At 49.5% G+C, this 224,071-nt stretch overlaps 52 protein-coding genes across 52 annotated transcripts; 28 read left to right on the top strand and 24 right to left on the bottom strand.

Annotated features, from left to right (window-relative positions):
* Positions 1-226: 226 nt before the first annotated feature.
* CTRU02_207029 (uncharacterized protein) lies at positions 227-2,393 on the bottom strand (the record flags this gene model as incomplete). The annotated part of the gene is made up of 4 exons (XM_036729353.2): positions 227-1,039; positions 1,086-1,196; positions 1,248-2,158; positions 2,339-2,393. The coding sequence occupies 4 exons, from the start codon at positions 2,391-2,393 to the stop codon at positions 227-229; spliced, it is 1,890 nt and encodes a 629-aa protein (XP_036578860.2).
* A 1,372-nt stretch (positions 2,394-3,765) lies between these two features.
* On the bottom strand, positions 3,766-5,980 carry CTRU02_207030 (fungal specific transcription factor; the record flags this gene model as incomplete). The annotated part of the gene is made up of 5 exons (XM_036729351.1): positions 3,766-4,021; positions 4,072-4,850; positions 4,906-5,683; positions 5,763-5,869; positions 5,942-5,980. The coding sequence occupies 5 exons, from the start codon at positions 5,978-5,980 to the stop codon at positions 3,766-3,768; spliced, it is 1,959 nt and encodes a 652-aa protein (XP_036578858.1).
* Positions 5,981-7,070: 1,090 nt separating this feature from the next.
* On the top strand, positions 7,071-11,619 carry CTRU02_207031 (Brefeldin A resistance protein (ABC-2 type transporter); the record flags this gene model as incomplete). Its single annotated transcript, XM_036729350.1, has 4 exons — positions 7,071-7,921; positions 7,976-8,873; positions 9,020-9,174; positions 9,237-11,619. 4 exons carry the CDS (start codon positions 7,071-7,073, stop codon positions 11,617-11,619), a joined length of 4,287 nt encoding a protein of 1,428 aa, XP_036578857.1.
* A 7,920-nt stretch (positions 11,620-19,539) lies between these two features.
* On the top strand, positions 19,540-21,481 carry CTRU02_207032 (amino-acid permease inda1; the record flags this gene model as incomplete). Its single annotated transcript, XM_036729349.1, has 4 exons — positions 19,540-19,696; positions 19,808-20,103; positions 20,157-20,611; positions 20,668-21,481. 4 exons carry the CDS (start codon positions 19,540-19,542, stop codon positions 21,479-21,481), a joined length of 1,722 nt encoding a protein of 573 aa, XP_036578856.1.
* A 1,515-nt stretch (positions 21,482-22,996) lies between these two features.
* Positions 22,997-30,283, bottom strand: CTRU02_207033 (uncharacterized protein; the record flags this gene model as incomplete). Its single annotated transcript, XM_070204821.1, has 6 exons — positions 22,997-23,018; positions 23,468-24,758; positions 25,375-25,790; positions 26,439-28,950; positions 29,220-29,311; positions 29,442-30,283. The coding sequence occupies 6 exons, from the start codon at positions 30,281-30,283 to the stop codon at positions 22,997-22,999; spliced, it is 5,175 nt and encodes a 1,724-aa protein (XP_070061354.1).
* Positions 30,284-36,029: 5,746 nt separating this feature from the next.
* Positions 36,030-36,660, top strand: CTRU02_207034 (uncharacterized protein; the record flags this gene model as incomplete). The annotated part of the gene is made up of 2 exons (XM_036729346.2): positions 36,030-36,280; positions 36,330-36,660. The coding sequence occupies 2 exons, from the start codon at positions 36,030-36,032 to the stop codon at positions 36,658-36,660; spliced, it is 582 nt and encodes a 193-aa protein (XP_036578853.2).
* Positions 36,661-38,705: 2,045 nt separating this feature from the next.
* On the top strand, positions 38,706-40,046 carry CTRU02_207035 (RNA 3 -terminal phosphate cyclase; the record flags this gene model as incomplete). The annotated part of the gene is made up of 2 exons (XM_036729345.1): positions 38,706-38,869; positions 38,930-40,046. The coding sequence occupies 2 exons, from the start codon at positions 38,706-38,708 to the stop codon at positions 40,044-40,046; spliced, it is 1,281 nt and encodes a 426-aa protein (XP_036578852.1).
* Positions 40,047-40,202: 156 nt separating this feature from the next.
* CTRU02_207036 (leucine-rich repeat domain-containing protein) lies at positions 40,203-41,845 on the bottom strand (the record flags this gene model as incomplete). The annotated part of the gene is made up of 2 exons (XM_036729344.1): positions 40,203-41,274; positions 41,325-41,845. The coding sequence occupies 2 exons, from the start codon at positions 41,843-41,845 to the stop codon at positions 40,203-40,205; spliced, it is 1,593 nt and encodes a 530-aa protein (XP_036578851.1).
* Positions 41,846-42,760: 915 nt separating this feature from the next.
* CTRU02_207037 (phosducin family protein) lies at positions 42,761-43,590 on the bottom strand (the record flags this gene model as incomplete). Its single annotated transcript, XM_036729343.1, has 2 exons — positions 42,761-43,475; positions 43,526-43,590. The coding sequence occupies 2 exons, from the start codon at positions 43,588-43,590 to the stop codon at positions 42,761-42,763; spliced, it is 780 nt and encodes a 259-aa protein (XP_036578850.1).
* Positions 43,591-44,165: 575 nt separating this feature from the next.
* Positions 44,166-44,739, top strand: CTRU02_207038 (40S ribosomal protein eS27; the record flags this gene model as incomplete). The annotated part of the gene is made up of 3 exons (XM_036729342.1): positions 44,166-44,168; positions 44,429-44,491; positions 44,557-44,739. 3 exons carry the CDS (start codon positions 44,166-44,168, stop codon positions 44,737-44,739), a joined length of 249 nt encoding a protein of 82 aa, XP_036578849.1.
* A 1,148-nt stretch (positions 44,740-45,887) lies between these two features.
* CTRU02_207039 (uncharacterized protein) lies at positions 45,888-46,505 on the bottom strand (the record flags this gene model as incomplete). The annotated part of the gene is made up of 1 exon (XM_036729341.1): positions 45,888-46,505. The coding sequence occupies one exon, from the start codon at positions 46,503-46,505 to the stop codon at positions 45,888-45,890; it is 618 nt and encodes a 205-aa protein (XP_036578848.1).
* Positions 46,506-46,846: 341 nt separating this feature from the next.
* CTRU02_207040 (ribonucleotide reductase inhibitor) lies at positions 46,847-47,620 on the top strand (the record flags this gene model as incomplete). Its single annotated transcript, XM_036729340.1, has 1 exon — positions 46,847-47,620. One exon carries the CDS (start codon positions 46,847-46,849, stop codon positions 47,618-47,620), a length of 774 nt encoding a protein of 257 aa, XP_036578847.1.
* A 346-nt stretch (positions 47,621-47,966) lies between these two features.
* On the bottom strand, positions 47,967-49,590 carry CTRU02_207041 (snare complex subunit vam7; the record flags this gene model as incomplete). The annotated part of the gene is made up of 2 exons (XM_036729339.1): positions 47,967-49,266; positions 49,355-49,590. The coding sequence occupies 2 exons, from the start codon at positions 49,588-49,590 to the stop codon at positions 47,967-47,969; spliced, it is 1,536 nt and encodes a 511-aa protein (XP_036578846.1).
* Positions 49,591-51,742: 2,152 nt separating this feature from the next.
* Positions 51,743-52,202, top strand: CTRU02_207042 (mediator of rna polymerase ii transcription subunit 31; the record flags this gene model as incomplete). The annotated part of the gene is made up of 2 exons (XM_036729338.1): positions 51,743-51,850; positions 51,927-52,202. 2 exons carry the CDS (start codon positions 51,743-51,745, stop codon positions 52,200-52,202), a joined length of 384 nt encoding a protein of 127 aa, XP_036578845.1.
* Positions 52,203-52,750: 548 nt separating this feature from the next.
* Positions 52,751-53,208, bottom strand: CTRU02_207043 (transcription factor S-II; the record flags this gene model as incomplete). Its single annotated transcript, XM_036729337.1, has 3 exons — positions 52,751-52,786; positions 52,854-53,140; positions 53,199-53,208. The coding sequence occupies 3 exons, from the start codon at positions 53,206-53,208 to the stop codon at positions 52,751-52,753; spliced, it is 333 nt and encodes a 110-aa protein (XP_036578844.1).
* An 895-nt stretch (positions 53,209-54,103) lies between these two features.
* CTRU02_207044 (ankyrin repeat protein) lies at positions 54,104-54,965 on the top strand (the record flags this gene model as incomplete). The annotated part of the gene is made up of 3 exons (XM_036729336.1): positions 54,104-54,130; positions 54,250-54,421; positions 54,502-54,965. The coding sequence occupies 3 exons, from the start codon at positions 54,104-54,106 to the stop codon at positions 54,963-54,965; spliced, it is 663 nt and encodes a 220-aa protein (XP_036578843.1).
* A 1,175-nt stretch (positions 54,966-56,140) lies between these two features.
* On the bottom strand, positions 56,141-57,430 carry CTRU02_207045 (thaumatin family protein; the record flags this gene model as incomplete). The annotated part of the gene is made up of 2 exons (XM_036729335.1): positions 56,141-56,935; positions 56,984-57,430. The coding sequence occupies 2 exons, from the start codon at positions 57,428-57,430 to the stop codon at positions 56,141-56,143; spliced, it is 1,242 nt and encodes a 413-aa protein (XP_036578842.1).
* Positions 57,431-58,848: 1,418 nt separating this feature from the next.
* CTRU02_207046 (uncharacterized protein) lies at positions 58,849-60,657 on the bottom strand (the record flags this gene model as incomplete). Its single annotated transcript, XM_036729334.1, has 2 exons — positions 58,849-59,048; positions 59,100-60,657. 2 exons carry the CDS (start codon positions 60,655-60,657, stop codon positions 58,849-58,851), a joined length of 1,758 nt encoding a protein of 585 aa, XP_036578841.1.
* A 7,055-nt stretch (positions 60,658-67,712) lies between these two features.
* On the top strand, positions 67,713-69,209 carry CTRU02_207047 (Molybdate-anion transporter 1; the record flags this gene model as incomplete). The annotated part of the gene is made up of 3 exons (XM_036729333.1): positions 67,713-67,976; positions 68,028-69,069; positions 69,121-69,209. 3 exons carry the CDS (start codon positions 67,713-67,715, stop codon positions 69,207-69,209), a joined length of 1,395 nt encoding a protein of 464 aa, XP_036578840.1.
* A 2,708-nt stretch (positions 69,210-71,917) lies between these two features.
* CTRU02_207048 (hexokinase) lies at positions 71,918-72,481 on the top strand (the record flags this gene model as incomplete). Its single annotated transcript, XM_036729332.1, has 1 exon — positions 71,918-72,481. One exon carries the CDS (start codon positions 71,918-71,920, stop codon positions 72,479-72,481), a length of 564 nt encoding a protein of 187 aa, XP_036578839.1.
* A 2,088-nt stretch (positions 72,482-74,569) lies between these two features.
* Positions 74,570-76,613, top strand: CTRU02_207049 (hexokinase hxk2; the record flags this gene model as incomplete). The annotated part of the gene is made up of 4 exons (XM_036729330.1): positions 74,570-74,666; positions 74,892-74,971; positions 75,042-76,419; positions 76,513-76,613. 4 exons carry the CDS (start codon positions 74,570-74,572, stop codon positions 76,611-76,613), a joined length of 1,656 nt encoding a protein of 551 aa, XP_036578838.1.
* A 627-nt stretch (positions 76,614-77,240) lies between these two features.
* Positions 77,241-78,299, bottom strand: CTRU02_207050 (GNAT family acetyltransferase; the record flags this gene model as incomplete). Its single annotated transcript, XM_036729331.1, has 1 exon — positions 77,241-78,299. The coding sequence occupies one exon, from the start codon at positions 78,297-78,299 to the stop codon at positions 77,241-77,243; it is 1,059 nt and encodes a 352-aa protein (XP_036578837.1).
* A 1,922-nt stretch (positions 78,300-80,221) lies between these two features.
* On the top strand, positions 80,222-81,521 carry CTRU02_207052 (transcriptional activator; the record flags this gene model as incomplete). The annotated part of the gene is made up of 2 exons (XM_036729329.1): positions 80,222-80,290; positions 80,427-81,521. The coding sequence occupies 2 exons, from the start codon at positions 80,222-80,224 to the stop codon at positions 81,519-81,521; spliced, it is 1,164 nt and encodes a 387-aa protein (XP_036578836.1).
* Positions 81,522-82,545: 1,024 nt separating this feature from the next.
* Positions 82,546-83,153, bottom strand: CTRU02_207051 (peptidyl prolyl cis-trans isomerase; the record flags this gene model as incomplete). The annotated part of the gene is made up of 2 exons (XM_036729328.1): positions 82,546-83,007; positions 83,121-83,153. 2 exons carry the CDS (start codon positions 83,151-83,153, stop codon positions 82,546-82,548), a joined length of 495 nt encoding a protein of 164 aa, XP_036578835.1.
* A 943-nt stretch (positions 83,154-84,096) lies between these two features.
* CTRU02_207053 (signal peptide peptidase) lies at positions 84,097-85,911 on the top strand (the record flags this gene model as incomplete). The annotated part of the gene is made up of 2 exons (XM_070204822.1): positions 84,097-85,061; positions 85,098-85,911. The coding sequence occupies 2 exons, from the start codon at positions 84,097-84,099 to the stop codon at positions 85,909-85,911; spliced, it is 1,779 nt and encodes a 592-aa protein (XP_070061355.1).
* A 1,448-nt stretch (positions 85,912-87,359) lies between these two features.
* Positions 87,360-87,795, bottom strand: CTRU02_207054 (uncharacterized protein; the record flags this gene model as incomplete). Its single annotated transcript, XM_070204823.1, has 2 exons — positions 87,360-87,627; positions 87,677-87,795. The coding sequence occupies 2 exons, from the start codon at positions 87,793-87,795 to the stop codon at positions 87,360-87,362; spliced, it is 387 nt and encodes a 128-aa protein (XP_070061356.1).
* Positions 87,796-93,395: 5,600 nt separating this feature from the next.
* On the bottom strand, positions 93,396-94,285 carry CTRU02_207055 (uncharacterized protein; the record flags this gene model as incomplete). Its single annotated transcript, XM_070204824.1, has 3 exons — positions 93,396-93,489; positions 93,559-93,932; positions 94,001-94,285. The coding sequence occupies 3 exons, from the start codon at positions 94,283-94,285 to the stop codon at positions 93,396-93,398; spliced, it is 753 nt and encodes a 250-aa protein (XP_070061357.1).
* Positions 94,286-104,003: 9,718 nt separating this feature from the next.
* CTRU02_207056 (histone H3) lies at positions 104,004-104,799 on the top strand (the record flags this gene model as incomplete). The annotated part of the gene is made up of 3 exons (XM_070204825.1): positions 104,004-104,391; positions 104,438-104,632; positions 104,687-104,799. 3 exons carry the CDS (start codon positions 104,004-104,006, stop codon positions 104,797-104,799), a joined length of 696 nt encoding a protein of 231 aa, XP_070061358.1.
* A 140-nt stretch (positions 104,800-104,939) lies between these two features.
* On the bottom strand, positions 104,940-106,338 carry CTRU02_207057 (uncharacterized protein; the record flags this gene model as incomplete). Its single annotated transcript, XM_036733969.2, has 5 exons — positions 104,940-105,303; positions 105,353-105,642; positions 105,695-105,897; positions 106,070-106,267; positions 106,317-106,338. 5 exons carry the CDS (start codon positions 106,336-106,338, stop codon positions 104,940-104,942), a joined length of 1,077 nt encoding a protein of 358 aa, XP_036574301.2.
* A 3,627-nt stretch (positions 106,339-109,965) lies between these two features.
* Positions 109,966-110,331, top strand: CTRU02_207058 (mold-specific m46 protein; the record flags this gene model as incomplete). The annotated part of the gene is made up of 1 exon (XM_036733971.1): positions 109,966-110,331. One exon carries the CDS (start codon positions 109,966-109,968, stop codon positions 110,329-110,331), a length of 366 nt encoding a protein of 121 aa, XP_036574303.1.
* A 1,212-nt stretch (positions 110,332-111,543) lies between these two features.
* Positions 111,544-112,488, bottom strand: CTRU02_207059 (glyoxylate reductase (D-isomer specific 2-hydroxyacid dehydrogenase); the record flags this gene model as incomplete). The annotated part of the gene is made up of 1 exon (XM_036733972.1): positions 111,544-112,488. The coding sequence occupies one exon, from the start codon at positions 112,486-112,488 to the stop codon at positions 111,544-111,546; it is 945 nt and encodes a 314-aa protein (XP_036574304.1).
* A 1,435-nt stretch (positions 112,489-113,923) lies between these two features.
* Positions 113,924-115,816, bottom strand: CTRU02_207060 (cytochrome p450; the record flags this gene model as incomplete). Its single annotated transcript, XM_070204826.1, has 5 exons — positions 113,924-114,428; positions 114,484-114,986; positions 115,067-115,217; positions 115,287-115,571; positions 115,629-115,816. The coding sequence occupies 5 exons, from the start codon at positions 115,814-115,816 to the stop codon at positions 113,924-113,926; spliced, it is 1,632 nt and encodes a 543-aa protein (XP_070061359.1).
* Positions 115,817-118,399: 2,583 nt separating this feature from the next.
* On the top strand, positions 118,400-118,900 carry CTRU02_207061 (reverse transcriptase domain protein; the record flags this gene model as incomplete). The annotated part of the gene is made up of 2 exons (XM_070204827.1): positions 118,400-118,538; positions 118,593-118,900. The coding sequence occupies 2 exons, from the start codon at positions 118,400-118,402 to the stop codon at positions 118,898-118,900; spliced, it is 447 nt and encodes a 148-aa protein (XP_070061360.1).
* Positions 118,901-123,908: 5,008 nt separating this feature from the next.
* CTRU02_207062 (uncharacterized protein) lies at positions 123,909-124,559 on the bottom strand (the record flags this gene model as incomplete). The annotated part of the gene is made up of 1 exon (XM_036733976.2): positions 123,909-124,559. The coding sequence occupies one exon, from the start codon at positions 124,557-124,559 to the stop codon at positions 123,909-123,911; it is 651 nt and encodes a 216-aa protein (XP_036574308.2).
* Positions 124,560-129,261: 4,702 nt separating this feature from the next.
* On the bottom strand, positions 129,262-130,314 carry CTRU02_207063 (mutator-like element; the record flags this gene model as incomplete). Its single annotated transcript, XM_036733977.2, has 1 exon — positions 129,262-130,314. The coding sequence occupies one exon, from the start codon at positions 130,312-130,314 to the stop codon at positions 129,262-129,264; it is 1,053 nt and encodes a 350-aa protein (XP_036574309.2).
* An 8,048-nt stretch (positions 130,315-138,362) lies between these two features.
* CTRU02_207064 (subtilisin-like protease) lies at positions 138,363-140,647 on the top strand (the record flags this gene model as incomplete). Its single annotated transcript, XM_036729312.2, has 6 exons — positions 138,363-138,422; positions 138,481-138,780; positions 138,839-139,077; positions 139,251-139,317; positions 139,375-139,594; positions 139,668-140,647. The coding sequence occupies 6 exons, from the start codon at positions 138,363-138,365 to the stop codon at positions 140,645-140,647; spliced, it is 1,866 nt and encodes a 621-aa protein (XP_036578819.2).
* Positions 140,648-146,402: 5,755 nt separating this feature from the next.
* CTRU02_207065 (uncharacterized protein) lies at positions 146,403-148,800 on the bottom strand (the record flags this gene model as incomplete). Its single annotated transcript, XM_036729311.1, has 3 exons — positions 146,403-147,573; positions 147,625-148,521; positions 148,577-148,800. 3 exons carry the CDS (start codon positions 148,798-148,800, stop codon positions 146,403-146,405), a joined length of 2,292 nt encoding a protein of 763 aa, XP_036578818.1.
* A 9,575-nt stretch (positions 148,801-158,375) lies between these two features.
* On the top strand, positions 158,376-159,275 carry CTRU02_207066 (uncharacterized protein; the record flags this gene model as incomplete). Its single annotated transcript, XM_036729310.1, has 1 exon — positions 158,376-159,275. One exon carries the CDS (start codon positions 158,376-158,378, stop codon positions 159,273-159,275), a length of 900 nt encoding a protein of 299 aa, XP_036578817.1.
* Positions 159,276-159,380: 105 nt separating this feature from the next.
* CTRU02_207067 (DUF1620 domain containing protein) lies at positions 159,381-162,345 on the bottom strand (the record flags this gene model as incomplete). Its single annotated transcript, XM_036729309.1, has 2 exons — positions 159,381-159,416; positions 159,472-162,345. 2 exons carry the CDS (start codon positions 162,343-162,345, stop codon positions 159,381-159,383), a joined length of 2,910 nt encoding a protein of 969 aa, XP_036578816.1.
* A 323-nt stretch (positions 162,346-162,668) lies between these two features.
* CTRU02_207068 (Isy1-like splicing family protein) lies at positions 162,669-163,455 on the top strand (the record flags this gene model as incomplete). Its single annotated transcript, XM_070204828.1, has 2 exons — positions 162,669-162,671; positions 162,721-163,455. 2 exons carry the CDS (start codon positions 162,669-162,671, stop codon positions 163,453-163,455), a joined length of 738 nt encoding a protein of 245 aa, XP_070061361.1.
* A 460-nt stretch (positions 163,456-163,915) lies between these two features.
* Positions 163,916-164,380, top strand: CTRU02_207069 (mitochondrial 37S ribosomal protein uS14m; the record flags this gene model as incomplete). Its single annotated transcript, XM_036729307.1, has 3 exons — positions 163,916-164,022; positions 164,086-164,257; positions 164,318-164,380. The coding sequence occupies 3 exons, from the start codon at positions 163,916-163,918 to the stop codon at positions 164,378-164,380; spliced, it is 342 nt and encodes a 113-aa protein (XP_036578814.1).
* Positions 164,381-164,909: 529 nt separating this feature from the next.
* Positions 164,910-166,300, top strand: CTRU02_207070 (mitochondrial 40s ribosomal protein mrp2; the record flags this gene model as incomplete). Its single annotated transcript, XM_070204829.1, has 2 exons — positions 164,910-165,141; positions 165,192-166,300. The coding sequence occupies 2 exons, from the start codon at positions 164,910-164,912 to the stop codon at positions 166,298-166,300; spliced, it is 1,341 nt and encodes a 446-aa protein (XP_070061362.1).
* A 362-nt stretch (positions 166,301-166,662) lies between these two features.
* Positions 166,663-168,312, bottom strand: CTRU02_207071 (uncharacterized protein; the record flags this gene model as incomplete). The annotated part of the gene is made up of 1 exon (XM_036729305.1): positions 166,663-168,312. The coding sequence occupies one exon, from the start codon at positions 168,310-168,312 to the stop codon at positions 166,663-166,665; it is 1,650 nt and encodes a 549-aa protein (XP_036578812.1).
* Positions 168,313-168,798: 486 nt separating this feature from the next.
* CTRU02_207072 (putative ThiF domain protein) lies at positions 168,799-170,422 on the top strand (the record flags this gene model as incomplete). The annotated part of the gene is made up of 3 exons (XM_036729304.1): positions 168,799-168,978; positions 169,026-169,905; positions 169,956-170,422. 3 exons carry the CDS (start codon positions 168,799-168,801, stop codon positions 170,420-170,422), a joined length of 1,527 nt encoding a protein of 508 aa, XP_036578811.1.
* A 2,186-nt stretch (positions 170,423-172,608) lies between these two features.
* On the top strand, positions 172,609-174,165 carry CTRU02_207073 (D-arabinono-1,4-lactone oxidase 1; the record flags this gene model as incomplete). Its single annotated transcript, XM_036729303.1, has 1 exon — positions 172,609-174,165. One exon carries the CDS (start codon positions 172,609-172,611, stop codon positions 174,163-174,165), a length of 1,557 nt encoding a protein of 518 aa, XP_036578810.1.
* A 682-nt stretch (positions 174,166-174,847) lies between these two features.
* On the top strand, positions 174,848-179,935 carry CTRU02_207074 (ABC multidrug transporter; the record flags this gene model as incomplete). The annotated part of the gene is made up of 12 exons (XM_036729301.1): positions 174,848-175,039; positions 175,105-175,633; positions 175,685-175,911; positions 175,967-176,246; positions 176,301-176,534; positions 176,592-177,406; positions 177,469-177,631; positions 177,687-178,049; positions 178,119-178,233; positions 178,301-178,372; positions 178,445-179,179; positions 179,257-179,935. 12 exons carry the CDS (start codon positions 174,848-174,850, stop codon positions 179,933-179,935), a joined length of 4,404 nt encoding a protein of 1,467 aa, XP_036578809.1.
* Positions 179,936-181,820: 1,885 nt separating this feature from the next.
* CTRU02_207075 (uncharacterized protein) lies at positions 181,821-182,372 on the bottom strand (the record flags this gene model as incomplete). The annotated part of the gene is made up of 1 exon (XM_036729302.1): positions 181,821-182,372. One exon carries the CDS (start codon positions 182,370-182,372, stop codon positions 181,821-181,823), a length of 552 nt encoding a protein of 183 aa, XP_036578808.1.
* Positions 182,373-186,127: 3,755 nt separating this feature from the next.
* On the top strand, positions 186,128-187,762 carry CTRU02_207076 (GDSL-like lipase acylhydrolase; the record flags this gene model as incomplete). The annotated part of the gene is made up of 4 exons (XM_036729300.1): positions 186,128-186,330; positions 186,381-187,215; positions 187,272-187,600; positions 187,717-187,762. The coding sequence occupies 4 exons, from the start codon at positions 186,128-186,130 to the stop codon at positions 187,760-187,762; spliced, it is 1,413 nt and encodes a 470-aa protein (XP_036578807.1).
* A 4,371-nt stretch (positions 187,763-192,133) lies between these two features.
* On the top strand, positions 192,134-192,447 carry CTRU02_207077 (uncharacterized protein; the record flags this gene model as incomplete). The annotated part of the gene is made up of 2 exons (XM_036729299.1): positions 192,134-192,161; positions 192,227-192,447. 2 exons carry the CDS (start codon positions 192,134-192,136, stop codon positions 192,445-192,447), a joined length of 249 nt encoding a protein of 82 aa, XP_036578806.1.
* Positions 192,448-197,625: 5,178 nt separating this feature from the next.
* CTRU02_207078 (uncharacterized protein) lies at positions 197,626-198,648 on the bottom strand (the record flags this gene model as incomplete). Its single annotated transcript, XM_036729298.1, has 2 exons — positions 197,626-198,368; positions 198,450-198,648. The coding sequence occupies 2 exons, from the start codon at positions 198,646-198,648 to the stop codon at positions 197,626-197,628; spliced, it is 942 nt and encodes a 313-aa protein (XP_036578805.1).
* Positions 198,649-201,268: 2,620 nt separating this feature from the next.
* On the top strand, positions 201,269-201,388 carry CTRU02_207079 (uncharacterized protein; the record flags this gene model as incomplete). The annotated part of the gene is made up of 1 exon (XM_036729297.1): positions 201,269-201,388. The coding sequence occupies one exon, from the start codon at positions 201,269-201,271 to the stop codon at positions 201,386-201,388; it is 120 nt and encodes a 39-aa protein (XP_036578804.1).
* Positions 201,389-213,238: 11,850 nt separating this feature from the next.
* CTRU02_207080 (uncharacterized protein) lies at positions 213,239-213,610 on the top strand (the record flags this gene model as incomplete). Its single annotated transcript, XM_070204830.1, has 1 exon — positions 213,239-213,610. One exon carries the CDS (start codon positions 213,239-213,241, stop codon positions 213,608-213,610), a length of 372 nt encoding a protein of 123 aa, XP_070061363.1.
* Positions 213,611-224,071: the final 10,461 nt, after the last annotated feature.

A 224,071-nucleotide genomic window follows, 5' to 3' on the forward strand; every position in this document is an offset into this window, starting at 1 on the left:
AAACGATTGTGTTATTTTTTTTTTTGGTACTCATGCGCCCCGTCTCCCCACCCCTCCTTGTGCCCAGCACTTTGTAGCCTAGTATATCTGTGTCTGTGGTATCGTGAATGCTAATAGCGAGCGCCGTTATATCGTAACAGTAAAGCGACAGTGGCCCAAAGAGCATGGTTCCTCATAATGGAACCTGCCAGTAAGAAACCCGTGTCTCCTTTTGCATCTATCCCCTTCAGCCGAATACTATGCCTGTTCTCATGGTCGCAGCTACCTGCTTCCATAAGTCCGGACAAGCTTCGGACCCAACCTGCTCCTTCCCGTAAGCCCGCATATCCATCCTCCGCCATACATCCTGGATGACAGCCCATGGCTTCTCTGTGTTGACGGTCCCTTTCTTGCCTCCAAAGGCGGTAAAAGCTTGGCGTACCAAGCCGCGGTCTCGGCTGCAGACAGCATGGCATGCGGAGAAGAAAAGTGGCCACAGCAGTGTCAACCCAGTCCCGCCATGAGATACAGATGCTGCGCAGTGCCACAAAGCTGCCTGTGTGTGTTTTTGTACCAAGTTGTGTGACGAAGGGTATTCCGAAATGGTACTGTACAGATAGACTAGCGCACTCTGTCTGTACGCGAGCGCCGTGCTGGTGATCCACCTCACATTGGCGAGCTCGGCTTCGGAGGCATCTTCAGGGCCATCAACGATGCGGTTGACAAGATTGAAACCTGGAGGGAGGGTTGGGCTCCATGATTCTAGAGCTCGTTCGATCGCTTTGTAAGTTGTTTGATACTCGGTACGAAGGACTGCGAATTTCGACGTCTGGCCAGTTGCCATGGCCGCCTGTAGTTCCCGCTTCATAGTCGCCAGCTCACCCAGGCGATGGAGTGTGGGCCAAAGGTCATCTGCCATGCCTAAAACGGGATCAATGCCGCTGAACGTGATTGCGGGTGGAGTGCTGCCGGGTGAATACGCCCGCCCGGTGTTTGGAGCAGGAAATACTGGAGACGATCCGTTGGATAATGCGTTAAGCACGTCGAAATAACGGAAAACCTGAGGAGGATTAGAGATGCTTCAAAGTTTTAGTCGACAAACGTACCTGTTCGAAGAACTCAACGCTTGGGCCCTTTGGCGCCGGCATGGCACTGATAATATGCCAGCCTCCTTGAAGATGATTGTTGGTGATGCTTGGGATGGTACGTTGCATAAGCTGCAGCGGTCAGCAAATTATTGAAGAAATCTCTGATGTAGTGTCGCTCACCAAATCGTACTGCAAGAGGAGAACTATTGTTGCTAGTGCCTCTTCGAACCCATCACCCTCTTCAATAATCGCCGACAAGCCGGCGACAGCTCTTTCATGGAATCCTGCAGATCCCTCGGTATTTTCGAGGCCAGCGTACTCATGATGTGCGCTGGCCAGGGCATAGATGGCATTTCTGACAGCTGAACTCCTGTGTGCAAGGGGAATAATGTGTTGCTCGTAAGGATTCTCGGATCCTTCCTTGAAACCCATCATAGGCAACATAACCTTGGAGTAATGCTCCAAGAGGCCTGTATCCTCTGGACACTCCGTAGCGCCGAGGAAAGAGGGCGGTAACAGACTTCGCATTGGCGAAGATGCCGCCGACCATGACGGCTCGTTCCACGACATGTCTAGACTTGTTGAAAAAAAGGAGTCGTCTGTTGAATGAACGCTCCCGCCGATGCTCGCCAATGGAAGTTGAAAATCGCTCTCAACCGTCTTTTGGCAGGATCCCATCTCTGTCACTGTCGTAAAATCTCCTTCATAACCCTCCGTCTCTCCATAGCCCATTTCATAGTCGTATGAGTCGTGGAAGTCTTCGCACAGGGGTAGTATGGAGTCTATTGAGGTTGAAAACCAGGTTTCTGAAGAGGTGGGTGATGAGAAAGCTACTTCATTTTGGGGCTGAAGCACATCGGACGGAGTTAAGACGCTCGTATCTGGGCTCGTCTGTAGATCGGTAGTGCCTGTGGGACTTCTGGAGTCGTCAGATGTAACCGATTCCTGAGGTTGCGTCGGCTTGGTTGATGCCCTCCGCTTTCTTTTTTTGATGGGCTCATAAACACAGTTTACGCCGGCTTGCACGCAACGGAGGCATTGAGGGCGTTCTTCGGAACACTTCTTTCTCTGGATGATTGTTGGTGAGAAGCTCAAATTGAGAACAAACCAAGGCGACGAACCTTGTCTCGACTGTTTGATTTTAGCACAGATTCGCTCCACCGTGATGCGGCTGATATAACTCACCAATATTTACACCCTGCAGATGATGATAGCACAGGTCAGACACATTTTTTCGAAATACTTCATTGGACTGTGAGGTTCATACGAACCTGCTCTGGACCGAGTCTTGATCGGTCGGGGACGAACGGGCTGATTGACAAGCATGATGATGAAACGCAGACAACCAAATGCGGTGGGTAGGAAGCACTTGGGGACGGCTTAAGGACCTTGCTGTCGCATCGAGAGTTGCATGAGTTGTTGGCAACAAGATGTGACAGGGCATGCGGTCGCGAAGACCGGCAGCAGAGACGGTGGTATTTCAACAAGCCACAATCTCGAGGTGAGCAGGGTTCCCCAAATACCCCCCCGGCCCCGTGAGGGGAAAAGTGTGCTGGCGGATTTGGAGAAGGCGTGAAGGTGTCAGTCAAGTCGAGCCACGGATGCATGCCGAGTAGCACACGAGCTGCCGTTACCAAGTCTTCTGGACACGGCCAGGACTCTGGGGTCCCCAGAAAAATTCGAGCTAGAGCATGCCGTAATACATTAACCGGGCATTCTTCCTCAACCCCACTGATCATTCGACTGGATGTCCATGGGATTGCTGCGTGCTTGTGGGGCTTGTGGTCCCTGTTGTTGTAGGCTAACCGCTTAGCTACAGCTGACATGCAAGGGTCGACATCAGGCCCGTTGACATTGCCATTCACGATGCGGACGGTGGCGCGTCGTGTGGCCAATCATCGAACCAAAGGTTAATGGTAAGTAGACGAGAAAAGCTCAAAGTCCTTGGCTTTGCCACTAATCTCGGGGGATGCTGCCGAAAAGGAGTGGTTGCCGTTAGTCTGAAGCCCATCGAGTGCAGTTGGGGCGATCTTGGGCCCAGAATCTGTGGCGGCGGAGGTAGAAGATGTCGTTCTATGGTGGAGGAACGTCGTATTTAAGAAAGGGATTTCCGCAAAAGAATCTAGAAGAATTAGCTGTTTTGTCTGTGATGGAGGTGAGCCAATATGGGCAACGGCCGATGATGAGTTGATGGAAGCCACAAACAAAATACCACATGGGAAATGGGGCACACCTTTATCCGTAAGGGTGGTGAGAATGGAGAACGGAAAAACTGGGATGGTCCTGGACTGAAAAGGCGGAATTTACCCAACCCCATTGGCCGATTCTCCGCCTCCAAACACCCACCCTCAGCCAATCAACCACACAACAGCACAGTCCAATCACATCGACTGATCCTGCTCTTCAATGACTTCTTTCATTTACATTTTGGCTTGGGCCACATCTAGATACCTCACAATTTATACCAAGAAACTGTCGTTTCGTCTCTGAATGACCACCTGGTAGCTGGTTATTGTTCTCTTCCCCAATGTGAGAATATCCTCACTTGTGATTCCTCGTGTGTTTCCAGCTCCAACCCAAAAGCAGTTATACCCAAGTCTTCCAAGGCCCTCCTCTCCGGGCCTTCATAATCAGGCGACTCGCTTACCAAACGCCTTGCTCCTTTTGCACATTACAAGAAACCTATCGTTACAAATAGTTATTCGCCCGTCTCTTCACGCCGCGCCTTGCCAATGGCACAGTTTCCCAGCCGAGTCAGCTCCGCGACAAACGCATCAATCATCTTGACATGGCCGACCTCATACTTGGTGAGGCGGCGATTCCGCATTCCTTCGATCAGTTGAGGAACAGATTGCAGAAGCTGAAGGTCCTCCTCCGCCTGAGGGTTAAGGGGGTCATGCAGCAAGCTGCAGAAAATGGTCAAAATCGCCGACATGGGATAGAAAACAATCATCCTACTCCCGTTAGTAGGTGTCTAACTCTTATGATATGTGTGGCAACTTACCAAAACGCCACTTCTTCAACTGCGTGTATTGCGGCTTTGAGGAAGTACAGCGTTGATCGACTTGCCTGTACTGACAATGCCAGACTCGAACTGACACCCTCTAGCCCCCCGCCCTCGCCACTGGCCCAACATCGACATCTGCCGCTTGCCCGATGTATCATGGCCATCAAGTAGTGGTACTCAAAATGCATAATGATCTCTTCCATTCCCATTCGGCCATTTCGAATGGCCACCGTGCCCCGGGGAAACGTCAACGTTGGTCGATATGACTGGGGCACCGACATTCGCCATCTCTCAAGTCCGTCATCTAATTCGCGAATATCCCGAAGCAATTCGGCATCGCCTTTCTTCATGGCTGCGACGGAGTACAGAGTTCGACTGATTGTCGATTTGATGATTGTCAACTGCAGAGAATCCGGCTGTATTGCTGAAGTGATCATCGCTTCGTCGAGAAACGAGGGCGAACCACCCAAGTCGTTTGAGTTCCGCGTCCACCAGTCGTTCTGTGGGAGAACCAAGTCACAATACTCGTCGTCAATGCTCGGGGGCTGGCCTGTGCGAAGGCTGATGTCCTTATCGAGTTTATATGCCAACCAGAACAGCCTTCGAAGTTGATTCCTTACTAGTGAATCATGGTCATGTCCGGTCTTTGGCGATTGATAGGGGGTGCAGCTCGTCCCAGGATTAAGATGTCCCCCAAGCATAAACAATACTCGGCATGTCGTGGAATGAAACATGGCACCTTGTTGAAGGTGGCCGCAAAAGAGACGATACAAGCTCTAGCAAGCCAAGGGTTAGTAAAGTTTCAGTTTGTACATTGGTGCGGAGACTTACAAGCATAAAAACGGTCTCCAAGCCGGTAATGTTAGTTTCTTGAAGAATTATCGGAATCAAATTCTGAGCAGCTCCAGCACATGCCTCCCCGTCAATCTCGGGCGTGGACTTCCATTGTACTTGGAATAAGGAAAGAACAGCGAAAAAGGCGAAGACGCAAGCCTTGGCTGTAATCGTTTCGAGAGATGGTGTTTCAGATGGCTGGAATGCCAACTCAATAGTCTCCAAGAACAAGGTGTGATCAATCAACGGGAAGAACAACCCAAAGTGGGATGCCCGAAAAAGTGCCAAATACTCTTCAACGACTGTTCTGTCAGGTAGTTCTCGTCCTGAGTTCGAGTGTAGATATGCACCCAAATGGATGGGAACTGGGTGTTGAGTCTGCCATAGAGGCCCCAAAGCGAACAACGTCTGGATTGAGGCGTCCTCTCCGGTGCGGGACCGGATCCATTCCTGGCCGTCAGAAGAAAAAAATGGGACACCATTGTGAGAGCTAATGTCTCCCAAGTAGTATCCAGCAAAGTGCATCTTCCCCACGGTAGCACCGGAAGCCCACGCTGGGGGTTCCAAGGCTCGGGCTTGGGTTGCCTCCGGGGTACCGTCGGCAGCCATGGGCTCCGGGCCGACGGATGACATGGGCGCCGATGATGACGAAGGGGACATGGATGGGTCCCGCCCCTCATTTCCAGGATCTTGGGAGCCCTGATTTCGCCGAGCCGCCTCAAGAGCCTGTTCAATACGGTTGAGGCGCTCAACTAGGTCCTTTTCGGAGCCAGCCCTGCAAATCTCGTAAATCTTTGTGAATCATCTCACACAGCGGTGATTCACCGGCATCAGGTGGGTCTCAACGGCCTTACCTTGCTGCGGCTACACGCTTTTTCACCTTGGTGGCCCGGTTGAAAGTGCATGCCATCCCGTGGTGCTTGCACCAGTTACACTGGGGTACGGCTCCATCGCATTGGATCTTCAAAGGAGAAACTGAAATCAGCGTTCCGCAAATGAAGATTTCAAACGCAACGATGGAAAAGAATCATACCTTTCTCCTGTGACAGGAATCACACGCTCTCTTCCTCATAGTGAGCCTCTAAGTCGAGGTTTGCGTTGGCCGCCGCCCAGCGGTTACGACCTACTTGCCAAAGAAGGATTAGGCAATGTATGTTCCGTAGCCGTCTTGGTATTCGGTAGGGAAGCCGGTTCGTCAACAAGAAGTGTCTCACGCCGCAAATATTCGAGAAATGGCTTGATTACGGCTGTCGTTCCCCCCTTCGGTAAATGTATAAAATCCCCGCTGATTCAGCGGCGAGATTGACATGATTACTAAGCGGCGAAACTCACTAGTGGATCAGTCTTATTTGAGTAGCGAGTTTTCATTGGATCCCATTTAAAAACCTTAACGCAAAACTTCAGACTGTTCCACTTTCGGCTCCACACTGCGCATCCGTGCCCGGCGCTTCGACATGTGCCGCTCCGACCTTTTCGGCCTTGACCAACACCATTAGCGGCGATGGAAGCTCTGCAAAGTTGCGAAATTGCCGCTTACTCAGCGGAATATCGCTCATTTGACACAACAAGGCCGAATATGACGGGTGAGCCGCAGCGTGGCACTCAGAATTGTTTACGGATCGACCAGGGGCTGGCCCGCGGCATCCCGCTCGTCGGCCAGGGTCCGACCCCGAGCCTCCAACTGCCACAACAACGACAGCAGGGTTCAGCCAACAAAGCGCCGAGCTTCACGGGTCAAGTGGGATGAAAAAGTCTTATTCAGCGGACGAACCCAGGCCTCCGAAACAAGTCTGCGCATCATGACATCCAATTCCAGAAGCTTTGTTTTTTTCGTCCGACGCATTTTGTAATCACAAACGGGATGACGAGACCCCTCCCTTATCATGGCGTTCCTCCCTGGTTGCTCCGCTTGGCCCGATTTAGACCCATTATTCCATCATACTAGGGGTCGGTTGCACAGAGATCTCAGGTAGTTACGGATCGGGGTCTTAATCTTAGCCCAAGTGGCCGAGTCCAGTCCCTAGGCGGCGGGTCGGCCGGACTTTTGGGAACTAGGTAGACAGCGGAAAGAAAAACATATAGAAGCTTTCGCCCAGAATACACCCAATTTCCCTCCCTCAAGTGTGCTTTCGACTCATGCCTTCAGGATAGTTGGCGCCACGATGAACTTCACATCTGAGAAACCAGAAGGCACGTCGAGCGTACCGTCCACTCGCGAAGGTAACATGGAGTCAGACGGTACCCTGAACAACGGATCCAACTACGAGCAATCCCTCGAACTCAGCCAAATTCCGGACGACGATTCCACGTGGTCGTTGAAACACAAGGTCGTGGCAGCTAAACAACGAGATGAACGCTCGGGCTTTCCAGGACGGGAGCTTGGCGTGACATGGCAGAACCTCACTGTTCAAGCTGTCAGCTCCGATGCATCGGTACACGAGAATGTGCTCTCGCAATTCAATATTCCCAAGCTCGTCAAAGAGTCTCGCCATAAGCCACCCCTGAAGACTATCCTCGACAACACCCATGGATGCGTCAAGCCCGGAGAGATGCTGCTTGTCCTTGGCAGACCTGGATCCGGATGCACAACTCTGCTCAACATCCTGGCTAACCACCGGCGAGGATATTCCTCTGTCACTGGCGATGTACACTATGGTTCCATGTCGGCTAAGGAGGCCGAACAGTATCGGGGTCAAATCGTCATGAACACAGAGGAGGAACTGTTCTTCCCTACGCTCACAGTCGGCCAAACTATGGACTTCGCGACGCGTCTTAAGATTCCCTTCCACTTGCCCGACGGGGTCTCGTCTGCAGAGGAGTTGAGAGCCGAGAACAGAGATTTCCTGCTGGAGTCTATGGGTATTCAGCACACCTTCGACACTAAGGTTGGCAACGAGTTCGTCCGTGGCGTATCTGGTGGTGAGAGGAAGCGTGTGTCCATCATCGAGTGTATGGCCACAAGGGGTTCCGTCTTTTGTTGGGACAACAGTACTAGAGGTCTGGATGCAAGCACGTAAGTGGTTGCCCTTTGGTGGTCCTTAATATGAATACAACTAACAAGAAACAGCGCTTTGGAGTACACCAAGGCTGTCCGCGCCATGACCGATGTGCTCGGTCTGGCTTCCATCGTCACACTATACCAGGCAGGCAACGGTATCTACAACCTGTTCGACAAAGTTCTCGTTCTGGACGGAGGCAAGGAGGTTTACTACGGACCTATGACCGAGGCCAAGCCCTTCATGGAGCAACTTGGTTTCGTTTGCTCGGATGGTGCCAACGTTGCTGATTTCTTGACGGGTGTCACGGTGCCCACGGAAAGAGCTATCAGACCCGGCTTCGAAAAGACCTTCCCTCGCAACGCGACTACGCTGAGGTCCGAATACGAAAAGTCAGATATATATCCTCGAATGATCGCCGAATACGATTTCCCAACAACAGAAGAGGCCAAGGAGAAGACGAAACTATTCCAGCAAGGCGTAGCGAACGAAAAGCATAAGCAACTTCCTGCAAACAGTGCGCTCACCACGAGCTTCATGACCCAGGTCAAGGCTTGTGTTCAAAGACAATACCAGATCATCTGGGGTGATAAGGCTACCTTCATCATCACCCAGGTCTCGACGTTGATTCAAGCTCTCATCGCCGGTTCTCTTTTCTATAATGCCCCGAATAACTCTGCCGGACTCTTCATCAAGGGTGGCGCGCTGTTCTTCGCTCTGCTCTTCAACAGTCTTTTGTCCATGTCCGAAGTCACAAACTCTTTCACCGGTCGCCCCGTCCTCATCAAGCACAAGTCATTCGCGTACTACCACCCAGCCGCATTCTGCATCGCGCAGGTCGCTGCTGATATCCCGATTACGCTGTTTCAAGTCTCGGTCTTCTCGCTCGTTCTGTACTTCATGGTCGGCCTGAAGACAACTGCAGCTGCGTTCTTCACCTTTTGGGTTGTAGTAGTCGCAACCACCATGGTATGTAAAGAAAATTTCCTGATTTAAGATCTATTAGCGATTATTGCCGTCCCACATTTTCCGGAACTGGGCCTGGCGTTGGTGCTGTGGCATGTTGGCCGCTCGATTTCAGGTCTCCTTTTTTCGACAGTTACTGACCATGATAGTGCATGACGGCAATGTTCCGCTCTATCGGTGCAAGCTTTTCGACATTTGATGGCGCGTCCAAGGCCTCCGGTTTCATGGTCACTGCCTTGATCATGTACTGCGGGTACATGATCCAAAAGTCGCAAATGCACCCTTGGTTTGTGTGGATCTTCTGGTAAGTCGGCCTTCATCTTTTCCTTCTTTGGCCCTTGTTCGCGTGTTCTGATGATGCTTCAGGATCAACCCGCTCGCATATGCGTTCGATTCGCTCATGTCCACTGAGTTCTACGGCCAACTTATTCCTTGTGTTGGAAACAACCTTGTCCCGAACGGCCCAGGATATACAGACTTGGCCCATCAGTCTTGCGCCGGTGTCGCAGGCGCCATCCAAGGACAGACCTCTCTTACCGGTGATCAGTACCTCTCCGCCATGTCATACGGACACAGCCACGTCTGGAGGAACTTTGGCATTGTCTGGGCATGGTGGGCGCTTTTCATCGCGCTTACTGTTATCTCTACCTCCAAGTGGAAGTCTTCTGCTGAAGGTGGCTCTTCTCTGCTCATTCCCCGTGAGAATTCAAAGATCACTGGAGCTCTTCGAACCGACGAGGAGGCACAGTCTTCGGAAGAAACTGCGGCAGAGAACAACAAGAACGAGAAGCGTGACGGCAATGCCAGTGGAGGAGAGGAGGCCAACCAGAACCTCATCCGCAACACGTCAATCTTCACCTGGAAGAACCTGTCATACACTGTCGAGACCCCTACTGGAGACCGGGTGCTCCTCGATAACGTCCAAGGTTGGGTTAAGCCCGGTATGTTGGGAGCTTTGATGGGCTCTTCGGGTGCTGGAAAGACCACGCTGCTTGACGTCCTTGCCCAGCGCAAGACTGAGGGTACGATTCGCGGTTCCATCATGGTTGACGGCCGCCCTCTGCCCGTTTCATTTCAACGATCTGCCGGATACTGCGAACAGCTTGATGTTCATGAGCCGTTTGCCACTGTCCGCGAGGCCCTGGAGTTTTCTGCTCTGCTGAGACAAAGCCGTGAAACCCCTCGCGAGGAGAAGCTTGCATACGTCAACACCATCATCGATCTTCTTGAGCTTCACGATTTGGCCGACACGCTCATCGGCCGTGTTGGTAACGGCCTGTCTGTTGAACAACGAAAGCGTGTTACTATTGGTGTTGAGCTTGTCTCCAAGCCTAGCATTCTGATCTTCCTCGATGAGCCTACCTCAGGTCTTGACGGCCAGTCGGCATACAATACCGTCCGCTTCCTCCGCAAGCTCGCCGATGCCGGTCAAGCAGTTCTCGTCACAATCCACCAGCCTTCTGCCCAGCTCTTCTCTCAGTTCGATACCCTTCTGCTCCTTGCCAAGGGTGGCAAGACGGTCTATTTCGGTGACATCGGCGACAACGCGAAGACTATCCGCTCCTACTTCTCTCGTTACGGCGCTCCCTGTCCTGAGGAAGCCAACCCAGCGGAGCACATGATCGATGTCGTCTCAGGCCACCTTTCCAAGGGCAAGGACTGGAACGAAGTTTGGCTCTCCTCTCCGGAACATGACGCAGTTGTTAAGGAGCTTGACCACATGATTGACGACGCAGCTGCTAAGCCACCCGGAACTGTCGATGACGGCCACGAGTTCGCCCTCTCGCTCTGGGACCAAATCAAGATTGTCACTCACCGCATGAACGTCGCTCTCTACCGCAACACGGATTACGTCAACAACAAATTCGCGCTCCACATTTTTTCCGCACTCTTCAACGGCTTCTCGTTCTGGAAGATTGGTGATTCTGTCGGCGACATCCAGATGCGTCTCTTCACCATCTTCAACTTCATCTTTGTCGCCCCTGGTGTGCTTGCACAAGTCCAGCCGCTCTTCATCGACCGCCGCGACATTTTCGAGACCCGCGAGAAGAAGTCCAAGATGTATTCGTGGATCGCCTTCGTTACCGGACTCATCGTCTCTGAGATCCCATACCTGATCATCTGTGCTGTATTATACTACGTCTGCTGGTACTACACAGTTGGTTTCCCTACTGATTCGTCACGCGCGGGCTCTACCTTCTTTGTCATGCTCATGTACGAATTCGTCTACACGGGTATTGGCCAGTTCATCGCCGCCTACGCCCCGAACGCCGTCTTCGCATCCCTGGTCAACCCCCTCCTCATCGGAGTCCTGGTCTCCTTCTGCGGTGTTCTCGTACCGTACGACCAACTGCAAGCCTTCTGGAAATACTGGATGTATTGGATTAACCCGTTCAACTACTTGATGGGCAGTATGCTTGTGTTCGATATCTGGGGCACGCCGGTCAAGTGCAAGAGTCGTGAATTTGCGCTCTTTGATCCCCCCAACGGCACCACTTGCGCCGAGTACCTGGCCGATTACGTGAAGGGTATGGGAGCAGCCAGTAACCTAATCAACCCCGAGGCTACTTCCGGTTGCAGGGTGTGCCAGTACACCAGCGGCAGCGATTACCTGCAGACGGTCAACTTGAAGGAGTACTACTATGGCTGGCGCGATGCAGGAATCGTTGTCATTTTCGCCATCAGCTCCTACGCCCTGGTCTATCTGCTAATGAAGCTCCGTACCAAGACCTCCAAGAAGGCCGAGTAAAACGGCTGCTTGTTCTCGCTTCACCCATTCCTTACGGTCTCCTCTCATGCGCAACCCCCCACACGCGCTTAGCATCGTAGATCTTGCCATCACTGGCTAACCTACGCGTATATACCACTCGTCAGCTGATTGTTTTGCATCACGTGGCATGCATCTGACAACATATTTTGGCGGTGAACTTTCATTAGGAGTTCAATGTTTACTGTGTAATAGATATTTAGGAGTAGGGAGGGGCCAAAGATAAAATAGAATGAAATCATCTAATAGACTGAATCTTTTTCACTGTTGCCGACCCACACTGCATTTATTTGGGCCACTTCCGGTGCTAGTAACTTATGCCATCTTGATGAGAAATTTGCTCAAGCTATTCTATCTCCAGCAGTTGTCTTGCTGCCAGTGCAGCCTATAAGCCGATGTCGAGTTGCAAATTAGGCGATTCCCAATGCCTTAAATGCCCCAAAGCACCTCGGCGTTATTGCTATGGCATCGGGCCGCTTTTACCGCTGTTGAGTTTTGGAAGAAGAATTGATCTCAGGCACGTGGACAAGAAAACGTGGACAGATATCGATGGTGAATTCGAACTCATACTGTCTTTATACAGAAAAAAATGTATATTCCATGTAGTGGCATTCGAATAACAGCGTTTGTGTGCCTTGAGGAACAGCTTGCATATCTCCGGTGGAGCTCAACATGCTTTTGATGAGCCAAACATCACGCCCCTTGGACTTCTTTTCTCATGAACTTGACCTTATCTCAACCTGTTTGGTTGAGTTCATGTTAATGCTAGGTCGGAAGAACAGCTGTAACTGATAGACAAGCAGGTGACAAGACAGACTTGCAAAACCTCCCTCTGACAAGTACGGAAGCTACATTTTTTCGAAGTCGAGCCTTGTTTTCCAGCTTCTCTGGTAGGGTTGTAGTTGAACGGCCTTACTTCTGTCTGCTCGGAATTCTAAGCAACCAGGAAATGCGTTAGGTGTAACGCCGCCAGAGTCTTGCACATCTTGTGACAAGACCTCATCTATTTGCAATAACAAATCCGTCTTCCCGCTGTATCCTTATCCATACTCCCCTTTCCCCCACAATATTGGTCTTGAGAGAGATCTCTGTCTTTATACATCTAGCCTCGTCATCCCTTCCAGGACGAGTCCGGTCTGTTGTCTACTGCTCCTCAAGTAAACCTTATCCTTACCCCTTTCACAACTTCGAACGGCAGCTAAATGATAACCTCGATCGGAAATCTGTATGACAAGCTTACATGCACAAGGCCGATTTACGCGTTGACGGCGTTTTCTCTATGTTCTCTGGAGTGGAGATACAAGTACAAGGAGGCAGAAGTCATTGTCGGCAATCATCTACTAGAATTTTTTGCTTAGTTTATTGCAATAGAAATGTATGCCCTTGCTTCTCGTTTATGCTCTTTACGACGGGGTCTAACACTATAGAGAGGCAGTTCGCATGGACCACGAAGCCCTTGATAAACGTCAGAACAAGTCTTCTCTGTGTCTTCAGTCTTCGCAGAAGGCGCTTGATGCCGCAGAGCGTGCCCTGAGTTCTGAGTGATGGGTGTAGTGAACAGAGTGCCATCGCCTAGGAGATGGGCCAGAACCCAACGAGCGCGTCACGCACCACTTCTTTATCACCAATATTACCTGCTCTCGCTGTTTAACAAAATTATCTTCGCCATCTGTCCCTCATTCGTTCTATTTTCGCTGCCTTTCTACATTGGTCACCATGTCGCTTGTCCTGATCTTCGTGACGACCAACTCTTTTCGCTATGAAGATGTTTGCTAGTGAGCATTGCGATGCTAAGGGAAGAACCGTGAACTATCTCAAAGAAACAAGAGTAAGTGTATGCGTTGGCTTTCTAAGTAACAAAGCTAGATGTCTCTCAATTCGATTACAACGGAGCAGAAGGATGAAATCAACATCAGAGCTACGCATACCCTCTTTCTTCCGTCCAGCCAGAAAAATGCCAAGACAGTTGTTGACATGTTCTAAAGCTCTAGTTCGGGAGGATGGGAGGCAACTATTTTGACTCATATGTCTTATGGTGCCTCTTTCTGTCATTTGCAGATCAGAAAATGAGAAGGGAATCGGGACTGGCTAAGGGTCACTAAGGGCTATATCTATACTGATACAGTCAAGGCTTTCCCAGTTAATTCAGTCAAGGCAAGCGTGGCTAGAGTTCAACTGTCGTCGTAAGCTGGATCTATATGCCATGCACCCATCACGACATCCCGAACGCTTGTAAAATGCTGAATCCTTCACCAGTTTTACAAGAGCAGTGAAGGATTCTGCAAATAAAAATAGTATTAACGAAGGTCGCAGTAAGATTAACCAAACTCAAAATCTCATCGTCAGACTAGGATGACACAAATGAGATGCCCAGGGTCAGCAGCCGCAATCTGATTTCTGCTGCCACTGCAGAATAAAGTACGCATCTAGATGATTGGTGGCATAGACATCGATGTAACTTTTATGTTTTAAAACAACAGACTCGGCGTCAGTGTTTGAAGGTTCAGGAGAAGGTGTCAAGGGTGCCTACCAAGAATTAACATTACCGATCTGAGGGCAAAAGTTCCGAGTGGCCAGGTTACGACAGGCAAGGCCGGGAGCACACACTACGATATATTCACTTCAAGTCTCATCAAGTACCTGCATCGAACCCATGCCATCTTCACGGCGCGGTACAATCTCGGCTTGGATTTTCAATGCAGTCGAGACGGCATTCTCATGCACTCAGCTGCAGCTCTCTCTACATGCGAACGCGGATATACGAGAATAGTACCGTCCCACTCGTTACCTAAATGCATCCCATCAACTGCGTACCGGCAACAGGTACATGACCTACAGCGTCTGATTGATGTCACGTGCACTGGAAGTTCTACTTGAATAACGAAAATTGTGCTATATAGTATTTTAATAAATTTGGGCCTCTGAATGGGCTGTTCTGTACCTGTTGCCAGTCCGCAACTCTTGGGGTACAGCTGCGCGGCATCCTTTTTCATGCGCATTCCATCTCAGACACGACACTAGGGCTGCCGGATTGTGTTGTGCTTATGCAGATCAACTAGGCTGACAGGATCAGCACTGCAGCCATGGAGACACCACATGAATGTCTTAAACATTGAACGTAAGCCTTGACAGCAAGACTTGGTTGGTAAACTACTCGGCATTTCAAGATAACAGTGAAAAGAGTTGCGTCGGGCTTTACACCCCTACTAACACTAGTCAAAGCGTACTAGTTCTCCTATCAACCTTGATATAATCAACAACTTTACGTGGCGTTGAGGAGGATTGTCGGACTTCGGGGCCGCCGAGCATCAGAACATTTGCGTTATACTTTAAGCTGTAGCCTCAAACATTCAACTCTTTCTGTCAGCGGTTCTTACTAGACCAACTTTGCGTGTACCAACGGCTAGTGGCGTTTCATGGCTTAACGACACAGTATCCAGCTACTCGATTGGGACACATAGTCTCGAATGGACCGCCTCGGGCAGAGGCGCACACAAGAAAGACAAAACTTGAATGTGGCTTGCTGGGCCGAAAAGAGTGGACAAGCCGAGACACGAGGCTCGGCGCAACGCAAGCCCATTGACGTATAGCCAGAGACAAATGACTAAAAAAAGATTATCCTGTGATGGCCTTAATGCGGGCACTCCGCTTACCCGAGTCGTCGTCGTTATACTGTGAGTGGTGAGGAAAGGAACTCATGGAGAGCGGTTCCAATAAGGTACAGGTAAAACTCCACTAACTCCATAGCTATGGCCAAACAGTCCGCAGTGGGCACACGCAGTGACCCGCTGGCGTCCGAACAAAGTTGTCTTTTGTGGATGATGAGGGGAAACCTGGGGAGGAAGTTGTCAATAACGTAACAAAAATCGAGTTTAATTGAAATGGTGACCCAGCGAGCTGATCTCGTGTTCAAAAGTTCCGCTTTCCCCAGAAACAAGAGTCGTGATTGTGGCGGGCTTTTGCTTTATTCCTCGTGCAGCACGGCATTTTGGGCCACGCTATTAAGTAACAAAAATTTCCCCGCACCCTGGCCGTCGAGTCGGGCCAGTAACCAGCTACAGAAGGTGGCTGACGAACAAGGGGGGAAGGGAGCGCTGAAGGAATCAGAGCTCGGTTAGATCGCCAATTGCTTGGAGACTGGGCAAATCCCCTCGACTGGTAGGCCAAGGTGCCGTGAATCTCGGCCATGCTGGGCATACCAATCGACACGCTCTACCAAGCGATCTTAATTCTTTGCTTTCTGGTCAAGCTTTTCCGCCTAGATTTCTAACACTTGGTGCTATGGCGGTTGCTCAACGACATGTCTTGGAAGTTGAAGAAAATCGAAATGCACATCTAGAGCCGCGACGCGCTGCGATCGTGACAAAATTCTCGGTGGACCAGCCGATCGACTCGCGCCCAAGCACAAGCCAATGTTGCCTCTGCAAGACACATTGGGGCCAGGTTGATGGAGATTCTTGGCGTCAGCGGTCGCGATGACTTAAGCGCTTGTCTGCGACGCCTGCGCAGACGGCTAAGCATATGCTCTCACGTTTTGTGGCCGATGGGCACTATTGAACAGGTCTTGGCTCGCGTCAACCGAAAACGCCTCGTTCGACAGTATGGCCGACTGATAGCCCGTGGCTAGCCGTAAACGATATTGATATTCTGGGCGACTCTTCACAATTGAGGCCGTTGTACTGATAGGACTCGCCTCTTTGCAGCCACCCATCCCCCAGACACGTCAAACAAGTGACCAAGGGGGGTGGGCAGGGCAACGCCAGCGTCGACTGGACTAAGTTTGAGTGACACATCGAGGCAGATACCCGAAGCTAGGGAGCGCCAAACGTAATTAGGGGCGGCGAACTGGCGTGCTCGGGTGGCACCATGGGGACGAAACATGGGTTGGCTGGCGTATCTCGGGGAACTTTTGGGTGGAAAGGGCCCTGCTTCAGTATCTGAATGGGGACAAAATTGCTAAAGGTGATTGATTCAATGAAGTTATCATGACAAAGGCGTCATAGCAATTGACGGTGGCGCCGACTCTGTTATCGTCGCTTGCTGCCTCGCGACGAGGAATGGATGTCCCGTTAGATGCGTGTGACAGCTGGGAGCGCCCGCGTGAGACTGTTATCTTTGCCGAGACTTTATTCCCCATATTTCCCGCTGAACAGGGGAATGCCAGGTGTATCGCGGGCCAATTGAATGGTGTGGTGGTGCACCCCTGGGAATACGATTATGAGCAAAATGGAAGCGGGCGTGAGCAGCTGGTTCGGACCTCCACCAACAAACGGGTGTTGAATCCCAGGGGGGCCGTGGCAAATTTGTCGCGTCGCATCAGATTGGATGAAATATCAAATCGCTCCAAGTCGGGTCAATCAATCGAATGGATGACAGCAAGGGTAATAAGCAATGAAGGGAAATTATGGGTGCAACACGACGAGAGCTGACTGGCCGCGTGGTTAGGGTTGTGATGGTGTGGTTTGGCGGCCTGGCGGCATTCTAGAAGGATTCTTTGGTGACAGTGGCTTCCTTCTTGCTCGCGGCCCCCGCCCTTTTCTACCAACCAAGAAGGACACGATAAAAGTAAGTTCGATCGGGCGTAAGTAATAAGACGTTTGTAATATGCATCCAATGGAGGCAAGGTCTGACGACTCGGCTAAAGGTGAGTGAATTTGAAAGAGGTAGGACGCCGTGGGCCGGGGAGGCATTGAGCTTAGCCGCGAGGACTCTGCAGCACGAAAGAAAGTGACCTAGCTGTTTGGGTATTGTTGTACCGTATTTTAAGTTTTTATTTTACCTTTATTTTATTTTTTCCCTTTGGTGATAGATCAATGAGATGAGATGGACTGTGAAATTCAAGCAATAAGCAGGCCCCCGTTTTGTGCCTTCCCAAACAGGAAGCTCGACTGGAATGGCTGGAAAGGTGCGAGGCGGCCAAGAACACCAAGCCACACAGCCCTGTTCCAGAAGACCTTGGCTGCAGGCCGGTAGCGCCGGGAGACGAGGGCTCTGGCGGTGGTGGCTGCCTCCAATGTGTGTGTATGTTTAAAAGAGTATCCCAAGAAGAGACCAATACCAATGGTCAGGTGAGAGAAATGGACGCACGCCCAAGATGGATGCTGGCCGTTTTGCGTGAGAATTAAATGGTGTGGTAGTGGTCGGTACATCGATTTTCAGGTGGAAGTATATGCGCAAGTGATAATCGTAAGGAAGGCAGTTTGGTGGAGCAGTGGAGCCCTGTTCGTCTCTTAGTACAGCCGATGTCTCCTGGGTCGGTACTCCGTATACTTTAAGCATTTTCCACTGATTGCCCCCTTCTCCATCTTTTCTCAGAAACAACACGGCACAGCGTCTCGGCCTTATCTCCCCGGCAGCGCAATACAGACACTATGACCACCTGGCCCCATCACTGAGTAACCTTACCAAGGACCCTAAACTCTGCTCCCACCGCCGTGGATAGCATCTCTCTCGTCTGATAGCGCCTGCCTCAAGGGTGCCACAACCAAACCACCCTTGCCTCGAAATGTACTCCTGGTCCGGCACCGTCCCACCCCCGCGCCGCTACAAAATGCCCACAAGCGTGGGCATGAGCACGGTTCACCTCCCACTGCGTACAAATATCGCACTTTCTCCCCGTTGGAGCCCAATCACCAATGATCACAAAGCCAAGAACGACCAAAAAAGGACCGCTACCTGTCTTAATCACTTGGCAACAACCGTCTCTCTTCTCCACCTTCTGCTCTCAGAAAGCTTACTGGTTTTGCCAAGCCGCTCTTGATGCCTCGGATGGGACAGCTCGTCCAGGGAATACGCCCACGAGTATCCGTCTGGATGCGAAACGATGCTGTCCAAGGTATCGCGTGCCTACCCTAAGGGGGGTTTGACTTACGAGTCTTCCGTCTCCTAGCCTGATCGACTGTCTCTGTCTACCCTATTGCCCTTCCCGGTCTTTCTGTCAATCGTGGCGAGTGATGCTGCACCCTCTTTCAAAGGTGATGACGTCTCTTGGAGTGATGTTGATCCTGCTGCCTCCTTTGCTTCGGAATGCATATCTATCTCACTGCTTTCGAGCACCCCCAAAAGCTCAGTATCTCTGCCGCCTGTACTAGTACTCCATTTGCCCCGTCTCTCCTTTCATTGTGGCTGACAGGCTTGTCCAATCGGCCTAATCGCCGCCAAGACCACACCCATCACTGATGATTTATTAATCTGGATAGCATTCGTCTCCTGCTGTTTCTGCATGGTAGCGGCGCAGCTATCGTGGTTGATTTCCCGGGGAGGAACGCATCCCGGAAACGAAGCAAAAAACAAAGTGAGACTAAGATAAGATGGGTAAAGTGCCTCTTGGGTAGGTACTATGTAGTAGGGTAGGGTAGCGTCATGGAAGGAAGGAGGGAAGGGGGGGGTTCACTCACCCGGGGGTACCTGGTCGGTGTTGCACTTGCCATCCGTTGGGTCGCTCCGGTGAGGACGTTGGTTGGTCCCTTCCCTCGATGGTGAGCCCGCTCCTTCCAGCTCCTAGCTCGAACAATGAGGCGCACCTACCTTTGCCTCTGCCTTCCGTCCCCTTGCCGTACCCCCCTACCTCTGCTTTCCCGTCTTTGGCCTGGCCTGGCCTGGCCTGGCATGAGATGCCTTCCCTGTCCTGCACCAGCACATGTTGCTACTCATTCTCCTCTTACAGGCGTTTGTCTCGAACCCTTATTAAACGGCCTCCCACGCGAAGCCTGTCTCTCGAGTTTGTCTCTTCTCTCTCGTCCCTCTACCCCTCACACTCTTGTAGTACGTTACAGAGTAGCACCCTTACTACCCGTCGTCGGCAAGGGCTCAAGTCGCGACACAAGCGCCAGTGCGCATTTTTCATACTTGCCTTAATCTATTACTTCTTCCTTCCGTGGGCCATTGGTGACAACTTCCATCATGTCAAAGGAAGAGACAAACGTTGGCGTGACGCCGCCTACGTACGACACGGAGAAGACTCCGGTTCACGCTCCCGGCGATGGCCATGTTCCTGAGAACTTCCGTGAGGACGACTTCATGACCCGCAATGGCTTGAACCTCAAGAGTTTCCAGAGACGTAAGTTCTCCCGTTTCTTGTGGCGCCGTTGGGTGTTTTCATACCGGGAAAGCCACGCATAACTGCCTCCTCTTTCATCTATCATCCCATGCTGACTCTACTCGCTCGTAGGTGACTGGGGAACCGGCGACACCGAGCTCGACCGCTCCATGAAATCTCGTCACTTGCAAATGATTGCCATCGGTGGCTCCATCGGTGCTGGTTTCTTCGTCGGTTCTGGTAATGCGCTTACCAAGGGTGGCCCTGGCTCTCTTCTCATCTGCTTCCTCATCGCTGGTGTCATGATTTTCAACGTCGTCTACGCTCTCGGTGAGCTTGCCGTTATGTACCCGGTCTCTGGTGGTTTCTACACGTATTCGATTCGCTTCCTCGATCCTTCCTGGGGTTTTGCCATGGGCTGGAATTACGTATGTCGCATTCATCGACAAACCTCATCCCCGTACCAGCTAACACACTATAGGTCTTCCAATGGGTTATTGTATTACCACTCGAACTAACGGTCTGCTCATTTACGGTACAATATTGGAATGACCAAATCAGCGTAGCAGTGTGGATTACCGTGTTCTGGATTTTCATTATTATCGTCAACGTTTTCGGAACTTTGGGTTACGCCGAAGAGGAGTTCTGGGCGTCTCTCTTCAAGCTCATTGCCACTGTCATTTTCATGGTAGTAGCCATTGTTCTCATCTGCGGCGGTGGCCCTGAGGGAGGCAAGTACGATGAATTCTGGGGTGACCGCCTTTGGAGAGACCCCGGTGCTTTCCAGAACGGCTTCCGTGGCTTCTGCTCCGTCTTCGTTACCGCCGCCTTCTCATTTTCTGGTACCGAGCTTGTTGGTCTGGCCGCTGCTGAGTCCACCAACCCTGCCAAGGCCCTCCCTGGTGCTATCAAGCAGGTCTTCTGGCGTATCACTATGTGAGTACTTGAATCAAACTCTTACCTTTCGTGCAATTATTAACAGTAGCTCCCAGCTTCTACATTCTTGGACTCACCTTTGTTGGTCTCCTTGTCAGCTCTACTGACGATCGTCTCCTGAACTCCGACAACCCTTACGCTGATGGTGTTTCCCCGTTTGTCCTGGCTCCTCTCGATGCTGGCCTTCGTGGATACGACAGCTTCATGAACATCGTCATTCTCGTTTCCGTCGTCTCCATTGGTGTATCTTGCGTCTACGGTGGTTCCCGAACCCTCACTGCCCTGGCTCAGCAGGGATATGCCCCCAAGATCTTTACCTATATTGACCGGTCTGGTCGTCCCCTTCCTTCTGTCGTTATCAACCTTGCCTTTGGTGGCCTTGCCTACGTTCGTATGGCATCATCTGGCGGTGTTGTCTTCGACTGGCTTCTGTCCCTCTCTGGTCTGGCTGCTCTCTTCACCTGGGGCTCTATTTGCGCCGCTCACATCCGCTTCCGCGCTGCGTGGAAGGCTCAGGGCCACACCCTCGACGAGCTTCCCTTCCGTGCCATTGGTGGAGTTGCCGGCTCCTGGCTCGGTCTGATCTTGGTCTTTGTCTCCCTCGCTGCTCAATTCTTCGTTGCCATTGCTCCCCCCGGATCGGATGGCCTGGGCACAGCCGAGGACTTCTTCAAGTCTTACCTCGCTCTTCCTGTTGTCCTATTCTTCTGGGCCTGCGGTTACCTCTGGAAGCGCAACGGCTTCCTCAAGCTCTCCGAGATCGACCTCGACACTGGCCGCCGTGAGCACGACTGGGATGAGATCCACGCCTTCCGTGCTAAGGTTGCTAAATGGCCCAAGTGGAGACAGGCTCTCAACAAGGTCTTTTAAGTGCCTCTACACATAGGGTTGGTCAGTACACGAGTGGTACAGGAGGAGAATGCGGTGCACATGTAATTACGAGATGATTTACTGAAGCAGTTTTGCTTTTGTTAAGTCTCGTTACCTTGATACCTTACTTTAGTTGTTGGCCTATAATCGGTCATGGGCACCTTTGTGTGCTAATCCATGAAGTTCATACTGCTATGTTGTCTGGATATGCCCACGTACAATTTGAGCGCGATTATGTCCTTGAAATGTTTTCTCCAATCTAGTCTTTTTGGATCTCCCGCGTTGTCCTTGACGAATATTTCACCACAACTAAAAAGTTCGTGGAATTCCTTAGTCATTATGAAGCTGCCATCTTATTGTTTAGTCCCTCCGTTGAGTTACATTTCTCGAGTGCCGGCATACGGTGATTTTGGAGCCAGTGCTGAGGCTTTAGTGAAGGCGCCTATCACTGCTGAAGACATCAGTTATGAAGCAAGTCATCAGATCATCTATGAAACCTCCAACTAGCATGTTGCGAAATAGACTAAGCTCCCAAGTTGTTTATGCTTGGTGCCATATCGAGAAAAATATATGCCATAATGTGCAAGCTTGTGGTAAGATTCGAAGTTCTGGCGGTTCCTTAATCTTAATTGTGAGCGTGAGCACCTATCTGAACCATGTCAAAGAAGAGGAAAGCTGCTTGTGCAGGGGAGGGCGAAGAGAGGCCCATCTCATTTACGAGATTTTCTCCTGAGGGTACTTTCAATCTCCAGTGTAAGCATTAAGCTTGTATATCGGCCGTTGGAAGAGAGTTTGTTGCGGTCCTGTGGCTAGTGTGCCCTGGGCTAGTTGGCGTTGCAGGACCCAGTCCCTTCAAAACCAATTAGCGTCGGCATGGTGTTTATCTTATTGGCCTATCGGAGAAAACATGCCAGCGCGCTACTGTCTACCTACTTTAGTCTACTGAGGCTTGAAAGTTGAGGCGAGGGAGGTTTCCGTTGGCGCTTGGGTACTCGCAACTGTTTATGTCATTAAAGGGATGAAGATGATGATGCTGAATTTACGGTGATGAGGTATGTAAAAGGGTGTCGTAAGAGTCACTGAAGAATTGGATCACGTAGTGTTCATGATGAATTCATAGTCTAGTTAAATGTGTAACCTTTCAGGGGCTCTGAGGCTGGCCGTGTAGAGGCCTCGAGTAGTTCAACATGGAAGCACTAGAAAACCTCCTTCCGACCCGCGCCTCGTATTCACGACCCGGTGATTCCAACTCACCGGCCCTCTCATTATCATCAAAATCCTCCAAAATTCTTCCTGGTTCGTTTGGGTCCTCCGCAGAGCCTTCGGAACTAGATGACAAGAGCGAAACGCGATGCCTCCTCACACCAGCTAAGCTCCGGACATCTTCTTGCGGGGGGTCTCTCCGAAGTGGTGCGGTTGAGATTGGGGACATGAGCAAGCTTGAGGGACTTCGGGGGTTCTCGAACGTCTGAACGGATATCGGACGAGGTATGGTATTTTGAGGTGCTGGAGCGTTTAGATGGCGAAGGCGATATTCCTGATTTTTTGTCAGCTCTAATGTCGAGTGTTTAGGGGTAGGCGATTCTTACTCCAAGGCCTTCTTCCTGTGCTTCATTCGACCGTTCTCTTATCGAGCAGATAGAATGCGCCAGCAGCGCTCCGAGTCGGACCAGGGACGGAAGGACAAAGGCCCCAAGCAATACAGCAATGTGAACTCCCAGAATCACGAGGCCCAACCTACTCTTAGCCTCATGCTCCGCAACACCAGGAAGGAACCCAACGCATAGCCCCAAGACAACCAATTGCGCCCCTGCCAACAAACCCCCAACCCTTATCAGCGGGAAAGCTTGCCACGTGAAACCCATAACTAGCAGCTGCACAATCTCGCACGCTACGAGCACGAGGAGTTGCACAAATCCAGCAATCTGCAACCCGCCTACAGCCGCACCACGCACGAACATCAACGCAAAAGTTGCCATCGCGTACCGATCCTGACTCTTTGACAGCCTCCCGGGTGTTTGTAACCGTTTCGAGGAGTCGAGGAGAAGATACCCCATGTTCCGCGGCGAGTTCTGCGTCACACCCCACCAAAACGCGGCGATGAGCAGCGTAATCACGAAAGCCGTGAGGACGGTGTGGTAGATGGGCAGGAATGTCGCGCCCGTAAGTTGGTAGGTCGCCCAGGCCGTCACGGGCGTGAGGAAGTAGCTCAGGAACAAGCGGAGTACAGTCCATGCGGTGCCACGGACGCCGGCGTCCGTGGTCCCCCGCATACGGCGCGCGGCGTCACCTGTGAACCATCGAGTGCGGGCGTATGGCAGACGGTGAGAAAGCTGGAAGAGGATGACTTTGCTTAGGAGGAGGATGAAGCACAGCGATATGATGTTCACCCAGGTGCTCATCGTTATCGGCGCGCCGAGGACCTGCGTCATTAGTTCGAGGCCTGCGGTGCCGCCGAATGTGCCGTTGACTTCATAGATGCCGTCTCTTACGCCGTAATAAGGTGTTGCAGAGAGGATGGGACCGCGGGGGATCATGAGTGTTGACCAGCTTGATTTAGAGGCCACAGCGCGGAGGAAACCTGGGTATTGAATGGAGAGGGAGGCGGAGAAGAAGATGAATTGGATGTAGGAAAGGGATTGAGATATCGTGGTTAGATGTGACGGCGAGGGATCGGCGATGAATGGGCCGACCTGCTGGTGGCGCGAGGGAAGTGGGAAAGCTTCGTGCCACAGGGCCAGGAGGAGAATGAGCAAGAACGTTGAGATGGGTGCCCAGAGGGCGGCTGTGGAGATCGCATCGTTCAGGGAGGGCGTGATGTGCGCGTGGGCGCAGGCGAAGGAGACGTTTGAGGCATCGGTTAGGTGGAGAGATAAGTCGAAGGTGTCGAGGAAGAAGGGCCGTGTAACTTTGTACGTTGATTGCTGGTGGAAGAGGGCGTGGTGGTAGTTTTGGTAGTTGTATTCGCGACAAGAGGACTTTGAAGTTTCTCCTTTGTAGGACTGAAATCGAGTGACACTAGAGATGTCGAGCGTCGAAGAAATATTACGCAAGACCTGATCTTGACCATTGCAACTACTAATATTGGCATAGTATCCTGTTAAGTCCAACTCCAGTTGCGCGACGTTGGAGTTGATGTCAAGGGATGCTCTGAGGGTTTCGATCTTGAGTCGTGGGAAAGATGATGTGGAGCTTGCTTGAGGAATAGTGTCGTAACAGTCTTTGACTTCGACATATGCAGCAAATGATTGTCGAGGAAAGGCAGCTAGGAGGATCGCTGTCCTTAACAAGGTTTTCCATCGCGATGAGCCACATGGTACAGATGCTGTGTTTGGGCCCATGACGAGCAATCTCCTGCGACGCTTTCGCTCGCGTAATACGGAAAACAACTCAGATCAGAATGTTGTTTTATGGAGGGTAAAAATCAGTTTAAAAAACTCATCTTTCGACCAGTCCATAGAATCGTGCCAAGTGACCAAGGTCTTTAGGACATCTTTAGACGCCATAGTGTATACGAAAAGTGTAGGTTTCACAGGGGGTGAAACAGGGGGTGAAACGGAATTCCGTTCGTCAATAACAAATAACAGTAAATTGGTTCTAATCGATGGTTCATGATGATAGTTGAAAGTGGTGTTGTTGACTAGAAGGTGGGGATATTCCCCCTTGGCCTGTCACGTGGGTCTGGGAGGCTTGGGCCTCTCAGCCTGGCGGGCGTGTGGCTGGAAGTGCCACACGGCTCCGTATTCCAACTATCGCAACACTGGAAACTCTCTTTTTATGGTGTTGAAGCGGTTGGAATACGTTGTCCCTATACAGTTCCGTCTCCTCGTCAATTCGGCCTCCTATCCCTACTTTCTCCCGTAGTTACGGTCTTGTTACCCATCCCTCCATACGTATCGTTATCGTGTTGCTATCAACGAATCTCTCGAGGGCTCGATTTGGTTTGCTCTTCGTGAGGGCATCAGCAGGGTTGTCTTCGCCGTTAATCCAACGAATTTCTTGTAGTTCTCGTCTTTCGTACGATTGTCTCAACGCCATGATATCGATCATGAGTCGCTTTTCTTTGGTAGTGCCCAGCTTCACGAGACACTCGTACAGCGAATAAGAATCGGTACAGACAACTGTCTGAATCGTTGGTAGGTTGAGGTGGTCAGTGATTGTCGCCAGGGTTGTGGCGAGGGCGTAGGCCATATCGACGCCAGCGACCATCCCGTAGATCTCTGACGCTAATACGCTGCGGGTGACTCGTTTACTCTTCGTAGAGCTGTAATGAACGAGGTTACCGTGAATCGTGAATTCTCCGTTGTTGCTGTCAGAGGAAGTGTCGTTGGCTAGGATGATCAGAAACCCTAATTGGGAGGAGAGGTCGTGGTTATTAGCGAACGACCCGTCAACGAAAACGAATAGCTTGGCTGTTGTAAGGTCGAGTGGGATAAACGTTATTCCTCGGTTAGGCGATTCTATTTGCCATCGAATCCGTTGATTCAGTGCTTTTATCGCTTCTGGCGAGGGGTCTTGGTGTTGGGCAGCAGTGGATAAATCGAAACAGGCCTCGGGTTGGCAAATTGACGCGATGTACGCCCCTCTGGCGCGTTGTTCGACATATTGCTGTTTTGGGTTGGGTTTAGTAGTCTCAATACATCGTAACTTCTTGGCTTGTCCCTTTTGCCTCAAATTGATCGAATTGTCGGTTGACAGCGCGATTATCCCTCCGTTGAATTGGAGGGGTTCGTCAATTGTGAGGATATTCTTCGCTTTTGCCGTAAAAGCCGCTTTTTCTAACTGTTCGTCTTCTAATTGTGAGAACGCCTTGTCTGACAAACCGAGGGTATCGTCGGTTTGCATGCCGATACAGCCAAAGTGTGGATTTTCGGTAGATCAGATCAATAGGCATGGATCGTACGAAGAAGTAACCATCTGGAGATTCTCTCTGTGATGCTTGTGATACGTTGCCCACCAGTGGGTTCCAGCTTCTGCGATTCCGTACAGAGGCTTCACAACCTCCATAATGGTCCCTTTTGGGTACTGGTCTTGAATTTGCTTCGGTGGGTAGGCGAGAATAGTACGATTGAGCCTTGTGGAGGATTGAACGTAGGCTTGTGTGATATCTCGAAGCCATAGTTGTTTCCCTTCTCGTAGGAGTGACGGGGTAATTGACAGAATTAGCCGTTGACTCGCCCGCTGAATCGTTGGCGATTGGGTCAATATAGCCTTCTTGCCATCGTCGGCGTAACCCTGTATTACAAGTCTCGATTTCTCGTAGGGTTCGGTTGTTTTACCCTTGACTTCGTTGACGATACGAGATCGGAAGATTCGTACGTTCTGGTGCCTTCTCTTATTGAACTGGGTGAATTTGAACACTCCTCTAGCGATGAGGCTGTTGATCTCTTGTTTAGTTGACTGTTCGAACGGTTCGCCTGGTGTAGTAATAACACCTTCTCGTCGTAGTTTGATTGCTAATTCTTCGTCTGCTTGCTCCTTAATCGATAGGAATATTTGTTGATAATCCGGGTCATCGTTGAATTCCTCTGTGAAGTGGGCGATTGGCAGTGGTCTCTTCCGGGGTCTGCCCGGGCGTCTTCTCGGTGGCTCCGGTGCCTCTTGCGGTTCGTCCGGTTCACTGCCTCCGCCGGCGACGATAATTTCGTCGCGTACTACTTCCTGCTGCGGTATCTCAGCTTCGGGTTCTTCTTCTTCTGGCGCGGCGATGGAATTAGGTGGTTGATCGGGATCTTCGTAGTATGGTTTGACTACGGTAGACCGGAAGGTCTTCGGACCACGTGGCGTATCGATAGTACAGGTTTCGCCGTTTATGGCTGCTAAAGTAAACGGTCCGGTCCAGCCCTTCTTTTCGCGCCATACTCGTACTTGCGACCGTAGCGGTAAATTAACAATTGGCCCTGTATCAGGGCCATTGCGGGTGGCGATAGCTTCTGCCACCTGTCGCCTTGCGTGAAGTTCGCGTACTTCGCTCGTCGCCTTCTTAATCGCTTTCGCCCGCCTTGTGACTTCGGGAGATGGCGGCGAATCGTCGGTAATTCGTGGGTACGAGCCGAATACCAAGAGTGTTGGCACTATTCCGTTCGGGCCAGCAGTATCGTTAACTGCTTTGACTGCTGTTTGAAGTGCTGATTCTGGCGTAATTGTTGGGTCTTCTGCTCTGATGATTTCGTACGCCCTCCTTAGAGGTGTATGGTATCGTTCAACTTTCCCAATACTGTTGTGGGCTTCTATGGGAATTTCCTTGATTTCAATTGCCATTCCTCTCGCCGCGTTTCGGAATTCTGTTGAGCGGAAGTTTGTTCCAGCGTCGGTAACTAGCCAGTCTGGGGGTCCCTGATACACATCTATCCAGCAGAGGCGTAGGGCTTCCCAAGTGGCTTTCGCAGAAATGTCCTCAAGGAACCGGGCGGCGTTGAACGCCGTGGCGGTATCGACGACGTGGAGGACCGGTCTGTTACCCTCAAGGTACATCACGTCGGCGATAACCTCGTAGTTGAATTCGTAATCGTCTCGTAACGTGAATTTGAACCGTGATGGCGCTGGTGCGTGCATTTGGCATCGATGGCAGACTTTCGATAGTTGCTCAATTGCCGTAATTTCAACTGGGTGGCCGGCCCTCTGGAGCACCTTGTGTAATCGTTGAACAGATGGGTGTCCGAAGCGACGGTGAACCCGTCGCAATTCAGCGTCTGTGAGGTGGTTCCAGGCGAGTGGTTTCTCCTTATCGAGTAATAACCATGGGTGGCCCCATTTGCGAATAATAGGTACGACCTTGTTTCCTTGGATGAGGGTATTCGTAACGTTGTTAAAGTAGACCTTCAATCGGTCCATATCTCCTAGGCACATAAGGAAGGGAGTGTTAGTCTCAATAACGTGAAATTTGACGCTTCCAAACGGCGTTGGCACTTTGGTAGTCCCTATAGACTCCAGTGGTATCCCATCGCCGAATTTCACTGTAACGCCGCCAGCCGCCTCAGTGTTTAACGTAATTCCTTCGTAAATTTGTTGTAGGGCCACGAATTGTGGGTGGCCAGCGGTTGAGAATCCTGCTGCGCCCGAGTCGGGCATGATCCCTTGGAAGTTCTGGGCAGAGTAGCGTCCCTCGAGTGTGAATTGCGAAGGTAGCTCTTTCGGTTCTGGTTGGTTGCGGAAGAGGTCTTCTTTCGTAATAGCATGGCGGGTTGACTGGTCTGCTAGGATCGTGGCGATCCTGTTGCCGTCAATTGCTGTTGTAGTGAAATAGGCGGTGACCTGGAATTGACTGTCGCTGCCGGTCTCTTCCTCTTCGTCACTTTCACTGGTTTGTTCGGTTACGTGGTAGTATTGCTGGGGGTCTTCGGCGGTAGGTTGTAGGTCTAACCCGTCGAAACCCTCGTATTGGACGAGAAATTGGCCATATGCTGGAAGTGACGTATCCTGGGCATATTGGGTGGTTTTGAACTTCTCGTACGCTTTTCGTCTCTCTTCTGTGGTGTGTTTGGTTGACCAGCAGTTAGGTTTTCCACACACGTAGCACTTCTTAGGCGTTGGCGGTAATAGGGGTCTGTCACGGCTTCTTCCTCGTGATGATCGACTTCGTGATGAACGACTGTATCGTGAATAACGCCCTCGACCGTTGAAAGTTCTGTCGGTCCAGTACTGCTCTGGTGGGTTGGCTACTGTGTTGAATTGTTGTTGGTTGAGACGGGTAGCTGTCTCGATCGACGAGATTAATTGGCTGCGAAGTCCCTCGTACGTCTCAGCCGGTACAAATAACGCCATTGCACACTCTGGAATATCTCTACAAGCGTGTAGAAGTTGGGTATGGAGGGATCGGTCGTTGTGATCCTGTTGTGGCAAACCGGGCTGAATCTTGCTTAATTTGTCACATAGTATGTCAAAACACTCCGATTTGGTCTTTCCAGGGTTATCGCGAATGATTTGGGGAAGAGTAGTTGTATTCCACTGCGTAACGTACGCTTGTTGCCTTTCCCTAGTCTCGAAGTGTGATTTCAATTGGTTGATCATGGTCTCGAAGTTGGGCTGTGGGTTGATCACTTTAATCGAGGCGTAGAAGTAGGTTTTGGCTATTCCTTTCAGTATTAGGGGAAGTGCCCTGTTGTATTGGGAGGTGTGAATTCCCAGCATTCTACAGTGATCCACGAATACTGGCATCTTCTTTTCGAGTACATCGTACATATCGCCGCTGTATTTCATATCGTCGGGGTACAGTTTCGCGAATTCTGTTAATTGCTTTCCGATACGGTCTGTTGACTCGTATGGTTGGAAGTCTGTTAACGGAGAGACCGTGGGATGTGGCGGTCGGTACGGTAGTTGCCACTGTTGTTGTTCTTGTGGAGGAGGTGGCTGTAGGGTTGGTTCGACTCTTCCTCCTGTGCTGTTGGCTACTGTTGCCGGTCTCGTGATCTCTTCGTGGAATTCGGGGTCTTTTATCAGAGCCTTCAGGTTGCGATATCTCTTGACGCCTTGTTCGAGTTCTTGGGGTGACCAGTAGTGGAATTCTTCCTTTTTGAGGGCTAATGCCACGTTTTTCGAGATTTTCTTGCCATCCATTTCGACGTAGACGCCGTTACCGATTAAATAGTCTCTGAAGAATCGTAGGATTGGGGGAGGTACGTTCTGGAAGTCTTCTTCTGACCAGTCGGCGAAATCGGGAGAAACTTCGTTCCATAGCTCGAGGCCCGTGAGATTCCTCTTCTCATAGGTCTCAAGTAGGAAACCCATATAGGAACCCAGTTGCTGTGGGCTAGCGTTTGTAAGGTCGATTGCCCAGTTGCCCCATACTGCTGGATCGATCATACTTTCGATTCTCTGTGGGATGGGGACTGTTGATTGGCTTTTGGCAGTGACGCCGCTCGCGGGCGATCCTTCTCGTGAATTTCGCTCCATTCTGACAGTATAAAAGGATTACTTCTGTTCAGAATCTTGAATTCTAATCCTCAACAGCGTCAGCTGCGATTGGTGCAAGATGCAGGCCTGGAAGTGGGAGTCAAAAGACGATTAGGGATATTACGATTCTAAGGGGAAAGAATCGTGAAATCGGGGATTTTCGTCGGTTCGTCGTTTGTTTCCGTCGGCGCCGTTCTCGCTGATGTTCTCGAGGGGTGTGAGGGTATACACAGGTCTCGAATTGGTAGGGAGAGAGTTCTACCGTAGATTCTCTCGTGAATCTCTCTTTCTCGCTTCGGGCTTCGCTCCTCACTGTTGGGAAGTTTAGAATCTAGCGGACAGTTGGCCTTATGACGCCCACAACCACGTGCGTTTCTCCTAAGCCGCAGCCTCGGAGGCGTATACGTATAGCTGTATAGGCGGATTACCGCCGGTAGTCTCCGCTCGCCTTTCGGCGTGTTCTTCTTCTGGTAGGGAGGTCTCTTGTGGCAGGCGCCTCGCGGTTGGCACCTCGTCTGGGGATTTATTGAGAAACTAGCGGGCGCCTCGTGATTGGCACCGCGCGTGGGGGATAGTTGTAGTTGGGGAAGTTGTTGTCCCTTGTGGGATTCGTGAATCTTCGCCCTTGTGGCGTGAAGAGGTTGGAAGACCGTCGATTCGGTAGGTCTCTTCTTCTGGTGATTGAAAACGCGTGATGGAACGCTCTTGCCAGCGATAATTGGCTGCGATTAACCTTATCCCGCCCAGGGTGAGCGTAGCAGTCCCTAGGTTACTCGAATAATCGGATTGCTGGTAGATTCGAGGAAAAGAAGCTTTCTTCTGCTGGTTTCCGTAGATCCCAGTTACTCTCGCTTCTTCTCTCGTTAGCACGAAATCCCTACTTTTACCTGGGCTTGGGTATCCAGTTCAAGAAGTCGTCTCTTCTGGTGTTGACCTTGCTGATCTGCGGTTTGTCCGTAGCAGAGTGGTAATTGTGAAGTTAACCAAATTAATGGCAACTGTGAGGTTTACCACTGATCAGTGTAGGTTTCACAGGGGGTGAAACAGGGGGTGAAACGGAATTCCGTTCGTCAATAACAAATAACAGTAAATTGGTTCTAATCGATGGTTCATGATGATAGTTGAAAGTGGTGTTGTTGACTAGAAGGTGGGGATATTCCCCCTTGGCCTGTCACGTGGGTCTGGGAGGCTTGGGCCTCTCAGCCTGGCGGGCGTGTGGCTGGAAGTGCCACACGGCTCCGTATTCCAACTATCGCAACAAAAAGTTCCACTTTTGATCGACGAAGTCTCGTATCCGGTGGGTTTTAGGGGCTGTTACGAGGCCCCAAGCCTATGGGAGACAAAATTAAATAATAAGGGTGTCTTCTTCGGCATGCTATACCCTGTTTTGGTAACAGCCGGGATTTGATATCCAGTAGCTCAACCTCCGCCCAATGAACGCGCATCACGATACTCTTTACGCGTTGCAGTCGGGGACTGGGCCAAGCGTTTGAGAGTGACATATCGCCGATCTGGTTGGTGCAAATATAATCCGTTTTGTTGTTTAATTTCGCGAGTCCGAAACAGAATCGATCGATATCGCCCGGCACAGGACTGGGTGAATGGCCGGAGCTGAACGCCCGTTGGTTCGCCGGGTCTCCACATTACACCGGAATGCTGTTCCGTCTCTTTGGGAATCACATTGAAAAGCACATATTTGGCCAACATCTGCCCGGCAATGCCCTTTGAACTTGGGCAGCAATCGATTGCGAGATTACAGTAAGTTAGGTAAAACCCATGACCCCAACTTTTCAAATTCGATCGGTGACGAGAGGCTACTCAGGTGAGAATTTGAACATGAAGTTGAAGTGTTTTCGCCGGAGGGCGAGGTTGAAGCATTCTTTCTTCAGCCTCCTCGATACCGATGTCAAGGAAGCTACAAGACAGTTGGGTATTCTGAGCACTGTCATGGGACGTCAGTTTTATTAAAACGATAAAAAAAATAGACAAAAGAGTTGTGATTGGGACGTACCTTGCCTTGGTCGACTATATACTCTTCTAGCGTTTTGTCCATAATTGTAGTACCGATCTGGTTTACAATACTTTGGCGGCGAAACTACCAACAATAAATGAGAGCATAGAGCTGGATTATCTGATGCCATAAGCCTTTATTTTGATGAAGGCGTAGGAGAAAATCAAAAGCAATGGGTCTGTATTCAAGCAGCAGTCGATTGAACAACTATTTTCTCCGGCTTTGGCCAGTGTCTTTCTCCTAGCGATATGGCGACCATAATTTTCTATTTTCACATTTTGCTATCCTAAAAAGTGCTTCTTCCTTGAACTCGTATTAACTCTTCACATTTTATGATACGTTGTGCGTTTCTATGCAGTAGAAGATAAAAAATGTGTGAAGATTAATGTTGAGCTCATGGACACCTATCAGCGCGATCATGAGCTGGCATAAACCCCCTCTTGGTCATTAAACATGATCTGAATCCATGATTGAACTCTATTTTGCCGTGATCCGCTTGTGATCGAATGTTCTTTGTCTGGAGTCTTGAGAAGGCACCTCAAAGATGTTACTCCGAGGCTTTAAATTGTCAGGTTTTCTTGAACGGCATCCCTTAAGGTAGGTAAGCAGAAGAAAGCATGACAGTGAGTAAAATGACTTTTTAAGACGATACAGGTTGCAAGGACTACTTGGCAGCTAGTTTTTGGTCCAAGATACACTGTAATGCAGTCCTAAGCATGAACGACGCCAACGGGAACCAGGCTGCTGCCACACGACGTTACTCGAGGCGTGCTTCCGGTTGGAGTAAGATGAGGGATGAAGAAGCAAGATCTCTGACAAGCCTTGTAGGCAGCCGTATGCACTTAGTAGCCGGTACTTCAAATATGTACTGTCACGGCAAGATAGGAGATGGAGATTTTCATACTGCCTTCGAGAACCCCAAGTCCAACCTCGAACTTCCAATCATGCCGAGCCTCATCAAGATATATCGTTTCTCGGTGGACTTTTCCTTCATATGATTTGAAAGCCCGTTGGATTTATATAGCATATGTCAAGATGTCTCTCGGCTTCCATCTGCTGTTTGGCAATAATTACAACACTTATTTTCTTTAGTGGGAGTTTTCTATGTTGTATTTTTTCCACAGTGCATTCCCGTTGTCCTGCATGCTTCCAGGCTACAGCGTGGCCACTGCGGTCTGCTGGTTATCGAATAGCATTGGCCAATTGGTGATTGTCGTACCAGCGATGGCCTTGACTGTAAAACCATATCCTTAGCTCACCCAGGGCACGTCTCTTTTCCCCTTCGGATTGAGCGATGTAGCAGAATGAGTTGCAAGAGTATATTCAGAGAGATCATTTTGCCATTCACCAGCCCAGTGTTTCTTTTAAAGGGCTTGCTCCAGCTTTTGCCTTTCTCTCTGCAATTGGCATTAGAAGTAGGACGAAGAGAAGTGAGGGCAGACCGAGGACAACCGTCGAAACTGTGAGGTCTTGTCCTTAATGTGACTATGGCCGCACAAAAAAGATGCAAATTTATTTGCACTGCTATGAATGAGATTGTGGTTCCAAAACAGCCATCTGACAATTCACCTTCATTCCCGCCATGTTCTGATGACCAAGAGCGTGGCCATCGTTTCGCTGCGGCACAGCGTCAGACGAAGTGCAGCTCCAAGACGCAGCAGCCGCTTCTTCCGGCACCAAGCATCAGCTCGAAAAGGCAGGGAATGTTGCTACGACCTTACAGCCCCAGCCTCATGTCTAGCTAGCCTCCACAGCCACAGAGTGAGGGGGCAGAACAACAGTCGAAGAGCCTGATGACGTCGAATACGACCGACGATAAAGCGCTCGCAATTAGCTCCTCGACTGCCAGAAGGTAAAATGGGCGCTTCCATCGACAGGTCGCCAAGGATGAGCAAGAGGGCTGTGGATGCAAGGGTTGTCAGCCGCCATTCGTGTTACTCCGCAATCGATTTCTGAGATAGGTGCCGATGCTAATAGTTTGTTCGCTCTCAACAGTGTGACATGTATGACTGGTATCCGTATTCCGTTCCAATTCCCTTATCGATGGCTTCTACGGAGATAGGTCCTCTTATCTCCTGCTTCGGCTGGAAGTACGTCATCCCCGTCGCGGTGAAGGTGTTGAAAACCGAGCTACCGAATTATTCTACATGGCCACGGCTGAAGCTCACAGCGGTTCATGCTAACCGGATGACGGCATGGGTGCCCGGGCCAAGATGTGCAGCAAAAGAAACAATGGTGGGGTGGCTACCAAAAGGGGGATGGGGTTTGCAATGTCTGCCTAATCCGTGCCATTTGCGCATACTAGTAGCTATGTATGCACACCACACTGCCAGCCTGCCTTGAGCTGGCAATGTAGTCGATCCCCAATGCCCAAACCCATCGAGAAACCCACAAAGGTTTGGAGTTTCTCTTAGGCACCGGTACAACATGCTTAACAGTTAAGACACACTCAAAGGTGAAATGACAGGTTGCGAGGGATGATGCAAATGACGGCTTGTCAGTGAAGCCCCTCACCCGACCCTTCAGCTGCGGCCAAGCATTCCTCAAAATGAGGGGAAAGCGATATTCTCGGAGGGGACTGCGTCTTCCCTATCTTGAATGAGCTCCACCGTCACGGAACAAACTCCTTGCCAATTTCCAAAGTGCACTCAGTCACATGGTAATCGTTCTCTGTCCGCGTCCTTCGTCTCCTGCAGCATCCAGCCCTACTTTGGCTGCAATGCTTCGTCACTCTCAGCCTCTTCTCTTTCCGAAGACCTTGGAGCATAAGAGCAGCATGCCTCCATCCTCCTCGGTCCTACGTCGTAAATTTCTTGCCACTCGAGCTCTTTTGGGGGCTAAGTGCTGGGCTAAGCTCCGGGCTCACTGCTAGGCATCCCGCTGAGACCGTTCGTCGACGCTATACAGAGTCATCTGGGGGCGGTGCGATGCCTGCCAAACACGATGAACAGGCATCCGCCTCGAAGGTTCAGCCCTCCGCGTGGCAGTGACAGGCCACAGCCCTTGGAGAGAAGTGTGTTGTTGACCGCGCTCTTGTTATCCCTTTTTCACCGATTTCATTCACGACTTTCCCTTTTCGTTTTGCTTCTCTTAGGTTTTGGGACTCAGATTGATGCCTGAAGACTCGCTCACCTAGTTCCCCGATGACCTGTCAGATGAGTGGCTACTGACCTCTATTTGCGAACCAACAAGCTGCCCTGGCGGACCATATTTGCATCTAGCCCAGTATTTGTTCGTCCCTTTGCTGCCCGGTAAACGTCTTTTTTTTCGGACATCTAGTCATTTTGAACTAGGTCAGATTCAAGAAGTCCTCCATACATGAACACCGGCTCAGGCAAGGATTGCGACCGGCTCGGCGGTGTCCAAGTCTTCCTTCAACGCCCCCACCCCCCTCACCCCTTCGGATGGCTGCTTGACTTTAAGGCGCCCGAAAAGTGTAAGAAGTGACAAGGTTTCCGGAGGCCAAGAACAGCGCACGGAGTTAGTCACTGCTGCCTACCACCGCCACGCTTGTGAGTCTTAAAGGCACCACACCTCTTAATGCTAAACTGACATCGCACCAAGCAGTCATAATATAAAACGTCGTCTTCAATGGCTAGGGAAAAGACTTCCATTCCGCATAAAATCGCAAACTCGAACCAAAACATGGGAGGCAGTAGCCAACGCAGTTCGGACGGCGGAAAGTCCAAGTTAGCCGGAGGCCGTAAAGAGAAGAAGAGATCGAATTCCAACTCATCATCCTCCTCGTCACATGGTAGCCACCGCGAAAAGAAGAAGAGAGATATCGGTTCATCCAACAGAAACCCAGATAGCGAGCAGTTGTCCTCGCAGTCTCCTGGCACTAGCCTGGATCCACTGGATGACGGTTCTGAGGATTCAGAGGCAGGGAGTCATGTGTAAGAGAACTCTAACAGGTGTACCAGAACCGTTACTGACAGTACCAAGTCCCCATGTTGACGACAAGACTCGCTTAGCCGAACAAAGAGAGAGTCGGCGCTTGAAGGCGAGATACGCCCGCAATCATCCAGGTGTTGGATACCCGGATCAATATCCAAACCACGCCGCCATGGCGATTCAGACTATAGATAACGCGGGTATTCCTGGATACAACGAAACTCTGTCCACCTTACCGGTTTATTACAACCCGGTACTCAATATTGAGGGCGTAGACAATGCCGAAGTCGACGACTATGGGAACGGCTACCCTCAAGTGGATACCGATAACAACAGCTACGCATGCGGCTACTCAGCCCACAAGAGCTATTGGCGTAGTTAGTTGGTGTTCTTTCGGTGATGCATCAGTATCCATCGACTCAAGTACTGTAAGTGCCCTGCTTCAAGGAGCTCGCTTGGATACCTGTGCTAACCTCCACGACTTAGTCGTTTCCGTTATAGTTCTTTCATGCACACGTACCTGGCTCTCTCTTCGACATCATCTTTTCCTTTTCGTTTACCTGTAAAGCAATAGCAAAACATCCAAAAACTAGAGACACAAGTCAATCGCAAAGACAAAAAAATACCCAAGCATCAACAAAAGATATGGTCAACGTCCGGAATGACACATTATAAGGAGTTGTCAAGATAGAAATGGCGTTCGGGTATGGAGTTGGATTAACTTGGTCGATATCGATGGGGTTTCATGTTGCTCTCCTTTTCTTGTAGTTCGGTCGTTTGTCTGTAGTGCAATGGAATGTCGTTGGTTCTTCCTCAAAGCCGTGTCCCTGTGGTAGGGAGGCCCGCAACTTATACCTTTGCTCCTCCCCTCACAGCATGTAGGCAGCCACGTACGTTGTTGGCCCTAAATACAAGGCGGTTTCACATATGAGTCTTCCAACTGGATGAAGATGTGCCATGTTGTGGTTGGTAGTGCTGCCTGTTGCGATGACTGGTAACTGGAGTGTGGCCTTAATTGTCGTGTTTTGCCATCAAATTGCCCAGCCTGCAGAAAGGCGACTGATGATCTTATGTGACTCAACAGCCCCCTAAATCAGACGAAGGCGCCGGCCAGAGAGAGAGAGAGGCCTCGCGGAATTCGCCTCCATCACCAGTCGCCCCCCGACCTCGTCTCCGAGAGCATGCGCATGTCGAATAAATCGAGGCCGGACTTGGACCAATACCACCGGCCTCCGAATGCGCAGAGCCCGGGAGGCAGTGCGTTTGGCTGTCTTTGGCTGCCGAATCACAGTGAGGGTTTGTGATCGCCGCCAGCGGTGCATACTTATCGCTGATCAAGACCCTGTCGCATAGCGAAATATAGCGGCAACACCGTCCCTTGTTTCTTGATTCTGGTTCTGTAAGAGCGTACGGCAGATATGATTGGCTTAAAAAGGTGTCGGTTCCGCTTGATGGACATGCTAGGGAAGCAGTTGGAGTCCTCAGAGACAGGGTGTTTCCAACAAGAAATGTCGCTTGTTTTCGTGTGCAAAACATAGGAAAAAATAACAAGAAAGGAAGAGAAGAAGACTGAATGTGGTTGAAATTAAGAAAGGGTCAAAGCGGAAAGCATGGGGGCCTGACCAGTCCGTCCAAACTCTGTTTGTAGTGGACCGACCCAAATGAAGCGGGAACAGGGTGATGGCATGGGACAGGACATTTTACTTACCACCAAAGAAAACCATCATTCGCATACGTCACTCGACGGAATGTCCATGGAGAAAGACAAATCCCCATTACAATCTCCGGGGAAAGGGGAATCGGCCTCTTTAAAATGCCATCCGCTGACGACTGCGTCGATGCTGATCGAACGACTTGACTAATAAAGCATCCCACCCCTTCGTTGTCATCCTATTCCTGAAGGCGCGGGCTGAATATCTGGGTCGCCCCGCTGCGCCTTCAAAGGCAACCGTATAAGCATTCCATTTTTGGATTATATACCCTTTTAAGATCTTGATTAATTATCCGAACTTCCAGTGTTATCTTCATCAATATCCTAGGCAATGAACGATGTATCCGGTTAGGCGAATCAGAGGAGTCAGCCCGCTTCGCTTGTGAGGTACTCCGCGCCGCGGCGAGTGACTCAGTATTAGGCAACACGGGCCTCTACTACACGAGCACCTTAGCCGTCTGTTGCCATTAAATTGAATCGACTCCTTCACCGAGGAACAACTGCGTCTGTTGACAAATCTTGCGTCGGCGAAAATACTAAATACTCATCCATCAGCGTCAGCCGTATGACGCATTAGTCAATTGGGCGTACCTGCACCGGTCGTTCCGAGCAAGACATTGGATCTTACTCAAGTCGCCGATATACAACCAATCAATTTGTCTCCGGGCGATTCAGCACATACAGACCGGTCAGCGTTTACGACAAGACAATCCTCAATGGCTTCGCGCAAAATCATCGAATTAGACGGCCGCACAGGAGAAGGAGGCGGTCAGCTGGTTCGCGTGGCCACAGCCCTGGCGGCCGTAACCACGCAACCAGTCCGCATCACCAACGTGCGTGGGAACCGACCTTCACGCAGTGGAGGCAACGGGGGAGGTATGTGAAGTGTGAAGAGGGAAATATCCGCCACAACGGGCAACTCGGAAGCCTCGCGAAGCTGACGCATGCCACCAGGTCTCAAAGCTCAGCACGTCACCGCAATCAGGTGGCTCGCCGAGGCAACAGAAGCAGACGTTAAGGGTCTGGAGGTGGGCAGCAGCACTCTCACCTTCGAGCCGCGAATCCCGCCGTCCACTGCTTTAGAGGGCAGGAGTAGATGGATCAAGATCGTCGCGGACACCGGGGCTGCAAGCACGCTGCTCATTCTTCAGGCCATACTGCCTTTCCTCCTCTATACGGCTGACGGTGAGGAAGAGCCTACGCCTGTGGAGCTTGAGATAACTGGGGGGACCAATGTCGGAATGTCTCTGAGCTATGAGTACCTTGACCAGGTCCTTTTGCCTAGACTAGAGGACGTCTTCGGTGTGAATGTAGGCAGGCGTTTGAAACAGCGGGGGTGGAGTTTGGGACCGCAGAGTAGAGGATCGATTTGTCTGACTGTTCACCCTTTGAAACGAGGCCAAGCTCTACGGTCTCTCAAATCATCACCTGGCCAAGACTCCGTTGGGGCGGAGGTAAGGTATGTAGACGTCTCGATGGTTGTACCGTCGCACATGCATTCGGAACTACAGAATACTCTGGTGCGAGACATCTCCAACGCGTTCCCTGAAGCGGAGGTGGACTTCAAACTCATTGAAGATTCGGGCCACGACGCGCGGATTTACACGTTACTAGTAGCCCGCTCCGCCAGCGGTTCTCTGCGCTGGGGCAGTGACATCCTCATGTCCACACCTAAAAAGGGGAAACAGAAGGACAGCGTCGCCTCGCTCGTCTCACGAAAAGTCGTCAGCAACCTAGCCAAGGAGCTCGCCGTCAAGACCTCGTCCTGCGACGAGTTCCTCCAAGACCAGCTCGTCATATTCCAAGCCCTCGCCTCAGGACGGACGTCGTTCCCCAGAGGCATCGTGGCGGAGGGTGCTGACGTGGGTGTCTTGGAGCAAAACGTGGCGCAGCTGGATCTTGGGGAGAGAATGAGAAGAGACAAGACAGATAAGCCATTCGGCCAAGGCAGCATGCATTCGCAAACCGCGAGATGGGTGGCTTCCGAGATCATGCCGACAGTGGAGTGGTACAACAAGGGTGCAATATGCAAGGGAGCTGGGACAAGCTTCAGTTAGAACCCTGAATATCCATATCAATTATCAGAAAATTCCCTTAACCCATGCAAATTGAATCAGTCTGCACCCATCCAACTCCTAACCTTAACCGTAACCATTTATGCAAATGAACCTTTCAAGCTAGTCGCCCTGGGCCGTTGGGGTTAACAACCCTTCTCACGCCGCATCGTTTCCTTCAGGTCGTATGGACCATTGTCCCTCTGCAATATCCGCAGGACCACATTTCCACGAGCAGCCCCTCCGCAAGAATGGCACAGCCCCATCATTTTCCTCATCCAAGTCCGTCCACGGCCGCGCCTTAAGGACATGGCCGTCTTCTTTTTGCTTGCTTTCAATGAAACAAACCTGCCACCACTCCAGCCACTGTGTTGTCGGCACTACGAAGGGTTTCTTGCAAATGGAACACGTCAACCCTCCGGTCTCTCGTTGATCTGCGGCACGCTCCAGTAGAGCTCGTAGGTTGGCCATGGATCCAGGGATGTAGTCGGGCAAGTCGTTCAAATCTGAACTCTTGGACGCACTCCGAAGTGCTAATTCCATCAAGCTTGGAACCCGGCTTCCCTGTGCACTTGCAACACTTCTGCCAGCAGACTTGGACTGATACGGGGCCGATGAGGATGGCATGGTAAGTGACATGTTCTGCTCGCTCTGCGGTCGTTCAATGGGGACAATCACAGCCTCAGGGTCAAGGCGGAAGTCAGAATGTGAAAATCCTGAACTGTCCATGTAGTGAACAGGTGATCGCGCGAAGAACCTAGCTGCAACACCATCGGATCCGGGTCTCCAGGCCTCGGCCAATCTCTGGCCGTTTAGGCACTCATTTTCCAGATCCTCTAAATCACTAAGGCGTGGTAAGTCAGTGGTCTGGAAGAATTGGTTGCCTTGAAGGCGCAACTCTCCTAACGCTGAAGGGGCAGCCATCAGATCGAGCAGTTCAGCTGGTAAATATCTCAGTAGGTTCTGAGCGAGGTTGAGAGTCCTCAGGTTCCGCATCTTGCCGATTGCGGGTGGCAGCTCTCTTAGCCTACAGTGACGAAGTGAAAGCACTGTCAGATGCTCCAGGTCGAAGATTGCGCCAGGAAGTCTCTGCAAAGGATTGGTGTACAAGTACAATTCCAGAGCCGGGTCCTTCTGCTCGAACGGCACCCCTTCGGCGACAACGGGGATGCAAGCGAATTCAGACAACGGCCGAATGGTGGCGTCGGAGAGGGTTTTGAGGCCCATCATCCTGATAAAGATTAGATCAAGTCCGTCACGCTCCTGTTTTGCGCAACTTACGAGAGATCAATCTGCTCCTCTCCTGCGTCCACAAACTTCTGGATCTTTTCCCTTGCCTCCAGTTCCTCCGGAGAGATGACATTACGACGGCGCACCGGCACATTGTTCAGCTGAGGCAGCCTCGCCTGCGTGGGCAGATCCGGCATCATTATGCTCTCATCACCATCAGTGCTGTCGCTACCCATCCATACACCACTGTCAAGGTCACGCTTCAGTGTCCGCTTCCCCCTCAAGGCCGGTCGCGGCTCCCCAGTGGCAGAATCTGCGGAGGCTGCAGGCTGTTGGTGAAACCATGACCCAATATATCGCTTCTTACGTCTGCCCTCCACATAATTGTCCAAGCCAGGATCGTCATCGCTGGAGAATACAGCGGGATCACTCGAGTTGGACCATGATGGCGGCGCGACGGAGTTGCCCTTAAAGTTGTACCTGCGCTTCCTAGGGTTGTTGCTAAAGCGCTCCGTCTGCGCGTTCCATGAGATGGAATGAGGAAGGCGGGGGAGGGTAGGCTCGTCTGACATTTCGAAAAGTAGAAGAGAAAAGATTAGGAGAAGAAATTGAATCAGGGTGTGCGCAAGGAGAGGTCTAAGTGAAGCTCCCAGCGCCCGCCACCGGAAGGAGTGGGACACGGCCAGGCGCGTCGTGACGCAAGTGGGGGCTTAACGCGTTCGGCCAGGGGAGGGTGGCCCACTGGAGATGGCGCTCACACGATCTCCGAACCAAGCTCCGAGCACATTCACACCTGGCAAGCAATCATTGAAGGAAGATTGAACTGGACGTTGCAACCAACGCTCTCCGAACGAGTTCTTGGTTTCGGAGAACGATAAGACTGTTTACATGCTTATCAACATGACCAATACGCTTTGGCATCCAGATTCGAACGCCAGTCTTCACGGAAGCTATCCTGAAATGGTTAGTTGGAGCGTAATCGAGGAACACCCTGTAACCCCCCACATGCATGGACCAGCGGTGCCGATGACCTGGGCTGACTTCAGGGTCCGCTACAACACGCGGGGCATCAAATGCACGACATGATGCCAGCAACCAAGTTTTACCCCCCGTACCGTCATAATATCGAACTTTTATGACAGCCATTGATGGATGTAAGGTAGTAAGTGACCTGGATAATCGTTTTACATTCATCAGGCTCCTACGGAGCACTTGCAGTTGCCACATCGACACTGCTAGATCTTGGAATTAGATCTAATTAATCAACCTGGGCCCCGCACTGCAATGATCACCCAGAAACTCAACAATACGAGCCTCTCCGCCTTTGAACCACACTGTAGAGGACTGCATTCTTCCTCAAGGTCCTTTTGGTATTTTCGAGATCGCAAATGGTAGTTGAGGCCCGAGTCCGTCGTCCTCTGCCTCGGCCGATGGCGTCGACGGGCCGGGCTGAGCTATAGCTGACTCAACAACGAGCCAAAGTTGCTTCATTCCCAATCCTCGTCATCAGAGTCACCTTTTGATTTTGACACTGTTCCCTGTCTGATACCCTTGCCCATAGCTTTCTCTTCCTCTTCGTCCTCAGCCTGCCTGCGCCTCTTAACAACGCGCATGTCCGAGTCGGGAACTGCTCCAACCTCAACCAAAAGGTTGTCAATTTGCAGCATGTTAATCCTGACGCCTCCATGCTGCACCAATGTAACAACCTGCTTGATTATATCACCATCCTTGTAGACCAGGATTGTCGGGCAATTCCGCTCGGGGTAATTCTCGATGGCCTTGTCCGCACGCATCTCGCAAAACTTGATTTCGCCATACTCTCGCGCAGCCTGTCTCCAGAGCTCCGACAGCACGCGTGATTCAACGTTGGTACCGAGAGAGGAAGTAAGGTTGACGAAGACAGGGCCGTTCTTCGAGGCCTCAGTAACCTCGCGCTGGTATTCGGGCTTTGAAATCGGGTAGACGGTGCCATGGAGGGCCTTTTGCGTAAGCGCATTAAGCTCCTGCATCCTACGCTGGCGATATTGCTCCAAGAACGCCTCGTCTTCGTCATCCTCCAACTCGTCTAGTTCGTCAAGATCTTTGCCCTCTAACCTATTCTCGTGTGCTAACCGGCGGCCCTCAAGAATCGCCTCTTCGATCATAGGCGTCGGGCTAGGAGGCTTCTCGGGGATAACGCCATGTTTCCGGAGAATGTCGTTCCTGGCGGCATGCGTCAGGAGCCGTCGCGCAGCTATCAGGGAAGAACGTACCACTCGGTATCTGCGTTGGGATCATCGATGGGTACGGCGATTCGTTGGTCTCCTGGTGCAGCCATTGTGACGTATTTGCAAATGTGACAAAAACAAAAAAATCAGAGGCGAAAGTAGAAGATGATCAGGGAAAGAGTGCAAAGAGCCAGGCCGAGCAAAGGCGACTCTCTAACAAATATACAAGGTGACTTTAGGCGCCAGTAAAATGTCGCAGGTGCCTAAGTACCTAATCTGGAAGGGAATGACATGGAAGCATTAGGCACTTAAGGTGAGCAAACCGCGGGACAGTAACCCCGCCTTCACCGAGGGTGCAAGCTTCCTGCCTTAGGTAGGGTTTAGAGGAGCTCCAAGTCAATTTAGCCAATCATGGCATCAACAGGGCCCACGTCACGTGTCGGGGCTGCCAAACCCTACTACGCTAGTCCCAAACACCACTAGCGCTAAACTTTTTGGCGATTGGAGGCGAGAGAGGAGTGATTTTGACTGATGCTCACATCCACCAGCGAACTTTTCCTCCACCCCCATCACCGCTCAATCTCTGCGAGTGCCAAATCTGCTCTCAACACCATCAGATTCCGTCCAAGACCGACCGCACTCGCACCGATAACCGATCAATCAACTACCGATCAGATCAGTCAAGATGGTAAGACCCCGCCGTTGCTTGATTTTATGCGTGGCGACACGTGTGTGATTTCAACGAACCGCCGACCGAATGCAACGACCAAAAAACACGACTCTGGGCCGATACGCGAAGAAAAAAAAATTGCTAGAAGAGGGGGGAAAGATGGTACGGCTGTGAATTTCGATGGAACGGACCCATACGCCGACGCAAGAGAACACACACGACGACTGCGCGCACGCCACCATTTGATAAAGGAACCATCATGCTGATGGCTTCTCCAGGTTCTCGCCGTTGATCTCCTCAACCCCTCCCCGGCCGCCGAGGCCCGCAAGCACAAGCTCAAGGTAGGCCCGCGATGCCGCACCACACCCCTCCATCGTTGTCGGACATGATGCTCACACATGGACAGACCCTTGTGCCTGCTCCCCGCTCCTTCTTCATGGACGTCAAGTGCCCCGGTTGCTTCACCATCACCACCGTTTTCTCTCACGCCCAGACCGTCGTCATCTGCCAGGGATGCACCACCGTCCTGTGCCAGCCTACTGGTGGTAAGGCGAGACTCACTGAGGGCTGCTCCTTCCGCAGAAAGTAAACTGTCAGCGCGACGGTTTTCTTTTGAAAAAAGGGCCCTTGGGTGTTTTATCTAACGACTTGGACGGTTCATCACTGGTGGGACATCTCGGATCTGCAAAAGCAAGCGACCTGGGCATGGGCGTATAGACAACCCTGGCACAGGCTCTTAGAGTCTGCTGTCTTCGAACAGAACATAATCAGACACCTTTGCGGATAGAAGATGGAACATCCAAAAATTCCTTTTGACCAAATCAAAATCACAGGGGCGTTTGGGGTCTCCGGATATCCTTGCATCACACAACGAATCGACTGCATTTCTCTTACGTTTTGCGCGCCACCAAAAGAAAAGCACATTCAGAACCGCTCTCGTTCTCCTCTTTCCTACGTTTGCGTTTTACGTCTGGAGTTCGTTGTCTTCTCTCTGCATGGGGTGGACAGCTGGAAATGGCTTTTCACATGAGCGTTTGGGCGTCTGCGATGACCTGGACGTGAGGACGTGGAACCGCTAATTGAGGATCGCTTCATACCCGAGTGCAGTGAGTTCGGAGGAATCAGCACTGCTTGCGAAATTCAATGGTTTCCACACACGCCGCCGCCACCCTGAATGTGTTTTCCTTCCTGGTGATCTCGTAAAGTGTTGTGATGTGTGATATCTCGGTGAAGTGACGTGCTTGTATGTGTGCATGTATGGTTGAGTGATTTGCTATAATGAGTGTGCGTCTGCTTGTGTGTACCTTGACGGATCTGCGACGCTCCACAGCCCACCCGCCCACTTGGTCGTCTTCTTGTGGTGTCCCTCTGGGCATGTGGTCGTATAATGTGGGCTCGAGTATCTGTTTGGGAAGTGACCAAAGGTAATTTTTTTGTTTCACGCCATCGGTCAACCCGTGGCATCCGCAAGTGTGAAATCCGGGGTTCAGAAATTGCGTTTAACTTAACATAATTCACCATAGCAATACACTTCGTTGTTACGGATAGAGAGAGTCCAAACACGACGCTGGCCCTTGTAGAAACCAATTATCCGTCGACATGGACACGCAATTGGGACTTTCAGCTGGCTCACCCCCGGTATCCCTTGGCAAATGTGACGGCTCATACTACGCAGTAGATGGAAGTTTTAGCTGCTCAATGCTTAATCTGTCGAAGTTGTTCTGTCCTTCAGCATGCTTATGCTGAGGGGGGCTTCTTCTCATGGACGCATATTCCCTGCGGTTCAGCGCTAGCGTTAATTGCCTCTATGGGCCATTTCTGCTCATCAGAACCGTTTTCATCCAAGATCGCCGACTGGGCGACACCTCTACTGATTGCCTCCTCAGCGCCTAGAAGGGCATGCTGATCGAAAGTTGAATGAATGTCCAAAAACATACGTAGTGGAGCGTTCTGGATAGATTCTTTCAGTGTAGTATAGTTATTCATTGAGCAAGTCGTTTGAGCGACTTCAAAAATAGCAGTCCTGACCGGACAAACAAGGATCAATCCAGGGCCTACCGGCAGACCTGGGACGCTTGACAACGCCGTTGTCAGCCCGCTTCCCATCCGCGCTGGTTGGTTAGCGAGGGAATCCGCAGAGGCGCCAATCATCAGCAGGTCAATGTCAGTTTCAGGGCATGTGTTCCCCATAAAAGTGCTAAAGTGGCCCACTTTCGCGGTCGTCTCGCGAAAAAACACGGCCAGACGCGCATCGCCCCAGTCACCAGATCGCTCTTGGGCTCTTGCTTCACCTTGGAAACCACCAGCAACCTGGTGCGGCAGCGCAAGCACTACAGAATCTCCCCCACCCGCCATCTCGTATCGTCTTAATCTCCCGCCCACCACCCTCCAACCTCTCCCGCCTTCTCCTTTTTATCTTCACCATCTCCCCTCCCTCTCGCTTCTGTACCCCAACTTGCGTCATTCTTCACACCAGCCTGCGATTGTTTCTACGGTTACCATCGTCTTTTATTCTCCGGTCCGACAGTAGACACCTCTCCACTCTACCAACCTTGCCACTACCCGCAGCCCACGATCCTAGCCTCTCCAAGCTACAGTGCTCAGACCTCAACTTAACGACGGACAACAATCGTCAGTCTTCACTTACAACCGTAATCGTGGCCTGGACTCTCGACCTCCCCTTTCGCTGTGCAACAATGTCGGCCCCACGAACTAAGCGCCCCTTCGCCGGCGCATCAGTCGACCCTTCTCAGCGCCAGATTACATCCTTCTTTACCACTCGCTCCGGACCAGCTCCCCTGGCAGGCCCTTCGCCTACGCCAGCCGCCGCCGAGAACAATCTCCCATCGGAAGTTCAGTCCAACCTCCTCTCCGTTGGCATGCGTATTCGCAAGTCCGTTCCCGAAGGCTACAAGACGGGCACCTACAGCAGCTTCAAGCTGTGGAGCGATGACTCCGCCCCCGTCGTCCGGACAACACTCACCACTGCCTCTCCCTCAACCACCCGCAAGCAACGCAGCGCTGCTAACTCTCAACGCGAACTCATGCCCTTCTGCGGCATCAACAAGATCGGCGGTCTCTCTAGTCAGCCCATGGCCGCGGACGATTATGACGATGTGCCCAACATTGACGACGTGCCAGGCTTGAGCAGCTCTCAGGAGAGCGTTGAGAGTGTTGATGTAGCTGATAACGTCGTTGGCGACGGACGTAGCCGCAAACGCTACTTCGGTGACGATGATGATGGGGGCGACAAGCCGGTGCAGATGTGGGCAAACCACGCAGCGTGGCTGGAAGGTGAAGTCAGCCCTTGCAGCCCGGCGCCTTCTGGGTGGGCCAACGCGAGAACCTTTGCAGTACCACGCAAGAGCCGCAGGAGCAAGCCTGTGGTTGAACAGGAGAACCTTGCCCTTGACGACTTTGAGGATGCGGAGTTTTTAGTTACCCCTGACACGGACATGAGCGACGCATAAATTGGTTGTTGGTGGATTAGACGAAGTAGAAGGGAAGTTGTATGATGCATTATTAGTTGTTACTGGAGTACTTGTGGGCGCGTGGAGTTGATCTGCATGTTTAAGGGGAGGATGACTACTTTCGTACTCGGCAAGAGCTGCTTTGAGGACTTTTGTTAATCGTCTCGTGGAAGCAAAGAGAGCAAACTGCTCAAGATTTTGGGCCATGGCTTGTATCATATCTCTAGAGAAGAGGTTTTTCTTTTACCTCTACGGTTTATTTAGATAACATAGGCTATCCTGGGAAGGCTCATAAAGCCTGAAATTGTACAATTTTTCAAACATATAACCCCTAGACCTCTTGTGCCTAGACTGGCTGTGCATACATACCTGTGAATGGGTCCCGGAATTCGAGTAGATCGCGTTGCCCGTAAAACTCGCCAGCAACTGTCAGAATCATGTTGAGCGTAGCCCGCATGTTCATGCGAGCTCGCAGCTGGCCCGACATGTCCTCGTCGTCATCGACCTCGGCCGTCTCGGTCGGCACTTCTGCCGCTGTCGTATCGAGCCGGGCGAGAAGACGAGCTCGTGCCTCTTCCAGCGTTTCGGCCGGCGCATGTTGCTCCGAGACTTCGCCCTCGTCTACTTCGCCGTCCTCAGAGACATCCATCGGCTCAGCCTTTTGATCGTCATCGACCTCTCCGTCGTCGACTTCGTCCTCGTCAGCTTGATTCTTAACCGGCTGCTGTGCTTTTGAAGCGTGTGCCTCTGAAGTGTTCTCCGTTGTCTGCTTGGCATCAGCCTTTTCCGGCGTGTTTCCCTCCTCGCCATCCCTCTCCTCGACTTCCATCTCCCTCAACACATCCTCGTCGTCGGAGCTCTCGTCCACAGCATCGTGAACTCCCAGATCCATCCCTTCCTCCTCCAGCGCATCCCGCAATGCCGCCATATCTGCGAGGCTCTGCATCATCAGCACTGCCCTCCGCCCCAGGTCCCTGACCCATCCAATCTCGGCATGGTTCAGCTCTCCTCGTTCTGGCAAGCGCGCCAGCAGAGCCCAGAGCCAACGGCTCGTCCGCTCGCGCAGTTCATATCCTCTCCTAAGGAACTTGCCGCCTAGTAACACTCTGATTACGCGCAACACGCCGTCCTTGTCCATGGACGCAACCTGGGCCGGCATTGGGTCAGAAGAGCGCAGGCGCTGGGACCATACAGAGAAGGTGGAGGATTTGGGACCGAAAGCGCCGACATGGTGGTCGTGCGTCCGCGGCAGAGCAGCAACGACAGAGGCTGGAGGTTGAGTATGGAGAATCGCACGGAGGCTGTGGAAACGGGAGAGAATGGAGGCGAAGTAAGCTCCATGCAGTGCAGCTTCGGAGTCGCCCTCTTCGTAGTCTTCACCTTCCCCCCATTCGCCATCATCGTGCGCACCATTTTCTCGTCTATCGTCCCAGTTGTCTGGTCGCGCGGTATATGCGCCGTCGTGGTAGTATCCCCGAAAATCACCCTGGCCTGAAGAATAGATGTCGCGGTCCTCCTCTACATCCTCGCCTTCTTCCGCTTCATCGTCTTCGTCTTCCCTGATACTCTGGAGTTCCTTCGGCAGTTGCGGCCCAATGGGGATCTTTGGAGCGACCAGAAGGTGCGGTATCCCGTTCGCTTGGCACCTAAAGTACTCACCACATCAGCATGGGGACACTAGACTTGACGGGGTTCAGCACAAGGCGTGAAAAATCTAGGGAGCAGACAGCTTACCTTACTGACTGAAGATACGCCATTGCATCTCCGTCGTCCTCAAAATCGAGGTCAGGGTCAACGGGGACCGTTGTCGCGCTCTCCGACGTCGAGAAGACGTATTTCTGACCCCATGTTGGGTCGATGTGGGCGTTTTGGTGATCTCGCGTCTTGGGGTTGGGCTTCTTGCTGCGTTTAGGAGCTGGCTCGACAGAGTCGCCGCCGTCTGATCCTGCGTAGTTGCGCTTCGATGCCATGGTTGGCACGCAAGCGTAAGGGGAACTTTTCGTGGATTCTCGGAGAGCTGCGGCTGCCTGGGGGGTTTCAGTCGCGAAATTTCGTGATGACAGCTGCTGACGGTATGCTCTGTGAGCATGGCCCTGGCCAACTTTTTAATGGGTCCGAAATTGGCCTTATTTAGTGGGTCCACTAGGTGCCGTGTTGCGCTTCACCGAGCCACTCGAGCTTCACCGTGGCTTTAGGCCTGACTTCAGCCATAGTTGACTAGAGGCTTCTACCAACCGTACAGACGCTTTACTTTATCCTTAACTCCATTAAACTCTTTTCCTTCTTGCATACAAACATTTGTTTCAAGCAGGAACCAGTGGTTGCTTTTCCAGGATTGAGATTCCTCATTGGTCATGTCAACGTTAGCCGGCCGATATGGCTGCAATGGTTGCCCTTCCGCTACTTCCCATCCATCTCAGTTGTTAAGATCATGATTTGGTAATAATCAACTGAGCGCTCTCGTCGGTAGGTTGGCTGTGTGTCCTAGTGGTGCGGATGTCTTTGAACCTGCCACAGCACCGAGACTATGTATAATGTGACTTTTTTTCGGATTTTGATTGTTCAATCAACTGATTACATGACTGTAAAACTCCCTATTTACGGGCCTTATCTCATTACGCATGAGAATAATTCAAAACTTCTTGGGTTTACTCATTGCGTTGGCATCAAAAAGAATTTGAATGTAAATTATTTCAAAACAATAAATCGCCGTAAATACTTCGGGCCACATCGTAACGCGATCATTCGTGTTCGTCCAAGCTCAAATTCTATTGACAGAGTCTGAATGAATCCATTTTTTGCTTATTGAATTGTAGAATGTATTTGTCTCTGGTTTATTGGAACCTGTAAGAGCAAGCTGTTCATATTTATCGAGAAAACGCAATATGCACGTCTGAATTTTTGGTGTTTTATTTGAGTCAGTCAAGCTCTCAATTAATTGCAGGAGTTTTTTTTCTATTTCTGTCCTAAAATTCTTCAAATATCTATATCTATATAATTTATTTGGTACTCAATACTAGCCACCAAACCTGTTTCTATCAAACCAGCTTCTAGTGTGATATTGTGCTGACCAGCATCGCCTGAACTACGGATTGAGCTGTGAAGGCCACCAAACAAAGACACATCACATGCTACGGACTAGAAATACTTTTTTAATATGGCTTTTGCTTTTACATGATATCTCTTATCTTGTTGACTTGCTTGAGAAACCCTTGCCAGCATGGTTGATATTTCAGGACGACTTGTACATGTAATAGCGTTATAATAGCTATGCCTAGTGGCAGAATCGTATGTGAATCTATGCAGTAATTTTCTACTTTACTTATACACAGATATAAGCCACTTATGGTGCCGTTAGCGAGGTAAGATGACAGCTATGAATGTCAAAAAAGATTGGCCCAAACGTTGGCTCTGCTGTATTTTGCGCCTGCGTGCCATCGCTCTATGCGTACCCAATATTGAACATCATCAGAGGATTTGCCTTCAGTGTCTAAAAAGGCACTATGCGAGCCTTTAAATTTAGCAACGAGATAATAGAAACATGACTTACCGTTGTTTTGGTGTTCACTCTCTACAAGATTCCAACGCATGGACTAAAAACCCAAGCTTTGAGAGTATTTTCTTCCCTCCAACCCTTGTAGTAGCCTTGCATCGACAGTCATTATCGGTATAACATTGGTAAAGCTTGATCAGCGTATCCAAAACTCTTCGTGGATGACTTAGGGAGAGCCTATGATAATGTTGGTTTCCAGTAAAGCGGGGCCTTGCAGCCTTCACGGAAGCTACTGCAGCCTGCTAGTCTTGTGCAAGTAGTTGATACCGTTGAACTTGTAAGCTGGCTTTACTTACTTTAGTGACTTAATTTTACAAGATACCTCAATAACATAGGAATTCAGAAAAAGTATAAAATTGACCCAAATCCAATTTTCTATGTTTAGGGAATACCTTGGTTCGATCACTTGCTTTGTTTTAGCTGAGGACATGTCTCTTGTTACCACACCTAACAAGAGCTAGCGCCAACCCTGGTCCTAGCTCTGATCCAATTCCACTTCAATCCATTAGCGCAATCAACCATCACTCCTCCACACGCAGAATCACCAACCCGTCACAGCAATCGCAAAGATGGCCACCTCAGCACCATCCCAAGATGATCCCTCACAGCCGCCCGCACCGCCAGCGGACAACGAGCCTGTTTACGGCGGCTTCACGCGCTTCGAAATTGAGCTCGAGGTACTTTCCCAGTCCGCTGTTTCCCTGGCATTCAACCACAAAGTACATAGCTAACTAGCGGTCGCATCGCGCGCAGTTTGTCCAAGCCCTCGCGAATCCGTTCTATCTAAACCATCTTGCGACGCAAAAGCTCCTCAACCGTCCCGAATTCGTCGCCTACCTGGCCTACCTGCAGTACTGGACCCGCCCGCCCTACCTCAAGTACCTAATGTACCCCGGCCCGACGCTCAAGCACCTGGAGTTGCTGCAGCAGGAGCAGTTCAGACAGGACATCATCAGTCCCGACCTTGTGCAAAGACTGGTTGACGATGGGATGAGGGCAGCGGTGGAGTGGCACCGGAACGATGTATGAGCTGTGGACGTGATTGAGGAAGGATTTCCGGAATGTTACGCTGAGATGTCACGTCCTATTGCTCTCCCGCTGGGATAAGAGGTTCCGAACACGCCAACGACGAATGCACATTTTGGAGCGGCGAAAAGAGGCGCGGACCGATGTTTATGAGAAGATCGCCTGGGGAGGATACAAGGATCTATGCCCGCATGGGAACATGTGGCAACGCAACTGCCACGCGACTGGAGCGAGATCACGAACCGATCTTATTGCGCTGAAGCAGAGAGCAGAGGATAGGGGCTAGCGCGAGATTGTCTTGACCGCTGTCGTAGAGGTGACGTTTAGAGTCAAGGGTGCCTAGCAGATCAAGGACATGGGAAAAAGAGCCCGCACGGGTTTGACGAGTCTAATTCTGAGGTTATGTATCTCACAGCTAACCTCCAAAAGGTAGAAAATTTTAAGCATGTTCTGCCCCGCGCGCAGCCGTGATCGCGCCTATATAAACCAAGCCCAATCATAAATGTACCCCAACGCCACGCAATGCCAGCCAACATATATACCAAACTCGTTTAGTTTTCTCTCCACCGAGTTCCGCAGGTCATGCACTGGTTCTCAAGTCAGTGGCCCTTCCAAACGAATGTCCATGTAACAACCGCCGCCCAACAAACATACCTTATAGAACGTGGTCATAGGCTCATCAGCAGAGCGGATCTGCACTTGAAAGAAGGCAGCCTCTTCTCCGTTGCATCCATCCTTGGGGCATTGGGCGCGCGCCTTGTCAGCGTTGTCCCACTCGCCGGGACCGCCAAAGACGTCCTCGCGCTCCTTGCGCTCGAAATCGCGGCGCGAGTAGATGGGCTCGGTAATGGCGTGCTCAAAGGGGCAGGTCCGGCACTCGAGGCGGTTGCGGACGCCGGCGTAGGCTGAGACGGTAAGGATGTTCGCGCAATTGGGGCAAACTAGACTGTGGTGTTAGAGGTGGACGGCATCCGCATCGCAGGTAAGGGGAGGCCTTACAGAGCAACATTTTGGCGGCGAGAGCTTCTCAAACGTACTTCGGGTGAGTTTTTCGTATGCGACGTGTAATATGGCAGTGACAATGATAAAGACGCTGTATGCGCGGGGCCGGGTCTTGATAGCCAGAAAAATTCAGCGGGCCTGGAATGCGACGGTGGGGGACGAACCTCTCTATCTCTTTCGCTCTCGGTCAAGAGTCACTCTCACCTCAAGCCAGCGAGAAAAAAAGTCTTGGCGCAAAACAGCCCGAACATGCGGGCCATCCCGCCGGAACCTCGCTCAAATAGAAACTCCGTGCCCCTCTTTCCTTTTCTTCGAGTCGCACCCCGCCTTACCCGTCCCATCAGCGGGGCAAAACACCGCTGGGACAGAATCCTTTGTCCCTCTGTAGAACCCCCATTATAGTGACAGAGGTTACGTACCTCACCCGCTAAAAGCAAGCAGCCCCTTCTCATCAGGGGTCGGTCGATCTCACTGCCACCTCCTGGGTCCTGGGTGTTCCCAGCCAGCTCTCTCCCCCAATTACGCCCTCCACCAGCCAAACTATCACTGCCGACAAGTCCCTTTTGGGCCAAGTGTACTTCACGTTTGTCTCTTGTCTCTGCCTTGCTGAGACGAACCAACCCGATTCTCCAGACATCTTCTTCACGTTGGGCACATTTGCATTATCTTCCTTGCGACGTACATTCCACTTGCGCGAAAGCACCATTTTCACGATATTACGTAGCATTCGGCAGTCGACGCCATCTCTGTGCACTACTTACCCCACCAACCGAGCCTACCTCCCCTCCTAGTACCTGACGAGCACCGGCCAGCACGGAGCCATTTCGAAACACCATCTCACCCCCAAACCCAACCTCGACGTCAACGAGCCGCATACGACCGAAACGAAAGAGCTGGCAAGCATGGCGGATGACAATGAGGAACACGAGGTACGTTTCCCTGCTTTCACCCTCCATTTTACTCCGGAAATATCCCCAAAAGCCAAGCGCAACCATGGCGTGGGGAGTGAATGGGTTGGGGAATGCCGACTGACGAACGACCGCAATAGGGCGCCTCCGTCAAGGAGCTCCTGATCGAGGCCTGCCGCCGCAACAACACCGACCTCTTCAATGAGGTTGTTGCCGACATCAAGGACGAGGACGAACTCTCCCGCATCCTCAACGAGACCACGACCGTCATGGGAAACCACCTGTACCACGAAGCTGCCTCGCGAGGAAACTGTGCGTTTGCCCCCCTCACCTTTTCACCCCCTACAAACTGTGAAATCCATGATGCTAACAAGACACTCGTTAACAAACAGATGAGATAATCGACCTCCTCCTGGATCAACCAAACTTCGAATGCGACCCCGTCAACCGCCTTGAGGGTGACACGCCGCTGCACACCGCCATCCGCTGGATAAACTCGGAACCCCCTGCCCAGCGCGAGTTCGGCAACGCCCTCGTCGACATGATGCTCGAGGCCGGCTCCAACCCGCGCGTCAAGAACAAGGGCGGCCTTACCGCCATCCAGCTTGTCGACCCCCGCAACACGGCCCTCCGCGAGCTCATCCAGAAGCACGAGTACGCCGCGCTTAATGCTGGTGACTTCATCAACGTCGAGTCGTCCGCCCCCAAGAACAAGGCCCCTCCTGTTCCCCAACAGCAGCAGCAGGTTGTGCCTGACGATGAGAGTGGCGAAGATGCCGAGTTCAGCGGCAGTGATGACGAGGAAAGGGCCGAGTGGGAGCGGAGACGGCAGGAGAGGGCCGCCAGGAGGGGTTGATTCTGATTATCTCTGGGTCCTATAAGGGCCGGGGGGGCCGAAGATATGTCGAAAGACCTTTCACCCAGATTTTACCTTTCTCAGAGGAGTATACACTGCAGCGGAGGACATATTTCCGTCAACACAGTGTTGAAATATAAAGGACTACGGAAAGAGTCTCGCTCTGGTTTTCCGCGGGACACAAACATGTTAGACCATTACCTGTTCTCGCTACCGGAAGGAAACTTTTGGCAACAAAAGAAAAGAAAAGCACCCAAGCGTACACACACACAAACGCACCAAGGAGAAACCAAACAGAAATAGGGGTACCATATAGCCCATCCAACACATAGACTCGGGAAATTTTTTTTTTTTGTTCTTCCATCAAGGAGGGCGGGTGGACAGGCGGCGATGGGGAGTCGTGGGCGGAGGAAAGGGTGTTAGCGAACCGGCTTAGACGGGCAAATGTGAAAGTTTACGTTTTTTTATTGTTGTAAATCCACATCGCCATCATCATTTCCATCATTGTCATATCGAATCCGATTGGTATGTGAGTGAGTGTGTGTGTGTGTGTGTGTTGACCCCCATGCATGTATGTATACACGTCTGATCGCGAACGCGGCTAGAGGTGGAGAGGTAGAGAGAGGGAGTTCGTTCCAGAAGACGGGAGGCATGCGGCTAGACGGCAGTCATGCCGGTGTCACTGCATCGGATACCGTTTCCCAAAAGCTTAAAAAATTGTCCATCTTGCATACCGCACTGATGCATTCTGCAACCGCACCACATACATGTATGCGTTTGTATTCCAACGGTGTGTAGGTTACATTAGTCACCCGAAATATACTGAACAGCTATAGACATTGTGTTATTGACGTAAAGTGTCACAGAAAAATAGGCACCAAGTACAAGCGCGAGGTTTATCCTATTGTTTGATACGGGTATAAGGTTTCTAGGTACGTGAGGGAAATGGAAAACAATAAAAGCAGCAGGTTCTGCCATGGTTGCTGATTGCTGACTCTCAAACCTCGAGTCCGTTTGTGTTAATCGTTCTCATCTGTCATCAGTCCACGCCTCATGTGATCGTTCTAGGGTATCCTAATGCCAAAATTCAAGCAGAAGAAAGAAAAGAAAAAGCTACGACTGATTTCGTGGGGGCCTGCCCATCGTCCTCAGTCTTTGAAAACGTCCGCCCTCCCTCACCAGCTCATTAGTAAGGAAGTAGCGGCTGCCACACAAATCACCAACACTGATGTGGATGCTGGGCCGGAAGCGGTATTCTGTTCACTCTGCGACTCTATCCAGGAGTGGTTCTTAACCAGATCCAAGTTCTTCTGGCTCAAGAATCCGGCGCTTGCGAGCTCGAACAGCTGTGGTCCTAGGGTACGTAGGATGTTAGTACTCCTTCCCGCGGGACAGAAGACTACCTCCCAGCCACCGCCTGAGGGGATGATGAAGGTTGACGTCTGGTCGTCAAAGGCGAAGCTATAAGCATCAGGGCACATAGCCTTGGCATGCCTGGAGTATAAGCCTGGCTTGCACTTGTTAGGATCGTGCCATTTGCCGACGCAGCAGTCCTGATCCGCATTAGTGGCGGCACACTGACTCTTGCACGGGCTAAAGTCAGGACGCTTGATGTTGTCATCCGGGTACGGATAGACACCGTCACCTGGTTTGTCAGGTGGGTTGGAGAGCAGCGGCCACGGACACCAGTCTCGAACGCTCTCGTTCGACTCATTCGGTTCCCAGGGCACTGGGTAGGTGGTGTTGGTATAGATGTTGCCGGTCGCCGAGCGCTCCGCCATGAATCCAGGCGTTGCGATACAGGCACAGTTGGTCAGGTTTGGCGGGATGTATGTGGTATTCCCAGCAGGAATGTAATTGATACCCACCGGGATGTTGTAGCCATCAACAAGAGATATGTCGTAGAATGTTTGTCTTCCGTTGACACCTCCTGCTAGGTTGAATTCAGCGAGCGTAGATGGAACAGCACCCTATGCTTGGTTAGAACCTTTTTCGAGCATACATGATATTTCACTTACACTGAACTCGCAATCAAGCTTTCCAAAGCAGTCTCCCGTTGTGCAACCAGCCGATTCTCCATTGACGGTGCAGTTGGTGCGTCCCCACGCTCGGCCTTGCCATGTAGGACCGACCCAGAGGTCTCGGCTGTCACCTGCAGCAAGTTCGAAGCCACCGGTCCCGGGGCCGATACCATGTTGCGTGGTGATACCGGGCCAGATCGTCTCAGGGCATGAGTTGGTGATCTTTAAAGGTATTCTCCCGTTCCAGTCCTCGGGCGGTCCTCGCCTGGCGGGGTTATACCGTTTGTTTAGTTGCAAATAGTCGGTCTTGTAGTTGGGGTTGTTGCTCGGGAAGACAATGGCATTGGTAGTCGGCAGCTGGAACACAAGAGTCAGCGCAAGAACCAGGTCTCGGCTGGATGTCGCCGAGCGCTTGTCGCCTTTCCTCGATGACAACTGTCTCATGGTCTGCGTATCAGAGGTTGGCGGTCTTCTGCCGAAGTAACTCAAATAAAGTAAAGAGGTAACGGCGAGAATCAGCAATATAGGATCGTGTTTAAGACAACCAGAGAGTTTGTATAAGTTGAAATGCGGCGATACTTCATGGTTCAGGGGCCCCAAGCTTCCATGACCCGACGACACGACAATCGGGCAAAGATATACGGACGGCTTCTCTGAAGCGGTGATTCAGCGCCACCAATGGTTCGTGGCGGACCTGCGTCCAGTGACGTACAGACTGTCGACAGGAGAGCGAATAGAAGCCAGGGGCGGCAAGGTTCCAAGAGGTGATCGGCCTGCTTGATCCAGGGCCAATACCTGATTATCCCTGTAGACGCGATATAGCGTCAGAGGGTGCCAGGTGGGAGCCGCGGGTTGGTTGGATAGCTATAACAGGAAACTGGGTCATAGGGCAGAGGGTAGGGTCTTAAAGATTATGCCCGCGGAGCTAAAGATGCAGAGGAGACGGGTAGGAAACGTCGATGGTATTCAGTCAAAAACTCCTGTACAGTTGATGATGTCTCGTTTTTCCCCATTGATGAGACGTTTCTTACAGGGAGGGGGGAGGAAAAAAAAGGAGAGGGGCACTGTTCCATCCATTTCATCGTTATTTGCTACTGCTGCTCTTCGTTACTGCAGGGCCGGACCTTGAGTTGTTAGTGACTGGGGCTTTCCCTGTTTGGCCCCTTGCCCCGCGTCAGTTCTGGACTAGGCTTCACCTCCGAGCTCATGTGGCTGTGCCGAGGGTTGTTAGAGCGGTCAGCAGGAGAAGTATTTCCAGCATCAAAAAAATGCTACGCGATACATTTCCAACGAACACAATATATCTTGTACACAGCCTCAGTCTCGTCACACCTTTGCCTTCCTTACAGCAAGATATATGCCATTGGCTTGTCAAAAATATACATTGGAAACCATCAGTCTCGACGTGCTCTATGGTCTAGCTTCTGCACCAGCTTGCCCCTCGATTTTCATAGCCAAGGTCTGAAGAGTATTGAATTGAGACCCGCCAGCATCGACCTTGTGGTGCTTCACAGGCTTCTTCATCGCAAAACATGGTTGGCATCCGGGATATAAACGTGATGTCTAGGCAATTGATCTTAAAATAACTTGAATTGTCCCATGCTGGGAATGTCGTGCGTCTACAACTGACTACAGACCATCATCCTTCAGTGTCGTAATAAAAGCCTCCCAAAATCCAACCCTCTTTTCCAGTGATCTGTTCTGGGAGGTCTCTTCGTGAGATATATACTCTTGGCCATTATTAGCCTCGGCTGTCCTTCCGACTCCTTTCACCTTTTCGAGGTATCATCCGAGTGTATGGAAACGAAATGCCCAATGCAAAGCGGCAAACATTATCAATCTTCTCTTCATCCCCGCCATTTTTATCTGAAGCGAGCTCTGCAGCGACCCATAACCTCGCCTTGGCAAACTAGTTCTGCGCTGAATTCTGATCCGTCGAGTGTCAGGTAAATGTCGAAGTAGACACGGTAGAACGTGCCCTGTGGCGTGTCCATCCTCTCAAAGTCCTTCTCGAGATTCTTGCGTGAGAGATCGGATGTGAGGGTGACAACTTCCTTGATACCTAGAGGGGGGTTAGCCAGAGTTGTCTCAGCGAGAGAAGCATGCAACTTACGAGGATCCTTGGTGTATTCAGGGCAGACGTCGTCATCACATGCGTAGAGGATGTCCTCGTACATGAGAGTGGCGCCAGGAGCGACCTGTCGGAAGAAGGAAACCTTGACGGGCTCGCCAATCTTGACCTTTTGGCCCTTCTGCACAAAGATTTGTCGGGTGAACTTGCAACGATCCTTGCCATCAAGGGATGGCACACGGTAGGCTTCGGGGTGGTATCCCTCTTTGAAGGGCTGAAGAGTAGCCATGAGGTAGTGGCGACGGGCAACACGGTGAGTGACGACGCGCTCGGTGATACCGGCAGTGACGGCACCCTTAACAATGGCTGCAACGGAGTCCATAGGTCGGACGACCTTGGACTGGAATTGGGGAGGGACGTGAAGCTTGATCTGTTGGAAGAGGTACTCGGACGCACCGAAACCACCGACAACGAGAATGTTCTGAAGGGTACGGTTCTGGGCCTGGATGGCAATGATCTGGTTCCTAACAAGCTCCAGAATTCGGTTGACGACGGGCTCGAAGCACTGCAGAATCTCCTCGTTGGTGAAGGTCATGTAACCTTCCTCAATACCAGCCTCGGGGAACTCAGCCTCAATGCCAACATCGACGGCCCACTTTTGACCATTGTTGCGGAAATCGGCCTTGATACGGTTCTCGAAATCCATGATACACTTGGCGTACACACGGCCGGCAGTCTTGGACCCATCAGGAAGCTTCATCTTGCGGATCTTGGTGCGCAGAATGTTGCTGAAGTTACGGTTTAGAGCTGTTGAACCACAAGAGTCACCGGATCCAGCGGTACATTCGGCTACAGTGAAGGGGTTCTCGTCTTCAACTTCGTAGGCGATCAAATCGACGGTACCACCACCACAATCGACGATGAGGACAGCGTCGTGCACCTTCAGGTTGAGAAGACCGGTCTTGGAGCAGAAGATAGCTGCCGCCTCAGGCTCGGAGACAAGAGTTAGGCGGTTATCGTTCTCATCTCTGAGGAAGCCGGCCTGAATGGCAGCGGCTCTAGTTGCGGCCTTGCCGGCATCGTTCCAGATAGCAGGGACTGTCAGATAGTAACGAATGTTCCTTTCCTCACGGTTGAACACTTCACCAAGCGTCTTCTGCAGCGCTGAGCGCATAGCTTGGCGGAGCTTGAAGAGGTAGTCGGCGGCAACATCAATCTCGGACTTTCCGGGTGGCAGAGGAGGCAGGTTAATGGGGTCGATATAGGTGTTGCCGGAAAGCATCAACTGCAACTTGAACCACTCGACCTTTTGCACACCGGGCTTGGGGTATCCAGTGGGAGCGAGAGCATCGGCGATATCGGGGCCCCATCCGACAACCTTCTGGTACTGATCGTAGTAGAGGACGGTAGGAATCTTGAAGAGAAGCATTGTCAGTCGCAATTGATCATACTGCACACACACCCCACGCCTCCGAGATTCCAACCTTTTGCTTTGTGTATGAACCAGCACCGGGCCATTCCGTAATAATGTCCTCCTTTGCCTCGTTGTTGGTAGCAAAGGCGAAAGCCACGCCGGAGAAAGTCGTACCCTAGCAGACATGTCAGCAAATCGAACCACCCCGCCATTTCGAGTCCCAAGGGCCACGTACAAAGTCGATACCGACAATCAGTTGAGCCTTACTCCTGCTGTTGCCCTCAACCTCAGCGGCGCTGCCGCCTCGCTGGTATTGCGCCATGGGGCCTCCGGGAGGGCCCTGAGGAGGGCCCGGGGGAGGGTAACCGGCACCACCACCGCCATACTGAGGAGGGCCGCCCATGGGGTGTCCCTGGCCACCGACGGGAGGAAGCTGAGGCGGGTAGCCGGCGACGGGGGCACCAGTGTTGATAGGAGGCGGGCCGCCAACCATTTGGCTAGGCGGGGTGCGAGTTGGGCCTTGGTTCGTCAAGGGGCTTGTGCGACCGAGGGGAGGAGGACCGCCGGGAGGGTAGTTGGCCGAATAGCTCGGTGGGCGGTTGCCGGCGCCTGGGTGATTCATAGGGGCGATGGGGACAGAGGAGGTAGAGGCAATCGAGCCAGGACGGACGGGGATCTGCTGCGGTATTTGAGGGGCGCCGGACGGGTGGCCTTGAGGAGGAGGGGTCGGGCTTGGTGTCTGGTTCGGGTCGGGCGTTTGGATGCTGGCAGTTGACTTGCGTTTACCGAAACCAAAGCCTTTCAGGCGGGAATTGGAAAAGCTCATAAGGGAAGTGGTTTTGGAGGAGGGAGGAGGGGGAGGAGGAGGAGGGAAGAGGGGAGGGTAAAAGGGACTCGGGCCTCAGGTGGGCAGGACAAGCAGAGGGTATATCGGTTCGGTTTGGGTTGCAGCCGCGCGGTGGTGGTGGTGTCGCCGGGCTGGTCCTGGGCGCAGGCTTAGGCTTTGGGCCTTGGGCTTAGGACTGAAGTGGGCGCTGCTGGCTGGGACAGGACAGGACAGGACAGGCCGGGGAAGGCAAGGAAGGACGGGCAGGACAGAATGGGATGAGATGGAACAGGCTGGGGGGGGTGGCAGCAGGAGTAGCAGTAGTCAAAGTCGCAGCCGGGAGTCGGAAAGTGAGTGAGAGTCAGTAAAGTCAGTCCAGTCAGTTTAGACAGGATAGGACAGGACAGGACAGAACGGACGGGGCCTCAGGACTCTTTCTCAGCTGGCAGTCTGGGCTGTGACGGTTCAGAGGGGGGAGGGGGGTGGGCGGATTTGACAAGGACGAGAAAGTGTGGGAAGGAGGAGCGAGAAAATAGAATGGGCACTGAGAATGGGACGTGAGGTGGACAAGCGGACGGGGATTTGGGGGGGAGGGGGGTGAACGGGGGGTGGGTCAAGGGCCGTGGGCTTTTTTTTCCCTTCGTTTTTGGGAGAACGAAAGACGTGAGTGAGCCTGGGCATAGGCGTGGGCTTGGGAGCTGGCGTTCTTGTTTGGTGGTGTGTGTATGTCGTGGACGCTTGTTGTTTTCAATGGTTAACCCGCCGTTTCTGGGATGATGCGATGCAAAGTGATACACCACTGCTTAAGGTACGGTGCGCCGGCAGAACGAAGAGACTTCTAGGATACGGTGGACAAGAGAATGGGACGACCGGGGATAGGACGACTTGTGTGTTTTTTTTTTTCTTTTTTAGAGAGTATCCGTTTTACTAACAGAGGTGGAGGAGGCAAGGCGTGGAGGCGGAAGCAGTGCAGTGTGGCAGATGCAAGCCCTGTAGACAAAATTGATGCAGAAGCGCCTTGATGCCGAGTATTAAACACGAGGTGCAGATGCGGCAGATAATGGCTATTACCCAGAACGAACAAGATAGACCAGTAAAGGATCAAGGATTGGAGTAGGATGATGATGCTATGCTGATGAGGCGCGATGATGATGCCAGTGTTAGCGGGTGTAGAGGTAAGGAGACCTGCTAATTCCATAGGCTTGCAGAGGGGACGGCTGTACAACCCAAACTGGGGCCGTGGGGTCAAGGTAAAAAGGTAGGTTGGGTAGTATGGAGAGAGATACGATCGCTCAGTTTGCATCGAATATGTGTACTGAGACTTTGAGTTTCCGCAGCTACCGTCGCTGATTCTGTTGCAGCTGCTTATTTTCGCCTGTTTCCTATCTTGTTTGTTCTCTTACTTTTGCCTTGCTTTGTTTCCGTCTCCTGTCATGTTTTGAAGCAAAAGCGCAAACGCCGTGCTGCCCTGTGCTTCCTCTTCGTTATTTTTCTTCCTGGTCTTCCCTTTAGCGGTTGGGTGCTGGGGGTGGGGTACTTGTAAGACACCGTATGTATTTCTGCATATCAAAAAAGGCCCCGATGTACATGGCTTTACCTACAGCACGGTGGCTGAACTGGCACCAGCAGCTGACGGCACTAAAACGAGCCAGCGGGTGCGGCCAGGTGGAGGAACCCCAGCTCGTTTCTAGGCAGGTGTAAGGCTGAGAGGCCACCGCATGCTGCCACAAAGATTGGAATGGCCCAGAGCTAAACTGGCTGCAGGGTGAGCGAAGGCAGTGCGGTGGGGAAGCTGTACTCGTAAGGTACATTCTCGCCGAGGACCATCATTTTTGTCACTCGTTCAATCAATTGACCGACCTTCCTTCCCTAGGACTTTTACGATACGGATTGCCCGCAGCTCAGCAACAGGGGAAAAGGGAGGGGGAAAAAAGGTCTTGAGGCGGTCAGATACTCGCACACATGCGTCCCATCAGTTTCGTCTAGTCTCTTGCCGCCGGGCGCCAGTCATTGTTTTCCCCGAAACGAGGGTTTTCGCCGTCGACTATCTACACCAGACACTTTGAGACTGCATGCTACCTGGTGCTTGTATCAGACAACGCCAGATATTGGACGGCCAGATGGCGTCTGTAAGGGATGGGGGAGAAACAAGGAACGCTTTCCATCTTGCCCAAGACGGCACTCACAGGTGACATAATTACAGCTTGAACCAAAGCAATCCGTCTCATCTCTTCTGGCGGCGAAGCTGACATATCACCAGTAGTTGGTTTTCCTGGTCCCAGTCAGTCAATCAGTCAGCCAGCCCATGTGTTGACCAATCTTCAAGACCGAAGACAGTTGCGTATAGATAGCACACAAATAATTTCGATGCCTAAACAAACCCTACCCTGCCCGTCCTCGTCTGAGGTGCTTGACAGACGGCTGACATATTGCGATGGGATAGACAGGGACGCGGGGATCCTGTTACGACTCTCGCGGACACAACAGACGGGGTCCCCGGGGACGTGGATGCTGTTTCGTCAGCACGTTAGCACATTAAGGTTGACTTAAGAAGTTCAACGACAGGGAATCCTTTCGCCGACGGGAAAGTCTGCGACGTTGTTACAGGCCCCCACCAGACGATGTGCGAACATGGTATTTTTTCTCGCTAACCGAGATCCTGAGTATCAGAGTGCCTTTCAGGGCAGCCTGCGAAATCGCCCACTAAGTTGCGGCTCTACTTACTCAACCACTAGGAGAAGACCTCTACTGCAAGCTTTCGATGGTCTAAATTGGCAGTTGGCTAAGCCAGCTGTTGAGGAATCATGGTGCTCCTTGAGAGTGAATACGGCCCTCGATTGACGCCCAACGAGACGGATAGTCTGCAACCGGTAAGCAAGGGAGAACCCACACCCCATGATTCCATTAGCAAAGAAAACAAGCACCTGGCTCGTCGACTCCGTTTCCTCCATACCCATTGCTATTGGCAGGTCTCTTTTACGATACGATTCCCCTCTCCAGTCTGACGGGTCTCTATGGACGGGCCCCTCTCGACGGGCCCAAGTATCTCTGCTTATTGAGCTTTGGGTGTGGGGTAGCAACAACGGAAACAGGCCCAAGGTGGCTCGGCAAGACTTCTCAATGGCCCTAGATGCAGGACTTTCTGTAGGACTTTTTAACCCTGCGACACGTACCTCCGAGGTACCTTACCTCGGGCTGCTGATTAGCATGCACTACGAAATCTACATGCAGCCTGCCGCCACACTGCCTTTGGTAACTCACTCACTGATTTGTCTGGGTACCTTATCCAGAAGAAACGCACTCTGACAGACATCTGGTTATTCTGCTTCCTTTCTCCTCGTGTTTGATCAAAATTGTGACATGATCACTGTGCTCTTTTGGGTCACCAGGGCGATCCAGTCCTTTGTCCGAAAGGGTCGGGGAGGGGTGTGGGTTTTTCCCTTTCTTCTTCTATCCCCGTATATTCTGTTTTTATTTTATTGTCAATGACCTTGGGCGGTGTACTCCGTCCCTGGTCTTTTTTCAACTTCTTTTTTTCTCCTCTTTATCTCTTTCTCGTGCTTACCCCCGCCTGTCTGGGTTCCTTACGATTCCTGCGCCTGTGTCAGGGTCCCTCACCCATGAGTTTCTTAGGTAATGAAGAGAAGTACGACGGGATACACTTTTTCCTCGGCCCCAAACACTTGGAAATTTTGGGTTGCATTTTGGTTGAGTGAACGGTTTGTGTTCGAGGATATTGCCAGTATCGAAGCCCCCGGCCCAGACAAACCGCCATACTATGTAGGCTCTTGGAAGATCATAACTCGACTTGGAATTCTGGCAAATCCGAATGTCCCACAGAATGCTGATGCGTATCTCTCCAGTTGCCTTAGCGGAGTGGGGCAAAGGATCTTATCATGTCATCATGCCTTCCAGGACTCGCATCCGTCACCCACCAGCCATTGTACCATCAACTCAGCCCTGCTCTGACACTTGCTGCACACTCTTTGAACTCGAGCTTCATCTCCCTGTCACCGGAAGCAATTTTGTTGGCCAGACGCTGGAGCCTCAGAAACGCCCTGCTAAAATCACGGACTGATGGATTGCCAGCATTCTTGTGGCGCCGCAAAGAAAGCCTCGGCGGCGTCGGACTTGTCCAACCCAGCGGAGCGCCAACCTCGAAACCGGCCGGCGCCATAGCTTCCTTGTCGCCCTGGTCCTCGTTTCTAAGCTGCTCTCCAGGGAGTCGGGCAGGTGTAAAAAGGCATCATTGACCAAAGCTTGCCAACTTCATTCAAACGCTGGAGCGCACGATCTCGTCCCACAATGAGAAAGCCAGGTGTGACGAGGCGTAGCACGACAGCCATGCTGAGCTATGGAGGCTTCTGATAGGCTAGACAAGGGGGGGTTCCCCTACTGTCTTCGTCTCTCTGGACGCCCTCCGCAGCTCAGCCGCACTGCTTTTGGGTCCAAGCATCATCCCCCATTCCCAAGTGGTTGGAATACAGCTAGCCCACGAACCTGTTAATCTGTTTCGCTCGTTTTTCTCGCTCGGAAATCCTACGGAGGCTGGCAGCTGGCTCCAGGCGCCAAAGCAACCCTGGATTGGATGTTCGAGACTTCCCGTACACTACGAAGTGGTCAAGTGCTGGAGCCGTGCTATGCCACAGGCGGCCCCGGAGCACGACGGGTTGGTTACTACAATACCGGCCTGCGATCAAGACGGATGTCTCCCATTAGTGTTCGCTGTTTGGGCGCAACGTACGGCGGCAACTGCGCCTATAGGTATATGCTCAGGCATCATCTCGGTTGAGCACCTCCATTTTGTTACGGCCGCGGCACCACTTGTTTCCTCATCATGCTGCGAACTCCGTCGGCGTGGGCGGCGGTCATGAATTCTGATTACGCGAACTCGACTGCGCCAGCACGTTATCCACCATTTCCTAGATAGACTCATAAGTGCCGCTGCACTGCCACCAAAGCCCTGTTGCTATTATGGGGCAGCTCTTCACGGAACAACCCCGATGCTCCGGATTGGCTCCGGCGACGCCTGAGTTTCTTAGGGGACCTGGAGACTGTGGGTTGGTACCGTCGGCGTTGACAGACCCAGTCCCGCCGTGACCGCGACTTGGAGGACCGGGAAGTCCAGTTGGAGTGCTGTTTACGTGGTTTCGGCCCGCGGTCACTTCCTGCCAGGATGAGGACACACGGGAGCGATGAACTGTGTCCAAAAATGCGGATCTTGAAGAATGAAACCAGAGCTTGGTGTATATGTTGTGTTTCATTCCCGTCGCCCATTGCCCTGGTCGCAAGAGCCTACATCACGATTATAATGTCACCAGCTGGCTTTTTCAACAAACAAGAATCATTGGTCTCAAACATGGTGGCATACATCCGCATGTTCGACTATTTCCTTGTTTAGTAGACGGCCATACTTTGTTAACCTTCTCTAGTATCTGAAGCCAAAGTCGTTGTGCTACACGCATGCCGACGGAGCCCCACATGTCTTACGGCGAGGACACATGGCATTGAAGGGAGACTTTACATATCCGCATCTCCCTTCGTGTCCTAACGTGCCAGACACATTGCTCTCCCCTATAAACAGGAATGTGCAAGTGCCCTCCAATATATTCCATCACTGCTGACTTACCATGCTGGACAAGTGCTCGGTCCATGGCGAGTTGTTCCGGTGTTTCCGCGCTTGCCAGTTGAGGCGCGGGCTAAGGACCAGCTCTCAAGCTGGAAACAGTAGCTGGCCTTTCATTGGCTGTGGTGGCCTCCCTTCCCATGCCGAATTCACCAATTCGGAACGTCATCCACAAGATTTGGGTTAAACTCGGGATATCAGATCAGAGTTGCTTTAATTAGCAAGCACGTAGAAAATCGACGGCGATGAACTGGCAGGTGTGACAGCTATAGTTTAGGGGCCGTGTTACAGATTCGATAGCGCAGTCAGCCACTGAATCGTTGGGCCACTGTTTGCGTCCCATATTACCAGTTCTGGGCCCCCTCAAAGTCGATTTGAGGCAAGATCGCAGTTGCTGGATACGGCATTGCCAAACTGGTATGATAACGAATGGTAAGAACTGTACAGATATGAGGGGGAACCTACAAACCCCTTCCTTCCTTTAAGAATGTAGAACCTTTTATCATTTTCTCCCTCTGATTGCCCATCCCTCATCACCCCTCGCAGCTTGTTCGAGAATCCATTCTGCGAATGCCAAGCTAGGGTAGCACTGATCAAAGGGCAGCTGAGACACGCCGAATGTCAGGATATCCCAAGACGCGCGACGCCCGCTGATACCGTTGCGCTCTGGAATGCTGGGTTCACCGCGTCGCCAGATTTATTAGAGCAATCCAACGTCCTGAATTGCAAACCTGGGGGAGCACGATTTCCTCATCCCGCATCACCGGACGACCGACCATACGCGACATCATGGATTTCTACTCGGTGAACTTGGCATTGTTCGTGGCGGGCAATGGATACCTGCTTTACTGCCAGTACAAGCGCCAGCAGGAGGAAGTTGTCGAGGAGTTGAAGCAGGAGGCCGCTGATGCCGATGCCGGGTACGGCTCAGATGCAGACGCCGCCGAGCAGCAGCACTCGCTTTTGGGCTCCGATACCCAAGCCGCTGCCCGGCAATTCCAGCTAGAATACTTTCCTGTCTACGCTCTGGCGATGGCGGCAGATTGGCTGCAGGTAAGGGCGTGTGCAGTTTCATGAAAAGGGGGAGTGCTGACATCCGTACAGGGACCTCACATCTATGCCATCTACAAATACGAGAAGAACATCCCGGAGAAGCTTGTGGCTGCTCTGTACGCCGCGGGCTTCGTCTCTGGTGCTCTCTCCGCCTCCTTCGCCGGCGAACTCGCCGACCGATACGGCCGTCGCCTCGCCTGCCTCACGTACTGCGTCACTTATATCCTAACCTGCCTGACGATGCTCTCTGATGACCTCTTCATTCTCTTCCTCGGTCGGTTTTGCGGCGGTATCTCGACGACCCTGCTCTACAGCGTATTCGAAGCATGGCTGATTACCGAGTATCACCATCGGGGCCTGTCGCGGACGAACCTCAAGCTGGGTGCCATCTTTGGAAACATGACTACTATCAGTTCCATTGTTGCGATACTTTCAGGCATTGTTGGTGATATCTTGGTCAACTCATTGGGCGGCCGCGTCTGGCCATTCATGGCTAGTGCGTTATGCTCCACGGCGGCTATGTTGTTGATTCTCAAGTCCTGGCGGGAGAACTACGGAGGTCAGCAGGGAAGCGGGCAGACCTCCTTTGCCGATCTCAAGAGCGGTGTTAAGGCTATTATATCGGATGCTCGTGTTGTTTCTCTGGGTCTGACACTGACTTTCTTCGAGGGTGCCATGTACCTCTTTGTCTTCTTCTGGTCTGCTGCGCTGAAGAGCGCGAGGACCAAGGCAGGTTCCGACCAGGAGCTGCCGTTTGGCCTCATCTTCTCGAGCTTCATGTGCTCTATGATGGCTGGATCGGCCTTTTTCTCGCTCTACACCAAGACACACACTAAGGAGACGACATCTATCATTCTAATGATTGCGGTCCTCATGGTCAGCTGCTGTCTCTCAGGCGCAGTTCTCCTGGAACACGAACAATTACTCTTCTGGGCGCTGTGCATGATCGAGGCATGCATCGGAGCGTACTTCCCAAGCATGTCATTCTTGAAGAGCGAGGTCGTTGAGGACAGCATCCGTGGACGTGTATACAGCATGCTGAGACTGCCACTCAACATTTTTGTTGTCGTGGCTCACAGCCTGGATGAAGAGGGTAAGTTGTGTGAATCGAAGCTTGGGGCTATTATGCTAATCTGCGGAACAGGCGACGCGCATCGGAATGCTGTCTTCATTACCTGCGCCGCATTGCTCATGGCCTCTTTCTTCATCATCAAGAGGAGTTTTTCACCCTAAATGCCGCCATGAATTGTAATGCAGTGTCAACATGCATCTAATGTGAGGATTGTTTGGGCATATGGACAAAAGTGCTATGGAAGAATACTGGCAAGCCTATGGACATGCATGTTGAGGTGAAGCATTTGCGATAAAACGAGTACAGACAACATACTGTGGCATGAAAATGAGGCATGTGGTTATAAGCATTGGTATTGACCATGTGGCCAGAAGGATGGTCCTGTATGATATCGTAGACTGGAAATTTCTGGAACTGGCCTAAATGGAAGCAATCTGTCCTATGGGCAACCGTCTGAAGAGTGAAGCGAGGCTCCCCCAGCAAAGGGGATATATTGATGACCAGGATGTGTGATGATGCCGCCAACCAAAGGACGGCGAGCGAGGTTGTGGGGGATTGGTCGAGTCCCACAGAGAGGCCCGTTCTCTCGTTGGGGTTGGGTGTCCGTTTCATCAGCACCAGCTCCCCTTCCACTTCCGGGGTAGTCGTCTGCCACGTGCCGTGTCCTTACAAGTATCGTGTGTTGCTTCTCTCCCTCCCTTTTATAATTTTACTATCATTAATTTTAATACATACTTTTCTCGACCGTCGAGTTTGCTTTGTCTTCCCCGGGAGATTTCCCATTGTACTGTACAGCAACTATCAGTCAGTCAAAAGCCATCGTGGCAGCGACTTATTCGTACCGAGCTGCAGCTATTCAAGGAAGAGCGAGACCGATCCTACAACTAACAGTCTCTGACCCCGGTTCTTGCAGTACACACCGCAACCGTTGGGCGGAACCCCCTGCGAACTGCTTGATCTAGTTGAAGATTTGAGTGGTCACTTTCCAGACTTATCCTCCACCCTCCGAGACGGCGGGCTCTAATGCAGAAGCGCTTTGGGTAGAGAAATCGTTGGTTAGGAAAAGAGGGAAGGATCAACTGCCAGCCTCCCGTCATCGTCTTTGTCCCTCTTTCGTGTGTAACACTGAGCCTGGGGCCTCGTTTTTTCCCTTCCCCTCACTTCCTTTTCATCTTGCTCTCACGTCTCACTTTACAATCTTTTCCAACGATTTATGGGACCGTTTTGAGACGAGATTGGGTTGGCTATTCGCCGCTTGAAACTGACCTGGTATAAACACCTGAACCCCCTCGGTTTCGACAAGCAACTTTCGATTGGACCTCACCCTTCCTTACACTATTACTGCGGAAAACACAGCAAAACAGCAAAACAGGACAACTTTGAGAGCAAAGCAATTCGTCTCGAGTTTCTGCATCTGCAACCTTGACGTGGGCTTGCAGTTACGTGAAGAGAGGGGACTTCCCGCCCACCCTGCCTTAGTCCACGCACACACTCTTGAGAAAATCGCACTACGCACCATCCAACTTCCTCAAACAGGCCAGCCCATCCAGCCACTGCCACTACAACCGTCATTCTATCAGTGGTCGCATGACATCCAAGCTGCAGGCGCTAAGTTGAGGGGCAGCTTTGTTAGGAAGCAAGAAAAGGGGACAGGAAGAACCAAGTGACATTGGGGAGGCACGCACCGAATTTATTAATACCGAGATCAAGCCACCCTACCCAGACGCCCGGTTCGCAACAGAACATCATCCAATTATCTCAACACCAGGTCACACAAATAGGAGAATCTGGAACAAAAAATCCCACCGGCCGATCAGATTCAGATCTTCCTTAATCCCAGTCCCCCACCGCGAGAAAAAAAAAAAAAAACCAGTACACACAACACAAGCTTCGGGAGGGACCCTGAAATTATTTTATGTTTTTCCCTGGTTAGACGCTCGACGAATCATTACGAGCAATTGAACGAAACGAACGAATCAACGAACTAGCGGGCAGCATTGGCGATTCTATCTCTCTGATCTTTTCTCTATTCGTTTCCTGTTGTTTTTTCTCCAGGTTCCCCATTCTTATCATCCCATAATCATTTGTATTAACCACCTTATTTCCTCGCTCAAACCCGAAAGCAAGGCCCGCCGTACCACTACGAGTTCACGAGGACAGCAGATTTTGGCGCGCAAAAATCAGGCGGGGGAAAAAAAAAAGAGAAAGAAAGAGAAAAGACACCCTTGTTTGCCCCGGGATATCCCCATTCATGACCTCATTGGGGGGAGCAAACCTGGTTCCTCGTCGTCTATTCGCAGCGTCACACCCGGGAAACTAATTACAGACGGGCCGTTTAAACGCGTGCTGTCTCCTCCAAAGGGCCGAAACTGGACGGAACTGTACCTACCACCAGCAATCGTCATCACCCACGATAGCAGCAGCAGTGGTGCACAGCGCACGGCGCAATTGGAGCCAGCATTCTGCTTTGCTGCAGCAGGATACCGTCTGTGACCGACTGCAGCTGTAACCTCATCTCAGGTAGCACATTGAGGAGCTGCACGCTACCGTTCAAGAGTCTAGAGCTTCCATCGCCTTTTAAATATCTCATTGATAGGAGAAAATCGCCGGACACTGACCCGTCGTTCCGTCCCGTAAAGGCGGGAAAAAAAAAAAAAGAAAGAGTAAAAATACCGCAGAAGGCCACCCCATTCCGCCCAGGAGGAAAAAAACCGGCGCATTGTCGGGCTTCATCCTGGTGGGAGACGCCGCCGATTGGCGCGTAGGTGGTTTCGCTAGCACACCGAGCCATCAGAATCGCAGCCGGCAAGGTGGACAGCGACGGCAAATGCAGCATGAAACAGGGACGTCTGACGTCGAGGCGGAGGATATGGACTTCATCAACGAATTCAACGATGGCGCCAATGCATACCAGCACAACATTAACGACGAGGCGGTGTTGACGCTCGGCAGAGGCGGCATCAACGGGCCCAACGGCGGCAGCGGCAACAAGCCTGATCGCCGGCAGAAACTGATTCAGCCAACAACCACAGGTCCAAGACACCGGAGAAGAAGAAGCAGCTTCCTGGTCTCCCATGGGGTCTCCTCGTTTTGGTACGGCCTTTGCTCGGTCGCGCTGTTAGTGCTCGTACTTGTAAGTACCTTTTTGCAGACAATGCACGTCTCTCTCCCTTCCTCCCATTTTCGATTTTTTCCCCTTTCCAGCCGTCGCTGTTTGATCTGTTATCTTGTGGTGCATCGTTTATTTTTCTCTCGCGCTCTCGTGTCTCTCCATCCCAATCACCCGTCACCTGAATCCACTACCCACATTCACCCCGTCCGCACGGAGCATCCCACCCTTTTCCTAATTTTAATTCTCGATTATTTCCCTATTTCTCCCTCTCGTCAGTCTGTCCATTTCCGGCATGTTCGGTGGCCCGCCCGGTGGATGTAGGCGGGAGCTTCTTCGGCGCAGAAGTGGGACCGTGGAGTCGGGAGGGAGTTTCGCATGTCGTGGTTCCCCTCGGATAGCGTGGCGTGGCAGGTTTGGAGCTCTCTCATGTCTGTCTGGATTGGGGCGGGCGTGATTAACTACCCTTGAGGTAGAGGCGCCCAATTTGCAAGCTTATTGTCATTCATGGAGGCCCAGGTTTTTTCATTTTCATTTTCCTGGAGGTTGCGCCCTGGGACAGATCCAGACACACAGGTTGGGGCTTTCACGCGATATTTTCCAGCGTGGTAGCAACAAACTGTGGGCAAGCTGCAGAGAGAGACCAGACCAGAGCAGACAAAAGAGCAGGGGATTCGGTGTAAGCCCGCGAGAAACACCGCGAGGGAAATCTCCCCCCAAGGACCTGGGACCCAGCCCGGAAGCCAATCGGAGACAACGGAGGGGCCGAACTTGAGCCAGCTGTCCAATGACAGATGGCAATGTCCCCTTCCAGCGCCGAACTTTTCCCAGATGTCCTAAACTACTGCTTTTGACGGACGCACGCTGAGTGATACCTCACCGGCGAGCGGGCGGACTATTCCAATCGGTTACATTTGATATGGCCAGGTCTCGCGCACACACACCTCTTCCGCTTACCATGCAAAGGGAGGGAAATCCAGAGCCAAGGTTACTCAAACTGGGGCCAGCCTGACATTGGACCGTTCTCCGCAGCCCCAAGGGGACCAAGGAAAGAATATGGTGCAGGCAGAGACGTTGGTGTCCAGCCAGCTCGCCTCACCTCTGGCGCTGCATCCCTGCACACCAGATGTTGAGATGCTGTCTGAGTTCTGCGCTGCACGAGACCCGATTTCATCACGCAGTTTGATGCTCCGTCCGGGCCGACCACTTGAGAGACGTGGATTTACTACTGTTGCATCTGCACCTGATGCCACCTGCCTGCACCAACCCTTTCTCTCGCTCTCTCACACACACACGTTCTCTCCCTGGCTGGGAGTGGCCCGTTGGCGTCCGCATTTCCTTGGGTTCCTTGAGGGGGATCATCCATCCAGCTCCAGGTTCTGACAGGTCCCTTGTCATGTCACTTGTCCCGGTCCTAGTGCTTGGCTCGGCTGGGTTGTTTCTCGGCGAACTGTCAGAATCATGAACTTGCTGTTCGATTCAGGCCAACAATTCCCATGTTTGGACCCGACGAAGTCGTGTGCACTGCTGGGTTTTTTTGTTTATTCCCTGGTCTAGTCTGACCTTGGTCTGGTCTTTTGCAGAAGAAGCACGAGGCCTGTCACCCCACCACATCATTACCTCATTCTCCCTCCGGGCCTTTTTTTTTTTTTTTTTTTTTTTTTTTTCGGTCCCTTTTGGTTCTCCCAAAATTGGAGGGAAGGTACTTACTTTACCTGGCTTGGCCGGGCCTTACTGAGGCGCCAGGCGCTAAAGCTGTGCTGTACCTCAACATGCCTGCTGGGGCTCCAGCTTGCTCCACGCATTTGCTCCATGCTCCATGTTCCGCCCCATGCCAATTGACCCCATTACCCCCTGTCCATTGCTCTGCGATTTCGTCACATACATCATCCTCGAAGCTCCCCCAATCCCTCCCCCTCCAAAATATTTCATTATTTTTGTTGACTTTTGTCTCCAACCTTCCACTTTCGCTCCTCTCCCTCCCCTTTCTCTCTGCCCATCTATCTGTCTATCTCTCGTCTCCCTTTGGCTTCAATACCCCAATCTCCCCGTACCTACCTCTCCCTCTTTCTCTCTACCTTACCTTACCTGACTGACCTTCCTACGTGGTCATCCCTTGCCAAGCTACACTACTATACCCCCATGACGAAACTCGTCTCGTAGCTCACAAACTAATTCGTTACCTCTTCTTTCTCATCACAACAGCTCACGCAGCTCCTCCTCGGAAACGCCAAGCTCTTTCTGCCTCAGCATCTGCAGCTACAGCTTCGTTCCTCCTTCTCTTTTCCCGCCCACCACTTCTTCTACCCGTCACCTCCATTTTACTCGCCCTCGGCCCAAATCTTCCAGGAGCCTGTCTGCGAGAATCCCGCGCCTTTTCCAACTACGCCACCCATTTCGAAACCTCTCACAATGGCCCTCGAAGCAGAGACAAAACGCGTTGTCAGCCAGTTCGATCTGAGCGATGCCTATTTGAACAGCGCTGTCAAGGAGTTCCTCAGCCAACTGCGTAAGTCGCCTCGCTTCGCTTACCCCTCCTTCCCTGTGTAGTCACTTCCTCCCCTTGCTGGAGCTTGGGGGGGTTGGAGCTTGCTGGGTGCTCTGTGCGCGAATAACCGCGCGCGCGTAAAAAAAAAAAAAAAAGAAGAGAGAGAACCAAAACCAGGTTCCAGTGGCATGAGCGCATTTTATCCCCCACTTGAAATCAAGAGGCTGACTTTGGTGGTCGCTGCAGATGAGGGACTCGAGAAGGATGGTACGAGCTTGAGCCAGATCCCAACCTACGTCACGGGCGTGCCCAATGGCACTGAAAAGGTAAATTACACGAAGACAGCATGCTAGCTTCTCGGCATCCCCAATTGCCAGTGCTAACGCCCCCCTAAAGGGTCTCTACCTCGCCGTCGACCTCGGCGGAACCAACTTCCGCGTGTGCTCCGTCCAACTCAACGGTGACACCACCTTCAACCTCACATACAGCAAGGTCGCGATCCCCAAGAACCTTATGGTTGCTAAGACCGCCACGGAACTCTTCTCCTTCCTCGCCAAGCAGATTGAGCTGTTCCTGCGGGAGCACCATGCAGACCACTTTGAGCAACACATTCGCCGCCGAAACACTTACAGCGCGCCCGAGGGCTACCGCGACGAGCATGTTTTCCGCCTTGGTTTCACCTTCAGCTTCCCCGTTCAGCAGCTTGGTATTAACAAGGGCAACTTGATCCGCTGGACCAAGGGATTCGACATCCCCGATGCCGTTGGCAAGGACGTCTGCGCCCTGCTGCAGACCGAGATTGACAAGCTGCACCTTCCCGTCCGCGTTGCCGCTCTTGTCAACGACACTGTCGGAACTCTCATGGCGAGATCCTACACCTCTACCGGCAAGGGTGGCTCCATCCTCGGCGCCATTTTCGGTACCGGCACCAACGGCGCCTACCTCGAGAAGCTCTCCAACATCAAGAAGCCCATCGTCGGCGACTATGAGGCGACCACCGGTGAGATGGTTGTCAACGTTGAGTGGGGCTCCTTCGACAACCAGCTTAACATCCTGCCCAACACTCCGTGGGACAGGACACTTGACAAGGACAGTGTCAACCCAGGTATTCAGATGTTCGAGAAGCGCGTTTCCGGCATGTTCCTCGGTGAGATCGTAAGACTTACTATCCTTGACATGCTCAAGGACGAGAAGCTTTCTCTCTTCAAGGATGCCAACTCCAGCTTCAACGACTGGAAGTCCACCACCGACATCGCCCCTCAATCCGGCATGTTCAAGCAGTGGGGCCTCGATAGCGCCATTATGTCCGTAGCTGCCGCCGACAACACCCCCGAGCTATCGACTCTTCGCCAGGAGCTCGAGTCTGCCCTGCAGGTTTATACCCCCTCGCTCGAGGACGCTCAGGCTTTCAAGGCCGTGGCCGGTGCTGTCGGCCGTCGTGCTGCCCGTCTTTCCGCCGTAGCTATCGCCTCTATCGTCTTGCAATCTGGCAAGCTGGATGACCCCAACGAGGAGGTCATTGATATCGGTGTTGACGGCAGCTTGGTGGAGCACTACCCCTTCTTCCGCGACATGATCTACGAAGCCCTGCGCGCCATCGACGGTATCGGCGCCAAGGGCGCTGAAAAGATCCGCATCGGCATCGCCAAGGATGGCAGCGGTGTCGGCGCCGCACTGATTGCGCTTGTGGCGGCTGGCATGGAGAAGGACTCCGACGTCTTGACGGAATTTAGACAGAACGTCAAGCGCGAGCTGGACTCCATCCCTTCACCACGTAAGTGTTTAGCAACAACAAAGGCGCCTGTCGTCAACAAGACCGTCCCCACTATAGTTACCAAATAAGCTAACCATTTTGTGCAACTTACAGGCGAGGAAACCGGAGTTTCTAACAAGGCGTTGATAATTGGCGGTATTGTGGGCGTTGCGGCCATTGCAGCTCTCTGGTGGTCTCGTTATAATCGTCAATGATGTGTTACGACCCAAATCACGAATGTTGTGAAAGTCTGAAGGGGGGAGGGATTTGGTGAAGGTGACATTTTTTTGATTTTTCGAAAACACGGAAGGGAATGATGGAAAGGGGGAAAAGAGACCATGCAGAGAGCAAGCATTTTTCAGCATGATTGCTTATGTTTTTTTCTTCTTTTTTTTCTCTTCTTCATTGGTCGAGTTTCCTCATTCTTCATTTGAAATTCTGGGATGGAGTTGGGATGAGCAACGTCGATTTTTTTTGATTTTTTTTACCCTTTCTTTTTCTCGTCATTCAGAGAGTTGTACATTGGGACTCTTATTTTTTTTCTTCTCGTTTTTATCTTCTCTAAAAGAGATAACGTCTATTTGATGATCCCTACCCAGGGCATTCTTTCTGACATTCTCTGGTCTCTCCTTCTTCCTGGTTCTATCTGGTGAAAGATGCAAAAATGGTGAACGATGGCTGAATGGTATGTGAATTTTGAATCCTGATCCTGGTCCTGGTCCTGGTCCTGGAAAACCCTCCTTTCTGTCCCTTTCCCAACGCCGCCTCAAATTCGCTTATGTGTTTTTCCGCCATTCCGTCTTTCCGTCTACCCTGACTACAATCTGTTTATAATGTCTGACCTAACTACCAAAGGCAGCGGCAGGGTACGAGCGGTCCTTCTTCTTCCTCGCCGTCGAGCTGCTGCGCGAACTCGCTCCAGATCCGCCACTATTCCGTGGCGGAGCGAGCATGGAAGGCGCCATGTCGGCGGGCAAATCGTTCCATTCCGTCTCTGCACGACGGTTCTGGAAGGACTCGCCAGAGGGCGCCCGCGAGATCCCGTTCGCTGCGCTGGGTGGCGGGCTAGCCTTCTTGTTATGGTTCATGGGTGGGAGGTTCGCGACGGCGGCGGTCGGCCCAGCGGCTGGCGTCATTGTGGTGGAGGATACTTGGGCTCCGGCGGACAGAGACAAGGGCCCCACGGCGCGGCGAACAATGAAGGCGGAGTCTGGTCGAAGCTTGATGTAATACCCCTTCAGCTCGTCGCCGTACTTCTCGAAGCCGCGGGCGGTGTACCACCTGATACCTTCCTCGTTGTCGGTCCAGACATGCGCGTAAATGTGACGGAGGTTCACCCCCGGCGTGGAGGATGCGGCTGAGACGAGGTGGTCGATGGTAGCTGTCGCGAGGCCGTGTGTACGGTATGGCGAGAGCAGCGCCAGGCTCTGAATGTAGAGGGCGTGCTCCGGTGTCGAAGACGACGGCGGGAATGGGGAAGGCTCAATGCGGGATACGACACCGCCAACTACCTGCGTAGCGCCGCTGTCGGTCCAGGTTATTACACGCGAGAAGTCGCCTGTGAGAGCTGCAGCGTAGAACGTCTCGGGGTAGGCAACCGGGAGGAGAAGGGAATTTATGCGTTTGAGGGGTTGGAGATCTGCATCGTCAACAGGGCGGATCGAGGCTTGGGGATGGAGGGAGACCGAGGCGACGGGTGGTGGTGAGGTCGTCGTGGGAGATGTTGTCGTAGTGGGGGGCTGATTCGATGCGGGGGGAGGAGGGGCAGAAGAGGCAGCTCCTGGCGCAGCTGTAAACTTTGATGACGCGGGTGGAGGTGCGTAGGAAGGTTGTTGTCGTGGTTGGAAGAAGGACTTTATAGATGGTTGCGTAGGCTTCATCGTGGTTTGCGGGAGGGACATCGTGGCTTGAGGTATTTGGCGTTGAGATACAGGGTCCCCTTGGTTGGATTATAGGTGAAAAGGAAAGAAGAGTTGGTGGAGAAAAGGGAACGGATTCGGTGGCTGATAAGATCTACGACGCAATTGACGTAAATACAGGTCAGATGCACATTATTTACACGTGAGTTGCGGCAGGTATGTGTGTAGTGAGAAAGTATGTGATGTATCCGGCGATGGCGACAGTTGCGGAGGGACAAGACTGTCAAAAAATAAAATAAAAATTAAGAGAGTCGAAGTTTCGGGACGGAGTTGGAATGTCTCTGAATGGTTGCGACGGGGGTTTGGATGCAGGTTGGGAGGCCCAGGCCTGGCTGGAGGAAGCCGCGACTCGGTTTGGTTGGACAGGACAGTTGGAGGAAGGTGCGCTCAGCTGGTTGGTTGCTTTCTGGGTCCCCTTGCGACAACCCTCAACTCAAAAAATTAGTGAGGCTGGCACTATTGGCCTGTAGTTGCCCTCAGCAGATTTCAATCCGGTTTGAGAGGTTCTCTCAGAAGGAAAGAAAGGCCCCACCAGGTTGTCCCAATGGCGCCTGCAGCCAAGGACGTCAAAAGCCAGCGCAGTTCGTTTAGAAGGTCCAGCCCAGTGCTCGTAGGACTGGGGCCAGGTACAGAACACAGTACGTTGATGGGAAAGGTTGAGCTTAGAGCACGCAGTGATTTCGCTGGTGCCGCTAAAATAAGGGGTTGGCTACTACTGAGGTGGAGCGCAACCAACAGAAAGGTGTCCACTACAAAGTCTGCTAGGAAAGGCCGTTGGTGTTGTTGCCGGTGAGCCGCCCCCCTCGACAAGGGAGATTCCTATGCTGGTGAGATGGACACTAATTAGATAAAGATCCGATGATTACGTGCTGGGCGGTCAAAACCTTCTCCGGGAGACGAATCTTCACCCTCGACGCGATTTTCTGCCGCCTAGGGTGTTGTCGTGAGGATGGGGTCCCTTGGGGGAGCTAGTTCAGGCACATGCATGCGCTGATGGGCCTGTATCTGTAGGCTGAGCCCAATGGCCTGGTGCTGGCTGTTTTGCTGCAACCGATTTTGCTTGGTCCGACATTGATGCAAGCAACTCTGCGATGGTGAAGTGGCCATGTTGTGACTTGCTGCAGCTGTGGTGATATTGTGGTTGTTGATGTAAGCTGCAAGGTATTAAAGCCCTGTAAGTTGCTGATTGATCCGCCCTTGCCTACCGTTACACGGTAACCTACTGCATCATGGGGGATGAAGGGTTCGAGCTCTACACGCGACTGGCCCGCTAAGATCGACATTTCGACAGTCTGGGAAGTTGCGTTCGGGCTGCTCCCCGTTCGTACCTTCCGCTTCCCTTTTCTTTCCCATACAGTTTAGTTCCCTTGCCTTGGCAATTTCTGATCCGGAAAAACTGCCCATTTTCCTATCCTGTCCCATTTCTCCATCTTGTTATATTGCCGTCTTTTTTTCTTCCTCTTCCATCAACTCTTGTCAATTTACAGCCACTTACAAACCCCTACCAGATTCGGCATAGGGTCCTCGTACGACGGAAAGGGAGAATTCGCCTTAGCTCATCCGGCGCAAGCCTTGTATTGCCCGCCGCTGGTCGCTGTCGCTGTGCACATCGCCGATACCTGTACTCCGTATGCTGTGTTGCATTCTTATTACTTCAGCAGGCAAGGTTCCGATACTTTTTTTTTTTTTTTCTTGGCCGCCATCCTCAGCTGCTTGACCTCATCTCACTTGGCCACTGCCGTCCCCTCGTCCGTCCGTGTGGCACCTTATTTTAGTTACCCATCGACCCAATTCAGCTTCCACAAACCTGCACACGATCACAAAGCATCGTCCTCCGAGGCTGCGATCACAACGCCAATTTCTTCCTTTAAGTCCTTGTGCGCCGTCCCCTTGGCCCTGGAGAGATGGCATCCAACACAGGCAAGGCTGGAGTAATCGTCGCTCCCGATGATGCTGGCAGCATGGATAGACTTGTAAGTGCCTGCTCGCACAACCTGCCTCCTTGGTCGATTTAGCCATCTTGGGGGCTGCTATTCCGGACATCACGGGCGACACAGTCTGCCGTCGACGAGATGTCATGATGCTGACCTGCACCTTTGCGTCAACTAGGCTCACGCTGTTCTCGACGATCTTGTATACAACATTGTCCACGACCTATTGCTCAAGGTGCATCGCGACGAGAAGATAGCGAGGGCTACCACGGCAGCCATCCGTGTCGAGAAGCTGGCTTCCGATGCATCAGAGAGCTCGACCCCCGAATCAAAACCGGACGTACGAATCGAAACCGACGCGGCGATATACGAAGATGGCAAAGTCATGCTCAAAGGAAATCCTTTAAAGACTACTCAGGAAGTTCTATGCCCGAGATGCCATTTGCCTCGATTGCTCTACCCGACCGATGGAAAAGGCGCGAGAAAGCCCGACCCGAGCGTCATCTACTGCAAGAAACACCCCTATATTGACAAGCCCGGCTACGATATTTACGGACAGACTTGGGTTCAACCCGGCCCTGGACGAGGCAAGAAGAAGAAAGACATGAAGCCCGACCCGAATATCGAATCGCCCGGCCCGGGAGAGTCTCGCCCTGCGAACGTTCTGTCTTTTCCCTCTGCCACCTGCAGCAAATGCAAACGATGCATTCTTGTCACCAGACTCAACAATCACATGGGCTCCTGTATTGGCAACAGCGGCAGAAATGCGAGCCGTGCCGCGGCGGCGAAGATTTCCAACGGCAGCAACGGCAATAGTCAGCACGATGGAACACCGCCTTCCAGCCAGAAGGCCACTCCAGCGCCAGGATCACGAGCCTCGAGCCCCAAGAAGCGCGACAGCGAGGAAGTTGCCGCGCCTGAGGAGGAGGAAGAGTCGGAAAACAGTCATAAGAAGAAGAAACTCAAGGCATCGGTCATGACGAAGAAGGTTATCCTCAAGACTAAGGGACCAAAGAAGGACAAGGTCAAGGCGAATTCATTGCTTAGTCACGAATCAAAGATCGACGATGAAGACGACAATTCCACTGTCGAAGTCGCTCCTAAGAAGGAGAAGAAGGAGTCAAAGGAGGGCAAAGGCATCAGTCCGACCAAAAAGCTGAAGCTTGGCGCTGCCAAGCCACCCCTCTCGTCGCCGCTGTCCAAGAATGGCAATGGCAAAACCGAAGATGCAGAGTCTGAATCGTCTGGAACGTTGTCATCACCACCAAACTAGAAGTATGGCGGCTCTTCAAGTCTTGGCGTACCAAGCCACATCACATCCTCTTCGGGCTTTGCCACAGATCGCGTGCCTCATTCGCAGACAGCACCGAGACGTAAGTATCTGTCTGGCAGTAAGACTCATCGCCCATAATCTGCGATTTTAGTAACAGGCCCAGGCTATGCGCAGCATGTGTCGGACCCAGAAACCCAAGAGGAAGTTCTACAAAACCAATACGATGGGCCAAGGGAGAACTTCAAACAAGAGCAAGCATCAACTTAGTAAAAGACGTTGCTCGTAACCGCTTTCCAGCATCTGTGTCTACCACCTTATATTCTCTTCGATATCCCCCACCTGGTTCTAGCGACAAATCAGGATTAAAACGTAGCTCGGCAGGGATCTTTGGAAAAACCCAAAGCAACAGGTCATCATGAATTGGCCAAGAGTCGGATCCCAGACCGAACCTAACATTTTGTATTCAAAAACTTTGGACCCGCAGCCAAACGAACGCTCTTGATACACACATCTTCTCACTTACAATAACAACAAGATCGACATTGCATGAAACCGGGAGTCAGTTGGGAGGGGCTTCTAAGGAATGGGGTGGTTTTCCCCATGTCATTCTTCTGCATCACCTGGCGAGGCGGATGGCGGCGTTAGGGAGACTGCGATTAAAATTCTAGGCATTGACCCAATGATATTGATTCCCCTTTCACTTTTGTGTTAATGTAGTGTTTGTGCATGCAACTCGAGGCTTTCCCTATTTTAGAGCCAAAAATCCGAGAAGCTACATAGTATGCTTGCTCAGGCAAACCCCCGCTGGCTGTCCTGTGTGAGACCAAGTTCCTTTTGATGATGAAATGGAAAACTGAGCCCTCCTCTGGCTGCTTTCAATCTAGCTGTAGCTATACATAATGACTTTAGAGCCAAATGATGAATGGCATACCAATGTCTACAAAGGGCCAACGGTGTTTCGTTCCCAAACGCCAGACTCCATGCCATGCAATATGTGCTCCTTATTCCGGTAACATGACCAACATTACTCTTCGACATCCCCCTCCTCAATAACAGAGGCCCGTATAATTTTGACTTCCTCCAACGGCCTGTCCTCGGGTCCAGTCTTGACCAGTCCCATCCGCTTCACAACACTGAGTCCATTCTTGACGCGTCCGAAGATGGTGTGTTTTCCGTCCAGCCACGGCGTCGGCGCCAGCGTGATGAAGAACTGGGAGCCGTTGGTGTCCGGGCCGGCGTTGGCCATGGAAAGGATGCCCGCGCCAGTGTGTTTGAGGCCCGGGTGGATCTCATCGGCGAACTTGTCGCCGTAGATGGAAGTGCCACCGCGGCCTGTTCCCGTGGGGTCGCCGGCCTGGACCATGAAGTTTGGGATTATACGGTGGATTATGGTGGAGTTGTAGTAGCCTCTCTTGGCGAGGGTGGCGAAGTTCGTACAAGTTTTGGGCGCATGGGAGGTATAGAGCTCTAGGATTATCGTGCCCTGGCAGGATTAGCTGTTTGATTCTTCACAGTTTCGAGATGGGTTGCGGCAGGCAACGAGGTAGGGAATTGGTGGATTTTTTTGTTTCATTTTTTCAACTGCAAGAGCGAACATACCATTGAGGTCTCTAACGATACGTTTGTCGTCATTTCGGCGTCGGTTGTGTCGTCTCGCCACGAGGATCTAAGGAGGAAAAGTTGCGATGGAGGGGTTCAAATATCTTGAGCAAGGCTGCGATGCGATTTTGGGTAGTTTGGCTTGCAGCGACAGGATGACGGGGGGATTGGGGGGGGGGGGGGAGCTTCAGCCACCTCAAGTCAAATGCGGGCACGCTATTGGTTGGCTGAATGACCTGTTGTGGTACATCGATGCTGTGGTATCTGCTGTAGCTTGCGAGTTCCTGCCCTATTCGTCTGCGTTCTGTAGTGAAGGAGGCTTAGGTATTCACTTGCCACACACGGACTTGGTCAGGTTATGTGAGTACCTACATAGAGACTTGTTTGCCTGCGCCATCTCTGCAATTTAAAATTTCCGCTACCCTTTCGGCTTTATTCTTCGTGAGTTTTTGGCATTTCATTTTGTATACCCAGTCAGTTATACATAAGTCTCAATTATTGGTAGGGGCGCAGGCGAGCTGAGAACTGACTTCTAGCAGAAAGGAATCGCGAATACTTGAGCGCTCGTCCACACCGCACAGATTGGAGTTTGAGGACGGAAGTCACGTCCTGCTCAACTGCAGGCCGGCTCTGGTAAATCTGGACGTCCGTTGGAGCTGCTTTTTTCTTCTCTTTTTTTCTCGAAGCATCGGAAGGTAGTTGCCACCTGGTATCCTACCCTGAGACTCTTTGTTGGTAACACGTTGCTCAGAGGCAGCGCCCCAATCTGCGAGCAAACTCAAGAGCTGTAGCTGCAAGGTGGCTTCTCATCTTTTCATCGCCAATCAATCCAACTCCGATAGCAACTCCGTGCAGATTCTATATCCGAGCTTGGCTCATTGATGCCACTCTCCTAGCAGCCACTCGTTCTCATTGCCTGCACTACTGCCCTTTTGCATTGCTTCACAAGACGTTGCTCTGGCATACTACCATCACTATGGCTTCATCACCTGTTCCTAGTTCGGCCACGCCGCTGTTCGACGAAGTCTCCCAAAATCTCACTAGTAATTTTACGGGAAACCTCACAGCTGTCGGGAACGCCACCATGACAACGCAATCGAATCTGTTTAAAGTTGCTGGCTTCCTGACAATGGAAGGAAAGCTCATCTTCAGCGCTCTTGCCATCATCTACATCGGCGCTCACGGTGCCCTGCGCCGTCCGCCGTCTGCCGCCCTACCAAAGCGGAAAAAGGGTGAAAAGCATGATCGTAAGGATGATGAGCCCATCACGGAGGGACTGATGCCCTCCGATGCCATCGTATTCCCGCTACTTGCCGGCACCATGCTGATCGGGCTCTACTATCTCATTCAATGGCTTCAAGATCCGGCTATATTGAATAAGATTTTGAGGGTATACATGTCTTTTATGGGCGTTGCCAGCTTGACCACGTTGATGGCGCATTCGTTAAGAGCTGGCGCAGGATTTATATTTCCAAACTGGGTAAAGGAGGATGGCGTCCTTTGCCGGGTTGACGATGACCGGGAGGCATTCGTCAAAGTCAAGACAAATGGTGAAGACGAAGAGGATGAGCTGGACCTGTTGCCGGCTGGAAACCCTCTACCATATGGTTTGCGGAAGATTGTGGCTGTTAATTCTGCTAAAGCGAATCGTTTTTTCTGGGATGTGCGGCATCTCCTGACGGACGAGTGGACAGTAAGGGCCAAGGTACACGGCCTTCTCAAAGAGAAGTTCCACATGTCCGTCAACCATATTCTCGGCTTCCTCTTAGCTTTCGCAACGGTTTCGACGTATTACATGACTGGCTCACCCTTCCTCTCAAACATTATGGGCTACGGCTTCTGCTACGGCTCGTTCTTGATAATGTCACCCACGACATTTGCCACTGGCAGCTTGGTGCTTATGGGACTTTTCATTTATGACATTGTCATGGTCTTCTACACGTAAGATCTCACTTACTCCGGACTCGGCCCATGTCTAACGCTATCTAGGCCTTACATGATCACCGTTGCCACCAAGCTCGACGTTCCCATCAAACTTCAGTTCCAGTCTGCTGCTAGATCCAGTATTCTTGGTCTTGGAGATATTGTTGTTCCCGGTATTGTCATGTGCCTCGCCCTCCGCTTCGACTTATGGCTTCACTACCAGCGAAAGATCCAGTATGTCCCGACCGACCTCAAGTCAGACAAGCAGGACATCAAATCTGGGGACGTTGTCACTGTCAGCGAGACGAAGCATATGACTCAGAAGGCTACCTGGGTCGACATTACCGGCTGCTGGGGTGACTGGTTTTGGTCATCATCGTGGCTTGGCCTTCTCAAGGGCGACGAAAACACGCCGCCGACTGTTCAGGGATCAACTTTCAGCAAGACTTACTTCAACGCCTCACTGGTTGGATACACTTTGGGCATGCTGGTAACTCTCGCTATGCTTATGATCTTTAACCACGGTCAGCCTGCGCTCTTGTATCTTGTGCCAGGCGTCCTCGGCTCCCTATGGCTGACGGGTCTGGTACGAGGTGAACTCAAGGAGATGTGGACCTACACCGAGGACGGCAGCCTTGATACACGCGACGTTGTGGTCGAGCTCGACGGCAATGGTAACGTCGTCAAAGAAATCAAGAAGGACGATGAAAAGGAGAAGGAGAAGAAGCGCAAGATGGAGGAGGAGAAAGAAGCGGAAGAGAAGAAGCTGGCGGAGCGTAAGGAGGCCGAGAGGGATGCAGAGAAGAGCGAATATAGTATAGTCTCATTCTCCATCACTGCTCCGCTTAGAAAGCCCAAGAGCCAGTAATTTGAATAAAGAGCGACGCTATAGAGGCGTTGTTCATATTAGAGAGCTTACATTCTGCTTTGTAGCGACGACATACAACGATCCATAAGGTAGTAAGCAAATATCATTTTATCCCAACTAAACAGCATACTGGAAGACATGGTCGTTGAAATGGGAAGCTATCCTGACATTCGCGGCTGGACATGCCTTGCAGCTATGTATTCGGGAGCCAAACGCTTTGTCCTGGCCTACCTTTACTCATTCCATTGTCCTGAGTTGATACACATTGGCGTCCTACGTTATAAATATAAATGGAGCGATGTATAGCTCAACCGAGAACTGCATACATTATGTAAAGGTACCAAACCTTCATTCCACATCAGACCAGTCGTATGTGTCGTCAACAATCACCTTGCGAGCTGGCACCGCAGCCTTCAGAAACTCGTCCCTCCGAAAGGCATTCGGCCAACCATATTCATGATATAACTCCTTCATAGCCTAAAAGATGAATCAGTAAAATACTGTTTCTCACTTAAACCAGATAGAGAACTCGTAGGAAGGACTTGCCTTAGCATCCGGATCTCTTGGTGCACGTATAGCGTGGCCAAAGTTTCCCGCTGCGGGTGCCGGACCAATGCAGGCAAAGTCAGACTTTTAGACGAGTATCATAGTCTCATAAGACTCAAAATGTTGTCCAACAACCCTCCGGAAAGTCACTTGAAAGAACAAAAGAACACGGTTGCCCATCGATTCCGGGTGTACCTTGCATATTAGCATGCTTTGGACTAATAGTAAGTGACTGATTTAACTGATTGGATAGTCTTAATATTCCATAGGATAATAGTCGTCGCTTGTAAGCTTCTTTTCTACTTCGTACCTTATCGAATGAAATTCGGCAGCTTTTTGAACGCATTACATTTCCTTACTTCCTGCGCTTACGAAAGGCATAGTAGACGTTTCGTTACTTGCAATAAAGTAATACATTTATTAATTAGGTCCCCTTCAAAAATGAAATATCTTGGGGCGCATGAATATCATGGTATGGCATTGCAGATTCTTTAGATTTGGGCTTGCAATAGGAGCGCATCGGTGAGTTGAATTGTATTCCCTGCTGTAAGAAATCACAATCATAATCAAATGTTGAGGCTAAAAGAAAGTATAAATTTGTTGAAACAGCTTGCAGATTCAGGAGATGGAAGGCAAAAAAGACAACAAGGCTCCAGGAACCTGGCGCTCATGAATGATGCCGTGTACTATACACATACAGATAGTGTTATGAAACTCCCCAATACATCGCCAAACGCATAATTTGAACCCCCATTTGTCTAAGATCTATGAGTATAATACAAGCAGCTAAAGGACAACAGACAAGTTCGAGCGCAAGAAGGGCATACAAAGGAAAACCTGATCTGAGAACTTTGTGATGAAGAACAACATGACAACAGAATGTCCCATTTCCTTAGCTCTAATCATCGCTTCTTCTTCTTCTTCTTGTCGGATCGATCGCCAGACTTGGATGACTTGTGCGAGTTGTCCTCGAAGGACTTCATAATTTCTTCGACTTCGTCGTCCATCTCCTTCTTGTGAGCACGGCGGCCTTTGCTGCTGTGAAGTCGACGACGGCGGTCTTCATCACGGTATCGTTCGGAAACGTAGTCTGCAGTTTCACTGTTTCGATTTTCAGTAGTTACCGGTTGCTGGATGCCAGGGTGCTCTTCGTTCTGATCTTCGTACCAGCTATATTTGTTAGAGAGCTATGCGACTGCTGGGGTTTGAGCTGGTATACCTTCCGGTCTCGACATTTTCATCATGCACCGGAGGAGCACAAGGGTACCAGTTTCCGTCGCCGGTGGAGTAATACCATTGGCCGCTTTCATCTTGGTAGTACTGGTATTCGTTGTTCATGTTGTGTGGGTCAAGGTAGATAATAGATGAGTCGTAGTTCAACAGCTGACAAGCGTAGACTAAAGTGTCTGATGATTTGAAGCCCTAGGATTAGAGAATGAGCAAGAATATATAGATATCAAGTTGTAGTTGAAGATGATTCACATGCTATCTCGGTAAACTAAACTAGGGCCTGGGACCAGCTCGTACGGTTGAATGCTGCTTTGATCCAGGGCAACATCAAGAAAAACGAAGCGACGATGATACAATCATCCACAACCAGTTATCCTCCATCATCATCAGAGAGGTCTTGTTTCAGTCAAAGTCACCAGTATGCCTTGACTTCTTCGGTGTGCAATAGAGGGATATGGCCCTTCGTGAGCGAGTAGGAGTAAAGCTGACAGGTAGCCCCAAGAGTGTTTCTGTGAGTTGATAGAACTATGGAACATGAGTGGCAAGTCACAAAGCCAGCATCGAGGCTTAGAGAAGTTGACTGGCTATGGGCCCTGGATACTTTGTCAATATGAGGTCAATAACCTCACCCGCAACGGACCCTAGCCAAACCTGATGCTGGGCGTACTGAGCGTGGCGGAGGTGAGCGCGAAGATCTGCCATCTGAATAAAGGTGGCAATGCTTGGTATCAGAGAACAGCTGCGCCGATGTGCGGCCGGGTAGGGAATAGTGGCAGTGTCGCTTGCTTCACCGGAATTTGTGCAGTGTTGGCAGCTGGGTTGCCTGACACGGCAAACTGCTGAGTGGTTCATGTTCGCGCCGCCTTAAGTACCTAAGCTTAGGTGGATCCGTCTCTTCACCGGTCATTGGGATTAGAATTCATTTCTGCTTTAGTTTGGGGCTGGCGTCTGTCGCTTTGGATGAGGGAAAGGTGTTTCGTTATTGATGATGATGTAAAAAACGTTTAGAAAGAGACACCGAAGGTTCGAATGGTGCTGTCCTTGATGTCTACTAGCCTCGGAAGCGTTCTATGAAAAACGAAGATGAGAAGAGACCGAACTATTGAGTGAAACATGAGGGCACTTGAATTAAAGCCTGGGCCAACCCTTGAGAAAGTCTAAGCCAAGGCCAACAAAACTCATGTGACCGGTTTTCTCCCTGGTAATCGCTGTAGTGGGTGGCCTTCAAAGCAGGCTGCACATTTAATCCTAGTGATCCACACCGATCCATGTGTTCTTTCCCGTTCTGACCTTCGCAGCGGTGCCAGACGTACTATATGGAGTCGAATACCTTTCATAGGAAAGGCTATCAGCCTCACTGTGAAGTACAGTGCTTACTTGGCCCTAGTGTTCTCATGGATTAAAGGATGAAAATTGGGGCATAAAGACTAAAGATTGAAGCTTTTGAGCCTAGAAGGAAAGCGATTTACGATCAGGCTGGAGGCGGGTCCATCTATCACTGCTGTAGCTAATTCATGCAGCATCGTCCGTAGATTCCCTGTTGCACACTTGCATGAGACTTGCCCAAAAAGAAAAAGAGAAGAAAGTGATGACACTGGAAAAAAAAAGGGATTCGAGCGTCTGAGGCTAGGAGCCCAACCGCCTGAGCTTGCCAAGGAGGAGGGCAAAATCAAAAGGTGGTAACCATTGTGTATTAGCTCCATGCCAGAGGTAGATGGGGGCGATGTACGTTTGACATGGGGGTCTCAAAGTTGAACTCATCAATGCAACACAAGCAGCACGCGGGCGGAGAATGTCATCCTTCATTTTACCAGTTCTGCGCTCAAACCCTATCTACCTTGAAGGATGTTGGATATTTTTTTTAATCTGTGTCAGCCTCAGTAGAGGCAATAACGGCTAAATCGCAATCACTTACATGCGTTAGCCCATCTGCTAGTAGAGATTATCCCGTCTACCATGGTAAAACACAACACCGGATGTGTTTCGTTTAGAACCATGAGAGAGGATGGTCTAACGAAATTGAAATATTTCTCCCTTCAGATTTGCAGTTGGAGAGGCGTGTCAGCCGACTGTTCAATACTCGTGGCTTAGCTTCGTTGTCTCAGCGAACACACTTGGCCCTCAGCGGCACAGCTTCCCTGCCCCAACAATTTTCCAACTTCTCCAACAGGTGGAAGCAATGCGGTTCCAGCGCCTCTTTACATCTGCCATCTCTAATTTAAGGCAACACCGAATGTAGTCATCTTCTCACACCAAGAACATACAACACCTCAGTCATTGCAAGGTGTTACCAAGAACTCCGTCCTTTGCCGAAGGATCTGAAGGGAGGTCTCCAGGCTTACACACCGCATACTATCAGCGAACAAAATTGCATGTGCTTTTACTTGGGAGGAAAATGTAAACCTACAAACTCTGTAACAGAGGGAGAGAAGACCTGGTGAGACCGATCCGCAGATGCAGCTGGTCCACCACTAATCTCTCTCGAACCTCGTTAGGCCATTTACCAGTACCCTACGACGTCATTCACAAGGCTTGGGTCATAAAACAACCCAGATAAGGCAGTAGGTAATTAAAGTGGGTGTTAGCGGCCTTGTGAACACCCAAATTAGCCTTGGGTGTGGTATTGAAAGTAATAGCAAAGAGGGGACCCCATTTTTGCTTCTTAACTTCGTCCCTATCGTCACTCTTACATCATCAGTTGCCCTGGAAAAGGCTCTGATTATTCTCCGTCTTCGCAAGGTAAAATGAGGTGAAGGTGATACGGGATGCCCATGGCGCACTTTTCATGTTGAAGGTTGGGCGAAGCATTACAGCCCAGTCGTATGACTGGTTCACGTCCGTCATGCAGAACGAGATGATGAGGCGACAGTTGAAGCGGAAATTTTGTTCTCCCACATGTGCCTCGATCAGAGACTGTCGCCGTCGGCTAACAGATGTCTTGCGTCAGCCTTCAGAACTTCGATGTTCCACCCCACCCCCCCTTTTCTCCTCAGCTCCCAGCAAGTGAGCCGCATGCCCGCCCCTATGTAGGACTGAAACATGCCAAAAGCTGGTTAGGCGGGTTGAATCGTTGGGTAGCAATGGCAAAAGCTTGAACTCTCTGGAGGGTGTTAGCGGCTTTTTCTCTTGGACGGTGCTGCTACACTAGAATGTGGCGTACTTACAAACGAGGCAACCTAGCAGCACAGAGCGACAGCAAGAAAAACCAGGCTGTGATTCATCAGCTGATTGTAAACCTTTCAGTACACTTGAATACACGGACTGGCCCTATGAGCAGGCTTCGGCCTAACTTAAGAACGAAGCCAGCAATCCTAAGTGCCTTTGGGGTTATCTCATGGGTAGTCTCTTTCAAGGACATGGAATCGGAAACGATGTACGTACAAAAGCCTGATAAGGCCAAAAAAGTAAGGCAAGAAGTACCTTGAGTTCTCATAATGCCGCCCATCCTCATACTGAAGCAAGGAGGCGTTTTCACACACCCCTGCTAGACCTGAATCCCGTCTTCACTGAGGCAGCCCAACCGACAAAGCCAATCAAAAGCATGCAAACTCATCTTCCCAGAAAGGTTCTACCGAAAAAATGAGATGTGCTTGTGAGTCTAAAGCATCTCGCAATGAAATCAGTCAACCCTCCACGTAGACAGCGCCACATCTCCTACGAGAACTTAGGGCCCCAGCGATGCGGGTGGTGAATTCAGGTGACCTGATTGAGTACTACAAGTGACTTAGAGCTGGGAATCAAAGGTGATTACCAACAAGGGTTTTGGTGTGTCGTGCGGTTGCAATGGATGTAACCCAAATGTAGACCGTTAATGCTGTGGTCTTGGTGTCCAAAATATGATATAGTAGATACTGGTCTTTCTTTTAATCCTTGTTTAAAACTGAACTTGATTGTATGGTTACCTTGAAGAGTTACGACGTGTATCGTAAGACCCGCATTACCTTCCGAGGTCTCCCTCCATGATCTCGTGATTTGCAGACTTCGCTAGTTGGGCAAAACTGTATTGCACGTCCCCATGACAGACTATTGCGAAAACACTTCGCATTTTATTTACAATGTTTTCTGTTAAAATCTGCAATAAGTAATTAGAACTTTCAATAAGTAATTAGAACTTGGCATTGCACAGGCATGATACCTTTGAAGTAGAAAAGCCACGGCCGAGAACCATCATAAGATAAGGTATCTCGCAGTTGCCTCATAAATATGATAAGTCTATTGTGTCCCATTTCCTAGACAAGTAAAAAAGATAACAAGAGCTTTCTAAAATTCTCATAGCCGATAATATAACACCTTCAAAGGCAAGCAAAGCAAATGATACATAATAGAAGCTACGATGGCTGATGCTAGATGACTGCCACCATGTGTTTTCAGCTCAGCAGCTACCCAGTCAATCATCTCGATAGTCACTAACTCTTTCCAGATGATATCTCATGTGCGATAAATACCAATAATGGGTATGCCCTTGCCTCAATGCTCACGAGTCTATGAAAAGACCTAGTTAGTCAGGCAGTGTAGTGTGGGCCAGGCATCACGCTAAGAGGGCAATTGGGCCTAAGAACGGATCCTGTCTCCGCAATTGGCAAAGGTAAGAAAACTTTAAAGTAACATCAGCATACAATAATACCAGTTGGACTAGGTTGAGTATGTGCGGGCTTTTCCACAATGCTACCTTCTACGGGTCTTTTGTCATCAGCCTCGTAATTTACCGACGTTGAAATAATGGACTGATTGGAGAAGTCTTGCGCCCGCCTGGTAAGTTCATCACATGATGAGCTCGCCTAGTAAGTGACTCCCCAACTCCTCATGGCTTTTCATTCGTGAGATTGGTACCTGTACGTTCTATGCTAAAACGCGTTGATGCCTGAAAAGACCTGTTAGTGTCGTTTCCGTTGCTAGCCCTTGCATCAAGCATCAGAAGGTTACAGCTCAGCGATTGGCCTGGAATTGCAGGATTGCTCTTAGCAACCTTGCGAAAAAGCATCTCCTCATGGAAATTGGCAAGTGATTCAAAAGGTGAAGCTGGAGATAGGGACATTGCAGACTTCCAGTTAATTGGGTACGCCTCATAAATGTTTCGACCCGCATAATGTGGGAGAAAATAAGGACCAATAAGACGAGGTGATGAGCAGGCTAGGACACGATATTGGGCCAGCCCAGGACCTGTCATGTTACAGGGCGGATAAAGCAGCCGCCTCATTCAAGAGCCATGTTCCATTGGCAGGGAGGCCCTGGCGGTCACGATCCAGTCGAAATGATATTACCAGCAGTCATGTTCATTTTGCCTTGGCTCTGACTTGTTCATGTCTCGAAGTAGAGAGCGTGACCTTTGTCGCAGCTGGGTGTAATAAAGACACATGCCTGCTCATTTTGGGTCATGAGCAGAGTTCCGCACTTGCACTGCAAATCTGATGTTAACAAAAGTCTTATTCGATCCAGTTTTTGAGCTTCTCACGCCGATATTTTGAACACTACAGTACACTAAAGAGCGATCACAACCAACGAAGAACCGATCATATTTGAGCCACAATCCAAAAAAAAAAAAAAAAAAAAAAAAAAAAAAAAAGGCCAAAGGAAACAGGAAAGGAGCGCATTGCAATAAGTTTACCACCAGCCAAATGAAAGCTAACAAAGTGAAGTAAAGCAGCCAGGTTCGAAGAATATCCAAGTGCCGGTCGCAGAAAAATGCGAAAAGTCCTCTAGCACGCAGCTCATTTATTCCTCTCACTACGTCGCCGACTTCGGACCGGCTCGTTATTTCTTGTGGACTTGGGTTGCTTACTTCCACGCTTCTTGTTCTCAGGACTGCACTTTTGTCAGACAAATCGTGGCTATGGGCTATGGTAACTATAATCAAGTGGCTCGTTACCATACCTGTTGGACCGTTGACGTTCGGTCGAATCGGACCTTTTTGACTTGCCAGGCAAGTTATTGAACCTCAGTCGCTGGTATTCGGCGGGGTGTTCGTGGCCTTCAATGGGGGCTGGATAATTAATCTCGAAGCCGTTGTTGTCCCAAGCACCAATGTGGTCGAAAATGTGGGCAGTCCTTGGAGAAGAAGACACGATTGATGTAATTTTGGGCACTGGTATTTGTTCACTCGGTGATGACGAGTAGGAAGAGTATCCTGCGTCAAGATTGTTTGCGCTAAGCTCATAGGTGTTGTGATCGCTTCCAAAGCCTGGGGCACTGTGTACAAGCTGCAGGCGGCAAGCTGTACCAGCAGTGAAGTCCTGATATTGATTTTGCTGTCCAGCTTGCGTTAGTGCCAAAATTGGGCTCTCGAAGGAGGGGAGACTTGGTGGTTTTCACGTGCCTGAGATTGGGGGTGGCTGTAGGCAGCACTGGGTGGTATGACACAAGGCGACGGCGCTTGTGCTTGCCAGGCTGCTGTCCCTACTCCATCTTGCTCAACGTAGGTGTGAGGGTCGAAATTTTCTTCGGTGAGTTCAGCTGTGTCTTCTGGGTTTCGGGGCTCTGTAGCGAAATCTGTCCGAGTATCATATCCCTGAACGAGGATGGCGTAGCCCAGGTCGTACGAATAGTCCATTGCTGATCTGAAGTGTTGGTAGAGATTTTCCTCGGAGTTCGTAAAGGACATGGGAGCGTCCAGATGGTAGGCTGATCCCTTTCAGAGATGTGTAGCCGAGAAGATTTTCGACACCAGAGGGCAGGAGTGAAGTTTTAATACCATAGCTTCATGCTTGGATCCAGAGAGCATTCGGACAGTTAGGCCCCCAAATGTTGGGTTGCCGTCCTTTACCCAAAGGTCACTATACTGGTCTGGCCTGGGGTGAAAAAGTCTGTTCTGGACCAGCCCATCACCGCTCGCCTCACAGATCGGGCCTCAACTTCTGTCTCATATCATTCGAGGTTGACGACAGCACCGGGAGCTTGAGTAGGGTGGAGAGTTCTACAGCCAGCTCAGCTTACCACACCTGCATGACATGGGGCCGCTTGAGGACATGTCTGCCTGGAACATGGAGAAACACGGTAGGCTGAAGTGGTCCTGTTGACGCACAGGCGAACCTCTAGCAGTTCGCATAGGTATGCCATGATGATTTGGTCTTGGCGGGCGTGATTCGTGCAACCATAGTAATGCACACTTCGTAAAGGTGCTTCTAGAAAAGGTAGGAGCGGCTACTCCTAACAACCAGAAACGGATAAGTGTCTCCGGAAGAACCACCTTATCGTGAAGGGCGATGTCGACTTTAGGAGCCGAAATGTGCAAGACGATAATGTGGAATAGCGTGACAAAATCGAGGGAACTAATTCAGGGCTCGAAATTTATCCGAATCATTGGCCGAAAGAAGATCACAAATGTGGGCGAAACCAGCACAGAACGCTCAGAATGGGAAAAGTGGTGTTGTTGGTTGGAAGAACTAACTAACTGGCTAGAGGGCTGTGGAGGCTGGCTAAGACCAGTGGTGGCGGCCGTCAGCCCACGTGACGGGCCGGCGAGGCCTGCCACCCACAACAAATGCGAATATGCGTCAGCGCCTTTCAGCTTTCAATCGGCGGGGCGACACGCCTCACATGTCTCAACATCCAATGCCAGAGACATGCAGTAACAGAGAAAGTGCCCTACTTTGCACGCAGAAAATGCCGCTGTATGAGCAAACAACCTGTAATAGGCTTAGTAGGTATCAAAGAACATATGGGGCTTCGTCAGAAGAGAATTCGAAGAGTTGGCAAACTGCCTCAACACCCTAAGGTCTGTAGCATGCCCTGGTCAAGTGTGGCACAGTGCCAGGAGGTTTCAACCACTATTGTCGCAAACCCTGAGAATTTGGCCTATGCCCCTCAACACGCCTTGGATGTGATGTTATGCGGCGCGAAGGCCAAGACAACTAACTATGATACAAAGCAAAAGCTTCGGTAACGACGAAACTATTTTCATTGACACCCGTTCTGTGCTATATAGCTATGCTTACAGTGACCCAATGCCTAGATACTGGAACCAGTAGGAGAGACTGCTCGCACCTAGGTTGTGTATGAAAACCACACAAGACTGCACGAAACGGCCAATCGACCACCTCGTGCACTCCTCATCACGGGTCGATGGGAGTGACTCACTGACTACAATCAATCTCCGAATGCCTTGATAAACGGATCTAGAGAGCAGAACATTACATGAGTCCTCGTATCAAGTTCGATATGTTTTATTTCTCGGTGGTAAAGCGGCCTCTGTGAAGGCATCATGCGAATACTCTGTTCGTTAATATGCAAATTGGCTTTAGTTGTAACATCACTCCCGAGTCAACCGTATGTTTTCTGTCTGGCCCTCGGAAGGGCGCCTTATGTCTTTGAAGTGTGATGTTGATCAAGGGACTATTAGGCTGAATCCCTGGTCAGTTGAGCTGAGGATGGAAAACTAAGGCTGCTAACACCTTTCCGGTTTCAGCACTTGTCGCCTAACGCTTCCCCTTTACCCTCATCCAAAGTCCTTGGCTCGGCAATTCTAGGCTCTGCTGAAGCCCGCTGGTTTCGCTTCACCGCAATCGCACTTCTGGAACCTGAACGTTAATGTTAGCGAAGAATAAGAAAGTAAAAATAGCTTAGATTAACTAGACACAGCATAGGGGAAGTAATATGTAATATCAGAATGGTTCAAAGGCGTAGATGGCCTACCGATGTGGAAGCTGCCATGTAGCCCGCAGCAAAGCCTAGATAGGATCATATTAACACGCTACATACACTTCATAACTCTTTTAGATTGCCAACTAAACAGTCAATTTTTGAGATTCTCTTGTCGTTCGTTTCTAGTCTTTGGGTCTGCGCATACTACCTAGTCACTATTGAAAGACACCATCTCCTTCTTCCCAGGTCTACGGCTGTAAGTTGGCAATGCCCCTTCTACGTATTGTATGCTCCACTTATAAGCGGAGTGGTTTTGTCGGATAGTGAGTTGTTATTGTTGTTGCTTATGGGCAGCCATGGGCCCAGTACCTGATTCAGTAAACTGCGAAATTATACTTTCCATATTGCAAGATGCTCTAATTCCAAAGTTATATTCAATTAATCTTTCAGGCAGACTAGTCAAGCAAATTGAATCAGTAAAACACGAGAACTATAATAAATAAAGTAAATATATTGTACTTAGAAGTCCTATATTTCTATCAACTAGTTGACGAAACTATACAACCTATATTGCAAAAAACTTTAGTCTTAAGCTTTTACTTAACTAACCTTTGAGGCTGACCGATTTGCGAAATTAATTAGCAAGACATGAGAACTATAATTGAAGAGGTAAATATGCGATACTGAGAAGCCTACTGTTTCTATAAGTTTCAGAGTCAATTGATCTCATGCCTACGAACAATAGCTTCTCTTCCTCTCCGATGTAATAGCGGACGCAATATCTTCGCCGATCTTCTTGCTCAACAACTCATATATCCAATTCATCACTATTTCATAGGTATGTTAAGCTACATTCAGCTTTCTAAGCTTGGTGCTAAGTGTAATGCACAGAATGCTCTATTCTCTTATCTTCCTTGGTTTAGTACCAAGCCTTGTCGTCGCAAAAGACTGCGCTATATTCTAGAGTGCTGCAGATGAAAACGAGTTTTCATACACCGATACCTTTGCTAAAGGAATATGTGCGCACAAAATTTGGGGATTCATGAAGGCATACGAAAGTGGTGTTTCTAACGGGGGTGGAAACAACTTCTGTTCGGTCTGCCGCAATGCTGGAGATCACATCAAAGACTATGACACGCACGACGACAAGGACCGCAAGTACAGCGTTAGGTGTGGCTACTACCTGCCAGGTCAATGTCATAATTAGAAGAAAGAGCCTGTGTATTTTAGCCATTTAGAACTGGGTTTGGGAACACCTCGTTAAGATTCTACCTCACTCTTCTTTTGGATAGTCCTGCGTTTTGGAGTCTATAACCAACTATCACCTAGCCGGCCGTGCAATCAGTTAATCATTCCAGCTTATCATGACCTAGCGCAAACAAATGTTCTTAATTAACCATTTTCCTTGAGACTTCCTGGTTCTGCAACAGCCTTGCGATTTCATCTGTGTCTCAGGCCCATGCCGTTACGACCCAACCAGTTGGGAACTGACCGGCGTAGCTATATAGTGGAAAACAGAGGATGTTGATGCCAGAGTCATCATTATCGAAGCCTTTGTTTTACGCCACAGTAGGTTGCCCTGACCTGCTCGTAACACATGCACACGGGTAAAGCTCAGCCATGGTAACAAGTTAAACACACATGTTCTCAGGGCTATTGCAATACGATAAATGCTACGATTGCCAAATTTCTCTGTTAAGGCGGCAATTAAATCAATTAGTTTCTTCTTTTTAAGTTCTTCACACTAGATGCAGCAAGAGGTAACGTGGAAGAGAGAGCGTACACAACAGCTGCGTAGCTTAAATTACTATCGAGGGTGGGGAGGGACATTATAGACGGCTTGCAACACAACTCGCTTAGTTCCAGCGAGCTGGTTACAATCAGTAATACATGCAGGGTGATCTTGAGTTTGGGGATTCACTGGATATTTTGCAACATCGTGCGTCCTGGTTGTTGGCGCAGTTGAGGGCATTTGGTAAGCAAAACGTTACCTCTTTCCAAAACTAAACTCAAGGCTTCAAGTTTAGTTTGAAAGTATGAGTTACAGAATTTCTTTATTCATTTATAGTATCTAAGATATGTTCTACGACCTGGCTTTGATGCGAGGTACTGCGGAAGTGTTGATCGCAGAATTCCTTTCACACGAGACTCAGAGGATGTTGAGGCTTTGCATGTAGCAGAATCGTGCTTTTTCAACGTTAAAAATTGTTTACTCTCCGTTATTTTGTTTTTTCATGAAACTTTTACATCATGAATGGTCTCTTAGGTACTCTTGACGCCGATTCATTTAGATACAAGTATCTCTAGAAGTTGCAACAGTGGAACTTCCCATCCCCTTGCTTGTGACAGTCCTTACTGAAGCACAGGCCCTTGCAGTTAGAGTAATCGTCAAAGCCTTGAGGTTGGCATTGTTTGGCTGCTTGGGGCAGGGCACTAACTGCAGTTGCAGCGGCCAGAAACAAAATGATCTCGTAAAACTTCATTGTTGCGCTTGTATAAAGATGTTAGTCTTTGAGATTGCAAAGAGTTCATTAAGAGTTAGACGTACCTAAGCGGGAGACTTGCGGGTAGATTTGTAAAATGGTCAAAGTGGTTGCGTTCTTGATTAAAACTCGAGCAGTTGGTACGCCTGGACAAAAATCAAGAAGCCAACATGCCTTTTTATAGTGACGAACTGCCAGCCCAAACTTCATCACGCATTAAACGAGACGGTCGTAATGCGAGTCATTTCTCATGGGTTCATTTTGAGTAAAGGTTATTAGTTACGACGACCCGACTGCAATAACTGAAATCACCATACAAAAATGTACTCAAGGCGAAAACTTAATTAAAAGAGGGCTAGCGCATCACATTTGTAACGTGAGCTCCCCTCCCTTGGATTTCATTAACTTGACTTTTGACTACTAACACTATATTTTTGACGATAGGCCTCATACCCTGCAAGACCGCCGGCGCGGAGGCAGTCGATAGTCTTTCATTAGCGGTACTGAGCAAAGAAAGCTTCTCGTGCGCCCGCAAAACTCTGTCCTTTACCCGTCCTTTACAAGGTCACGACAGTCACAAAAAGGAATCGCACCAGGAACCAAAACACCCCCATGACTGTCAGCTACTGAAAGCCGAACCCGAATAGTGCGATTGGTATCAATATTCTAAAATTGTAGTTTTAGAAAGTGCAGTTCCTGTCTATTATTTACGCCTTCGAAGGGATTCCTTTCGGACCTACCGTAGCTTTCCTAAATGACCAGTCAAACGGTCTAAGTAGCGCATCAATAATTCGAATGATGAAGTTTGAATGATCTATAAGATCTAGTTATTTTTGCGTGCGCATGATCCGGCGAGTGGAAAATAGAAGTCCCCTTGTTATTGCACGTTTTACAACATTGCTACTGCTAGTCATGCCTGCCTGGATATCCATGATCTTTAGATTCGGAAGTAACACGGGTTTGAAGGACTACCCGAAGCTGGCGTACTCTAAATGAAAGCTGCAGGGTGTTCATCTAGTCTCGAGTCAGGCCGCTAAGGTCGCTACAACACTCCTATGCCAGTGAAACCCAGCAAGACGACCGCGCCACTTGCCAAAACCCAACCGGGAATTTGAGGATAATAGGGCAGCCCGTATGTAATGATGCCGTCGGCATGGTATAGAATCTTTTTTTAACTTTGTGATGCTTGCAATTGAGTTTAATGGTGTTCTGTGTCGATGATAGTTCAGAAACTCACGATGCAGAACAAGAAAGGAAGCAACTTACGCGTCCCAAGAGTCTAAACAGCAAAGGGCATACGTAATAAATTGTCTCACGCTAGCCCCTAACAAAAATGGTCTCTACGATGCAAGTGTGTTAAAGCTCAACTTTTAGCAGTAGTAGGTTTTCTCTTGTAATCAACTGAATCGTCCCCGGTCACCAATATCCCTACTACTTATGGATTTTCTACACAGAAAAAGTAACCTCGGTTATGGTCAGAGAATAACGTTTATAAATCCAGACCTTGGCATCAACAGACTGATGCTCGAACTACTTATGAGCTGAGGAAATCGACCCGTCCTCTCCATTTCAACCTGAAAAGGAACCCATGAGATAAGAACCTCTCACTAAAATGATCCACGACGCCGCTTTATTTCATGAAGTACAAGTCATGTCTCTAGAAGTCTGAGTTTATTTGATGAGCTTGAAGCCACTTTTACTTGCTTCAAGTGCAAAGAGAAACTATTTTCCCTTGACTTTGCCACGTGCCATAACTCAGAAAACACACTTTCTCAGATTGAATTAGGGTTGGGTAATACCCGCGGGTACCCGTATGGGTAGTACCCAAAACTACCCGTGGGTAGTTTGGGTAAACCCGAATTACCCACGGGCAGTCCCACTATATTTACCCGCGGGTTGAAAGGCCCGTAGGTAAAACGACCCATGGGTTACACTACCCACGGGTAATTTTGCTACCCACAAGAAACGCGGGAAATACTGTAACTAAGATAGAAAGAAAATATAACTAGTTAGTTATAGGGAGAAAGAGTAAGTTACATAAAACATAGATGGCTAGAATAGATTACTATAAATATAAGAAACTAATAGAGAATAATACGATAAAGTCGGAGTGAAATCAGAGGAACAATGTATATTTAATCGCTATCCTCGTCAGGAGAGAGTTCGACAAGATCTAGCCGAGTAAGTCTCTTCCTTTTGCGACCCCCAAGCTCGGAGAAGTTTGGGAGTTCTTGGGATACAGAAGGCGTAGGTGAGTTGCTAAGTTGGGAAACTTGACTCGATAGTTTTGGCTGTTGAGAGCTAGATAAGGATGGCAGCTCCTCATCTCTATCGCTAATATCCTCCTCTTCTACTGAGACTTCGTAAGGAGGCGGGGAGGGAGCATCTCCTGTAGCAGTAATAGAGATCTTAGTAAGATCATCAGAGACCTTCAGATATCTCTGAATATCAGCTTTATCCAATAGAGAAGAGTAGTTAAAAGCTTCTCTAATAATATGCTAGCGCTCTTCAGATGCTTCAGTGATATTCGTGTCATCTGGAACTTCCTCAAGTGTGGTTTGGGAAAGCCAGGCCTTATTATTCTGGCTAATTTTGATAGTCAAAGTATCAAAAATAGTATCAGCCGAAAGGTTGAACCGAGCGTAGTGACAGATATGGCGAGCAAGGCTGAATGATCGCTCTAAGGGTATTGACGTCGGTTGAATAGATAAGAAGTCTCGAGCCATGCGACAAATACCATGGAATCTGGGATAGCTATTGTCTAGGCGGACCCAAAATTGCTGAACAGTTTCATCAGGGAACATAACTAAATATAGTTATTAGCTGTTAAGCCTAGTAAGATATGAGTCTTTATCTTACTAATATTAAAAAAGTCATTACAGATATTTCGTGCGTCTTGGGATGATGACATTTTGCCCTTATAATAGGTTAGTACAGTGAGTTGCTACAATAGATTGCTACAAATACCCTTTTCTTTGGACTGCGTGATAGTAAACTATGCAGAGTGTATCGGAGTCCTTCAGTTGCAGCTTTTTGAGTATTGGTATGGCGTTCCGAATCTTGATGGTACTGCTTTGTATATACCTTGATAAATTCTTGCTGTACTCGAGTTCGAAGTGAGGCTGAAGAAGGAAGGTATTCGAAGTAATTTGCGAATTGGAATCGCGTGTCAAAAGTACTCGAAACTGATGTCCCAGCTTCAGGGGTAAGGAGAGTTGCAATACTATATACCTTGAAGGAATCCTCTTCAATTAGCTTTTGAACGTATTTTTCCAGCTTCTCTTGGCCTTTTTTCGTAGCAGCCTGAAGGATTGATATCCAAGTAAAGTCTTTGCTAGTAACTTTATCTTTAAGTGCAGAGGCGCAAAAGTACAAGTGAACTGTTGCAACTTGTAATAAAGTAAAGGTATGACCAGGGGTAAGGTCATTTAACCGGCTGAGGATGTTTGTAAAGAGTAAAAACGGGCTGGTGATATCAAGCAGAATATCAAGAGCCTCCCAATCGGTCTCTACAAGAGAGAATTGTTCCTGTAGAGAGTGCTTTTCAACCCAAGCTGAAATCGTTGTTTTAAGCTCTCTTGCGCGGAGACACATAAGTGTAGTAGAGTTCTACCTTGTCTTAACATCGCGGAGGAGGCGTAGTGGTCGCTGGCCAATGCGAGTCGATTTCTGGAGGTCGAGAAACTCTTGCGTCTTCTTACTAGAAAGCTTAAGGGAAACTGCGAGGTCACGAATCTGGAGGTATATATGTTAATATAAAATCTTATAACTAGGTGAAGTATCTAACCTTTTGAATAACAGCTCCAAAAGGATTTTCCCCAGCAGTAGAATCTTCAGTATCAAAATCATCGTCAGAGTCCTCTTGATCTTTAGCTCGAGTAGTAGAAGGCTCAAACTCTGTAGAGGCTTCTACCATCGAAATTCGAAGAGCCTCAAAAATCGCTCGAACAACAAGGTTGAAAATATGGGCTAAACAGCGAATATGATATATCGGCTGTACTGTGGATGTCGACCCTTTTGCAAGTTCTTATGCTAGGACTTTTGGCTTAAAAGAACTTGCGTTGTCTGCAGAGACTGTCTGAAATCGAATTGTCTTCTTCGTCCTCTGGCGAATATTTTCTAACAGAGTCGATAAAGCCGTTGCTTGCTTAGAGGCTGTATGACCATCTGTCATATCAATAGCACCAAGAAGAACCTGTTGTAACCTCCAGTGCTTGTCGATAAAATGGCATAAAACACCAAGCAGTGAATATTTTAACCCAGGTGTACTCCAGATATCAATCATCAGAGAGACATAGCTACCAGGCGGAATTAGCTGAAGAGTGTGGTGTTGAATGCGTAAGGCCTCCTCGGATATCTAGCTTCGGAGCGTCTTTCGAGATGGGAGGTGGTAGAGAGGATTTAGGTGTGAATAGAATTGCCGGAAACTTAAGTTGTCAACAGTATTAAGCGCTAAGTTAGATCTAACAATACAGTAAACTAATGCTTGATGCTCCGAGACTGCTTTCAATTAGGTACCCTAGATTGCGATTACTATAAATGATTGCTATAATGACCTGTAAAACTTACAGGCACCTGGTTTACGCCTAAACGTCGAGTCTTACAAGACTTTGCAGCAAGGTGTCGTTGCATAGCACTTGTACCAGAGTTTTTGATTGTTGGATGATTGAAAACTTGGTGACAGTGCTTGCAGACTAATTTTGGCTCCCCTGATGTCATATGGTAGCCTTGGTGAAAGTGATCCCAGAATGATACTCGGCGTTGTAAAGTCCACAAGGATTTGGCGAAGCGTTTTCGTTCAGGTTGAGGGGATTTAGACAACGGTATGTGTTTGCCAAGGATTACCTATTGGAGATACCATAGCAGGGTTTTGAAAAACGAGAGAAAAGTCTGGAAAGTCTTAATAACAAATAAAATGATTTCCGACTGTATCTATAAACCAGAAGGTGGAGTATTGATTGTTAGAGTCTGCGTAGAATTTACGAGCTCGAAAGCAGCAGAACAATCGGATGCAAAAGGGTCTAGCCTAAAAGGGTTAGACGCAATTGAGTTCGACATCATACGTAGTAAGAATTACCTTTGGTGTGAACAGGAAGTAGTTTGCAGGATTACTACAAGATGAATACAAACATTTGATTATGTAGCCTTACGTAAATTTCTATTTTAGGGTTTCTGACTAATACGTTTCGTACACAAATCTAAAAGCTCTGAATTCTCCTTCGACTTGTTTTTTCTCCCACTTACATTCATCCTTCAATGCCTCGCTTATCAACTAGCCCTGTGTCAGATCAGAGCTCTCCGCTAACAGTGGAGGGCTCTTCACCGCCAAATAGTTACCCCTCATCATCAGCGAGGGGTAATCCCCTGAAACAGCCAATTACAGAGATTCGGGAGACTCCGCCAAGAAGTTCAAGTCATGCAACCTACTATAGCCAGGCTAGCCCAGACCTGAGTCAACCAGAATTACCACCGCTAAAGCGGAACTTTGCGACGAAGTTGGCGAGACGAACAGATACTGGCCAACCACCAACCATTGCACGGAAAGATCAGCTGAACTTCGCGCCAAAGAAGCAGCTAAAAGCTGCTCGAAAAAAGCCCGTCCAGATCACTAAACGCCAGAAAGTTCGTAGATGGAGGCCTGGTAGTAAGTAAGAAGTAACTCTTTATTGTTTAATTACTGAAATGTGAAGCAAATGCACTTCGTGAGATTCGAAAATATCAAAAGACCACCAATCTTTTAATTCCGCGGAGCAGTTTCGCAAGAGTAGTTCGAGAAATAACACTTGATCTTCCACTAAGAAACCGCCATAAGATCCGCTACCAGTCAATGGCTATAGAGGCTCTCCATGAGATGAGCGAACAGTTTCTAATCAACATGTTCGAGAGTAAGATATCCTATCCTGATCTTCAAACTATTATATTAACATGAATATTAATAGATGCAAATCTCTGTGCTATTTACGCTAAAAGAGTAACTTTGCAGAAGAAAGATCTTGACTTAGTTAAACAGTTAATAAAGAAGATAGGAGCATGGAGTGCTAGATTGTTTTAGCAGCTGTAGATTACTACAAACGATTGCTACAATACGAGAATCAGACTAGAGAGAATTCATGTCCTTATTCATGCTAGCCTTATTGCTAATTCTTAATTCTTAATCTGTCAAACAAACCCTCTCGCTATGCTCATCTGTAATTATAGAGAAAAGTCAAGCAAACGAGTTAGCTTCTGAGCCAACTCATAGACCTGACGCCAGTTGTATGGCGCTTTATCCCGAGCAAGGTCAAGCTTCAGGAAGAATGGTATCAGCTTTAGTATAGCTGAGAACTTCTTATCCATCGCAGATAAGATGTTAGCTGTTTTATCGAGAGCAGTAAACTCTTCCCAAACTTCAGCAGGGCCCAGAAGCTCCCAAACACCTTTCTTGATCATCGAGTCACTGATCTCAGAGAACATAGCCTTCACTGAAGGCTTTGGAGTGGAGGCATATCGGCGCTGAGCTGTAGTGAAGAGAGATCCTTGAATCTTGATGGCTGGGCGGTGCGCGAGTGCGAATTGGCTGAGAATATTAGTATTACTACAAAGGATTGCTACAATTAAGCACTTACGTCTTCTTCTTCTTGACAGAAGAATTAAGAACCAGGCGTATCTTCTTCTTCTTAGACAAGCGGTTCAGGTGCCAGTACTTGGCGAGTGCAACCCAAAGAAGCACTTCCTCTTTGGTGAAGATGTCGCCAGCTACTGGAAATTTAAAGCCAGGTCGAATGAAGCCATAATCCTCCATCGCAGCTAGGGTAAAGGCAGGATTGCTATTCAGCCGCTTGACCTTGATGTAAAGTATCTCAAGAGTCATCTCCCAGGTATCACGGAAGAACTGGTATTCTCGGATCTGGTTTTCCTGTCTGTTTGTTAGCTATTGCTATAGTAATTAATTATAGTCATCCAGTTACCTGGATCATCTTGTCGATAATCGCATTCGACTGCTCAGCAACATTAATGGTCGGCAACTGGTTATCAAGGTCAACGTCAAAGTTGAGCATGCCCTCAACTCCATCCAGGTTTTCCTGGGTAGCCTCATCAATCTCATTCAAAGGGATATCCTCCCAAGCCTCGTCTTCATCGTCATCGACGATATTATAGGAGCTAGACGAGACTGGGCCAGTCATCTGAGCTAGCAGCTGGTCTGGATGGTTGCCTTTGAGGAAGCTAAAAGCACTTGAGCACTGATTTGAAACACCAAAAGAAATAAAAAAGAACTTACTATCGTGCATCAACTTGCTAGATTTCCCTAGCCTCAAGGGCCGCGCGCTCATCAGCAGACGCACTAATGTAGGAGCTTTTAGCCCTCAAGGCTTTAAGCTTGCGGGATTTCTGCTGGTTGATCGACTTCTTCGAGCGATCAAGTGCCTTCTGCTTCTCAGTCATCTTATCGATGCGCTGACGAGACTTCTTGGTGTGCGCGTTGTCGGAATAATCCTCTTCAGCTTTACGCTTGGCTCTAGCACCAGATCCAAGCGGTCGGCCTAGAAGAGATTAGTACAAATAATTGCTACAAAGCTGGTGTGAACGTACCGCGATCCTGTCCTGAGGACATATTTTACTACTGTTCCCTAATTGATTTAATAAGTCAAAACCAATAATTATGAGATCAAAGTATTAAATTACCTTAATTGAGAGGCTTGTCGGTGCGGCTGGGTGTTAGTAGTGGAGGTAGGTTGTAGTGTTGTCTGGGGAGAAGTTTTCTGAAGCTTCAGAACCTCACAAAAAAAAAACAAAATACGCCAAAAAGTGGTCTGTGCGCAGCCGCGGCTTCTTGTTTTTTTTCTCAAAAAGAATCTCTTTGAAAACCTCTGTTTAGTAGTTATCTATAAAAGATTCTATATTGATTGGACCTGGACTTGTGTTTCTAGGAGTCCTACCTGATTCATGGTTAACTTTATAATATGATGCCTGGCATAGCCCGAAAGACTATGCCTGGTGCTAAGGAGCAGCAGAAACGCCGTTGGCGCCCTGGCAGTAAGTCTAGATTGCTATAAAAGATAGCTACATACTAACCCTAATACCTAGCAAAAGCTCTCCGGGAGGTCAGGAACTACCAGAAGACATTTGACTTCCTGATTCCGAAGCCCCCATTCTAGCGACTCTGGAAGGAAATCTGCGATGACATCGACCCCTCCAAGCGCCTGCGCTGGCAGGCGACTGCTATTAGCGCTCTTCAAGAGTCTTCGGAGTCTCTTCTCTTTGGTATTTTCGACAGTAAGCTTTACTTGCAAACTCTTATCGAGTTGAACGAACTATCTAGTGATTAACTTTGCTGCGATCCATACCAATCGCGTCACCATTCAGCCGAAGGATCTGCATCTCGTCCAGGCTATCTTGAAGGCCGGCAGAGTCCACGGAGACAAGTGGTTCGACCCCGAGTCTGGGAAATGCGGGCGATTAATTGAAGGCATTCAGGGCGTTCGGAAGTTAGGAGTAACAAGGTAGCAGGTCTATTCGTTACGCAATATATCCACTCTTGAGGCTGGCTACTACAAAAGATGTCTAAAATTCGTGATGCATACTTACTGAAATCTACCCACGGGTATACACCCGTAGGTACCCAAACCCGTGGGCCCCCCTTCAGTTTACTACCCGTGGGCTTTTTTACCCAAACCCACTTTACCCATGGGTACCCGTGGGTAATAGTAAAACTTTCGGGCACTACCCATAACTACCCGACCCATTTCGCGGGTACCCGTGGGACCCGCGGGCCGGGTAATGCCCATGCCTAGATTGAATACATAATATAATGGATAGTTATCAGCGAGAGGCCTATGTGAACTGTACTCGATAGACATCTTCTTCACGAGGCTTAAAACCAACAATCGAGGTGATTCAGCTTGACACGAGTGACGAAATCACAACACAAAGCATGTTAAAGCACGTTCATTCTAGTTGTGTAAGCCAATATCATGGCACTATTGCTGATACTGATCGTCTCCTTGAGGAGGGTCTGTGAGCTGATGGAATTCTCAAGCTGTTCGGTAGCGCTGCAACTGGACCGTGGATTTGATAATAATCTTTGTGTTGGAGATTTCACGAAGAGATCACAATAAACTTTACGTATCAGTCTTTTGCGACCTAAAGAAAGACAAAAAGGCTGAGCTCAGGTTGAATTGTTGTGCTTGGCTCAGTTACCGTGACCGTAAAATCGGAGCCCGAAAGCAAGGCGTAAATGACCTTCGGACTCCGAAGCTCAAACAAGGACAAGCCCCGAAATCCCATGCTACCTAAAATGCTGAGTTGGCCGGGGTTGGAAAGACTCGGCGCTTCATTATTGTTATTAACATGTTACATATAGAGATTAAGGTTTTCACCGGGGGTTCAGTTATCGGCGTTAACAATGCCTATGGGCCTCGTTCCAGACCAGGAAGGTTCAAATTTAAATACGACTTGGCCAACTGGCCCGAGGCAATAGTAGTTTTGCCCGCCCCAGCATGGTTCAGAGCATTTCTTGCAACATATGAGCACCCTTCGTACGGCCTTCTGTAATCTCAATCCAAAAACCCTTTGGGCCAAGAAGATTCATGCCCGACTGTTGCTGCTCTGTTAGCTTCTGTCTTGGCGATGAAAATAAATGAGTCGCTGGTGAACTTACATAAATTAATACACCATTTGTATCGTTAGCGGCTTAAACTGCTACTTTGAGCCCGCGATGCGCTGCATATGCATCAAAGTATGGTTGTTAGCGCCAAAGTAAGTAAGGTGGATGTTTATTCTACTCGTTCCACCGACGTTAAAACAGCTTCCTAGGCAGCTGTAACCAGTGAATCGTCGAACTCTGTGTATGATAACAACGTATATGTTTGTTTGAGTATCTGAAGGATGTACATGTCGGTCGTAAAATATTCTTGCAGATGGGGCAGCATTTGCTCAGCAAGCGGTTGTTGAAAGAAGAAGAATGAGCAAATGACTTCGTCTGCAAGATACCAATATGTCCCATAAACTTCTATTTCGAGCTGGAATTTATCCAGAAACGAATTATTCTTCTTGTCAGCTGATGACGCCTAACTATATGTCCCCCCTCTCGCTTCAGCAGCCGCCACTTGGGCACTGTAACGCCTGATGCAGATGTGAGTGGCGAGGAGCGCTGGACAACAGCATCCAATGAGTATCTAGCCGGCGTACCACCCGAGATCTTTTTACTTGTACTATAGTGACTGTTTACTCAAGATATCTCAAGGAGTAGAAGTCACCACAAGCTCTCTTGACTTTTTGCTGCACTCTTGTGCGGACAAAGTCTCGTGCCTTAGCTGGTAATATATGCCGCATATTGCCATTGGTTTACCACCGAAAAAGGAAGAAGTAGGCCATTAAGCACCAATTATGGATGGAAAGCGGCAGTTCTAATGATGAAAGGGCCTATGAGAATGAGATGAGGTTGTATGTTCGAAGCTACATGGCACCAGTGGAAAAGAAATACCAAACCGTGCTTTACTCGCAACAAGTTTCCGAGTAGACTCATGGCCAAGTAACACTAGCCTTCAAATTGTCACATTGAGAATTTATTCCGCTTATATCTCGGTAGGTTGCTCCCTGATTATGTCGCCAATCACCCTGCCAGACGGTACATCACCTACAAATTCTTGCACCTAGAGCCCTGTTGCTGGAATCCACCCAGCCACAAAAGACGTGGGCGTGAAACAACAAGAAGCTCACCAGTAAAACATTCATATAACAAATGAGTACAACGCTCAGGCCAGGGTTCAATCAGCCGAGACAACACGTACCACGGTTGAAGGAAGTCGCATATGTAATCAGGCATCGTCAACTGTGTGTAGCCCCCCATCGGTTAATTCAGCCTTTGACTGTCATGTTCCCACATGAGAACAAATGCACTTCAATGTAACACCAGACTGATTGGTGAATGTCAGACGGGCTTTTTTTTGCCCAATGGGTTCACGCAGACAGCCTAGCGTTTCAACACTGATGATGCAATGACGGTGAACCGAGCACAGAACCATGAAATACACTTGTTATATCATTGTATGTCTTCCAGAAAAGATATAAAGACATAGAGAACTCCCTGAAACATAATTCCCATCATGAGCTTCAATAAACAGCACAAACTTACCCCACAAACATTTCATCGGTCATATACTCACGTGAGTCTTAGTGAGGCTTTGGTACACTTGTCAACGGCACTAAGTCATTACTCGCTAGGATTAGATCATTCAAAATGCGCTTTCATACAATTGCTGCTGTTCTTGTCTCCGTTGCCACGGCCCAAGCCGCTGTGGCTCAGGGTCAGCCTCAAGCGCTCACACCTCGAGGCGGACCCGTCTTCGAAGAGCTAGTCGAGAAACGAGATGGGCCCTTCTCCTTGCAAAAGCGAGAGTGCAAGTACAATGGATGCAAATGCAACAGCCGCGGATTGCAGCTCACTATCTGTGGCGCATGCAAGTATGCCGACACCAAGAAGTATGCCATCTCTGCTAAGAGAGTCGACAACCACATCTATGAGTGCTCTCCTGGTGGGAAATGTTGCGACTATGGATATGCCAAGGACTGTGGCAAGTCCAATCAGCGGTGTATTATTAATTGAGGGTTGGAGTATTCGCGAACCCGACTCATGAAGTCAGTGGAATCAACGGGTCATGTTTTGACGCGCTGTAATTGCTCTCTGACTGTCGCTATCATCAGTCGCTCGCTCACTACTACTTATTTTCACAGGTCTAACCTGCTGATAACTTCAAGATCACACTATCATTTGAATCGATCCCACGTTATTTGCTTTGTGAGTTTTGAAATACGTAGTAACAGTGTTGCCGTCAAATGCCATGGCGACCTGCGTGACGCGGTTATGAACATTGGAATGTTCCGGCCATCACCTACGCCGTACAATTACCGCCAAATGTTCTATCTATCTGAAACTTTGTCTAAACGAGGAATTGATTATTCTTGACTTGGATTACTCTGCAGCTGCTTCCTTTTGATACAATTTGTTGTCTAATGAGTTCTTTGTAACACCGAGTACTAAACAAATCAAGTAGTCTTGTCTGCAAAGATTTAACTCAAGCCGTCTCTATGAGCGTTCGCGTAAACTTAGATGCGTGCAGAAGGTTGAAGTGATATGTATGATCAATTTACGCGCCGATATAATTGTTTCCTGTCGTGTGTCGTGACCGGATTGATGAACTCGGCTCTTCTCGTCTCCAGGTCACTGTTGAGCTTGGGTATGGCTGATTTCCGATCAAGCCAGTAACTATGAACGTATTCAATTCCCTTGTAAAAAGTAACGGGTATCTTGAAGTCCGGTACTTGGTGGACTCAGTAGCACCATAGGCGTATACCCCGGAGCCTGCGCCATGGAACTGAGACATGCTCCCTATCAGGCCAGTTATAACTATACTATCACAGAATTTGAGCCAAGAGTAATTTAGCTTCACTTCTAAATCTTTGTGAAAAGCGTCCAAACACAGATACCATTTTCATGATCCTTTTTGAGACAGTTTGCCACAGAATTATGTCAGGTTTCAGGATAGAGGAAAGCCTGGTTGAAGGATCAACATAAGTGAGGGACTGCTCGGTGTTCAAACTAAAGTTCTTCCAAGATAGACGACAACCGCTGACTGCCCGAAGAATACAAGCGGAGATAATGGAGGTCTTGCTGCCTGTGCCGCGGAAACTTGCTCCTTTCAAAAGTGAGGAAACAAGGCATAAGGCGTATCTTAGAACATGGATGTGTATTATTAGTGCTCCCATAATCTCTCTATATGTCAAAATTATGTGTGTGCCTCCACCTGGTTTATCCTTTTCAGATGATGTTCTTCAACGCTTGCCCAGCCAAGAATCGTCTCAAGTTGTACGCGATCAGAGCCTCGGAACCCTGCGGGCGGCCGCCAGCAGCGTGAGGGGAAACAATAACGTTCGGCGCCTTCCACAGACGGCTAGACTCGGGCAGGGGCTCAGTCACGAAGACATCCAGTGCCGCACCACCGATCTCGTTCTTCTCGAGCGCATCAACCAGCGCATCCTCGTCGACCGAGGTACCACGACCAACGTTGACAATCCAGGCGTGCTTGGGCAGAAGCTTAAGACGCTCAGCGTTGAGGGCGTTCTTGGTTGAATCAGATCCAGGCAGGATCATGACCAGCGCATCCGTCTCAGCCAGAAGCTCGGGGAGCTTGTCCTCGCCGTAAACCTCAACGCCATCACGCACGCCGGCATGGCGGGCAACACCCTTGACCTGAGCACCGAGACCACGGAGATGGGGCGTCAGCGCCTTGGCAATGTTTCCAAAGCCCCAGATCAGAACGCGGGCATCGCGCAGCGTCGTGAAAGCACCGGCGGGGCGATCGGGTTGGGGCCCACCAAGGTGGCCGGGCCACTTGCTCTGGAGCTGGTAGTCGCGCATCTCGTAAAAGCGGCGAGCGGAGTTGAGGAGGAGACCAAGGGCGTGCTCGGCAACAGTGTGGTCGTGGAGGCCAGAGCCGGTGGTGACTGTGATCTTGGAGACGTCAAAGCCAGCGTTGAGCACGTCGTTAGGGCCGGCTGCCAGCGACTGGATCCAGCGCAGGTTCTTGAGGCGGCCAGCGGCGTCCTTGAGGTTGTCGGCAGTGTTGGTCCATGTCACGAGGATATCGGCATCGGTGTGTTCCTCGGGAATGGTCGTCTTGACGTCGTAGGGAACAAGTTTGACGGAGAAGCCCTCAAGGCTCTCAACGTCAAGTTTGAGGGAGGTGGGGTAGAGGAGCTTCATGGTGATGATGTAGAACTTCGATCTGGAGCGGTCAGTGTCTGCTTGAGTGCAATTCTTCTAGTGAAAGATGGGGAAGCTCATACTTACCAAGAGGAAGAGAGTATTTTGCTTTGCGACAAATAATAGAGAAGACGTTTGGAAAATTCAAACGTGTCACGGAATTTGGGCGAGGGGTTGTTTACTAGTAGTAACCTCGGGGAAAGAATCACCGATGACGGAGTACAATACGTGATCCAATAGCATAGTGGGATGGATAGCCGCCTATGGACCACAGCGGGGTATGGTGGGGGAAGACTTCAGGTGGGGGCGGGGGAGGGGAAGGAAACCCCGAATCGCTGGCTCGTTGCTGACTCCATCCCAGTAGTGAGTTGCGTGCTGCTCCAACGAAAAGTAGCGCATTGCATAATGACTCGTCCAAGCGAAGAGCGAGAGGTCATCTTATCGGAAAATATTGCTCAATTGGACGTGTACCCGGCACAAACACCGAAAGTATGCGCAATTTTGCGGATTTTTTCCCGAAAAACCACCAATTGGACATTGCCGTTCATCCCGTATCTCTAACACCTTCAACCTTCCCGCCGTGATGTCTGGTCGAGTTTTCCATCAAGGTAGGTTATTGAAATGAACTCTGACCGCCTTTGAAGTTGCATATCGTGAGCCCATTCTACAGCAGGCTTTCGCATCTAGAGACATGAAGAAAGGTTATACAGAGGGATTCGAAGATTCAGGCAAGTGTCGCAATTGTTGTCAGACATCGCAACAAGGCCAGGGGCAGGGTTGCAACATGAGATGGAACCGCCGCATTCGGCAAGTTTGAACTCTGTTGATATATTTTCATCACATCAGGCATGCGATTTGAGACTTGTCATCTGAAGCTTCTGAGTAAGTGTGGAATCGAGTTCATCAATCGAGCGAAAGGCTCGTCTACGATGTATGCCGCATAACTTACGTATTGACTCACATATCCAAGATATTCGTGTCCTGCACTGGGATGATGGAACAGAAAAAGTCTAGTTCCGACCAACGATGGATTTCTGAGGCATTCGACTACCAAGTAAGCAGACAACTGAGTGTAGTGAGCCTTTTATTATGATCGTAATGGAAATATTCTGCGGGTATCCTCCCAGCGTTTGGCAAGATGAGCAACTGATGCTTTATAATTCGCATTCCCGACGCTGAGTTCGTATGTCAACAACTCACATTAGTTCAAGTTAGGCACATATGCTACCATCTGCTGTCTCGTGAAAACAATGCGGCCATTGTCCCCACAAGGCAATGTTGTAGCACGCAACGAAACATCTTGCTTTTAGGCATGAACTTTAAAGAACTAAGACAAAGTTGCGTTTCAGTTATACCAGAATCTGTTGTAGCCAACAAACAGCTTGGCCAAAAAGGCGAAATGAGTGGTAGCCATGCTTAAACCACCACAGAAAACCTATTCCCATTGCTTTAAAAGCTCCTCGGTCTCAGCCATATTCTTTCTCAGAATCTTGGCGTGAGCCTCGCTTCTTGGTACCAATCGCACCTTGAATTCCTTCGGAAAATGCAACAACCCCTCATCGTAACATGCGTAGCTGGTGTCTAACTCGATAAGCTCTCCGTTCTCTCCAACTTCGCGCTCAATCTTGAACGCCCAGAGTATCAAAGCAGCCATACGCCACTGTGACCTCTCAGCCAGATGAATGCCAACGCAGATGCGTCGACCAACACCGTATGAGTAGTGGTCACGCTCATCATATTTTGCCGAAGCGGCGAGCTCGGGTGCGAGCTTGTCTGCCTGAGGGAGGAAACGGTCCGGGTTGTAGGTCGAAGGCGAGTCCAGCCATTTGCTGTCATGGTTGAGCCCGAAAGGAGGGGCGAAGATGGTGCTGCCGGCTGGGATGAGCATGCCCTCGTACCATCTATCCTCTTTGGCACAATGAGGGATTCCTGTTGGTAGGCTGAGGGGCTAGTTAAGAATACGGTCAAGATATTTGTTGGCAGGAGGTCACATACACTGGTCTTATTCGCAAACCCTCCTTCAATATGCAGTTGATGTATGGTAAATCTTTGAAATCCGACCACACAGGAGTTCTCTCAGTCCCGCAAACGCGATCAAGCTCTGCACGCGCCTTCTCCTGATACTCGGGGTGCTTCGCAAGAAACAGGATTGTGTTCAGCGTCGCAGTCGCCGTGGTGTCAGACGCGCCCATGTGAACACCCCCAAGGAAGTTATTCAACTCAGTGTAGGTGAGTTGTGCGTCGCACTTGATGTCCTCGCTGAGGAGTCTATCAAGTAGAGATTCTCTCTTATCGCCACTGTTGCGGCGCTTTTCCACACGATCGCGGGCTTCGTTCCAGATGTTTGTCATTGTATGATAAAACTCTACGCCGCGCTTCTTCGACTCGGTCCAGTTCTCCGGTATGAGTCCCAAAATTGGGAACTGCTCCACTGGTAGGTACGAGCCTGGCTCGATTGCTTTTGATATCTGTACTCTCATTAGTTGTAAGTGACGAATAGGTAACGTCAGAATATTGTACCGCCTCCATAACAACATAAACAGCCTGGATGAAGTTAGTAACAATACTATAGACCTAAGTAATAGAAACGTACGCAACCCCAAAAGCTTTCCGGATCCGGGGCTCGGTGACCATAAATTGTGATGCTCGCAATTGAGGCGGTCGTTCGCTTGATGAGAGGACGAAAATCTTTCGGCTTCTCCAGTAGGTCACAGACCATTCGGTTGAATCTATCAATTTATTAGTGTCCTAGCTCTTCAACCGCACTTTCTTCACTTCGATCTGCACTAGGGACATACTCAGCTTCCTGTATCGCCCTTAAGTTTGTGTCTAGGTTCTTCGCCGAGAAGTACGCCGCGGCAATCTTCCGCTCTGCCCTCCATTTGGGGCTCTCATGCATCAATGCAATGTTCTCGTTTCGCGCCGCGTTAAGTACTTGTTGGTCAACCGGTCTGTCATTATACCAAGCGCCACGCTTGCTGAAGAGCTCATGGATGGCGTGTCTATCGTTAAGCACTATTATCGTGCCCTTGCCAACCTTGAGCGAGTAAATGGAGCCGTACTGTTCAGCCCATTCTTTAAGTCTGAAGACTGATTAACAAAAGGAAAAAGTTAGTGGCTAAAGTTTGGGCACAACATACTGGGCAAAGAACCCTGTCGAAGGGATGAGATGCGCATTCCCAAGGATGGGAATGGTAGGAGGGCCGGGAGGGAGATGTTTCTCGCGGCGACCGAACGTGAAAATTTTGTACAAGAGAAAGACCGCTGGGGCGATCCATAAGTAGGGCAAGACTACCCGTAATGGCGTGTCAGTTGTTGTAAGAGCCATCGTGTTCAATGTGATTGTGATTGTGATTGTTGACGAGGACCAGCGACAGATTCACTTTCTTTTCGGCTTTTCTGGGTTTTTATTACAGCCTTATTCTCCACCAAGCAAGAAGACGAGGCACCGTGGCGCCTCTTCATGTATATAAGACGTCTTGCGTTCAACAGCCTAAGTGGCGGAAAGTCGATCCAATACTAATTATGATAAAAGTATGTGTGTATTGATGCATATGTATTGTTTCCCAAGAGCGGGGTATGTAAATCAACACATTCTCCCTAGAAAGGGAGTCTCCTGCATAGCCGTCCTCAAATAGAAATCAGGACATCCACGCGCCTTTACCATTATGAGCTGCATTGTGCACCATTTTCGTGCATACACATCGCAGATGTAAGCTATCTCAGACTTGACTTGGGCTACCTTTATGCGACCGCGTCTTGGCTTTGGTGAACTTGGGTAAGCCGCAGGCTACCTTATGGGCCATAGGTAATATGTCCACAAAACAGCTTACTCGTCTCTGTATTAGTAGGAGTGCAACTGCCTTCTATCACACCGATTACACGAAGGTTAAGTAGATTTGTCTCCAAAACTAAAGATGATTCCGGCATAACTAAGAACAAAGATTCTGCAAAATCGTCTAGAGGATACTGGGAGGCGGTAGCTGGACGCGCTTCGCATCTAGTTACCTGCAGATGTTGCCCCGCGCCCGTATAGGTGAATCCGGATCTGAGACTACATAATGCCGTTGGTGCTTTGTAACTTTCGAACATCAATTGGTCGATCACAAACTGCATTGTACCGCAATAGGCCTTATATACGAGCTGTACCTTCGGTCCACCGAAAATGACCTGCGCCGTGCACCGTTCTAATTGGACAGAAGGTACCGTCTGCATACAGGACCACACGTAAACCGCATTGAATATCACATGGCGAAGCAAATCAGCTCCCTCATAGTCTGTTTAGGCGACAGTGCTGTTGCATTGATGTGCCCAATTTGTCTAGCCTTCCGAGAACACGCCCGTCTACTGATGTTCAATATCAGCCACTCCTGCTGCGTCACCCACCGCCCGAGACAGGAGGTCGGTGTGAGTGGAGACGTGGGGTAGAGGGTGTTAAGGGTACATTTACATGACACTTGTTACTGGAACATAGTCTTTCTACCACGAACTGTGATAAGGAGCTCGGCTTACCTATTCCGTGAAAACTGGTTCTTCGTGATCGGAGCGAGTGTGCTCGTTGGTGACAGTTGTAAGAACAGCTGTGCGATTAGTGGGCTCTGTAACACAAGTGTGATGGGCCCCGCTTATACAGCCCTGTAGGATCGCCTGCGCCGTTATTCCTAGCACTCTGCTAACCTAAATTAGACGATGATAATTGGTTTTCTTTACATCCTCATCCTCAAATCCTACTATTCATATCAAACAATTGGTCGTGGATTTTGTATTTCCACTGGATGGTCTTCTCGATGAACCTCCATGCTTTTGCTTTGCGTAGCGCCACCAGGTCCACATTCTTGTCTTTAGGGGTTAGGTAACTTGAGCCTCAACACCGCCATGTTTTAGCCTCTGTGAGAGCAGTGGGATTTATTTCGAGGTTTAGCGAAGGACAATTCATAACCAATAACATATAACCTAGACTGGTTTTTAAAGTCAGTAAAAGGACCATTCCTATGTAGACAGATAGAACGCAAATCGTATTGGTGAGAACAGTCGACACGGCAAGAAACTTATAGCACCCTACTCAATCCATGAGTTCGTTGTAACTTCCAAACCTTTTTACCTTGCCGTGTTCAGTGTTTGAGAATACTGATGGCTTCTCAAACCCACGTAAGTCTTCTATTGAAAAAAAACAGATAAATAATTAGGTAAGCATACAAGCAACACCAAGGCCTACAGCTACATATTTCATGAAGGCATTGGCTAACAACTTATAATACGACTATAGCGAGGATGAGTGAGGGGTCAGATAAGTTCCAATCAGGTATGGACGTTGCTGTTACGACCCGTAAACAAGGATAACAGCTGAACGACCCACTTGGGCGTCGGGCGGCTAGAACAGGACATTTGTACTGCAGGATCACGGGAACAACAGGGACTCACTCGGGAACGGAAGAACTATGGTACAAGTCACGTGATGATAAGATAAGACTGAGCAGGTAGTATGGGTCACTGAGCGCTTAGTCAGAGCTACTGAGCGCTCACCAACGATCACTGATCGCTCACCGGTACCTGATCAGTGATCAGCGACAAGACACAGGGACTGTCCAGGACTTGTATATAGTATGACCTGAGCTCGGCCCATGGTCAGACTTCCATAGCTCTTCAGCAATCAACTTTGTGATTACCCTAACCGGTACTTTCAGCTATACCTAAGTGACGACTACTCTACGACTCTTGTTGAGGCCTTGACTGATCACCAAGACCTTTGAAGATCTACGACTCAATCGACCAGACCCCAGAACGACTGTTACTGTTGTCAATCCCTGGCTTACTGTTAACACAAACCCACTGTCAGTTAGCTGGCCGTAACACTTTGATTGCTCCTGTTCAGTAAGTCACCTTTTGAGAACTACTAAACAGTATAGACAAGATGTCTTCTCGCGCTTCTGCCAAATCACCCACTCCAGGATCCTCATCCTCTTCGCGCAACCAGCCTCAGAGCCTCGCGCAGGAGCCCGCCAACACTGAGGACTTCGACATGCCGGACCTCAAGTACGACTCCGATGGAGATGGCTCTTTCACCAAGGAAAGCTACGATAAGCTCCGACGCATAATCCAGAAACAAGAAGCCGAGACAAAAGACATGCAGAAAATCGTCAACGAAAACCGACAAGCAATGGAAAACCTCAACGAGCAACTCCAGCACGCTGGACAGGCCTACAAGAAGCTGGAAGAAGACATCAAGGGGGACGCCAACCTCCGGAAGATCCAGGAACTCCAGGGGGAAATCACCACCCTCCGGGCCGCCGCCAACATCGTCACCACGCCCGTCCACGGAGGACGACAAAAGCTCAAGCTCAGTACGCCTGTCACCTACGACGGAACCCCCGGGACCCTTAAAGGATTCCTGATTCAGGTCAAAAACTACTAGAACTTTCACCATGGAGATTTTACTAACGAAACCGAAAAAGTAGTATACGCAGCCACCTACCTCCGAGGAAAGGCCCTTAAGTGGTTTAAACTAATCTAGGAAGAATACCTTAAATGCGAGACCCTCGACGAGTGTACTACCGAGACCCGCGACATCTACGCCAATTTTAAAGGATTCGAGGATGCGCTCAGGTCACTCTTCCAAGACCCCGACGAAAAGCGACAAGCCGAACGAGATCTAGCATAACTTAAGCAGACTAAGTCCACCAAAGACTACTCCGCCAATTTCCGACAACTTAGCGTTTAACTCGACCTTACCGAGGAAACCAAGATCTTTATGTTCTATCAAGGACTAAAAGACGAAGTCAAGGACGAGATTATCAAGATTGATCGACCTGACGACTTTCTCTAGTACGCCGAACTCGCTATCAAAATCGACAACCGGCTTTTCGAACGACGAAAGGAAAGAGGCGAAAAACGACAAAACCCCAACTCAGGACGCAAGTACCAGTGGCAGCCTCAGCACCAGTTCAACAACCAGCGAAACGACGATAGACCCCGCAACAACTAGAACAACCCCCGACAAAGTACTGCCTATGGTCACTATAGTAGACCAATGGACCTTAGTGCTACATAGAGAAACGACAAAAAGAACGATAGTTGGAAGAAAGACAGACAGTGCTATAACTGCCAGAAGATTGGACACCTAGCATACGAATGCAGGTCACCCAAGAAGGAACGCTTCCAACCGGTACCAGAGAAACGACAAGCGAGTATCGCCACGAAGACGATCCCTCATGAACAACTTAATTGGACCACCTGCTTCGATGACAACTGCCATATCCACTCTAGCAGTAAGGAACACGCAGGATGGTACCCCCAGAAACCTCAAGAACGATCTGGTTACGACACCACCAACGTACCTAAACGGACCCTCGCTGCGGGATATAGAAGCAACAGCAAAATCGAGCGCAAGACAATCGAACGGCTCGACAGTATGAACGACAACGAGGAATTAGAATAAGACAATCAGCGAAGGCTGAGCCTCCTCTACGCAGGACGACAAGCCCACCTGCAGCGGATTCAACAGGACTCACAAAACCCTATGTGGCAACGACAACTCGGTGCGCTGGACGCACACATCGAACGACGACAACATGCACAAGGAGATCCCGCACGGATCCGCCAGATCAACCAAGAACTGGAAGAACAGGTCGAATCAGAAACGACCAAGAACACCCCCAACGACTCGGAAACACCTCGCGATGTTGCCCGCCAACATGCCCAACTGGAAGTCGCCTTTGAAGTCGCTTCAGTCGACGACACCAGCTCTGGAGAGGACTCTGACGAAGAAATACAGTGGTATCACTGCTACCAAGACCAGCGCCGAGTCCACTATATCAAGAAAGACGAAGCATGGAAGAAACAGCAAGAAAACGACGAACAAGGAACGGACGAGCAGTCAAAAAACTAGACTCGCCTACCGAAGACAAGGGACAACGACAGGCAGTCCAGACAAGGTCCCTATGTAGCGCAACGACGCCCACGACACAACGACACGAGCATGTACAAGTCCAAATACAGCTCAACGGAAGAACAGCTACCGCCATGATCGACAGCGGAGCCTAAGGAAACTTCATATCACTAAGAACGGTAAATGAAAGAAAGATAACCTGGAAAAGAAAAGCAGCCGAAGACTGCTACGAACTCAGCACCGTTGAAGGAGAACAAGTCCAGTACGGCGGAGGACGCATTGTTATGGAGACAGCGCAACTCCTAATGCAGATCCATGGCCAGAATGAGCGACTCAACTTCGATATTACGGAGATAGGAGACAAGTACGATGTCATCCTTGGAAGACCATGGTTATACGACAGTAACCCACGGATAGATTGGAGAACAGGCCAACTCCATTGGGACCAGGATTCAGTCACTGAGAAGCAACCACGGAACGGTGCCTCAAACGAACCTCTCAAGACTCCTGAAGCGAAGAGATTTCTAGCATACCTACGGATAAAGGATGCAAACGCCAGGACGTTATCAGCAACAGACATCGGCAAGGAAGACCGACTTCTGTCTATCCCAGAAGAATACCGGCAATACCAGAAGCTATTCGCCGAAGAACTCGAGACCGGACTCCCGGAACATAGCAACTACGACTACGAGATACCCCTTAAGGAAGGGAAGGAGCCAAAGCTAGAAGCAATCTACGGACTCAACCAGAAAGAAATGGAAGCACTCGACGCTTACCTCGAAGAAAATCTACAGAAGGGATACATCAGACCCTCCACATCACTAGCAGGATACCTAATCCTGTTCGTACTAAAAAAGAACGGCAAACTACGACTCTGCGTCGACTACCGGAAACTTAACGACATTACGATTAAGAACTGCTACCTACTACCGCTTATCTCCGAATTACGAGATCTACTGCACGGAGCCTAGTGGTTTACAGTACTCGACCTAAAAGGAGCTTATAACCTGATCCGGATGAAATCAGGTGAAGAATGGAAGACAGCGTTTCGAACACGCCGAGGACATTACGAGTACCTTGTGATGCCCTTCGGACTTACCAACGCACCCGCGACATTCCAGACGATGATCAACCACGTCTTACGAGAATACCTCGATATGTTCGTCGTAGTTTATCTCGACGACATCCTAATCTTCTCCAAGACTCTGGAAGACCACAAAAAGCACGTACATCAAGTGCTACGGAAACTACAAGACGCCAAACTCCTAGTGGAACCAGAAAAAAGCAAATTCCACACCCAAGAAGTCGAATTCCTAGGCTTTACGATAGCCCCTGGAATCCTCAAGATGTCTAAAGACAAAGTCGCAGCAGTACGAGACTGGCCAACACCACAAAACGTCAAGGATGTGCAATCCTTCATCGGATACGTGAACTATTACCGACGATTCCTAGAAGGATACTTAGACAAAAACGACCCCCTTACGAGACTTTCGAAGAAAGATATCCTATGGCAATGGGAAAAGGAACAAGACTAAGCTTTTAACAAGATCAAACGACAAGTCACATCGGAACCAATACTTGTTATACCAAACCCCGAGAAACCATTCGAAGTCGAGACCGACTCCTCAGACTACGCTATAGGAGGACAACTAGGCCAACGAGACGACGAAGGACGACTATACCCTTGCGCCTTCTTCTCACGCAAGTTACACGGCCCAGAACTCAACTACCAGATACACGACAAGGAACTTATGGCAATTATCGAGGCATTCAAAGAATGGAGACCGCAACTCTCAGGGACCAAGTACGAGGTCAAAGTATACACCGACCACAAGAACCTCGCACACTTCACCACATCGAAAGATCTTAACAAACGACAAATTCGATGGTCCGAATTCTTGTCAGAATTCAATTTCAGAATCATCTACCGGAAGGGCAAGGAGAACGGCAGGGCCGACGCCCTCAGCCGACGACCGGACCACGAGGTCCAGGTACCTGAGGAAACCCGAGTTATCCTCAAAACAGACAAAAACGGAGACCTTGTGCCAGCAGCCAGACTCTTAATGATGGCCAGAAGAGACAGTACTAGCACGCCTGGAAGGATGTCTCCTGAAGCTATTAGGGAGATACACTCCGCACCCGCACATGGTCACCAAGGCGTAACCAAAACGTGGAAACGCATCCGTCAACACTACGACAAAACGGCTACACGACAAGAAGTATCTTTAGCGATTAAGGACTGTGAGGTTTGTGCGAAAAGCAAACCCAGCCGACATCAGCCTTATGGAAAGATACAGCCGCTCCCAGTGCCGCAAACCGCATGGGAATCCATCTCGCTGGACTTCGTTACTAAGTTACCTAAGTCCCGTGAACCGATGACCAACGTCCACTACGACAGTGTCCTCGTCATCGTCGACAGACTCACAAAGTATTCGTACTTCATCCCGTACATGGAGTCTAGCACTGTAGAAGACCTCGCCTACAAGTTTCTGCAGGTGATCGTAAGCCAACACGGAATGCCGAAGGAAATCGTATCCGACAGAGACAAGCTGTTCACTTCCAAGTTTTGGAGATCCCTGATCTCGCAGCTAGGATCTGACCACAAGATGTCCACCGCTTTCCATCCGCAAACCGATGGCCAGACAGAACGAATCAATCAGATCATGGAAACCTACCTACGCTGCTACGTCAACTATCAGCAAGACAACTGGGTTCAACTGCTACCTATGGCCCAGTTCGCCTACAACAGCGCAGTAGGAGAAAGTACAAAAGAATCACCATTCTATCTGAACTATGGATTCAACCCAACAGCCTACGGACAACCTCGACAAGGCCCAGCAGCTCTGAAAGCTGTGGCAGACATCAACAGACTTAAGGAGATCCAGCAGGAACTCCCCAGAGACCTCGAATTTGTGCGCGAACGCATGCGCAAATACGCCAACAAATCAAGAGTTGAGGGACCAACTCTAAAGGAGGGGGATAGTGTATACCTTCTCCGCCGCAACATCAAAACAAAACGACCAAGCGATAAGTTGGACTTCAAGAAACTTGGACCCTTTGAAATTACGAAGAAGGTATCCAACGTCAACTTTAAACTCGCACTACCCGACAGCATGAAGTGTCATCCAGTCTTTCACATTTCACTTCTCGAATCAGCACCAAAGGGATCGTACACTACGGACTATATCGAAGTAGATCCAGAACAAGAATACGAAGTCGAACGGATAATCGATCACATCGAAGAACAAAAAAGTATCCGCTACCTTGTCAAGTGGAAAGGATACGGACACGAAGACAACACATGGGAACCACCTCAGAGCCTCGAAAACGCACAGGAAGAACTCGGACGTTACTAGAGACAGCAAGAACAAGAACAACAAAGACAAGCACCAGTACGAATCGAAAAACAAACGCCAAAAAGTCAATTTCGACTACGACAACCACAACCCATCATCCGTCCACCACGATCAAACAAGCCACGGGATAAACACCCTCTCATTCGTTTAGGAACCCCAGAGCCGCCTAAAGGAACCCACTAAGGGCCTCCAACACCCCCAGGAGACGCTTCAGGAGTACTCCGCCTCTCAACAACCGACCCTGAATCCAACAAACCAAACTCAGCCAACAAGGATGGCGACAAAGCGACATCCGGGTACAGGGTACCCCAATCCGCTGTGAACTCCACCGGCAGACGAGGCGAATCAGCCGAAGGACGAACCGGTTCTACCCGACGCTGCTCTGCCTCTGCCTCCTCTCTCTCAACACGCTCTAACTCCTCCACACTGTCGATACCACGGCGCACCGCGCGCATCATCTTTTCAAACCACATCTTTTTCTGCTTTCGAAGACGCTCTACTTTGGCGTCCAGAGCACGACGCTCCTCTTCTGCCTTCTCCAAAGCATCCTCAAGCTTCTGATGCTGATCACCAATCCGACGAAGTTGTTGGGCACTGAGACCCTGAAGGTCGCAGTAGGACTTGCCGCCACGAACGCATTCGGCGCATCGAGAGGAATCAGAAAGAGAAGCTTCGCACGACGAAAAACCCTTTACCTCACAGGAGGAACAAACAGGCATGACGGTACGATTGCCCAAGATAAGACTCAAGAGGGAATCGCGCTGCTTTGTCTTTTCCGCACGAGAATCGAACGCTCGTACGACCTTTCGTTTTTTGACGCGACCTGACATGATGTGAGCATCATTAAAGGAAGCAAGTTGGGCGCCCTCCCACCTGAGGGCAGACGACCTACTTAAGCTGGTCTTGAGGACAAGACCCTTGGAGAGGAGACCTGATGTTACGACCCGTAAACAAGGATAACAGCTGAACGACCCACTTGGGCGTCGGGCGGCTAGAACAGGACATTTGTACTGCAGGATCACGGGAACAACAGGGACTCACTCGGGAACGGAAGAACTATGGTACAAGTCACGTGATGATAAGATAAGACTGAGCAGGTAGTATGGGTCACTGAGCGCTCAGTCAGAGCTACTGAGCGCTCACCAACGATCACTGATCGCTCACCGGTACCTGATCAGTGATCAGCGACAAGACACAGGGACTGTCCAGGACTTGTATATAGTATGACCTGAGCTCGGCCCATGGTCAGACTTCCATAGCTCTTCAGCAATCAACTTTGTGATTACCCTAACCGGTACTTTCAGCTATACCTAAGTGACGACTACTCTACGACTCTTGTTGAGGCCTTGACTGATCACCAAGACCTTTGAAGATCTACGACTCAATCGACCAGACCCCAGAACGACTGTTACTGTTGTCAATCCCTGGCTTACTGTTAACACAAACCCACTGTCAGTTAGCTGGCCGTAACAGTTGCGTTAACGCCTTGGGTTCATGAATATGTGGAAGCCCCTGGTGGTTTATTTTCACCCCCCTGAACTAAGGTATCAGCAAGCCGTGTTCTCCGAAAGTACGTGTCATACCCGAAACTGAAGCGACAGGTCATTGATACCTTGATCAAAGTTTTGCCGCTTCAACTCGAATGAGTTGAGGTTATCTACGTAGAGTAAGCTGACTGAATTTTCTTATTGGTTCTAACATCCATCAAGCACGGTGGTAGTCTTCAGTGTTAGGATCGTGAGAAGAGTGCCAAATCTCAACTTTCCAAAGGTCTCTGTAGGTTTCACAGGGGGTGAAACGGAATTCCGTTCGTCAATAACAAATAACAGTAAATTGGTTCTAATCGATGGTTCATGATAGTTGAAAGTGGTGTTGTTGACTAGAAGGTGGGGATATTCCCCCTTGGCCTGTTACGTGGGTCTGGGAGGCTTAGGCCTCTCAGCCTGGCGGGCGTGTGGCTGGAAGTGCTATACGACTCCGTATTCTAACTATCGTAACACTGGAAACTCTCTTTTTATGGTGTTGAAGCGGTTGGAATACGTTATCCCTATATAGTTCCGTCTCCTCGTTAATTCGGCTTCCTATCCCTACTTTCTCCTATAGTTACGGTCTTGTTACCTATCCCTCTATACGTATCGTTATCGTATTGCTATTAACGAATCTTTCGAAGGCTCGATTTGGTTTGCTTTTCGTAAAGGCATTAGTAGGGTTGTCTTCGCTATTAATCTAACGAATTTCTTATAGTTCTCGTCTTTCGTACGATTATCTTAACGCTATGATATCGATTATAAGTCGCTTTTCTTTAGTAATACCTAGCTTTATAAGATACTCGTATAGCGAATAAAAATCGGTATAGATAACTATCTAAATCGTTAGTAGGTTAAGGTAGTTAGTAATTATCGCTAGGGTTATAGCGAGGGCGTAGGCTATATCGACGTTAGCGACTATCTTATAGATCTTTAATACTAATACGCTACGGGTGACTTGTTTACTTTTCGTAAAGCTATAATAAATAAGGTTACCGTGAATCGTGAATTCTCTGTTATTACTATTAGAGGAAGTATTGTTAGCTAGGATGATTAGAAACCTTAATTAGGAGGAAAGGTTATAGTTATTAGCAAACGACTTGTTAACGAAAACAAATAGCTTAGCTATTATAAGGTTAAGTAGGATAAACGTTATTCCTTGGTTAGGCAATTCTATTTGCTATCGAATCCGTTGATTTAGTATTTTTATTACTTCAAGCGAAAGGTCTTAGTGTTAGGTAGTAGTAGATAAATCGAAACAGGCTTCGGGTTAGCAAATTGACGCGATGTACGCCCCTCTGGCGCGTTGTTTAATATATTGCTATTTTAGGTTAGGTTTAGTAGTCTTAATATATCGTAACTTCTTAGCTTATCCTTTTTGCTTTAAATTAATCGAATTGTCGGTTGATAGCGCGATTATCCCTCTGTTAAATTAGAAGTGTTTGTTAATTATAAGGATATTCTTCGCTTTTGCTATAAAAGCTGCTTTTTCTAACTATTCGTCTTTTAATTATAAGAACGCTTTGTCTAATAAACCGAAGGTATTGTTAGTTTGCATGCCGATATAGCTAAAGTATAGATTTTCGGTAGATAAGATTAATAAGTATAGATCGTACAAAGAAGTAACTATCTAGAGATTCTCTTTATAATACTTATAATACGTTGCCTACTAGTAGGTTCTAGCTTCTGCGATTCCGTATAAAGGCTTTATAACCTTTATAATAGTCTTTTTTAGGTACTAGTCTTAAATTTGCTTCGGTAGGTAGGCGAGAATAATACGATTAAGCCTTGTAGAGGATTAAACATAGGCTTATATAATATCTCGAAGCTATAGTTATTTCCCTTCTCGTAGGAGTAACAAGGTAATTAATAGAATTAGCTATTAACTTGCTTGCTAAATCGTTAGCGATTAGGTTAATATAGCCTTCTTGCTATCGTCGGCGTAACCCTATATTATAAGTCTTGATTTCTCGTAGGGTTTGGTTGTTTTACCTTTGACTTTGTTAACGATATAAGATCGGAAGATTCGTACGTTCTAATGCTTTCTCTTATTAAACTAGGTAAATTTAAATACTCTTCTAGCGATAAGGCTATTAATCTCTTGTTTAGTTAACTATTTAAACGGTTTGCTTAGTATAGTAATAATACTTTCTCGTCGTAGTTTGATTACTAATTCTTCGTCTACTTACTTCTTAATCGATAGGAATATTTGTTAATAATCTAGGTTATCGTTAAATTCCTTTGTAAAGTAGGCGATTAGTAGTAGTCTCTTCCGGGGTCTGCCCGGGCGTCTTCTCGGTAGCTTTAGTGCCTCTTGCGGTTCGTCCGGTTTACTACCTCCGCCAGCGACGATAATTTCGTTACATACTACTTCCTACTACGGTATCTTAGCTTCGGGTTCTTCTTCTTCTTCTAGCATAGCGATAGAATTAGGTAGTTAATCGGGATCTTCGTAGTATAGTTTAACTATAGTAGACTAGAAGGTCTTCGGACTACGTAGCGTATCGATAGTATAGGTTTTGCTATTTATAGCTACTAAAGTAAACGGTCTAGTCTAGCCTTTCTTTTCGCGCTATACTTATACTTACAACCGTAGTAGTAAATTAATAATTAGCCTTATATTAAGGCTATTGCAGGTAGCGATAGCTTCTGCTACCTATCGCCTTACGTAAAGTTTATATACTTCGCTTATCGCCTTCTTAATTGCTTTCGCCTGCCTTATGACTTTAGGAGATAATAGCGAATTATTAGTAATTTATAAGTACGAGCCGAATACTAAGAGTATTAGCACTATTCCGTTCAGGCTAGCAGTATCGTTAATTGCTTTAACTATTATTTAAAGTACTAATTCTAGCGTAATTATTAAGTCTTCTGCTTTAATGATTTTGTACGCCTTCCTTAGAAGTATATAATATCGTTTAACTTTCTTAATACTGTTATAGGCTTTTATAGGAATTTCCTTAATTTTAATTGCTATTCTTCTCGCTACGTTTCGGAATTTTGTTAAGTAGAAGTTTATTCTAGCGTTAGTAACTAGCTAGTCTAGGGGTCTTTGATATATATCTATCTAGTAGAGGCGTAAGGCTTCCTAAGTAGCTTTCGTAGAAATATCCTTAAGGAACTAGGCGGCGTTAAACGCCGTAGCGGTATCGACGACGTAGAGGACCGGTCTATTACCTTTAAAGTATATTACGTTAGCGATAACCTCGTAGTTAAATTCGTAATCGTCTCGTAACGTAAATTTAAACCGTAATAGCGCTAGTACGTATATTTAGTATCGATAGCAGACTTTCGATAGTTACTTAATTGCTATAATTTTAACTAGGTAGCTAGCCTTCTAGAGTACTTTGTATAATCGTTAAATAGATAGGTATCCGAAGCGATAGTAAACCCGTCGTAATTTAGCGTCTATAAAGTAGTTCTAAGCAAGTAGTTTCTCCTTATTAAGTAATAACTATAGGTAGCCTTATTTGCAAATAATAGGTACGACCTTATTTCCTTAGATAAAGGTATTTATAACGTTATTAAAGTAAACCTTTAATCAGTCTATATCTCCTAGGCATATAAGGAAGGGAGTATTAGTCTTAGGGAATTGATAGGGACGCATCACGAATTGATAGGGACGCATCATCCTTAGGGACGCATCACATTCTAAGGTTGTGATTGGCTAGAAATTTTGGTGACCCACAGGTACAAGTCGGCGAAGGCGGTGAGGCCAGCGTTGCTAACGCCCCACCTTTTCACAGCCATAAGAGGCCTGCCTCCGTTTCATAGACATAAAGCCGGCCCGCCCTACTAGCCTACGTTTCTTGGCTATTCCTCCCATTTGAGATTTGCAAAACCATCTAAACGACCGCTTTTGCAAATCTCAAATGGTAGGTCTTTTTCTTCCCTTCTAAGGAGGAATTGGGTTTTATCAAACTAAACTGAAACGGCTTTTATAAATCTCAATTGATTTCTACTTCTATTTCCTCTTATATAATAATAAAGAATGCCCCCCCTACCCTCAACGTTTGAGACTCTCATCACTACTACTAAGTAGTTCCCATTGACTCCTCGTCCTACGGATGCTTGCCTGTAATCTTCTTCCATTCGAACGAAGGCCAGTTGATCGGCCAGTACTAAGAGTAGTTACTTGGCTTCGTGTCTGCCGCTGGGAAGAGGTTGGCGCCTGGCTACTGGCTGTCTCTTGTGTAAGCCTTGCTAAGGTGGTCCTATTACGGCTTCCTGGTGGTCTGCCACGCCTGCGCCCTGCTGCTAATTGGCTAGGTTGTTGACTTTGTAGTTGGCTGTGTGATTGTCTAGCTAGCTGGCTGCTTGATTGGGTGCTATCCCTTAATGATAGGGATGATGGGACTGGCTGCATTGAGTTCTTAGGTCTGCCACGGAGGTTTCCTGCAATCTTCGGATCAAGGATCCGTCGATATGGATCCTGGGAAGAAGACTCCCGCAGCCGCCATCGTGGGTGAACCTCATCCTTCATAAACTGTACCCCATCTACAAGTTTAGAGTAGATCTTATGGCAGCATGGGATACCATACTCTATAGAGACAGTACAGTCCTCTGTGCAGTCTCTAAGAGGCGCTGGAAATGGATTTCTACCTGTTGGTAGAGCCTTCTTTGCCAGACGGTATTGCTTCGTAATCAAACCAAGACACTGCGATGAGAGTATTGTTCGAAGCTCCCCAAGGTACTCAGATCTGTTCCCTATAAACTCACGGCTTGTGAGGATCTCATCCTGTGCACAAGCTTGCTTGAAGCGAACCTCTTGATCCTTAAGCATATCCTGCATCACATTAACTAAGTGATATAGGTGGCTAAGTCCATTAAGAAGATAGCCCTTGATGTTGTTGTTGCTTGATTCCGTCCCTGAGGTTACACGGATGCCGAAGTTTCGGTACTGGCGAATAGAATAACGTGCCCACTGCTCCCTTAGTGGTAGATATATTCCATGCAGGTAGTTCAGAATAGGCCGTTGGTCCTTAAACTCTTTGCAAAGGTTTGCCCATGCTTTCCTAAAGGCATCCTCTGTCTCAGCAAATAGAACCAACTTCCACATTATAAGAACCCCCCGGTAGCTATGTGGCGTAGCCCCATCTACTGAAGTATGGATATAGGCATGGTCCTCATCGCTAAGTTCGGTAACTGGTTGTGGAGCTAGATCGTCTTCTTCAGACCCACTACTACTAGAATAGCTCTGAAGCCACTTCTGCTTGGCTTTAAGCATAACGTTTGAGTTGATATGGTGAATACAAAGCTGTTGTTGCACATTCGGAAAGTATTCGTTAAGAGCTGCCTTCATCTGTCTGTCGTAGTCGGTGATAATAACATCTGGTTGGCGAATAGAGTTCTGATTAATGAGTTGTAAGATACTCTGCGATAAGAACTGGAACCCCTCTAGTCTCTCATTATCGATGAGACCAAATGCTGCATTGAATACCGATCCAAGACATGTTTGCCCTGTAGCTTGGAAGAGTGGAAGCTTGAAGCGATTGGTGTTATAGGTGTTGTCAAAGCTGATAACCTCGGGGAACCGCTTCCACATCCGGAGAGAGTATGGAAACGTCCAGACAAGCCCAACAAGCCGATTCGGCTCATCATCCGCCCACTTCACAATATAAGGGATCTCCCGCTCATCAAAAAGCTTGATTAGAGCTGCAGTTGGTGTATACCCATTAAGCTTTTCGCGATTGATTCGGGCTCTAGCGTTATAGATATCCCGCTGGGTGAAAACAGATTCAGGAAACTGCTCCTGAATAATAGCACCTACGTCGCGTGCCCGAATACCAACCCGCCGACTAGTAGTCTCAACTGCATCCTTAATAGGCTCAGTCAACCTCCTATAGGCTGGGTGTGCAGATGATGCTAAGCTAGGGATATGATTATGCTGGCTGTGTATTGGGTTGGAATGCTGACGTAAAAGCCATTTCCCCTCCTCTATTGCTTCAGCAATAATTTGCCATTGGCAATCACACTTCCGAGATGCGCGGGCTCGGATGCCAGCACCTCTACCTCGCTTTGGTAGCCCAAATCGATCGCAACGAAGTGTATAGCGAATTATACGTCCTTTACGATAGCATCTATTATACTTTGCAATCCCAAATCCATGCTCTTTTGCAAATTTATTAACTCGGTCGAGGAGGGTTTCAATTGTTGCTTCTGGTTCGCTAGGGATCGGTGGGTTTGGAATAGTTTCGGGGGTAGGTGATTTCGACCTTTCGCTTGTAGTAAGGAATAAAGTACTTGGAGAAGATGGTATCGCTATTACTTCTGGGCTTTGTCGGGGAGGTGAATAAGGTGGAGGAGGAGGAGACTCGCCGATTGAGGATATGTCTGAAGGGTGTGGTGAGTAGCCCCAAGCCTCACGATATCGACGAACGCGTTCACATTGTTGGAGGAGAGCACGCGTAAGACGTCGGTTTGTCCCAACAACCTCTTGAATGAGGCTTAGAACAGTAGAGAACTGATCTGAAGTGGGTTGTAAGGGTTGATTTTCAGGTTGTAATACTAATTGGCTTTCTTTTGGTTGACGTTCAGGTAAAATTGTACGCTGCATACGTATTGTCCCCTTTGGAAAGGAACATAGAAGATATAATTCATCTCCCTGGGGGTTGTAGCTTGTGTCGGAATCTTGCTGTAATTGTTCAGGTGGAATCTCAGAGATTAGGTCAGGTTGACCCTCACGATCGCCAGCCCCATAGAATTGACTGATAGTGGCATCACTACTAACTGAGATAGCACGGCGTTGGCGCTTGGGAGAAGGCAATTGATTGTATATACTAGAGCTGCTGGGTCGGCGACGCGATTGGGGCCTTGATTGACTTGTAGAGGTAGACATCTTGACGTTGTAAAGGAGAATAAATTGAATATGTCTAATGCGCTTTCGTAGTTATGAAGGGATGGGCTAAGAAGATAAGAAAGATACTTCATTAGATGATGGCAGAATTCGGATGCACTAACAATAAAATTTTGAGCCAATCACAACCTTAGAATGTGATGCGTCCCTAAGGATGATGCGTCCCTATCAATTCGTGATGCGTCCCTATCAATTCCCTAGTCTTAATAACGTAAAATTTAACGCTTCTAAACGGCGTTAGTACTTTAATAGTCCCTATAGACTCTAGTAGTATCCTATCGCCGAATTTTACTATAACGCTGCTAGCCGCCTTAGTATTTAACGTAATTCCTTCGTAAATTTGTTATAAGGCTACGAATTATAAGTAGCTAGCGGTTAAGAATCCTGCTACGCCTAAGTCGGGCATAATCCCTTAGAAGTTTTAAGTAAAGTAGCGTCCCTCGAGTATAAATTACGAAGGTAGCTTTTTCGGTTTTAGTTAGTTATAGAAGAAGTCTTCTTTCGTAATAGTATAGCGGGTTAACTAGTCTGCTAGGATCGTAGCGATCCTATTGCCGTTAATTACTATTATAGTAAAATAGGTGGTAACCTAGAATTGACTATCGCTACTAGTCTCTTCCTCTTTGTTACTTTTACTAGTTTGTTTAGTTACGTAGTAGTATTGCTAAGGGTCTTTAGCAGTAGGTTATAAGTCTAACCCGTCGAAACCCTCGTATTAAACGAGAAATTAGCTATATGCTAGAAGTAACGTATCCTAGGCATATTAGGTAGTTTTAAACTTTTCGTACGCTTTTCGTCTCTCTTCTATAGTATATTTAGTTAACTAGCAGTTAGGTTTTCTATATACGTAGTACTTCTTAGGCGTTAGTAGTAATAAGGGTTTGTTACGGCTTCTTCCTCGTAATAATCGACTTCGTAATAAACGACTATATCGTAAATAACGCCCTCGACCGTTAAAAGTTCTGTCGGTCTAGTACTGCTTTAGTAGGTTAGCTACTATATTAAATTATTATTAACGTCCCACACCCACTTCTGGGCACCCCCCACATTTGGGCACCCCATTTACACCAAAAACGCCGTTTTTCGAAATTCTATATTAAACTAAATACTTTACTTATTAAAAAGAATAAATATATATTAAATAGATTAAGACTTAATTATAATACTTAAGTAGCTATATACTAGTATTATTGATAATAAGTATTATAAATTCAAGGTTTAACATTTATAATACTAATTTACCTAGCCTATATCTTAATATATAAAATAGGTAGAGATATTTAACTAATATGATTAGAATTTTTAAGTAAGATATAGTAGATTTATATATTCTTATACTTAGTAAAAAATTCTTTAAGCTTAGAATAATATTTTAAAATTTCCCTTAAGAAAAGTTTCTATTATAGAATTTTAACCCTTAATTATACTATATTTACTAAAGTAATACTTTTAAATCTCTTTTAGATATAATTATATACTTTTAATAAGTATAAATATTAATTTCCTAGATTTTTTAAATAAGTATATATGAGCGAAAATATATTTTTCTAATGTTAAGGAATACTAGTAAGTTACTAGTATCTACTAACATTTTAAAGCTTTTAGTTTTAAACTTCTATATTATAACTATTATTATATTTAAACCTTTATAAAAAATTAGATGGCTATAATTATACTTAACATAGTTTATATATATTTTCTTTTCTTAGTAAGTATAGTAGTTAGTTTAATATAGAATTTCGAAAAACGGCGTTTTTGGTGTAAATGGGGTGCCCAAATGTGGGGGGTGCCCAGAAGTGGGTGTGGGACGTTAGTTAAGATAGGTAGCTATCTCGATCGACGAGATTAATTAGCTACGAAGTCCTTCGTACGTCTTAGCCGGTATAAATAACGCTATTATATACTCTAGAATATCTATACAAGCGTATAGAAGTTAGATATAGAGGGATCGGTCGTTATGATCTTATTATAGCAAACCGGGCTGAATCTTGCTTAATTTATTACATAGTATGTTAAAACACTCCGATTTAGTCTTTCTAGGGTTATTGCGAATGATTTAGGGAAGAGTAGTTATATTCTACTACGTAACGTATGCTTATTGCCTTTCCCTAGTCTCGAAGTATAATTTTAATTAGTTAATTATAGTCTCGAAGTTAGGCTATAGGTTGATTACTTTAATTAAGGCGTAGAAATAGGTTTTAGCTATTTCTTTTAGTATTAGGGGAAGTACCTTGTTATATTAGGAGGTATAAATTCCTAGCATTCTATAGTGATTTATAAATACTAGCATCTTCTTTTTAAGTATATTGTATATATCGCCGCTATATTTTATATCGTCAGGGTATAGTTTCGCGAATTCTGTTAATTACTTTCTAATACGGTTTATTAACTTATATAGTTAGAAGTCTGTTAACGAAGAGACTGTAAGATATAGCGGTTAGTATAGTAGTTACTACTATTATTATTCTTATAGAGGAGGTAGCTATAGGGTTGGTTCGACTCTTCCTCCTATGCTATTAGCTATTATTACCGGTCTCGTAATCTCTTCGTAGAATTCGGGGTCTTTTATCAAAGCCTTTAGGTTACGATATCTCTTAACGCCTTGTTCGAGTTCTTAAGGTAACTAGTAGTAGAATTCTTCCTTTTTAAAAGCTAATACTACGTTTTTCAAGATTTTCTTACTATCTATTTCGACGTAGACGCCGTTACCGATTAAATAGTTTTTAAAGAATTGTAAGATTAGGGGAGGTATGTTCTAAAAGTCTTCTTCTAACTAGTTAGCGAAATCGGGAGAAACTTCGTTCTATAGCTCGAGGCTTATAAGATTCCTCTTCTTATAAGTCTTAAGTAGGAAACCTATATAGAAACCTAGTTGCTATAGGCTAGCGTTTATAAGGTCGATTGCTTAGTTGCTTTATACTACTAGATCGATTATACTTTCGATTCTCTATAAGATAGGGACTATTAATTAGCTTTTAGTAGTAACACTGCTTGTAAGCGATCCTTCTCGTAAATTTCGCTTTATTCTAATAATATAAAAGGATTACTTCTATTTAGAATCTTAAATTCTAATCCTTAATAGCGTTAGCTGCAATTAGTATAAGATATAGGCCTAGAAGTAGGAGTTAAAAGACGATTCGGGATATTACGATTCTAAGGGGAAAGAATCGTAAAATCGGGGATTTTCGTCGGTTTATCGTTTATTTCCGTCGGCGCCGTTCTTATTAATATTCTCGAGGGGTATAAAGGTATATATAGGTCTCGAATTAGTAGGGAGAAAGTTCTATTATAGATTCTCTTATAAATCTCTCTTTCTTATTTTAGGCTTCGCTCCTTACTATTAGGAAGTTTAGAATCTAGTAGATAGTTAGCTTTATAACGCTTATAACTACGTGTGTTTCTCTTAAGCCGTAGCCTCGGAGGCGTATACGTATAGCTATATAGGCAGATTACTATTAGTAGTCTTTGCTTGCCTTTCGGCGTATTCTTCTTCTAGTAGGGAGGTTTCTTATAGCAAGCGCCTTGCGGTTAGCACCTTGTCTAAGGATTTATTAAGAAACTAGCAGGCGCTTTGTGATTAGCATTACGCGTAGGGGATAGTTATAGTTAGGGAAGTTATTATCCTTTATAGGATTTATAAATCTTCGCTTTTATAACGTAAAGAGGTTAGAAGACTATCGATTCGGTAGGTTTCTTCTTCTAGTAATTAAAAACGCGTAATAGAACGCTTTTGCTAGCGATAATTAGCTACGATTAACCTTATCCTGCCTAGGGTAAGCATAGCAGTCCCTAGGTTATTCGAATAATCGGATTACTAGTAGATTCGAGGAAAAGAAGCTTTCTTCTACTAGTTTCCGTAGATCCTAGTTACTCTTGCTTCTTCTCTCGTTAGTACGAAATCCCTACTTTTACCTAGGCTTAGGTATCTAGTTTAAGAAGTCGTCTCTTCTAGTATTAACCTTGCTAATCTACGGTTTATCCGTAGCAGAGTAGTAATTATGAAGTTAACTAAATTAATAGCAACTGTGAGGTTTACTACTGATTAGTATAGGTTTTATAGGGGGTGAAACGGAATTCCGTTCGTTAATAATAAATAATAGTAAATTGGTTCTAATCGATGGTTTATGATAGTTGAAAGTAGTGTTGTTGACTAGAAGGTAGGGATATTCCCCCTTGGCCTGTCACGTGGGTCTGGGAGGCTTGGGCCTCTCAGCCTGGCGGGCGTGTGGCTGGAAGTGCCACACGACTCCGTATTCCAACTATCGCAACAGTCTCCTTGATTCACTGAAGACTTTCCAGTACTAGCAGGCCTGGCACTGCTATTCATACCCTCCAGGAGATTAACCAAAACGCCGGTTCCGCTTACGGTTTCTTGTTTTGTACTAAATCTCGGTCACACTCCTTGGCATTACTTTGGACGTGTGTCTGCCTGACTCATGGCGTGGTACAATAAGTTGCTACGCTTTGAGCATGACAAGAATCAGTGAAGCAATATCATGGTATTTTGAGAATATGCTATTGACTCCTTACGCAGTCAAATTTTCGACTGCTGGGAAACTTATTGACCCCAATTGCTCCCTATGCTCAAGACAAAGAAGGCAATTGTCATATTTTATTTCCCTCTTTCCCAGGCTTACTACTATCTCTATTCGAAGAAAATCTGCACATGTGGGCTACTGAAGATGGGCCAAGACGATTGAAAAAAAGGACGCTAGAAGTCTCATGAAACAGGAGGCCTGGCTCAACAGGCGAATTAGCTGTATCTCCAAATATTTGAGTTCTTTCAGTCAACATGTTCCCTGCAATTTGAGTGTAGTATCCAGTCATATGCTGTCTTTATGCCCGTATTCTACAGCACATGCGACCTACTCGGGATTATGTCCATTTTACTGGAGTCCCACCTCACCCACCACGCTAAGCCAAAATGCATATCAGCGACTTTTTATGGTTATAATCGCTCTAGGAAAGTCTAACTAGATGAAAGTAGATGTGAGTTTCAGCTAGAGGCAGTCATGACGAATCTATGCCCACATTCTGTCCGAACGGCTCGCTCGGCACATCCACAAAGTGACGAACCATGCTAATGCACTGACGAAGGGGCTGATACAAGCAAAGATGGGCCGTTAAGATAGTCCATAACAAAAAGATTTTCGAGCTTAATTATACCCAATCGCCATAGACAACGAGTCGGCGCGGTATTGCCATGCGGAGGGAGACGGCTGGCCAGAGATGGATTATTCCATGTGGCTTGGTCACTTAGCCAAGAACACCACTTAAGATAGATAGGGAAACTCCTAAAATTAGGAGGCAGACTTCTGTTGTCGATCGCTCTTCGAATAAAATGGCATTGGTATGATAGGATCAATGCTGATATATCCTCATAAAGATTTAAAAGTACAAGATGCACAAAGCTTTTCGAATTTCCCCGTTTAGTGAGCTTCGGGCAGAACCCGCCGCACATTCTTTTCCTAAGCATCTTTTCCTAAGCAACTTACTCTCGTTAATCGGACATGAAATTCAATACCATAAACTCTTTACGACTCGCTTTAAGCTTGTTTGCCTTTTCTGTAATAGCAAAAGACCCGGAAGGGGAGCCTTACCATTCTGGAGTTCCCATTCTGAGACGGGCTACTCCTGTGCGGAATGGAACCACTACAGCGAGATTGATACCTTCATCTAGTCGCCATTCTCTTCCACCTTCAACAATTCGTTCGTCAGGAACTTCATCATCTCGTGGTCCCACCTCAGTCCCAACAAATGCACCAACAATCACTAGCCCCCCAGTCTCATCAGAGGCACCAACTACGACGCCACCGGTAACAACAACGGTCAGCAATGGAGATGCCATTGTAGTACCTTTCGGCGCAGTTGTCGTAGGAGGCCCTGGCGGCGGTTCTTTCACCATCGCGGGCTCGGCTGCAGCGCCCGTTGCAGTTGCGGCCGGCACGACCGTGACAGCCGGCTCTTCGTCGGAGGGAGACAAACCCGATGACCCGGACAAGCCCCCGAGCTCCGTGCCTGAACAGCCCACCTCCGAACCGCCCGCCAGTACGGTACCTGATAGTTCGGCGCCCGCAAGTACAGCGCCCACCAGCGCAAGGTCGACAAGTTCGGCTCCAAGCGGCACACCTGAACCATGCCTCATTTTCCCAAAAGATCAGGCCACCAGCCAGGAAAATGCAGATTTCATTTCTCTACTAGACAAAGAGCTCGTAAAAGATAATTACAGAGCAACTGTCGATAAGGTAGTAATGTTTGTAAGCGCCAATATCACTCGCGTGCAGCAAGCGACTCTTTCTGAAAATCCCTTGGTATGCCATTTCCTTCTGCTCCTCAACACACTGAAGTCCCGGCTTACCGGTAATTTAGGTCGGCGGCGTTGAGCCGGTTGTTAACTTTGACAACAACGCCGGAAAGTCCGTACTGGTTCCGAACAGCAAGCGCGACGACGAGATCCATGAGAAGTGGTGGATGGAGTCGCTAGACAAACTTGGAAGAATAAAGAAGCGCGCGGTAGTAAAGCAGGACAAAGCGCCAACCGAGCTCATCATGTTCTCCCAGCCTCCGCTGGTAGACATCAAAGTGCTTAGTGCTTACACGTACGATGACAGTGCGGGAACCGATATCACGGTCTACGTCCTGGACAGTGGATACTACACCAAGAACAGCGTAAGTAAAGAATCTTCACGTTACCGCAAGGCGTAAAGTGACCTGATTCAACTCATAGGAGTATACCGGTATGGCGGTAAAGCCTCGTTGGATCTTCGGAGGCTCACAAGCCGACAAATCCGTTGAAGAAGACATAGATTCCGGTGGCCACGGTAGTTGTGCTGGGTCTAAAGTCAACGGGCCTAAATATGGAACAGCGAAGAAGGCCAACCTCGTTGTTGTGAAAGCTGAAACAGCGTCTGACGACACGCTTGATGCCCTAAACAAGATCTTGCAGGATGTGAGGGATAAGAAATTGTAAGGCAAAGCCATTGTAAACTTTTCACGGTCAAGTACGCAGGTTTTGTTTTTTTTTCTTCATCAGCAGATGATAGACACAATTAATTACACGCTGAAAACCGATTACTAACCCACTGAGCAGTTGATAATCCGACCAAGTTCAATCAGAAAATGATTAGCTATTACGTCAGGGAGATGATCAAAGAAGACGTTATCTTCATCGCAGCATCTGGCAATGACAACAGGGAAGAAGTCGACGTAGGTATAGTCTTTGATGATACTTTCAAACCGGTGACTAACTTCATCGCCTCTTAGGATGGTAAAGTTGCCGCGCTCGACGTAGACTCGTGGCCCCCCTTGTTAGCAGGCTCTGGCGTGCCGATCATCAACGTTGGAGCCGTTGATAACACTGGCAAGAATGCCTCATTCTCCCAGGGAGGTCCTCTTGTTCATGTCATGGCACCCGGGGTCCAGGTCCAGTGTGCTGCCAACTCATTCTTCTCTAACACACAGAAACTAGATGGAACTTCCTTTGGTGAGCTACCCTTGCGCCCGTGAAATAGTCGTTGGTGTTAAGATAACAGTCATTGCTAACACTCTCGACGCAGCCGCGCCCGCGGTAGCTGGCCTCGCAGCCTATTTGCTTGCATTGGGGGAGTACCCAGAACTGTACCAGTCTGGAAAGGTAGCGGAGAACATGAAAAAGCTCCTCATCGATATGGCGTACCAAAGAGTACCAGATGGCGGCCAGGTCGTTTTCAATGGTCAAGGAGCTGTATGTTCTCGCCCCAGAAGCGCCAAGATGAGAAGGCAAGACCTTAGCGGCGAGGCATGCTCCGTTGTCTCGTCCACGAGTACGATACAGCCCACACCGACCGGCACGAAGCCACCAAGCTCGACGGCTGCCCCTTCCAAGGCTCCTCCGACGACAACTTCAAAGCCACCTGCAACAACATCTGCACCTCCACCTCCACCTCCGCCGCCGGCACCAAAGACTCTGTTCTCGTTGAATGAGCAGGTCGCAGCGGGTACTACGTCATGCTTTCCTACAAACAGCTTTTCTACCACAGCTGGCACGACGTACGGCTTCTCGTTTGAAGTTGACGCTGGCCTGCTGGTCAGTATTCAGACCGGTTCGACAGATGAAGGATACCATCAATCCAAGGGCTCTTGGACAGGTACCTTCTACGCCGAGTCGAGTGCGTCACTTTCAATCTGCGGAACTGACACAGGGTCGGGCTCAGCACCACTGGTCTTCAAAATTACGGAAGAGCCGTCACAGGCCGTCAAGCCGCCTGCTGGTAAAGAGGTGTTCAAGATGGATGAGAAGGTGTCCGCCGGAACGACGTCGTGTTTCCCGACAAGCGGCTTCAATATCCAAGAGGGCAATTATGGCTTCTCGTATACCACCACGGATGGCATCCTCATCCAGATTGGCGATAGCAGTTCAGGTCCCAAATACTTCTCTGGAAACAGGGCGTCGGGGGCTGGTCTGATGTACATTGACTTCTCAGGGGGTAGCATTTCGGTCTGCGCAACGAATAACGGAGGGGGAGAGGCGCCTCTCTCATTGAGCATAACGCAATAGTTTTGTTCCACATTCGAATGTTTGTTTGAATTCCCAGGTTTGTTAAGATTTACATTGGAGCTGAATGAGCGTTATGTGGTCAAGACGGATGCGCGGACATGACAACTAGTTTGTGGCCTCTGTAGCGGTGGGGGTGAATACAATACAACTATATGCAGTTCAAATCTACGGAGTCGTCAAGCTTTTAGAAGAAATAATAAGGAGTGTTTCGACTGAGTTACAATGATTTCAGGAGGAACAAATAACTTGTGACACATCTTGGTTGGCATGCATACGACGCAGTTTGCAAGTGATGGAACTAAGGTATCCTGACAATTTTAGGAAATCCGCTACAACTCTACTAATCTTTCCATGAAAGAAGGTTTGCACTTTAAAAAACAGAAACTTATGTTTCTATATCTTTGCAAAAAATCTGTATATTGACATGATGTTGACACTGAATCTCTACTTTTCTGGGCGATATGTTACGGTTCATCTACTCCAACTCCAACTGTTGAGACAATAGCACTGATGAGGTCTTAATCTAAGAAGATGATAGTTCCAAGTCTATATGTTGAGTTATTGAACGTAGGTACAGAGAAAACTAGGTATCTACGTAGTAAAATCAAGTGAACTTAGATTAAGGGTCGGGGCATGTCATATCCACTCAGTCTACATGGTACCGAATTAAGGAGCGCCGAGATATGCGCTGACCGGTTCTTAGTCTCCCAAGGACATTGATTGGTTCTATTTCAGGTACTAAACTGGAAATTCGTGAAGGTGTAACATGTTATAGCATGTAGATTGCTGTGAATGACTTGAGGGACACTCACGCCGGGATGGCACCCAAGCAAGTTATGTCACGTCAAACTCTTTGAGGCTTGCCCAGTAATACTTTCCAAGGCTTCCCTTGCCTAAAATTGGTTGCCTTCTTCCTCTGCCGATGGGTACGACACCCGGGATATGCACCCGTCGATATCTAATTCATTTTCACTCGTTTATTACAAACAGGGCAGCCAACACCTCAACCTTCCACCGAGCTTATCCGCCCACATGCCAATTTGAAAGTCAGATTTACGGCGCAAAACGCCGACATGTACTGCTTACACCATGTATGAACTATCCCACTGATGATTACTTCTTATGTCACTCTTATACGGAGTTAAATACAACACGGCAGAAGCCTCTTCTCAGATACGGGGCCGTGGCTTGTCATACTCAAAAGTCTAGGTAATATTTACATATTGGTATGTCTACTGGGCATTTCTCTTACTTTTGCTTGCCTCACCCATCCTCAAACTGTTATTTCCTAATCTAGTTGTGATAACCGATGATAAAATAAGGCGTCAAATCACGGCAATTTTGATATCTTTCGGCAACTTGATCGTCATCTGATCCACCATCTATACACCAATCCTTTTTTTTGTCCATTTGAAGTAAAACACGCGTCATGCGTCTCTTATTGGTAAGGTATTTGAGTGCTTCCCAGCCTGCTTCGTAAGGCACCAAAGCCACCCTCGTAACAGTTTAACGGTGCAGTACCTGAGCCCCAGTGCTTCAGGAATCTCCTACGAACTTCCAGATTCCGAGCCTTGCGTGTCGCACCAAAGACATGCAGTTTTGTTAGCCGGCTCCCGCAAGCAATTCTACAATTTAACAGCTGCAAGAGAACGGACTATTGTTTTGAGGAACTCCGGAAGACATTCCGTGCATCAGCTGCAAACTACATCACCGCAGATGCTGCAGTCATTTCCTTTTCTGAGGAGAAATGCAAAAAAAAAGAAAAAACAACCAATCGAGTGGCTGCAGCAGTGAAGGCTGCATCATGGTGTGTTACCGAGTGTTTCATCCTCAATCTTCTAGATCCATGAACATCTAGATGTTCGGCAATCTAATCCGCAACTTTTCCGCAGCTAGATTTCCAGCCGCTAGATATCTGTTTTACAAAGGCGTTAAGGATTAATGACTGTAACAGTTTCAAAGAAGCAAGAAGATCTTGTAGTAATGTAAAGAAAGAGGAGTAGTCGACTTTGCTCTCGATGAGCATCATGCACATCTCATGCCATCGTGTGGGGAGGTGAGGCTGTTGCCTGGTGGTCTGGTATCTGATGATGAGCTGGCCGCCAATCATAGGATTCGCGGGTACAAGCCGGCACATATCCGTCTGGCGCACATTTGCTGTCAGCCTGAACTACTAGTAACAATGCCGTGCAGGTTCGGTACGCATGAGAAGAAAATAACGCATGAGATCAAAAGTTCCAGTTATTGACGCTGCCAGGGGCCGGGGAAGCGTTCCGGTGAACTTGCATCACAGCAGATCATGTTGGGAGCACATTGATAAGCGAAACGAGAAACAAGTTGATGTGATTCAATGGCAAAGCTGCCTCGGAAGACTTGGAAATAGAGACAGGAAACCAGATCTCGATAGCTTCGAGCAGGACACTGAAAGTACAATGTATAGACAAGTGGGCAAGGCGCGGGGTTGGTCAGAGTAACCGGCAAAATGGTGCATTCGCCATTTGAAGTGGTGTATTTGTTTCGGATGCAGACGTCACAAGAGGGATTACAGACGGGCGCCCTAGAAGCATAAAGACGAGATAATCTCAAAAGGGATGTTCAGAGATCACGGGGGGGTTCATTTGGCAAGAACTCACATGTACCCCGCCCTCAACCCATTGTAGTGGTTGCGATTGTTCATAGCAGGGCGTTCACCGAAAAGCCAAGGATGAAACCCCCTGTGAGAGCCTGCAGGGCTTCAGCGAGGGTGGTGGGCCTGTTGTCAGGAAGATCTATGGGGTTTGATGGATGGAGGATGGCTGAGAATGAGTGATGTGTGTAGACTTTCGACTCTGGTCATGAGTCTTACACGTCAGCTGAGGTGATTGCGCTGAGAGCTAAGGTAAGAACTCTATTGCTGTCCGTAAGGTGAAGCAAGCCTTCTGTAGGAAAGGTTCAACCCCACGATTTGGCGCTCACGAGACGGCTCCGAGAATGTGACAAAACAACATGGCGTGGAAGCTTCCGCTTCTAATGAGACTATACAGCATGCTTGAGCGAGGCACAGGAATGGATCGAACATTCCCCTCAGTGACTACGAGTTCTGCCTGGGAGCCGCCCCCAAAGAAACAGATTCCCCTGATTTTGTCAGATCCTGCTCCGCCCCAGAAAGATCAGCAAGGGATCGTGCCTCACAGGTTTCCTCATAGGGCTTGTTGGTGCGAAGGCACCCGTAAATGCCTGGAGCGTCGCCTGACGCTAAGTGTAAACCAGCTGTGGGGGGCAGGCCATTGGTAAGTTTTGATCCGCTTCTTCAGCTCCTTCAGCTGGGTTCGTGTTCTGCAACCAACTACCTCGGCGCAAAACGGCCCCCAAAGCAACCGCCATGCTCATCCTCTGACCAGTTTACCAGCCCATTGTAGGGTATTTAAAGTAGAGAGCATGACCGCGCTTATTAAGTTGGAGCTTTTAGAAACGCTTCGGCGCAGCCCCAATTCCTTCTCGTTTAATGTTGGTCACAAAAATGACGGGCGCATCAATCACCGAAAACGCGCAATACTCGATTGCTGCTCCGGATGAAAGCAATCCGCGGGCGCGCGGGCAGCGGGGGGATCCGCTTAGGCAACCACTGCCTTGCCGATAATGGATCTCGGTGTCTCGATGCAGAGTTGCTTTTTAACAAGGGCCAACATGTCGCACATATGGTTTACTAATAAAATTAATTCTTCATACAATTAGGCAATGCGCGAATTCTCGGCACCTGTAAGGAAGCTCGCAGACTATTGAAGGAACCTTGGACTTTCCAGGCCCACTGCCTGGCTCAATGTTCCGCTCCTGGGAGGCTCACTGCACTTTTGTTCACTCACCAACGAAGGTTGGGGAACGAACTGGGGACCTTTGCGGAGTTTTACCATTGATAGACCGAGATTGACACCGAAATTACCATTCCGTTCTGTGTGAACTTTTGGTTCTGGTGTGCACCCTCAGTGGCCTTCTGCGGCTTCTGCCTGGCGCTTACTTATCCGTTATGGTGTGTGAAACTGCCTACGAGACAGCAACCCCCAGCCACCATTTATGACGATTTTTCAAACTGCGCCGCTCCGAATGACGAAGGAGTTTCCCGTTGTTTCCGAAGTTTGAGGTGCTTGTTACTCACTGCCTGGTTGCCTCGTCTGTGATGGAGATAGAATTTGCACAACTTTGTTCCTGTAAAAAGTAAGAGCTCGTGCACCCTTGAACCTTGGGAGCGGTTGGAGCCTGGAGGAGACCGGGTTCATGGAAATTAGCAACCAGGGCCAGCATCACATGTGAGGGAGAATGAGGCAACACTCAGCAGCACGCGGAGAGGTGTAGTCGCCTTGAACAGGACAGTAAGGAAACAGTCACTCATGAGACTGAGGGTCAGCTGGTCCAGAAATTTTGTTGATGCCTTCACGCCTGGACGATGACTGTGCATTGACATCCAACTCTATGTTTCTGTCCACCAACCCTGGAGATGTCGTAGCACAGGCTGGAGAAACGGCTGAGACGGTTTATCTAAGGTGGATGAAAGAGAAAATAGGTTTTCATAATCTGGTCCATCAGCCTCGACAGCTTCCAAGTTCTGTTCCTTTGTTTTCCGTTTGTGGCCATCGACCTTTAACCAAAGTAATTCACCAACCATGGCCATTTACAAGGTGGTTATTAAACAAAATCTTGATATTAGGTATAAGTTAGCATTAATAAACTTCAAAATTATGTTTTTGCATTCATTCCATTTTCAACTACAGTGCCGGCATCTTTCGTCTCGTGTTCATTTTCTGAATGTGCTGCAACTAGATGAACCTATATGCGAGGAACCAGTATGGCCAGTTTGACTATGTAAATCCAACCTGGATAAACGGCAACTATATTGTACTTCCCCTGCAAGACAAAAGACAAGCTTAACTGTACGACATTACAATAGGAGAAGGTGTGCTCCGGCTGATCAACTCTTTGGGTTGACGTCGAAAGTGGACGCAACAACCACGTTTCAACCTGAAGCGCAAAATGGGCAAATACTTCTCGCCAATACCTTCGGAAACTTATGTATAGAAGACACTCTTTAGAGATATACAAACTGTATTTTGAAGAGTTTTCATAGACAAGAGTTGAGCACATAGCAGCAAGTTAACTTTAACTGTCCAGGTGCAGAGGCGCTTAGGTATGGAGTTGTGTGTGTCTGCATTGGACTCGCAACTCTCCAAGAGCCTCAACTTTTGCTATACTATTATTTGGTTAATTCATATAAACGGTTCAACAAGAAACGTAAATGACAGGTGCTGATTCTCAACCAGCGATTTTTAATTCCTGTAAGTGGCGGCCTCGGTCCAAGCCTTATCTCGCATCTCGGGATTAGCCTCGTTTTCGGTCTAGAGTTAAAGGCACGTTACGGCAATAGCAATTGGCAGTATGGTATCATATTGGATAAGAAATAGGACGTCTTTTGCGCCTGAACTTTGAAATACAGACATGTGATACTAGTTGTGCCTAACCACAACTGAAAATAGATGTTGCAACGCACCGTATGAGACGGTACAGCAAATATTCAAGTCTACCTGACGGATTCTTTGTATACGCACTAAAGGGGTATTGTGCAATGCCGACTTTTGATGGCCTTAAAACGTCAAAGAGTTCCCCAACACCAACCCGATATAGTGTACACCGCATCTTACAATGAGATATGCTTGGTGGTTTACAAACCTGTGGTCCAAGAAAAACAACAACGCCTGACGCTATGCCTGTCAAAGTGAACGCCCCCTTACACCGTTGTGGCAGGGGCATCCGGGATGTCCACGTCGCCGTCATCCCCTCGCCCCCATCTATTAGGTTGCGGAGGTGTACCTCCCACCGAGTCTGACACAGTAGGAAGGTTCGCAATCCTAATGTCGTACTGCGGTGTAACGTTGAATTGTCTCGCTTCCTTGTCATAAGTCAAATGCCTACCTGAAGACGCCAGCCGGCATGCCAACCAAAGACATCGGTCCTGACGCTCGTCCGTCATTGATGGCACCTCAAAGTACTTCTCCTCGTCGTCGATTTTGCTGGCAGTGAACCAGTCATTAGGATAATACTTGTCCACCCACAACAGCCCGCGCTGCGCAAAATCCTCAGGTAAAGGACGAGGGCTCTCCTTTTCGGGACGAGGGAAGTCCTCTGACTCAATCTTTTCAAATAACGTATTTCCATCCATAAGGGTATTTAGTAAGAGAGAGATAAGCTTCCACGGCAGTTTATCCTCGATATACGCCATGGCAGTTGGAAAGTGTGACATATGGTATAAGAAGGACAGCGTAACGTGAACGTATGGGATGACGTTTGGGTCGCCAAATCGACGAAAGATAACGTCGTGAGTGCGACAGGCGAAGTCCAAAGCATCAAGGAACTTCTGACTCGGAGCCGTATCCATTCCTTCCATCGGAATATCAGAGTCCTCAGCCCGGCTCGACTTGATTGCCCGCATGATGACATTCGACTCGCTGCCATATTCGAGTATTGAGCAACCCAGAGCAATGCCAATATGATAACCGCTGTCCATCCACCGACGAGTATTTCTACTAATATGGTTATCAAGGCTACCAATAAATTCGTCCACAGAAGATGTAAACTTGTCTTGGTTTCGGCCGGAAAACAGAATTCCATGAGCCCTCACAAATGCAGCATCAACTTCTAATAACCGTGTGGGAGACCCATTAAGATGAGGTTCAAATAAGGTCATGATTGACTCCCTGGCGGAAAGAAACGGAATGGGCACACAAAGGGATTTGGTGTAATAGAATAACTGCTGCAGCGCATTTGGGCGCGCCAGAATTGCCAAGTGGTGATATAAGCGCCCGGTTGTGGGAGCCTTGTCACTTGCTTTTGAATACCAGTGACGACTTACAGCCGTCCAGACTTCACGGTCCTTCGGGTCGTCATCTTCAATTGCCATACTGAACAAATGTTAGAAAATTTCTTGTGGATCACATTGATAGCGGTCTTACCGATATCTTCCCAAATCTCCGAGACATTCGATCCATGTATCTTCGAAGGTGGGAACGGTTTCGTACAGCAACGCCATCATTGAGTAGGCAAGATAAATGAAAGTGAGCATATGCTCTAAAGATGCCGGAAGACGGTGCCGAAGAAGTTCCAGAAACGAGTGGATGCCATGCCGCCACATACGTGCTGGCATGGCATATTTGCTTGCAAGCCGGCGTAAGGCAGGACTTGCGGAAGGATGCTGCGAAGCCAAGAAAAAGTCATGATGCTCGTGTAATAATGTGCGGTGCAAAGCAATAAGAGCCTGCCACTGCTCGTTGTTTAGTTTGGGCCCTGTTTCTGTTGTTGTTGAGCTTTGGGCATTATCGACTTCGATACATTTACTTTCGACCATAACAAGCCCGGCGTATATACCCTTAACCTCTGCGACTAATTGTTCTTGTGATATAGGTCGAGTTTCAGGTTGTTTAATAAGGACTTCGGTGTTGTCTATCTCTGGCGTTTGTGACTCGCGTGGTTCAAAGGATCTAGGGGCTGAAGTTCTAGGAGATTCCGTCGTATCCCTCCTTCTAGGAGGCTCCTCATCAGGAGTCCAAAGTTTCCTATTCTTCTGTGTTGGCTCCCTTCGAAACTCGTTATCTGATGTGCGAGTGGCGGAACCGGCCTGTATCGGTGCACGAGCTCGACTTCGCTTTGGTGGTAGAGAAGATTCGTCGTTATCCCTTTTACTCTTAAGGCTCCGTGTGGAAGCCGGACTCTTTAACCTCCGGCCCTGGTCCTCCTCCGGACTGAGTGTTTGGGCACTAGGGTCGTCATTGCTAGCGGCGTGTGCCTTCGGTGTAGGTTTTGATTTGGTTGACGAAGCGGCTTGTGGTACATGGTCTCGTCGGTCTTTAGGTCTGCGGACAAAAGGGGTGAGTACTGGAAGATGCGGCTCAAATGGAGGCAACCTACTTTAAGGGTGCTTTTTCTATTAAATTAGTTTGTTGGGCATTTCTTATCGTATCGGGATGGTTTGGGTGGTTCTCTTCGAGATGCCTTTGCAAGTCGGAGTTTAAGGGTAGCTGCTTTTTGCAAACCTCACATTTTTGCCGCTGGGCATCTGCTTGCCTTCGGCGTGACTTAATCAATAGGTTATCAATGTCTGCCGCTTGGCCCGATTGTGCGTTGTTCGACATGGTTGGTATTTCTTCGTACAGATTGAGCGTGAATCCGAAGTCCAGGTAAAAAGTGGGCTTTGCGGATGAAAATGTCGGCAAATAGATTTTCCACAACGGCTTCAATAGATCTGTGTCGAAGACAACATGTAGATATAAATCGATCACATCGACTGAGTTTTTCTTAATGGATTACATCGAAAGACCCGATTTGAATTCTATTCTTGGGCGTGTTATCAATTTATGCGGAGGAGGGGTGGTTCGCCATGATGGATTGCATGGTTGCCTCGTTTGGCAGCAGGCTGTAGCGCGCGAACCAGCCTGCTGGTGGCTTTGGGGGTTTTCGTCACTCCCCACCACCTTCCATTCAGTTCTCTTCAACTCTTCTCAGTTAACCAAAAATTATATAAACCACGCCCGCTCCCTCTTTGCTCCTGTTGAACAAGACGCAAACAAGCCTCAATGATGCCCAAAGGCTGCCTCAAGGCTGCTCTAAGGCTGCGATTTATGTCAATCGCAAATCAGTCACAGTTGACTGATCAAAAATCGTCGACTGGGCCCAGGAAAAAAGCCTTTGGGTGCTGAGATGTGGGGTGACAAGAGCAGTTGCCGGCACCTTTGCGCTGTATTTAAGTGCATTAACGAACCCTACGGAGCACACCCCCTTGCTTCCCCGGTGGCCATACCACGTCTTCGAACTACTACTACCATTGCACAACAAAAAGCACTAATTATGCCTTTTTTAATACTACTATTGGGCTGTCCATCAGCTGACTGACTGTCCTTGTGCAAAGTTGCATGCATCTCTTGTGTCACGTTCTAATGCCGTTTGCCAACCATTTCGCCTGAAACGGGAATATTGTCTTACTACACTGATGTTTGGAATTTCTTCCTCGTGAGAAACACATTTGAATGTACCAAGCGGGTGACATGAAGTCTCAAGCTTTCATGTTGTGAAATATCGCAATGCTTGTCGCTTCATTCCTGCCTTCCTTTGTCGCAGTCTTCTAAGCATTTCGTTTATGTTTTCTGAGCAGCAGGGCACGGCTCACTACACTGGAGGCAACCGGAGGCCTGCTTCGGCACAGGTCATCTGTCTGACCGGAATGCGCGCTAAAGTGCCGCACAACTCAGGTGGTCTTGTTCCTCCGCGCTGTGGTTCAAACAATGGCTCATCACAATCTGGCGTTCCCACCACAACCCGCTCGTGGAGATTCAGTCTATCTGTCAACACAGTAACACAGCGTAAATTATTCCTCTGTAAACTAAAACTGTCATATTGTCTTTCTTTTTCTTTTTTTCTGTCCCTCTCACACAAAAGACGTTTTTGTGTCATCGTCAATATTGTCGGGTGGCGGCGCATTCGCCACGAACATCTCCGCTTGGACACAGCCACGACACTCCCCCGGAGTAGCCGACGGAAGCTGAAAGCCGAACATTTTGCGCAGCTTCTATCCTCAAAAGAAAATTTTTCATGCGGATGAGTGAGGCATGAAGGCGTTACTCATTATGGCGAGGCATCCAATATCTACCTCAAATCAGTATTTTTTTTCCTCCAGCCAGCTGATGAGGTCCGTAGGCGCCTAGATGTGGCGGATTACAATTGACCTGAGCCAAGTTAACTACAGCTAGCCCTCAACCCGCACGAGTGGATATCCCTCGTATCGAGCCGGACACTTTTCTCAATTCGGGCCTTCAGCTCAACCTGGGGCGAAATCGTTCAAGAGCGAATCGGGGTTTTACTTATAAGTCTGCTTAAAAAGACAGTGCAAGACATGAGCCATCCGACGCCTTAATGAGCCTCCAACCACGTAGGGCTACGAATACCTGATCGAAAAGGTTGTGGATCACAGGGTGTATTGTGAAAGAGGCGACTCGACACAGTCAGAGATTTGAACCAAAGATCCTCATCATGTGGACCGCCTGTCCAGCTCAGGCACTTGATAATGGGGCGGACAAGGGCCAATTTGAAGGCGTCGACCAAGAAGGTATCGCTCGCAGCAGGCAGCAGGCAGTGGTCAGCTAGATCATGGGGCTTACGACCATCTAGGTCCAAAGAAGAAGCTGCGGTACTGGTGGGTCACTGGCTTGAGGCTCGTCTTGTCTGTGACGACTCTGGCCAGCTCTATTGGTCTGAAACTTGACATTTGGTCCCTGGGAACAAGGCCCCTTATTGTGAATCGCTGGCCAACGAAACTCCAGTCACCCCTAAATGCTGGACTTGGCTTGCAGTAGGTTTCTTTTTTATTTTACCAAGCCTCATTTCGCCAGTACTCTAGGTAGGTGCCCAGGTACGGTACCTGTGGTTCTCAGGACCTCAAGTACTAAGTCCAGGGCAACGGGTCCTTCTCGATGACCCGCTGCCTAGAATTCCCTGGAGACATCTAATTTGCGAGCACGTGGGATTCCTGGACACGAAGAAGGAGTTTTCCGTGTTTTCAAGAATCTGGAGGCGCTGGTAGGAGGCGATGCCCAAATAGAGCTGATGGTGTTGGCATGAACCCAGTCTCCCGGGAACTGGGTACGGTTTCCCGGGACATGGCTTTTTCTTGGCCATTATTGTTTACTATGTACATGAACTAACACCTTAGTCGGATCTTAAAATGTTAGGCAGTAGCCTTTCTCAACTAGAAACGAATCAACTCCTCAGGATGCAATTCTTAAAATAAAAAAAGGCCCTACAGTTACCCACTTGTCTTGAGGTCTCCCGCTACCCAACTTTCAAGCCTCATATTGGAGTGGATATTATTCGTTCTGTCTTGGACAACAATGAAGCTGCGTAAATTTGTGTCTTTCAACTGCGAGATGCCTCAATCAACTCGGAGGTAATCTTTTCCTATGGAAAGGCAATTTTTTGAGGATTTGGTCCACGTCATCGTCACCTTCTGTATCAAACCGCATTTTGCCACTCAGTGGTGCCCAATGGGCTGGGAAAAGATGAGAAAAGAAATGATATGAGACAGAAAATTTCAACAGAATGAATTGTAAGCATTGCTTATTATTTGGCTCTTTTTGAGATGTGGCTGCCAAACAATGGAATTTGACCAAGAGCGAGCCAGCTGCGACCACATAGTCCCAGACGCACTAGTGATTGGTACAAGTTTGCAGTATGGCAACATAATTCTTACCGGCGTTTTGAGTGAAGCGAATTGTTGTGAGTGTAAATCTGACAAGATGGCTAGAAGTTGGGGGTGCAACAATTTCCCGATTCGAGCCAACGCATCTTTACCTAGCATTTATCGGCCACAGTTAGTCCGAGTGTGGCTGTTTAGCCATCCAGTGAGCTGAAAAAGCGGTACGAAATTTACGGGAAGAGGAAGGGTTCTTCTAAACATTCATCAGCACCCAATATATGTCCATGATATCTTGCGGTGGTGAGTGTTAACTGTGGGTTTTAGCCCGGACGTTAACAATAGCTGGGCCCCACAATGCGTTGAGTTAAAGCACGATATACTAGTATGCGTTCCACGTGACCATGTCATTGATTGAGAGTCAGTGCCAGGTGACGTATTGATCTTGTGCGAATCAGTTAGGCGGCGAGCTTCTTAAGGTATGATAGGTTAATTGCTTCTTCGGAAGTCGTCTGAGAAAACCATTAACTCGGCCGATAAAGTGACCCCACAAGCGTCTCGGTCAACTGCGCTGATTTTTTGATGGAATGTCTTCCATCTCCTTTAGGACTGCTCCTTGCTTCTGAAAACAAGACTTATTTTCACCATCAAGAGACAATTAAATAATCTGTTTGGCAGCTACTCCACTTTGGCTACAAGGTACCTAATCTGCGATGCAATTTGAAGGAATTTTAGGATGATCATGTACACGATAAGTCCAACATTGACTGCCCAGCTTCTATGGCTAGGGAAGTCACCTGCCTCTTCAGAATCACCTTACCATGGTCAGGTTTGTCTTCAACGGAAACCGAATCTTCTCATCATCACCCGTTACCGATCTTGTGTCGGTCGATAAAATACAGCCTTATCTTGCCTTCAAGGCACAGCAGACCATGTTTTTTTTGGTCCCCACGTCTCGGTGTAGCGGGACGTGGTATTGGTATTGAAAAAAGGAACATCGCCTTCCAAGGCGACACCGACAACCGGCCCTGACGTGATACCAGATCCGAATGCTGCCTGCGCAAATGCGTTGGACCTTGTTTGAGCATATCTGACAAGTCGGTGAGCATTCAGGCAATGTGCTAGTTAATGCATATATCCGCAAACATTTCCATATAGCCTAAGGCGACCAGGGGGGGGGCCACCATAGCCTGCCCATCTGCTATTCATGGAAACAAAACAAACTCGTTTATGATCGCATTCACCCAATGCCTGAGAAGAGCAACAAAAACTTTGCCTTAAATGCCTGTCAGGGGACAAAGACCCAGGGCCTCGGTCAATCGTTCGGCATGAGGGTCCTCCCCCCACCCGCAACAAAACATCCCCTTTCGTCCTACGTTCAATTTGCCTACCGACACACCGAGATGCAGTTGTGACATTGAGGCTTTATTGCACGCTTGCGGGCGTCCAAAATGAAAATCATTGTCATCGAAAGCAGCTAGATCGGCCCCATACTAACCATACCAACCTACCCGGTTGGTCAATCGCAAAGGATGCTTGCAGCCTCACCAGCCTTTCAATCTCCCTACATGTCACATCCCGAGGCAAATATCGAAGGCTGAAATCTAGTGCTTGTCTCGCGGTTGCCTCGTGGGCTCGGCTGCAGATTCCATTGCACCGTTGGTAAAATTGCACCCCCTAGCAGCCTTGTCGCCTTGCGCACGGTTGAAGAAACATTTTGCGAGGAACGTCTCGCTTCAGGTTGTCTCCGTACTAGTAGTTTTTACGAGCGGTTGCCTACTGAATTCCACCTCGATTGACGGTAGTCTTTGTTGGGTTTGATTGCTTGATTGGCCGCCCTTGCGCGCGGCTGTTTGTTGGTCATTTTACTGTGTTACCAGTAAGTTTGTGGTCGTTGGCTTTAAGGAAAGTGCAATCAAAGCGCGTTTGTACACATTTCAACTAGCTCCAATTTCCGTATCAGAGCAACGCCAACGGGTTTTGCCTTCAATCCTTTCTGAGGCGCCCTTTTTTTTAGCCCTTGATATGGCGCTCAGCCTCGTTGCCTGGCGGAAAACCTGACACTCCTGAATCACAATTACGAAGGTGCTTATAGCAGTGGTATGGGTGTGGTAATCATCCTGGGGTTTTCGGCAGGGATGAGATGATCGTTGCCTTTACGACGAAGTTTCTTTTTCTCTGGGCTTCACCCCTTTTTTATTTTATATGGATAAACACGTCCACCTGATTGGCCACTTACACAACCAACAACCGAAGTCAACACTCATACTGTGCTATTCCTGCGGGCGTAAATGATGCCAAAAGGTCATAGATTGTTCATAAACAACCAGTCAAAGGAGCGAATGGGGCTCACTTGAATAAGGAGGCTGGATGATCAAATAGCCACAAGTACGCCCAGAAGGTGACCTGTACCAGGTAGAAAGACTCTTGAATTGATCATGGAATGCGCCACCATTGCCATTAATCGTCGATTCTATTTGCGGCTATGTGCCTAAAGCGGAGCTGTTCCACAGACACAGATACCCGATGCCGGCCTCGGTATATGCATGCCTGCAGCCGCCATTTTTCTGGCGGTGTTTTACCGTAACTTGCATATTGGATCGTATGCCAGTCCGCAATCGGACATGTAAATGCCCAACGCCTTCAAAGTGAAAATAACAACGGCCGCGTACAGATGCTATTGTTTGTACACTTTGTCAATGCATGGACTTACGAATTGTTACATTAATGTGATGGGGAATCACAAGATTCTTCGCCGAGTGGACCGCAGAATGGTGTAACACCAACATCTTTGACCGAGAGTGTGATACGACATGGTCATAAGCGCACATCATCAGCCAGTCCCGAGAGCTTAAGGCAAAGGACTATGAATGATGCCCATGTGAATGAAACATATCAGCCTTAATCGTGCTGTTTATTTGTTATTGTCTTTGCTCGGCGCCCAACGACATGAAACCGAAAGAAGGGAAGCCGCTGTGTTCTATCTCATACCTGGAGACGCCATGTCAAATCATTCTGTTCCGTGTCACTTTTCTATCGGCTCCAGATAGCCACGCATTGTGTTTAGTCCTTGCCTCACTGGATGCCTTTCTCGTGGCAGCTACCCATTCGCGACTGTTGAAGGTAGAGTCACGGGATGAAGCGCATGACCACACAAGTAAGGCTGTAAAACGAGGCATTTCTGCCCAATTAGTCTTTAGTATGATGCACTGAGTGGACTGCCTGAATATATGCTGGTCCTATGCAAGTGTTCCCGCCTAACATTCAGCTTACAGCATCAAAACGTTTCGGGCTCTAATCGAATGTTTCTCTTTCAGTTTTTAGGCAAAGAACAACAATTATTACAATAGAAGAAACCTGAAATCAAGGATTGCGCTCCTTGATTTGCTATGATGCTTGTTGTGGTCGTAGTATCTTAGGCCACGAATAAGGCGCGTCAGTTCTATTGGAAGTGAGCCAGCCCCTCTGTTTTGCCAGCCCTGCTAAAAGGACAAATGGGACCTCGTAAAGCGATGCCACTACTTCGGAATGTAACTTCCAGGCGGGCTGGCGCGGGAGCGACCCATGCCATCCTTGTGCTTTCCCGGGGAGACTCGTTGAACTGCATTACAAACCTGGTTGCACGCTCTAGGCACAGGGGGGATGAAAAATCCTGCTTTGGATTTGACTCTGTAGCATGCGTAATTTGAACATCGGGAATTGAAAGATTTGAAGGCAACCTCGCTAAGCGGTAATGGCTTCAGCTTTTCAATGCCGGATGATCGTCGAAAAGACGACGATCCGAGGCGAAAGTTTTGCCTTGTGAGGCGATCAGGGTAAATTCTTGCTCAAACTTCACAGTCACAAGGCTTTCGGTGTCGTCGTTGCACTTACAGCAGGCATTTCTTTCAGGCAACCGCAATACTGTTGGTTTTCCCAAAGACATCTTATCAGTCTCCTCTCTTGAGCCTGCTTACACGCACCCATACAGTAGGATCTGCGTCAGGGAACCAGAAGGCAACCATGATTCCCTGTCATGTTTCAACATCATATCCTTCTGAAACCCGATTTTCTATAACATGTCTTGTGTAACAGAACCACTACTGATGGCGAAAAGGTGCCACGAAACCGACAGGACGTCCAACGATCAACCTGTGCACGACGTCTCACAAATACGCGATACACAACACATTCATCAACACACGACGTTACTAAGTAGAGGCTGAATCAAGTAACACGAACCATGGCCTGTGCGTTTATCATTGCTTAAACACGCAGGAAGGCGCATGCCAGATGTTAGACAAGACTGTCTCTCGGTTTTGGCGCTTCTCGTCAGTCCTCGAGACGAGACAGCATACGCTCTTGACGAATTTTTGCTCGCCTTAAATCAGACGCCTTCGTCGCACATTCCCTCCCGTTTAGTCCGTTCTACTATGTGACGAACCGAGACTAGGGATGTTACCCTCACCAGGCGACCTTCGGTATCTAGGATCTGCCATTTGGGCAGTGATCGAGGCTACGACCTGAACCCTGTACAACACGAAAAAACTTTGAAACTAAAGGCAGACTACGCCATGGAATTCTGCGGGCAACGTTTCGGGCGAGGCAATAACTGCAGTAGTTGGGCTGCCTTGCTTTCGAGACCGATCACGACACCTCTTGTCTGGATTCGGAAGCGAGATACCAACCCAGAACAACGGTCGGTATACAAGCTTCCTGTTGCAGTGAGATCATGGAGAAGTCCGGGCTTTTCTTATTGCATGAGCTAAGCTTAGCGATAGATAAGGTGAAAGAAGAATAATAGCGGTGAGGGAATATGTTGTGCGAAGCCTAACAGACTATTTCAAACCACCTGGTTTTCTTTTCCCCGCGCTGCTGCCGCCGTTAGTAGCAGGGGGGGTCCTCTGAAGTGCATTAGCTAGTTTCCTTTTTTTTTTTTTTTTTTCTTGCTTCTTTCTCGGTAACCCAAATTCGTGAAGGGCTAAAAGACGCTCTGACTTCTACCTCTTCACCGCTGGTTGTAAGCCCACAGGTGAAAACGCCCCGCCTGTTCATGAAACCCCTTGTGCCTGTAATGAATCTTCGCTGATTTCTCAGTCTTCTCTGCAGGTGACAGAATTCTTGATTATAGCAATCACGGCTGGCGCGTTTTCTATTCGGTGCCTTACATGACGTTTAAAACAACAATAGAAAGACATCATGCTTGGGTAGACATGATCCACTCCGGCGGCCTAACAGTCCCAGGGGGCTGGATCTTTGTTCTGAGGCCCAAGATGAGGGGGGCACACATCTATGGGACCACTTCCATTGTTTGCTTTTACGGCTGGGCTGAGTTCAGGATGCATGTGAGTGCGTTTTCCCCACATAGGTGCCAACCGAAGGCTTCAATGTCCAACCTGGCTCCAGCTGATACGTTCTATTGTCAAAAAGGAACGCCTCTGAAAGTAGGCAGCCGTGCTAAAAAAACGCATTGCTTCGTTAGTCAAAGCACGGCTTCATTAGTTGGGGATGAAACCTTGCAAGATAATACTTTTGCACTTCGCGCCAAAGCAACAGGGCAAGGTTGGAAGTTAGCCCCGTAACCAACCACCCACCCTGCAGCTTGCATGTTGCCTTCTCTTGAAAATGAACACGCATGCCAAACGAAGTGGAATTACAATTGCCTGATCCAAAAGTGAGTTTTTCAGGGTAGCGAGTGGTTGAAGTCTTGTCTGCCTCAGCTAAGACGACAAGGTATGTATCAAGAATCCTTCTGTGGGCACTACGGACGATGTCATCAAGTCCATGACGGTTCTCACACCGACGGAAGAGCACATGCAGCCTTATCCGATTGGAAGGATAAGGTAAGGAGAGGGAACTCTTACAAGCCACAGGGGCATGCAGATGTAGCCAAGGTTTAATGAGGCTGGATATTTGGAAGCTTGAGGGCTCGTGTGGAATCAAAGTGAGGTTCATGTTGTTGTACACCACAGGTGGAAAGCAATGAAAGGATTTTGGGATGAAAAAGAAAGCATCTCCTGGTTCAAGGGTCGGTGGGCCTCCGGCCCGCGTTTGACAGCGGGAAGCAATTAAGGTTATTTGTTCCCCGCATAACGACCGGCAAAAATAGCAAATCCCCCCCTTTGAGATGACGATGCTCTCATGGGGTAACAGCCGGCTGGGTATTCACTTGGATATGAAGACTTCTTGTTTTTGCCTGAATTGGACTCATATGGGTCACTTCTCCTGTAATCTACAAAGTCGTCTGAACTTTGATCTGCCGGTATATTAGTACAGTCATATCTACTTACTCGTTAGAGATGTGCCCCCGAAGTATTTAAACCGTTTATGACCTTATAATCGATTCTTCCGGCTTTAGGCAATGTTTGTTGATTGAGTAGGTGACGATATTATAAGCCGGTTTAAACATTAAGTGATGAAAGTCGTGGCATGGCAAGACTGAGAATCCACACTCTTGATAAATACAGTGAATGAACACTCAGATCCCATCCATCAACTGTTGTTAACTCTCGAACATTCACAAATAACTTGACCATTACCTCTAAAATGTACCTCAAAGCTCTCATCACCTTCGTGCCACTGGTGGCATCCGCCATCCTGTCCCCTAGGCAAGCAGCTCCGACAGAAATCTATCGCTTCCAGAACGGCTGGATAGAAAACCTCGCCACGCACTCCAACGGCGCCCTCCTCGTGACACGCATGGACCAGCCCGACCTCTGGTCTGTTAATCCCTCCAGCAAAACCGCAACCAAACTTTACACCTTCCCAGATGCCTACGCAACGGGCGGCCTTGTGGAGATGTCGCCAAACATCTGGGCCGTCATCACAGGCAAATACCGTTCGGGTACGAACACGCCCGGGTCGTGGGGGATTTGGAAAGTCGACCTCACCGGTCCCACCGCCAAGGCCTCGGTCGTGAAGGTTGTGCCAGAGAGCAAGCTCTTCAACGGCCTCGCCAAATTCGAGCACGACAAGACGAATAACACGCTGCTCATAGGCGACGCGGCAGCAGGCGCGGTATACAAAATGAACTTTTCAACGGGGGCGTATTCGATTCTTCTAGCGGACAAATCGATGAATCCTCAGGGGTTTCTCCCGTTCGGCATCGACGGGATGAAATTCTTCAACGGGAGCTTGTACTTCACTAACATTGGCCAAAACACGTTCAACAGGCTCCCCATCGACACGGCTGGTAAGCCTGGGTCTGTCAGCACGATTTTTAACAACTCACCTGGAGACGACTTCATTTTTGACGCAGCGGGCAACGCGTACATTGCGACGAATACGCAAAATTCTGTCATCAAAGTCGATCCGGCGGGCAAGGTCACTAAGCTGGCAACAGTTCAGGGGTCAACCTCGACGACGCTGGGAAGGGCGGAAAAGGATGGGAATGTATTATACATCGGCAGCAGCCAAGGAACCATCTCAGCAATCACAGTCAAATGAGATGTCACTGGCAAGAAGGAATAAAAGCACGCATTGGCAGAAGTGCGGATAGTATCTTGCTCAAATTCATAACACTTTATTATGTCATATTATATCATACACTGCTTATGCCCACCTCAGGTTCGTCTGCTTCTTGCGCACCTAGAGTAAACATTTTTAGCAATAGTTCTTTGATACCGGGATTAAATTTACTCACAATTGGGCCCAACACGGCAACACCGACAGTGAGGGCAAGTACAGTGGAAATGAGGCTGATCTTGTTGAACCCCTTTCCAAGGATATCAAAAGCGAAGCTAGGAGCGACGCGGCTGCCAAAGATATCAACACCAAAAGAGAAGACCAAGCTGGTGCTCTCAACAATGGTGGGTGAAGTAATGATCTTCTGGACACCAATGACATCGCGCTGATGAGTGATAATCTGTCTTGGGTCGATCTCCAGAGCCGGGTGGTACTTGATCAGTCCCTCGGCCTCCATCTCCGCAGGTGTCGGGTCACGTCCAACAGGACGCCGGGGCTCAAGCAGCTGGCGTGGCAGACCGACAATAGCATGCGACTCGGGAAGGTAGGCCAGAACATTACGGCTGGTGATACCCTGGCGTGTCTGGGTGACAGCCAAAGCAGCCAGCGGGGCAGACAGAATCCAAGCCTGGCTGATGACTGAGGGAAGAGGGGCTCCAGTAGGTGTTTCGACCGGTTCGGTGGAGGAGAAGTTGGCAGCATCACCCAGGGGGCCACGGTCATCGGCGTAATCGCTCTCGTACAAGTCGGAGACAACAATCTGATAGCCCTTGAGAGACTGGCCGGAAAGAGGCTGACCAGCGTCGTCCTTCAGCGAGTACTGGCCGAAGAACGTGCACACAAACCAGTTCTCGGCGAGGGCGCACTGGATGTTCTTGTTGCTATCGACACCCTCATAAGTAGTAGAATGCAGAACCTGGCCCGACACAGAGTCAAGGAGGTAGACGCTAAGGGTAGACTTGGCAGCGTTTGCTGCAGAAACCACAACGGTGTTGGGGTTTAGGTACTTGTACTTGACGCGTCTGTCACCGAGAACCCTACCAATCGATGCAATGGGATCGTGGACAGGGCGAGTGGCGATATCAACAATGTTGTAACCGGCCGGCGCGGAAAACTCCCATGCGACTTGCTCCTTTGCAGTTTCTTCCTTGTTGATGTAGGTAAGCCCCTTTAGCTCTCCGTTTGATCCACGGACAAGAACGGTCTGCTTAGGGGCCCACGCAGCAGGGACGTCGCCGATGGCACCACCAATACCAACAGGGGCAAGCCATTGCCCAGATGGGCTGTCAACAATCGCAGCAGCCTGAGTCTGTGCCCAAGACCCCTCGGGCATGGCGTCGACCAGTTTGCCAGTATCGGTTTTGGCAACCACATACTCTCCGTGGAAGCCACGTACAGTAACATGGGACTTGACGTCCTCCACGAAGATACCCTTAACATCCCATGCTTGGCCGCGGGGAATGTCAAAGGCATTGAGCTTCCAGATGACCTTGCCGTGCTTGCCAACGTCGAGACCGAACAGCTTGCCTCGGCGGGTGGCGAGGACAACCAACTTGTTGAAGCCGAAGGAATCACGCGAGATGCGATCATCTTTGGGTGAGATTTCGGATCCAGTAATGCTGCTGACTAGGCGCTGAGGGATTGATGCAAGGTAGTCTGGCAGATAGGCGAGGTCGTCAATATGGCGGGTGACGCGGTGAATGTACGCCGAAAGAATGTTGCTGTGAGCCTCCGCCTCAAGAGTCTTAGCCAGATCCTCGCTTTCGGGGATCTCGGCGAAAGCGGCGGCAACACCACCAGTAAGACCCTCAGGACGGCTCCAGGCCTGCTCTCCGTTGCGGACCAAAATCCAGTCGTCTGAGGTGGTAACGGCGGCGCAACGAACGGCGAAGTTGTCGCTAGCTTTCTTGATAACCTCTGAGACAGCATGGATTGCAGAGACGCCTTCAGTGCCAGCCTTGTACGGCCAACGGCCCAGAATGGCATGCGAGTTGGAAGAGGTCAGGATGACTTCCTCGTCAGTGATGCGTGTAAACCAAACGTTGGCGCCCTCAGAGCTGGTAGAAAAAGCGCCCAGGCCAGGCAGCAGGGGAAGCTCGTGGTCCTTGGTGATGGCATTGGTCTTAATATTGACGTGGTAAACATCACCCTTGTTGCCAGTACTGGTTCTGCTGTGAACCAGGAAATGCGGCTCGGAATGGAGGTGATGCGGGGCATGAATCGCCACTTGCAATGTGTCGGATGGAAGAGGGAACTCCTGCTTCGCCTTGGTGCCAAGAACGTTGACCTTCAGCTTTGTGTGGGAGGGATCGGTCCAGGCGACAATGGGAGAGGCGGAGTTGGCACCAACAAACATGATGTCCTCCTTGCTCAGCACATCGCCCTTAGTGCCGATGCTGATGTCGTCAGTGCGCTTGCCTGTCAAAGTGTCGTGAACAGACACACGCACACCGTAAGAGTTGGCTGATCCATAAAGGCTGACAACGAAGATCTTTTCGATGTTGTTAGATACCTGGAGGGGGTTGGTCTTGCTTGCATCCTTGAACTCCCAAACGACGCTGCCATCGGCGCCGTTTAGTCTCCTCAGAATTGACGAGCCATCCTCTTCTTCAAAGAGCGCCAGAACATCTGTGCGATCGTTCTCCGTCAGCTCCATCACCTCCAAATCCCTTATTTCGCCTGTAAAGTCCATCCACCACGCGTTTTTACCCGACAAGGCGTTCCAGGCATGTACTGAACTGCCATACGCGGACACAACCCAATCCTCGCCTTCGGCCGCTCGCAAGTGTCCGCCGCCATTTGTGATATTGCCAGTCAGAAATTGACGCCAAACGACAGCGCCATTGCTAGGGTTGACGGCTCCAACGACGCCGACATCGCTCAGCGAGTACAGGAGGGAAGCTTTGTCGGCCTTTCGAGGCTTGTGGAAGAAGGTGGTCTCGACTTGGGGGACGCCGATAAGTTCGTGGTGGTAATCGATGTCATCAACTTCGTCGACGAACACCGCGCCAACCAGAGATGAGGCTGCTAAAAGCAGCGTTGGAAGGCGCATCGTGGTGGTGATTTTCTGAAGCTTCACGAAGCAGTTGATAGCTCCAAAAGATGTGAAGCTGGATCGTCACCTCTGGCTTGGTGGGAGGGTGTACAAAGCCAGAGGTACCCTGCCTGTCTATTGCGCCAGTGGCCCGTCAGAGAACGCCCCACCCAGGCCGGCGGACGTGGCTGATTGGGTGTGGAGAATGGCCCGTGCAGGTGCGACATTGACGGCCGAAAGCTTTCCAACTACTCTTTAACCGTGAGACTTTCACCTCCAGCGCCGAACCCGACTGCCACTCGAGGAAGCCCGACGCCTCCCCGGCCCCCAAAGCTTTCAAAATGGTAAGTGACCCGGAGATTCGTGCTTGCCGAATCAAGGCGCTAACATGTACAGGCGCGAAATTCGGAAAAGGCGCAGTCCATGCTCTTTCGCTTCCGCGAAGCACAAGCAGCGGACCTGGGCATTATCGACATCGGCAGGACGAGGCGGCCAAGAGTGATCACCGAGGTTGACTCGATACCATCATGCGAAAAATGGCGTGGCCAAGTGCTCAAGGAGATCTCTCGCAAGGTCTCCAAGATCCAGGACCCTGCGCTGAGCGACTATCAAATCCGCGACCTCAATGACGAGATCAACAAGCTTATGAGAGAAAAGTACATGTGGGAGGTGCAAATACGAAATCTTGGAGGACCCAATTATATGCGCGGAGGTGGTAAAATTTACGACGAGCAAGGAAGAGAGATACCCGGCGGCGGCAAAGGCTATCGCTACTTTGGACGCGCGCGAGACCTTCCAGGAGTCAAAGAACTATTTGAAGCTGCGAAAGCGAAGGCGTCAGACGAGAAGCCTTTGGAGACGAGAGACGACTTGCGAAAACAGGTTGATGCTGCGTACTACGGTTATGCGCCGAACGAAGAGGACAAGGAACTTCTTGCGTATGAGGCGGCCAAGGAGGAGGAAGCGTTTGAGCATATGGCCAAGACTGGCCAGCAACAACCACCGCCCGATTGGGAGCCGCTGCCAGGCGACATAGGTGATGGCAAAGGCTGGGATTTACCGACATTGGAGGAGGTTCAGGAAGAGTTGATTAACAGGAGGCGGCAGAAGCTGTTGGACCAATTATAGCCTTCTCTCGCTTCCTGTTAACTTCACGCTTATGATGACGACACCTGTTAATTCACTCGAGGGCCGGGGGACGTTTTGAGATGCTGAAGGCTGTTGTATCATATTGCGATGTTGGACGTCCAGTCATGGACTGCGAAAACGGCCGGCGTTCTTGGAAGGGTTTGACATTAATTCAATACCAAAATTTTATTCCTCCATTGAGCATAGTCCATCAACTGTGAGCGAAGAGCAAAACACACAAAGTCAATTGTTTATGAGGTGGTTGGCGGAGTAGTTTAGACCGAGAGCCACTAGCTAGAAAGGCAAACTCGGTGAAGCTCGGTGAGCTTGACTGATAAGATAAGACGGGCACGTGATCTCCGCGTTCTTCCGCGCCGCCAATTCGAAGCTCTCTAAGCTCAACTTTTCGAGTGTCACGATCGAGGACAACGCCGTTCAATCCCCCACAACCGCCGCCAAGATGTCGATGTTCCGCGCCAAGAAGCTCGATCTGGGCTGTTTCGTCAACATTCGGACGATTCGTGACCACACCAAGCGCCAGGTGTTCATGGAGCACGAGCCCGAAAGGTTAGCATCACCAGACGCCGCCAGCGACATCCCGAACGAAAACTGACATTGCGAACGTTACAGACAAGCTCTCCGCCACATCATCCGTAACACGACGCTTCCCCCCCGTGTGCGCGCCGAGGCGCAGCTGCAATTGTCGCAAATGCACTCCTACACTCGCTCCACTCAGATCCGCAACCGTTGCATCATGGGCGGCAAGGCAAGGGGTATCTTCCGCGATTTCAAGATGACAAGAGTATGCCATGAGATTTTCAGCCAAATTTTCTGCCAGCGCAAGACTCTAATTTGGTCGCAGTTCAATTTCCGTATGGAGGCCTATGCGGGTAACCTCCCCGGAGTCAAGAAGGCCAGTTGGTAAAGGGACAAGCAGAGGAAGACGAGGTCGATGACGGCGGCGCAAAAGTGCCTGTGTAAAATACAACTATGGCTGGAACGCCCTTCGGATTGGCGCGATCTGGCAGCGATTTTGGTGATGTATAGACGAAAGGGATTTAGCGTTTGGTCGCAACTTCCCAGCAACCTTGATAAGGATGTACAGATATAAAACATGTAAAATGTACAACATCTCCCTTCAGTGCGCTTGTGAATGCTTTAGCATAGCAGGGCTGTTCATGGTTATCTCCAGGTCCTTCAGATTTGCAGTGCATCACGTCGAGGGAGGTACGAATCTCTCAACTGCTGTTCTTAGATTTCACTTCTGCAAGTTGTTGGCCTAGTTATTATACAACAGCAACAGTCGTGAGGATTATCTCTCACATCTCTCTGCGTCCCTTTCTTCTTTTCGTCTTTACATTTATGACATTGCGTAAACCGCTCTGCGTCACATCTACAGCCGGGATATATTACCACAAACTCCAACAATCCAATCCTCCCCATAACTCGCCATAATGTTTCGCCGTCGTTGGTCTGGCCTCCCCAAAGACCCCGAATTCACTTCAAACCTTGAGGAACTTGGGTTAGTCACTTCTATCTGTCCAACTTTGGAAGGGGCTAACATGAGCAGCTATTTCATCAACGACGAAGACGAGATCCGCAATATTGAAGAACCGCAATACTACTTCAAGTATCACCTCAGTAAGAATGACCGAGTCAACGACCGCCAGCGGTTTCACTTTAACGGCAAGTACCAATCTAGTACATCGCCACAGTACGACAGCTAACCAGAGTAGAGGCAATTCGCGATATCGTTCACGCCCGCCTCGAGAATGAAGGTATGACCAAGGTTCTGCTGCCCCTGGGCACTCCGGCCACCTCGCCTCATGTTCCCATCTTCGCCAGCGCCAATCTCGCCTCCGCTTCTCGCGTCATCATCATTCTTGGTGAACCCTCTCAGGACCTTGGCAATATGGCTCTCCGCGTCATCAACGGTCCTGGTGGCATCAATAAGGGTAGTATGGTCTCCATTGTCCGACAAATCCGACACCAAGCGTCATCCGCCAGTGATCCTTCCCCGCCAGGTATAATACTAGCCAACGCTGGTGAACTGTGGTGGTGGCCTGAAGGTGGAAAGGGCTTAAGTCCCGTCTCCGCCAATGCCGTCCCGATGATGAGCATGGTTCATCATGGCCGGGCGCAAAACCCCAAACTTCATAGCATCCCCAAGAACGAAAGCCCCCTTGCCCACGCCCGATATGTCCTCGATGAAGTTATCCCAGCGCTCGTTCCTGTGACTGCTCGACTCGACATCATCGGCATTGGTCTCAGCGCTGATAACATAACCAAAGCTCTCGACAACCCCGCTATCTTTACCACACTTGGCTGCAGAATCAACACGCTCTCCCTTCTCGGGAGCAGTACCAATGCAAGCGAGCTCTCTCACGAGCCGTTCAAGGATTTTCTTCAGCGTCGCGCTAGATCTTATATCGCTGACGAAGCGGCCTCTCTGACGCCCCTGGCAAAACCAGGCGGCAATCCCAACACCGCCTCTTTCACCCAACATGGGTGTACCGTCTTCGCCTCGGGAGAGGTGTATTGTATCGAGCGTATGCTGATAACTAGCGGTGCCCTGTTTCTTGCCTGGCTCGAAGAAGTCGCGATGGCAGGTCCCGAGTACTGCCACCCAGAAGTTGTCCCCGTGGACCCCCCTGTTCCTACGGCCGAGGAGTGGGCAGCCGCAACATCGGGCTTCGATGCTGCCTGGGCCAGAATGCCCGAAATCGCGAAGCCCAGTATCGGCTATGCCACGTCACGCGATGTCCAAGAGCATTGCAAAATCTTGGAAGACCTGCAGCTGGATATGCAAACCCAGGTTGAGGGCCAGCATGAGACCGATGACTGAATGCTGGGAAGCAAGCGCCAGGTAGATTGGTTGGACAACGGATAACCGAGCTCTTAAGATTCGGCTCACCAAGCAGCCCAAAGTACAGGCGCCGCAGTTTCATATCTGGCAAACAATGTCCGAGGCAGAGGGCCGCTTTTCGAAACTCCTGGAAACGGCTTTGGGCTGCTTTATACAAGGGGAACAAGGAGAACAAGCACACAACGTGTGACCAGCTACGATGAGGCTTGCAGCTGAGGGGTTGAGTGCTCTTTACATAGAACATAGGGTTTTCAGGGAGGGAATTGATTCTCCTGGTATCATTGGTCTTGACAAGTTTGACAGTATTATACAGACGACCTCTGGCCAATTCGTGCACCCCTTTATGCCTTGAGCAGCGACGCGAGCCCGGCGGCAGGCGGCTCAACGTTGACCAGCAGCTCCCTCGTGCGCCGTATCCTCTCCTTGACAACCTCCTCCTCCGCCGCCCATCTTCCGTCAACTGGCTTGGTCTCGCTCCAGAAACTGAACGCAGACTTCTTCGGGCCAGCCTTGTTCTTCTCCTCCTCGTCCTTGGCAAGCCTCGCCACCATCTTAGACCAGTTCTCCAATCCCGTGCCCAGACACTCGCGGCAAGTCTGGCGGGCCTCCTTGTCGCCTCCAATGTTGCCAATCTTTCGAAGCTGCTCCTCGGCGAGGTCGACTGCATCACGGGTCCAGGCGAGGCCCTCTTCGCGGTTGCCCTTGGCGTCCTTCGTGGAGTAGAGAATCTCGCCAATGTACAGGTTCAGACCGGCCTCCTCACACAGCTCCTTGGGATGTCTCCAAGGGGGCCGAGAGCCGTCATCAGGCGGCGGCGGATACTTGGGTGCCTGTGCGAGGTTCCAGGCTCTCTGCCAAAGGGTGGAAGGGACTTCTTGTGGACGCTCTTGGCCGGGGAGAGGCACTTGAGGGAGTGCACGGCGGGCACGGAGAATGGAGATGAAGATGGGCAATGCGGCAGACACGTCGCCGTGACGAGCCTTGTGCGTGGCAATCGAGGTAAGAACATTCAGCACATTTTCCGACGGCTGCGTCGTCTTCTCGTTCAGAGTGTAAGTGAGAGGGTCAACCAGCGGCGGAGACGAGGGAGCGGTCGCCGTCGCCAGAGAGAGCGCCCACTGGTACATCCTCTCAGCGGCTTCGGGCAGCTGCTTGAAGTCGAGGAAAGAGGCATACGCCAACGCCGCATCCATCTTTTGCCGGTCGGTAAAGCCCTTGGTGGTGAGGATGCGCAGGTAGTGGTTCTCAGCCGGCTCGTAGGCAATCTCGCAGTCCTCCTCCTTCGGCGCTTTTTCAGCACCGGCGGGAATCGGTTTAGGATGCGGGTTCGACGGCCCAATGACGACCTCGGGCGGGAATATGATGTTTCTCGTCTTATCCTTTACCCACCCGTCCATCTGCTCTGCAGCTTGCGCCATGAGCATCATCACTTCGTAGTATCCCCTCCGCCAATTCTCGCTCTTGGCCGAGATGTCCTTGCCGGCGGCGCCCAAACCGTCGATAGATAGCGGCTCATCGAGGAGTTCCCTGATGCCCTTGCCGTCGATGTTCGGGTCCTCCAGGCGCTTCAGCGCTTCCCTGCATGACACGATGACCTCGACCCAGTTTACGTTGTTCAGGTGGCTGTCCTTGGCGGCGCTCTTCGCGCCGCGTACCCGCATACGTGTCAAGATGGACCACTCATGAGGTGTCGGGTGCTCCTTCTCAAGTCCCTCCTGGTTAAGAAGAAAGACGATACCAATGATGCACAGTACACCACCCCATATCGAGACGTTGTAGCGGAGGATGAGGCGGCCCTCATGACGGAGCCAGTTCTTCTTTTCGGTGGTGAAGTATCGTGCGCGTGGACGCGTAGTAACGGGTATCGAGAGGAAGGGAAGCTGTGGCCGGCCGCGGGAGGTGAGGGATGTGTTGCTCGTGAAAGGGCGGGAGGTCTGCAACCGGAAGAGCCTCTGTAGGAGGATCCGGCGAAGGGCGAGACGCTGGCGCATTGTGGCTGCTGTAGACCCTTTAGGATCAATTATATGAACGAGTCTCTCATGCAAAGCTACTGTTCATAGCTCCGAGTAGCTGTGATGAGGCGATGGGGCGAATGGGTGCCCTGGGCGGGATGCAATGGCTACTATGAGAAAGCTTGTCGTGGTTCCTTAAGCTGTCAGGTCGAATCCCTTCAAGATCTGGGGTGTCCTAGTGGGGCCATTGGCCAGTGCTGTCGGTGGGCTATTGTTCCGCATCATCCGGTAAGGGTGACGTCTGATTGGCCACTCACCTTGTGCAGCTTTTTCTGGACTTGAATTATCCAGCGATGGTGCAAGCCCGACTTTGAGAACCAAGACCCGTTTGTTCACGAGAGGGTTGAGCTGGTGTCTGTAAGATTGGCCCAATTGCAGGCCATCTCATTGACCCCATTCTTCTCTCGAAAGAACATATATATCTCTTTTTCCTATCTCTGTACATCATGAGTATAGGACTTTAAAATGTCTTCATTCTGGTCCAAAGCGGCGTCAAGCCCGCATGTACAACTAGCAGCCACTGCCGTCCTGTCTGGCGCGACAGTGGCATGTCTTATTTTCGGATACCAAGCGTTCGAACGCAACGAAAGGATTCATGATTTGAAAAAGTCTATACCCGTATCTATTGATTCGCATTCTGGAAAGGTATGCTGCCCATGCCTCGAAACCGTACATTCGACTAATGGTCACAGCTCACTCAATTCGGTGGCGCATCTCCCCCACCTCTTGACAAGGAGGATGCGCGTAACCAAGCCCTTGCAAGGAGGGCCCAGGCCGGTGATTTTGATGAGGAACTGATTTTGGAACAACTTGCCCGTAACAGGGTCTTCCTCAAGGACGAAGGTCTTCAGAAACTCCGCGACTCGTTCGTCATCGTTGTCGGTGTCGGCGGTGTGGGTTCTCACTGTACAACCGCTCTCGCCCGTTCCGGTGTCTCCAAAATCCGTCTCATCGATTTCGACCAGGTTACCCTCAGCTCTCTCAACCGACACGCCGTGGCCACCCTCGCCGACGTCGGCCTCCCCAAAGTCCAGTGTCTCTACCGCCGCCTCATTGCCATCACTCCGTGGACCAAGTTCGAGCTCAAGAACCAAAAGTTCGAAAAGGATGTTGCCGAGGAGCTCCTTGCTCCGTGGGCTGAGAATGGGCAGAAGCCCGACTTCGTTGTAGACGCCATTGACAACATCGACACCAAGGTTGCCCTGCTGAAGTACTGCCATGATCACAAGATTCCCGTCATCTCCAGCATGGGCGCCGGAGCCAAGGGAGACCCGACTCGCATCAACGTTGCCGATATTGGAGCCAGCACCGACGACGGTCTTTCCAGGGCCACCCGCAGGAAGCTCAAGCTTCTCGGCGTGACCAGCGGTATTCCTGTTGTCTACTCAAACGAGGTTGCTGGTGAGGGCAAGGCTGCTCTTCTGCCTCTCTCTGAGGAGGAGTTCAAGAAGGGCACCGTTGGCGACCTCAGCGTCCTCCCCAGCTTCAGAGTGCGAATTCTTCCAGTCCTCGGAACCATGCCTGCCATTTTCGGATACATTGTTGCCAACCACGTCATTCTCAGCATCTCAGGTAAGATGCTTTAGTTTGGCCGAACAAGTGCAAAGACTAACAAGCATCAGGATACCCCCTTGATTACGTCCCCGCAAAGAACCGCGATAAGCTCTACGGCGACATTGTGGCCTTTGTGCAGGGCTCAGAGACCCGACTTGTCCAGCACAGAGACGGCATTGAGGAGTCCAGGGGACTCAGGGTTCCCATCTCTCTCGGAGATGCGGCTTTCCTTACTGAGGAGCTGTGGAAGGGACGTAGCGCCGTCACCGGTCTCATCAATAGACTGGTACTCGTGCGGTGGAAGAGGCCGGAGGGCAAGACGAAGCTCAAGATCGGCGAGGGTGCCGAGGAGCAGAAGTGGACCAACATTCGCTTCCGCGATCTTGTTTGCATGACCAGAGATGAGGCTCTCCGCCACGAAAAGGAACACCTCAAGGGCGAGGCCAAGTTGGAGGACCTGTACGATGCGGAGGTGATTGCACGGATTGAGGCCAGACTTGAGGAAGCTGCTGAGGCTGAGAAGTTTAGACTATAGAAGGTCGTCGAGGCCTACGACTTTTTTTGAATACAAATTTCATGCTTGATCTATCTAACATACAGCATAGAACCTCGTTATTACTACCACCCAGACATGGAAGTGGCTGATGGACAGCGGAGTGTGGCGGTGCAATCTCACTCAGAGTGGGTCTCCCAAGCTCTTGCCCAAAGCTCGTCGCGTCTGGTCGCGACTTCTTTCTACATCCTTTTCAAGACGCCTGTCGCAGTTGCGGCAACTTTGTCTGCCGATCAAGAAATATTGCACTGGTAAAATTCATCCACAGGTAATACTTCACATATCACTTGATCTTTTTTTCCTACGCAAAAACATCATGGCCCGCGCGTTCAGTTTGGTATTCAAGCTCTAGGTAAGCTTGCTTCGCGCCTGTGGATGTAGAACCCAAAGATGCTGATGATCTTCTCAGGCCTTTCAAGTTGACAGCGAGTACCAGCACTCTGCGTTTACAGTCACAGATAGTGGCGCCATACCTTAAAAGTCACGAATTTGGTGGCTTGGCCCAGAATACACGCCTAGCTGTCATTCCGCGTGGCGAGAACTTTCGCCTCTCAAGTGGGAGGTGATCACCAGCCGTTGCGCTCCTAGGTGCATCGCTGGATCTCGATGATTTTCACAGCATTTTCATACATCACTCTTCTATCGCTCCTTTCCACAGGCATCCAACAACCGTCTGCATTGATGATAACTCTCACAAGGTAATGGGATCATCAAAAAGTGGTTTCGCAAGAAACCCTTCTGTCGATGACAGGACCAGCACCAAGAACAGAGATCTGAGCAGGCGCCGGCTGAATTACCAGCACGGGTATCTCGTTGTGTTTCTGTTTCTTGGCCCGCGCAGCTCTGGAGATCATGCGCCGCAATGACGACAACCAGCAAAAGTCCTGAAGCAAATAGGCCCGCGGCTCCGGCTGTGCTCCCCTGAGTGTACAGCTAGCATTGGGTCACTGCTCATGACGGGACGTATATAGTTTTCAATCGGAGCTGGCCGGTAAGTCAACCTTTTCAACTTTGGTGCATGTTACTAACTCGGTGCAGATCTCACAACTGCTAGCCAAGCGGCAGCGCAGCGAGACAACAATAGAATTGCCCAGTGATGACACGAAGTCCAAATAAGCCAAAGTTGCAGGCAGCACGAGGGTACATCCAGTCACTATGGCGGAGCCCGTCGGCCGTTGTCCGTGAGAACATAAGAGAGCTAATCTGAGGGCATATTCTTGTTTGTTGGTTGGAGGGAGTATACATGTATACGTGAAATTGTTTGGGCGTCATGGCCAAGCGGCTTCATACGCAAAAATAGCATCATGCTGATGACGAGGGTGGAGAGTTTCGAAAGGGATGCGTGGGAGAGTGTGCAGGTATAATATAAATTGAAACTCAATTTACGTATTGATGCCAAGGTCTTCTGAACATTTATTTCACGCTGATGGCGATATGAATAAGAGTGGCATTTTAGACTTCCGTGGAGGGGTTTGTCTCACCAGCCCATCATCATCTCCTAAGAATATTGCGGTTGGTCAGCACAGCACTCGGAGCTTTGTTCGGCTCGGCTGTTGCAGGGGTTGCGGCTTAGCGGAGTCCACCCCGCGGTGCCTTTAACCCCTCCCCCCTGCTCGGTCCGTGGAATTAGTGCGCAGGGTCCCTGAAGATGGGCTTATCGCAAACGGTGACTCGATGACTTTTGCGCCTGACGAATCACAGGCAGTTCCAGCGCATGAACCCCCGTCGCGACCTGCTGAATATCGATGAGCTCATCCGGGCTAACACGGGACCGGATCGAGGGGTCCCTTTTAATTGTGTTTTCATCCCGCCTATTCCAGCCCTTTCCTTTCACAAGCCGCGCGCCTCTTGAGTAGTAAAATATCTTTGACGTCCCGTCCTTTCCGTTGCCCGCCATGGTTTGTTCTTCTTATTGCCTCTTTTCCCATCCCAATGGCTGCCCGAACGCCCTAGGGATCGTCTTGACTTGAACCGATAACCGACTCAGGAACGACCTCCGCGAACACGAACTTTTTTTTTTTTAATTTTTTTTTAACGAGCCGGCACCAAAACCCCTCCACTTGCTTAAAAAAGTAAAAAAGGGTAAAAAAAAGTCTCGGTTAGAATCGGACTGTCCATCATACGATCTACCTTATCTCGAACACCCGCAGACTATCTAGCCTGGCGCAATGGACCCGACCATCGTCGCAGAGCTCGAGAAGAACGCCGATGATGGCGTTGCGTTCCGCGCCCGTCCCAACCACGTCCACCACACCTGGGCCAAGACCTTTTACTCCCTCCCGGAGCTGTACATTCAGCCCGAGTCCCTGCCCGAGGTCGAAAAGGTCGTGAACCTCGCGCGCAAATGTCGCCGCCGCATCGTCACCGCCGGGTGCGCCCACTCACCGTCCAACATCACTTGTACCTCGAGCTGGCTCGTCAACCTTGACAACTTCAACCGCATTCTCTCCGTCGACAGCTCTACAGGCATTGCCGTGATCCAGAGCGGAATCCGCTTGTATACCCTCTGCGACGACCTGGCGCGCCATGGCTTGACCATGCCCAACCTGGGCAGCATCAACCACCAGTCCATAGCCGGCGCCATCTCGACCGGCACCCACGGCAGCAGTCTCTTCCACGGGCTCATGTCGGAGGATGTGCTGGCGCTCAAGATCACGCTCGCCAATGGCAAGACCGAGTCGTGCTCGCGCGATGAAAACACATCGCTCTTCCGCGCCGCCCTCCTCTCACTCGGCGCGCTAGGAATCATCACCGAAATCACATTCCGCGCAGTGCCCTCTTTCACGCTGCGATGGACGCAGACCATCGACACCGACCTCAAGATGTTCAACTCGTGGCGCAAGAACCTGTGGACGCAGAGCGAGTTCGTCCGCGTGTGGTGGTTCCCCTACACCCGGAGGGCCGTGGTCTGGAAGGCGGACAAGTCGGACGAGAAGCACGTCAACCCTCCCAAGAGGAATTACGACGGCCCGCTGGGCTACTACCTGTACCACAACCTGCTGTACGTCGCACAGCACATCCCGCGGATACTGCCGTGGGTCGAGTGGTTCATCTTCGGCATGCAGTACGGCTTCGCCAACGGGTCCACCATCTCGGCGGTCCAGCCCAGCCGCGACGCGCTGCTCATGAACTGCCTCTACTCGCAGTTCGTCAACGAATGGGCCATCCCGCTCGACAAGGGGCCCGAGGCTCTCCGCCGCCTGTCGTCGTGGCTTAACCACCTGACGCCGGCGGACCCGGACTACGTCCCGCACAACATCCCCTTCTCCGCCGACGGGCTGTACGTCCACGCGCCGGTCGAGGTCCGCGTGAGCGATACCTCGCTTACCACCAACGCGCGGCCGTTCCTCGACCCGACCCTTCCCGACGGACCTACGCTGTACCTCAACGCGACGTTGTACCGGCCGTACCTGATGGACCCGCCGTGCCGGGTGCGGTATTACGAGGCGTTTGAGTGGCTGATGACGGACCTGGGCGGCAAGCCGCACTGGGCCAAGAACTTTATAGAAAACGAGGCGATTGAGGAGATTTACGGCGAGCAGCTGGACGAGTGGCGGGCGGTGAGGAACGAGGCCGATCCCGAGGGCATGTTTGTCGGCCAGTGGCACCGCGAGAAGGTCCTGGGCAACGGCCCGAGGCTCGCCTTGGAGGAGGTAGAGGTGGAGAGGACGCCGGACAAGAGCGGCGGAGTGAGAGTCACCGGCGCCGTGGCCAAATCATCATGACGTGTGTGATGTGAAAAGCGACAAACGACAAAAGATGAATAATAATAGTAAAAAAAAGCCCATTTCCCACTTACAACTTCCATGATCCGAGGCCATATTTTTTGGTTGTTGCGCAATTTGCTGACTTACTTGCGTTTTGCGCCAGGCTTGGCTTCGGTATCAATTGCGCATGGGACAGCGTGATGAAAATGGATTGCCCGAGGTTGAAACAAGGTCAAGATTCACCACAAGATATCAAAAGTCCCAAAAGTCCCAAAAGTACCGCCAACAGCTCAAGTAACGAGAGATGATGGGTGTTGATAAGGGGGTTGACAAAGACCAGGATTGGCCTGTTCAAAGGGCCGGAATGCGTACCCTGGATGGTATTTGAGATGAACTGATTGGACAGGCGACCAAGTACGAACGTCCAACTGCATATACCACGTACGTGCCGTACAGGTCGGGGTTTGTCCCCCTAGTCAATCACTTTCAGTGAGCTCAAATAGGCAGCTGATAAGACCGCGTCTAGGCAGAATTGGCGGTTCGACAGTTGGATAAAAACACAGCGACGCGCAAGCTGTTGACCATGGATGAGTATAACAGCTTAGAACCGTGGTGTTCGACCATATCGTGAACTGGTATTTATTGTCGTAACAGATACCATAGTTGAGTGGTTGGCTACCACAAACAACATTATCCAAATATGAGTGCTGCCGCCGACGACTATTTCGGACCGCAGGTGAACGGTTATTTTGACTTCACCGTCCTCTTCGAACAGAGCATCCTCTCCATACTCCCAACCGCTCTTCTCATTCTGCTTGCTCCTATACGCATCACATGGCTCCTTCGCAATGATGTACACGTTCGCTCCGGTAAACTGCTGTGGCTGAAGCTGGTAATTCCATAAATGCTCTCTTCTACTACTACGTGATGTTGCTTCAGCGGCCTAACTCCTTACAGGCCGCAATCTCCGTGTTCCTATGTCTCCAAGTCGTCCTCGTAGCACTCTGGGCCCTGCCCTCCACACCCAGCACGCGCACCTCGGTCGCAGAGAGCGTCTTGGGTCTGGTGGAAGCCGTCTCCATCGCTGCGCTGTCGTACACCGAACACAAACGCTCCATCCGGCCATCAGCTCTGCTCGCCCTCTACCTCGTCATCACCATCGTACTAGACCTTGCGCAGGTGAGGACTTTCTGGCTTAGAGACGGCCTGACCGCCGTTGCGGGCGTCTTCACCACATCCCTCGTCGTCAAAGTCGTCATTCTCGCTCTCGAGGAAACCCCTAAACGCGTGCTCCTGCCCAGCAGCGAAAAGGATGTGGCCATCGAATCGACCACGGGCGTCGTCAGCCGGAGTCTCTTCTGGTGGCTCAACTCTCTCTTTTTCCAGGGCTTCAGACTCCTCATCGGCCTGGAGGATCTCGGCGCCATCGATCCCAAGTTCGACTCGGCGCGTCTCCTGGGCATGCTGGATCGGTCCTGGGCAAAGAGTAAGTTCTCCTCCGTCTGCTGCGGTGGATTCGGCATCTGACGGTGCACAGGCAAAAAGGACAGCAACTGGAGCTTGATCATTGCTACGTTCTGGGCATTCAGGACCACGTTTCTCGCGGCTGTTCTCCCTCGGCTCCTGTTCGCGGGTTTTACTTTTGCCCAGCCACTGCTCGTCAACCGTATCGTGAACTTTGTCGGCAGCCCCTGGACAGATGATTCGAAGAATATCGCGGCCGGTCTCGTCGGCGCGACTGCTTGCATTTACGTCGGCCTCGCTGTAAGCCTCTACCAAATACATCCTCTAGCAAGACACTCTAAACTTATCGTCACAGGTCTCGCGCTGCTGGTACCAGCACATGACTTTCCAACTCGTCACCCTCTTCCGCGGCGGAATCGTGTCGCTCATCTTCAAAAAGACCCTCGACCTCGACGCTTCGGCCATCAAGGACTCTGCGCCTGTGACGCTGATGAGCGTCGATATTGAGAACATTGCCGTGTCAATGACCTTTATCCACGACGTCTGGGCCGCGGCTGTCGAACTTCCGCTCGGCGTGTACCTCCTTTACCGCCAAGTTGGCCCTCCTTGTTTTCTTCTGCTCATCCCTGGAGTCGGTAAGTAAAAGGCGCTGTACAAACACTGCAGCAACTTGGCTCATTAGAATATAGTCTGCACTAGTATCACTACCAAGCTGTCCGCCCGTATGGCCCCAGCTCGCATCGCATGGAACGCAGGCGTCCAGAAGCGCGTCTCCATCACGTCGTCTATGCTGAACCAGATGAAAGGCATCAAGATGATGGGCCTTACCGACTATTTCTCCAGCATAGTCCAGAAACTGCGCGTCACCGAGCTGAAGTTGTCAACCAAGTTCCGAATCCTGGTCACCTTCCTCAGCGTAATCGGTAAGCTTTGCCTGACAACCCCCTTTCCGCAAATGTATCCCTAATATTTTTTCGCAGGTGGCGTAGCTGAGCAGATCACGCCCGTCATCATCATCGCCGCCGCCGTCTTCTGGACTCGCTCCGAGCAGGGCCTGAGCATCGCCGAGGCCTTCACGGCTCTGTCGATTATCGTCCTGGTCTCCGGCCCGCTGATAAAGCTCATCTCGTCTATTATACAGCTCATGGGTGCATTCGGCTGCTTTACCCGTATCCAAGATTTCCTCCTCCTGGACGAGCTCGAGGACCAGCGACAGGTCCTCTCCAGCTCTGAAAAGTCCTCGCTAGAGTCCGCACGCCCGCCATCAAGCTTTCACGGCTCAGATCTACAGCCGCTATCCGCTAAAGGCGCCGAGGTGTCGAACAGCAGCGCGGTCGAGCTTCAGTCTTTGAATATCACAAACAGACCGCCTTCCATCAGCACAGGCAATCCTATTGTTAACATCAGCGACGCCAAGTTTGCCCTGAAAGACGGGACTGAAATTCTGAAAGATATCTCTCTCACCCTTCGCAAGGGCACCATATCCATGCTTGTAGGCCGTGTGGGCTGCGGTAAGTCGTCCCTTCTTAAGGGTATCTTGGGAGAACTGGGCATCGCGGCTGGCACTGTGACTTTACACACCTCCTCCGTCGCGTTCTGCGATCAAGCTCCTTGGTTACGCAACATATCCATCAGGGACAATATCATCGGCCAGGTCCCTTACGACGCTGCGTGGTTCACTGCCGTCATACGAGCGTGCACCCTAGATCAAGATATTGCTCTCTTTCCAAAGCGAGAGGACACTCTTGTCGGTACCGGCGGAGTCGCCCTGAGCGGAGGTCAGAAGCAGAGGGTAGTAAGTCATGCTCTACATCTCGTTATCTTGTTATCTCGCTCACTCCGTCTGACAACTTGTAGGCCTTGGCCCGTGCCGTTTACTCGCGCAAGAAGCTACTCCTCCTCGACGACGTGTTTAGCGGCTTGGACAACTCGACGTCGAAAGCCGTCTTTCAGCGTTTGCTGGGACCAGATGGTCTTCTCCGCCAAACCGGCATGACCGTCTTCCTGGCCACTAACCACGGTATCGTTCGTTCTAGTCACATACAACCGCCCTATTCGACTGACCGTGCTTGCAGTAAACTTCCTCCCTGCCGCCGACTGCATCACCATGATCGAAGACGGCACCATACTTCACAACCAAGTCACCTTTGACTCTGTCCCGCGGTCCACTTGGGGCCACCTCGCCGAAGAAGTCAAAGGAAAAGAGCCTGCGGCGGACGACGATGATGACGACGATATCGAGGCACCCGAAAAGGACGCAACGCCCGCGAAAGCCGAAACCCCAGCTGTTCCCAACGCAAAGATCACCGAAGCCGAGCTCACGAGGCAAAAGGGCGACACGGAAATCTACAAACTCTACTTCAGCTCCATCGGCTGGCGCATGCTGGCCCCCTTCATATTCATGGTCGTCCTGTTCGTGGCCACCACCAAACTCCCGCGTAAGTATCCCCTCCCCCTTCCACACAAACATTCATACCTATCATCACTCTCTAACTGTATCAACTCAGAGGTCTGGCTCCGGCTCTGGACGGAGAACGGCACAAACGAGCGTCCGGCAATGTACTTTGGCGTCTACGTCATGTTCTCCATCCTATGCCTCCTCATGAACGCCCTCTCCCTCAGGTACATACATCCATCCGCGTCACACATCGCAACCACTTACAAACGGACTCTAACCACCCTCCCCCAGTTTCTGGATGCTAATCGTCATCCCGCGATCCGCAAAACACCTTCATCAAATGCTCCTCGACGCAGTCCTAGCGTACGTCCAAGACCTCCCCATTCTCACCCCCAGAAAAAAAGAAAGGAAAAAAAGCTAACATCAAACAACCAGCGCCCCCCTATTCTTCTTCACGACGACAGACAGCGGCGTCACCCTGAACAGATTCAGCCAGGACATGACGCTAATCGACCACCGCCTGCCCATGTCGGCCTTCGCGACGCTGCACAGCCTCCTCATGGTCGTCGCCGAGACGGCCCTCATCGCGTCCGGCGCAACCTACGTCGCGGCGCTCATCCCGCCGTCCTTCATCGCCCTGTACCTCCTGCAAAAGTACTACCTCCGCACGTCCCGCCAGCTGCGCCACATCGACCTCGAGGCCAAGTCGCCCCTCTTCACGCACTTCACCGAGGTCCTCGCCGGCCTGCCCACGCTCCGCGCCTTCTCCTGGCGGCCCGCAATGCTGCGGGAGAGCCAGGCGCTGCTCGATGCCTCCCAGCGGCCCTATTACCTCTTCTTCTGCGTCCAGCGGTGGCTGAACGTCGTGCTGGACCTGTTCGTCGCGGGCATGGCCTTGGTCCTGGTGGCGTTTGCGCTACACTTCAACAGCACCACGACAAAAGGCGCCATCGGCCTCGCGATGGTCAACATTATCAGCTTCAACCAGACTCTGGGCAACTTTATCGAGATGTGGACGTTGCTCGAGACGAGTCTGGGCGCCATTACGAGATTGAAATACTTTATCGAGTATACGCCGCGGGAAGACCGCGAAGGCGAGAATCACAGTCCGCCGCCTTCCTGGCCGGACGACGGAAAGATTGAAATCAAGAACGCCACGGCATCCTACAGGTCCGTCTGCCCCCCCTTTTTTTGTATCTCGATCCCTCCCATATCTTACGAAATTGTATTAACGCCCGCGTAAACAGCGACGAAACGGACCCCGTGATAAACAACGTGACTCTCACGATCCAGCCCGGCCAGAAAGTCGGCATCTGCGGCCGCTCAGGCAGCGGCAAATCCTCCCTCCTCCTATCTCTCCTTCGCCTCCTCGATCTGGCACCAGGAAGCGACCTTTCCATCGCCTCGCACTCTCTAACAGTCATGCCCCGCAACAAGGTCCGCAAGGCGCTCACCACTCTCCCGCAGGATCCTGTCCTGCTCCCAGGGACCGTCCGCGACAATATCGATCCGGCGGGACACACACCCGACGCCGACCTCATCACGGCCCTCCGCAAGACGCGTGTCTGGGAAACACTGGAAGCGCGCGGTGGACTGGACGCGGAGATGTCGGAGGCTGGGTTGTCTGCGGGCCAGAACCAGCTGTTTTGTCTCGCGAGGGCGATGTTGCATCATCGGAACGTTGTGTTGTTGGATGAGGCGACGAGTAACGTCGACCACACCACTGACGGAGAGGTCCGAAAGGTGTTGGCGGAGGAGTTTAGGGATGCCACGGTGGTGGAGGTGGCTCACCGGCTTGAAGCTATAGTCGACTACGACGTTGTTGTTGTTATGCACGAGGGGAAAATTGTAGAGGTTGGGAATCCGCGGGAGTTGTTGGAGAGGCCATCCCGGTTCAAAAGTCTGTGGGTAAGTCGGGGGGCTTGAAAATGACACTCGCCTTCTCGGTGTAGTCACGATATTCGGCGCAGTGGGCTTCTGGTCGGAGCTTGTTGCGGTTTGAAGTATTGTTGATACTATCGGGCAAGAAACCTGTCCACTTAAACCCATCAATATCGAAATCAATAATATGTACTAGCGACCTTGTAAATACGGCAGTCCTACATATTCTAAGTCTGCGGCTCTTATTGGTCATCAAGCTTTCAAAGTCACTTTCACTCAACAAGTAGATGTCCTTGCAGTACACCTCACTGTACTTGAGTGTCCCATGTTGCCCCAGGCTATGAGTCTCGCATGATCGGGCCGTATATTATTACGGCGAGACTAGGACATGCCTGGGAGTTGGGTAACCAGATCGAGCGCCACATTAACATGACGGGACAAGCCAAAGGCTGCTGCCACACCATCAGCCTGATAAGCCATCAAGCAGAGATGGGAGGGTAGAATGGTAGGAACCATCACAACGAAGCCTAATCCATGGTCAAACCGGAACTCTGTCCGGTCATCCGTGACAGATCCATTCGACCAAACTTCACATCAAGGACCAGTCGGATTCTCTGAAAAGAACAAGCAGTGCCGCAGGTGAGCCTGTGTGCAGGAAAGGCGGCTACGAAGAGAGTATTGACCTCCGAGACTGCGTCGCACCGTGTAATCTGTCCTCCGCTGGTGGTCCCCTTCATCCTCGAAGCACTAAGCAAGCAGGCAACAGGTTGTTGGCAGTCAGCCAAGCACCAGACCGGCGTGTCGTGCAGCATCAAGTATCACTTCGGCAGCCAAGACGGTTTTTCATGCAGGCTGGGAAAATGAGTCCGAACACCTGCCCACTACCAACAAACCAAGAGCCGGCTGTCAGTTAGGCCATGTTGATAGGGGTTACCAATCCCCAGTATAGCCTCCCACTCCGCGTGTCATCGGGAGAAGGTCACTCATAGAAGGACAACGTAGCAAGACGCATTTTTTCTGGAACACCAAACGTAACGATAATTGACGCCGAGTCGAGTCTGCACCGTAAATGCGCGCGAACAGTTGTCTCATCACCTCGAGGGGGTAACATTGCTGCTCATAATCTGGTAACCGCCACATTAAGCGCTTCGCAATTGCGATTTTGAATGTCCCCTCGAAAATTTCATGCTACACAGTGCCAGCCGCACAGCTCCAGTGATAGATTTGCCTGAATTAAACATATACCAAAGAACCATACTTTTCGTACAAAAGTGAAAGGAAATTAGGTGAGCCCTATGCCGTGGGTGAGTCCCCGTCAGGCGGAGGGTAGCCGATGCTAACTGAAAGCGTGACTCGTCATCTTGAATCGCAATCCGGGCCTTGCCATGTAAACCGAAACAACCATGTACAACGCCGTGAGGCTTGTGTTTTGTTTTCGTAAAGAAAAAGAAAGATGGGTATTTTTTCCAGTTTGAGGAAATCAAAAAAGACCTCTCTGAGAGGAGTGATGTGGATGAAATTTGTCGGCATGAAGCGTCAACCCATTGATATCGTTTGACGAGGAGAAAAAGAAAACCAACGCCTTAAAAGTAAACCAACGAGCCGTGAGGCTTTGCCATCTTGTCCAGCCGCGAGGCCCTCCGTCTTGAGATCACCAATGCCCACCTTTTCGCACAACCAACAGTACACGAAAGCCGCCATCAATATGGCCTAGACACCCGTTTCCACGGTCCTGTATGTTCCCGCTTGGGATGAGACGCCTTTTAAGCTTTCTGTGATTTTGTGGCAGCCGTGTGGCCAATACCTTTTCTCTGTTTTTATTTTTCTTAGAAAACCCCAGCACAAATGTGAGGTTTCTCGAGGCGGACTTCTCCCATCAACCCTCTTGAGAAGCACCCGTTTGGTGAGTGAGTAGACTCCTAGTAATGGCTCAGTGCCGGTGTCTACGGGAGCTCTCGTGACCATGGCGGTGGGAGTGACCGTGCCGATGGTGACCCTCCCTATGCCTTGATGACGAGCCGCTGCTTCGTTCGAGTTCCCGCTCCATTTCTTCAACTCTGGATCTATATCCTCTTACAATCTCCTTGATATGTCTTATTCGGTCGAAGTCAAGCTCTAGCTCGTCCAGCTGGCGGAGGATTTCGTGGTATCGTTGTATCTCGGCGTCGGCACCTTCGATAAGGTTGCCGGCTCGGTCGAACTGCGCCATGGTGAACATTTGGCTCTGTTCGCTGAGGTAGAGGATCTGCTGCTCGATCTGATTCATGACCCGGTCGAAATACCGTCCCAGTGCAGCCAACGAGGTGCTGTCCAGCAGCAGCAGGCCTTGGCTCGAGGCTCGGCTTGCTGCACGAGACGAGTTCGAACCGCCTCCTCCAGTCCCCTGGCCCAGCGCAGCCTGACCCTGGCGCAGAAGCTGTATTTCTTCATAAGTTAACCCCAATTGCGAGTCCGGCACCGCGTTCGTATGGGTGGTCGACATGGCTCGGTGCAGCGCACCGTGCGCAGTTGGGTGGGAGCTCGACTAGCGTTCGCAGGCGATGCGCCTCGTTGTGGAACGGTTAGGTCTAATGGACCTTCTTTCCCCAGTTGTGTTACTGCGGCGACGATGAATTTCGGAGTCTTGTCCCTGTCGAAGGTGGGGTTGGAGGGAGAGGAGGGGTTCGACAACAGTTGGGAGCGGAGGAGAAAGCTGCAGCTGCGTATGCGGATGCGACGAATAGCATAAGCTCTTGCTGAAAGCTGAGAAACGTAGCGGCCTTTGTTTGGGCGGTTCTATCGCGCACAGAGTCATGATATCGAAATGGCGACAGACAGCATTGCCGGCGATCGGGGTGCGAGCTCGGAGCGGGCGAATTAGGATTGAAATGCCGGTGTAGGCGGCACTTGCGCTGCGCTGTAAGAAGGTGGGACTTGGATGAAAGTCGCAGGACAGGCAGAAGACGTGGTCAAGAGTCAGGCCAAAAGGAGTGTCGTCTATGGGCAGAATGGAGGAGGGGAAGATTTTAGGGCGGATGGGGAGGAGGGAGTCTAAGAGATAGTGCTGAAATTGGGTTGTTTTCTTTTTGGTGATACCCAACCTCTGAGTTCGCACCCTCCAACACCGTGATGCTTGTTACCCGCACAGGGTCTAAGCTTGGTGACCCAGACTCAGACCAGGCCCCAGGTCTCAGCCGCTTTGACTGGTTGGGAGGACAAGAGCGCAAAGGCGTCGGCGCGCAACAGGACACGAAAGGGCCGGTCCCTTATGACGGCACAGGTTGTGTAAAAGAGCAGGATTCGAGTAGTGTTAGCAGTGCGGTGGGAGGGGGTTTCTTTTTTCCCTCGTTGCAGTAAGGGAAGCTGGGTATCAGCTGACGGGGGTAAAGTCCCAGGACCTGGGACGGCGTCAACCACTAGTGACGACGGCGATGTAATGCTGCAGCGGCGCAAAAAGAAAAGTCGGCGCAGTGTGGCTGTAGGGCTAAATACGCGAGCAATTAACCATTAACAATGGGCGAGCGCGAAACGGGAATTGAGCCGGCAATGACAGCAGGACGAGATCGGGTGTTGGTTGAGGACCTGCAACGAACCAAGCAACAAGTCGCGCAGTTTAAATGCGGCAGAATAGGGATCAAGATGAGAATGGTGTGCAGGCACAGGAACAGTGTGGCAGCCTTCGGTCTTTCTTGTTAATTTGAGACAAGCGGCAGGTGTCCGCCGTGGTGGTATTGCGAGATTATTGGCCTTCCTATTTGGATGGCGATGAACTGGGCTCGTGATGATGAATCTCGGTGGGTGTGTGATGGCTAATTAGTGGTGGATGGGCAATCGCTGTCTTAAACCTGAGACACTATGCCGCGAACACCTCGGTTGCGAATGGTTCGATGGATAAATCGAGAGGGATCACTGAATAAACTGGACAAAGGTGACGTGAGAAAGGAGAAAAAGACGACGGCAATGGTGAGAAGGGTGGGGAGAGGAGTCGAAATCAGAAGCTAGGAAGTGTTCAACGATCAACCGAGGCCGCGAAGATATATATGTAAGGCCCAGTGAGGTAAGGCAGGTAAGGTGAGGTGAGAGAAACACGGTCAAGGAAGGAAGCTACACCGGTCATATGTAGGCAAGAAACAAATATAACCGGTTATTGGTAATGGTAGGTGCACGGTGTCTTTGTTGGTCGCTCTTGCCTTCTACCAAGTCTGTAGTTTACCAAAGCAAGAGGAGAGCAAGAGGGCAGGAGCAGATTGGAACACAGGGGAGGAAAGAGCAAGAGCGCGCGTCTTGGCGTCGGTGTGACGATAGGTCAGTGGGAAGGCGCACCCGATGCTTTCTTTCCCATCGAGATTAGAACGAGGATTGCACCTACCTTTTGCACACCTGAAAAATGGAAAATAGCTATTTCCACCTAGAGCGCACATTCCCGATGCTGCTCTGGGCCGAGCTTTGGGTGTCCATTTTCTTCCTTTTCCGAAATTGGTCTTCCTCTTACCGTTATTTCTTCATCTCGGCCGCAATCCCCCAATCCTAACATCGCAACTTCGCCTGTGAGGAAAAACATGGCCCCCTCGATGGAGCATTTGATCATGACGGCAACTCGGCGGTCTGGCGTTTCGAAACCTTGGAAACCAAGCATCCACCCACCAAAACTGTCCAAAGGGATCTCTTCCTTTTCTGTGGGGATGCCAAAGCGGCCAGTGCCCTCCCTGGATATCCATTACACCGGACTCGCTCGCCGCAGGGGGTGATGGCTTCATTTGAACATCCAGCCAGTGTGTCTCTGGTAACACAACTTGGTGCGGTCAGGCGTCGCTGGAGCATGAGCGTTGCGCCGTGTTGGTGCCGACTGTACAGGTGACATTGGTGTCAACCCCCAACGACTGTCCTACTTTACTTGATACCGTCGACTCTGCATATACCCCAACATGGTTCGCACGTGGCTACGACATATCGGTAACGTCCTGGTAGTATCTGTGTCGTTTTCCTGAACCTCTGGCCTGACAGTGGTTCGTGTTGACGTTCGTATGAGCCTGCTTCTTCTGATCAGCAGCCCCGACAGGATAGTGAGGTCAGGGAACGAACTCATGCCACAAAAGAAAATCAAAAGAACTAAGGCATCCAAGGTATGGACGGCTGGCGCGAATCGAAACTTGTGGTCAAGCATCACAGTTGCAATTACCATTTTGACCAAAATATGCAATTATGGATACAAATAGAGCAAGCAACCAGATTAACTGCTGCCATCATACATATACTGTATGCACAATCGTCGGACCTTGCAGGGCGCTTCCTGTTGGGGGAGGGTCCCCCCTTGTTCGGCGCTTCGCAGATTTCAGCCTCAATCTCGATGATCATCGAGTCTGCATGCTTTCCAGTTGTCTAGCCGCCCTTCATTGATACTCCTTATGGCTGCTTTATGACGTCTTGTTTAAATTACGCGCCCATCGGCCCACCCAACCCGAAGAAGCACTAACATGGTTACGCCGGACGCCGTGCCCCCGGACCAAGAAGGTCGGCCGCTACGGCTTCGGTGCAGGGGCCTTACAGGTGACGACCTTCCCCAGAAATGAAACTAGGTTCAGTACGACACATCAGCTCTGCCGTCTTCAGCGCCCGCAAAATTCCGTCTGGTCGGCCCGGGTTAGGGTTCCTGATTCTCCGGAATTTTGTCCATATGCGCCGGTGGCCCACATTCCATCACACCTTACGACTACTTGCGCTTACCAATTAGGTTCACGGGGCGTCTTCTTCCGCTGGATATATCAGGTAGTGAACGAATTTACGACCCCAAATGCTTATGAACATCCACTGCGTCAATCCAAAAAGTGTGGTTATTTGTTTCTGTTGTTGAACTGCTGACAAACGATGCTGAGTGTGGAAAATTGAGACACGTTTGGTTTAATAGCCTTGCACAAGGCTGAAGATGGCATACGCTCACAGCGTTGTTATCTGACGTGTAGACACTCACTTCGAGGGGAGTCGGATGCGGTTCAGGACCCGAATAGCCGGGATGCTCTTCACATTCCGACAGCCTTGTTAGGCGGGGGGTAGATTTCCCGCTCATCTCGGCCCTTCTTACACCGTTCCTAGGCTCTTAGCCTCTCGTCATGAGGGGGTCAACACCAGCTGTGCATAGCGGTGGGCCGCTCGATCTTATAAGAAGGGTTGTTGTGTTCACAGTGGCCTCATTCTGTTGGCCAGCTTTTCATTGCCACGCACCTTGGTTGTACTGCTGTTCAAGAAATCCCTACGACCAAGATGATCGCCCCTTCATTGGCAACCGTGCTTGCTTGTGTCTCGGCTGTGACCGCTACCATTCTTGAGAATGGCCGACCTAGAGTAACCGACTTTCCCGACACCAAGGTAGATCTGGCAGCCGGTAGCTACGAGACGTATGATGCTACAGCTGAAGAAATCTCATACAAAGGGCGATGGGACTCCAAGAAGATTTCTTGGTGGGCGTGAGTTCACATTTAGACATTGGTCACGTCCGAAATCTCACACGCCACAGGGCGCCGGGCATCAAGTTTGGCTTCACGGGCCAGACCGTCGCCGTCACTTTTGGTAACCAAACTATAAGCAGCACTCTTGTCGCCTATAGGATTGCCGGCTTGGACTGGATGCATACAAACGTCACAGCGGGCGCAACTCACCTCTTCGTGAGCCCCAAGACGGCGGGAATCGAACTCACGGGGCCGGTTAGTCCAGTGACTTTTGAGATGAGGGTTACAAACTGGGGATATGGAGTGCAGATCGAAAAGGTTCATGTGGCTGCTGGAGAGAAGCTCATTAAGATTCCCGATTACCCTCGCCGGGTCGAGTTTATTGGCGATAGTCTGTCGGCGGGCATGTACAACTCGTACGAGGCTCTGGCAGGCTTCGCATACGGCGTCGGCGCGGGCCTGGGAAACACTGAGTATTCCATTACGGCCCAACCGGGTATCTGTGTTTCTGATCAGAATTGCTGGGGAAACCCGAGAGGACAGTCTCATCAATGGTTTTACACATCAAGCACAGGCGGACGAGCAGACGAAGTATGGGGAGGTATGTGTTGTATCTCCACGCCAGAGCACCAGCTTGGCCTGGCCTACTCGAACCAAAGCTCGGCTCTTGGAACCCATTTTGAGACACCATCAGGAACCGCACAACTAACAAAGGCATGTGCAGATGACCCGGAACCTTGGAACTTCTGCAATAATCCGGCAGCTGACCTGGTCGTTATCAACCTTGGTACCAACGACGCTAACGCTGCGAACAATGTCAGCAAAGAAACATACGTGGAGAGTTACAAGAGACTCATTCAGGGCGTCCACGGAAAATGGCCCAGAGCTCAGGTGATTGTCATGGTATGGTTCTTCCTCCATGACTCCCCAGAAAGTTTGTGACACTGACTTTTTGAAAGCAAATGTGGCAGGGTTTCTTCCAGAACGGCAACACATATGACCAGAACACGGACCTGCGAGACGAAGTATACAGCGTCTATGAATACTTTAACACGGAGGAGTATCTAAGCAACCCTATCATTTGGGATGCCGTTACCAACAAGACGACAAACACGAATACACGGGCGAAGCCTTTCGTCCACTTCTTCAACACCACCGGCATCCTGCAGCATAATGATATTGCGCCACAGTGGCATCCTACCGATGTTGGGCAGATCAAAGTGGCCAGCCACCTTATCCAGTACATCACTCTAAAGCTTGGGTGGCCACTGTACGCTACCGGACCTGAGTAAGTCGCTTTATGCTACCATGCAACGATCATGTTTATCCTTGCCCCAATCTGCGATATGCTGGTTTGGTCAGAGGGCGTATGTTTGAATTACACGTATACTAACTCATATATAGGGTTTATCATGAGACTCTGTACTGGAATGACCAGTCTAGCTATTGAGACACCCCCCGAGGAAGGTTCTGTACGAAAGATGACTTCAGAGGTACATATCATGGCACGGATAGCCACCAGCATGACGGCAGTCCATGTCAAGAAACACCATTTGTTGATATAGTCTATATGTCGCCGCAATATACGGGCAACACGCCGAGTTGAAACACCGCCACCGTGACCAGGCATTGAGTCGAAACAAGTCGGCCCGCCCGTCAAGTGATGACAGTCGTTGACATTAAAACAAGACTACAAAGCCAAGCTTTGAGCCGCAACAGATCTTTCATGCCAGCAGATGCCCCCTCCCTGGCGATGTCTGATCCTTTCGTCGGACAATTAGCTATTCTTGAATCCGGACGACTTAACCTCCGACCTCTGTCCCATGTATACGGAGCCCACATACGGGTGACATGTGTCTGGCGCGCTCACTGTTCCAGATGGCTCATGGTTCAGGGGCAAGCATCACAGGGCCACATCCAGGGTTATAGACCATCACACAGCTTGGCCGGAACCCCAGTAGGGCTCGAAGGCGAAAATGCTACCTCGACATGCTTGACCATCATACATTGCTCTCGGATGTGTGGCAAAGCGCATGAAAGCTCGGCTGTCAGATCGAAGCAGGCTGAACAAGATGAGACCAAAACGACCCAAGTGAAGCCCAGAAGTTATTCGCTCAAGATGCGATGCCGCGCGTTCAGCACGCTTGGCGGTGACGGCGGAATGGCTTGTGTCACATTTGACTCCGAATACAGACGAAACTTGACGCTTCGATGGCACCTATTGACAGGGCGAACGGCGGGGATCGTAGACAACGACACGACAAAAACTGACAATATCAATCGGAAAGCATCGCTACAAACTTCTTTCATACTTGAAGATTCATGACACAAGTACCACCGCTTGTTGCCTGGCGCCATGCCGCAGACCGATTTTGATCTTCTCCTTGCCTCCGTCCATGACTTGCAAATAATGCATAACTTTTCGTATCGTTGCGAATAAAGGCCTGTTACTTCCGCTTTAGGGTTCGGGGGATTTACACACTCTATCGACGATCTTTCATCCAGGAGATTCTCGAAACACATTATCAAACTGCAAATCCCCGGCATTCAGGGTCTTCTGCTCCCCCCATACCTTTGATGCGGAAAGCATCTCTCCCGTGACCCCTACATCTGTAGGCGGGGTAGCAAGCGGAGTTGCCCTGGACTCCTGGTCCTCCATTTTGAGGATATTCACGCCCAGGGCCCCCACCAAAAAGACGGTCTGGCGACACCCATGTTCGTTCGGAGTCGGCATGGAAACGTAATAGGATTCCCCGGTTCTGGGAAAAAAGGGAAGAGAAGAGGTTCATGGGACACGAGTTGGGACGAAAAAAAAGGGGGGGTGCGCCGCCATACTCAATGAGACGGACTGTGCATGTATGTATGCATCACGCCCGACTCGTGAGACGCTACATCCAACACCGGCCCTACAGGCGAGGAAAGGGAAGTCAGCGCCGGATTGAGGCCCTGGCGGCATCTTCCGCCAACCGTTCATGTCGTCTTGTCGGCCTTGTCGTTCGTCGGCGCAGGGATGTGAAGCCTCCATCATCTTATCATATGTCCTCCTTTCTTTCTTATACTATTTCACGTATCCCCACAGACACGCCCACCCGGCATTGCGTTAGCGTCCGACGATCTATGAGCTAGACTTGGACTCGCTGAAAGTTTCGTCGATCCATTTGTGCAGTGGGTGGGTGATTTTCTTTCTGCTTCGAGTCAATCACTTTTCGTCGAGATATGGCGTGAAATAAGAAAGCGCTGCGATAAGCGAAATATACGCAAAACTCTAAAAGGTAAGCTCGCAGGTTGACAAAGCCGTTAGTCAACGCCTCAGGCGGCATCTACTGCCCTACATAGTCAGAAGAGTGCACACCCTAGAAATGAAGAGCAGCCCAAGGTTCACTCCGGCATCCGCGATCCCGCTTGTCAAGAGTAGTTGAGAGGGTGGTGGTACTGCAACCCAGTCCCAGCCACCTGAAACGGGAGGGTTGTCACAGACCTGGACGAGGGTCTCTCTGTCTCTCCAGCTCTACCATCAATGTCTATCTTATTCATACTCATATTTGTCAGGGAGAGAGAAAGAGGCTCTTTGCCATGTTTTTCCCGAGCTTGTCAGGCCTTGTCAAGGGCGTAGCCGCAACAGCCGTCATTAATGCCGGTCGTCCCTCAGTGACCTTGTCAGCGACGTGCTGGGGTACGGAGTACAAGCGGAGATGGGCAGACGAAGCACAAGAGAAGACAATCAATCTTGAAGAAGTCAGCTTTTTTTTTTTTTTTTTCCTACTTCAGCTCGAACAGTAGTGATTGTCTCTCAGCCTCGGTTTCGGTATGCACTGTCGCGTGGCTCACAAGCGTAAAGGCTTATTGAGGGAATTAAAGACAACGTTAAATGAGAGGACCAGTAAGCAGCTGTGCTAGTGGCAGAAGACAAGCGCACTGGGAAGCACGGCGAGAATGACTGGCAAGGAGGCCAGACCGAATCTGGTGGCTGGGTTGTCTTGAAGCCACGGCGCCGTGCAGCCGTCCAAGGGGTGGATGGAGAGGGTTAATCATGGTGATCACTTTTTGATCTGGGATCGTCCGGGGCAAAGGGGTAGATGGGATGTTGAGATTCTGGTGCAGGGATGAAAGATGGGATGCGTGTCCCCTTGCCCTTTTGCTGTTTCCCATTTTCTCTAGCGCATGGCGTTGCAGCTGGCGTTTAGGTGACAGTGCAACGCTGCCGTCCGAGCGGTGGGAAGAGACAGCCAGATCGAGCATCTTGGTCGTCGTCCTCTTGGTCGTCGTCCTCTTGGTCTGTCGTCGCCCATCGGTGCCGTTACGGCATGGAACTAGACCTCGCTTGGCGAGGCTCTCAAACATTGACGTCTCTGATGATGCATAAGCGAGGCGTTGGACCTCGACTCTCTCCCGTCCGAGTGTTTCAGTCGATTGGCTGGTGACAGGTGAGGAGGAGCAGATAATCTGCGAACGAAGAGTGGACGGTCCGTCTGAACCGCTCTCTCGCGCTAACATTTAGCAGACTTTAGCCTGTGAGCCTTGCCAACCCAGTATGACCTTTTCCACGGTTGACTACTGCTGAGGGCTAAGATTTTGGACTGGGTGTACCGCGGTGTGGAGGGTAAGGTTGATCAGATGAAAGTCTTGAAACATTACATGTGGTAGTTTGTCCATCTCCAACATGGCTGGTTGCACGCCGGGGGAGTGAGAGGATCGATGGTAAATCTCAATCTCGAAGAGGCAAGGTATCCATAGAAGCCAGACCAATGACCTGTCGACCAAGACGAGGGAACGCCACTGCAGAAGGACGGCAGAATACACCACGAAAGAACGGGAATCCCCGTCGACAGATGGATGGCCCGGTCAAAACGGACCCGCGGTCCATTATTACCATTGGGAAGGGACGGCGCTAACGTTGGTTTTAGTTGACGGAATCTCCGTCGTGACGGCGCCGATGGAGTCGTAACCGTGCTCTTGGGCGGAGGAGACCTCTGTCGTACTAGACTCTTCCCACCTCCACGCCATTGGGATTGACGCTCTGAACCAGTTTCTTACCAGTAAGTAAAGTGCCGCGTCTGGTGTAGCATCGCGCACGTTACAAAAATTCCGGAGAGGGCAGAATTTCCCTTTTGCAAGGAAAAGGCTGGGAACGAGAGATCACACCGCCAAGACCCCAAACTCCCTCTTTCTCCCTCTCTCCTCTCACACCCCCCCCCTACACAATGAATCGTCTGAGGTTCTGCATGGCAGGGAAGGCTGGTCCTCTTGGGATGGGAGTGAATGAGTGAGTACCGATGACGGTAAGCATGTCCTGAATCGGTTCTGCAGGAACACACACACACACACACACACACACGCGCGCACAGTCGAGGCAAGCAAGCCAACGGGCCCCTGTTCCTCGTCGGAACAAGGATTTTGCCTGTTTAAACTTTGCTTCCAGGTAATAGGGACTAGCAGCCGTAAGGTGGGATGGGGTCACATTCCTTGTAGGCATCTCCGTTAGCTCAGTAATCTCGCTCGTTCGCTGTTACAGCGAGGATTCTATTCTATAACGTCGCTGATAGGTACTTCGTGCATGGTACGTATAGTAACAGTGACGGCCGAAAGGAACCCCAATTGCAACGTCGTAAACGTCAGCTGGGGGGGAGATTATCGATATTTTGGGATGATATAACCTATAACGGCTTGCCCCAGGATATCGCATTTCCCAACGACGGCGATAGCAAAGCAACCTCAACCCCCCAGTTGGCTACCCATGCCACACAGACCAGGACAATTTTGCAGGCTTGCATCCATCGCCGTCGGGGCATTCGCTTCTTGCAGAACGAGATTCGCAATATTCATGCTCAAAGGAATGGGCCATGACGGCGGTGAGATAACACATCAGGCCATCTCACATCTTGGCCTGTCATTTTAACTTTTTAGTGCCGAATAGCCCAGGACACTACAAAACTAGCCAGCCTCGCCGAGACCAAGCGGAAAATCGCTGGAAAAGAAGGCACACAGACCTGGGTGTTAGCCAGGCGTTCCCGAGGAACCGCAGAGACAGGCCACCGCTGCCCCCTTCTTCCCGGCGCGCCGGCCGCCGGACAGGGTTCTTCCCTTCACCACGGCGAGGATCGCGTCCAGGCTAGAAGGACTTGGGTATGCGTCTAGCGCGAGATGGAATGACATTTGTGAGGGAGGGGTTACGCTAGTAGTAACTTTGGGCAGCCATTTTCTCGCTCGCCGCGGGCATACTGGCAGCATTGACGAACCAGATAAACCACTCTCGCATCTGTTGAAGGTTGTGGGGGGAGAGGGGAAGCCGAAAAAGCAAGCAGAGCAAGCATCGCCCCGGTGGCCCGACCTCGTGGGATACCATAGTATCTTGTTGATGTTCCCACTCGACTACCTTAGTCGGAGACATCCGCATATTATCATCATCACCAGCGTCTCCTCTTTTATTTCTTTCTCCCTTGTTGCTGGAAGCAAGATCCTTCGTGGCGGCCGCGTGCCAACGCCGTTCCTGCATCGGTGTACCTGGCGCCGCAGGCATTGACCTACTTGGACGTGGGAAATGGCCATGGGCTTTTGCGGGTCATTGTTGATGTTGGGTTAGATGCCCAAAAGACATGATGACGCGCTGGATTAGCAAATCAGGGCGCAATTGGGTGACTGCAGATGGCGCCATGTCAACAACAACAACAACAACTATGAGCAATACGGGACAAAGCCAGCAGAGACGCTAACTCGTACAGCAGCGCTTGGAAGCCTCATCTCGGGTCTCGGGGGTCCACCGCGTACGAAAGATCTGGGTGATTGCATCTCCGAACATGGGAAATATGGCAAGGCCATATTTTGAGCCTCGGCGGCCATGTCGCCAGCCCTTTCGGTCCTAAGGGGATCCAGCTGCGTCAATGGTCCTGACGAAGCAAAAGCTTGGTATTACGAATGATGCGTATTAATGAATTAGGGGTCCAGTGTGCATTTTCGTAGTGGCCATGCATTTGACTTTTTTTTTTCCCCCCTTTGGTGGTAACACTATACCTTTTTTTTTTTTTTTTTATCTCGTTTTAATGTTTTGCCTTCTTTGATATCGGTACTTTTGCAAACAAATGAGTGAGTGGGAAATGGGGAGCGAGCATCTTCTACGTAGTATATTAAATGACGGAGTTGATCAATTAAGCACCCTCCCTAGGGCAAATCATAACGCATAGAGTTTCCCGCCCCCTGGTTTCCCACGCATATTTTGTTATTATTATGAAATGAAGTTGGTTTTTATTTTATAATTATGGCGATCAAGCGGAAAACCAAAATAAGAGGGTTTTTTTTTTTGCATTGAGGAAACAAATGAAGGGGGGTGCCGAATGGTAGATCGATATTACCGTACGGATATCATTAACTTGTTATCCTTTTTTTTCTTCTTTTTACTAGGTATTTACAGTTCGACATGCATGTGTTTGTGATATCAAAGGGAGATATACTTTTTTTTTTTTAACGTTGCAGGCCGAGTCATCGATGCCACACTAAAAGAATCCCGAATGCTGGAATTCCTGTTCCCCTTTACTATGTAGGGTATCTGCAAGCACCCGCGCGCGCGCGCGCAACGGCTTTTTTTGTCGTTACTTTATTTTCCCTCCCACGATGTGACTTCAATATATCTGCAATAGTGCCATTACAACGCTATTGTTATTTCATGTACTGTTCCATCTTGGCGTCGCTGTCCGTCGGTGGCCGCACGACCGGAGAATTCCCGCCCTCTTCCCAAAACTTCAACGTCTTGATGGAACCAGGGCCAGGACCAAGACCAAGGTTGATGTAGCATTTTTAATATGTGTCTAGACTAGGTTAAACAGGGAACGTTCTTCCATGTGTCCTTGACGATGTTACCGTCGTGTCGAACCTTTTTTTTTTTTTCTCTCTGTGACTCTTTCTCCCAATCACATTTCGCTATTCTCCCTTCACTCAATCCCCCCCCCCCCCCCCCCCCCCCCCAGTTTAGAGTTGAAGGTTTTGTTTCTCCCCCCTGTCGACAAATCTCACGCGGATCGGCGTGCGGCATCCCCCCTCCTCCCCCTTCAAGTTCCTAACCCCACACACAGCCTTTGGTCCCGTCGACATTCCCTTTCTCTTCCCGTTCTGGCGCGCCTGTCAAACCAGACTCTGCTCGTCTCTGGTAACCGGTTCGGATAAGGGCATGGTGGTGGTTCTTCCAATCAGGACCCGTCGGCCTCGTCCGCTAAAACCATTGGACCTGTCCTGTCATGTCCCCCCGTCCGGTACGAGGTAAGAGTAACTACACCTACTACCATGGTTTTCTTTGAACCCACACACGCACTCTTCTCGGACTTGTGCGGTATCAGTTGTCCCGCCGTGGGTAATCGGCGTTAGTAATGCTACGGCGGCTATACCCCCCAGCGGGGGTTTACCGTAGTCATGGGCCTTGGCTGAATGAGGCAGTGTTTGACCGAAAAGAGGCAGAGTTCAGATCCCTCGTTACTGGAGGGGGGGGGGGGGGGGAGAAGTGCCAAAGACGGCCCAAAGGGGTCCGGGAAATGTTTCACTCTGTACCTTTTTTTTTTTTTTTTTTTTTTGGCAGATGTGGTGTTGCCACTAGAGGAGTTGCATACGCTACGCTACAGAGTATACTCTCTCTCTCTCTCTCTCTCTCTACAGAACACGATTACCCTGCCGTCTCATCATGCGGCTTTGGGTAGATCACGGCATCTGCGACAGAGAAACACACGGACACGGGGCATAGAAACATGAACTTGAAGAATAGCCCAAACTCCGTGACGTGCACGAGACACCTCAAGCTTATTATACAGCGCTGACAGAGCAGGGCTGAGAACCAATGGGGCCGCAGCAAGCGACGACGACTGTGCGCCTTGCCTTTTTTTGTATTCAATGCATGCGGGATGGGAGAAGAGAGTGAGGGAGGGTAAGAGGGCAAAAGAATTTGGACGAAAAAATGGAGGATGGGATGTCAGGCGAGGGAGGGGTCTGGGGCTGGGGTCTCCAGTTCGTTTCATCGGCTGAAGAAAAAAATTGTGTTCGAGTAACAGAGTAGACGCTGGGGCCAGAAGGGGGGAAGGTTGAGTACTAGTAAGACACACTTGAGGGGGGTTCACTTTTCATACTGGTCTTTAACAACATGGTTGTAAAAAGTGTAAAGTTTAGTTTTAAGTGTTAGTGAGCAAGACAACTTACTTTTACCGGTGCAAAGGCAGATGAGAGCAATCAACTACCGAACCTCTTTCATCATCATCATCTTCTTCTTCTTTTCGTCTTTCTCTTTTTCCTCGGAAATTCGGCTCAACATGCGAACGTCGTTGTAGGAGGGAATTTTTAAGCGTAAATTCTTGTCTGTCTCATCCCAAGGCTGTGACGCCTTCTGCAGCGTCGATCATCTGCCCCCCCCCCCCTTCAAACCCCCTGCCGCTCCCGCTGCTCATCATTCACTCTTTCATTTTCCTCCCCCCCTCGCCTCGCTCTTCTTTCCGACACGTACACTACAAGCCAGTTTTAACTGGAGAGGAACTTGGTCCACCTTGATGATTTCGCCGCGGAGAAGAACAGAGCCGTACCAAGGTGAGCAGGCTGTGTGTGTGTGTGTGTGTGTGTGTGTGTGTGTGTGTGTGTGTGTGTGTGTGTGTGTGTGTGTGTGTGTGTGTGTGTGTGTGTGTGTGTGTGTGTGTGTGTGTGTGTGTAAATGTGTACATGTATCTGTATCTGTATCTGTATCTGTGTCAGCGAGCTGCCATCTCACGGTGCGATCGGCGCCACTTCCGTCCGGTCTCATGCTTAACTCGCTGGCGTCTCAACACTGTAATGTTGTGTGTCTGTTGTGTGTCTACTATGTACTGAGTGTATACTAGGTAGTACGTCAAGAAGGTTTGTCTTTTGACCAGCAAAAAAAGACAGATGGAGGAAAGAAGCTCGGAGCAAGCCGGTCAATCAGTGGTCCTTCTCTCCCCTCTGCCAAAACAGAAGAGTTCGCCTCATTGTAAACTCAAAACCCACCAAACCACCCATACCCGCACACGCACACACACACACTCGCCTCAAGTCTTGAGACGAAAGATGTGGCCAGGTCACACAAAGACTTCAAGTTGCAAACGATGATGTAACAAAGATGGCCAGTAAAACATAGTGGGACACTCCAGTTTTTTTTTTTTTTTTTATCATTTTCAGCAAAGGGACTTTTGTATGATTTGACCACTTTCTTGTAGATTCTGTGAGGGCTTTCTCTCCGTTCTATATACATTACCACATAATCGTACATAAAGATTTTGTACCGTTTGCAGAAAAAAAAAAAAAAAAAAAAAACCAATAAAACTAAAGATGATTGAATAAACAAGACCGAAAAAAACCAAAACGTTGCCAAGGGTGGTGGTGGAGGAGGAGGATGAGGGAGAGAGAAATCCTATACAGGATTAACCCCGAACCCCTCAATCGACTCTGCCCGTCGTTTTTTTCCAAACAAGAGACTGAGCCGCCACACTCGAAATTCTCTCACACTCCTCGCAACACACCACACCTCAACTTCACACTAACTAAAACGCCTGTAAATGCCAAGTTTTGTCATTGTCTGATGGGACTTTGCGTCCGCGACCAGTTTTGCCCCAGCCATGATTCACGCCTCTTTGCTCCAGTAAAAAAACAAAAACAAAAGACCAGCAGAAAAAAGAATAGAGGGAGAAAAAAAGAGGTGTCCCCAAGTTAAGACATGTTGATGAAGGAGAAAAAAACTCCATTTCCCCGTCCTCTCTCTCTCTCCACTAAAAATAAGTGTGTTGTGTGTCGTCGTCTCACCCCGCCCCAGTCGTCCACCGGAAAGATATACACCCTCGGGCGTCTTCCCGAATGGGTGTCACCATAGTTCCCATCATTGTGTTGTTGTTATAGAACGCCGTTTGATAATAAAAGGCCTTTTTTGCTTTCGTCTCGTTGCTGATTATGTTAGAAGATGATGTTGATGTTGTTGTTGTAGTAGAGGATGTTTGATGGAAACCCCCCTCCAATGGCGTAATGTAGTTGCGCAGTCGCGGTAGATGGTTGTTGTAATCTACCACGTGGTATATTTCCCCGTTTGAAAACAAAAAAAGACAAAATAGTAAGAAATCCGGTTCCGAAGCGATTTCCCCTCCATCACCGCCCACCATTTCTTTCCCCCCCCCAAACTCTTTTTCACATCCCTTTGTTTGTTTCTAGCCCATTCCCGGTTGGATAATAAAACCTCCAATAGTGATTTGTTTTGTCGTCCTGGTCGTGATGAAAAAAAAGAGAGTAATGGAAATGGAGTAATAGAACAAATAAAGAAATAGTAAAAAGGGTGTTCTTCACCCCGCTTTACATTGTTGATCCGCTGCTGCTGCTGCCGCTCTCAAAGTTGTGGCAACCGCGCTCGTGACGCTTCATGTTGCTGCGGACGCTAAAGGCCTTGCCACAGCCGGCGTGAGGGCACTTGAAGGGCTTCTCACCCGTGTGGGAGTGGCTGTGAATGCGCAGAGATGACGGTCTGGAGAAGGCCTTGTTGCAAGTCTGGCAGATGTAGCGGTCCTGGCTCTGGGGGAAAGAGGCCGCGGACGACGGGGAGATGTAGTGGTGGTGTTGCCACGGGTTGGCGCCGGGCGTGGGGCCCATGCCGACGGGGACGGCGGCCATGGGAGGGAACTGCTGGGGCAGAGGGCGCTGGTAGTAGAGGCCGGAGATCTGCGCCTGAGGAGGAGGCGTGGGCTGCATGGGAGGGTAGTAAGACGCCGCCATGGGGTGGTTCTGGGCGGGCATGTAGGCGGGCATGTAGGCGGGCTGGAACGGTTGAGGTTGGTGGTAGGCGGCGTGGACCGGGACTCTTGAGACGACGGGCGCCATGGGGCGGTGGGCGTCGGCTTCCAGAGGAGGCGTCGACTCGTAGTAGTAGTTGCTCTGGGGCTGGGAGACGACGGAGAGCTGGCTGACTGATCTTGTCGAGGGCGAGTTGTAGCCGTCGAAGGAGGCGTCAGAGCTCATGGGAGGGGTGGGAGGGAGTCCTCGCATCGCCGAGCTGCCATAGTGAGAGGAGTTGGGTCTCGTCTCGGGCTTCTGGGAGGATGCTGCTTCGAATGTTAGTCTTGCTGTCACGGTGGCTGGGGGTTAAACTGCTGCTGAGTTGATGTGTCCTCCCCGCTTCGTACCTTGTTGAGGGATTTGAGGGTGAGTCTCGGAGGTGGGCGAGCCCTGGTCTGCGAGGCCGAGCAGGTTTGAGATGGAGGGAAGAGAGCACTTTGATGTCTCGTCCATGGGGGGCGAAGGAGGAGGTTGAGGCGGTTGAACGTATCCGTAGTGGGCGCTTTGCTGGGCAGCGTACGGGTTCGATATTAAAGCGCTCGCCATTTTTGCTGATTATAGTTTTTTTTTTTTTTTTCTCTTCTGAAAAACGAGAAAAACTTTGCGTGAGGGTGATGCCTTTGGCGTTGATGTAGCTTTTCCTTTTTGCTTGGTCGTATTGTCCTTTTCTTCTTATTGGTTCTTCGTCCGTTGATGAGTGACGAGAAGAGAGTGTGTGGCAGGAGGTTGTTGTCGGCGTTGAAATATTAAGAAACACAACAAGTATTAAGTTGTAGAGTAGTGATTAGCCCAAGTGCCAGCTGGATACTAGAGATTGTTCTTGATTCGGGAGATTCCAAGATTTCCAGGACGAGAGGCGAGGGGAAGGGGGGAGGGTGGATAGTTTAAGTATGAAATGACCTGGCCAGAGAAGCTTGTTGGTGGGTGGATGGAGTAGAGGTGGCAGATGGGGGAGGCAAGTATATCAGATCTCCCGAAGCAGAGTGGAATGGGTGATCAAGCGTAAATCCACACGATGATCCCTGGACGATGGGATGCCACAATCGCCTGTCACAAATTGTGTGTGGGTCGGAGGCAGAGGAGAGTGGGATAAGTCTTGGGACCGTTACGCCAGGCCTGGGACCAGACGAAAGGCAGCGATGGGGGTGTGTGGTAGTCGGTGGCAGCTAAGCAAGGGTTAATCCAAGGTCCTCGTCCTTGGGTCCTCAACACAGTACGTGCTCATCGTACTGCGAGGTTTATCGACAAGGGGAGGGAAGACGGGGTCATCGGTACTAGGTAGACCTGACCGGGGGGGACACCCTCGACGAGGGAGACGATAGGTAGAGGTGGAGGAAGAGAGAGACACCCACAGACACACGCATACATACAGAGAGAGAGACACCCACAGACACACGCATACATACAGAGAGAGAGAGAGAGAAGAACCTGCTTAGCACACTACTTGCTCTCTCTTCTTGGGCCTGGCTATAGCGCCTCCTGGATAATGGGATGAAGCAGTAAGGGTACAAGGCCCGCGTCCTCTAGCATGGGGGAGATGGGGGACAGGGACATCGAGGAGGGAGGGGGTTCCTGAGTGATGCTTGTAGTGTGTCTGAAGAGCAATCATAACAGCAGCGTTGTAAAGTCTGCTTCTTCCCTGGGCAGAAAAGAGTGACTACTTTCTGGTTGGTGGTAATGGGGATCCGTGTTGCTGGCTGGCAGTAGCCGGGATTGCGGGTGAGATCGAGGGCGACTGGCCCCCCGTCTGGGATCAAACGTCAATGGGATCGCTCGAGGTCAAACGGTCACTGGTTTATGCAACGGTAGGGTCTGTTGGTCCAAAAGACCACACCCCCCGGCTGTTTATCCCTGCTGCTCGTCAGGGCCTACCTCAGAAAAGCCTCTCCTCCTTCTTCCACACGGGAAAGTACTCAGAGAGTCCCCTACATGTCTTGGCCACACGCCCCTTGTGCCTCTCTCTCTCTCTTTCTCTCTCTTACACTTGTCTTCACGACACACACACCCCCGTTAGCTCACGCCTCCCCGGCTCCCCCCTCCCACGGCTGTGGTGCGTGGGTCACTAACACGCCCAGCGCTAATCCCAATGCAGTGCTGTTATGCATGGCACCACTCGGGCCACCATTTCCCATTATGGACCTTGTGCCCGTTCCGAGGACGGGGCAGTTAGAGATGCCTGTCACACCCCTGTCCTGTCATGAAGGCTTGAGTGTTTGGGACAGGGGCCCCCAGGGGTAAACGTATGCAAAGTCGTTGTCCTTGTTCCCTGTGTTGGAGGACGGGGGTTGCCGGCCACCCACAACGTCTTACTACTGGGTAGACGACAAGAGAGACAGACACAGGCACAGACATAGAGAGAGAGAGAGAGAGAGTTAGTTTTCTGCTCCACACATACGCACTCCGACTTGAGACGAGTAACGGGGACCTCTGTGCCTGACTGACGTCGAGAGGGGGGGGCGTGCGTCGTGTGAGGCCCCAAGAGCTTCATCGATACCCTGCCAGCCCTGCGCTGCGACCGGATTGTCAAGCTGATCTTATGCCGTTCGTCGCTTCTGCCTCGTTGTGTGCAGATGCCAGAACGTCATCCCAAGACTGCAAAGGGGGGACGGTGCTTCGACGTGCCGTGCTGGGTCCCATGTTCGGATGACTGGTGTCTCTGTTCCAGAATCATCCTGATGTTGTCGGAGGATGCCCATGATGCAGATTGTCAGATCCAAACTTGCCCTTCCGTATAACGTGTCGCCCGATGCGAGATGATCACAATCTTGTCTCGACGACTGTTCCCGGCACGCCGTGAGTTGTTTCCGCGTGTGTTGTTATTATTCTGCCTGTCAATCTCATCCCCGTCCCGGGGCGGAGCCAGCATCAGACAGCATGGCAAGAAAAAAAAAACCCCGTCCCAGACCAAGGGTCGTTGTCTGCAATAATGTTCCGGATTTGCTGCAGGGTTTGATGGACAAGGCAATACGTAAGAGCGGGCTGGCATGGGCATCGATGAAGGATGATGGTATTGTGAGTGTGAGTTTGCGTGTGTGCGCTCTCCTGTTTTGATTGCCGCTCATCATATCACTCTTTTTTAGACAAGCTTAACGGCCATCAGTCCAAGGACTTGGAAACAGCCGGGCTTGGCATAAATCATGCCGAATGGTGATGAACAGGTAATACAATGCCGTTGTTAATGTTACGAGGAGCCACCCGAAGGCAGACTTTTGGACGTGTCGTATGTGCGTTGCAAGAGTCAAAGCCAAGCGGCCGCTCGCTCGGCCGGCAAGGCCAAGGAACGTGAAAAGTAAGAGAGAGGGAGAGAGAGAGAAACCCGGGCACTTTGTCAAGATGCTTTTCAGGATGAAGGGACCAGTCCGTTCGTTAGTAGATTCTCTGGGTCGGGTTGTCCGAGATGGAAACCTTAGCAACTTGACTTAAGTCAAACCGCAATGATCGCAATACCGGCAGAACTTAATGCACCCCAGATAGAGTTTCTGAATCTGTTTACTAACATACCGACTCGACGGTCGGCAACTCTTTTTACTCGAGGTCATCAAACGGAAAGAAAAAAAAAAAACGAAAAAAAATAAAAATAAAAATGAATGGCGTCGGTCGAAGCCCTGCCGAGGTCGTCGCTCGCTCGTAGTATGGCGCTCCCGCTAAGACGGCGCCGTCAACATCGCTTGCAGCGGCGGCCGTGCGAAAGGGCCGCGCACGTCAAGTAGCTGTCAGTAAGTCATCAATCTCCTCCATTGGCTCCCTTGTGTTCGGAGTTTGCTCTGACATGTTGTTCTTCCTCGTTATGAACCCCTCATCTATCCATCCATCGCGGGTGGGCTTTCTTACCAGATGATCGGACGGCGGCGGCGTCAAAGAGACGGCTCGGCATCGCTAGGGGGTTTGATTTTGTGCTACACGGTGTTTCTTGAAGGGGGGAAGAGTCCATATTGGCATGGCATGAGGGCGTGAGAGATGAATGTGAGGAAGGGGAGAAGGGAGGGGTGTGGGAAAAGGGGGGGGGGGGGGGGGGCAGAGAAACAGATGGTCGGAAACAAAGGCTAATTTCAATATGATCTTCAGTTTAGCTCGGGGGGGAAGACCAGGAAGCCTCCCATCCCATCCCCCTTCGCTTGCGCAGGGTGGCTTGAAGCTTGCAAGGACAAGGGCGGGGGGAAGCAGGGGAGCAGGGCCATGGTGGGGAGAGCAACCAAGTCTGGGTTTTGGCTCCGGATCTTTCTCTCGTTCTGCCTCTTGTGTGTTCGGATACTTTCTGAGTGTGGTTATTGCTGTGTGGGCTGGTTTGCTTGCTTTCCCAAACAAATGATCCCCCGGGTCCCCGACCACGATGTCTCGTCCTTCCCCTGTCCGCTGCAAGGTTGCCAATGCCTCTCTCTGGCACTGGCTGCCCTGGTGAAAGGGGTCCGTGATCGACCTTTTCGGAGACGAGGGTTGGGAGAAGAGAGCATAACGGGGAGGAAATAGGTTTTGGGAGCGGGAATGAGATGCACACGGAACGGGCAACAGAATACCAGGAAAGGCCTGAGACCGTGGGCAGAATTGAAGCTGGGGTCTCCCTCCTTGGTAGGGCAATGGCATGAAGAAGTCATCCACTCCCGGGTGCTTCTCAGGCACGAATGTGCAACTGAATGGGATCAGATGAAGCGGTGACTCGTCCGTTGTTGTTGCTGCTGCTGCTGCTGCTGCGGAAAGAATATGACAGGCCCCGTCACGTCTTGTCCCGCCAACGTCGTCCCAAGTCTGTTTGCCGTGACAGCTCCGGTCGCTCTGACGTTTTGTGACTGCATTGCTTTTACCTTGTCACCGAGGGACTCACTCACGGCAACAAGAGTTCCCAGGTGTGTGTGTGTGTGTGTGTGTGTGTGTGTGTGTGTTGTATCGTACGTACATTTGTTACAGAGAGTCAAAGCAGATTAGTTGTCTGTGATTGTGTGACGCGAGTGCGGTTGGACGGTTCTGTGTCTGTGCCTGCGACTACACTGATGGCATTTTGCATTCCTCTATGCATTTGCATTCTGCATATATCGCCATGTGTGCGTTGCGTCGTGACAGATGAGCCACCCTGAGACTTGATGACATCTTGGCACGAGCACAACTGGAGAAACGAGGAACATGTACCCCTCCCTCCCCTCTCCTAGTAAGTAGTAAGTAGTAGACTTTCCAGAAGGAGAGAGACCTTATCACGCTTGCAAGGCTCGGGGAACGGGGAAAATGGAGAAAAGTTGAGACAGAGTGCCGACTTTCAGACTTCGCTTGAGAGAATGGCTGGCGACGGCGTCAGTTAGCGCCTCCGTGTTCAACTTCGCCAAATGCTTTAGCAGTTTAGCACGTGAAAAACCAGAGACACACAGAAGAGACACCACAGCCTCTCTTTTGAGACTCGGGGCTAGTGCGTGAAGACTCCCTCTCTCGACGGGCGCCCCATACTAGTACGCGGTTGCGCTAGACTCAAGAGAACGAACGGGTGCGACTAGGGCGGTTGTAAGGCTTGCGTGGCTGATGGAAGAAGGGGGGTCAACCAGCCGTTTATTGCTTTTTTTTTTCTCTCGTACCGGCGTTCATGTCTCTCTAGACGAAAAGCCATCACCAGAGACGAATGGCTTTTTTGCTACCGCTATGCCGCGTGCTAGCACAGAATAAGTTGATTGTTCCGTCGCGAAGCACGCTAGATTCACACCAGAACAGCCATGGAATCGTCTAGTGATTCCCAAAGCTGCTTTTTTTGCTGGCTTATGGTTGGGGAACTTGAACGTTACTGGATAGTTGGCCCGACATACTTTTGTCGGCGCATTCAACCTTGCCTTGTGCCTTGTGCTATGTGCCAGCTACGTAGTATCTATGCAGTAGCTCAAGCACGAGAATTTACAGGATGCCTCGATAAGATGAATGTTCTTTACCACTATGGGAGCGTTAACCGGCTTCGTCTTCGTTTTCGGCGTCGTTCGTGCTGTAAGATTGATTTATCCTCTCTCATCAATCTCTTCATCTCCCATGAATGCAACATCTCGTTCTCTCGCCAATCGGTAGCAGCTGGCGCCCCACTATGGGGAAAGGGTACATAGATAGATACATCTACAGATACATACGTACATATATACCAAGGTAGTGTGATGGATGTGTGAGCACCAACAGCATCATAGCTCTCTTGGCCCGTCCGTTCGTGTCGTTGGTTTAACCCGGGGACTACGTAATCTGCCCATTCATGGTGGCGGAGCGGAGTTGGTCAAAGGGAACTATCTATTTCCCTCAAAAAGTAAAATAACGTCCCACACCCACTTCTGGGCACCCCCCACATTTGGGCACCCCATTTACACCAAAAACGCCGTTTTTCGAAATTCTATATTAAACTAAATACTTTACTTATTAAAGAGAATAAATATATGTTAAATAGATTAAGACTTAATTATAATACTTAAGTAGCTATATACTAGTATTATTGATAATAAGTATTATAAATTCAAGGTTTAACATTTATAATACTAATTTACCTAGCCTATATCTTAATATATAAAATAGGTAGAGATATTTAACTAATATGATTAGAATTTTTAAATAAGATATAGTAGATTTATATATTTTTATACTTAGTAAAAAATTCTTTAAGCTTAGAATAATATTTTAAAATTTCCCTTAAGAAAAGTTTCTATTATAGAATTTTAACCCTTAATTATACTATATTTACTAAAGTAATACTTTTAAATCTCTTTTAGATATAATTATATACTTTTAATAAGTATAAATATTAATTTCCTAGATTTTTTAAATAAGTATATATAAGCGAAAATATATTTTTCTAATGTTAAGGAATACTAGTAAGTTACTAGTATCTACTAACATTTTAAAGCTTTTAGTTTTAAACTTCTATATTATAACTATTATTATATTTAAACCTTTATAAAAAATTAGATGGCTATAATTATACTTAACATAGTTTATATATATTTTCTTTTCTTAGTAAGTATAGTAGTTAGTTTAATATAGAATTTCGAAAAACGGCGTTTTTGGTGTAAATGGGGTGCCCAAATGTGGGGGGTGCCCAGAAGTGGGTGTGGGACGTTAGCGTGGGAAATGAAAGGGCCAGATGATAGACTCGTAAAATAGATGAAAGGTACACACACACACTCTCTCTCTCTCTGTACACTAACTATGTATGAGTCTGTACTGTAGCTCTTGAACCTGCAGCGGCTGCAGATCGCCGGGAGGGCCAGCCACCCACGTCTAATTGAATTTTTAGACTAGGCTTAATGAAAGAAAAAGCTGTCAACGACTCACGCGCCTGCATAAAGTTTATAAACCTTGTTAAAAGGGTTCTTGTTTCGACGGATTATTTTTTGTCATATTGGCCGCTTTTTTACTAGTACGCACTATATACATTTATTAACAGTAAGGTAGTAAAGTAGTATTCCACGTCTCCATCTCCTCGGCTTCGGGTAGAAGAGAGCGAGTAAACATCTCCACGGGCGGAGTGACGATCTTTGTCTTCGTGTTGAAAACAAACGGATAAAAGGAACACGAGCATTATCAAATCTCATATGAGAATTAATTTTAATTTTTTTAAAACCCCCCCGATGAGAACCGTAAAGTCCCGTGATTCGGGCTTTGAAAACTACCCAGCCATGTAGTAAATACACACGTAGTCGGGCTTTGAACCTTTTGCTAGTGTAATCCCTCAGCCCCCCCATCCTCTCCCCCAGTGAGCGCCCGCTTCCTCCGCCTGTCGATGGCATCTTCTTTCGGTATAGAGCAGATCTCTCTTCCTATCGACAAGGGGTCCAACAGGCGGTTCGACAAGTTTGCTTGGGTTTTGTAGAGAAGCCCCCCAGCCTACCTTTAGCTTAGCTGGTTGCCAAACGAAACGGCGCCCATCCGGATCGGGCCCAGCGTGTGGCACACCCGCCGCCCGCCAGGCCCATTCGTATCTGACGTATATTCTTCCCTTTGGCTGGGCTGTCCCTCCACGCCATGCACGCTGCTGCTGTGCTGATGCGTGTTGACCCTGCAGTATGGGGTTCCCTAGAGCGCGAAGCGGTCGTACCTCGGAGGCTCTTTGATTGCCTGTAGGTCATAACGAATGCCCCCATATAGCCCTCCATCTCTTTTCGTTCCCCCCCCCCACTGAAACGCCCTACCATAATGTAAGCTACTGGTAAGCCTCGTTGTTCCAGCGGTTCTATAACAGCGGATGAGAAATCCCATCCACCATACGCCGGGCGCTATTGTGCTGGCAGTGAGGTTGTATAACAGCGATGGCATGTTGGGAGTGGAAGAGAAACACGGGATCGTCCCCCCTCTTCGAATCGGTTTCGGACCGCCGCAGTGTAGGCCGTTATTGACGTAGCTACACTCTCACTCACATGCTGGAAATCCGGTGAATAAGGGTTTGTCGATGAGGCGTCCTCTCAGACTATTCCCTCTTCTGCTCATCTCCGATACAAGGGACTTTGGGACACAGAGAGAGAGAAAAAAAAGGCCTGGACTGGCCTCTCTTCGCCCCTTGTCCTAAAGCTGTACCTGTAACCGAAAGTGCACTAACGCAGTGCCCGTAATGATCGTCTTTTGGTGGTCCCCCTTCCTCGGGTATTATCCCAGAAACGCCCTCTTGGGAAGTCTTGGTCAGCAATAGAAGCATGTTGCCGCAACACCGCGACCGCTTGCTGGGTCCCCCGCCGTGCCGATCTCAAAGATATCCCACGCACCCGGACGGGATGTTGATCCCACCATGACGGCCGATGATGTCGTTGAAGCCGGCACTGCGTCCCCGTTGGGCTGGCTGGCCCCCCCTCCCTAGTTGCGACGCATCAAGTTTGCTAAAAAAACACCCGGAAGATATCCAGGTAATGAAATGGTGGATGTTCCATGGTTACGATGGAGATTCTTGGCTCCATCAGGCGGCTCACCGTTGACGATGGAGAATTTTGGGAGGGTGGGAGGGGGGGAGGGGGGTGGGCATGATGTTTACAGTCCCATTCCAAGACATGGGAGGAGGACGGATAGCAGCACATCCCGTTGTCGACATCATATTTGTCCGGGTTTGCTTCACGTATGGAAGAGAGAGCCCATATGTCATATCGTCTCAGCCCGTCAAAACGTTTTGGACAGCGACCCCGCGAACGCTTGGCTCCTGCGGAGAGAATGCCATCCGGCCTTAACCACCAACCCCCCCTTCGCTCGCTGCCAAAACGTCCCCCGTTAACTCTAAAATTGATCCGTGGTAGGCAAGTTTGTCTTGGAACTCGTCGTGTGCCATGTGTGCCGCTTGGCGCATGCATGATCGTCCTGAAGCACGAGTGGTGTCACGGAAGACCAGCCGACCGATGTGTCTTTGGCGCGCAGTATGCTTCAGGTCGACCAATGCCGGTTGCCCACTCGGTCTTCTCGATCGTTTCTTATTTTTTTCTTATTTCCTAAAGTCAGGTCACCGATCATCAATCAATCAATCAACCTGGTCGCCGACCATGCGATGGGCAGTAAAAACGCAGGGCATGGCAGACAGGGGTGGGAGCGGAAGATGAGGATAATGACAATATAAACCGCGTCCTGGGTTTGAATGGGACGGGAGGGTCAAATTATGGCAGGATTTCCTCCCCCGCCTGCGTCATGTCTTCATCGTATGTCTTCAAAGTCTCCCGGGGGCCTTATGTGTGTAAAGGTTGACCAAACCACACACATACAGCAGCCCCCCTTCAATCCAGCCTAACCACATGGCAAACATGCTGGTGGCTCATGGCGCTCACGAGAGACTAAGACACTACGCAACTGCCGGTCGCCTAGGCTCCGCACACTATTGTAGTAGGTTTCGCTCGTAGTAACACCTCGATAGTCTAGCTGGGTGCATACAGTCGCCACTCGGCACTTTTGAGAAGATGATTCGACTTCGGTGACAGCTTTGCCATTGCCGAAGCTTTCCATCGAGTTCGTCTTAATGCTTTTCAAAGAGACGCACTCATCATGTGTTGTGTGTGTATGTACGTATGTGTAGGGCATCTATGTATTCATGTATATATGTATGTATATGCAGCAGCCAGCCCCCCATGTTGGTTTGCCCGCGGCCATCTGATGAAATGGATGATGTAGCGCATTCTAATCCCGCCGTCAGCATGCATCCCAACCAATGACCAGTGCCCAGTACCGGTTCGACGGGCGTCACCAGGTGTTCATTTGGCCTTGTACGCCAGGTTCTTTTTTGGAGAGGCAGGGTCGCCGACCAGGATGCGGAGCCAAAAGAATAAAAAAGAATAAAAAAAAAACCACCATACGAAAGATGTGTGTCGATCAGCACAGGGGGCAGCCCGTCCCAACCCTTGACTCTCGTCCCATCAACTTGCTTTTGGGAGCCGTCCAGGCGTGTTCGCGTGCGTTCGTTTCTCCACCTTGCTGCCATCATCTCTCCCTCTCTGACCGAGCTGAGCCTTATTGTTCCATCTCTAAAGACCTCTTTTTGGTCGGTCCGTCTGCCTGCCTAGAGGAAAAGGGAGCATGACGAAAACGTGCCAAAGGAGACTTCCGTTGGCGATGACTCTGGGGAAATGAGGCTCAAACATTTTTGGGCGAGACATGTCGTGGTGGCGTAGAACTTTTGTCTTTGAATAGTGGCTACAATTTTTCGTGCTTCCGTCGTCGCCTCGCCTTGTTGACTCTGATTTTATCCGTTCTCTCTCTCCATCTCATATTCCTCCAACGATCAACCAATGGCTCACTCACCCCTTGACTGTACCATGTCAATGACAGTACCGTACTACACCACTCCGTAGTAGTAAGTATCGGTGTACCTTACTCCAAAAAAACGTCTGTGGAACAACCAACCCCTGGGACCCTTGTCTATCCTCGGCTGCGTCGAGATTTCCGAAAGTGGGGGTTGACGACTGTGAGAAAGATGGAAACATATGCCCCCCAATCTGCTTTCGAGGAGGGTGCATAGTAAGCAGGCCTGGGATCAGCTTTATTAGCAAAAAGTCGGAGCCAGCTCCTGCAACTCTTTGTGCTCTCCCCCCCCCCGGTTGGCATTGAAGTGGCCCCAGTCCGTGAGATTAGGCGTAATTCGGCTTAATGACTTGACCGCCAAGGTTCAGTTAGTGACGCGGACAAATCGTGATTAGATCTCCTCAATCTCAAGATTAAAACAGCCCCTTCCAGAATGAAAGCCGGATTGTTCGGACTGAAGATGAAGAGCCCAGAGTTTCGACTAGAGTTGTGGCTGTCGGTCATCTCTCTCTCTACGACGCTACGCTGCTTAGCTCAAGTGAGCGGTAATGGAGAACAAGCTCGTCTCTATTTTTCCGCCCCCAATCATTAAAAAAAAAAAAAAAAAAAAGGTCACACAAACATCTGACTAAGGGGGGGGAACCGTCGCCTACGCAATAGTCTACTGCATCCTACTGCGCCTTGTCGTTCGATTTTTTGATTGATTCGAGAAGAACCGACATGAACGTGCGCAATATAGATTTTAGCCTTCCTATTCAGTGAACAGACATTTTACCCTTCACCCTCCCTCCCACCTCATGTCGCCTCTCCCGCACTTCTCCAACATGCCCGGTCGGCAATCCCATTGGGCGTGCTGTCTTCAAAATCCTCCCGAAAGTTCCCTACCACTTACACTGCGCATACTTATGTATGTGTTCACGGCTGGCTCTCTACAGTACTACTACGTAGTACTAGTAAGAAGAAGGGTGTGTGAACGCAGGCATGGGAGAGAAGCAGACGCTGAGGCCCACGGGACAATCCTGTGATCTCCAGCCTCCGCGACGATCAGCCGGGATTCCCCTGCCCTGGCCCAGCAAGACTCTTGACTGGATGAACCCAACCGGGGGGGGCACCCACGCGAAGAGATGCAACCTCTTCTGAAAGCGTGCTAGACAGACATCGAAGAACCGTGGTTGTATGGGCAGTTGGGAAACCTGGAACCCGTTCTTTATCCATCACGCTAAATAAGGGCCCTTGTTCCATGGTTCACTTTGTTTGCGAGCTCGACCATTTGTCTACCTCACTTTCGCCGAGGTAAAAAATGTTATTGATGTACTACTGTGTAGTATCTCTCTGTCTATCTCTCTACCAGCAAGATTCAACCTTCTCCGCTGAGTGCCGTCCCAGGTCCCCCGTTCTGGCTGTCTGCATCATTCCAATACCAAACCGGATATTCCAGATTCTTGGCCCTGGTCGCTGCATCGAATCCTCTTGGGGCCTCTTTAACGGAGCCTGTCGAGAAGCGAAGATGCAAATGCCCCTGCAGTCGCTTCAATCGATCGTCCATTCGGACGTCAAAAAAGAGCCGGGATGATAATGCGGCGGCCGTCGCTCGTTGCCATTTCCTTAACCCTCTACGCCTGGCTCCAAATCTCACTCGACGCCTCCAGGCGTCATCATGGCCTGACTTTGACCCTTAGTCTCTTTTTCTTTCCCGTGCCTCCACCCCCCTCTCGGTTGTCTTTTTGGTATTGCGCTTGTAGAGACTGGCGGCCGCATCAGCCACAATCACATTCGCCAACCGTCCAGCCCAGTGACACACAGACACATTTTTTTACTCACTCATTCACTCACTCACCTTTTTTTCACACTCACACTCCCTCCCACTCACACACACACACTTAGATACACACCAACAGCTTTAGCTTCTTAGCCGCTTTAATCCTCCAACGTCGCTTGGTGGAACAAACATTCCAGTTTAACGACATGTTGTCTCTTCTTCCGACTCGGCTACACATTTCCTCTTCCCCGTCTTCCCCCTCCTCCTCCCCCCTTCTCCTAAGCCTCTATCCAGAAGCACTCATTACTTTTCTTCAATGCAGCAATATTTCCATTTACGGGGGGAACCTCCATTGAGCGCCACGATTTGCGTTTACGGGGCCAGATATGGGTTCAGAAGCCTGGATTCGAATTTCTATTAATAACGCCCAGAGTAACTTGTTAATGCGATGAGATTACCCAATATGGAATATGCCCGGGATGGGACGACCAATCGTGTTTCTCTTGATTATTATTTTGCTTTTTATTATCTTTATTTTTTATTTTTTAAACTCAATTGCTGTTGTGTTTGTCAATATTGCAACGTCGGCGACGAAAATGAGTTCAGAATGAAGGACATGATCCACGCTCCCTTTTCATTTTCTAATTTCGTTCTACACTTTTTTGTTTTTGCGAATTTTTCCCCTTCACTTTCGACAAAAGTTCATGTCGAAATATCGATTCAAGGTGCATCGATAATATTGGGGAAAAATGAGTTTGGGGGCCATCTCTATTCCACACACACCACACCCCCCGGCCTTCACCCAGCTCTAAAGAAAATCAAGCGAACAAGCCTATGCATGCCCGCATCCATGACCAGCACATGCTTTCCCTGAGAAATGCCGCTTCTCGGGGAGAAGAAGCCGGCGAATGGCACGCGTGTTGCGTCTGCAGGCCGGTGGCAACCATCACGTCGAACGACCTGGTGTGCGCCCGTCGCCAATCTCTTTTTGACGCCCTATTATCCGGTGCCTATAGCTGTGGCTCTCCCTTGCTCAACCTCGGTGTGGATTTGCTTGCGAGCCGAAAGCCAAGGTGAGCGAGCGGCTATATCGACGCGCTCGTAGGAACAGGACACACACACACACACACACAGAGCGGGCGCCGTGGCTGTCGAGACGAAAAGTCTACGGATACACATGGTACATTTGCTAGGCGAAAGTGCCACCCGATGGGCCTCGAAAGGTCGATGATCCCTTCCACTCTTCTTTAGCCCGTTTAACACACGCAGGCCAGAGGGATGGGAGCAGGGAGCACGCTGCAAGCTTAGCTCATCTGTCACTACTTTCTTCATGGATCCCTTCATGGGTTTTATCCGCACTTGGTATCCGCTCTTTTGCTGCTGCTGCTGCTGCTGCTGTTATTGTTGATCCTGCGCGCCGCATCGACAGGGCCAGGGGAGCGGTCACTGGGGAGGGACTGCGTATGGGCCGCATACGCATATACGTCTCACAGGTTGCTGGAGCTTATGAGATGTACGGAGTGACCGTACTGCTGTACCTCACTCTCACCAATCCGTGGCTGGACAAGAAGCGGTTCGCTTGTCCGAGTATCTCCTCCGATTCGACTGCGCATCAGTGGGTAAACCCCCTGGTTGATCGTTCGGACTCTGTACCATAACAGATGTTAAGAAGCAAGTTTGCTTTGCTTGCCGCACTCAGCGCCCCCCCCTCTCTTCACCCCCCCAAAAAACGAAATGGAGAGTTGCTGAGAGGGATGACCAAAGTCCCCTTTCTCCCGCTCTTCAGCTGCCCAGACCACGATCCACCGTCAGCGCGAATCTGCATAGTTCACAATTTGCGTTTCTCGGAGTCATATGTTGGAACGAGTCGCTCACCGCGCGCCTGCGGGGAAAAAGGGAAAAACAAAGGTTGTCCCCTGCCCAGTAGTGTACGACGATTTGGAAATTTGGTATCCGTATGCTGGGAGCGGATGACTCGCAAGCCACATGGCCAGAACGAAGGATGCCCCTGTCTTCATCCAACGAGACAAAGCTAGGCGACCGTTTGGGAACTCATCAAAGTGAAGAAAGGGTAACCCCCTCACGTCCAGCCCTGTCAACAGGAACAGAAGCGGACGTTTGAAATGAGCCATGGTGGCCCTTTTTTTTTTTTTTTTTTCCCTGCAAGAGGCGGAACCACCCAAACCCCCTAGTCCCCTGCTCCCTGCTTGGGATATCCCTATATCCGCTCTCTGTTAAGACAGCTCCGACGTTCCGGTTTGCTTTTCTTTTGACAGCTCTTTGACACACCATAACAACAACAGCAAGTGGTAACAACATGTAACGACACATACGCAATACATTGCGTCCCGGCCGGAGAACGGATGTCAAATGGCCTCTTCATTGACACTGTGGCACAGTATTAGGGACCCGCTGTCTGTGTAGGGAGAAGGCTGCATTGGCAAATGTAACATGCCGCACATCACGGGACGGTTGGGACAAGCTTCACAAGTGGTCATTATCCGAGGGCGGAGTGGCCCTGTATACGGAAACGTGCATCTTGCTACAGTACAGTACAATACGGTACAGTTGCAGTCCATATACACGCATACAGCTCGGTGCCTGTGACGAAAGGAACACACTTGTTTCTCGAGTCAAGGTCAGCATGACGATAGGCGGGATGAACGTACAACCATGCGAGGCAAGGTCGACGACAGCGGGCAGCAGCCTGTACCAAGCTGTCGGGCGAGTTCCGGACATTGCCAACGCTCTCCTGCTTACAAAAACCGGCTCCGAGTGGGCAACAGAAGCGCGGCATCCTTTTGGGGGAGACAGAAGAAGAAGCTCATGCAGGTCGGACCCCCTCCGACTATCCCCAAATCGACAATTGCATCGTGGTCGTGGATACCACTCCCTGGCACGACCCCCCCTTCCCTTTCCCCTCAAAAACGAGCCCTCTCTGTCTCTCTCACACACTCTCTCTCACCCACCCCTGCTCGGCCAATTGTCCTTCCAGAGGAGCCAGAGGAGCCAGAGGAGCGAGGAGGTTTCGATGAGTGTGTCTAGTGTGTGCTTGACGTTCCATGGGATGGAGTCTCGAGGCCCACCGATCATCGTCCTTGATAATTACCTTGACGTCGTTCACTACGTACTGCATAGTATACGACGGGGATCCGCGAGTACCGAGCATCTGGGGCCCTTCTTCCCAGCAAACCGGGAACAGGGGACATTGAGAATATTGGGCAAAATTGGGAATAATACTGGGTAATATTGGACTAAATCGGAGTCCCATGAGGAAGCTCGATGGAACGAAATAAAGGGCGAGCAGAAAAAACCCAAAAGAAATCCAAAAAAGAGCGAGCCAAGGAGAATGGTAAACCTTCCAGTACGAACTCTCAACGTCGTCCCCTCCACATCTGTGGACTCCTCCTCGGCCCCCTCCCCTGCCTTCACGAGGACTAGCCTCGGTGGATACAAAACATATCGAGAGAAAGAGACTAGAGCGAGAGAGAGGGACGGCTTTGCCCACAGTTTCCTCGCCGCTGGGATTGTGGGAAATAGGGGTGATCCCAGCTGGCAAAACCCATGACATTCTCCACGACGACCGTTTATGATGGGCTGCAGAGATGCGGCGTTCACTACGTTCGATACGTATTACGCAGCCCGCTGGAACACACGATCACAGGCGGAAACAAGGACGAACGGGCAGGCAGACTGGCAGGCCAGCCAGCAAAGCAAATAAAAAAAAAAAAAAAAAAAAAAAAAACTGGATATGTGTGCTCATGACACAAAACGGGAGGACTCCGAGTCGAGCTTAACCTCGATTCGGTGCCCACTAACTGGACCGCTTCTCTTCAGTCCTTTTCCTCTCCCATCACACACACACACACCCCCTGGCTCCCAAGGCAGCGAGGCTGTGCTTGCATACGTATCGAAAATCGTGGGCCTGGGGGCGACTGCGAGGGCCGCGATTCAGAGGATCATTTCCAGGGATCTTGCAAATCGCAGCGTCTTTCCCGATTCCCCCGAAGACACAACCCCCGAAGATACCCAGCAGACAGTAGGGGGTGGGTGGGAAGGGTTGATGCTGAGTATGGCGGTATGTCTACTTTTGCGGTGACCAGAAGAACCGCCGGTTGTGTCATGGCCCATACAAGGGGGGAGGAGGAGGAGGCTGGTTATCCAGCAATCTGGAGATTCTGCCCATCTCCGTCCACCAATACACATGCTGTCATACCGAGTCCACACACGACGGGGGGGGGGGAAGGGGCAGAATCCCGGAGATTTACAGAGATTTACTTACCATTTCCCCAAGAGAAAGAGAGGCAAAGTGACGATCAGCATCCTTTAAGCCCTTTCATTCCAACCTCATTCCACCAGATAGATTGGGAAAAAAGGTTGTTGACGACCGAATGCTTGGCTGTGATGTACGCAAGCATTGGTCATGCCTCCCATGTGAGCCCTCTCTCACGGCATCTCTGCCCCGGTTGCATATTACATTCCTCCGTCTCCTGGCAAAACTTAAACATGCCAAAAAGGCAAACGCGAACTATTCGCATGCTTCGCGGCGGCAGTAGTACCTCACGATCACCACGTAGTCCACTCTCCTAAAGTATCTATCCAATCTACTAAGCGCTCCAAGCATGCCTGTCCCCCCCGGTGCTCATGATCTTCCTGCCGAAAGGTCGGCAACCCTTGGCAGAAAGTAATATGGCACGATGCCGGGGGACCACACCAGCATACTTTGCAACACTCTCCGCTAGAGGCCCCCCCTTTAAACTACAGTTTTTTTTTGGCCCCCCATCTCACTGAAGATCCCTGATTCCTCACGTTCACATACCTGGTACACGCTATGAGGGGGGAGGAGGAGAATATGAGCGATGGAGGGAGGGGGAGAAGGGGGGGGCAAATAGTGAAAGTGTGGGCGAAACCAGCACAGAACGCTCAGAATGGGGAAAAGTGGTGTTGTTGGTGGAAGAACTAACTAACTGGCTAGAGGGCTGTGGAGGCTGGCTAAGACCAGTAGTGGCGGCCGTCAGCCCACGTGACGGGCCGGCGAGGCCTGCCACCCACACCCCCTCTCAGACTCCTCAGCGAAAAAGAATAATAGGAAAATACAGGAAAAGTCCCAATTCCTCTAAATCCGAGGAGTTCTCAACTATTAGAAAACTCGGTCAATTACCGGTTAGACCTGGCTAATAGGAGGCCGTGAAATCCTCCGAATCCCGAAGTCTCAATATCAATAGTCTTACAGTCTCAAAATCCCCCTCTTAATCCAATCCCTCCGCCATGCCTAACAAACGAACGAATTCCTTATGTTTGACCGTAACTAGTAGCTTCGTAAGTCTATCGGCGGCTATATTAGCGCCCTTGATAAGTCGGAGTTTGATGCTTTTCGCAGTGTAAACCTCCTATATAATCTATTTGTATCGGACGTCGATGTGGCGGGTTCGTGCCTCGTTGAGTAGGTTTATAACGTTATTATAGCTATTAATACTGTTAGTAAATATGATAGTAGGCGTAGTAATAGGTTTGCTAAGTAGTTAGGAAAGGCAACGTCTAATCTACTTTATAATAATTGCCGTAGGTATGAGATTAATAAATTTAGCTTTTATAGTGCTTAAAGTTATGAAAGTCTATTTCTTTAACTTCTAAGTAATCGGCATACTAGCAAGGAAGACGACGTAACTACTTATTAAGATTTATAATAGCTTATTATTAGTAAAAGATATATCTATAATAGCGTAAAGCCTTAACTCGTTAATCGTAAGGATGCTTCTAAGTATAATACCGAGATAAATAGTACTTTTAAGGTATCGGAATAAATACTTAATAATATAAAGATAAGCCTTAGAAAGCCTTAAATTCGCTTATAACAATTTACTAACAGTATAAGCTATGTTAACGCGAGTTCTAGCTATTAGGAAGTTAAGGCAGCTAGTCTATTCGATATAAAGTTGCTATTCGTTAAGCAAGTACTCGTTCTTATCCTAAGTAATAGGCAGATCGTTAATAGTCGCTATAAGCGTCTTAACAGCGTTTAAACCGTTAAAGTCGAATTGTTAAAGTATTGTTTTTATATACTTAGCTTAAGAAACGAAAATCTTACTAGCAGCCTTGTCGCGTTTAATCTAGAAACCGAGAAAATCGGTAGCTTTGCTAAGGTTTTTAAGAAAATAGACCTTCTCAAGGAGACGACGAACTTCTATTATAACTTACTTATTAAGAGTAGCGATAGCGTTATCGTCGACGTATATAAGAATATACGCTTTAATCTTATAGTTAATAAAGAGATAAACCTCCTTATTAATAGTAATAAAGCTAATTCGTTCTATTTTACCCTTAATAAGTCGAAACTACTAAAATAGTAATTTTCTTAATTTATAAAATGCTTTGTAAAGCAGCTAAACCTTATTATCTATAATAGTATAGCTAGCAGGGGGCTAGACGTATACCTTAACTTTTTTTAGAATCAAGGCGGCTAAGAAAGTAGTATCGAAATCATATACTTCGTATTCGAGATCGAGAAGTATAATAATTACGAAGAAAAAGCAGGTTACGGTAGTAAAAGTAACTATAGCGTAAACCTCTTACAATAACTAGTTACCTTTCTTATAGTTTTTATAAACTATATATCAAGCCTTATAGCATACGATTTCGTTATTTTTATTTATTTTAATATTATATACTTATTTGCTAGGCAAGACTTTAGCGTTACGTAGTAAGTAAACGACTTCGTAAACCCCCTTTTCCGTAAATTAAGTTATCTCTCGTTCGAAGGCTTATTCCTACTAAGGCTACTATAAGCTCTTCTACGCCTTACGGTAGGACTTCGGGATTACTACGCCGTCGGGTAAGACTTTCGAAAAGGTAGTAGTAAAAAGCATACTAAGAGAAAATTAATAAGAAGTTAGTAAAGCTAGAATATTAGTAGATAGGAAGGTCTTTTTAGTATAAAAGCATATACTACTAGCAGCTTAGTAGTAACTAGGTAGTTGCTAGGCTAAGGCGCGGCGAGGTCGAGAGGATTCTACCGGTTAACTTATTACTTCTTTAATAATCGTAGAGAAGGAATTAAGGTCTTAGTAATTAGTTTCTATTATTTCTATAGAAGCGACGAATTCGTTATTATTTAATTCATTAGTAATACTATTATAAAGTATAATAATAGTCTTTAATAGACTTTTTAATAGTAGAGATATAAAATATATATTAGTAGGTACTATCGCTTTCCTAACGATAGTTTTATCTAGCTTAGGATTACTAGTCACGGGTTTTTTACTTTTAATAAGCTTTTAACAGATAGTATACTAGATAATAATATCTAGTTTAATAAATATAACATTATGTTTAATTTTATTAATATTAGGTATGCTAATAGTTAGAGGCAATACTATCTTATACGGTTCCTTACGAAATCAAACATCTCTATAGCGAATAACCTCTTTTCGATTAGGTAGGTAAACATAGTAAATATAGCTACGAAGAAAACCGTAACCGACGAGGAATCCCTTAATTGCTTATAGTTCTATCTTAGCAAAGCGTATAAGGCGTCAAAAGCCCTTCTTATATACGTAAGCAGTATAGCTAAACGTTCGGAGATATTTAATATAAGGTGCTTTACGTTTAGTAGCTAAGTTTAGTTCTCTCGCTATAATCTCGTAAAGGCTTAAGTTACCTTTAGAAGGTATAGGTAAGAAGTTAAGAATCTAAGTTACCGAATCGATACTATAATCCTATAGTTCCTCTAAAAGGGATATATTAATTAGCTATATCCGAGCGCCTTCGACGATAGTACGACTAGCATGCTTAATAGTCTTATTTATAAAAGGTATATAGGTAATAGTCGTATTATAGCAAATACCTTCGAAGTAAGAGTTATTAAAAACCTTAATTAGCTCGGGAGTATTATTAGAAACCTAAACCTTAGGCTTAAGGCTAGTAAGACTATAGAATTTAGTATCCTATTTCTTAATAGCTACTAAGATAGTAGTAAACTTATAGTTAGGTAGAAAAACAACCTAGTAGTAACTACTATACTTATCCATAAGGTATAAAACCTAACGGTTCCCTTTTATTAATAAGGGAAGAATACTAACGAGATTAAGGTAAATTTTATCGCCGATACTTATAAGTAGAAAGGGTTAGTCTTAACTAATCTATTTAGTAGATTTACTAAGATAGCAAGACTTATAAAAGAAAGCATTAATTTCTAACGTTATAAACCGAATGCTAACACGGCGGCAAGCCTTTATAATACGTAATAGGTAGGCGTAAACTAGCTAGCGGTATATTAGTTTAAGAGACGGTTGCTAGGTAGCTTAGAAGGCGGCAAGGCTGATAATAATATCTCGAGGTATATAATTTCTAGTATTATAAGTCTTAACGACGTAGACGTTAGAAACTTAATAAACTTTAGCAAGGGAAGTATACTATATTACGTATATAAGACTTAAGATTTGCTAATTATATTCTATATAATTACGACGAAGTTTTCTAAGGCTTAGTAAGTTAGCTAGGCTAGAAAGGTTATACTTAACGTTATAAAGTATCTAATCGTAAATAACGTTAAGGTTAGTAAGGTTTTAGGTTTAGAAGAAGACGGTACCTATGCTAAGTGTTAGAAGTATAAGTATATTATACTTTTATTTTACTTATTTATCCTATTTAGTCTTATCTAAGACTTAGTAGAACTTACAAAAGTAACTAGCTAAGAATGGCTGCTTGCTAGTTTAAACATATGATATTCAGATCCCTATGGAATACTCTCTTTAACCTTATCTAAAAGTCTATTTAGTTAAAGAAGATTCTAGTCTGATTTATAAGCTGCTTTATAAGCTAGTTGACGTATATACTTACGTATACTAAACCTAGCTTATAGCTTCCTATATTAGCTATTATAGGCGACGTTATACTACTATATAACTAGCCTAATTCTCTCCCTTAGCTAGCTATTAGTTCCTCAACCAACTCAGCTTCAATATAAGCCTATACATTCTTTACTATTAAAGCCCTACTTCATAAGTACAAGTTCCCTTACTCTAATACCCTGTTATAAGGATATCGTACTATCTACGAGATTCCTACCTACCGTTCCAACACTAAGTAACTAAACTAAAACGCTAGAGGTAGAAGTAGAAGGTACTAAATCGCTTTTTTTAACATACTTAACGAAATATCGTAAGTTATTAAAGGTTAAGGTAGTATAACTAGAATCGAGAACGATATCGTCTTAGGTAATAAGATCATTGCGGGTAGTAGTAAAAACTACTAGGCTAGTAATAGAAGTAAAAGCAGACTAACCTAAGATAGTAGGTAACGCTTTAATAATAGTCTAGCAGGTATTATTAATAAAAGTAGGCTAATCCTAGTAGTAGCAATCGCTATATACGTACTTTCTTACTTTTTTAATTAACTTATCCTAGTTAATATAGTATAGAGGGATAAGATTAAAGTAGGCGACGTAATACTTCGTAGTCTCGTAATTATAGTTATAATAATCATACTTCTTCTTTTCCTTAGAAGTAGTAATAGTAGAGGTAACGATAGTAGTAACGGCTAGAGAGGCAAGACCCTTACTACTAGTAGACTTACTTCTAAGTATATTACGAATAGTAGCATAACTATGCTTTTAATCCTCGTCTTAAGTAAGTATGTAAATCGTATCGGCTACCTTATTCTACGTAGGATAGGTAGCGCCTTTCGAGGTGAAATGCTTATATATATTAGGAAGTCGGTCTTTAAAAAAATTAAGGAGAAAAATAGCAAGGAAGGAGTCTAGTAGACGACCGTAAATAGTCTTAATACGCTTTCTAAGGTAGTAATAGCGATTAAAAGCATCGTAAAGAGTCTTATAATCGTTAGTAGTAGTCTTAGCAAACTCGTTAATAAAGGTAGCTATAGCATCTTGTAAGATTCTCGGAATATACTTCTTAAGCGCTTGCTATAACTAGTATAGGTTTCTATCGTCGATCTAACCTATAGTATAAAGCCTGTCAAGTACCGATTCGCTAGCGTTTATAAGGAGACTATATATAACGTTACGGTTTCTTTTCTATTCCTTTATAGCGATAGGGTTAGCAAAGCAAGGGACGTTAGTCTCGAGGAATATCTCGAAGTCGTATCCTTGTAAGGTTATTATAATAAGCATACGCTAAGTATTCTAGTTAGATTTACCTTTTAGGTAAGGAAGAGGCGTAAAAACGGTTTTAAAATCGTTTTAAGATATCTTAAAGTAAAAGTAAAGGTATTATAATAGTACGGGACAGACTTATAGTCGTACTTTGATCATAAGCGTTTCTCCGAGGCTATAGCTTTAGAGGCGTATCTATATGTTAGATAGCTTACTTTCGCTACTACTTACGCGTGCTGTTAGAAAGGGAAGGTATTAAAGGGAAGGTATTGATAAGTAAATAGTATTAAAAAAGTATAAATATTATATAAGAGGGAGAATCTTATATAAGAATACGAGAAATAGGTAGAATTATAAGATCCGACCGTAGAAATATAGTAAATCGAAGGGAAGAATAAATACTTATAGAAGATATAAGAAACTAATAGGCTAGTTTGAAAAACTAAAGCTAAAATAGTTAAATTCTTATAAAAACGAAGAAATCGAAGTAAAAGTATAGTTATAATATAGTTATAACTAAAAAGTCTGTTATTATAGTAGAATTCCGTAGTATTCGTGAAAACCAGTAGGTTGTGGTGGTCGGTCGCGTGCTACGTGATATTCGTGCGCGCCAGGCAGCCAATATCGCGTCAGAAAGTGAAATTCGTCAGCGAAGGGAAAATAAGGCGAGAAAATCGCATAGAAGGGTAAATAAAGCGAATAAAATTGCAAAAATTCGTAAATCAATAGAAAATTGACAGACGAGTAGAATAATAGGTAAAACGACGTTATTCCGAAAGAATAACGCTGGGCTCATAACCTGTGGGCGAAACCAGCACAGAACGCTCAGAATGGGGAAAAGTGGTGTTGTTGGTGGAAGAACTAACTAACTGGCTAGAGGGCTGTGGAGGCTGGCTAAGACCAGTGGTGGCGGCCGTCAGCCCACGTGACGGGCCGGCGAGGCCTGCCACCCACAGAAAGTGTATCCCGTATGGAGGGCCGCATATGCGCGCCGTACGTGCCGTACCAGAGATCACTGGGTGATCACCAGCGCATGGCCAAGGGGGTGTGTGTGTGGGAGATACTAGCTAGTAGCACGTCAACGACCCCCTCTCTCTCTCTCTTTTGGTGCCTTCTCATGCAGGCCTCATTACGCATCCACGAGGGGCCCTCTCTTCTCCTATATCGCTCATCCCTCTCTCTCTCTCTCTCTCTCTCCGTGATAACGTAGTAGCCTTAACGCAAACTGGATCCGCCGGCCTGCTTCAGGACAAGACTTTAGCTCAGGAGGTCTTTCACTTAGTACGAGACACATGATGGCGGATGAGTAAGGGCGTTCGAATGGGGGGTGCGTAGATGGATACCCTCAAGGGGAAAGAAAGGGAAAAAAAAAAATTCAAAAAGTCATTCGTGATATGCAGCGGTGAGGTGAAAATCCGCTATGTACACGGCACATAAACGCAAACACGCAGACCACACACACACGCGCGGGAGCCGGACGGAATTCTCCCTCTGCTGGATGGACGGACGGCCTGGCCTGTGGCTCTTTTTTTTTTTTTTTTTTCTGTCATATCTGTAGTCTTCCTGTAGGGCCAACAGGCATAGAAAAAAAAATGTGACAGCCCACACAATGCGATCTCGCAAATCTGCGTCCGTCTCGAGGGAGTCCCTCACCCTCTTGCTCGGCCCATTAACCTTTTCCAGCCAGAAGTCTCACTACCGGCCGTGGGCACTTGCAGGAGGAGTGAGAAGATGTGCTTTGTCTAGCTCTGGCCTCCAGTTCCCTGCCTGCTTCGTGCTCGTCTGCTCCCCCCCGGCCATCAAAGCGGCAAACCATCAGAGAAGGGGAGGAGGAGGGTGTAGGCCTACATAGAGGCTCTTGGGCCGGATGAATAGTAAGTGAGTGAATCAAGACTATCTATGTATTGCCAGTTTCCCCGAGAGGTGCTTCTGAGGCATCAAGTGCCATTGTCAAAAGTGATACCCTCTCTCGACACGCCACGCCCATGACACCCCCCCCCTTTTTGATCAAGTTCCATTTCCCGCGCCCGCAGACGCCACAGTTCGACCTGGAGGGGCGGCTTCGACCACTGAGTCTAGAAGCCTTAGGGCCATGGCAACGTTCGCAGGGCTGCGCGGAGGAAAGGGGGGAGGAGGAGGAGGAGGAGGAGGAGAGTTCTAGTGGTAGAACAACGCAAGGCGTTTCGTGGTGGCATTTACAGACGTTCCAATAATCAGCAGCCACACGGCAACAGACCGAAGAAGCATCAGACACAGACAGGATAGACATCACCCGTCAAACGGGCTTGACGGCCTGATCCAAAAGGGTTTCCCCCTTCCAGTGTCAGCGCCGCCCAACGGCTGGCTCGCTAGTTCTTCGAAACCCCAGACACACACATGTTGCCCCCCTCCTCCTCTCCCCCCCGTGTTCTTGAAAGCAATCATAGCTGTGCCGCAAGAGTGCGAGGCGCCGCGAAATTAACCTGCTCCCCGTGCTGCGGCACAGCAGGTCGTCCCAAACAGGGCCCCTTTGCATGTCCCGCTGCTGGTGGGCAATATACCCTCCCCCGTCCTCCTTGTCATCCGAACTTCCAGCACCACCAATATCCGGGTAACGAGCCAGTTGTCGTTCAGCCTTTCCACCCCATGCCCGCTGCAGTCAGCCAAATCGACTGACCGGACCAAGCCCGGAAGGGGGTCACACGGTGCTCCGAGCTTCGAAAGGAGGCGGCTACGCGGCTGCCGGAGGAATCCCCTGCGCGATGCATCACGACTTGTCCGTCTCTCTCGCTGAATGTAGTCCCTGGCAACCTCGGTGTGAGAATATTGAAAAGATTTATACATATGGAAGGGGGGAGGTCTCAGTCAAACCAACCGGTCAGTAGACTAATATCTTCGTAAGCATACCGATCGAGGCAATGCCACCTCAGCAACCGGATGATACCCTGAGGAAAAGCAACAACAACAACAACAAGAGAAAAAGAGTGAGCGCATGGGGGCACGCGGCGCGAAGAGGGCGGACCTAACACCGCAATACCGTCACCCCATACTCCATACTTCATACTATTGAATAAGTAAATTGTTTGTTTCGCTGCCGCCCTTCTCATGCCATGTATGTGCGGCCCTTGTAGATGCAGGAAGCAGGCCGGCCCTGCGAGCTGCAGCCCGCCAAACCCGAGGAACGAACGTTTGGACGATCCCGCAACGCGGACGTCACTTCTGTTCTCGGTAGGCCCATCCGGGGAAAAAGAAACGAAGAGCAATGGTTATGTCTCGACTAAAAGCTGGAAACTGGGGGGGAAGATTTGCTCTGCGGGCGTTGAACAGAAAAGGGACAATTTCTTGATCAACCCATACTAGGCGGGCCAGGCAGAGTACGAAATGCATGGAAGAATCCCGCAGGTGTGTCTTGTCAT

The sequence above is a fragment of the Colletotrichum truncatum genome (genome assembly GCF_014235925.2).
Source record: "Colletotrichum truncatum strain CMES1059 chromosome Unknown Contig_0004, whole genome shotgun sequence".
In the NCBI taxonomy this organism is placed as follows: domain Eukaryota; kingdom Fungi; phylum Ascomycota; class Sordariomycetes; order Glomerellales; family Glomerellaceae; genus Colletotrichum; species Colletotrichum truncatum.